The following is a 202777-nucleotide window of genomic DNA, read 5'->3' on the forward strand; positions in this document are numbered from 1 at the left end:
GCAGGCGCAAAGGGGAGAGCCCGACCTCGGGACGGGCCGGGAGGTCACTGCGCAGGCGTAGGACACGGGAGCCCGGCCGGGGAGGCGAGGAAGTGCGCAGGCGCAGGGCCTGGGCGCTCTCCTCACCCGGCGCGGAGGCCAGTGCGCAGGCGCAAAGGGGAGAGCCCGACCCCGGGACGGGCCGGGAGGTCACTGCGCAGGCGTAGGACACGGGAGCCCGGCCGGGGAGGCGAGGAAGTGCGCAGGCGCAGGGCCTGGGCGCTCTCCTCGCCCGGCGCGGAGGCCAGTGCGCAGGCGCAAAGGGGAGAGCCCTACCCCGGGACGGGACGGGAGGTCACTGCGCAGGCGCAGGACACGGGAGCCCGGCCGGGGAGGGGAGATCAGTGCGCAGGCGCAAGGCGTGGACGTTCCCCCTCCTGCCGGGGAAGCCAGTGCGCAGGCGCAAAGTAGGCGACCGACCCCCCCCCCCCTCCCGTGGCCGGGCAGGTCACTGCGCAGGCGCAGGATAAGGCAGCCCGCGGGGAGGGGAGGCCAGTGCGCAGGCGCAGGGCGTGGACGTACCCGCTCCTTCCGGGGTGGGCGGGCAGTGCGCAGGCGCAGGGCGGGAAGCTCAATCATTCCATTCATTCGTTTCATTCATTCAGTCGTGTTTATTGAGCGCTTACTGTGTGCACTGCCAGTGCCAGGTCTGTTGGTTTCCAGTTTTTTGTTATTAATAAAAATAAATGGTATTTGTTAGGTGATTACTATGTGCCAGGCACTGTAGTGAACACAACAGAAGCAGCACGAGAAACAGTGTGGCTCAGTGGCAAGAGCCCGGGCTTAGGAATCAGAGGTCGTGGGTTCCAATCCTGGCTCTGCCACTTTTCAGCTGTGTGACTGGGGGCAAGTCACTTCTCTGTGCCTCAGTTCCCTCATCTGTAAAATGGGGATGAAGACTGTGAGCCCCACATGGGACCACCTGATGACCCTGTATCTACCCCAGCGCTTAGAACAGTGCTCTGCACAGAGTAAGCGCTTAACAATTACCAACATTATTATATATACTATATATTATACCTTTTTTCCACGAGGCCACGCTCCTTTCCAGCTGCTGCCATTTGCAGAAGTCCAAGAATTTCACTGCATCTCCCAGGTTCCCTGCAGCTTCTCCAGTGCAACCAGCGAGGCCTCTGTGGCATTCCACCTTTCCAATTTCTAGAACTTTAATTCGACCGTATTTACCGATCGCTTACTGTGTGCCGAGCACTGTACTTGGCGCTTGGAAAAGTACACTACAGAAATGGACACATTCCCTGCCCACAACGAGCTTCGTCTAGAGGCCAGCTTACAGTCTAGAGAGGGAAACTTCCATCTCTCATCAGTGGTATCCGTTGAGTGCTTAAGCCTTGGGAGAGTCCAAGAGTTGGCAGATCCGTTCCCTGTCCACAACGCCTCTCGGAAAGCTCACCTCCTCCGGGAGGCCCTCCCAGACTAAGCCCCCCTTCTCCGCTCCCCCTCCCCATCGCCCCGACTCGCTCCCTTTGCTCTACTCCCCTGCCCCACAGCGCTTGTGTGTATATGTACGTATTTATAATTATAATTCTATTTATATTAACGGATATATATAATTCTTTGTATTTACGATGCCTGTTTGTTTGGCGGTCTTCCCCCTTCTAGACTGTGAGCCCATTGCCGGCAGGGATCCTCTCTCTCTGTTGCCCAACTGTACTTCCCAAGCGCTTACTACAGTGCTCGGCCCACGGTAAGCGCTCAGTAAATACAACTGAATCATTTCAGCAGGGTATTGAAGGTGGGAAAAGCGGTGGGCTCCCGCATGGGAAGGGGGAGGGAGGTCCCAAGCCGGAGGGAGAACGCGGACAGGGGGTGAGATGGAGGTAGAGGAGTAAGTTGGTGTTAAGAGTGAAGTGTGCGGGCTGGGATGTAGTAATAATAATGTTGGTATTTGTTAAGCGCTTACTATGTGCAGAGCACTGTTCTGAGCGCTGGGGGAGATACCGGGTAATCAGGCCATCCCACGTGAGGCTCACAGTCTTCATCCCCATTTTCCAGATGAGGTAACTGAGGCCCAGAGAAGTGAAGTGACTTGCCCACAGTCACACAGCTGACTCCTGGCGGAGCCGGGATTCGAACCCACGACCTCTGACTCCCAAGCCCGGGCTCTTTCCACTGAGCCACGCTGCTACTCTAAGTAGATCAGTGAGGTCATGCAGGAAGGGAAGGACTTAAAGGGAAGCTCTAAAGTCGACGGTGAGGAGTTCCTAGGCTTGGCAGAGAACGATTCGGGGCCAAAAATTTAAAACTGGACCAATAAAAAAGCATCCACTACGGTAGCCAGTGTACTATATGGCTGAAGACTGCACAAACAGCCACCCTAACAGTAAGCACTCGGGAAGTAGTCACGATTGATGACGGCACACCACTATTTTATTACGTCCCCTCGACTCATTCGTTCATTCAGTCGTATTTACTGAGCACTTACTGTGTGCCGAGCACTGAACGCTTAGGAAAGTACAATACGGTAATAGAGAAGGAAAATCCCTGCCCTCCATGAGCTCACGGTCCGAGGGGTGGGGGGGAGACAGACATCAGTACAAGTAAAGAGACAACAATATGAATAAAACGACAGATATGTAGCTAAGTGCTGGGGGGTGGCGAGACGGGCGAGAGCAAAGGGAGCAAGCCAGGGTGACGCGGAAGGGAGTGGGAGATGAGGAAAAGGGAGGCTTGGTCCGGGAAGGCCTCTCGGAGGAGGTGTGGCCTTCGATAAGGCTTCGAAGAGGGGGAGGGTCACGGTCTGGCAGATCTGAGGAGGGAGGGCGAGGGTCAGGGGTCGGCGGCGAGGCGGAGGCACGGCGAGAAGGTCAGCGGCACCAGAGGAGCAAAGTGTGAGGGTTGGGTTGTAGAAGGAGAGAAGGGAGGCGAGGTAGGAGGGGGCGAGGGGGTGGAGGGCCCTGAGGCCGAGAGCGAGGAGTTTTTGTTTGACAGGGAGGTGGATAGGCAGCCAGGGGCTTAGGGCTGAATGCCGCTGGCCTTGGAAGGCCCAACGGACGGTCCTTACTCTCTAGAAGTTAAAAAACGTAACGTCCTCCAGCCAGGCAGCAGTTGGAGACAGCCAGCCTACCACAAGCTCCATTCAATAACGGGAGGAAGCATGAGGAAGCGAGGCCCGGATAACAACCTCCAAAAGAGTTTAATTCCGTGAGATTTCTCATATTAAAAGGTCTTTACAAAAAGGCAGGGTAACAGTAGTTCAGCCTACTGGAATTCACAATTGGCACTTATCTACGTCTGTCTCTTGTGAGGGACTCTTGGCACGTATTTCATTTTTAGGAGATGGGTCTTCTGGAATTGTACACTTTAACGCCGTTCTGCATTGAAGAACGGGAATACTTAGTGAGCAGGGCACCTATAGATTGTTTCTCTGCACAGAGATCACTGCGGAGAGGAAGGGAAAAAAAACATACGTTAGAATATTCTTAGGGGACGGATATGGAATTTTCCCCCCCCGGCAACCGGCCCTCTCCTTCCTCCCACAGCTTCTCCTATTTAATAATGTTGGTATTTGTTAAGCGCTTACTACGTGCAGAGCGCCGTTCTAAGCGCTGGGGTAGACACAGGGGAATCGGGTTGTCCCACGTGGGGCTCACAGTCTTAATCCCCATTTTTACAGATGAGGTAACTGAGGCCCAGAGAAGTGAAGTGACTTGTCCACAGTTAGACAGCTTGACGAGTGGCGGAGCGGGAATTCGAACCCATGACCTCTGACTCCAAAGCCCGGGCTCTTGCCACAGAGCCATGCTGTATTTCTCATCCTAAAACATCTAATTAGAAGTGCACTGTCTCATTGCATTTAATAAGAACTAGTAGAAAAGGAATCCAGAATTCACCAGCAGACCGGCCGATCGGTCAGCCGATGGCATTTATTGAGCACCTACTCTGTGCGGAGCACTGGATCGAGCACCTGGGAGAATAATAATAACCATGGAATTTGTTCAGAGCTCACTATGTGCCAGGCGCTGCGGTGCAAATCGGCCGGACGCCGTCCCAGTCCCACATGGAGCTCCGAGTCTCAATCCCCATTTTACAGAGGAAGTAACTGAGGCCCAGAGAAGCGAAGTGACTTGCCCCAAGTGACTTAGCAGACAAGCGGCAGAAGCGCTCAATAAATACTATTAGCGAATGAATGAGTGAGCGTGGCTCAGTGGAAAGAGCCCGGGCTTGGGAGTCGGGAGTAATGGGTCCGAATTCCGGCTCTGCCACTTGTCAGCTGTGTGACCGTGGGCAAGTCACTTCACTTCTCTGGGCCTCAGTGACCTCATCTGTAAAATGGGGATTCATTCATTCAATAGTATTTATTGAGCGCTTACTATGTGCAGAGCACTGTACTAAGCGCTTGGAATGAACAAGTCGGCCACAGATAGAGACGGTCCCTGCCGTCTGACGGGCTCACGGTCTGATCGGGGGAGACGGACGGACGAGAACGATGGCGATAAATAGAGTCGAGGGGAAGAACGTCTCGTAAAAACCGATGGCGACTAAATAGAATCGAGGCGACGTACAATTCATTAACAAAATAAATAGGGTAATGGAAATAGAGACAGTCGAGCGGACGAGTACAGTGCCGAGGGGAGGGGAAGGGAGAGGGGGAGGAGCAGAGGGAAAGGGGGAAAAGAGGGTTTAGCTGCGGAGAGGTGAAGGGGGGTGGTAGAGGGAGTAGAGGGAGAAGGGGAGCTCAGTCTGGGAAGGCCTCTTGGAGGAGGTGAGTTTTAAGTAGGGTTTCGAAGTGGGGAAGAGAATCGGTTTGGCGGAGGTGAGGAGGGAGGGCGTTCCGGGACCGCGGGAGGACGTGGCCCGGGGGTCGACGGCGGGATGGGCGAGACCGAGGGAGACTGTGGGCCCGAAGTGGGACAACCTGATGACCCTGTATCTCCCCCGGCGCTTAGAACAGTGCTCTGCACATAGTAAGCGCTTAACAAATACCAACATTATTATTATTATTACTTCTGACTCCCAGGCCTGTGCTCTATCCACCACTCCATGCCGCTCAGACCACAACTTGCCAACGTGAGAATCTCTTTCTCTGCAGTCTCGTCTTTCCTCTTACCTTCGGGACATCTCTACTTGGCAACGTCTCGAACTCGGCACGTCCAAAACAGAACTCCTCACCTTCCCACTCAGACCCCGTCCCTCCCCCAGACTTTCCCATCGCTGTAGCCACCACCGCCCGGTGAGCTCTCCAATACGACCGGTCCAATCTCCCCTTCGGACGCCGGACCGAACAGACGTCGCTCGAGTCCTATCGGTCGCGTTACTCTTTAAGAACCATCGGCCAGACATTCGATAGTATATACTGAGCGCTCACTATGTGCAGAGCACTGTACTAAGCGCTTGGAATGGACCAGTCGGCAACAGGTAGAGACAGTCCCCGCCCGTTGACGGGCTTACGACAAAATGCAGCGATGACTCTATTTATCGCCATCGTTCTCGTCTGTCCGTCTCCCCCGATTAGACCGTAAGCCCGTCGAACGGCAGGGACCGTCTCTATCTGTTGCCGACTTGTTCATCCCAAGCGCTTAGTACAGTGCTCTGCACAGAGTAAGCGCTCAATAAATAGTATTGAATGAATGAATGAATGAAAATACTCACAGGATATAGGGAGCGATGTCTTCTTCCGTCCACTTCTCCCGCAGCGTGAAGAGGCTGTTGAATCTTTCCTGATTTCCCTCAGGCAAGTCATCCACCTTTAGTAAAAAGACGGTTTCTGGTCTGGAGTTTCTATCCGTCAGGGCCAAACCCTACAAGGGAGAGCGAACGGAAAAGCGGCTTGCGGTCGAAGCTCCGCTGAGGGCCCACGTAGCCGTGGGACGCTCAGGCCGTCGGCCCAACAACGGAGAGGAAACCGAGAGTCCGGCGGCCGTTCGGTCCAGGGGCGATTGCGTTCTCCTGCCCCTCACGTCCCCCCACGCCCCACCAAGTTGTTTCCGGCCACGAAGAGATGCCCTGGGGCGCGGGCCGGAGGCCAACGAGATGGACCGTCTTGACCACACGCTTCCATCCCCGGAAATCCGGATGTTGCCGTAGGGACGCGTCTACTGACCCCCTTACGTTGTACTCTCCCGAGAGCTTAGTACGGCGCTCCGCACGCGGTAAGGCGCTCCATAATTAGCACCGGTTGACTGAGTTTATCAGGGAGGCGCTTTAGACGAGCGACCTCTCGCCCACCGCTGCTCTCCCCCACTTGGAAGCTTTATTGAAGGCCCGTCTTCTCCAAGATTAATAATAATGTTGGTATTTGTTAAGCGCTTCCTATGTGCGGAGCACTGTGCTAAGCGCTGGGGGAGATACAGGGTCATCGGGCCGTCCCACGTGAGGCTCACAGTTAATCCCCATTTTACAGATGAGGTAACTGAGGCACAGTGAAGTGACTTGCCCACAGTCACACAGCTGACAAGGGGCAGAGCTGGGATTCGAACCCATGACCTCTGACCCCCAAGCCCGGGCTCTTTCCACTGAGCCACGCTGCTTCATGAAGCTGCCAAGAAGCCTTCCCTGACTAAGCCCTCCTCTCCTCCCGCTCCTTTCTGCGCCACTCTTACTCGCTCCTTCATTCATTCACCCTCCCATTCTCACAGCCCATATATCTAAACAAATATAAAAATAATAGATTTTTTAAAATTACATAGATAGATAGACAGATATTTTTTCCCCTCGGCCATACTGCCTCAAGAAATTCCAGGTAGGAAGAGGCACAGAGTTTATTAAAGATGCACACGTATGCGCCACAGAGAACCAGTGCCCAGGGGTATGCAAGTAAAAATGGTGGTATTTGCTAAGCGCTCACTATGTGCAAAGCACTAAGCGCTGGGGGAGATACAGGGTCATCAGGTTGTCCCACGTGAGGCTCACAGTCTTCATCCCCATTTTACAGATGAGGTCACCGAGGCACCGAGAAGTGAACTGACTTGCCCACAGTCACCCAGCGGACAAGTGGCAGAGCCGGGATTCGAACCCATGACCTCTGACTCCCAAGCCCGCGCTCTTTCCACTGAGCCACTTAATGCTACTAAGAGCTTCTCAAGGGGCCCGATTTCTCCCCGAGGCAAATCCGGCTCAAGGCAAGCCGCATTACAGTTATAAAGAAAAAATGAGTACGGCGGGCGTGAGAGAGACCAACTGGAAGAGGCAGGCAGCTCTAGAGGCCCGGGTTCCGGAGTCAAGATTCACTGTCTATAGAAATATATAGATTGCTATATATATATATAAATAATATATAATATATGCTATAGATAATATTTATTTATATTTGCTATTTATTATAATTTTATAATTAGTTATATCTATCTATATTCGTATTTGTAATTATTTATACTTATGCAACATACGATCATTTATGATTTACATAATAATTTATACAATATAAATACTATGTTTATATGATGATTATATAATAATTTATAATGACTTATATAATAATATAAATATATAGATCGATTGCTATACCGGGTCCCCAAGGAACGGCTTTGGAATCTCCCCAGTCACCTTGAGCTGATCCAGGTGAGTTGTCATTCCTTCGGGAACACTCTGCTGCCAAACTTCCTGAAATTCAGCGAGATTGAATTTCACTGCATTCCGTAGCAGCATTTGCGCTGTCGCTCTGCATATCTTGTCCACGTTCAATTCAAAGTAAACTTCACCTACGCAGGGGGGCAAAAAAGGATCCCTGTGGGGTTTTTCCCTCGTTTTCACTGTGCGCACAGTAAGCGCTCCAGAAGCACGACTGAACGAATGGATCTTTGGTTTTTTCTTTTCTCAGTGCTGTTCTCTCGGGCAGCGTGGCTCAGTGGAAAGAGCCCGGGCTTGGGAGTCAGAGTTCATGGGTTCGAATCCCGGCTCTGCCGCTCGCCAGCTGTGTGACTTTGGGCAAGTCACTTCGCTTCTCTGGGCCTCGGCTCCCTCATCTGTAAAATGGGGACGAAGACCGTGAGCCCCACGTGGGACGACCTGATCTCCTTGTATCCCCCCATCGCTTAGAACAGTGCTCTGAACATAGTAGGCACTTAACAAATACCACCATTATTGTTAACTTTGTACAAAGCACTGTGCTAACGCTTGGGAAAGTACAGTAGAATTTGAAGACGCATCCCTGTCCTTGTGGTTTTTAGTGGGGGAGGCAGATATTATCACGACTATCAACAATAATAATAATAATGACGGCATGTGTTAAGCCCTTACTATGTGCCAAGCGCTGTACTAAGCGCTGGCACAGGTACAGGATCAGGTCCCACATGGGGCTCGCAACCTAAGTAGGAGGGAGAACAGGATTGAATCCCCATTTTGCAGAGGAGGGAACCGAGGCACAGAGAATAGACTTGACCAAGGTCACACACCAGGTAAGTGGTGGAGCCGGGGTCAGAACCCAGGTCCCCTAACTCCCAGTCCCGTGCTTTTCTTCCCCCCATGGGGCTCACGGTTTTCATCCCCATTTTCCAGATGAGGGAACTGAGGCCCAGTGAAGTGACTTGCCCAAAGACACACAGTTGGCAAGCGGCGGAGCCGGGTTTCAAACCCGTGACCTCTGACTCCCAAGCCCGGGCTCTTTCCCCTGAGCCGCGCTGCTTCTGGCACTTAAATACTATTTACTGTTCTTCCTCTAGCTTTTTTCTATCTATAGACCTGTTTTGCCTGTCTTCTCCATTAAATAGTATGATTTTTGAAGGCAGAGAATATGTCTTGTTTCTTTGCCCTCTCCCAGGAGTTCAGAAAAGTGCCTAGCTGTCAAATGGCACTCCCCAAAATATCATATATACATTTATATATGTTGTATATTGTGTGTGTGTATATATATATATATACATACGACCAGTTTAGCCTTGTTACATATCTAGAAATTCTATAAATATAAATGAATTATTCATATTCTGTCACCCTCTCTAGACTGCAAGCTCGTCGTGTGCAGGGAATGCGTCTCCCAGCTCTGTTGTATTGTGTTCTCCCAAGCCCAGAGTACAGAGCGTTGCAAACAGCAAAACCTTCAATAGCCCCGACTGACTGATTGAGGGACAGGTGAAATTTCAAGTTGGCTTTCTTACCGACACTCACCTTCCGCAGTATATTTCTTTCCGTAACATTCAAGGCAGTGTTGTATCATTTCTCTGAAAAATTCAAAATTAGCCTTAAGGAGTCATATCAGCCGAGATACAGTGATAGCTTCAGGTAATGTAAATAATAATGCTGGTATTTGTTAAGCGCTTACTATGTGCCGAGCACTGTTCTAAGCGCTGTGGGAGATAAGGGGTCATTAAGTTGTCCCACGTGAGGCTCACAGTTAATCCCCATTTTACAGATGAGGGAACTGAGGCCCAGAGAAGTGAAGTGACTCGCCCACAGTCACACAGCTGACAAGGGGCAGAGCAGGGATTCGAACCCATGACCTCTGACTCCCAAGCTCGGGCTCTTTCCCCTGAGCCACGCTGCTTCCCAATGCTGGGTCTCCATAACAAACCCACTTGTGATCTGAAAGTTTCACTGCAATGATTTTTGCTCGACATCTCTGCGTTCCCAGGTGACAAATGAGAGCCTAACAAATCAGAGAAGCAAAGCGTGGCTCAGTGGAAAGAGCCCGGGCTTGGCAGTCAGAGGTCATGGGTTCAAATCCCGGCTCCGCCGCTTGCCAGCTGTGTGACTTTGGGCGAGTCGCTTCACTTCTCGGTGCCTCAGTGACCTCATCTGGCAAATGGGGATGACGGCTGGGAGCCCCACGTGGGACAACCTGATCGCCCTGTATCTCCCCCCGGCCCAGCTCTTAGAACGGCGCTTTGCACATAGTAAGCGCTTAACGAATACCATCGTTACCATTATCACGTAGCCCACCCTCAGCCCCACAGACCTTATGAACCTATCGGTAATTTATTTATTGCTATTAACGTCTGTCTCCCCCGCTAGACTGCAGCTCCTCGTGGGCAGTGAATGTATCTACCGACCCAGTCACGCTGTACTCTCCCAAGCATTCGGGACAGTGTTCTGCACACGTTAAGCGCTCAATTAATAGACTGATTAATTGACACACATTCCCTCCGTAGCGGTACACACTGCGTGCGGAGCAGGGTACGGGGTGGCATAGTGGCTACGGCCCGGGAGTCAGAATGTCATGGGTTCTAATCCCCGGCTCCCCGACTTGTCTGCTGTGTGACCTTGGGCAAGTTACTTCACTTCTCTGGGCCTCAGGGACCTCATCTGGAAAATGGGGATTGAGACTTTGAGCCCCACGTGGGACAGGGCCTGGGTCCAACCCCCCCAGGTGCTTAGAACAGTGCCTGGCCCAAAGTAAGTGCTTAACAAATACCATCATTATTATTATTATTAATAATATTGAAAGAGACTCAGTCCCAGCCCTCTAGGAATCTCCGATCCAATGGGGGACTAATTTTCTCTACTAGACAGTCCAGAGGACAAAATTTCCCAAGTCACAAAAGACATAGCGCTTAGGTTTAGACTCAGCCGCTTCTCCTCTCTGCAGTTTATTTCAGTGACTGCCTCCCCTGCAAAACTTGAAGGCTGGAGTCCTGCCTCCTCTTCTCCCAAATTATATTTTCACCCATCGCACTCTTAATTACTTGATCAATTATAGAATTTTCCATCTGATATATAAGCTCAGGCCCCCAAATCAATCAATTTATAAAGTATCTTTTCATTTTTCTAATTGCAATATTAACTTTAATCTCCGCTGATAATTTATTTCAACTACTTATTGGCTGAGAAGAGGTGCTACGGTCATTACTAATTTATCATCAGCGATCCCTCATATCGGAACCACCTTAGTAGAACCTTAGTAGTAGTAATAGTAGCGCGGCTCAGTGGAAAGAGCCTGGGCTTCGGAGTCAGAGGTCACGGGTTCGACTCCCGGCTCTGCCACTTGTCGGCTGTGTGACTGTGGGCGAGTCACTTCACTTCTCTGGGCCTCAGTGACCTCATCTGTAAAATGGGAGCCTCACGAGGGACAACCTGATTACCCTGTATCTCCCCCAGCGCTTAGAACAGTGCTCCGCACCCAGTAAGCGCTTAACAAATACCAACATTATTATTATTACTATTAGAAGGAATCCGAGGGGAGTGCTCGGTAGATAAAGCAACCTTAACCCCCGCTGAGCGCAGTGTTCCGCCCAGAGTTAAGCCCTCGATAAATGCTGCCGATTGAGTGACGCCAACGTTCGACCTACACCTCAACGCCTCCAAGAACAAAAGAGAACTACAACTCCGCGATAGTCGGGCCGGGCCCCGACAAAGGTTAGCTTGGAAAAGGGAAGCTTCGGGTTTGAATTGCCCAAAGGCAACTTGAGAAGCGGCGCTTCATCTACTTACTCAGGTTCCAGGGGCCCAAGTTCCGCCAGACAGGTACGTAACGGGACTTTGTTGAATGGCCAAGATTCCGAGTCCACAAGTTGAGTTACGTGATTCAGGAGTTTCATTTCATAATCAAATTCAAGAATCCGCCAGTATCCTGCCGACACCCCAAAATATTCCAAGGAAAGAGGCTTTAGAAATAAGCGCTCGTATTACTCACCTCAATCGATCATCTAATCCAAAGCTCCTGGGGGACGGGGACCGGGTTTACCGACTCTGCTGACCTGTACTCTCCCAGGGGCTCCGTAATAATAACAATAATATTCATTCATTCACTCAATAGTATTTATTGAGCGCTTACTATGTGCAGAGCACTGTACTAAACGCTTGGAATGTACAAGTCGGCAACAGATAGAGACGGTCCCTGCCCTTTGACGGGCTCACGGTCTAATCGGGGGAGACGGGCAGACGAGAACGATGGCGACAAATAGAGTCGAGGGGAAGAACGTCTCATAAAAACAATGGCAAATAAATACAATCAGGGTGATGTACATCTCATTAAACAAAATAATGTTGGTATTTGTTAAGCACTTACTCTGTGCCAAGCACGGTTCTAAGCGCTGGGGGGGATACAAGGTGATCAGGTGGTCCCACGTGGGGCTCACGGTCTTAATCCCCATTTTACAAGTGAGGTAACTGGGGCACCGAGAAGTGAAGTGACTTGCCCAAAGTCAAACAGCTGACAAGTGGAGGAGCCGGGATTAGAACCCATGACCTCCGACTCCCAGGCCCGGGCTCTCTCCACTGAGCCACGTTGCTTCTCTGCTTCAGTGCAGTGCTCTGTGCACACACTAAATGTTCAATAAATACTAGTGACCGATCGATTATTGAGCACTGACCATATGCGGAGCACTGTATTTGGGAGAGCAAAATAGACTATTCGGACCTGATCCTTACCCTCAAGAAGCTTACCGTCCAGTCTGGGGGGAGAAACGCTAAAACAATTTACCAATGGGGGAAAAGAAAAAGGAGATTTGTGAGGTATATTCACCAGCGGTTGGCAGGGATAGAAAACGGAGAGATGAGAGACTGATCTGGGAGGTCTTCTTGGAGGAAATGGAATTTCATTAGGAGATTCTTCGATTAGAAATCAATCAGGGTACACGCCGGTGTTCAAAGAAGCAATTTCCAGAAAATTCCAAAGAGGAACTGTTGCCAATCTCCAACCCCACAGGGTGGAAAATGAGGCCGGACCCAATGTTCAGACACCTGTGGATTTGGGTTTTTTTTTTTTTTTCCTTAGCAGCCTGAACCCCTATTTCCCATCTGAAACTCCGGAGCAGGGCTACACTGCTGACTCTGATTTCTTGCGCAGGCTTGAAATGTCGATCTGGTGCATCCTGCGGCTTTCCTGGAGGTTTTGAGGAGGGGGTTTGTTGTTGATTTTTAACGGTATTTGTTAAGGGCGTTGTACCGTACTAAGCGCTTGGGAGAATACATCCTAACGGAGTTGGTCAACAGGTTTCCTGCCCACAAGGAGCTGACAGTCCACGGGATGAGACGGATATTAAAATAAATTGCAGATATGTACATAATCACTCTAGGGGGAGAGTGCGGTGACTATCAAGTGTTTAAAGGATGCAAGATGCGAGGGCACAGGCAACACAGAAGGGAGAGGGAGAAGGGGAAACAAGGAGGAGGCGATGGGACCTTGGGCAAGTCACTTCACTTCTCCGTGCCTCAGTTCCCTCATCTGTAAAATGGGGATGAAGTCTGCGAGCCCTATGTGGGACAACCCGATTGCCTTGTATCTACCCCGGCGCTTAGAACAGCGCTCGGCACAGAGTAAGCGCTTAACGAATACCAACATTATTATTATATTGATAAAGCAGCATGGCGTAGTGACTAGATCACGGGCCTGGGAGTCAGAAGGTCCTGAGTTCTAATCCCGGCTCTGCCACCTGTCTGCTGTGTGACAGCGTTGCCGCTTCACTTCTCTGTACCTCCGTTAACTCATCTGTCAAATGGGGATTGGACTGTGAGCCCCTGTGGGACAGGGACTGTGTCCAACCTGATTTGCTTGGATCCCCCCAGTGCTCAGTACAGCGCCTGCCACATAGTAAGCGCTTAACAAATACAACAGTTATTAAAAATCAGGTTTCGAAGTTGGGGAGGGTGGCGGTTTGCCGTGGCACTGATGACTGTGGTGGGTTCCGCCCTCCGTTCACTTCACTGACATTTATTCGTTCTGTCCTGATTCTTGCAGTTATCAGTTCTACTTAGGCTCTTCCTCCTGCTCCCGCTTTAAGCATACGATATACGATGATGAGGTTGGTATTTGTTAAGCGCTTACTATGTGCAGAGCGCTGTTCTAAGAGCTGGGGGAGATACAGGGTCATCAGGTCCCACGGGGCGCTCACAGTCTTCATCCCCATTTGCCAGATGAGGTAACTGAGGCACAGAGAAGCGAAGTGACTCGCCCAAAGTCACACAGCTGACAAGCGGCGGAGCCCGGATTGGAACCCACGACCTCCGACTCCTAAGCCCGGGCTCTTTCCACCGAGCCACGCTGCTTCTCTAAATATACCTAACATGTCTCTGCGTCTCTTCTCCGTTAGATCGCACACTCCTTGAAGGCAGGAATCTCATGCTATTCTAGCTCTATGTTCCCACAGCCATCAGGCGCTCAATAAATCCGAATGAATGAATGAATGAGTGAATGAATGCAGAGAAGGACCGGCATCGAAAGAGGAAGCAGCGTGGCCCAGTGGACAGAGCGCGGGCCTGGGAGTCGGAAGGACCTAAATTCGAATCCCGGCTCCGCCGCCTGTCTGCCGTGTGACCTCGGGCAAGTCATTTCCCTTCTCTGGGCCTCAATTACGTCATCTGTAAAATGGGGATTGAGGGTGTGAGTCCCACGTGGGACAGGGACCGTGTCCAACCTCATTAGTCTCCAACTACCCCGGCGCTACTGAAGGCACCTCTCCTCCAAGAGGCCTTCCCTGACTACGCCCCTCCTCTCCTCTTCTCACTCCCTTCTGCGTCGCCCCGATTTGCTCCCTTCATTTAACCCCTCTCCCGGCCCCAAAATACTCGTGAACAGATCCGTCGTTTATTTATTTACATTGACGTCCGTCTCCCCCTCGAGACCGTACGCTCACCGTGGGCCCGGAACCTGCTTGTTGTTATATTGTCCTCCCCCCAGCGCTTAGTAACGTGCTCTGCACACAGAAAGCGCTCAATAAATAGGATCGAATAGAGCACCTGGCACGTAGTCAGCACTGAAATGCCATTTTAAAAAAAGGTGCTTCAGGTTGACGTTTAGAAATTATTTCCGATGGTCTGAGTCAGTCCTCAGGTTCCCAGCAGTTTTCCGCCCAACCCCCTTTTTGCCTCCCTATTTCCCACCACTACAGACAAGAGAAATCTCAAATCATCCTACCTTCAATTTTACAGGCATTTAGGACTTGTAACTGAGCCAGGATTTCTTCCTCGCTTGCTTGGACCTGATCAAAGAAATCTTCAGTGGTATACTGCGGGAGATAAAGGAATAAACATGAGGTTAAAATAATGTTGGTATCTGTTAAGCGCTTACTACGTGCAGAGCACTGTTCTAAGCGCTGGGGTAGACAAAGGGTCATCAGATTGTCCCACGTGAGGCTCAGTCTTAATCCCCGTTTTACAAATGAGGTAACCGAGGCCCAGAGAAGTGAAGTGACTCGCCCGCAGTCACACAGCTGACAAGCGGCGGAGCCGGGATTAGAACCCATGACCTCTGGAGTCCCAAGCCGGGGCTCTTTCCACTGAGCCACGCTGCTTCCCCTAAAGCAATCAAGAGAGATGTGTGGTCACTAAAAAAATTTTTCTCAAGATAAATAACTTCAGAGGTAATTAGGATCTTCAAAGAGCTGGAATAGGTCACTCAGTTCACCAGGAGATAATAATAATAATACTACTAATGGCATTTGTTAAGCACTTACTACGAGCCAGGCACTGTACTAAGCGCTGGGGTGGAGACAAGCAAATCTGGGGGGAAACAGTCCCTGTCCCACGTGGGGCTCCCAGTCTCAATCCCCATTTTTCAGATGAGGGAACTGAGGCCCAGAGAAGCGAAGCGACTTGCCCGAGGTCACACGGCAGACAAGTGGCAGAGGCGGGATTAGAAGCCAGGCCCTTCTGACTCCCGGGCCCGGGCTCTAGGATGCACTAGGCCACGCCGCTTCTTGGGAGAGTACAGTGCAAATAGAGTTGGTAGACACGATCCCTGGCCCACAGTGCTCTGCACATAGTAAGCGCTCAATACATGGGACGGAATGAAAGGAGCCTACGATCCAGAGGAAGCGATTACAGCATGAGCGCCTCTCACGCTCTCCTCGGCGGGCGATCACCGAGTAGGCAGGCGTGGGCAGAGCACAGCTCCTCGGGGGCAGGAAACACGGAGGCCGATTCTGTTCTATGGCACTTGCCCGAGGTCGTGGGTTCGAATCCCGGCTCCGCCACTTGTCAGCTGGGTGACTGTGGGCAAGTCACTTCACTTCTCTGGGCCTCAGTGACCTCCTCTGTAAAATGGGGATGAAGACTGTGGGCCCCACAAGGGACAACCTGATGACCCTGTCTCTCCCCCAGCACTTAGAACGGTGCTCTGCACATAGTAAGCACCTAACAAATACCAACATTATTATTATTATGGTGCTCTGCACATAGTAAGGGCTCAATAAATACCACTGATTGATCGACTGATTGATTGAGCGCCGGGATTGGGTAGCAAACAGCTACACCCCCTCTCTATGTTCCTTTTCTTTAAACGGCTCCATCCCTCCATCGGCTATTCCAGGGGGCTTCTGGGACCAAAAAAACCATGGAAAACAGGTGGTCTTGCCTAACACCAAGCAGATGACCAAGCTGCCCGTGTTCACTCCATTCCTCATATCCGAAATTCACTTCTTGCTTTCCCTTTCTTTCCCCACAATCCACGACGGGCACCCCCTTTACCGAAACCTTTTGCTCCCAGGCACTATTCTCCAAACTTTTCTCTTTTTTATCATTTTTCTCTCTCTTCACCAGATCTTCTCTGGTTTCTCCCCATTCCTCTTAGACTGTAACACCCAGAGGCGGGTCCCAGCCCCTAAAGAGGGTAGACCAGAGTCGAGTCCAGACACTGGCTTCTCGTCATCTTTTCCACTCGCTACAACCCCCGTACCACGTTGGATTTTTCTAATCACGGCGTTTCCTTGCTGGCTCGTATTCGGCTTCTGGTCGACTAAGACCCCTTGATCGTTTTCTGCAGCTGCCGGGTTTTCCCTCTGTATCTCCCCTAGTGTTTAGGACGGTGCCTGGCACGTAAGCAAGCACTTAACAGATATGATTATTATGATTATTATTATTTTAGCCAATCATTCCCAGACTAAATTTGGGTTACTTAAGGCTATAAGCTCCATGAAGGCAGTGGTCATGTCTCCCGACTGTATTGACCTCTAGACTGTAAGCTCACTGTGGGCAGGGAATGTGTCTATTTACTGTTATAATTGCGCGCTCCAAAGCGCTTATTATAGTGCTTTGGCATTTAGTGTTTTGCACACAGTAAGTGCCCAATATATACGATTGTGTACATCCCCTCGATTCTATTTATCGTGATCAAGTTGTCTTATTTTTGTCCATCCGTCTCCCCCGATTAGACTGAGAGCCCGTCACTGGGCAGGGATGGTCTCTATCTGTTGCCGAATTGTATATTCCAAGCGCTTAGTACGGTGCTCTGCACATAGTAAGCGCTCGATAAATACTAATGAATGAATGCATACGATTGCGTGAATTCCCCCCAGCGTATTATCCAGAGCTCTGCACAAAGCGAGAGTTCAAAAAATGGTAACGACCGATTGATCGCCACACGCCCTGCTTGGCAAATCCTCACGAATCTCACCTATTAGAGGATTAGCTAGCCAACCGGACGCTTTTAATTTGTTTCAGAACTTCTAATAATAATAATAATAATAATGTTGGTATTTGTTAAGCGCTTACTATGTGCCGAGCACTGTTCTAAGCGCTGGGGTACACACAAGGGAATCAGGTCGTCCCACGTGGGGCTCACAGTCTTCATCCCCATTTTGCAGATGAGGTAACTGAGGCACCGAGAAGTTAAGTGACTTGCCCAAAGCCACACAGCTGACAAACGGCCGAGCCAGGATTTGAACCCATGACCTCTGACTCCAGAGCCCGTGCTCTTTCCACTGAGCCACGTTGCTTCTCAAAAGACTTGTGCCCAACGTGGAGGGTGGCCTAGTGCGATTTAGTATCGTCTGTCATCCTGCCCAGCAGGTGTGAAAAATGAATGTTTTTGCCCCTTCCCCTCCCCTCAGCTGAGCCCCCTTTCCCTCTGCTCCCCCTTCCCCTCCCTCCCACCTTCTGCTCCTCCCCCTTCCCCTCCCCTCAGCACTGTCCTCATTTGTATATATTATTCGGGTAATATATATATTATTGCCTCCGTATATATAATATATAATATATATAATGCATACCTTTGCATTATATTAGAGAAGCAGCGTGGCTCAGTGGAAAGAGTACGGGTTTGGGAGTCAGAGGTCATGAGTTAGAATCCCGGCTCTGCCACTCGTCAGCTGGGTGACTGTGGGCAAGTCACTTAACTTCTCTGGGCCTCAATTCCCTCATCTGTAAAATGGGGATTAAGACTGTGAGCCTCATGTGGGGCAACCTGATGACCCTGTATCTCCCCCAGCGCTCAGAGAACAGTGCTCGGCACATACTAAGCGCTTAACAAATACCAACATTATTATACTATATAGCATAGTATAATAATATATTGTTATGTGATAATATATTGTATTATAAATAAAAATATTTATTTTGTCAATGAGGTATACATCCCCTTGATTCAGTTTATCTTGATAATGCGGCCTTTTTGTTTTGTTCTGTTTTGCTCTGCCATCTGTCTCCCCCGTTTAGACCGTGAGCCCGTCACGGGGCAGGGATGGTCTCTCTGTTGCCGAACTGTCCATTCCAAGCGCTCAGTCCAGTGCTCCGCACATAGTCAGCGCTCAATAAATACGACTGAAGGAATGAATGGATTCGCCCTGTGCAATCTGTCGCCCAGTCACCGACGACCGCGCCGAGGGTGCGCCTCCGAGGCGGCTGGACGCTCGCTCTCTCTGTCACCCCCATCAAGACTCTGTTCCCTGCCTCGCCAACCGCTAAAAGGGGACAGTGGGCTTGGAATGACCCTGCTCCTCCCGAAATCTCTAACTTTCCGAGGGGTTAAACTGGACTCATTTCTCTACGGTATTCTCTCAACAGGAGAGCCTACTTTTGGCAGAGGAGTCGGATTGTGGATTTAGAAAACCGCCTTCCCTAAGGAAAAAAGACCAAAACGCCGAACCTTTGCTGAAGTGACGACTCTCTTCAGTTCGATAACGTAATCCCGACATCCCCTGATAGCCCCACGGGTGTACAAGAATAGCTCAGGTGAACACGGTGAATCAAGCTGTCTTACTTTTGGAAGATTCGACTCCTTTTCCTTTTGACTGACAGGTCCTTCATAAGGGTTTTCCATCAAGAGTTTCTTCAGTTTCTTCAGTTTGGGTCGACAGTGTCTTAATTCCCAATAATTGTTGGAGAAACCAAAGATCTGTAATGAATACAAGCACATCAGTTTGACGTCTCGGGGGAAAACACACACACAGAGTCAGGTGACCAGCGCTGGAGCCAGGACCTCTACTAAACAGCAGCGTAGCCTGGTGGCTAGAGCCCGGGCCTGGAGTCAGAAGGACCTGGGTTCTAATCCGGGCTCTGCCACTCGTCTGCTGTGTGACCCCGGGCAAGCCGCTTCACTTTTCTGGGCCTCAGTTCCCTCAGAATTGAGACCGAGAGCCCCACGTGGGACAGGGACTGTGTCCAACCTATCTAGCTAATATTGACTCCAGAGCTTAGCACAGTGCCCAGCTCAGAGTAAGCGCTTAACAAATACCAAAAAAAACCAAACAGCTGCCTGGACTAATAATAATGATGTTGGTATTTGTTAAGCACTTACTATGTGCCGAGCACTGTTCTAAGCGCTGGGGTAGACACAAGGGAATCAGGTCGTCCCACGTGGGGCTCACAGTCTTCATCCCCATTTTCCAGATGAGGTAACTGAGGCACAGAGAAGTGAAGTGACTTGCCCACAGTCACACAGCTGACAAGTGGCAGAGCCGGGAGTCGAACCCATGACCTCTGACTCCACAGCCCGGGCTCTTTCCACTGCCAAAGATGATCCCCCCCCCCCCCAGCATGATCCTCCTCAGGGGCAGGGTGGGCACAAACCCCTGCTACAACTCTGTACCTTGGCAAAGTCGGGGCAATGTGTGCCACTTGTCAGCTGTGTGACTGTGGGCAAGTCACTTCACTTCTCTGTGCCTCAGTGACCTCGTCTGTAAAATGGGGAGGAAGACTGTGAGCCTCACGTGGGACAACCTGATGACCCTGCATCTCCCCCAGCGCTTAGAACAGTGCTCTGCACATAGTAAGCGCTTAACACATACAACATTATTATTATCACTCCAGAGCCAGGAGGTCCCCCCGGATGGTTCCTTCTGAGGGACTGATGTTTTCAATTACAACCTGCCAGAGTGTAAGATTCGGGAGAGCCGGGATCGTGTATACGGATTCTCTGGTTTCCCCCTCCAAGCGCTCAGCACAGCCCTCTAATAATAATAATGTTGGTATGTGTTAAGTGCTTACTATGTGCAGAGCACCGTTCTAAGCGCTGGGGGAGATACAGGGTCATCAGGTGGTCCCACGTGAGGCTCCCAGTCTTCATCCCCATTTTTCAGATGAGGGAACTGAGAGAAGTGAAGCGACTCGCCCACAGTCACCCAGCTGACAAGTGGCAGAGCCGGGAATTCGAACCCATGACCTCTGACTCCCAAGCCACACCGAGCCACACCGCTTCTCTAAACGTAGCAGGCGCGCCAAAGTCGCTCTCGCTTCGGTCGACGCCGTCGTCATTCCGTTCTAACTTCTTTCCAGTGGGTCTGGAGAATACCTGCGTGTGAATCACGTCTCCCGGTGCCTCCGTGGCAGACAACTGTTCCGGAGTTTTGCAACCGGGAATGATGAGCAACGTATTTGACGTATCGGCTATTTTCAGGTCGTAGGTTCTCTCCTTACTGCAGATCACGGCCTGTTCGTCTTTGTCCCCGCGAATGACGAGGCTGGAGGAAAGGAGAGAAGAAAAATGCTGAAGGCGATCTTGTATCGTTTTGCCTTTTAAAGGACCGAAAGTGGAAGGGGAAAGGAAACGATCAGTAACGTATTTGACGTATCCCCTATTTTCGGGTCACAGGTTCTCTCCTTACTGCAGATCACGGCCTGTTCGTCTTTGTCCCGGCGAATGACGAGACTGGAGAAAAGAAAACTACAGAAGGTGATCTTGTATTTTTTTGCTTTCTAAAGGACCAAGAGTGGAAGGGGAAAGGAAATCATCAGTAACGTATTTGACGTATCGGCTATTTTCAGGTCGTAGGTTCTCTCCTTACTGCAGATCACGGCCCGTTCGTCTTTGTCCCCGCGAATGACGAGGCTGGAGGAAAGGAGAGAAGAAAAATACGGAAGGCGATCTTGTATCGTTTTGCCTTTTAAAGGACCGAAAGTGGAAGGGGAAAGGAAACGATCAGTAACGTATTTGACGTATCGGCTATTTTCAGGTCGTAGGTTCTCTCCTTACTGCAGATCACGGCCCGTTCGTCTTTGTCCCCGCGAATGACGAGGCTGGAGGAAAGGAGAAAAGAAAAATGCGGAAGGCGATCTTGTATTTTTCTGCCTTTTAAAGGACCCAAAGCGGAAGCGGAAAGGAAACGGCAGGGGCCGGTTCAAAAGGTGCTCGCTAGGGCCAGGAGGCAGGGGCTGTGACTGAACCGATGGTCTTGCGTAGGGTCTTTGTTCAGCGCTCACTCTGTGCCCGGCACTGTACTAAGTGCCGGGGCAGAGACAAGCTAATCGGTTTGGGCCCGGTCCCCGTCCCGCGTGGGGCTAATAGTAATGTGGGTATCTGTTAAGCGCTTACTATGTGCCGGGCGCCGCTCTAAGCGCTGGGGGAGACACAGGGGAATCAGGTGGTGCCCCGTGGGGCTCCCGGTCTTCATCCCCATTTTCCAGATGAGGTCCCCGAGGCCCAGAGAAAGGGAAGTGACTCGCCCACAGTCACCCAGCTGACAAGTGGCCGAGCCGGGGTTCGAACTCATGACCTCTGACTCCAAAGTATGGGTTAAGCGCTCGCTATGTGCCGAGCACTGTTCTGAGCGCTGGGAGGGATCCAAGGTGAGCAGGTGGTCCCAGGTGGGGCTCCCGGTCTTCATCCCCATTTTCCAGATGAGGTCAGTGAGGCCCAGAGAAGTGAAGTTGGTATTTGTTCGGCGCTGACTGTGTGCGGAGCGCTGGGGGAGATGCAGGGGCGGCAGGGGGTCCCCCGTGGGGCTCCCAGGCTTCATCCCCATTTTGCAGAGGAGGTCACTGAGGCCCCGAGGGGCGAAGCGACCGGCTGACCGGGGGCGGAGCGGGATTCGAACCCACGCCCCGGGGGGGGGGGGGAGGGGGAAGGGCGGGGGGCGCTGACCTGTGTCCGGCCTCGAGCAGCGGGCAGAGGTCCGGGGGGAGCTGCAGGAGGCAGAGCTCCCGCGGGCCGGGCCGGGGGGCCCCGAAGGCGAGGCAGTGGGCGGCGGGCAGCAGCGCGGCGGGATCCACCTTGGCCACCTGCAGCGTCGCCTCCACCTCCGCGCGGCTCCTCATCGCCGCTCGCGCCCTCGGCCCCGCCCGCCCGCGCGCCCGCCCGTCCGCGCGCCCCTGCTCTCCCCGCTCGCGCCCTTTCCCCCCCCCCCCCCCGAGTGGCACGCCCTTGCCCGCCCGCCCGCGCGCCCCTGCTCTCCCCGCTCGCGCCCTCGGCCCCGCCTGCCCGCGCGCCCTTCCCCCCGCGCCCCGCCCGCCCGCGCGCCCCTGCTCTCCCCGCTCGCGCCCTTTTCCCCCCACCGAGTCGCGCGCCCCTTCTCTCCCCGCTCGCGCCCTTTTCCCCCCACCGAGTCGCGCGCCCTTGCCCGCGCGCCCCTGCTCTCCCCGCTCGCGCCCTTTCCCCCCTCCCCCCCCGAGTCGCGCGCCCTTGCCCGCCCGCGCGCCCCTTCTCTCCCCGCTCGCGCCCTTTCCCGCCCGCCCGCGCGCCCTTCCCCCCGCGCCCCGCCCGCCCGCGCGCCCTCCCCCGCTTCCTCCGCTCCCCCCCCCCCTTCGCGCACGCGCCCTGTCCCGCCTGGTGGCGCGCCCTCACCCCCCCCCGCCCCACCCCTTCGCGGGCCCCTTCCCTGCCCGCGCCCTTCCCCCACCCGGCGCGCCCGTTCCCCCCAAGCCGCGCGCCCCTGGCCGCTCGCGCACGCGCCCCTTCCCCGCCTTTTCACGCGCGCCTTCCCGCCCGCCCAATCAGCTGCGACCGCGCCCTCGGCCCCGCCCCCTCCGTCGGCCCCGCCCCTTCAGCCGGCCCCACCCAATGGGAGCCGCCCGGTCACTCGGCCCCGCCCCCTCGGTCCACCCCGCCCAATAATAATAACAATGTTGAAGTCAGAGGCCATGGGTTCGAATCCCGCCTCGGCCACCTGTCAGCTGGGTGACCGTGGGCGAGTCACTTCACTTCTCTGGGCCTCCGTTCCCTCATCTGTAAAATGGGGATTAACTGCAAGCCTCAGGTGGGACGACCTGATTCCCCTGTATCTACCCCAGTGCTTAGTCAACAGCGCTCTGCACATAGTAAGCGCTCAACAAATACCAACATTATTATTGTTATCATTATTATTATCTGTTGAGCGCTTACTATGTGCAGAGCACTATTCTAAGCGCTGAGGGAGCTACAGGGTCATCAGGTTGTCCCACGTGAGGCTCACCGTCTTCATCCCCATTTTGCAGCTGAGGCCACTGAGGCCCAGAGAAGTGAAGTGACTCGCCCACAGTCACACAGCTCACAAGTGGCAGAGGAGGGATTCGAACCCGTGACCTCTGACTCCCCAGCCCGGGCTCTTTCCACTGAGCCACGCTGCTTCTCAGTGGGGCCCTGCCGCCCCCCCCCCCCCGGGCCTTGCCCTCTCATTAGTGTCCGCCCACTAAACCCACCCCCTCTCTCAACCCCGTCCCCGCCCATCATTCTTTCATTTATCCAATCGTATCTACTGAGCGCTTACTATGTGCAGAGCACTGTACTAAGCGCTTGGAAAGCACAATTCGGCAGCAGATAGAGACCGTTCCTGCCCAACAACGGGCACCGTGGTTTAGTGGAAAGAGCCCGGGCTTGGGAGTCAGAGGTCGTGGGTTCTAATCGATTAGACCGTAAGCCCGTCAAAGGGCAGGGCCGGTCTCTATCTGTTGCCGATTTGTCCATTCCAAGCGCCTAGTCCAGTGCTCTGCACCTAGTAAGCGCTCAATAAATACTACTGAATGAATAATCCCGCCTCCGCCACTCGACTGCCGGGTGACTGTGGGCGAGTCACTTGGCTCCTCTGGGCCTCGGTGAGCTCATCTGGAAAATGGGGATGAAGACTGGGAGCCCCCAGGGGGACAACTCGATGACCTTGTGTCTACCCCAGCGCTTAGAACAGCGCTCGACACATACTAAGCGCTTAAGCGAATACCATCATCATTATAGGCACCCTTGGGCTGTCCAGCTTACATGTGCAGCTGTGTCTCATCGCCCCGTTACCTCCCTGTGCCTCATCAATTTTCTGCAGGGCCGCTTAGTGCTCTTCTGTGAGGCCACAGATCAAAGTGCTCTGTGAACTGTGTGTGGGACCCCCAGGATGGGTGGGACACGACATCCCCCGTTCCTCTGAGGAACCCTCGATTTTCCTCGGGTCCAATGTCCATGCCCGAAGCCCACCCCTAATAATAATAATAATGTTGGTATTTGTTAAGCGCTTACTATGTGCCGAGCACTGTTCTAAGCGCTGGGGTAGATAGAGGGTCATCAGGTCGTCCCACGTGAGGCTCACAGTCTTCATCCCCATTTTCCAGATGAGGTAACTGAAGCACAGAGAAGTTAAATGACTCGCCCAGAGTCACACAGCTGGCATGTGGCCGAGCCGGGATTCGAACCCATGACCTCTGACTCCAAAGCCCGGGCTCTTTCCACTGACCCCCCTACATTATTGCCATTGTTCTTGTCTGCCTGTCTCCCCCGATTAACAGTAATAATAATAATAATAATAATGTTGGTATTTGTTAAGCGCTTCCTATGTGCAGAGCACTGTTCTAAGCACTGGGGGAGACACAGGGGAATCAGGTTGTCCCACTTGGGGCTCACAGTCTTCATCCCCATTTTACAAATGAGGTAACTGAGGCACAGAGAAGTTAATAATAATGGTGGTATTTGTTAAGTGCTTAGTATGTGCAAAGCACTGTTCTAAGCGCTGGGAGGATAAAAGGTGATCAGGTTGTCCCACGTGAGGCTCCCAGTTAATCCCCATTTTACAGATGAGAATAACTGAGGCCCAGAGAAGTGAAGTGACTCGCCCACAGTCACCCAGCTGACAAGTGGCAGCGAGCTCAGTGGAAAGAGCCCGGGCTTGGGAGGCAGAGGTCATGGGTTCGAATCCCAGCTCTGCCACTTGTCAGCTGGGTGACTGTGGGCGAGTCACTTCACTTCTCTGGGCCTCAGTGACCTCATCTGGAAAATGGGGATTGACTGTGAGCCTCACGTGGGACAACCTGATTCCCCTGTATCTCCCCCAGCGCTTAGAACAGCGCTCTGCACATAGTAAGCGCTTAACGAATACCAACATTATTATCTCCTCCGAGAGGCCTTCCCTAAGTCCTCATCTCCTCTTTTTTCCACTCCCTCGGCTTCATCCTGACTTCCTCCCGACTTCCTCCCGACTTCCTCCCTCTATTCGCCAACCCCACCCCACTCCTAGCCCCACTGCACTCATGTACACATCCATGATATATTCGTTTAATTTATTATTTATCTATATTAATGTCTGCCTCCTCCTCTAGACTGTAAACTCTCTGTGGGCAGTGAATGTGTCAATCGTAATAATTATATCGTAATTAACACTAATACAATATAATTAATTGTATCGTCGTGTCGTGTGCCATGTGCTCAGTACAGTCCCCGGCACGTGGTAAGTGCTCAATAAATAGCATCTGATGGAGTGATTGATTGATGTTTGTTGTTGCAGAATATTTCGTGGGGAGGAATTTCAGGCTCTTCTAAAGGTCCGGCAAGGGTTCCGATCTATAGCGTGTAAGTCTGCGGGAAAAACATACCCCATGATACAGTCATCTGTGTCTCGGAGGATCAAATTATTAGGGCCGTACTGGGGGAATGTGTCTGTATTCTTGGCACCGTGATGACTTCTTATTGCGGCGGTAATAAAAGGAAATTACAGAAACAGCTGGGGCTCATTTAGCCAGTAATAGCTGCTCCGTTGAGAACAGTACGCATTCTCAAGGCACAGAAATGACTAGAAAAAATATCAACGTACTATGCTGCAGTTATAAAAATCAAAATGATCAAGCAGCCAGGTATTCATTCGTTCGACCGTATTTACTGAGCGCTTGCTGTGTGCAGAACACGCTTGGAAAGTACACTTCGGCAATAAAGAGAGACATTCCCGGGTTTACATTCTAGAAGAGGGGAGTCAGATATCAAAACAAGTAAACAGGGATCGATACAAATAAACCGAAATATAGATTTATACCTATAAACATGGGTGCCGTGGGGCAGGGGGAGGGCAAAGGGAGTGAGTCGAGGTATGAGGAAGGGAGGGGGTGGTGAGGAAACCAGGGGCGTAGTCTGGGAAGGCTTCTTAGAGGAGGTGGGCCTTCAGTAGGGCTTTGAAGGAGGGGAAGCGTGCTTGGCGGATTTGAGGAGGGAGGGCGTTCCAGGCCGGAGGTAGGACGTGGGCCGGGGGTCGACGGCGGGACGGGAGAGAACGAGGCACGGTGAGAAGGTGAGCGGCACAGGAGCGGAGCGTGCGGGCTGGGCTGGAGAAGGAGAGAAGGGAGGTGAGGTGGGAGGAAGAGCTTCGAAGCCAAGAGTGAGGAGTTTTTGTTTCGTGCGGAGGTTGATAGGCAACCACTGGTTTTGAGGACGGGAGTGACACGCCCAGAGCATTTCTGTAGAAAGAGAATCCGGGCAGCGGAGTGAAGGATAGACTGAAGCGGGGAGAGACTGGAGGTTGGGAGGTCAGAGAGGAGGCTGATGCAGTAATCCGGCCGGGAGAGGATGAGTGACCGTACTTACGAGGTAGCGGTTTGGGCGGAGAGGAAAGGGCAGATCGTGGCGATGTCGTGAAGGTGAGACCGGCAGGCGTCGGTGACGGATCGGATGCGTGGGGTGAAGGAGAGAGCCGAGTCAAGGATGACACCGAGGTCGCGGGCCTGTGAGACGGGAAGGATGGTGGTGCCGTCCACGGTGACGGGGAAGTCGGGGAGAGGACGGGGTTGGGGAGGGAAGATGAGGAGCTCAGTTTGGACATGTTGAGTTTTAGGTGGCGGGCCGACATCCAGGTGGAGACGTCCCGGAGGCGGGAGGAGATGCGAGCCCGAAGGGAGGGGGAGAGGTCAGGGGCGGAGATGCAGATCTGCGTGTCATCTGCGTAGAGATGGTAGTCGAAGCCGTGAGAGCGGATGAGTTCACCGAGGGAGTGAGTGTAAATGGAGAACGGAAGAGGGCCGAGAACTGACCCTTGAGGGACTCCAACAGTTAAAGGATGGGAGGGGGAGGAGGAGCCCGCGAAGGGGACCGAGGATGAAGGGCCGGAGAGATGAGAAGTGAACCGGGAGAGGACGGAGTCGGTGAAGCCGAGGTTGGATAACCTAGCCAGGAGAAGGGGATGGGCCACAGTGTCAAAGGCAGCTGGAAGGTCGAGAAGGATGGAGTGTGTAATGTCAGGCATTCATTCAATAGTATTTATTGAGCGCTTACTATGTGCAGAGCACTGGACTAAGCGCTTGGGATGAACAAGTCGGCAACAGATAGAGACGGTCCCTGCCGTTTGACAGGTTTACAGGCAGGGCTTGTGGCTCCTGGGCCATGTCGGCAGTCGGTGCAATTAATCGATCGATCAATCAATCACGTTTACTGAGCACTTACCGTGTGCAGAGCACTGTACCGGAGAGCACAATAGAACTGAGTCGGTAGACACATTCCCCGCCCAAGGCGAGATTACAGTTCAGTGGGTGGCTTTTCTTCAGATTTTAGGGATTGTGTTCATTCAGAACCAGCTGTCTCCACCCTGGGCTTCCCTTACCACGGTCGTCATATCGCCTTTCTAGAGTAATCACAACAGGGGATAAATAATTTGGATTTTTGACGTCTAGGAGCCGGTAAATTTTTTAAAAAATAAAGACTCTTCCACCGGGTGGAGCTATTGCCTCATAATATTTCCAAATAAATATGGACCTTCCCCCTGGGATAGTCATTCATTCAATAGTATTTATTGAGCGCTTACTAGGTGCAGAACACTGTACTAAGCGCTCGGAATGGACAGATCGGTAACAGATAGAGACGGTCCCTGCCCTTTGACGGGCTTACGGTCTAATCGGGGGAGACGGACGGACGAGAACGATGGCGATAAATAGAATCGAGGGGAAGAACGTCTCATTAAAACAATAGCAAATAAATAGAATCAGGGTGATGTACAGCTCATTAACAAAATAAATAGGGTGATGAAGATATATACGGTTGAGCGGACGAGTACAGTGCCGAGGGGGTGGGATGGGAGAGGGGGAGGAGCAGAGGGAAAGGGGGGAGAAGAGGGTTTAGCTGGGGAGAGGTGAAGGGGGTGCGGGGTAGAGGGAGCAGAGGGAAAACGGGAGCTCAGTCTGGGAAGACCTCTTGGAGGAGGTGAGCTTTAAGTAGGGTATTCATTCATTCAAGAGTATTTATTGAGCGCTTAATAATAATAATAATGTTGGTATTTGTTAAGCGCTTACTATGTGCAGAGCACTGTTCTAAGGGCTGGGGGAGATACAGGGTCATCAGGTCGTCCCACGTGAGGCTCACAGTTAATCCCCATTTTCCAGATGAGGTCACTGAGGCACAGAGAAGTGAAATGACTTGCCCCTTAGGTGCGGAGCACTGTAGTAAGCGCTTGGACTGTACAATTCGGATAGCATGCAACAGGCAAGATTCCGGTGTTGTTTTTCTCCCATGCACAAACTTTAAAAGGTTCGAATTCTATCCATGTTCTCACTAGCCAGCAAAGATTTCAATCCACCTATTTTTCCTCCTTTGGTTTCTAGTATTAACGAAGATGTCTTTCCTCTATATTTTGGTTTTGCTTTCCGCTGATTTCCACAGCCACCAGGTCCCCCCCGCCTTGGCTGGACAGTCTCGTCAGCCAAACCACAATCTTCCCCACCTTTAAAGCCTTCCTGAAAAGACACTTTCCCTCCCCTCCGCTCACGTCAGCCCAGTAGACACCCTTGTCTGGTCTTCCGCTGCCGAGTCGTCTCCGACCCAGAGCGACTCCACGGACGCGTCTCTCCCGGAACGCCCCACCTCCATCTGCAATCGTTCTGGTCGTGGATCCTCAGAGTTTTCTTAGTAAAAAATACGGAAGCGGTTTACCACTGCCTTCTTCCACACGGTCAACTTGAGTCTCCACCCTCCACTCTCTCCCGTGCCGCCGCTGCCCAGCGTTGGGGGGTTTCGACGCGTAGCCGATGGCCTTCCACTCGCTAGCCACTGCCCAGGCCAGGAATGGAATGGACAGGCCTCTGCTGGACGCTCCCTCCCGTAGTCGAGACTGGTAGAGGACTGGAAGCTCTCCAGGTGCGACCCTGCGAGGGAGGACACCCTCAGAAAGTATCCATCAATAAATCACTCAATCGATGGCATTTATTGAGCGCTTGCTGCGTGCAGAGCTCTGCACCGAGTATTTAGGGGGAGTGTAATTCAACAGAGTTGGTAGAAACTTTCCACAGTGAGCTGATTAGTCAGTTTATAAGTGGAGAAGCAGCGTGGCTTAGTGGAAAGAGCCCGGGCCTGGGAGTCAGAGGTCATGGGATCTAATCCCGGCTCCGCCACTTGTCAGCTGTGTGACTTTGGACAAGTCACTTCACTCCTCTGGGCTTCAGTTACCTCATCTGGAAAGTGGGGATGAAGACTGTGAGCCCCATGAGGGACAACCTGATCACCTTGTATCCCCCCCAGTGCTTAGAACGGTGCTTTGCACATAGTAAGCGCTTAACAAATACCAAGATTATTATTAACATTATTATTATATTTTTTAAGAGCCCTGGAGTCGGATCCTTGTGATCAATCAATGCATCAGTGGTATTTCATTCATTCAATAGTATTTATTGAGCGCTTACTATGTGCAGAGCGCCGTACTAAGCGCTTGGGACGAACAAGTCGGCAACAGATCGAGACGGTCCCTGCCGTTTGACGGGCTTACGGTCTACTCAATTTATTGAGAACTTACTCTGTACAGAGCACCGTTCTAGGCACTTAGGAGAGTACAACAGAACAGAGCTGGTAGAGACGTTCCCTGCCCATAAAAAACTCACAGTCTAGCGGGGGAAATGGCTATTATTATAAATAATTCATACTACGTAATTTAGAGGTTATGTACAGAAGTGCTTCAGGTTGAAGGTGGGCAAATATTAAATGCCTAAAGGTCACAGAGTGGAAAGAGCCCGGGCCGATGAGTCAGAAGGTCATGCATTCCGATCCCGGCTCAGCCACTTGTCTGCCGTGTGACCTTGGGCAAGTCACTTCATTTCTGTGTCCCCGAATTACCTCAGTTGGAAAATGGGGATAGCGACTGTGAGTCTCGTGTGGGACAGGGATTGTGTCCACCTCATTTTGCTTGTATCCACCCCAGCGCTTAGCACAGTGCCTGACACATAGTAAACACTTAACAAGTCCCATAATTTTATATGCCATAATTAATAATAATGTACCATAATACCATAATTATTATTATAGAAGCAGCGTGGCTCAGTGGAAAGAGCCCGGGCGTGGGAGTCAGAGGTCATGGGTTCGAATCCCGGCTCTGCCACTTGTCAGCTGTGTCACTGAGGGCGAGTCACTCACCTCTCTGGGCCTCACTGACCTCATCTGTAAAATGAGGATTAACTGTGAGCCTCACGTGGGACAACCTGATGACCCTGTATCTCCCCCGGCGCTTAGAACAGAGCTCTGCACATAGTAAGCGCTTAACAAATACCGACATTATTATTATTATAAGCTAATCGGGTTGGACACAGTCCCTGTCCCAGGTGGGGCTCACAGTCTCCGCCCCCATTTTCCAGATGAGGTAACTGAGGCCCAGAGAAGTGACTCGCCCACAGTCACACAGCTGACAAGTGGCGGATCTGGGATTCGAACCCACGACCTCTGTCTCCCAAGCCCGGGCTCTTTCCACTGAGCCACGCTGCTTCTCTTTTAATGCCGACGGTGAGGAGTTTCCGTTGGATGCCAGACCCGATCCTAAGCGCTGAGGGAGACACAAGCTAGCCGGGTCAGAAACAGTCTCCGTCCCACGTGAGGCTCGTGGTCTAAACCGGAGGAAGAACGGACATCATCTATTCCCCCTTTTACAGTTGAAAACGACTGAAGCACTGATTAAGGGAAGTGATGAAAGGAAGTCCCCCTCTAGACTGTAAACCCGTCGTGGGCAGGGATTGTCTCTCTTCATTGCTATATGGTACTTTCCGAGCGCTTAGTACAGTGCTCTGCACACAGTAAACGCTCAATAAGTACGATCGAATGAAGGAATGGATGAGCCAAGTGACTTGCCGAAGGTGACGGCAGCAGGCAAGTGGCAGAGCCAGGAATATGAAAATCAAATCATTCATTCAGAGCGCTCGCTGTGTGCAGAGCAATGTACTAAGCGCTTGGAAAGTACGATTCAGCGACGAATCATTTGGTAATCAAATATAAGACTGCTATATGAACTGGGGCGAGTCACAACTTCTTCGGGCCTCAATCACCTCATCTATAAAATGGAGCTTAAAGCTGCGAGCCCTTGTGGGACAGGGACTGACCAACCTGATCATCTCATATCTACCCCAACTCTCAGTGATGCCGCTGATGAAGATGGTATCTCTTAAGCGCTTACGATATGTCAAGCTCCGTTCTAAGCGCTGGGTGGATAGAAGCAAATCAGGTCCCTGTCACGTATGGGGCTCACACTCTTAGTCCCCATTTTACAGAGGAGATAACTGAGGCTCAGAGAAGTCACTTGACACAGTGGAAGTGACAGAGCCAGGATTAGAACCCAGGTTCTTCCGACTCCCAGCCCTGGGCTCTCTCCACTAAGCCATGCGTGCTTAGTACAGCGCCCGACGCATAGCGAGCGCTTAACCAGTGCCATTTAATAAAAAGGTCACCTTAGGACACGCTAGCTTAAAGATACTGAAAATGAGTAAATAAAAGGACGGGAAGGAAATGACGCTGAGGGTTGGGGATCGAACTCACTACCCACAGCCGCAGAGAGGAGCCCACCGAGGTGGCTGACGATATCTTCTCCAACAACTTCTCTTTCCCACCAAAGACACACACACCCCCACACACCCGGAGACGCGGGCGGCGCGTACTTACCGACTAGGAGGAAGGAGGTATTTTCAGCCGTGCCAAACACCGTTTGGGAAGAAGTAGCTCAGGGGCATTTTACAGGGAAATGATTTGAACGGGGAGCTTTAAAAGAGTTACGGTCGACTGTTAAATTCTCCGTACGTCCCGGATGGACAACTGCTCCAGGAAGCCACCACACACCCTGAATCCTGAGAACAGAGACACCTTCCAGCAGCAATCGCCGTTAACGTTAGCCAGCGCCAGGTAGCTGCCCCCCAGAATCGGGCCCGGTCTCCACCCCCACCCCCGGCCCTCCTGTCTCTGAGCACTGGCCACCTCCCCACCCAGAGGAGCAAGGAGAACCATCTTTCCCTCTTAATAGGACCAGAGATTTTTTTTTAATGGTATCCGTTAAGCACTTAACATTCATTCATTCAATAGTATTTATTGAGCGCTTACTAGGTGCAGAGCACTGTCCGAAGCGCTTGGGATGGACAATTCGGCAACAGATAGAGACCGTCCCTGCCCAACGACGGGCTCACAGTCTAAAAGGGGGAGACAGACAACAAAACGAAACAAGTAGAAGATAAATGGAATCATAGATTCCCAGTCTAAAACGCAGGCGCCGTACGAAGCTCTGAGATAAATATAAACTAATCGGGTCGGACACCTGTCATTCATTCATTCGGATGTATTTATTGAGCACTTACTGTGTGCAGAGCTCTGTAATAATAATAATAATGTTGGTATTTGTTAAGCGCTAACTATGTGCCGAGCACTGTTCTAAGAGCTGGGGTAGACACGGGGGAATCAGGTTGTCCCACGTGGGGCTCACAGGCTTAATCCCCATTTTACAGATGAGGTAACTGAGGCACCGAGCGCTTGAGAGAGTACGACAGAACGACAAACGGACACAGCCCCTGACCACGATGACCTTACAGTCTAGAGGGGGAGACACAAGCGAATAAGATTGGACACAATCCCTATCCCACGTGAGGCTCCCAGTCTTAATCCCCCCTTGACAGAGGAGGGAACTGAGGCACAGAGACATTAAGAGACTTGCCCAAGGTCACAGCAGACAAGCGACGGAGCTGGGATTAGAACCCAGGTCCTTTCGACGCCGAGGTCTGTGCTCTATCCACTAGGCCAGGCTGCTTCTCGGAGATGGGGAGACCCTTGTAAGGCCCTCTCCAAGCCCCCCGACACCGGTTTTCGCCCCGCCGTTGGGGCTGGAAAGTTCAAGGAGTGGAAACGGACAGTAGCTCCGGTGGGGATGTGGAGGAAAACTGGGGGTGGAGGAGATGAAGAGATGGGGGAGAGGCCGATTTTCCTGCTCTCAACATTCAAGGCTCCGATGGGGACGAGAGAGGGAGTCAGGACTGGTTGAGCTTTCCTTAACTTCTCCTGTTTTCCTCCCACCCCCCCACCCCCCCGGTTATGCCCCCACCTGGAAATAAAAAATGACTACGCAAACAGAAAAAAAATTCTATTCTTCATCAATCGCACGAAACAACACGGAATACACCCCAACAGACTAGAGAGAAAATACATGGAGAGATACAAAAACTGTTATTAAAGGAATTCAGCAAGTCAGACAGAAGCAGACACATAAAACTCAATAAGAATAAACAGAACTCCTCTCTCCATGCTATTGGAATTAACTTTTTTTCCACTCTTTTTTTTCCTCACGATTTGTGCCCCAGAAACTTGCTAATCTACCACTCCTTAGGCAAATGATAGACTTTTGGGAAAACTTTGTTGTTTGGAAGCCTCAATCAAACAATAGCATTATTTAGAGCTTATTGAGTGCAGAGCACTGTACTAAGCGCCTGGGAGAATACAGTATTACAGAGTTCATTCATTCATCCATTCAATCATATTTATTGAGCACTTACTGTGTGCAGAGCACTGTACTAAGTGTTTGGAATGGACAATTCGGCAACAGATAGAGACAATCCCTGCCCAACGAGGGGCTCACGGTCTAAAAGGGGGAGACAGACAACAAAACCAAACAAGTAGAAGATAAATAGAATCATAGATATGGATACATCATTAATAAAATTAATAGAGTAATAAATAATATATCCAAATATACACAAGTGCTGTGGGGAGGGGAAGGGGAAAGAGCAGAGGGAGGGAGAAGGGGGAATGGGGAGGAGGCGCGGAGGGAAAGGGAGGGCTCAGTCTGGGAAGGCCTCCTGGAGGAGGTGAGCTCTCAGGAGGGCTTTGAAGAGGGGAAGAGAGTTAGTTTGGCGGAGGTGAGGAGGGAGGGCGTTCCGGGACAGCGGGAGGACGTGGGCCAGGGGTCGACGGCGAGACAGGCGAGAACGGGGGACGGTGAGGAGGTGAGCGGCAGAGGAGCGGAGCGTGCGGGCTGGGCAGGAGAAGGAGAGAAGGGAGGTGAGATAGGAGGGGGCAAGGGGATGGACAGCTTTGAAGTCAAAGGTGAGGAGTTTTTGCTTCGTGCCAAGGTTGATAGGCAACCACTGGCGTTTTTTGAGGAGGGGAGTGACAGGCCCAGAGCGTTTCTGTAGAAAGAGAATCCAGGCAGCGGAATGAAGTGCAGACCGGAGTGGGGAGAAACTGGAGGATGGGAGATCAGAGAGGAGACTGATGCAATAATCCAGTCAGGATATTATGAGAGGTTGTACCAGCAAGGTAGCCATTTGGATGGAGAGGGAAGGGCGGATCTTGGAGATGTCGTGAAGGTGAGACCGGCAGGTTTTGGTGACGGATCGGATGCGTGGGGTGAAGGAGAGAGCCGAGTCAAGGATGACACCGAGGTCGCGGGCCTGTGAGACGGGAAGGATGGTGGTGCCGTCCACGGTGACGGCGAAGTCGGGGAGAGGACGGGGTTGGGGAGGGAAGATGAGGAGCTCAGTCTTGGAAATGTTCTCTTCTCTCTTCACTTCTCTTCTCCGGGCCTCAACGATCTCATCTGTAAAATGGGGATGAAGACTCTGAGCCCCATATATATATTTGTATATATAATTTATTACTCTATTTTATTGACGATATGTATATATCCAGGATTCCATTTATCTTAATGGTATTGATGCCTGACTACTTGTTTTGTTTTGTTGTCTGTCTCCCCCTTTTAGACCGTGAGCCCATCGTTGGACAGGGATTGTCTCTGTCTGTTGCCGAATTGTACATTCCAAGCGCTCAGCACAGTGCTCTGCACACAGTAAGGGCTCAATAAATACGATTGAATGAATGAATATGGGATTTGGACCGTGTCCACCTGACTGGCTTGCATCTAGCCATTCATTCATTCATTCAATCGTATTTCCTGAGGGCTCACTCGTGTGCTGAGCACGGTACTAAGTGCTTGGGAGAGTACATATAACAATAAACAGATATATTCCCTGCCCACAGTGAGCTTACAGTCTAGAGGGGAAGACAGATGTTAACATAAACGAATAAATGACAGATATGTACATAAGTGCTGCGGGGCTGCGATGGAGGATGAATAAAGGGAGCAAGTCAGGGTGATGCAGAAGGGAGTGGGAGAAGAGGAAAGGAGGGCTTCGTCAGGGAAGGGAGATGTGCCTTCAGAATGACTTTGAAGTTGGGGAGAGTCACTGTAAGTCAGATATGAGGAGGGAGGACGTTCCAGGCCAGAGGCAGGATGTGGGCGAGAGGTCGGCGCAGACGAGATCAAGGTAAAGTCAGAAGGTTAGCAGTAGAGGTGTGAAGTGTGAGGGCTGGGTTGTATCTTGCCATAAAATACAGGGGACAGAGAGGAGGCGGAGGCTGTGATAATAATAATAACAATAATAGTATCTGTTAAGCGCTTACTATGTGCCAAACACTGTTCTAAGCTCTAGGGGGGATACGAGGTGATCGGAGTGTCCCACGTGGGGCTGACGGTCTTAATCCCCATTTTCCAGATGAGGGAACTGAGGCCCAGAGAAGTGAAGTGACTTGCCCAAAGTCACACAGCTGACAAGTGGCGGAGCTGGGATACGAAACCAAGACCTCCGACTCCCAAGCCCGGGCTCTTTCCACTGAGCCGAGGGACTTCTCTAAGGGAGAAGGGGATCAATAGTCAATCCGTCAATCTTACTGTGTGCAGAGCTCGGGAGGGTACAATACAACAGAATTAGCAGAAATGCTCCACGCCCATAATAAGCTTACGGTTTAGAGGGGGAGACAGACATGATAGGAATAAATAATTTATAATACACAATTTAAAGATAAGACATAAGTTCTGTGGGGTCGAGGGTGAATATCAAATGTCCAAAGGTCACAACCCAGATGCAAAGATGGAGAGGGAACCGGGGAAGAGCGGTTGAATGAGCGAAAAGAGGGCTTAATCTGGGAAGGCCTCTTGGAGGAGATGTGATCTTGAAGGTGAGAGTGGAGGTCTGGTGTACATTAGTGTTGTTATTATTATTATGGTATTTGTTAAACGCTTACTATGTGCCAAGCACTGTTCTAAGCGCTGGGGTAGATACAAGGTAATCAGGTTGTCCCACGTGGGGCCTCTCAGTCTTAATCCCCCTTTTCCAGATGAGGTAACTGAGGCACAGAGAAGCGAACTGGCTTGCCCAGGGTTACATAGGTGACAGGTGGCAGTCAGGATTAGAACCCACAACTTCTGACCCTTACACCCCTGCTCCTTCCACTGAGCCGCGCTCCTTCTGGGGGAGGGAATTCCATGCTAGCGAAAGGGGTAGCCGGCGACAGACGAGAGCGGGACACAGTGAGTAAGCTGGAGTGGAGCAGTGAAGTGTGCGGGCTGGGTTGGAGTAGGAGATGGGTGAGGTGAGGTAGGAGGGCGAGGGGAGCTGATTAAGCACGTGGAGGTGTTCAGTGCCGGACCGGGAGACGGAGAGGCGACCGAGGCCGTGCGAGCAAAGGGGATGCGCACAAGGGCCTTGTCCACCCGTGGACGCGGGACAGAGCGGAGGCGGAGGCTGTGGGGTGAAGGGGACGTGAGAATGGGGTGAAGGGGACGTGAGAACGGGCCGGGTCCGACGCTGGACGGCAGACAGAGAGGAAGCAGAGGCCGCGTGACTGCGTGCGCCGTGTTTTCCTCTACAGCGGCGGCCGGAGCGGAAAAAACAGAAAAGCACCAGACCCTGGACCCTCAGGGTTCGGGCCACCCGAGGTCCGTCTTCCCACTCCCTGGGCCGGTCTCGGGAGCGCTGGGGAAAACTGGGAAGCCTGGCTCTCCCGCCCCCTAGTAATTGTTTTCTTTTGATTAACAAAAAATGACCCCAAATAAATCTGGGTTTGACTTTTCTTTCCCTATCCCCAGTGGGCCCGCAATTCACCACCCAACCCGATGTCCACACCAGGCCGGCATGGGGAGGACACCAGGCCGATGTCAGATTGCCGAGAAGCGGCGTGTTTCGGTGGAAAAAGCCCGGGCTTGGGAGTCAGAGGTCATGGGTTCTAATCCTGACTCCGCCACTTGTCAGCTGTGGGACTTTGGGCGAGTCGCTTAACTTCTCTGTGACTCAGTTCCCTCATCTGTAAAATGGGGATGAAGGCTGTGAGCCCCACGTGGGACAACCTGATCACCTTGTATCCACCCCAGTGCTTAGAACAGATGATGGGCTAAACAGCCTAAACGACTGTGATGTGCTGTGATGTGACTGTGATCTTGATGATATTGTTTGTTTTGTTTTGTTCTGTTTTGCTTTGCCCTCTGTCTCCCCCGGTTAGACTGTGAGCCCGTCATTGGGCAGGGATGGTCTCTATCTGTTGCCGAATTGTACATTCCAAGCGCTCACTACAGTGCTCTGCACATAATAAGCGCTCAATAAATACTATTGAATGAATGAATGAACAGCGAGTTTGTGGTCTAGCGGGGATAAAGACATTAATATAAACAAATTAATTATGGATATGGACATAAGCGCTGTGGGACTGGATGGGCGAGGGGGGAGGTGAATAAAGGGAGCAAATCAGGGAGATGCAGAAGGGAGCGAGAACCCGCTGTGAAACCACCACGTTTCTCTTTTCGGTTGTTGGTCCCAAGTATCTCGTTCAAGGGCTCTGCACACAGTGGGGGCTCTATGAATATTGATGCTTTGCACAGAGTAAGTGCTCAATAAATACAATTTAATGGATGGCTGAACGAATGATGATGACCACCTGTCATGGTCCAATGGCAGGATCACGGGCTTGTGAGTCGGAGGCCGTGGGTTCGAATCCCGGCTCCGTCACTTCTCTGCTATGTGACCTCGGACAAGTCATTTCACTTTCCTGGGCCTCAGTTACCTCATCTGGAAATGAGGACTGAGACTGTGAGCCCCACGTGGGACGGGGGCTATGTCCAACCTGATTGACTTGTATCTACCCCAGCGCTTAGAGCAGTGTTTGGCACACAGTAAGTGCTTAAGAAATATCATAATTATTATTATTAAGACATATTCCCGAGAGTTAAAAACTGTGGTATTTAATGAGTGATTGTTATGCGCCAAGCACCGATACAAGATAATCAGGTCCCTTACTGGGCTAACAGCCCGAGTAGAAGGGAGAACAGATATTGAATCTCCATTTTGAAGATGAAGGAACTGAGGCCCAGAGAAGTTAAGTGACTTACCCAGGGTCACCCAGCAAGCGAGATTAGAACCCAGGTCCTCTGACTCCCAGGCCGGGCTCTTTCCACTAGATTCCACATGGAGGCAGCGGGGCTGTCAGTCAAAAGGCAGGCACCCAAAGGGGGAAGCAAAAACACTTCGAATATTGAAGAATAGAGGAATTACCCCTTATCTCAGACCAGCTATATGGGAGCCTAATGGCCTGGGTACCGATCGCCAGGTAATTCCCCGATTAAACCCTCTTCTCCCCGGCTCATTCTCCCCTCTGCGTCGTCCGTGCACTTGGATCAGTGACCTTTGGGCATTTGATATTCACCCCACCCCCAACTCCAAGGCACTTAGGTACCCATCTTTAAATTATATATTATAAATCACTTGTTTCTCAGTGGAAAGAACCTGGGCTTTGGAGTCAGAGGTCATGGGTTCGATTCCCGGCTCGGTCATTGTCAGCTGTGTGACCGTGGGCAAGTCACTTCACTTCTCTGGGCCTCAGTCACCTCATCTGTAAAATGGGGATTAACTGTGAGCCTCACGTGGGACGACCTGATTACCCTGTATCTCCCCCAGCGCTTAGAACAGTGCTCGGCACATAGTAAACGCTTAACAAATACCAACATTATTATTAAAGTCTGACTCCCCCTCTAGTAGGCTCGTTTTGAACAGGGAATGCGTCTGCTAATTCTGTCGTACTCACCCAAGTGCTTCGTCCGGGGCTCCGCGTCGAGTAAGCGCTCGATAAATACCATCGATCCATTGAATTTTTTTTCCCCTTTGCTTCCCCACCATTTTCTGTCCAAGGATCATGGTGGTAACGGCTCTCCTGCTTCGAGTTGCTTATTCTAGTGAGTCGATATCGCTTTCGAGGAAGCAGAAGGGAGGGGCCGTTTCAGGAATTCCTGGAGAACAGCCTAAATATCTATCAGCATTTTGGGAAACTAAAGTACTAGCGTCAACAGAGGGATAATAACTCCGTTGCCGTGGAAATCTTTAATTAGCACTTAATGCTTCGAAAGTATTGTTTGGGGATGACGCAGCCCTGCCTCTTCGTATCTTACAGGTGATCACTCTCCCCCTCTTTTAAACCTCATTCAAATCGCATCCCCTCCAAGAGGCCTTCCCCAACTAAACCCTCATTTCCTCTTCCCTCCTGTGTCACCCTCGAACCTGGAACTGTGCCGTTAATTCAGCCCTCCCTCAGCCCCAGAGCACTCACCTAACTCTCCGCGATTTATTTATTTAGCTTAACATCTGTCTCTTCCTCTAGACCTTAAGTTTGACGTAGGCAGGGAATGTGTCTATCAACTCTGCGGTATTGTGGTCTCCCAGGTGCTCAGTATGGTGCTCTGCACGCAGTAAGTGCTCAATAAAGACGATCGATCGATTGATAGTCAAGACTCCACATGCCGAAGGCTCGGACAGGCACGGTAGCCGGTTGGGTGGAGCGGAAGGGCCGGATTCTAGCGTCGTCTCAACTCGGGCAGAGCGGTAACTCTCGGCATTTTTGAAAATGGCTTTCTCAAATCACCTCTCCCCCAGGAGGCCTTCCCTGACTGATCTCTCATCTCCCCACCGTATTTCCCCCCTGCCCCCGACGGTCACCTCAGCATTTCCGGGTAACTAACGCCCGTGAGTCCTCACTGCCCAGACATTTGGGTCCTCCCCGTCTCCCCTCCCCACCACAGCGCCCGAATTTATATCTTTAAATACGAGATATGAGAAGGGCGTGGCTCAGTGGAAAGAGCCCCGGCTTGGGAGTCAGAGGTCATGGGTTCGAATCCCGGCTCCGCCACTCGTGAGCTGTGTGACTTTGGGCACATCACTTCACTTCTCTGTGCCTGGGTTCCCTCATCTGGAAAATGGGGATTAAGACTATGAGCCCCATGACGGACAACCTGATTACCTTGTATCTACCCAGCGCTTAGAATAGTGCTTGGCACACAGTAAGTGCTTAAATACCAAAATTATTATTATTTCATCTCCGACGCATCCCCCTACCTGTAAGTATTTTGCTGACCGTCCCCCTACCTAGAATGTAAGCTCCTTGAGAGGAGGGGTTGTGACTACCAACTCTACTGTGCTTTCCCAATCACTCTACATTCATTCATTCACTCAGTCATTCAATCGCATTTACTGAGCGCTTACCCTGTGCAGAGCACTGTATTGAGCGCTCGGAAAGTCCAATTCGGCAACAGATAGAGGCGATCCCTACCCCACAGCGGGCTCACGGTCTTGAAGGGGCTCACAGTCTAGAAGGGAGTAAGCGCTCTATAATTACTATCGGTTTTATTTTTGATATAATGGTATCTGTTAAGTGCTTACTGTGCGCCAAGCACTGTTGATGTCATAGTTTAGCCCCGATTGAAGAGACCTGAAATCAGGGTGGCCTCTTGGAGAGGGAGGAAGGACTAAAATTAAACTTCTCACCTTCCCATCACTGTTCCCGGCACCGTCGTCCTTCCTGTCTCACAAGCCCAAAATCTTGGAGTTATCCTTCATTCAATCCTATTTACTGAGCGCTTACTGTGTGCAGAGCACTGTACTAAGCGCTTGGAATGGACAAGTCGGCAACAGATAGAGACAATCTCTGCCCAGCAATGGGCTCACAATCTAAACGGAGGAGACAGGCAGCCAAACGAAACAAGTAGTCAGGCATCAATACCATCAAAATAGATAAATAGAATCAGAGATATAGACACATCATTAATAAAATAGAGTGATAGATAATATATCCAAATATACACAAGCGCTCTGGGGAGGGGAAGGGGGTAGAGCAGAGGGAGGGAGTGGGGGCGATGGGAAGGGGAGGAGGAGCAGAGGGAAAGGGGGGCTCAGGCTGGGAAGGCCTCCTGGAGGAGGGGAGCTCTCAGTAGGGTTTTGAAGAGGGAAAGAGAGTTAGTTTGGCGGCGGTGAGGAGGGAGGGCGTTCCGGGACCGCGGGAGGACGTGGCCCGGGGGTCGACGGCGGGACGGGCGCGAACGAGGCAAAGTGAGGAGGTGGGCGGCAGAGGAGCGGAGCGTGCGGGGTGGGCTGGAGAAAGAAAGAAGGGAGGTGAGGTAGGAGGGGGCGAGGGGATGGAGAGCCTTGAAGCCAAGGGTGAGGAGTTTTTGCTTCATGCGAAGGTTGACCCCTTTCTCTCATTTAACCCACGTATTCAATCCATCACTAAATCCCGTCGGTTCTACCTTCAGAGCATCACCCGACTCTTCCCCTCCTCTCTGCCCAAACAGCTACCATATTAATGCAAGCACTCATCCTATCCCACCTTGATTATTTTAACAGGCTCCTTGCTGACCACCCCCCGCCTCCTGTCTCTCCCCACTCCAGTCCATAACTCCATTCTTCTGCCCGGGTCATTTCCCTTCAGAAACCTTCGGACCGTGTCTCCCCGCTCCCCAAGAAGCTCCAGCGGTCGCCCATCCACCTCCGCATCGTACAAAAACTCCTCACCGTTGGCTATGAAGCGCTTCATCGCCTCCCCCCTTCCTACCTCACCTCGCTCCTCTCCTACTACAACCCGGCCCGCACACTTCCCTCTTCTAATGCTAACCTTCTCACCGTACCTCCATCTCCTCTATCTCGCCGCAGACCTCTCGCCCACATCCTACCTCTGGCCTGGAACGCCCTCCCTCCTCCTATCAGACAGATAATTGCTCTCCCTCCTCCACTTCAAAGTCTTATCGAAGCCACATCTCCTCCAAGAAGCCTCCTCTGACTGAACCCTCCTCTCCTCTTCTCCTACTCCCTTCTGTGTCATCCTGACTGGCTCCCTTCATTCATCCTCCCTCCCATCCACACGTATAAATAAATCACAGATTATACAGATTTATCCCTGTGTGCAGTATAAATCGTATAATCTGCAATTTATTTATTGATATTAATGCCTCTCTCCCCCTCTGAGCTCGTTGGGAGCAGGGAATGTGTCTGTTTGTTGTTGTATTGTACTCTCCCAAGCGCTTAGTACAGTCCTGTGCCCACAGTAAGCGCTCAATACATAGGATTGAACGTGGGAAATGTCGGGGAGGAAAATCTGACGGGATTTACAGACTGAATTTCAGAGACGAAAGACAGCGTGCGACCGAGGATCCCACCAAGATCACGGTCTCTCCGGGGAAGACACTGGCAGCCTAGAAGTCACGAAAAATCCGGATAAAGTCCACTGGCTTTGGCAAGGAGGTCCCGAGTTTGATCTCGACGAGAACCTCTCCATTTTCCACATTTCGGCTCAGGGCGAATGGGAAGCTTCATGCAGACATAAAAGGGCCCTGTAACCATCAGAAGGGCAAGCGCAGGTCCCGCTTCTGACCTCAACTCAGGAGCTTTGGTGGGTCAACGTGATTTGCGTGCTGCATTTCAGGTTTTCCACTTCCATTCTTGTGTCCTTCCCCCATCCCATCCCTGACTTGGATGAGGTGTGAGTTAAGAGAAGCAGCGTGGCTCAGTGGAAAGAGCCTGGGCTTCGGAGTCAGAGGTCACGGGTTCTAATTCCGGCTCTGCCACTTGTCAGCTGTGACTGTGGGCAAGTCACTTGACTTCTCTGTGCCTCAGTTACCTCATCTGTAAAATGGGGATTAATTGTGAGCCTCACGTGGGACAATCTGATGACCCTGTATCTCCCCCAGCGCTTAGAACAGTGCGCTGCACATAGGAAGCGCTTAACAAATACCATCATTATTAAGGAGGGGACTACCGCTCTCCTGGAACGCCCTCCCTCCTCACATCCGCCAAACTAACTCGCTTCCCCTCTTCCAAGCCCTACTGAGAGCTCACCTCCTCCAGGAGGCCTTCCCAGACTGAGTTCCCTTTCCCTCTGCTCCTCCTCCCCTCTCCTCCACCCTCTGCTCTTCCCCCTTGCCCTCCCCTCAGCACTGTGCTCATTCGCGTATATATATTATTTACTACCCCATTTCTTTTCTTAATGAGGTACATATCTCCCTGATTCTATTTATCTCGACGATGTTGTCTTCTTTTTGTTTCCTTCTGCCGTCTGTCTCCCCCGTTTAGACCGTGAGCCCACCACGGGGCAGGGCTGGGCTCTCTCTGGTGTCGAATTGTCCATTCCAAGCACTTACTACAGTGCTCTGCACTCACTCGATAGTATTTATTGAGCGCTTACTATGTGCAGAGTATTAAGAGTATTAAGCGCTTGGAATGGACAATTCGGCAACAGATAGAGATTATATCCCGGCTAGACTACTGTGTCAGCCTTCTCTCTGACCTCCCTTCCTCCTCTCTCGCCCCGCTCCGGTCTATTCTTCAGTCCGCTGCCCGGCTCATCTTCCTGCAGACACGATCTGGGCCTGTCACTCCCCTTCTTAACCACCTCCAGTGGTTGCCTATCGACCTCCGCTCCAAACAAAAACTCCTCACTCTAGGCTTCGAGGCCGTCCATCACTTTGCCCCCTCCTCCCTCTCCTCCCTTGTCTCTTTCCACCGCCCACCCCGCACGCTCCGCTCCTCTGCCGCCCACCTCCTCGCCGTCCCTCGGTCTCACCCATCCCGCCGTCGACCCCCGGGCCACGTCCTCCCGCGGTCCCGGAACGCCCTCCCTCCTCACCTCCGCAAACTAATTCTCTTCCCCTCTTCAAATCCCTACTTAAAGCTCACCTCTTCCAAGAGGCCTTCCCAGACTGAGCTCCCCTTTCCCCTCTGCTCCCTCTACCCCGCACGCCCTTCACCTCTCCGCAGCTAAACCCTCTTCTCCCCCCTTTCCCTCTGCTCCTCCCCCTCTCCCGTCCCCTCCCCTCAGCACTGTCCTCGTCCGCTCATCTGTCTATATCTTCATCACCCTATTTATTTTGTTTAATGAGATGTACATCGCCCTGATTCTATTTATCTGCCATTGTTTTATGGAGATGTTCTTCCCCTCGACTCTATTTATTGCCATTGTTCTCATCTGTCCGTCTCCCCCGATTAGACTGTAAGCCCGTCGAAGGGCAGGGACCGTCTCTATCTGTTGCCGACTTCCAAGCGCTTAGTCCAGTGCTCTGCACATAGTAAGCGCTCAATAAATACTATTGAATGAATGAATGAGAGGAGGGCTGGGCGAGCTGCTCCCAGACCCTTTTCGAGTGTCCACGGTATTTCCCTGCTTTGCCGGGACTGCAGCAGACCGGAGCGGAGAAGCAGGATGGCCTAGTGGGAAAAGCCCGGGTCTGGGGGGCAGAGGACCTGAGTTCTAATCCTCCCTCTGCCACTTGCCTGCTGGGTAACCTTGGGCGGGTGACTTCGCTCCTCTTGCCTCAGTCACCTCATCTGGAAAACGAGAGAAGCAGCGTGGCTAGAGAAGCAGCGTGGCTCAGTGGAAAGAGCCCGGGCTTGGGAGTCAGAGGTCGTGGGTTCGAATCCCGACTCTGCCACTTGTCAGCTGTGTGACCGTGGGCAAGTCACTTCACTTCTCTGGGCCTCAGTTCCCTCATCCGTAAAATGGGGATTAACTGGGAGCCTCACGTGGGACAACCTGATCACCCTGTATCTCCCCCAGCACTTAGAACAGTGCTCTGCACATAGTAAACGCTTAACAAATACCAACATTATTATCATTAAAATGGGGATGAAGACCGGGCGCCCCACGTGAGACATTCAATAGTATTTATTGAGCGCTTACTATGTGCAGAGCACTGTACTGAGCGCTTGGGATGAACAAATCGGCAACAGATAGAGACAGTCCCTGCCGTTTGAAGGGCTTACAGTCTAATCGGGGGAGACGGACAGACGAGAACAGTGGCACTAAACAGCGTCAAGGGGAAGAACATCTCGTAAAAACCGATGGCAACTAAATAGAATCGAGGCGATGTACAATTCATTAACAAAATAAATAGGGTAACGAAAATATATACAGTTGAGCGGACGAGTACGGTGCCGTGGGGATGGGAAGGGAGAGGGGGAGGAGCAGAGGGAAAAGGGGAAAAAGAGGGTTTAGCTGCGGAGAGGTAAAGGGGGGATGGCAGAGGGAGTAGAGGGGGAAGAGGAGCTCAGTCTGGGAAGGCCTCTTGGAGGAGGTGATTTTTACCTCCATGGACGTAGAGGATGTCCAACTTGACATGGACGATGTCCAACTTGATGATCTCGTACCGGCACTTAGTATGGTCCCTGGTACATGATAAGCACTTAAACAGATACCATGCGATTGACTCATTCATTTCGGCATATTTATTGAGCCCTTACTGTGTGCGGAGCACCGCACTAAGCATTTGGGAGAGTACGGTGCAACAATAAGCGGACACATTCCCTGCCCACCAGGAGCTTACGGTCTAGAGGGGGAGGTGAGAAGCAGCGTGACTCAGTGCAAAGAGTCCGGGCTTGGGAGTCAGAGGTCGTGGGTTCGAATCCCGGCTCCGCCACTTGTCAGCTGTGTGACCGTGGCCAAGTCACTTCACTTCTCTGGGCCTCAGTTCCCTCCTCTGTAAAATGGGGATGAAGACTGTGGAGTCAGAGGTCATGAGTTCGAATCCCAGCTCCGCCACTTGTCTGCTGTGTGACCTTGGGCAAGTCACTTCACTTCTCTGGGCCTCAGTGACCTCCTCTGTAAAATGGGGATGAAGACCGTGAGCCCCACGTGGGACAACCTGATTCCCCTGTGTCTACCCCAGCGCTTAGAACGGTGCTCGGCACATAGTAAGCGCTTAACAAATACCAACATTATTATTATTACTGTGAGCCTCACGAGGGACGACCCGATGACCCTGTATCTCCCCCAGCGCTTAGAACAGTGCTCTGCACGTAGTAAGCGCTTAACAAATACCAACATTATTATTATTATTAGAAGCCAGGACCCCGTGAGTCCCAGACTGGGGCTCTACCGTGCACCCCTTCACACCTCCGAGGCTCCGCCCCCTGCGAGCGGGAGCGCCCAATCACCGCCCAGCTGAGCGCGGGCTCGTCCAATCCGCGCCGCCCCGCGCGCGGGATCGCCCAATCACCGTCCCCGGAGCGCGCCCAATCCCCGCCCCCCCCCGCGCCCGGGAACGCCCAATCCCCGCCCCCCGCGGCGCGTCCAATCCCCGCCGCCCTCCGCGCGGGCGCGTCCAATCACCGCCTCCGAGGCCGGGGGAGGCGCCGGCCCTTCCGCCAATCGCGGGCGAGGGGGCGGGCCGGCCGGGCGGCCCGCCAGGAAGAAAGATGGCGGGCGTGGAGGCACGTGGGCGGGGACGGCTCCGCCCTCGGCCCCGGCCGCTCCTCCCCAGCCCGCCCGGCGGCCGGCAGGGTGGCGGCGGCGGCGGCGGCGGCCAGAGGCGAGCATGGAGCGGGAGGAGGAGGAGGAGGAGCAGGAGGGCGGCGGCGTGCGGCCCCGGGAGCTGGAGCACATGGCCGAGATCCTCGTCACCGGGGAGCAGCTACGGTAGGGCCGGGCCGGGCCGGGCCGGGCCGGGCCGTCCCCTCCCCTCCCCTGCCCTCCCCTGCCCTCCCCTGCGCGCGTCCGGGCGTCCTGCCCGCTCCTGCCCCAGCCCTAAGCCCCCTGCCAATGTGCCCCCGGCTCCCCGCCCGCTCCTGCCGATCTGCCCCCCGCCAATGTGCCCCCCGCCCTCTTCTGCCCCAGTCCTGCGCCCCCTGCCAATGTGCCCCCTGCCCGCTCCGGCCCCCGCTCGGCTGCCCGTGACGGCTCCCTGACTCCCGCCGGCCGGTCCTCTGCCCGCTTCGGCCCCCCAGTCCTAGGGTTCCTGACAACCTGCCCCCTTCTGCCCCAGCCCCGCGGCTCCTGTCGGCCGGTCCTTTGCCCCTTTCTGCCCCAGCCCTATTGCTCTTCACAACCTGCCCCCTTCTGCCTCCTTCTGCCCCCTTCTGCCCCAGCCCCGCGGCTCCTGACAGCCGGTCCTTTGCCCCCTTCTGCCCCAGCCCCGCGGCTCCTGTCGGCCGGTCCTTTGCCCCCTTCTGCCCCAGCCCTATTGCTCTTCACAACCTGCCCCCTTCTGCCCCAGCCCTATGGCTCCTGACAACCTGCCCCCTTCTGCCCCTTTCTGCCCCAGCCCTATGGTTCCTGACAACCTGCCCCCTTCTGCCCCCTTCTGCCCCGGCCCTATTGCTCTTCACAACCTGCCCCCTTCTGCCTCCTTCTGCCCCAGCCCTTATGGCTCTTCACAACCTGCCTCCTTCTGCCCCCTTCTGCCCCAGCCCTATGGTTCCTGACAACCTGCCTCCTTCTGCCCCAGCCCTATTGCTCTTCACAACCTGCCCCCTTCTGCCCCCTTCTGCCCCAGCCCTTATGGCTCTTCACAACCTGCCCCCTTCTGCCTCCTTCTGCCCCAGCCCTATTGCTCTTCACAACCTGCCCCCTTCTGCCTCCTTCTGCCCCCTTCTGCCCCAGCCCCGCGGCTCCTGACAGCCGGTCCTTTGCCCCCTTCTGCCCCAGCCCTATTGCTCTTCACAACCTGCCCCCTTCTGCCCCAGCCCTATGGCTCCTGACAACCTGCCCCCTGCCCTCTTCTGCTCCAGCTCCACGGCCCCTGCCAATGTGCCCCCTGCCCCGCTCCTGCCCCGCTCCTGCCCCGCTCCTGCCCCGCTCCTGCCCCGCTCCTGCCCCGCTCCTGCGGCCCCCGCCAGTGTGCCCCCCTGCTGCCTTCTGCCCCGGCCCCGTCCGTCCTGACGGCCTGTCCTTTGCCTCCTTCCCCCCCAACCCTAGGGTTCCTGACAACCTGCCCCCTGCCCGCTTCTGCTCCAGCTCCACGGCTCTTGCCAATGTGCCCCCTGCCCGCTTCTGCTCCAGCTCCACGGCTCTTGCCCAATGTGCCCCCCGCCCGCTCCGGCCCCAGCTCGGCTGCCCGTGACAGCTCCCTCAGTCCTGCCGGCCGGTCCTCTGCCCCCTTCGGCCCCGGCCCTGGGGCTCCTGACAACCCGCCCCCTGCCCGCTTGTGCCCCGGCCCTAGGGCTCCTGCCCCCACCCCCGGCCCGACCCCCACCCCGCCGTGCGGGCAGGGCCAACCCCCGGGAGGCCTAAGGGCGGCCTAAGGGCGGCCCCAGGGGATGAAGGAGGGAGGGAGGGAGGGAGGGACGGACGGGGGCCACCGGGCGCTGAGGGGAAATGTCCCGGGCGCCGAGGGGAAATGTCCCGGGCGCCGGCCGGGAAAGGGCAAGGGCAAGGGCAAGGGAAGGGAAGAAGGGAAGGGAAGGGAAGGGGGGAGGCTGACGGCCAAAGGCGCGCCGACGGGGGCCGAGGGGAATGAGTCCGGGCTGTTGACGGCTGAGGGGAAAGCGGGGGTCGAAGGGAAGTGGGGGCTGACGAGGGCTGAGGGGGGATGGGGGGCTGAGAGGGGTTGGGGGGCTGAGGGGAATGGAGGGCTGAGGGGAATGGAGGGCTGAGGGGGATGGGGGGGCTGAGAGGAATAGGGGGCTGAGGGAAAATGGGACCCTGAGAAGGGATGGGGGCTGAGGGGAATGGGAGGCTGAGGGGGAATGGGGGGCCGAGGGGGATGGAGGGCTGAGAGGAATGGCAGACTGAGGGGGAATGGAGGGCTGAGGGGAAGGGGGCTCGAAGGGAAGTGGGGGTTGGCGAGGGCTGAGGGGGCTTGGGGGGCTGAGGGGGGCTGAGAGGAATAGAGGCTTGAGGGGGAATCGGAGGGCTGAGGGGAATAGGGGGTTGAGAGGGAATGGAGAGCTGACGGGGACTGGGGGGCTGAGAGGAATAGGGGGCTGAGGGAAAATGGGAAGCTGAGGGGAATGGGGGGCTGAGGCAGGACAGAGGGGGAATGGGGGGGGCTGAGGGGGGCTGAGGGGGGATTGGGGGGCTGAGAGGAATGGGGGGCTGAGGGGGGATTGGGGGGCTGAAGGGGATTGGGGGGCTGAGGGGGGATGGGGGGGCTGAGGGGGGATTGGGGGCTGAGGGGGAAAGGGGGGCTGAAGGGAGAAATGGGGAGCTATGGGGGAATGGGGGGCTGAAGGGAAATGGAGGGCTATGGGGGGGCTGAGGGGGGCCGACGGATCCCGCTCATTGCCGCCTAGGGAGGCCCTCCCAGCGGCCCCTGACGCCAAGGGCTTCCACCCCAAAGGACGGAGCCTTTTTGCGGGGCTCTCGGCGGGCGGAGGTTGGTCCGAAGCGCTTAGTCCAGTGCTCTGCACATAGCGAGCGCTCAGTAAATACGATGGAATGAAATCCAAGGCGAAGCAAGGAAAACCCCCACTGGAAGACCCACTTCCCCAGCGGCTCCCGGCTCCCGGGCGGGAAGGGCCGTTTTGACCGCGAGCCCGTCTCACTGGGCGGGGGTGGTCTCCATCTGTTGCCCAACTGTCCCTTCCGAGCGCTTAGGACAGCGCTCTGCACCTAGTAAGCGCTCAATAAATACTATCGAAAGAGCTCGGGGCTTAGGAGTCGGAGGTCGTGGCTTCTAATCCCGCCTCCGCCACCCGTCAGCTCTGTGACTTTGGGCCAGTCACTTCCCTTCTCGGTGCCTCAGTTGCCTCATCTGTAAAATGGGGGTGAAGACTGTGAGCCCCACGTGGGACAATCAGATTATTCCTGTATCCGCCCCCCGCCAGCGCTTAGAACGGTGCTCGGCACATAGCGCTCGACCGATACCAACATTGCGATTATTGGTATGGTGGCATATTTTTGACACTTCAAAGCCGATGCCTTTTTTTTGTTGTTCCAGAATTTTAAACCTCCCGCCTGTGTCTTGTTACAATAAAAAGCTGCCCCACTCAATCTCGGTAGTGCTAGTGTCTAATTTTCCCCATCTGCCTCTCCCTCTCAACTGCCCTTCCTCCAATTTTACGCTGGAATATTTAGTAATTCCCCTCAGGGTGGGAACTCTCTGAATCGCTGTAACATCCCATCTCAGAAAATATTTTCCTAATCAGTAGATAAGATGAGAAGAATAAACGTTGTGCTAGTTAAGCGCTTACTGTGTGCCAGGCACTGTACTAAGCGCTGGGGTGGACACAGGTAAATCGGGTCGGACACAGTCCCTGTCCCATGTGGGGTGCGCAGTCTCAATCCCCATTTTATAGATGAGGGAACTGAGGCTCAGAGAAGTGAAGTGACTTGCCCAAGGTCACAGCAGACAAGTGGCAGAGCCAGAATTAGAACCCAGGACCTACTGACTCCCAGGCCCGTGCTCTAAGATGTTAGGTGGCAGTGGATTCATTTCTCAGCTCTCCTGGGATTGTTTTTTTTTCTCCCCTATATTCTAAGGAATTGTAGCTTTGTCGACTTTTAGATCGATTCTCGTTGCAGCCTAAGGGGGTAGAGGTTTGGTTGCAAGGCATTTTTTTTTCAAGAGGGAAGGAAACGTGCGGTTTGTTTTTTTTTCCCTGAGTCGAGCAGTTACTGTGCTTACACGGTTAGCCTTAAAAAGAAAAAAATCCCCCGGTTTTCCCATACGTGTAGTCGAGGTTTGAGTAACGAGGTGTCAGGGAGCATGGAAGTGTAGTGCAATGCGACGCGGTATTTCCCCGGGTGTGTTTCGGCTATGTAGGAGCCTGCTTGGGATAAACATTACGCTTTCAGAGCAGTCCTACTGACTCACTTTTAGTGACTCGTGGGTTAACGGCAATAATAATAATATTGGTGGTATTTGTTAAGCGCTTACTATGTGCCAAGCACTGTCCTAAGCGCTGGGGTAGATACCAGGTGATCAGGTTGCCCCACGTGGGGCTCACAGTCTTCGAGAAGCAGCGTGACTCGGTGGAAAGAGCCCGGGCTTGGAAGTCAGAGATCATGGGTTTGAATCCCGGCTCTGCCACTTGTCAGCTGTGTGACTCTGGGCGAGTCACTTCACTCCTCTGGGCCTCAGTTCCCTCATCTGTCAAATGGGGACGAAGACTGTGAGCCTCACGTGGGACAACCTGATGACCCTGTATCTACCCTAGCGCTTAGAACGGTGCTCTGCACATAGTAAGCGCTTAACAAATACCAACATTATCATTATTATTATTATTATTAATCCCCCTTTTACAGATGAGGGAACTGAGGCCCAGAGAAGAGAAGTGACTTGCCCAAGGTCACACTGCCAAGTGACGGAGCACTTGTCTCCGGAACGACAATCACTAACTGCCTCTCTCACTGTGAATGATTGCCGCCAAAATACCAATCAGCTCTTTCTCTTAAAAGTACGATTTGTGCTCTGACTTCAGGATTTAGAGAAGCAGCGTGGCTCAGTGGAAAGAGACGGGCTTGGGAGTCAGAGGTCATGGGTTCGAATCCCGGCTCCGCCACTTGTCAGCTGGGTGACTGTGGGCAAGTCACTTCTCTGGACCTCACTTACCTTATCTGGAAAATGGGGATTAACCGTGAGCCTCACGAGGGACAACCTGATTACCCTGAATCTACCCCAGCGCTTAGAACAGTGCTCTGCACATAATAAGCGCTTAACAAATACCAACATTATTATTATTGTAAAAGGGGTTTTCTTTGGGTATTTTTTGATTAATTAATTAATAATGGCGTTTGTTAAGCACTTACTATGTTCTAATCTAAAGCCCTGAGTTTTCTGCAACATCTTGAACGTTCTCACCGGTCATTAGGATGAGAAACAAGGAGACGGCTTTGTGTTTCCTCCCTGGGCCTTGCCCTGCACCCTTTTCCACTGACTCATTCTCCTTCCTCTGCCTTCGCACTTACCCCTGCCAGGGCTGCAGAATGCCTGTCGTTTTTGAGAACAACTGGTCGTCCACTTGACAGGCAGCAGACATACTAGAGGTCCCCTCCTCCCCTCCCTCACCCCCTGAGAAGGTTACGAAAGTTCACAGAAAACTCAATTCATTCAATTCACTCATTCAATCGTGTCTACCGAGCGCTTACTCTGTGCAGAGCACTGTCCTAAGCGCTTGGAGAGTACAGTTCGGCAACAGATAGAGACAATCCCTGCCCAACGACGGGCTCACAGTCTAGAAGGAGGGAATAATCGTAATAATGATGGCATTTGTTAAGATGCAGATGAGGGAACCGAGGCACAGAGAAGTGAAGTGATGATGATGATGATGATGATGTTGGTATTTGTTAAGCGCTTACTATGTGCCAAGCACTGTTCTAAGCGCTGGGGTAGACATAGGGGAATCAGGTTGTCCCACGTGGGGCTCACAGTCTTAATCCCCATTTTACAGATGAGGGAACTGAGGCACAGAGAAGTTAAGTGACTCGCCCCAAGTCACCCAGCCGACAAGTGGCAGAGCTGGGATTTGAACTCATGAGCCCTGACTCCAAAGCCCATGCTCTTTCCACTGAGCCACGCTGCTTCTCCCTTGCATCAGACCAATCTGATTCTTTCCCTTCCTATGGTAATAATAATAATAATTGTGGTATTTGTTAAGCGCTTACTGTGTGCCAGGCACTGTATTAAATGCCAGACCGGAGGCTGCCCGGAGGAGCAGTGTAATGATCCCTGTCTTTGGTATCCAACTGCGTGCCATCTTCAATCCCTGGTTCTTCTTGTGTATTGCTAGGTTTCCCTCTAACGATGTTCGTTCAGGAAGTGATCCGTGGCATTTATGGAATGCTCCCTGTGTGCAGAACCTCGGTGTCATCTTTGACTCGTCTCTCTCGTTCACCCCACGCATCCGATCCGTCACCGAGACCTGCCGGTCTCACCTTTACGATATCGCCGAGATCCGCCCTTTCCGCTCCACCCAAACGGCTACCTTATTGCTACGGGCTCTCGTTATATCCCGGCTAGACTACCGTGTCGGCCTTCTCTCTCATCTCCCTTCCTCCTCTCTCGCCCCGCTCCGGTCTATTCTTCAGTCCGCTGCCCGGCTCATCTTCCTGCAGACACGATCCGGGCCTGTCACTCCCCTTCTTAAACACCTCCAGTGGTTGCCTATCGACCTCTGCTCAAAACAAAAACTCCTCACTCTAGGCTTCGAGGCTGTCCATCACTTTGCCCCCTCCTCCCTCTCCTCCCTTCTCTCTTTCCACCGCCCACCCCGCACGCTCCGCGCCTCCGCCGCCCACCTCCTCACCGTCCCCCGGTCTCGTCTATCCCGCCGTCGACCCCCGGGCCACGTCCTCCCGCGGTCCCGGAACGCCCTCCCTCCTCACCTCCGTCAATCTAATTCTCTTCCCCTCTTCAAATCCCTACTTAAAGCTCACCTCTTCCAAGAGGCCTTCCCACATTGAGCTTCCCCCCTTTGTCCCTCTGCTCCCTCTACCCCCCCTTCACCTCTCCACAGCTAAACCCTCTTCTCCCCCCTTTCCCTCTGCTCCTCCCCCTCTCCCGTCCCCTCCCCTCAGCACTGTCCTCGTCCGCTCAACCGTATATATCTTCATCACCCTATTTATTTTGTTTAATGAGATGTACATCATCCTGATTGTATTTATTTGCCGTTGTTTTTATGAGATGTTCTCCCCTCGACTCTATCGCCATCGTTCTCGTCTGCCCGTCTCCCGCCGATTAGACCGTAAGCCCGTCAAAGGGCAAGGACTGTCTCTATCTGTTGCCTAATTGTCCATTCCAAGCGCTTAGTCCAGTGCTCTGCACATAGTAAGCGCTCAATAAATACTATCGAATGAATGAATGAATGCAGAACGTTTGGGAGAGTAGCACGAGAGAGTTGGAAGACACGTTCCCTGCCCGCAATGAGCTTAGAGTCTCGAGGGAGTATATAGACCCTTCTTGAATATTTTGCAATTCTTCTGCCACCCCGGCTTTCCCGGGGTAACAAATTCCACGTGCTCACCACTCGAGGTGTGTTTCCTTTCGTTGATCTTTAAATCAGTCCATCGGGGCAATTACCGAGTGCGTACCATGTGCAGAGCACTGGGCCAAGTCTCTGGGAGAATGCAGGTTAAGTTGGTAGACACGATTCCCACCCTCGAGGAGCCTCCGGTCCAGTGGGTGAGACGAGAGGGAAAATAAATTTTGGGTAGCTTTAATGGGTGTCCTCTGGTGATGGTGTTTTAGGACTGATGAGCGATGCTATCCTTCTCCTGCTCGTACCCTAACCTTACTCCCTCTTGTCCTTAGAGGGAAGCTACCCCACCACCTCATCATTTTGGTTGCCCTTTGAATCTTTCCACTTCCTCTACGTCTTATTTAAGATGTAGGGACTGTAAACCTCCTCCTGTAAACCCACCTCCTCCAAGAGGCCTTCCCAGATTGAGCTTCCCCTTTTCCCTCGGTTCCCTCTGCTCTCCCTCTACCCCCGCCTTCACCTCCCCTCAGCTAAGCCCCCTTTCCCCCCTTTCCCTCTGCTCCTCCCCCTCTCCCTTCCCCTCCCCTCAACACTCTGCTCATTTGGATATATTTTTATTACCCTATTTATTTGTTAATGAGGTGTCCATCCCCTTGATTCTATTTATTGCGACTAAGTTGTCTTGTTTTTGTCCATCTGTCTCCCCCGGTTAGACTGTAAGCCCGTCAGTGGGCAGGAATCGTCTCTGTTGCCGAATTGTCCATTCCAAGCGCTTAGTACAGTGCTCTGCACATAGTAAGCGCTCAATAAATACCATTGAATGAAAGTCACTTCGTTTCTCTGTGCCTCAGTTATCTCATCAGCAAAATGGGGATTAAGACTGTGAGCTCCAGGTGGGACAGGGAAAGTGTCCAACCTGATTACCTTGTACTTAGTGCTTGGCGCATAATAAGCGCTTAAAGAATATCATTTTTATTCTTCTTCTTATTATTACGATCAGGTAATTGCTCGGGGGCAAGGGAAGACGCGGGCACCCCGAGTACATCGATGATGTGGAAATGCTGCGATGGAGGGGCAACCGGTGGGGAGGAGAGAGATTAGTCGGGCGGGCCTCCTGGAGGAGGCGGGATTTTGGGAAGGGCTTTGAGGATGGGGAGAGCAGTGGTCCGCTCCTACCTACGACACTGTAATGGTACCAGATAGTACCTATAATTTGTTTCCTCTTAAACTCTTTTCTCCCGTCGCAGATTCTCTGAACTTAAATATTTTCCTCTTCGCAAGGAGCCGGTCACTCAAGAGAAGCAGTGTGGCCTAATGGAAAGAGCACGAGCCTGGGAATCAGTAGGACCTCGGTTCTAATTTGATTTATTCAATAGTATTTATTGAGCGCTTACTATGTGCAGAGCACTGTACTAAGCGCTTGGAATGTGCAATTTGGCAACAGATAGAGACAATCCCTGCCCATTGACGGGCTTACGGTCTAATCGGGGGTGACAGACCAAAACAATAGCAATAAATAGAATCGGGGGATGTACATCTCATTAACAAAATAAATAGGGTAATAAAGATATATACAAATGAGCAGACGAGCACAGTGCTGAGGGGAGGGGAAGGGAGAGGGGGAAGAGCAGAGGGAAATGGGGGGAGAAGGGGGCTTAGCTGAGGGGAGGTGAAGGGGGGACAGAGAGGGAGCGGAGGGAAAAGGGGAAGCTCAGTGTGGGAAGTCCTCCTGGAGGAGGTGAGCTTTCAGTAGGGCTTGAAGAGGGGAAGAGAGTTAGTTTGGCGGAGGTGAGGAGGGAGGGCGTTCCGGGACAGAGGGAGGACGTGGGCCAGGGGTCGACGGTGGGATAGGCGAGAACGGGGGACGGTGAGGAGGTGGGCGGCAGATTCTAATCCCAGCTCTGCCACTCGTCTGCTGTGTGACTTTCCGCAAGTCACTTAGCTTCTCGGTGAGCCCCTTGTGGGACATGGACTCTGTCCACCCTGATTAGCTTCCATCTACCCCCGCACTTAGTAGAATGCCTGGCACGTACTAAGTACTTAAATCCGTGCCAAAAAAATGTAAAAAGTCAGTCGTTCACCTATGTGTTTTGTACATTTATGGGCCTGTACATTTCTAAGCCTGAGAGTCTACACGTTTCATCCCACGTTCCCGTCCAAGATTACCATATGGAAAATAACTTGGAGACATGTTTATGGTTTTTTTCATTTTAAATTTGGGCTGCAGGAAAGTTGTGGTTTATGAAGTCTATGCCAAACTAATGGCTGAGGAACGTGTGTCTATCTCTTGATTCCATTCAAACAGACATTAAGATAACAGAGGCATCAATTCTAAATCTTCTGGGAGGGAAAGTTACGCAAAAGGAACATAAATGATGGAGTTTAACCAGCCGTTTGTCACCCTAGCACATCATCGGTACTCCAATAGACTTAAGTGGTTTTCAAAGTTTATCAATCAGTCAATCAATCAGTTGTATTTATTGAGCGCTTAACTGTGTGCAGAGAACTGTACTCAAAAGAGTACGATAAAGCAGAGTTGATAGACACAGTTCCCTGCCCCCATAGAGCTTAGAGTCTAGAAGGGGAGACAGACTTTGAAGAAGCGGCGCGGCTTAGTGGAAATAATAATGTTGGTATTTGTTAAGCGCTTACTATGTGCCGAGCACTGTTCTAAGCGCTGGGGTAGACCCAGGGGAATCAGGTTGTCCCACGTGGGGCTCACAGTCTTCAACCCCATTTTACAGATGAGGTCAATGAGGCACAGAGAAGTTAAGTGACTTGCTCACAGTCACACAACTCCAAAGCCTGTGCTCTTTCCACTGAGCCACGCTGCTTCTCTAAGAGAAGAACACGGGCTAGGGAGGCAGAGGTTGTGGGTTCTAATCCCACCTCCGCCACTAGTCAGCTGTATGACTTTGGGCAAGTCACTTAACTTCTCTGTGCCTCAGTTCCTTCACCTGGAAAATGGGGATGAAGACGGTGAGCCCGTCCTGGGGCCACCTGATCACCTTGGGTCTCCCCCAGCGGTTAGAACAGTCCTTGGCGCATAGTAAGCGCTTAACAAATACCATCATTATTATTATCAAATGAATAAACTACAGATACGTACATAAATTCTGTGGGGCTGAGGGAGAAGTGAATAAAGGGAGCAAATCCACAGAAGGCAGTGGGAGAAGTCGAAATGAGGGCTTAGTCAGGGAAGGCCTCTTGGAGGAGATGGGCCTTCAGTAAGGCTTTGAGGACGGAGAGAGGGATCACCGGGCTTTCCGGGCAAGAGGCAGGACGTGGGCAAGAGGTCGGTGGCGGGATAAACGGGATCGAGGTACGGGGAGGTGGTCGGCATTAGAGGAGCGAAGTGTGCGGGCTGGGTTGTAGTAGGAGATCAGTGAGGTGAGGTGGGAGGCGGACCGAGTGCTTTGAAGCCAAAGGCGAGGAGTTTCTGTTTGATGCGGAGGTGGATGGGCAACCACTAGCCCACTGGGGAAACCTGGACTACATTCGTGCATTTGTACATGGGTAGAATGAACGCGTGATCTGTACGTTTTCGACACCTGTAGAGAAACGATCCGGGCAGCAGAGCGAAGTGTGAACTGGAGTGGCGAGAGCCGGGAGGCAGGGAGGTATATCTGAGTTGCTTCCGCAACATCACTGGGGAAAAAAAATTATCCCCTGGGGCCTTGCTTGAAACGTGCGTATTCTTAAATATTTCATAAAGAAGTCATCCAACACGAACTTACCGACATCCCTCCACTGCCTTCTCACCCATTCTACACTCCAGCTCCTCTCCCCTCCCTTTCACGCTTCCTTCCCCTTCAGAGCCGTCTCTCAAGAGGAGGCCCCTCCACCTGCTCTCAAAATCGACCCCTTCCTGTTTCTCGAAAAACATTTGCTCTCATTCTCCTTCCTTGCCTTCCCCTAAGGGTTCCTTCCTTTCTATCTTCAGGCTCGCCTATGCTTTGGAAAAAAAAAAGGCCTTCTCTGGCTCTCCCAACTCTCTCCTGCTCCCAACATCTCCCTGCTCCCATTCCTATCCAGACTCCTCAAATGAGTGCACCAGCAGGGTCGCCTACCAGTCAGAGGTCGTGGGTTCTAATCCCGGCTCTGCCACTCGTCAGCTGTGTGACTTGGGGCAAATCACTTCACTTCTCTGTGCCTCAGTTACCTCATCGGTAAAATGGGGATTAAAACTGTGAGCTCCACATGGGATAACCTGATTACCTTATGTCTCCCCCCGGGCTGAGAACAGTGCTTGGCACATAGTAAGCGCTTAATAAATACCATCATTATTTTACCAACTCTCTTCAGAGTCACTTGAGTGACCCTTTCCCTTTCGACCTGAAAGTGACCTCACGGCTGAGTCCAGTGATCTGAATTCTCCCCTGATAATAACGTTGGTATTTGTTAAGCGCTTACTATGTGCCGAGCACTGTTCTAAGCGCTGGGGTAGACACAGGGGAATCAGGTTGTCCCACGTGGGGCTCACAGTCTTCATCCCCATTTGACAGATGAGGTCAGTGAGGCACAGAGAAGTGAAGTGACTCGCTCACAGTCACATAGCTGACAAGTGGCCGAGCGGGGATCCGAACCCGTGACCTCTGACTCCAAAGCCCGTGCTCTTTCCACCGAGCCACGCTGCTTCTCTGATCCTCCTTAACCTCTTGGCCTTTGACCTTGTTGATCGCTCCCTCCTCTTCGATCGGCCGTCAGAGTACCCTCGCTTCTGCCCTATCGGGTGGTTGTCGCTAGCACGCTCTTAGGAAACTAGGGAAGGGTTTTCCAGGGATTCGGGCCGGCGTGGCCTCGGCGTGCCAGGTTTTCGGAAGGTAATCGTGCATGGTATTAGAACAGGTGAGAACTACAGTGTGAAATTTCCTTAACGTGAGACTCTGCAAGAACGGGACCTTCCTGGCGCTATGAAAAGTCTGGGTGTATTCCCTGTTTTGCTTCCTATCTGCCTGAGGCCTTCTGTGACTTGGCCCTCCTCTCCTCTTCTCCCACTCCCGTCTGCGTCGCCCTGACTTGTCCCTTTATTCATCACCCCCCGCCCAGCCCCACAGCAATTTTGCACGTATCTGTACTATATTCATATCTGTCTCCCTCTCTAGACTGTAAGCTCGTTGTGGGCAGGGGAATGCGTCTCAGCGCAGCGCCGTGCACGCAGTAAGCGTTCAATAAAGACGATGGACTGACTGACCTCTTTAATCTCATTCTGCTGGCTCCTTTTCCTCCTCTCGTTGCCTAACTGAGGTTACCCCTCTACCTGAGGTTAGAGAAGCAGCGTGACTTAGTGGAAATAATAATAATAATAATGTTGTTATTTGGTAAGCGCTTACTGTGTGCCGAGCACTGTTCTAAGCGCTGGGGCAGATACAGGGGAATCAGGTCGTCCCACGTGAGGCTCACAGTTAATCCCCACTTTACAGATGAGGTAACTGAGGCCCAGAGAAGTGAACTGACTTGCCCACAGTCACACAGCTGACAAGTGGCAGAGCCAGGAAAGAGCCCGGGCTTGCGAGTCAGAGGTCATGGGTTCTAATCCCGGCTCCGCCACTTGTCTGCTGTGTGACCTTGGGCAAGTCACTTCACTTCTCTGTGCCTCAGTTACCTCATCTGGAAAATGGGGATTAACTGTGAGTCTCATGTGGGACAACCTGATTACCCTGTATCTATCCCAGCGCTTAGAACAGTGCTCTGCACATAGTAAGCGCTTAACAAATACCAACATTATTATCAATCCCGGCTCCGCCACTTGTCTGCTGTGTGACCTTGGGCAAGTCTGGAAAAATGGGGATTAAAAAATGTGAGCCCCATGTGGGACAATCTGATTCCCCTGTAATAATGTTGGTATTTGTTAAGCGCTTACTATGTGCAGAGCACTGTTCTAAGCGCTGGGGTAGACACAAGGGAATTGTCCCACAGGGGGCTCATACTCTTAATCCCCATTTTACAGATGAGGTAACTGAGGCACAGAGAAGTTAAGTGACTTGCCCACAGTCACACAGCTGACCAGCGGCGGAGCTGGGATTCGAACCCATGACCTCTGACTCCAAAGCCCGTGCTCTTTCCACTGAGCCACGCGCTTCCCTGTGTCTACCCCAGCGCTTAGAACAGTGCTCTGCACATAGTAAGCGCTTTACAAATACCATAATAATGATAATACCCCACAAGATTGTCTTCTCACTCTCCACTCATTCTCTTGAGAGCTCATCCTTTTTTTTATTAATGGTGTTTGTTAAGCGATTACTATGTGCTGTACTGTACTGAGCGCTGGAGTAGATACAAGCTGTTCAGTTCGGACACAGTCCACGTCCTCATGGGGCCCACTGTCTTAATGCCCGTTTTATTCATTCATTCGATCGTATTTATCGAGCACTTACTGTGTGCAGAACGCTTGGGAGAGTACAATATTGTAGGGAAAGTACACTATAACAATAAGCAGACTCATTCCCTGCCCACAATGAGCTTACAGTCTAGAGAGGGAGACAGACATGAATATATTACAGATATGGGGCTGTGGGGCTGGAAAGGAGGGGATGAATAAAGGGAGCAAGTCAGGGCGACGCAGAAGGGAGTGGGAGAAGAAGAAAGAAAGGTGATGAGGAGGATTTTGCTCCTCTATCATTATTATTTTTTAATTTGTTAAGCGCTTACTCTATGGCAGACATTGTACTAAGGGTTGGAGTAGATAGAAACTAATCAGGTTGGACGTAGTTCATGTCCCACCTGGGCTCACGGTTTCAATCCCCATTTTACAGATGTAGGAGCTGAGGCCCAGGGAAGTGAAGTGACTTGCCCAAAGCCACACAGCAGACAAGTGGCGGAGCCGGGATTAGAACCCAGGTCCTTGGGACTCCTAGGTCCACGCTGCATCCACTTAGGCTACGCTGCTGCTGCTTTATTTAATAGTGCGAGAGATACACACACACACACAACTAATCACAAACACCAACCAGTCTTTCCATAAAATTCCCTCCGAGTTAGGGAACTTAACCAACGCCAATTTGCCGGCTGGCCTCTGTGAGCCTTGACTTTTTTCTTCGTGCTTGTAATCGTTACATATTTAAAGCTGTCGCGAGATTAGCGTTAGATAAGCCAGTACGGGTCCTGAAATAACGAGGACTGTACCACGTTGATGGAACAAGTTATCCATAGAGCTCTTTCTGAAATAATTGCAACTACTAATGTACAAATTCAGGTCCTCAAGGCTAAAAGCCCTATATTACCGTTCTGGAAACCATCAGGCTCGAAGCCTGGAAACACTGATGAAGGTTAGTGGCCTCTGTATAAAGGTCAACCCTATAATCAGTAAGATGCAGAACTCTTACCCATTAATTTAGTTCTGAACCAGCATTTTCCAGGGCCGGTTTGTTTTTTTTTAATAAAAAAGTGAAGTTCCCTTCCCTCGCTTGACTATAAAATGCATCTTCCCTCAACCCTTTTCTTACATCTAGGAATCTTTGAAATTTTCCTCGTCATCCCTTTGATTAATTTCTGCAAACCACTATCCCCAGGTTTTTTTTTTTGGTTTATTTGTTTTCATTATGTGTTTGTTAATAATAATAATGTTGGTGTTTCTTAAGCGCTTACTATGTGCCGAGCACTGTTCTAAGCGCTGGGGTAGACACAGGGGAATCAGGTGGTCCCATGTGGGGCTCACAGTCTTAATCCCCATTTTACAGACGAGGTAACTGAGGCACTGAGAAGTTAAGTGACTTGCCCAAAGTCACCCAGCTGACAAGTGGCCGAGCCGGGATTCGAACCCATGACCTCTGACTCCAAAGCCCGTGCTCTTTCCACTGAGCCACGCTGTCAAGCACTGATCTAAGCTTTGGGTTAGATACAGGCTAATCAAGTCAGGCACAGTCGCTGTCCCGGTGGGTCTCACTAAGTAGAGGGAGGACAGGCATTGAATCCCCATTTTCAAATGAGGAAACTGAGGCCCAGAGAAATGAAGCGACTTACCCGAGGTCACACAGCAGGCTAGTGGCAGAGCCGGGATTAGAACCCAGCTCCTCTGGCTCCCAGGCCCATGTTCACTCCTCGCTGCTCCTCAGGTTATCAACAGTGGGGAAGCAGCATGGTGTAGTGGATAGAGCACAGGCGTAGGAGTCAGAAGGTCATGGCTCTGCCACTTGTCCGCTGCGTGACCTTGGGCAAGTCACTTAACTTCTCTGGGCCTCAGTTACCTCATCTCTAAAATGGGGATTGAGACTGTGAGCCCCAAGTGGGGCAGGGACTGTGTCCAACCCGACTTGCTTGTATCCACCCCATGCTTAGGAGAGTGCCTAGCCTATAGTAAGTGCTTAAATACCACCATTATTAGTAGTAGTATCTTCTGATATCAAACGTCGAGAAGGCAGAAGATAAGCATTCCTTTGAAAATGGACTGTTGCATGGATTTTGTGATACTACTAGTCCATCAAAAGAATTCTGCTCTGCTTTAAGGTGTAAATCAAGATTACAAAGGAGATTCAGAGGCCTGGAAAGAGATCCCAGTTCATTCAGTCGTATTTATGGAGTGCCTACTGTGTGTAGAGCACTGTACTAAGCGCTTATCACTTAACACTTAGCAGTTTCCATCCATGACACTATCGAGAAAGCCCGGGACGGGCCCCGGGAGCCGGGGAAGTCGGAGAAACTAGCCACCTTGATGTTTTCAAGATTGACCCGCATTGTTTTATCACCATTATTACTATTATTATTATTAACAGGAATAATAAAAGCATTTATTAAGTACTTAGAGTGGTCTCCTTGCACCTCTAGGCTGTAACTCCTTGTGGACAGGGAACATGTCTACCAATTCTGTTATAAAATACCGGGTTTAGTACAGTGCTCTGCACAGCGTGGCCCAGTGGAAACAGCCCGGGCTTGGGAGTCAGAGGTCGTGGGTTCTAATCCCGCCTCCGCCGCTTGTCGGCTGTGTGACTTCGGGCAAGTCACTCCACTTCTCTGTGCCTCAGTTGCCTCACCTGTCAAATGGGGATTAAGACTGTGAGCCCCATGTGGGACAACCTAATTACCTTGTATCTACCTCAGCGCTCAGAACAGTGCTTGGCACAAAGTAAGCGCTTAAATGCCAGCGTTATACAACAAACCCTCAATAAATGTGCCATTGATTTATTGATTGATTGCTTAAAGTAGCTGGGACGTGACAGCCAAAAGCTAGTTGTGTGGCTGAGCTCAGCTTGCATTAAGGCCGGATTTAACCGTCTCGTCCCACTCATAAATAGTTTAATCCGGCTGGATCTGCCTTGACCATCACGTGGAAGGAATTGCTGCTTTCTAACAAGTTTACAAAGACTATATTGGAAGTGGAATCCGTTCTTGTTAAATAAAGCAAAATGGGGAAAAAATGGGGGGAATGTCAGCCGATTATTTTCTCGCAAGTACAGTGTTAGTGGGGTGGTGAGAGGGGAGTAGGCGAACGTGAGAAGACAGGAGAGGGAGAAGGGGGAGAGGTCAGTAGCATTTTATAGTCTGTTGCCACAATGCGCCTACACAAAGGTAAATGAAAAACCCAGGTTAATGGATAATTGGGCATTCCTTTCATCTTATAGAAAAATGACTTACCCGGAATAGACCGTTTTCAGATTTAGGGGGGATCTAACGAAGGGAGTCAGAAGATTCTGTCATTTCTGTGCCACCAAGTCAGGATAATGGATGGATTTTAATAATAACGTTGGTATTTGTTAAGCGCTTACTATGTGCAGAGCACCGTTCTAAGCGCTGGGGGAGATACAGGGTAATCAGGTTGTCCCACGTGAGGCTCACAGGCAATCCCCATTTTAATAATAATAATAATAATAATGTTGGTATTTGTTAAGCGCTTACTATGTGCAGAGCACTGTTCTAAGCGCTGAGGTAGACACAGGGGAGTGAGGTTGCCCCATGTGGGGCTCACAGTCTTCATCCCCGTTTTCCAGATGAGGTAACCGAGGCCCAGAGAAGTGAAGTGACTCGCCCACAGTCACACAGCTGACAAGTGGCAGAGCTGGGATTCGAACTCATGACCTCTGACTCCAAAGCCCATGCTCTTTCCACTGAACCACGCTGCATTTTCCAGATGGGCGCTCACTGTGTGCGGAGCAGCGTACAGAGCCCGCGCTTAACCCTATAGTTTAGGAGCAGGAGTTAATCGGTCCCAGTAGTTGAACTCTGTTGGAACTGGGTTGGAGTGGAGCCACCCAGAAATTAGAGAGGAGGGCTAAAGGGGGGAGGCAAGAGGGAAGAAATTGGAGAGTTTACCTCGTTGTGGGTTAATTGAGTACTGACCCCATTCAAAGCTCTTTCCAAATAATATATGACAATTGTGGCATCTGGTACGCGCTTGCTATGGGCCAGGCACTGTACTAAGCACTGGGGTGGATATGAGCAAATAGGGTTGGACACAGTCCCCGTATCGTGTGGGGTCACGGTCTCAACCCCCGTTTTACGGATAAGGGAACTGAGGCCCAGAGAAGTGAAGCGACTTGCCCAAGGGCACACAGCGGACAAGTGGCGGAGGAGCCGGGATGAGAACCCAGGTCCTTCCGATTCCCAGGCCGGTGCTCTATCCACTGCACCATGCTTCCTCAAATAATCGTAATCATCATCATCATAATAATGTTGGTATTTAAGTGCTTACTATGTGCAGAGCACTGTTCTAAGCGCCGGGGTAGATGCAGGGGAGTCAGGTTGTCCCTCTTGAGGCTCACGGTGAATCCCCATTTTCCAGATGAGGTAACTGAGGCCCAGAGAAGTGAAGTGACTTGCCCACAGTCGCACAGCTGACAAGCGGCGGAGCCGGGATTCGAACCCATGATCTCGGACTCCCCAGCCCGGGCTCTTCCCACTGAGCCACGCTGCTTCTAATTATGGTGTTTTTTAAGTGGTTACTACGTGCCAGGCATTGTACTAAGCGCTGGGGTAGCTGGAGGCCACGTCAGGGAACCTGCGAGATGATTAGGTTAAGAAAGAGAGGAAACTTAAGCGAGAGGAACAGCGGCGCTGATCTCAGCAGAGCTCCTCACCTAGACAAATACAATGGAACTCTTAGTCACCAAAACCAGCGTCGCAAGAGATCGAGGCCCAGATTGCAGACGAAACATTTTCTCTATCGCCCGGTTTTGATCTTCTTCCACGAAATACTGCTGCCCACAGATTCCTGAGCCAGATGATTGTTTCTCAGCTTTGAATAAAGCTTCTTTTAGGAACCCCAAGTGTCAAACGCTGGGTTCCGATCCCGGCTCCTCCGCCCGTCTGCCGTGTGACCCTTGGCGAGTCCCTTCGCTTCTCCGAACCTCGGGTACCTCATCGGTAAAATGAGGATTAAGGCTCTGAGCCCCAGGTGGGACAAGGACTGCGTCCGATCCGATTAGCTCGCTTAGTACACTGCCTGGCACGTAGTAAGCACTTAATACCAGTAAAAATAAACCAAACACTTCCAAGGAAGCTGCAGGATGCGCCTTGATACGAGAAGCAGCGTGGCTCAGTGGAAAGAGGGCGGGCTTTGGAGTCAGAAGTCATGGGTTCGAATCCGGGCTTTGCCACTTTTCGGCTGTGTGACCGTGGGCGAGTCACTTCTCTGGGCCTCAGTTACCTCATCTGCAAAATGGGGATTAAGACTGTGAGCCTCACGTGGGACAACCTGATTCCCCTGTGTCTACCCCAGCGCTTAGAACAGCGCTCTGCACATAGCAAGCGCTTAACAAATACCAACATTATTATTATTATTATTTGTCCTGCAGAATAGTCTCTTAGATTGTATTTGGAAGCCGAAGCCTCGTTCTTGTCTCTGAACTGTGCCATTTCGATCCGAGGCTCTGGCGGTTGTCTCTGGCTTCCTGGGCTCAGCGTTTTGCCAGTTTGTTCAATTTTGCCGACTTGTACATTCCAAGCGCTTAGTACAGTGCTCTGCACCTAGTAAGCGCTCAATAAATACTATTGAATGAATGAATTAAATCGAAAAATCCACAGTGGTAGGGAACGGTTCGTTTTCTCAGCAGCCGTCTGATCATACCTGGCCTCTCACACTTTCAAATGTCACAGTTTGCGGCGGTGGGACAGTAGCAGTGACTTTTATCCAGGGTCCGGCAAAAGGTTAATAGGATCCGTAGGATTTTAGGCGGGTTACGGGATCTTGGGTTTGGGATCAGTCAGGCAATTAATAACATCTATTGATAGACACTATCGAAGCAGCGTGGCTTAGTGGAAAGAGCCCGGGCTTGGGAGTCGGAGGTCGTGGGTTCTAATCCCGAGTCCGCCACACGTCAGCTGGGTGACTTGCCCAAAGCTGGGCGACTTCACTTCCCTGTGCCTCGGTTACCTCATCGGGAGACTTGAGCCCCACGCGGGATAGGGACTGTGTCCAGCACGACTTGCTCGCATCCACTCCAGCGTTTAGTTCGCTGCCCGGCACGTAGAGAAGCAGCATGGTTTAGTGGATAGAGCACGGGCCTGGGAGTCAAAAGGACCTGGGTTCTAATCCCTTGATTCTATTTAGTTGCCATTGTTTTTACGAGATGTTCTTCCCCTCGACTCTATTTATCGCCATCGTTCTCGTCTGTCCGTCTCCCCCGATTAGACCGTAAGCCCGTCAAACGGCAGGGACCGTCTCTATCTGTTGCCGACTTGTTCATTCCAAGCGCTTAGTACAGTGCTCTACACATAGTAAGCGCTCAATAAATACTATTGAATGAATGAATGAATAATCCCGACTCTGCCTCGTGTTTGCTGTATGTCAGCAAGTCACTTAACCCCTCTGTGCCTCAGTTACCTCATCTGTAAAATGGGGATTAAGAGTGTGAGCCCTATGTGGGACAGGGACTGTGTCCAACCTGACTCGTGTCTACCCCAGCGCTTAAAACAGTGCTTAGCACATAACAAGTACCATTATTATTATTACTATTATTAATTAAGGATTTTATTAAGCACTTACTTTATATCAAGCGCTGTTCTAAGAGCTGGGATAGACCCAAATAAATCAGATTGGCTACAGACCTTGTGCCGCAGGAGCTTCACGGTTTAAATAGGAGGGAGAACGGGTACTGAATCCCCATTTTACAGACGAGGAAACTGAAGCACGGAGAGGTCGTGACTTGCCCAACCAAGGTCACGCAGCAGGCAATCGGCGGAGCGGGGATTGGAACCCAGATCCTCCGACTCCCAGACCTGTACTCTTTCAGCTAGGCCAGGCTGCTCCTCAGGTACTCAATTAAACGCCATCGACGGATTAGGATCGTGCATTTTGTGTAGATGCAGTAAGGCGCTAGATGGTTCCGGTAGCCTGCAAGACTTTACGGCTCCTTTTTAAGTTCTTGCTATACTAACAGGGAAGCATTTAAGGTATTGGGATCATTTGCCCGATAAACCTTTCAATATGTATAAAGAATCATCAGATCAGTAGAACACTGGGTAAACATAATGGTGTAAAAATTCGCAGATTATGTCAAGTTTTATATAATCAGAACTAGTACATGCACTTCTAAATACAGTAAGGGAGGGGTAGATTTAATAATTTTAAAATTTTGCCCACTTAATGGAAACCCCTTGAGTCAAGGACTGTGTCTTTTGGTTCCGTCGCGTGTTCCCAAACGGTCCGCACAGAATTATACACACAGTGGGTACACAGTAAACACTGTAAATGATGATTACGTTAATAAGTCGCTTCAAGGAATGTAGGAGTTACGCATGTTTTTAGTAATGAGCGTATCGCTAGAAGAAAACGGCTTTAGTGGCCTTATAAACGGCGTGAGAGTGTGGTTCTTGTATCTAAGCCAGATCTTCTAGCCAAAGAGAATCAATAGCTGTGCTCAATTTTCTTCACATGAGGGATACATTCTTTACAAAGCTCTCATTAAGGGAAACTCACAATGTAGTATGTGTGTACTGACCACCGTGCCCACGCGAACGATGATTTCTTCTGACACGGCATTCTCTCGGGGTAGACGCGAGTTATCGAAAAGAAGTCCCCTAATTGTCCGACGGCATTTTATCCAAAACAAATGTCGTGGACGGACTGAGAGCGCTAAGCCAGAGAAGGACGTAGCACTCCTCGTTTGTCATTACGCTGCCTGAGAACGTAAACTTTCATGGAACATTCTCCTGCAGTGGAATGCTTAGTGATCCAGTAAACATTTAAACAGGCATGAAACGGGAGTGGGTACAAACCATCTCTTCTCCATGTTCAGTGGAATCGTTAGTGCTGTAGTTCATTCATTCATTCGATCGTATTTATTGAGCGCTTAATGTATACAGAACACTGAACTAAGCACTTGGGAAAGTTCTGCTATTTTGGTCTTCCTTGGAACTCAACCCAAAACTCACCACTCCCTTTATGACCATAAAATCTGCACTCTTGACTTCAAAACCTATTCTTCCAAGGATCCTCTGTTGCCAGTATTGGAGACAGTACTTCGATGGATTACTGGTCTAGCATTTTATCTGGCATTTGTTAAGCACTTTACTATATGCCTGAGGTAGATGTGGACACAGGTTGGACACAGTCCATGTCCCACACAGGGCTCACGGTCTTAATCCTCATTTCACAAATGAGGTAACTGAGGCACAGAGAAGTCAAGCTACATGGCCTAGGTCACCCAGCGGACCAGTGACGGAGAACCCAGGTCTTCCGACTCCCAGGTCCGCGCTCTATCCGCTAAGCCACGCTGTTTTTGGTGGTACAAGAATCAATCAGTCAGGGATAAGTGAGTGCTTACCTGTACAGAGCATTGTGATAAGTGCTTGGGAGAGTACAAGTGCTTGGGAGCGTAGAAGAAGCAGCGTGGCTCAGTGGCAAGAGCACGGGCTTGGGAATCAGAGGTCATGGGTTCTAATCCCAGCTCCGCCACTTGTCAGCTTTGTGACTTTGGGCAAGTCACTCAACTTCTCTGGGCCTCAGTTACCTCATCTGTAAAATGAGGATGAAGTCTGTGAGCCCCATGAGGGACAACCTGATCACCTTGTATCTCCCCAGCGCTTAGAACAGTGCTTTGCACATAGTAAGCGCTTAACAAATACCAACATTATTGTTAACATTATTAAGATAACAGAATTGGCGGACATATTCCCTGCCCACAGTGATCTGACAGTCTAGAGCAATTGGTAAGGCGCGCTTTTGACAAAGCACAGTTGATCCTTACCCACTTATCAATCAATGGTATTTACTGAGCGCTTAATATGGGCGGAGCACTGTACTACGCTCCTGGGAGAGCACAGTACAACAGAATTAGCAGGCATGTTCTCTGCCCACAACGAGCTTACAGTCCAGAAGGGGAGGCAGATATTCGTATGTCTTCGGCCTACTCGGTAACATCGGGACTTCTCTGTTTTAAACTGTAAGCTCCATGTGGGCAGGGACTGTGTCTGTCACCTTGTTCCGTTGTACCCTCCAAGCGCTTAGTACAGTGCTCTGAACACAGTAAGTGCTCAATAAATGCAATTGACTGCGTAACCAGTCAAATGCAATTGACTGGTAACCAGTCAATTCCGTTACCGATTTGTCCATTCCGAGCGCTTAGTACAGTGCTCTGCACATAGTAAGCGCTCAATAAATACTATTGAATGAATGAGTAACGGGGTCTCTGGGGTTTAAAAATGGCATCAGAAAGTGGGAGATGGAGAGAGGGCTTTTCAGAAGGGTAGTTTTCTTCCCTTTGTATCGATCTGGGCTGATCACTCTGCCCATTTTAATGCCAGCTGGACCCCTATGGCCAGGAGCACTCTTTTGCCAGGAGAAAATTGGGAAAATCATTTCATTCCTCTGGGCCTCAGTTACCTCATCTGTAAAATGGGGATTAAGACTGTGCGTCCTATGTGGGGCGGGTCCAACCCGATGACCTTGTATCCACCTCGGCGCTTAGAACAGTGGCTGTCACATGGTAAGTTGCTTAACAAATACCACGATTACTAGCACTACTAAGTTCTGGGGTAGATCCAAGCTAGTCAGGGCGCACTCGGGGCTCACAGTCGAAGTAGGAAGGAATACGGGTATTGACTCCCCATTTTACAGAGGATGAAACTGAGGCCCAGAGAAGTGACGTAACTTACCCAAGGGCAAACAGCAGGTATGTGGCAGAATGAGGAACGGTGTAGAGGATACAGCATGGGCCTGGGAGTCAGAAGGTCATGAGTTCTAATCCCAGCTTCACCACTTCTCTGCTGCGGCCTTGGGCAGCTCACTTCACTTCTCTGGGCCTCAGTTACCTCATCTGTAAAGCGGGGATTGAGACTGTAAGCTCCACGTGGGTCAGGGACTGGGTTCTACCCGATTTGCTTGTATCCACCCCAGTGATTACTACAGTGCTTGGCCCATAGTAAGTGCTTAACAAATAGCACAATTATTATTATTATTATGAACCCAGGACCTCGGACTCCCAAGCCTAGGCTTTTTGCGTTAGGCCACACTGCGTCTCATGAATGAGTTTACTGATGAATGAATTTTTGTTCCGACCCACCCCTGGGCCGCTCCCAGGAGGGTTCCACAATCCGGCCCCCTCAGGAGGTTTTTAAAGAAGCTGGGAACTACCACAAATTAAAAGGTTAAAAGTCCTGTTTTTGTTTGCCTTTTCAGAACCGAGAAATATGTTGGAAAGCGTGTAGTAGAATTTGGCCCAGCCTGGATGCAGCTGGGGGCTCTCGGGGATATTGCTCCATCCCCATTCCGAGCGGGAATCACTTTCCGATTAGGGATCTGGTTTTGGTGGCCGCCCGGAGGGACCTCGGCTGCTCTTTCCTTGACAAGAAAGAGCTTGCAAGATTCCAGCGATAAATTAGGAATTGGCTGACTTTTCTCTTAATGATCATTCAGAGGCCCATAGCTTCCTTAGAGGCCCGTAGCTTCCTTAGAGGGATTTGGAGATGTCAGGAAGTGACTGGTTTTTTTTTGTTTGGTTTTGGGTTTTTTTTTTTTGCTTTGAATAATAATGTTGGTATTTGTTAAGTGCTTACTATATGCAGAGCACTGTCCTAAGCGCCGGGGTAGGTACAGGGTAATCAAGTTGTCCCACGTGAGGCTCACAGTCATAATCCCCATTTACGGATGAGGTAACCGAGGCACAGAGAAGTTAAGTGACTTGCCCACGGTCACACAGCTAGACTGCGAGCTCATTGTGGGCAGGGAACGTGTCTATTTTTCTATTGTAATAATAATGTTGGTATTTGTTAAGCGCTTACTATGTGCAGAGCACTGTTCTAAGCGCTGGGGGAGATACCGGGTCATCAGGTCATCCCACGTGAGGCTCACAGTTAATCCCCATTTTACAGATGAGGTAACTGAGGCAAAGAGAAGTGAAGTGACTCGCCCACAGTCACACAGCTGACAAGTGGCACAGCCGGGAGTCGAACCCATGACCGCTGACTCCGAAACCCGGGCTCTTTCCACTGAGCTAAGCTGCTTCCCTATGGTGCTACCTCGATCGCTTAGTACAGTGCTCCGCGCGCAGTAAACACTCAAATATGATTGAATGAATGACTTTCTCCACCTGGAGTCTCATGAGCATCTGGCTGGTGATATGGGAAGACTGTGCTCAAGAGATGGTGCTTGACTTGAAGGGTGGAATAAGGGATGGGGAGAGGGAGAGAGAAAGAGAGCGGAGAAAGAATGGAAGGGAGTTGAGGTCAGTGGGGAGCAAAATGAAAGGCAAGGCACGGGTAGGCATTTTAGAGAAGCAGCGAGGCTTAGTGTAAAGAGTCAGAGGACGTGGGTTCTAATCCAGGCTCTGCCGCTTGTCACTTGCGTGACCTTAGACAAGCCTCTTAACTTCTCTTTGCCTCGGTTAACTCATCTGTTAAATGGGATTAAAACTGTGAGCCCCACGTGGGACAACCTGATTACCCTGTATCTACCCCAGTGCTTGGAAAGTGCTTGGCACATAGTAAGCGCTTAACAAGTACCGTAATAATAATAATTATAAAATTATATTATATGTAACATATAATTATAACATTATATAATGTTTTATATATATTATATATTATTTATTATTATTAAGGGGAAACAGTTGGTATTAAGCAAAGAAGCAGTGTGGTCTAGTGGATAGAGCACAGGCCTGGAAGTCAGAAGGATGTGGGTTCTAATCCCAACTCCGCCCCTAGTCTGCTGCGAGACCTTGGACAAGTCACTTCACTTCTCCAGGCCTCAGTTACCTCATCTCTAAAATGAGGGATAAAGACTGGGAGTCCTATGTGGGACATGGACTGTGTCTAATCTGATTAATTTGTATCTACCTCAGTGCTTATTACAGTGCAAAGTAAGCCCTTAGCAAATACCATTAAACATATAGCTCTATAGATATCTATATACAGATATACGTAGATATCGACTATGCATATATATGTATATATATATATAAATATACAGGCTGGTGATGGCACAAATAGCAGTAAATATATAGATATATGGATATCTATGTAGATATAAATTATATATATATATATATATATATATATATATATTCCTCTCAGGGCCACACCTGGAGAGTTTCCAGTCTCTACCAGTCTCGACTACAGGACAGAGAGTCAGGCAGAGGCCTAACCATTCCATTCCTAGCTTGACCAGTGGCTAGCGAGTGCAAGGCAATCCGCTACAGGTCAAAACTCATCCGTGCTGGGCAGCAGCGGCGTGGGAGACAGTCGAGGGCGGAGAAACTTGAGCGTTGCTTGGAAGAAGGCAGTGGTAAACCACTGCCATATTTTTACCAAGAGAAGTCTCTGGATCCACTACCAGAATGATTGCAGATGGAAGTGTATATACACATGTATATATACACATATATACACACACACACATACATACATATATGTATACACGTGTATATATACACGCATATACACACATATACACACACATACATATATACACACACATTATACACACATATATGCACACACATACACATATATACACACACACATCTACACACACACACGTACATACACACACATATATGTACGCATACACACACACACACACATATACAGTGTGTATATACATATAGATGTGTGTATATACATACACACATACATGCATACATATACACACACATACACACATATATGTACATACATATACACACACATATATACACGTGTGTATATACATATACATATACTCATAGAGGAGGAAAAGACAGATTTTTATAGGTTTTGAAAGGGCAGGATTCAAGTCTCTAGATGTTTCTGTTGAGCCAACAATCCGCCTCTAGTCTAGCTCTACTGAATCACCGAAAGTAATGTAACCGCCGGCCTTTGTTTTCTCAACCATAAAATAGGGAGGGTGATAGCGATCCACCCTTCAAGGGTATTTCGAATGCTATTTAGTTAACCTTTGGGAAGCATTTTGAACTTCAGATATGAAAATCTGTTTCTCTGCCCATGTCTGAGTGTACACAGACACACACACACAGACACTTTGTATCCAAAGATCGACCCCCCCCCCCGCCTGCCTGTGCATCAGAGATAATCTAGCGAGAAGACTGTAGGAGATGCAGCGGTTCCCCTCCAAATTAGCTGCTCCCGCGAGTAGAGATTGTATAGAATTTGCAACCGCACCCATGGAAGCTCTTGTTGCCTCGGCATGATTTTGCTCTCCAGCCCCACCGTCCTGGTTATTTACGCCACCCACCCCGTCTGTCATTTCCTCGGGTCCCTGAAACTCCTCTCCTGACCAGCTTGTGGCATCCGGCGATATTATTCCTTAATTTATCGTCCCCATCTCAGTCCTTTGGGCAATCAAATGAATCTGTGTTCCCAACGGTACTGTGAATTTTGTGCAGTGCTTTTGATGTCCCAAAGTGCTTCGATACCAGTGTTGTCATTTTGTTCTCACCTCATAGGTGTAAAATCGAGAGAGGCAGGCATTATTCTTTGATCGAGATTCCCGTTTTACTGATAAAGAGACAGAAGTTCAGCAAGGTTAGGAAGTGAGAGTAAAGAGAGGATTAGGGAGAAGCAATGTGGTCTAGTGGGTAGAGCAAAGGCCTATGAGTCAGAAGGATCTGGGTTCTAATCCCAGCTCCGCCACTTGTCTGCTGTTTTGGGCGTCACTTCACTTCTCTGTGCCTCCGTTTCCTCATCTGTAAAATGGGGATTAAGACTGTGAGCCCCACATGCGTCGGGGACTGTATCCAACCTGATTTGCTCATATCTACCCTGGCGCTTAGTACAGTGCCTGGCACAGAGTAAGTGCTTAACAAATACGATGAAAAAAACAGTGGAAAGAGCCCGGGCTTGGGAGTCAGAGGTCATGGGTTCTAATCTCCGCTTTGCCACTTGTCAGCTGTGTGACTTGGGGCGAGTCACTTAACTTCTCTGTGCCAGAGTTACCTATTCTGTACAATGGGGATTAAGAATGTGAGTCCCACGTGGGAAGACCTGATTACCTTGTATTCCCCACCCTCCCCTCCAGAGCTTATAACAGTGCTTGGCACATAGTAAGCGCTTAACAAATACCATTATTATTTATTATTATTATTACAGAGAGGTTCCCACATAGATGAGTGGCAGAGCTGGGAAGAATACCCGGCACCCTTGACTCCTGGATCCAAGCTCTTCCCACCAATAATAATAGTAATAGAGGTGTTTAAGAATTTAGTATGGAACAATAATAATAATAATAATTATGGTGTTAAACACTTACTATGTGCCAGGCACTGTTCTGTGTGCTGGGGTATGTACAAGATAATCGGGTTGGACACAGTCCCGGTCCCATATAGGGCTCACAGTGGGAGTCAGAGGTCATGGGTTCTAATCCCGGCTCCGCCACTTGTCAGCTGTGTGACTTTGGGCAAGTCACTTCACTTCTCTGGGCCTCAGTTACCTCATCTGTAAAATGGGTTTGAAGACTTTGAGCCCCATGAGGGACAACCTGATCCCCTTGTATCCCCCCAGTGCTTAGAACAGTGCTTTGCACATAGTGAGCACTTAACAAATACCGACATTATTATTATTATTATTATTATTATTATTAATCCCCATTTTACACACGAGGGAACCGAGGCACAGAGAAATGAAGTGACTCGCCCAAGGTCGCTCTGCAGGTAAGTGGCGGGGTCGGGATTAGAACCCAAGACCTTCTGACTCCCAGGCCCATGGACTATCCACTAGGTCACGTACCGAGCACTGGGATGGTTACACTATAAACACATCAGTCACGGTCTCTGTCCCACCTGATGATGAGCATGGCATTTGTTAAGCACCTCCTGTGTGTCAAGAGCTCTTCAAAGTGCTGAGGTAGAAACAGTTTAATCAGGTCAGAAACAGTCCCCGTCGTACATGAGGCTCGCGGTCTAATGAGAAGGGAGAACGGGTAATTGCATCTCCAATAAACAGTTGAGGAAACTGAGGCCCTGAGAAGATAAGCGACTTGCCTGAGGTCACACAGCTGGAAAGCCGCAGAGTCAAGGTTAGAACCCAAGTCTCCTGTCTCCCAGACCTGTGCTCTTTCCATTACGACACGCTACTTCTCATAGTCCACGTAGCCTCCACGTTAGGGGCAAAATATCATTACACAGCCAATCCTCCCGTAACTCTTGTTTTATAGCACATATGTACATATCTGTAATTAATTTGCTTATATTAATGTCTGTCTCCCCATCCAGACTGTAAGCTAGCTGTGGGAAGAGAATGTGTCTATTTTTTATTGGATTGTACTCTCCCAAGTGCTTAGTAATAATAATAATAAAAATTGTGGTTTTTGTTAAGCACTTACTAAATGCCAAGCACTGTACTGAGCGCTGGGGTAGAAACGAGGTGATCATTTTTACAGATGAGGTAACTGAGGCACAGAGAAGTTAAGTGGATCGCCCAGGTTGCCAGCAGACAAGCAGCGGAGCTGGAATTAGAACCCACGACCTCTGACTCCCAAGCCCGGGCTCTTGCCACCAGGCCACGCTGCTTCTCTCAGGGCTCTGCACATAGTAAGCGCTCAATAAATACGATCGGCTGCCTGAGCAGGCTTTTCGAAGACACGGCTGGCAGGAGACCGGAGACCATTCTTCCAACAACGCGCATCCGTCCGGATAGAATATGGCAGACTGAAAAGAAAAAAAGGCTGTGGGTGTAATGGAGATATCAGTTAAGGAATGCGTACTCCAACCTCGACACGGGGCTCCCCGACGATGGAATCGTGCGTTTTAGGGGGACTGATTGTACCTTTCAGACCGTCACCTGCCAGGGCAGGCGGAGCGGAGCGAGAGCAGAAGGCAGAGGTCGGGTTGGGGCCTCTCTGGCTGATGGTTAAAGGGATCGGGTCACAACCCAGCAAGCTTTTATTCCTATCTTATCTAACTCTCTGGTTACAGTTGAAGTTCATTTCCTCTAGCTGGGCCTTATCCTCCCTCTAATGATAACCTCTTCCTTGAGGGGTGCAGACATGCCATCCTCCGAGAAAGTGTTTGGAATCCTAACTCTCTGACTCCTTCCTGGTGTCAGAAACAGCAGAGCACGGGCTTGGGAGTCAGAGATGATGGGTTCGAATCCCGGCTCTGCCATATGCCGGCTGTGTGACTGTGGGCAAGTCCCTTAGCTTCTCGGTGCCTCAGTTACCTCATCTGTAAAATGGGGATTAAGACCGTGAGCCTCACGTGGGGCAACCTGATGACCCTGTGTCTACCCCAGCGCTTAGAACAGTGCTCGGCACATAGTAAGCGCTTAACAAATACCAACATTATCATTCCTCCAGTCCTCTCGTCCTGCCTCAGTCCGTGGATCGTATTTAGTGAGCGCTTATTCTGTGTGGAGCCCTGTACTAAGCATTTGGGGGAGGACAAACAATCGATTGTTAATATGTACAGAGCACCGTACTAAGTGCTTGGGAGAGGGCAACCAACCAATGGTATTTATTGAGCGCTTATTATGTGCAGGGCACTTAGCTTGGGAGAGTCCACTACAACAGAGTTGGTAGACACGTTCCCTGCCCACAACGAGTATACATTCTAGAGGGGCAGCGGGTACAGTCTTATAGCTTACGAGCTTCCAGTCTCCCACCCTCTGAAAAGTAAGATTATCATTTATTCCAAAGTGGGATCAAAAAACATCATTTTTTTGAAGTTCCTGCCCATATTCAATCTCTTTAAGGGATTACAATTTAAAGTTCTAATGAAAGCTTACCTTTCCCCGGGGCTGGTCTTCTCCAACACCATTTATTGAACTCTCCCAAGCCCTTACTACATTGCGTTGCACACAGTAAGTGCTCAATAAATACCAGTGATTGATCATTCCCACTGAAATATGAGTCAAGTGCAGAGGGCTTGTTTCTACTGCTGTTTTAATTAGCTACTCTAAGTATTTTCATCCAGCTGGTTCGGTTTGAAATCCGGGACCTTCTCAAAACCCCAAGCCCAACTTCTGCTTCAAGTGTCTGCTGGATTCAAAGTTGTCCCTTCGCTGCAGTATCAATATTGCCATCGCCCAAGAAAAGGGAAATGGCTTCTTTGGGGTCAACTGGATCTGAAAATTGCAGATAAATGAAGTCGCACATACACATGGTGCCCCTTTCTCACGTCAGAATGCCTTAGATGATGGTTGATAACAATATAACAATAATTGTGGTGTTTGTTCAGCACTTTCTCTGTGGCGGCCATTGTACTAGGCGCTGGGGTGGATACAAACAAATTGGATTGGACACAGTCCCTGTCCCACATGGGGCTCACAGTCTTAACCCCCTTTTACGGATGAGTTGACTGAGGCTTAGGAAAATGAAGTGACTTAGGAAAATGAAGTGAAGTACGCAGCAGAAAAGTGGTGGAGCCGGGATTAGAACCCAGTTCCTTCTGACTCCCAGGCCCGGGCTCTATCGGCTAGGACGATGCCATCGGGCTGATGTGCTGTGTCCTCTGCGCCCCCCCAGACAGCAACCAGGAGGCCCCCCCAAGTCATGAAATCCATGGTCGGGAGCCGCTCGGTGAAGATGAATGAGTCAATCAATCCATGGTATTTATTGAGCGCTTACTGGATGTAGAGACAGTGCTAAGACCCTGGGAGAGTACAATCCTAAAGAGTTGGTAAAACCGTTCCCTGCCCACAATGAGCTGCCAGTCCACAGAAGAAATCTGTTTTTTAATTCCATAGAAATAGACATCCACAGAAATCCTGTCCAGTAGGAAAAATTAGGGTCAGAGAAGTAAGGTCCCCTAACAGTAATAATAATAATATTGGTATTTGTTAAGCGCTTACTATGTGCAGAGCACTGTTCTAAGCGCCGGGGTAGATACAGGGTCATCAGGTTGTCCCTGATGAGGCTCACGTGAGGCTCACAGTCTTAATCCCCATTTTACAGATGAGGTAACTGAGGCACAGAGAAGTGAAGTGACTTGCCCACAGTCACACAGCTGCCGAGTGGCACCGAAGTTGCCTGTGGAGCTCCTTTCCTAATAATAGTAATGATGGTATTTGTTAAGCGCTTACGTTGTGCCAAGCACTATTCTAAGCGCTGGGGTAGATACAAGGTAACTATGGTGGGGAGTGGATAGGGTCCCGGAGAATGAATTATTTCATTCGATCATATTTATTGAGTGCTTACTGTGTGCTGAGTCAGATTGGAGAGAGTCAAGGAAAGAATTGGAGGAGAGGAATTTGTGACAGCAGGGAGTTGGGAGAGGAATGGTAGGAGGGAGATGGGGCGATAAATGGAGGGAGGCGGGGGGGTCAAGGGAGGGGTTTTTTTAGGATGGGGAGACATGGGCATGTTTGAAAGCAACGGGGAAGAAGTCATTGGAAAGCCAATAGTTGAAGATGGCTCTTAGGGAGGGGAGAAGGGAAGGGGGCGAGGGTTTTGATAAGGTGTGAAGGAATGGGATCAGATGCACAGGTGGAGAGGGTGGATTTTGAGAAGAGATGGGAGATCTCTAAAGATACTGCTGGGAAAGATGAGAGAGTTGAAGAAGGGGCAGGATGGAGGAAGGGATTGGGGAGGGGCAGGGGAGATTTTAGAGAGTTCACGCCGGATGGTGTCAATTTTCTTAATAAAGTAGGTGGCCAGGGCTTTGGGGGTAAGAAATTGGGGAGGCAGGAGGACAGGGGGTTTGAATCCCGGGTTCTGACTGTGGACTGCTTCGTTATCCCAAAGCTCCCCTGCTGCCCCTGTGCCTGCCCTGACCCTTTCGGCAGCTGAGAGCCACCTGGTGAGGAGATGGAGGTCATTCACCAAACAGTCAGTGCTGTTTATTGAGTGCATTCTGAGCACAGAGCACTGTGCTAAGTGCTAAGCTCTTGGGAGAGTACGTTTCACCCAGTAGACCTGCCTCCTGCCCTCGAGGAGCTGTAGTCTATGATGATGATGATGATCCCCCCCTTCAAGGAACTTACAATCTAGTGGGGGATAAGGACACTAAGATAAATTAGGAGTCGGGGACAAGAAGAGAGTATGAAGATATATGCCGAAGGGCAGTGTGTGAGGAAGCGGGATTTGTGAGTCCCCAAGTTCTTAGAAGACATGGAAGTCCTGGAGTGGAATTAGGGTGAAGCAGTGTGGTCTAATGGAGAGAGCACAGGATGGAGAGTCAAGAGGCCCTGGGTTCTAATTCTGGCTCCGCCTCTTGCCGGCTTTGTAACCCCGGTCACTTCTCTGTACCTCAGTGACCTCCCCCGTAAAATAGAGAATAAGACTGTGAGCTCCATGTGGAACAGTGACTGAGTCCAACCCGATTTGCTTGTATCCACCCCAGCGCTTAGTAGAGTGCCTGGTACATAGTGGGCGCTTAACAAATTCCACAATCATTATTGTTGTCTAATTCTCACCTGTATATTTTCTCCCAGCACTTAGTACAGTGTTCTGCACATAGTAAGCCTTCAAGCAATAATATTATAACTACTACTTCGGGTGAGGTTTGGCGACCGCTTTCCTCTAAAGATTTCCCGTATATTCCAGGAGGTCACCTAGTTTTGCCAGCATCCTCAGAGGCAGGGGTCTGATCAGTTAATCTCCTGAAGATTGGACCAGCCTGTATTTCCAAGATTCTGCAGTTAGAAGAGAAAAGACTAAGAGCAGTTTCTTGCCTCTAGCTCAGGATAAAAGGAGAAAGTATTCCTCATTGTTTCTGGCCTCCTGGGAGGTTGGGTTAACTGAGGCTTGGGGACTTGCTTTCTCAACCCGGTTTGGAAATGAAATTAAAAAGCAACTCCCGTCAGCTCTGCAAGTAAGGCAGTGACAGAAAACTTGCCTTGTAGACAGGTGAATGACCGTGTGGGGAAAGCACGGGTCTGGGAGTCAGAGGACCTGGGTTCTAATCCTGTCCGTGCCACCTGCAGTGTGATCTTGGGCAAGTCACTTGACCCTCTGTTTCTCAGTTTCCTCATCTTTAAAATGAGGGTTCAATACCTGTTCCCCCTCCTACTCAGACTGAGAGACTGTGTCCATTATGACGGATCTTATACCTTTCCCAGTGTTTAGTACAGTGCTTGGCACCTAGCGAGCCCTTAACGGATACCACAGTCAAGATTATTACTGTTAACAATCCCAGTTTCCGCAGCCTTCCCTCTAAGAGGCACAGTAAAATCACCAAGTTTAGCAAAACTTCATTCTTCTCAATTTGCCGGACTGTATGCGTGTTGCCCTAGTCAACTCGCAGCCCCTCGGGAAGCGTTGGCCCACAGAGGGAATTTGAAGGACTCCCATTAAACATTTGATCCTTGGTCTAAAGATGCATGTGGAATTAGAGGATCTTCTAGCCGAAAGCTAATTTGCAACTCTCCTGCAGCCCAGCCGCTGGCAAAGCTATTCCAGTGTTAATAAATTACAGACGTGCGAGAGCAATAAAAATTATTCTTGACGGGATAGAGGTAAAGTGTGCCAGGTGAACTGCTAAGATGAGGATCTCGTAATGAGAGAAGAGAAAGGAATTTTTTTAATTGCCATTGTAAAGCTCAATTCTGAAATTCCTATTTAAGCCGTGCTCATCTTCCCCCTCCTCATCATCGGTGTTTATTGAGTACCTACTGGGGTCAGAGTACTGAATGGTCACTGGGGAACAATCATTAAAAGTGGAAGTCGGGGGCTGGAAATCTACTGGGAGAGATGCAGATTAGGCACGGACGATGGAGAGAAAGAGAAAATATCGATCCATCCATTGTATTTATTGAGTGCTTACTCTGCAGAGCTCTGAATTTAGCACTCGGGAGCATGCAGTAGAATCCGGCGATGCGATCCTTGGCCCTCCAGGAGCTTGCAATGTTAGCGGGAAAGACATCTAAGTAAATGACATTATTATCGATGATAATAATAATACTAACATTGGTACTTGTTAGGCACTTATGTGCCCCATGCTGAACTGAGAACTTGAGTAGAAACAGGTCAGAAACAGTCCCTGTGCCACAGGGGGCTCACAGTCTAAGGGAGCGTGGGCAGGTATTGAATCCCCATTTTCCAGATGAGGAAACTGAGGCACAAAGATGTTAAGTGACTTGCTCAAGGTCACACCACAGGGAAGTGGCAGAGCCGGACGTCTGGAGGAAAGGGGTTGTGTATATGAGTAGTGCTTCAAGACCAAGGTATGTAAAATGCGTATAGAAATGCTGCAGGAGATTGGAAGTACTTAATAATAGTGGTCTTTGTAAAGTGCTTACTATATATCAAGCGCTGTACTAAGTGCCGGGGTAATGTTGGTATTTGTTAAGCGCTTACTATGTGCAGAGCACTGTTCTAAGCGCTGGGGTAAACACAGGGGAATCAGGTTGTCCCACGTGGGGTTCCCAGTCTTAATCCCCATTTTACAGATGAGGGAACTGAGGCACAGAGAAGTTAAGTGACTTGCCCAGAGTCACACAGCTGACAAGTGGCAGAGCTGGGATTTGAACTCATGAGCCCTGACTCCAAAGCCCGTGCTCTTTCCACTGCGCCACGCTGCTCCTCTAGAGACAAGATAATCAGGTCCCTCGTGGGGCTCCCGGTCTAAGTAGGAGGAAGCACAGGTATTGAATCCCCATTTTGCATATGGGGGAACTGAGGCACAGAGAAGTTAGGTGACTTTCCCAAAGCCACACAGGAAGCATGTGATAGAGCTGGGATTAGAGCCCAGGCCTGGGCTCTTTCCACTAGGCCATGCTGCTTAAATGCTAAAGTGGCGTTGAGGGGACAGTTGCGGGTGGATAGAAAATGTGGAGTTATGAAATCAGAAGGCCTCCTGGAGAAATTCAGCTGATAGAAGAAAGCTAAGGAATATCTGGCAAGGTCTAATGCCTGCTATGTGATCTTGGACAATTTAAGCACTTAAGAGTGCTCAGGTGCATCCCCCGTGCCCCTCCCTGCACCTCACCCCGCCCCACCCCCTTATGTCCATGTCCTTTTACTCAGTTCCTTCCCCAACTCGTGATGAATTTTCATGTCTGTCTCCCCTGCTGGATTTTATTGTTTTATGGCACTCATTAAGTGCTTGCTATGAGCCAGGCACTGTACTATGCACTGGGGTAGATCGAAGATAAGCAGGTTGGACACAGTCCCTGTCCCACAGTGGGGCTCACAGTCTAAATGGGAAGGAGGAAGATTTAATCCCCATTTTACAGATGAAGTAAGTGAGGCGCAGAGATAAAAAGTAACTTTCCAAAGTTACTTGGCCGATTAAAGTGCTATATATAACTATATATTATAAAGTTATATTATAAAGTTATAAAGTATACTTATATATATATAAGTATAAATTTAATTATAAAGTCACTTTCCAAAGTAACTTTCCAAAGTTACCGTCCGATTAGACTGTAAGCCGGTCGATTAGACTGTAAGTCCGTCACTGGGCAGGGATTGTCTCCATCTGTTGCCGAATTGGCCATTCCAAGCGCTTAGTACAGTGCTCTGCACATAGTAAGCGCTCAATAAATACTAATGAATGAAGTCACACAGCATGCAAGTCTTAGTGGAAGGAGCCCGGGCTTGGGAGACAGAGGTTGTGGGTTCTAATCTCGACTCTGCCACTTGTCTGCTCTGTGACCTTGGGCAAGTCACTTCACTTCTCTGTGCCTCAGTGACCTCATCTGTAAAATGGGGATTAAAAGTGTGAGCCCCACATGGGACAACCTGATTACCGTCTATCTACCCCGGTGCTTAGAACCGTGCTTAAAACAGTGTAAGTGCTTAACAAATGCCATGATCATTAGGCAAATAGCAGGGCTGGGATTAGGACCCAGGCCTTCTGACTCCCAGACCTGGGCTCTTTCCACTAGGCCACACTCCTCCTTGTGGGCTAGTATCGGTGTGCCTACTCTTGGGTACTCTGCCAAGTGCTTAGTACAGTGCTCAGCACACAGTAAGTGTTAAGCAGATACCAATGATTAATTGATTCAGTCCCTTAACCTCTCTGTGCCTTAGTTACCTCATCTGTAAATTGGGAAAAAGATACCTGCTCTCCTTCTCTTCTAGATTGGGCTCCTCAGTGCTTCTTAGATCAGTGCCCGGCACATGTTGAGCACTAAAATACCATTTTTAAATAAAAGCGGAACACAGATCGTGTCTCATCCGATTATCTTGTACTCATTCATTCATTCAGTCGTATTTATTGAGCGCTTACTGTGTGCAAAGCACTGTATCCAGACACATTCCCTGCCCGCACCGAGTTTACAGTCTAGAGGGGAGAACAGTCTCGGCGACTCCTCCAACTTGAGAGGAGCGGGCGGAAGCGTCCAGACCATCGTTCACCTCGGGCCGTCCGCTCCTTCTGTGGACTGCTCTCGAGCGACCAGTACAGAGTTCTGCCCGCAGGAGGTGTCCAGTAAATACTACGGAATGAATGACAAGATCTTAAGGAGTGCTTGGCCCCCTCGGATAAAACCCAAACTAGTGTGTACTCGTAATAAGCCGGACTTTTGCGGTGGTTTGCCTGGCCTCTCCATAGGGCTGGCTCCCTAGCTCCCGTTGGTGCAGCGACGTTCATTTCCGCGGGTGTTTACAATAAAAACCCATTCTGTTTGTGTAATGGGTATTTTTTTTAACCACCTCCCCCTTCCCCCGAGCACTCCTGGTCCGATGAGAGAGGCCCTCGTGGAACCTCACAACATTCCTGTGAGCTAGGTCGGTGGAAAATTTCTTCATCTTCATTCCAGACGAGTCTGCCTAAATCAGAGACTCCGAACGAGTCGGGGCAGGAGATGTTCGAACCGCTAGAACGAGCGTCTGGTTCAGGATTTGCCCGGAGCCCAATTCCTATATGGTTAAAGGTTGCGGTCGTAAGGAAAGGCACGCTGCACTGTGGCCCGGTGAGCGTACGGGAAGAAGCCGTCGGACTCTCCGAGCTTCTTTATCTATTTGTAGGGAAACAGAGGATTCCAAATGTAGAAAAGTCCACAGACAGAATGAGTAAAGTGGATAAGCAGGATCATATGCACATGAATATTGTACTCCCCCAAGCTCTTAGTTCGAGTGGTCTGCACGCAGTAATATCTCTCCCCCTCTTCGAAGCCTTACTGAAAGCACGTCTCCTCCAAGAGGTCTTCCCAGACTAAGTCCCACTTTTCCTCATCTCCCTCTCCCTTCTGCGTCGGCCTCGCTTGCTCCCTTTAGCCTTCTCCCCTGCCCTTCCCACAGCACTGATGTATAGATCTGTCATTTTATTTAATTTATGTTGATGTCTGTTTATCTGTACTGATGTCCGTCTCCCTTCCTCTAGACCGTGAACTCGCTGTGGGCAGGGATTGCCTCTTTATCGCTGTGTCGTACTTTCCCTAGCGCTTAGTACAGCGCTCTGCACACAACAAGCACTTAATAAATACGATTGAATAAATGAAAGCAAGAGCTCAATAAATACCATTGACTTACTAACTGACTAACTAACTGACTACTGACTAACCCTCTGAATAGCCCAACTGGACAATCTGGGGCACAGGGAGAGGTGCTTGAGGTACAGTTGAGAAGCAGTGTAGACTAGTGGAAATTTCTATCTACCCCATCACTTATGGAACAGTGCTTGACACAAAGTAAGTGCCTAACAAATGCCATTTAAAAAACAGAAAGTGACAGGATAAGAACCCAGGACAGGATTCCCAGGCTTGTGCTCTTCAGTTTCATTCAATTCGATCATATTTATTGAGCACTTATTGTGTGCAGAGCTCTTTCTACTGGGCCACGCTGCTTCTCTATGGATTGTATTCTCATGCAGGTATTTTAGGCAAATGGAATTTCTTTTCTATCCTTAAGAAGCTTGATAAATGCCATTGATTGATTTAAAAAAAAATTTGTTAAAGCGCTTACTACATGCCAGGCACTGTACTAGTTGTCGGGGTAGATCCAAGCTAATCAGGTTGTTCACAGTCTTAAGCCCCATTTAACAGATGAGGGAACCGAGGCCCAGAGAAGTTAAGTGGCTTGCCCGAGGTCACACAGCAGACAAGTAGCAGAGCAGGGATTAGAACACAGGTCCTTCGGACTCCCAGCCCCATGCTCTTTCCACTAGGCCACACTGCTTCTGTTGGAAGCGGGTCTCCCGTTCCAACCACGAATTGATTTCCTGAGCCCTCCACTTCTCTAAAATCAGCTCTGTGGGTGGTGAGTTCAGGTCTCCTGCCTTTTGATAACTTCAGGCTTTTATGCTGAACATCTGCAGTGAGTCTTCTCCCTAAGTAGGCAGTAGTATTTCCTTATTTGCTTGGCAAACACCTCCATGAAGATACGTAATCTACATATCAGGCGTTCCTTCTTCCTCCTCTCCGTAAATTATTTTGATATCTTCATTCAGTCGGATTCATCGAGCGTTTACATTGTGCAGAACACCGTACTGAGCGCTTGGGAGAGTAAAATATGGCAATAAATAGATGCGTTCCCTGCCCACAGTGAGCTTAATCTGTCTTCCCCACTAGATTGTAAGCTTGGGATCATGTGTACTAACTCTGTTATATACTCCCAAGAGATTAATCTAGTGCTCTTTTGCAGCAGGGTGGTTGAATAAATACTATCGATTGTTCCTACCGTTTGACTGTCTGTGTACCCCATTCAATTGAGGACAAACATCGGGTATATTGATTCAGTTATTACTCAGATGCTCAGTAAGTTCTCCTGATGATGATGATGAAAGGAAGAAAATACCAATAAGAAGAAAAGCATGAGAAGCAGCGTGGCATAATAGAGTATGGACCTGGGATTTAGAAGGTCATGGGTTCTAATCCCAACTCCACCACTTGTCTGCTCTGGGACTGTGGGTAAATCACTTCACTTCTCTGGGCCTCAGTTACTCATCTGTAAAATGGGGATTGAGACTGTGAACCCAATGCGGTACAAGGATTGTTCCAACCCAATTTGCCTGTATTCTCCCCCCTCCCCGCCCCCTCCAGCGCTTAGTACAGTGTTTGGCTCGTAGTAAACGCTTAGCAACATACCACCGATATTATATCGTACGGTAAGCCCTCGAAAAAACACCACTGATTGATTGATATTTCATGTGTGGATAGGGTCTCATGGTCATTATCGAGGTCAGCTAAATGTATATGGCCACTTCACCATACCCCGGGGGGGGGGGGGGGCGTGTCCTTAAAAAAAATAATTGCCTTCTAGTATGCACCCCCTGATCGACCACCGTGTCTACCAGTGGTGACTCATGAATCATATTTTAGCTGCACAGATGCGTGCAGTCTTCAATTCTTCAATAGCATTCTGTCCCAAGTTGTGTAATGGAAAGAATGCTGTGTGAGCTTGGGTGTGGATTTATATATATATATGTATATATATACACACACATATATATATATACACATATATATATATATAAACCTGGGTTGCTATGCACATAGGTGCCAACTCTTCCTGTTAAGTGCTAGTGGGGGTGGGACTTTAGGGTGGAATGGGGCTCAGAAGAGGCAGGCAGCCAGATTTTGAAGAGCTGACGGGTGGTCCTACAGAACTGATCTGGCAGAGGGGGGTCTTTTCACCCCACCTTGGAAGCTCTCGTTAGGGGGCTTAATGAGCGAGTGAGGGAGTCTGACCCAAACAGCTGGGGGTTGGGTGGGGGCAGAAACAAGGCTTCCCACAGCTGGAAATCCATAAGGCCAATCAATCCCTCCCATGGAGTCGGCTTGAGTCTGAGGCACAGCAGGCTGGAGCCTTTATTTCAGGCTCCGGAGGCTACGGTCAGTCAGTAAGTCATATCTGTTGAGGAGCTACTGTGTGCTGAGCGCTGTACTAAGCGCTTTATAACACTATGACGGTGAACAGACACATTCCCTGCCCACAACAAAATCACAGTCTAGAGGGAGAGAGTCTTCAGCGTCGATTAATCAATCTATTTTTATCGAGTGTTTACTGTGTGTACTGTGCTACCTACATGGGGATGATGATGCATCGGGGAAGCAGTCTGGCCTAGTGGAGAGAGCACGGGTCCTAATCCCGGCTCTGCCACCTGTCTGCTGTGTGACCTGGGGCAAGTCACTTCCCTTCCCTGTGCCTCAGTTACCTCGTCTGCAAAATGGAGATTAAGACTGTGAGCCCTGTGTGGGAGAGGGACTGTGTCCACCCCGATTATCTTGTATCCACACCAGTGATTAGGACAGTGCCTGGCACATAGTAAGCACTTAACAGATGCCACGATTATCAACTATTATTCTCATTATCATTCTGTACTCTTTGGGCATTTGGTATTCACCCCATTCTCATCCCTGCGGCACTTATGTACATATTTATAAATGATTTCTTTATATTAATGTCCACTTCCCCTCTAGACTCTAAGCTCACTGTGGGCAGGGAACGTGTCTACCAGCAGTTATCTTGTACTCTCCCAAGCGCTTAGTGTGGTGCTCTGCGCACAGCAAGTGCTCACTGAATTCCACTGATTGATTGGATTGGATTGATCCCCCCCCCCCCAAACTGTAAGCACGTTATGGGCAGGGATTTTCTCTCTTTATTGCTGCATTGTACTTTCCAAGCGCTCAGTACAGTGCTCTTCACACAGTAAGCGTTCAGTAAACGCGATTGAATAAATGAATCAGTGACTGATCCAGCTTGCAGAACCTCTCTGCAGCCCATCCACTTTCCATCGGTCCCTCCCGCACTTCCCCATGCTCTCCCTCCCACAGCTGCATTACTCTGGGCTCCTTCCCACTTCCCGGGCTGAATTACCGATGGCATTTGTTAAGCGCTTACTAGGTGTCCGACACTGTTCTAAGCGCCGGGGTAGATACAAGCTAATCAGGTTAGACACAACCCTGTCCCACATGGGGCTCACAGTCTTAGCCCCCATTTTACAGATGAGGGAACTGAGGCCCAGAGAGGCGCGATAACTAGCCCAAGGTCACCCAGCAGACAAGTAGCGGAGCGGGGATTAGAACCCAGGTCCTGCTAACACAGATAGGCGACAAGCACACCCGGGCCTTCCCGACAGCCGAGGAGGGAAGAGGAAGGGGAGGCAAAGCACGATCGGCTTCTCCTCATCAGGCTCTTCCGGAGTTCCCTTCCAATTCCGGGCACGTGGGGCCAGCGCTCATCTCATGGCTGGGTTACGGCCGCCGCCACCCTCGATGACTTTAACAAACAGACATTTCTGGACGCCGTAATTAAAAAGATGTGAAAATGAAAAAGCGGCAGATGTTCGGCTCTCAAGCTGCCTGTGGAAAACACCCCAGTTCCAAGTTAAAACCCATTTATCGCCACAGCCTCTCTCAGCTCATTCCACCGGCACTTGAAATGCTTCATTTGGCCCGTAGTGGCTTTTAATTAAAGTATTTACTTTGGCCGAGATCCGCGAAGCCGCTTCCGTGACGAGGAGGCCTTCTTGGGTTCCCCTTTTGTTCCCTTTGCTTCCCCCAGAGGCCACACGTTTTCTCCTAAATGTTTTTGGAAAGCGATTTCTGCATTTCTTTATCAGATGGAAGATTCTTTTGTGGACCTCATTAACACCATGGAATAAAGTGGCGTTTGTTCCCCAAAGATTGAAAGAGGAAATAGGGCCTGATGCGATTTCGGCTGCCGGTTAGCCGGACCGGAATAGCCCATTACGGAATAATCCTTGATTTAGAGCCTGCGGACCAGCTGCTGGAAGAGAATAATGGGAAGACATTTTCGGGATGAATTTCCCAGCCGCCACGGTGGGAGATGCGGATAATTCGGAAGGCTTTCCCCCCTCCACGGTTGACTCGTGAACTGATTTGGCCGTGGCGATGAAGTCCGGGAAAGGGTTACAGGAACGGGAAGGGGGAAGGTCGAGTGTTGGCTCTCGGAGGAGTTTCCCAGATGATTTCTGGAGGACCGCTTCGTCGTCTTTCAGATTTCTGTGGAGATTTCGGAACGGGGAGAAGATACTGGAGATTTTTACGTGTGCTCTTCCCCCTCTAAAAAAACGTTTCCACGTGCTTCAAGTATTCTCCCGCAAAGAGTAGTAGTTACTGTGTGCAGAGCACTATACTGAGCACTTGAGATAGTACAATATAACACAGCGTGGCTCAGTGGAAAGAGCACGGACTTTGGAGGCAGAGGTCATGGGTTCGAATCCCAGCTCGGCCACTTGTCAGCTGTGTGACTCTGGGCAAGTCACTTAACTTCTCGGTGCCTCAGTCACCTCATCTGTAAAAGGGGGATTGAGACCGTGAGCCCCACGTGGGACAACCTGATTCCCCTGTGTCTACTCCAGCGCTTAGAACAGTGCTCGGCACATAGTAAGCGCTTAACAAATAGCATTATTATTATTAAGCGGTCATATTCCCCGCCCACCATGAGCTTACAGTCTAGATGGGGAGACAGACATTAATCGAAATCAATAAATTACAGACGTAAGCACCCTTTAGACTGTAAGCTCATAATGGGCAGGGAAGGTGACTGCTGATTCTGTTATATTTTACTCTCCTAAGTGCTTATTACAGTGCTCCACCCATGGTAAGCGCTCAATAGGTACCACTGATTGGTTCATAAGCCCTCATTTCCCCTACCTCCCCTCCGCTCCACGTTGCCTGTCCACTCGGATCCGTACCCCATAAACATTTGCTCTTCACCTCTCCTTCAGCACCCAGCACTTACACCCTGCCATGTCTCCTTTCGGTAACAGCGGTCAATCACACTACTGAGCGCTTATAATGTTGGTATTTGTTAAGCGCTTACTATGTGCAGAGCACTGTTCTAAGCGCTGGGGCAGATACAGCATAATCAGGAGATCTACATCTCCGCCCCTGTCCTCTCCCCCTCCCTTCAGGCTTGCATCTCCTCCCGCCTCCGGGACGTCTCCACCTGGATGTCGGCCCGCCACCTAAAACTCAACATGAGCGAGACTGAGCTCCTCATCTTCCCTCCCGAGCCCGGTCCTCTCCCAGACTTCTCCGTCACCGTGGATGGCACGACCATCCTTCCCGTCCCGCAGGCCCGCAATCTCGGTGTCATCCTTGACTCGTCCCTCTCGTTCACCCCACACATCCTATCCGTTACCGAGACCTGCCGGTTTCACCTCTACGATATCGCCAAGATCCGCCCTTTCCTCTCCACCCAAACGGCTACTTTACTATTACGGGCTCTCGTCATATCCCGGCTAGACTACCGTGTCAGCCTTCTCTCTGACCTCCCTTCCTCCTCTCTCGCCCCGCTCCGGTCTATTCTTCACTCCGCTGCCCGGCTCATCTTCCCGCAGAAACGATCTGGGCATGTCACTCCCCTTCTTAAACAACTCCAGTGGTTGCCTATCGACCTCCGCTCCGAACAAAAACTCCTCACTCTAGGCTTCGAGGCTCTCCATCACCTTGCCCCTTCCTACCTCTCCTCCCTTCTCTCTTTCTACCGCCCACCCCGCACGCTCCGCTCCTCCGCCGCCCACCTCCTCGCCGTCCCTCGGTCTCGCCCATCCCGCCGTCGACCCCCGGGTCGCGTCCTCCCGCGGTCCCGGAACGCCCTCCCTCCTCACCTCCGCCAAACTGATTCTCTTTCCCTCTTCAAAACCTTACTTAAAAATCACCTCCTCCAAGAGGCGTTCCCAGACTGAGCTCCTCTTCCCCCTCTACTCCCTCTGCCATCCCCCCTTTACCTCTCCGCAGCTAAAGCCTCATTTTCCCCTTTTCCCTCTGCTCCTCCACCTCTCCCTTCCCATCCCCACGGCACTGTACTCGTCCGCTCAACTGTATATATTTTCGTTACCCTATTTATTTTGTTAATGAATTGTACATCGCCTCGATTCTATTTAGTTGCCATCGGTTTTTACGAGATGTTCTTCCCCTTGACGCTGTTTAGTGCCATCGTTCTCGTCCGTCCGTCTCCCCCGATTAGACCGTAAGCCCGTCAAATGGCAGGGACCGTCTCTATCTGTTGCCGACTTGTTCATCCCAAGCGCTTAGTACAGTGCTCTGCACATAGTAAGCGCTCAATAAATACTATTGAATGAAAATACTATTGAATGAGGTTGTCCCATGTGAGGCTCACAGATAATCCCCATTTTACAGATGAGGTAATTGAGGCAGAGAGAGGTTAAGTGGCTTGCCCACAGTCACACAAGCTGACGGGAGTCGAACCCATGACCTCTGATTCCGAAGCCCACGCTCTTTTCACTGAGCCACGCCGCTTCTCCAAACTGCTTATAGTGTGCAGAGTACTGTACTGAGCGCTCAGGAGAGTTCAGTGTGGAGTAGAGTTCGTAGATGCATTCCCTGCTCACAAAGAAGTCTAGAGGGGGAGCCAGACATTAATGTAAATAAATAAAGAACAGCTATGCGCATAATAATAATAGTAATAATAATGGTACCGTTAAGCACTTACTATGTGCCAAGCACTGTTCTAAGCACTGGGGTAGATACAAGGTTATCAGGTTGTCCCATGTGGGGCTCACGGTCTTCATCCCCATTTTCCAGATGAGGGAACTGAGGCCCAGAGAAGTTAAGTGACTTGCCCAAGGTCACAAAGCTGACAAGCGGCGGCGCCGGGATTAGAACCCATGACCTCTGACTCCCAAGCCCGGCCTCTTTCCGCTGAGCCACGTGTTCATTGTTGTACTCTATTCTCCCAAGCGCTTAGTACAGTGTTCTGCACACAGTAAGCGCTCAATGAATGCGATCGAATAAATACGATTGAATGAATCCTTTTTAGGACTGAAGGAAGACACGCCACGCTCTGCTCCCACTGTCCCTCAGCTTGCCCTCTCTGTTCCTTTCAAGCTAACCTGCTCACTTTGCCTTGTTCTCATCTCCCCCGCTTCTGGGTCCTTAACCCTAGCTTGGCACTTTCCATCCCTTCAAATCCACTAGACCGCATCACTCTTCATCCTCAAAGCCCTTCAGAAAGCACGCCACCTCCAGAAAGCCTTCCCTGATTCATTTCTAAACTGTAAGCTCGTTGCGGATAGGGATTCGGCCTTCTCTCTGATCTCCCTTCCTCCCGTCTCTCCCGGTTCCAGTCTATTCTTCACTCCGCTGCCCGGCTCTGGGCCTGTCACTCCCCTTCTTAAACGCCTCCTGTGGTTGCCTATCGACCTCCGCTCCAAACAAAAGCTCCTCACTCTAGGCTTCGAGGCTCTCCGTCACCTTGCCCCTTCCTCCCTCTCCTCCCTTCTCTCTTTCTACCGCCCACCCCGCACGCTCCGCTCCTCCGCCGCCCACCTCCTCGCCGTCCCCCGTTCTCGCCCATCCCGCCGTCGACCCCCGGGCCGCGTCCTCCCGCGGTCCCGGAACGCCCTCCCTCCTCACCTCCGCCAAACTGACTCTCTTCCCCTCTTCAAAGCCCTACTGAGAGCTCACCTCCTCCGAGAGGCCTTCCCACACTGAGCTTCCCCCTTTCCCTCTGCTCCCTCTGCTGCCTCTCTGCCCCCCTCTTCACCTCCCCTCAGCTAAACCCTCTTCCCCCCCTTTTCCCACTGCTCCTCCCCCTCTCCCTTCCCCTCCCCTCAGCACTATGCTCATTTGTATATTTATTACAAATATTATTATATTAGACTGTAAGCCCGTCAAACGGCAGGGACCGTCTCTATCTGTTGCCGACTTGTTCATTCCAAGCGCTTAGTACAGTGCTCTGCACATAGTAAGTGCTCAATAAATACTATTGAATGAATGAATATTACCCTATTGATTTTGTTAATGAGGTGTACATCCCCTTCATTCCATTTATCGCTATTAAGTTGTCTTGTTTTTGTCAATCTGTCTCCCCCGATTAGACATGTATGCCCGTCAGTGGGCAGGGATCGTCTCTATCTGTTGCCGAATTGTCCATTCCAAGCGCTCAGTACAGTGCTCTGCACATAGTAAGCGCTCAGTAAATACTATTGAATGAATATGTCTGTTATATTGTTAGCCTGTACTCTCCCAAGCGTTTAGGACGGTGCTCTGCACACAGTAAGCGCTCGATAAATACGGCTGACTGACTGATTGGCGGATTTCTCATCCCCCCCTGCCATTTGGCCGTTTCTGTGTCGATTAGGCACTTAAATACCCACAGCCCCTCACGCCCCCCGCGCCAAACCGCGCTTCTGTGAACATCCCCTATTATTTGAACCCTAACTTGTGTTTGACATCTGTCTCTCCTATGAGGTGGTAAAGCTCCCTGAGGACAGGAATTGAATCTACGAATTCCCTGCTATTCTCTTCTAAGTCCAGTTCAGTGTTCTGAACTTGATTCTATTTATCGCCACTGTTCTCGTCCGTCCGTCTCCCCCGATTAGACCGTCAGCCCGTCCAAGGGCAGGGACCGTCTCTATCTGTTACCGATTTGTACGTTCCAAGCGCTTAGTACGGTGCTCTGCACATAGTAAGCGCTCAGTAAATACTATCGAATGAATGTTCTGCACATTTAGGTGCTCAATTAATGGTATTGATTGACTAATTGATGGATTATCCCGGTAGAGGTGTCTGATGATGGTGGGTGGTGTGAAGCCCACGGCAGGTCCCCGGTCGATAACGATGAGGGGACCAGCCGTGTTTGTATCGTTTCTTCTGTAGCAAGATGGGGGGAAACCAGGTCATGCCTTGTCGTAACCCTTTCCCCTACGCAAATGATTTCAAACTTTTCTTCGAGAGCCCCTTCCTCCATTGCTATCTGGGACAACCGGATTGGAATAGAGAAGCAGCGTGGCTCAGTGGAAAGAGCCCGGGCTTGGGAGTCAGAGGTCATGAGTTCGAATGCGGGCTCTGCCACTCGTCAGCTGTGTGACTGTGGGCAAGTCACTTCACTTCTCTGGGCCTCAGTTACATCATCTGTAAAAGGGGGATTAACTGTGAGCCTCACGTGGGACAACCTGATGACCCTGTGTCTACCCCAGCGCTTAGAACAGTGTTCTGCACATAGTAAGCGCTTAACAAATACCCCCCCCCAAAAAAATTCCTTGTGCTAGCTCCTCTTCCCTGGTGAGTGAGAAGCAATATTGGCCCAGTAGATGGGAATCAGAAGGACCTGGGTTCTAATTTCGGCTCCACCCCTTGTCTGTTGGGTGATCTTGGTCAAGTCGCTTCACTTCCCTGTGCCCCAGTTACCTCATCTGTAAAATGGGGATTGAACCCCGTTTGAGACCTGGACCGCGTCCCACCCGATTATCTTGTACCCACCCCACCGCTTAGAACGGTGCTTGGCACGTAGCGAGCGCTCAACCAATACCATTAAAAAAATACCTGACAAATTCATTTTACCCCGATTCATGTTTGCTTCCAGGCTCAGGCTGCACGAGGAAAAGGTGATTAAAGATCGAAGACATCACCTCAAAACCTACCCGAACTGTTTTGTGGCCAAGGAGCTGATCGACTGGCTGATTGACCATAAGGAAGCTTCAGATCGAGAGACCGCCATTAAACTGATGCAGAAATTAGCGGATCGGAGCATCATTCATCATGGTCAGTGGACGTTTCGGGTCCCAGGGCGAATTCAACCCCTTTTTATTTCCCAAACGGTTGAACGGAAGGAAAAAGAACCCGACGGGGTTTCTCTCTTTCTCATTTAAAAAAAGGTTGGAGATGGTGAAGGCTTTTTAAAAAACGTTTATCCCATCGTCACTCACCTTGACCGGCTTTTTCAGTTTCCCTCTCTATCCGATGAAGCTTTACATGTGGGCAGGGATTGTCTCTCTTTATTGCTGAATTGTACTTTAATAATGTTAGTACTCGTTAAGCGCTTACTATGGGCAGAGCACTGTTCTAAGCTCTGGGGGAGATACAGGGGAATCGGGTTGTCCCTCGTGAGGCTCACAGTCTTAATCCCCATTTTCCAGATGAGGTAACTGAGGCCCAGAGAAGTGAAGTGACTTGCCCACAGTCACACAGCTGACAAGTGGTGGAGCTGGGATTTGAACTCATGACTTGTACTTGAACTCATGAATTGTACTTTCTAAGCGCGTAGTACAGTAGTCTGCACACAGTAACCGCTCATTAAGCACGATTGAAAGAATGAATCCCGACACCCTCCTGTGTTAATCTTTCTATCGAGGGGAGGAGACCGACATCAGTAGGGAAGCAGCGTGGCTCAGTGGATAGAACACGGACCTGGGAGTCAAAAGGTCACGGGTTCTAATCCCAGCAGCTCCACTTATCTGCTGCGAGACCCTAGGCAAGTCACTTCACTTCTCTGTGCTTCGATTCCCTCATCTGGAAAATGGGGATTGAGACTGTAAGCCCCACGTGGGACAGGGACTGTGTCCAACCCCATTTGCTGGAATCCACCCCAGCGTTTAATACAATCCCTGGCACGTAGTAAGCGCTTAACAAATGCCATAACAAATACCTTAATAATAATGAAGGAGATTTGGGGTTGGTGTGACTGATTTTTGTGCATTCCCACACTACCTGGTTCTAGTGCTATTAACTGAACACTGGCATGGTTGCATTAATTGAGAAGCAGCGTGGCTCAGTGGAAAGAGCCCGGGCTTGGGAGTCCGAGGTCATGGGTTCGAATCCCGGCCCTGCCACTTGTCAGCTGTGTGACTGTGGGCAAGTCACTTCACTTCTCTGGGCCTCAGTTCCCTCATCTGGAAAATGGGGATTAAGACTGTGAGCCTCATGTGGGACAACCTGATGACCCTGTATCTCCTCCAGCGCTTAGAACAGTGCTCTGCACATAGTAAGCGCTTAACGAATACCGACATTATTATTATTATTAATTGCAGCGAATACAGGCGCACATTTTAAAGACAGCTTTCTGATAAACATCGAAACAAGCCAGGGCTTGCAGGCTTTGCATTCTTCTCTCTGATTTCACAGCCTGTGAGCTAGAAATAGCGAAATCAATAAAATCTGTCTCCTTTGCTACTCCAACCTCCCACCAAACCAGAAAATTACGTAAAATGATGTCTCACGGCCATACGACTTGAAATCCCAGGAGCAGCCCAGAACTGTAAATTGTAAACTGTGGGCAGGAGAAGGAACTCTACAAAACCCGCCCAACTCCGTGTCAGTGAGAAATTCCTGAAAGGACTCGGAGGGCTGAAATAACCTTCCCGTTGTCCCTCGGTGGCCCCTGGATGATTTCTCTGACGTGAAGCGGGCCGTCAATAATAATAATGTTGGTATTTGTTAAGCGCTTACTATGTGCCGAGCACTGTTCTAAGCGCTGGGGTCGATACAGGGTCATCAGGTCATCCACGTGAGGCTCCCAGTTAATCCCCATTTTATAGATGAGGTCACTGAGGCACAGAGAAGTGAAGTGACTCGCCCACAGTCACACAGCTGACAAGGGGCAGAGCAGGGATTCGAACTCATGACCTCTGACTCCGAAGCCCGGGCTCTTTTCACTGAGCCACGCTGCTTCTCTATTGATTGGTTATTGATACGAAGGTGGACGCTGGTGTAACAATTCCCTTGTGGATCCAGTGGGACGTCTCCCACTGTTTCCCACCGGTGCTGGGTTCTAATCCAGACCCCACCACTTGAGAGCTGTGTCACCTTGGGCAAATCACTTCACTTCTCTGGGCTTCAGTTCCCTCATCTGTAAAATGGGGATTAACACTGTGAGCCCCATGTGGGACAGGGACCGTGTCCGACCTGATTCGACTGTATCTACCCCAGCGCTTAGAACAGTGCTTGACACATAGTAAGCGCTTAACAAATGCCATCGTTATTATTATTATTGTTATTATCATGTTGAAGGATGCCATTTATCCTGAAAAACTGAATTACCCCCCTTTGGCACATAAGAGAATCATCCAGTGAAGCCACGGATCAGCTGACAGTAGAGATGTTTTCAGAAGCGGCGTGGCCTACTGGAAAGACACGGGCCTGGGAGTCCGCGGGATCTGGGTTCTAATCTCCGCTCCTCCGCTTGTCTTCTGTGTGACCTCGGGCAAGTCACTTCACTTCTCTGTGCCTCAGTTCCCTCATCTATTAAATGTGGATTAAGGCTGCGAGCCCCGTGTGGGACAGGGACTGTGCCCTACCGATGATTTTGTTCCTACCCCAACGCTTAGAACAGTGCCTGGCACATAGTATGCACTTAACAAATACCAGCGTGGCTCAGTGGAAAGAGCCCGGGCTTGGGAGTCAGAGGTCGTGGGTTCGAATCCCCGCTCTGCCACTCGGCGGCTGTGTGACCGTGGGCGAGTCACTTCACTTCTCTGTGCCGCAGTTCCCTCATCTGTAAAATGGGGATTAAGTCTCTGAGCCCCACGTGGGACAACCTGATGACCCTGTATCCACCCCAGCGCTTAGGACAGTGCTCTGCACATAGTAAGCGCTTAACAAATACCAATATTATTCTTAGATTTTGGTTTGGCGAATGGGAGTCCATCCGTTCACGTTGGGGAAAATGGTCAAAGTCAAAGAGCGGAGTCACGTAAAGCCCTTTTTTCACCGGGGACCCACTCGGGTAATGGGATATTGACTGACCGTGGGGCTGACACCGAGGGGGCCTTAAATCAGGATCACGCCAGGCCCCTTCTATTAAAGCGTCCCGCCGGCCTTATATCTCGGACTGTTCTGCTCCCGCGTAATCCGGTGGACGCCCAGCGCTGCGGGGAGGGAGGCTTCTCTCCCTTTCTAGCCTGAGAAACCCAAGCCCTCCAAAAGCTTCCCCCAGCTGTCCGCCCTTCAGTGTCCAGTTCAGCAAAGAGACAATAATGTTGGTATTTGTTAAGCGCTTACTACGTGCAGAGCACTGTTCTAAGCGCTGGGGTAAACACAGGGGAATCAGGTTGTCCCACGTGGGGCTCACGGTCTTAATCCCCATTTTACAGATGAGGGAACTGAGGCACAGAGAAGTGAAGTGACTCGCCCACAGTCACACAGCTGACAAGTGGTAGAGCTGGGATTCGAACTCATGAGCCCTGACTCCAAAGCCCGTGCTCTTTCCACTGCGTAAAGAGACCCGCCTGCTGAGTGAGTTCCTCCTTTCTTTCCATGGAGAACGCCTTTTTTTTTCCAGTGGAAATTCCTCTTTTGATGCTGTAAACGGTTCTGGTTTCTCCTCCTTTTGGTGCTGGTATGTTTGAAATCCCGAGGGGAAATCTCTTTTTATGTGGGGAATGCAAAGAGAGAGTTCCTGGAGGCTCAGCTTCCAGGATTGAACAGTTGATAATAGTGATGATGTATAATAGCGTCGGTATTTGTAAAGCGCTTACTATGTGCAGGGCGCTGCGCTAAGCGCTGGGGGAGATACAGGGTCATCAGGTTGTCCCACGTGGGACTCACAGTCGTAATCCCCATTTTACAGAGGAGGGAGCTGAGGCCCAGAGAAGTGAAGTGACTCGCCCGCAGTCACACAGCTGACAAGGGGCAGAGCGGGGATTCGAACCCATGACCTCGGACTCCCAAGCCCGGGCTCTTTCCCCTGAGCCACGCTGCTTCTCGCTACAACAATAGCTTTGGTACTTGTTTAGCGCTTACTATGTGCCAAGCACCGTTCTAGGGATGGGGGAAATACAAGTCAGTCAGGTTGGACACCGTCCCTGACCCACATGGGGTTCCCACTCTGAATTGCCATTTTACGGACGAGGTGACTGAGGCCCAGAGAAGTGAAGTGAATTACTGTGAGCCCCAAGTGGGACAACCTGATTCCCCTGTGTCTACCCCAGCGCTTAGAACAGTGCTCTGCACATAGTTAGTGCTTAACAAATACCAACATTATTATTATTAGTATTAGTATTTGCCCAGGGTCACACAGCAGCCATGTGGTGGAGCCGGAATTAGAACCCAGGTCCCTCTGATTCCCAGGCCCGTGCTCTATCCACTAAGCCATGCTGCTTCTCTGTGGCCAGGCGCTGTACTAAGCGCTGGGGCGATACAAGCATTTGAGCAATTCTAAAGATGGATAGAGCACGGGCCTGGGATTCAGAAGGCCTGGGTTGTAATCCCGTCTCTGCCACTTGTCTGCTGTGTGACCTTCGGAAAAATCGCATCGTTTCTCTGTGCCTCGGTTTCCTCATCTGCAAAATGGGGATTCAATACCCGTTCTCCCTCCTACTTAGACTCTGACCCGCGTGTGGGTTATCTGGTATCTACGCCAGCGCTTAGTACAGGCTTAGCACGTAGACTGTGCTCGACAAATACCACAATTATTATTATTATCGGTACTGCTACTGCTATCAAACTGTCTATTCTGACCGGTTCAGGCTCGTAACGCTCCCCTAAGACTAGTAGAGAAGCAGCGTGGCTCAGTGGCAAGAGCCCGGGCTTGGGAGTCAGAGGTCATGGGTTCGAATCCCGGCTCCGCCACTTATCAGCTCTGTGACTTTGGGCAAGTCACTTAAGCAGCGGGGCTCCGTGGAAAGAGCCCGGGCTTTGGAGTCAGAGGTCATGGGTTTGAATCCCGGCTCCGCCACTTGTCAGCTGTGTGACTGTGGGCGAGTCGCTTCACTTCTCTGTGCCTCAGTTACCTCATCTGCAAAATGGGGATTAAAACCGTGAGCCCCACGTGGGACAACCTGATTCCCTTGTGTCTACCCCAGCGCTTAGAACAGTGCTCTGCACATAGTAAGTGCTTAACAAATACCAACATTATTATTATTATTATTCTCTGAGCCTCAGTTACCTCATCTGTAAAATGGGGATGAAGACTGTGAGCCCCACGTGGGACAACCTGATCACCTTGTATCCCCCCAGCGCTTAGAACAGTACTTTGCACATAGTAAGCGCTTAACAAATGCCATCGTTATTATTATTTATTTGACAGCTAATAATAATGGCAATAATAATTGTGGCCTCTAAGCGCTTACTGTGTGCCAAACACTGAACCAAGCGCTGGGGTCAATACAGCGTGTGCAGATTGGAAACTGTCCGTGTCCCACCTGGGCTCACAGTTTAAGGAGGAAGGAGAACAGGTTTTTAATCCTCATTTTACAGATGAGGAAACTGAGGCCCAGAGAAGTTACGTTTCCTGCCCGAGGTTGCACAGCAGACAAGAGGCAGAGCCGGGATTAGAACCCAGGTCCTCTGACTCCCAGGGCCGGACATTGGCCTCTCCGGTGTGGGAAGGAGACGGGGAGGGTCTCCCGTTTCCCAGGGAAGAGAAGGGCCGGAGAAAACCTGCTCTCTTCTAGACTGGAAGCCCGTTGTGGACGGGGAATGTGTCCGTTTATTGTTCTCTTATACTCTCCCAAGCACTTACCAGAGCGTTCTGCACACAGTAAGCGCTCAATCAATCCGACTGACCGACTGAGAACGTCTCGGCCCGGTCGTTCCTTCGACGGCTCCTTCGGGGGTCTCGTGTGGGATCAGTTGGTGTTGGAGGGAACGGGGTAGTTTTGCCACCGAACTCGGGAATTTCTGAAAAGCGTTTGGGTAGTTTTCGAGTTTTAATCGGTGACTGACCTGATTCTGTGTTTTGTCTTTCAGTGTGTGATGAGCATAAGGAATTCAAGGATGTCAAACTTTTCTACCGCTTCAGGAAGGATGATGGCACGTTCCCTCTGGATAATGAAGTGAAGGTGTTTATGAGAGGACAGAGGCTGTACGAGAAGTACGTTGCGTTCAAAATCCACGTTGTGATGTTGAGTTAAGATCGCTCTATTATTGCCTTTTTGTGGACTCAGCGGAATGTAACTCTTTTTCTTTTTAACAGGAAAAGCACATTTCTTTACCCACTAGTCTCTTTGTGTAGTGCTATTTATCTAGTCTCTTTCTTTAATGCTATTTATTAAACGCTTACCCGGGGCCGGGCGCTGGATAATAAGAATAATAAGAATACTTGTGGTACTTGTTAAGTGCTTAGTGTGTGCCGAGCACCGCTCTAAGCGGTGGGGTAGCTACAGATCATTCGGTTTGGACACAGTCCCTCTCTCACGTGGCTTCACGCTCTTAATCCCCATTTTACGGATGAGGGAACTGAGGCTCAGAGAAGGGAAGTGACTTGTCCGAGGTCACACAGCAGACAAGTGGCAGAGCCAGGATTAGAACCCAGGTCCTTCTGACTCCCAGACCCCTGCTCTAGCCCCTTAAGGCTGGGGTAGATACAAGGTGATCCGGTTGGACACAGTCCATGTCCCAGTCTTAATCCCTTTTTTACAGGTCAGGTAACAGGCACAGAAGAGTGAAGTGACTTACCCAAGGTCACACGCCAGACAACTGGCAGAGCCGGGACTCGAATCCACATCCTCCGCCTCCTATCCCCGGACTCTTTTCTCCAGCCCATTCTCTTTTCTAGACTGTAAACCTGTGGTCAGAAACGTGTCCACCAACTCTGTTATAGTATACTCTCCCAAGCGCTTAGTACAGTGCTCTGCACACAGTAAGCGCTCCATAAGTACAATCGATCAACTGATCGACGGATTTATTCTCACAGACGGAGTTTTGGAAAAAGAGTACAGGGCCCGGGGATCAGAAGTTCTAGTCCCAAATCCGTCTCCGGACTGCAGTGTGACCTCAAGCAAATCTCTTAATCTCTCCTCCTCTGTTAATAATATTAATAATAACGATGATGGTATTTGCTAAGCGCTTACCGTGCGCCAAGCACTGTTCTAAGCACTGGGTTAACTGCGGATGATACCTGTTTCCCCTTACTGCATAAGGGAGAGAGAGGCTAAAATTGAAGTCACTTCACTTCTCTGTGCCTCAGTGACCTCATCTGTAAAATGGGGATTGAGACCGTGAGCCTCCCGTGGGACAACCTGATGACCCTGTATCTACCCCGGCGCTTAGAACAGTGCTCTGCACGTAGTAAGCGCTTAACGAATAGCAATATTATTATTATTATTGTGTGACAGTACTCTGTGACAAACAGTCCGGGACAAATGCCAAATATCAATCCCACTAAGTTTTCGAACCCTAAGTGTCGATCCCGTTCGCGGCGATTATTCAGTGCATCGAATACCGTTACCAAGTCAAAAGCCACAGGGTTAGATGTTCTGGTATTTGTAAGATTTGACCCCGATGGTGATAGGGAAACTCAAAGTTTGTGTATTATGGTGTCTAGAAAGATATTTTCCCGTATCTGCAGCTAAAGAATCCATATGAATTTCATTTGGTGCAGAAGATGTTGTGTCATGTCAGTGTAACTACAGCAATATTTAGATTCCTTTTGCCTGAAACATTGAACAGATGCTCTTGGAGAGCGGAATGTTACAGAGGGTGACTTCTCCCCTAGTGATCAGTCAGTCGACGGTATTTATTGAGCATTTAATGGGTGCAGAGCACTGGGCTAAGCACTCGGGACAGTCCGGTAGAGTCGGTAGACCGGATGCTTGCCCACGAGGAGCTGGTAGACCGAGGCAGGGATGAAAATAAATGACAGATGGAAATGTACATCAGTGATGTAGGACTAGGGGTGGGGTGAAAATCAAAGTACAGATCTAAGAGCGTAGGTTACCCAGCAGAGGGGATGAATCGAATAATAATGTTGGTGTTTGTTAAGCGCTTACTATGTGCCAAGCACTGTTCTAAGCGCTGGGGTAGATACAGGGTAATCGGGTCGTCCCACGGGAGGCTCACAGTTAATCCCCATTTTACAGATGAGGTAACTGAGGCCCAGAGAAGTGAAGCGACTCGCCCACAGTCACACAGCTGACGAGTGGCAGAGCCGGGAGTCGAACCCATGACCTCTGACTCCGAAGCCCGGGTTCTTTCCACTGAGCCACGCTGCTTCCCCAATAAGGGCTTAGTCAGGAAGGCCTCTTGGAGGAGGTGTGATTTTGCTAGTGCTTTGAAGATGGGGAGAGTGGTGGTCAATCAATCAATCAGTGGTATTTATTGAACACTTACTATATGCAGAGTACTGTAGTAAGCACTTGAGAGAGTAATAATAACAATAATAATGTTGGTATTTGTTAAGCGCTTACTACGTGCAGAGCACTGTTCTAAGCGCTGGGGGAGATACAGGGGAATGAGGTTGTCCCATGTGGGGTTCCCAGTCTTCATCCCCATTTTACAGATGAGGGAACTGAGGCACCGAGAAGTGAAGTGACTCGCCCACAGTCACACAGCCGACGAGTGGCAGAGCCGGGATTAGAACCCACAACCTCTGACTCCCAAGCCCGGGCTCTTTCCACTGAGCCACGCTGCTTCTCTAACAACAGAATTAGCAGGCATGTTCTTTAGTATTTGGTATTTGTATTTGTTAAGCGCTTACTATGTGCAGAGCACTGTTCTAAGCGCTGGGGTAGACACAGGGGAATCAGGTCGTCCCACGAGGGGCTCACAGTCTTAGTCCCCATTTTACAGATGAGGTCACTGAGGCCCAGAGAAGTGAAGTGACTTGCCCACAGTCTACAGTCTAGAGCTGGAGGCAGACATTAATGTACTTCATAATATATAATTTAAAGATATGTGCACAGGTGCTGTGGAGTTGGGGGCGGGGTAAATATCCGAGCGCTTGGGAGCGTACCGTGCAGCAGAATTAGCAGAGATGTTCCCTGCCCTTATGAGCCCTCCTACTCTGATCATTCATTCAGTCGTATTTATTGAGCGCTTACTATGTGCAGAGCACTGTACTAAGCGGGACAGGGACTGCGTCCAGCGTGGCTCAGTGGAAAGAGCACGGGCTTTGGAGTCAGAGGTCATGGGTTCGAATCCCGGCTCGGCCAGTTGTCAGCTGTGTGACTTTGGGCAAGTCACTTAACGTCTCGGTGCCTCAGTTACCTCATCTGTAAAATGGGGGTCAAGACCGTGAGCCCCACGTGGGACGACCTGATTCCCCTGTGTCTACCCCAGCGCTTAGAACAGTGCTGGGCGCAAAGTAAGCGCTTAACAAATACCAACATTATTATGATTCTACCCTATCTACCCTAGCACTTAGTATTCATTCCTGTAATCGTATTTTTTGAGCACTTACTGTGTGCGGAGCGCTGTACTGAGCGCTTGGGAAAGTACAGTACAACAATAAGCGGTGACGTTCCCAGACCACAACGAGCTTAGAGTCTTGGTACGTGGTAAGCACTTAACAAGTACCATTAAAAAAAATAAAATGAAGGTGGGGGAAGAAGAGGTCTTCTCCCGAGGGCGACGTCCTTGGTTCCGATGGGGGCGGAGGGTTTTGTTTGTGTGGCTCTTTCATTCATTCATTCGATAGTGTTTATTGAGCGCTTACTATGTGCAGAGCACTGTACTAAGCGCTTGGAATGAACAAGTCGGCAACAGATCTACCTTTGGCCCCGTTATTAATAGAGCTTTGTGAAACTCAGTGGTTTCTGCTGGGGTTTCACAGGTGGGCGGTGTTTGGTTCAGGTGGTTTCATGGCTTTAGTGGTGTTTCTCCAGCTTCTAATTCATTTCAGCCCGGTAGGAAGGCTCCGTCTCTTTCGGGAAAAGCGAGGTCTCCGATTCAGTTGCGTTGATTTCTGCACCCCCTCCCCTTGACGCTCGAATAACATTGTTTCCGGCTCTTTGCGTGTATGTTTTGCGGGGACACCGGGCCAGCTGGAGGAGAGCCAGAGCACAGATAGCGACCTGGGCTCGATTCCCAGTGGGAACCGTGGAGCATCTATCTGGCCACCGACCCCTGGCCCACGTCCCGCCCCTGGCCTGGAACACCCTCCCTCTTCCAATCCGCCAGGCAGTGACTCTCGCCGCCTTCAGAGCAGCGTGGCTCAGTGGAAAAGAGCCTGGGCTCTGGAGTCAGGGGTCATGGGTTCGACTCCCGGCTCTACCACTTGTCACCTGTGTGACTGTGGGCGAGTCACTTGGCTTCGCTGTGCCTCAGATACCTCATCTGGAAAATGGGGATTAACCCTGAGCCCTACGTGGGACAACCCGATGACCCTGTATCTCCCCCAGCGCTTAGAACAGTGCTCTGCACCTCGTAAGCGCTTAACAACTACCAACATTATTATTCAAGGCCTTATCGAAGACGCATCTCCTCCGAGAGGCCTTCCCCGACTAAACCCTCATTTCCTCTTCTCCCACCCCCCGCCGCGTCACCCCGACTTCCTCCCTTCGTTCATCCCCGCTCTCAGCCGCGCATCACTTACGTACATATCTGTCATTTATTTATTTGCATCAGTGTCTGTCTCCCCCTCGAGACGGTAAGCTCTTTGTGGGCGCCGAACGTGCCTGCTCATTGTTATATTGTACTCTCCCAAGCGCCTAGTACGACTATCTGCCCACGGTAAGCGCTCAATGAATACGATGGAATGATTGAATGCGAAAGCTTTTCTCTCACGGTTCCGGGTGCTGCCGGCCCCGGTCCCCGAGGGGTGAGGGTTGTGGGGGGGGGGTCCGTCCGGTCTGGTCCCGGACGGTGAGCGGGAGGGACTGTGGGAAATACGCCGACAGCGGCACGGGGCCCGAAAGTAGTGGTCAAGCCTCAGTGGCAGCAGTGACCAAGCAAACCGTTACCTCAAAGAGGGTGTCCTGCTCTAGAGAAGAGACTTGCCTTGCTTGGGACACAGCGGCACAATGGGGAATGACCCTTATTAATGTCTAATAAGAAGAAGAAGAACTGTGGTATTTGGTCAGGGCTTACTATATTCCAGCCCCTGTACCAAGCACTGGGGTCGATACAAGCAAATCGGGTTGGACGCATTCCCTGTCCCTCGTGGAGCTCACGGTCTTAATCCCCATTTTACAGATGAGGTAACTGAGGCTCCGAGAAGAGAAGTGACTTGGCTCGGGTCACGCAGCAGACAAGCGGCAGAGCTGGGATTAGAACCCGTGACCCTCCGACTCCCAGGCCTGTGCTCTATCCATTGCGCCATGCTTTTTTTCTCCCCCTTTAGCCTGTAAGCTCGCTGTGGGCAGGGAACGTGCCTGTCATGCTGTCGTATTGTACTCTCCCAAGCGCCTAGTGTGGTGCTCTGCACCTAGTAAACGCTCAATAAATACAATTGACCGACTGAGCTGTTTAGGCTCCGTCTTCTGGCCCTACGCTGCGGTCGGTGACTGTCTGGGAGCTTCACTGAGGGCTGTCTGCTCTTTCAATACCAAAGAGGGTGTCGGGGTCCTGCCGTTATCAAGGAGAAGTTAGGGAAGAGCGGAATAAGGAGGGCTGTCAAAATGTTATAGCGTGGCTCAGTGGAGAGAGCCCGGGCTTTGGAGTCAGAGATCATGGGTTCGAATCCCGGCTCCGCCACTTGTCAGCTGTGTGACTGGGGGCAAGTCACTTCACTTCGCTGTGCCTCAGTCACCTCATCTGTAAAATGGGGATTAAGACTGTGAGCCCCACATGGGACAACCTGATCCCCTTGTGTCTACCCCAGCGCTTAGAACAGTGCCCTGCACCTAGTAAGCGCTTAACAAATACCAACATTATTATTATATCGCTTCCGGGGAGTTGGGTCTACAGGAGAATTCACTTCCACCAGAAACGGGTTTACTATTTAAGCCTCCATCAGCGTGATTTATTCATTCAATTCATTACTTTTCATTTATTCATTCATTCATTTATTCATTCAATTTATTCATTCATTCAATCGTATTCATCGAGCGCTTACCGTGTGCAGAGCTCAATACTAAGCACTTGGGAAGCAGCAGTCGATCAGTGGTATTTATCAAGAGTTTACTGGATGCAGAGCACTGTACTATGCAGATTATGAAAAAGGGTGTGGGGTTTGGTAGGAAAGACCCTCCGATCCTGATCTGGAAGGAGCCTCCTCTTTCGCTGCCGAATACCGCTTCGCACCGTAAACTCATCCTCTAGACTGTAAACTCGTTGTGGGCCGGGACTATGTCGTTATATTGTTATATTGGACTCTCCCAAAATACAATCGATCGACTAATCATACCTCACCTTTCTGACTTGCTGGTTTGGCATAATAATAATGATGGTATTTGTTAAGCACTTCCTCTGTGTCAAGCACGGTTTCAAACACTGGGCTACATATAAGCGCTTAACAAATACCAACATTATTATTATTATATAAGATAATCAGGTCGGACACAGTCCCTGTCCCGCGGGGGGCTCACAGTCTTAATCCCCATTTTACAGATGAAATAGCCGAGGCCCAGAGAAGCGAAGCGACTCGGCCAAGGTCACCCGGCAGCCACGCGGATGAGCCGGGATTAGAACCCGAGTCCTTCTCACTCCCGGATCTGGGCTCTCTCCACCAGGCCTCACCGTCTCCTCCAACAGCCAACCGTTCCATTCATCCGCCCAAGCGCCTCAGTTTGAGGCGGTTTACGGAGGGCGAAACATCGAGCAAAGAAACCCAATCTGTTCCCTGTGGTTCTAACGCAGACAGAGTCCAAGAGAAAAAAAAAAAGCACAGACCGGCTGGTCGGTTCCCGGCAACTCGAGATGTGCGTTTTTGTAATAATACCTGCTAATGCAATTCCCTGATCAGCACCAAGCTCCGTTAACATTCGGGACAGACGCAGCCGAGCAGCTGTGCAGATCTGCAGATCTTGCGGGTTATTTATGAGCAGTACAGATTAGGAAGAGTAAGCAGTCTCCCTTTCGTGCAGCCGAAAGAGATCCGTTCAAGGTTTCGAGGTGCCGGTGCGCTCATTCGTGACCTGTTCGCCATCCCTAAAATGCAATCTGTGGTTCTAAGAGATCTCTGGATACCGGACCCAGATTTTGGCATATCAGGCACTCCGTCTCCGATTGTACCCCAACCTGTCAAAGAGATTTATCCTTTTGTCAGACAAGTAATCACCAGATGCTTATTCAAGAGGCACATTTGGGTCTCTCCGTCAGTCAGTCGGTGCCCAACTTTCTGGTCAGGGACATTCCGAGAAGTGAGCCATCTGTAAAATGGGGATTAAGAATACGAACCCCGGGACAGGGTCTGGGTCCAACCGGATTGGCTTGCATCCAGCCCGGTGCTTAGTACAGCGCCTGGCACATATAGAAAGCGCTTTAAAAACACCATAATTACTTGACTCTATTTATTGCCATTGTTCTCGTCTGCCCGTCTCCCCCGATTAGACGGTAAACACGTCAAAGGGCTGGGGCCGTCTCTAACCGTTGCCGACTTGTACATTCCAAGCGCTTAGTACAGTGCTCTGCACATAGTAAGCGCTCAGTAAATACTATTGAATGAATTAATATTATTATCAATCTGAACGGTGTGCAGAGCGCTGTACTAAGTGCTTGGGAGAGTACAGTGAAACAGAAAATAGACACATTCCCTGCCTGCAGTGAACTTACAGTCTAGAAGAGGGAGAGACAGACAATATAAATAAATAAATTACAGATACGTACATAAACGCTGTGTTAGAAGAGGGGGGAGGAACAAAGGGAGCAAGTCAGGGCGACACAGAAAGGATGGGAAAAGAGGGAAGGGGGAACTTAGTCTGGGAAGGCCTCTTGGAGGAGATGTGCCTTCAATAAGACTTTGTATCGGGGGAGAGTAACTATCTGTTGGATTTGAGAAGGTCAGCTGTGTGACTGTGGGCAAGTCACTTAACTTCTCTGTGCCTCAGTTACCTCATCTGTAAAATGGGGATTAAGACTGTGAGCCCCTCGTGGGACAACCTGATTCCCCTGTGTCTACCCCGGCGCTTAGAACAGTGCTCTGCACATAGTAAGCGCTTAACAAATACCAACATCATTATTATTATTAAGGCGTCGGCAGCGAGACAGGCGAGATTGAGGCACAGTGAGAAGATTAGCATTAGAGAAATGAAGTGTGTGGGCTGGTTGTAGGACAGTGGTGGAGGAGGGGGGAAGGTGATGGACTGCTTTAAAACCAATGGTGGGGAATTTTTTGTCTGATGCGGAGGTGGATGGGCAATCACCGGAGTTTTTTGAGGAGCGGGGAAACGTGGCCTGAACGTGTTTGTAGAAAAAGGATCCGGGCAGCAGAGTGAAGGATGGACTGGAGTGGGGAGAGACAGGAGGCTGGGAGGTCAGCAAGGAGGCTGATGCAGTAATCCAGGCGGGATAGGATAAGGGATTGGATTAACTGGGAGCAGTTCGGATGGAGAGGAGATGGTTTTTAGCAGTGTTGTGAAGGTGGGACCGACAGGATTTAGTGATGAATTGAATATGGGGGTTGAATGAGAGAGAGAATTCAAGGATAACACCGAGGTTACAGGCTTGAGAGACAGAAAGGAGGGTGGTGGCATCTACTGCGATGGGAAAATCAGGGGCGAGGACGGGGTTTGGGTGGGAAGATAAGGATGACCTAGCTTTATTGGGTTGGACCCCCGGCTGAGTTTTCATGGCGACCCCAGATCTCTCGATATAGTTCAAGGTGATCCCTCCTTGGGCTTTCTCGGAGGAGTTGTTGGCACAGAGTAGCCTAGGTAACATTTCTCAGGTTGCAGTTTCTGAAGCTCAACCCGGTGCAGAGAGTTGAGCGATCTTTAGCTTGTCCTCCTTCCCCCAGTTGGCATGTGGAGCTGTTAGATTCCATTCCAGGAAATCTGCTGAAACCGGATCTTATTTCAAGCATGCTTTGTAGCTGATCCCCGGAGCCCATTCCTATGGGACCCTAGTCCATCCCATCTAGAAAAAGCGGGGGGTCCTCCACACTTCCTTTTCTTCGGAGTAGCTCTTGCCTCCAGCGCTTATTACGGTACAGCACATAGTAAGCGCTTAACAAATACCGGAATTATTATGCAGCTCATCTGGGGGAGGGAGCGTATCTACCCACTCTGTTCTATTGTACTCTCCCTAGCGCTTAGTATGGTGTTCTGTACACAGTAATCGCTCAATCGATACCACTGATGGATTACCTGATGGGAGAAGGGGCTTGTCCCATTTTAATTACACATGAGGAGGCCTAGAAAGGTGGTACAGTCTGTGTGATATGAGGGAGCAGAAGAAAACAGGGGCCTGCTGAGAAATGGGGTCTTGAACCGGAGCCAAGAAGGAGGGTATGGAGAGAGAGGGAGAAGGATGTGGAATGGGGGGAGCTTAAAATATTCAAAAATTCTGAAGAAGATTAGGATTTGGGGGTTTGTTTTCGTCTTTCCGGGGACTTCTTGGGCTTAAATGGGTGGAAAGAGCCTGGGCTTGGGAGTCAGAGGTCATGGGTTCTAATCCCAGCTCTGCCACTTCTCAGCCGTGTGACTTTGGGCAAGTCACTTCACTTCTCTGTGCCTCAGTTACCTCTTCTATAAAATGGGGAGGAAGACTGTGAGCCCCACGTGGGACGACCTGATTACCCTGTATCTCCCCCAGAGCTTGGAACAGTGCTCTGCACATAGTAAGCATTTAACAAATACCAACATTATTAATGGTTGGGAGAGTACAATACAAGAGAATTAGCAGATACGTTCCCTGCCTATAATGAACTTAAACTCCAGAGACCAAGAGCACGGTGCAGTGGATAGAGCATGGGCCTGGGAGTCCGAAGGTCATGGGTTCTAATCCCGGTTCTGCCACTTATATGCTGGGTGACCTTGGGCAAGTCACTTCACTTCTCTGGGCCTCAGTTACCTCATCTGTAAAGTGGGGATTGAGACTGTGAGCCCCACGTGAGGCAGGGACTGTAACCAACCCGATTTGCTTGTATCTACCCCAGTGCTTAGTACAGTACAAATGTTTATTCATTTATTCAGTCACTCAATCGTAATTACTGAGCACTTACTGTAATAATAATAACGTTGGTATTTGTTAAGCGCTTACTAGGTGCAGAGCACTGTTCTAAGCGCTGGGGTCGACACAAGGGAATCAGGTCGTCCCACGTGGGGCTCACAGTCTTAATCCCCATTTTACAGATGAGGTAACTGAGGCACCGAGAAGTTAAGTGACTTGCCCAAAGTCACACAGCTGACAGGTGGCGGAGCCGGGATTCGAACCCATGACCTCTGACTCCAAAGCCCGTGCTCTTTCCACCGAGCCACGACAGAGCACTTGGGAAGTACGATTCAGCCACAAATAGAGACAATCCCTGCCCCTTGGGCTCACAGTCTAGAAGGGGGAGACAGACATCAAAACAAGTAAACAGGCATCAGTAGCATCATTATAAATAAGAAGAATTATGGATATATACACATCATTAATAGAAATAAATAGAATTATAGTTATAAATGTGTACATGTACACACAAGTGCCGTTGGGAGGGGAGAGGGGTAGCGCAAAGGGAGCGAGTCGGGGAGATGGGGCGGGAGGCGGGGAGCAGAGGAAAAGGGAGGCTAAATCTGGGAAGACCACTTGAGGTGGTGAGCTTTCAATAGGGCTTCGAAGGAGGGAAGTGAGCTAGTTTGGCAGATTTGAGGAGGGAGGGCATTCCAGGCCAGAGGCGGGACGTGGGCCAACGCTCGGCACTGAGACAGGCGAGAACGAGGCCCAGTGAGAAGGTTAGCGCCAGAGGAGCGGAGGGCTGGGCTGTAGAAGGAGAGAAGGGAGGTGAGGTAGGAGGGGGCAAGGTGATGCAGAGCTTTAAAGCCAACAGTGAGGAGTTTTTGCTTGACATAGAGATTGCTAGGCAACCGCTGGAGATTTTGGAGGAGGGGCGTGATATGCCAGGACGTAATGCCCAGAATTTGCTTAACAGATACCACGGTTATTATCATAAAGTATTTACTGATGCACGGCTGTAGGGTTTTCAGGACAAGGGAGACTGTGATGGTGTTAGCCCTGAGAGATGTTCTCCCCGGAAGGCCGATGCTGCAAAGCCCTACTGAGGAGGTGCTCGGAAGTGGCAAGAAGCTGCCTTATTCTCGGGGAGGGGCGGAGGAGGGCGTTGTAAGCCACCCTTTTTGCTCCAAGTAACAGATTCTTGGCCCTTCCATCCCTCTCTCCCTTTTCTTCCTCCCTCTTTCCCTTCCCTCCCTCCCCCCGATGAGGAGAGGAGCCTGAAGAATGGTTGTTGGGGCAAGACTGGAACCGTATACTAACCCATTCTGTTGCCCTGGTTTGGTCCCTCCACCTTGAGTCAGTGAGAGGGGAAGCGGCATGGCCTAATGGAAGGAACTCAAGCCCGGGAATCAGTGGACTTTGGGTTCTAATCCTGACTCCGCTGCTTACCCGCTGGGTGACGTCGGGCAGTTCACTTAACTTCTCAGAGCTTCATTCCCTCATCTGCAAAACGGGGATACCTGTTCTCCCTCCTACTTTCCTCTCCATCCAAATTGCTACCACGTTAATCCAAGCCCTTATCCTGTCCCACCTTGATTACTGTATCAACCTCCTTGCTGATCTCCCGGCACCCTGCCTCACCCCACTCCAATCCATACTTGACTCTGCTGCCTGGATCATTTTTCTACAGAAATGCTCATTCCATGTTTCCCCACTCCTCAAGAACCCCCATCAAACACTCTAAGCCCGTCAATGGGCAGGGACTGTCTCTATCTGTTGCCTATTTGGCCATTCCAAGCGCTTAGTACAGTGCTCTGCACATAGTAAGCGCTCAATAAATATTATTGAATGAATGAAAGAATCAGCTTTAAAGCACTCAATCACCTTGCTCCCTCCTACCTCACCTCGCTGTTCTAATAAAACCCAGCCCGCACACTTTGCTACTATAATGCCAAACGTCTCACTGTACCTCCATCTCACCTACCTCGCTTCTGACCTCTCTCCCACGTCCTACTTCTGGCCTGGAATACCCTCCCTCTTTATATCAGACAGACAATTATTCTTCCCCGCTTCAAAGGCTTACTGAAGGCCTTCCCCAGCTAAGCCCTCTTTTCATTTTATTCCACTCCCTTCTGCATTGCCCTGATTTGCTCCCGTTATTCATCTCCCTTCTCGGCCCCACAGCACTTTTGTCCGTATCTGTAATGGATTTATTTATTTCTTTTAATGTCTGGCTCCCCCTCTAGACGGTAAGCTTCTTGGGGGCAGGGAGTATGTCTGTTATAATGTACTCTCTCAAGTGCTTTACACAGTGCCCTGCACACAGTAAGCACTCATGAGATAAATATGATTAACTGATCGATACTTAGACTGTGAGCCGCATGTGGGACCTGTTTGTCTTGCATCTGCCCCATCACTTAGTACAGTGCTTGACACATAGTAAGGCTTAACAAATACTATTATAGTTGTTATTGTTATTATTATTATCTGGTGCCCAGATCATTTTTTGTTAGGCTGTGAGCTCGTTGTGGGCAGGAATCTGTCATTTGTTGTTATATTGTACCCTATATATAGTACAGTGCTTGACACATAGTAAGGCTTAACAAATACTGTTATAATTGTTATTGTTATTATTTTTATCTGGTGCTCATATCATTTTTCGTTAGCCTGTGAGCTCGTTGTGGGCAGGAATCTGTCACCTGTTGTTATATTGTACCCTATATGTAGTACAGTGCTTTGCACACAGTAAGCGCTCAAAGATTGAATGAATGAATGAATGAATGAATGAATGGTTCAGAAAACAGTTAAATCTATGTTTCCCTGCTCCTCAAAAGCCTCCAGTGGTTGCCAATCTACTTCCGTATCACACAGAAACTCCTTATCATTGGCTTTAAGGCATTCAGTCAGCTCGTCCCGTTCTACCATTCCTCGCTGAACTCCTACAGCCCAGCCCCCACGCTTCCCTTTTCTAATACCAACCTGTTCGCCGTGCTCAATCTTGTCTGTCTCGTCTCTGATTCCTTGCCCTCATCCTCCTTCTGGCCTGGAACTCCCTCCCCTTTCATAGCCGCCAGTCCACCTTCTCACCATCTTCAAAGCCTATTAAAGCCACATCTCCAAGAAGCCTTCCCCAATTTTATCCCTCATTTTATCCCATTCGCCCTTCCCTCTGTATCACCTTTGCACGCGGATCGGAACTCCTTAAGTGTTTGATCTTCACCCCGACCTCATCCTCACAACACTTACGTACATTTATATCATCACTAGCACAGTGCTCTGCACACTGTAAGCATTCAAAGATACCTCTGATTAAGAATGAAACTTCCTCACCAGAAACTATTGTTCATCCCTCTGCAGTGCTTCGGTGTGTGAACTCAATTTACTCAACTCTCAGCAGGATGCGAGGCCATTCTTGGTGACTGCGAAGCAAACCAGTTAGTAGCTATATTAATGGAATTCGAACTGGCATATTCACTTTTGAAATTGAACTGTTTACAAATGAATCTGGTTGATGCTCTGTTCTTCTGCACTTAGTGCCCTTCTGCTAGGCTTCTGCATCCCTCTAAAAGATTCCCTTAAAGACATGCTACCTCAATAATTCTGGCCACTTATTAATCCAACTTCAGTTTGGGGATTTTTTTTTTAATTGGAGTCTTTGTTCCTTACTTCCCTTCTTCCCCTGGGGAACAATACAATCTTTCTCATTGATATGAGCAATTATGTGTACATAGTAATCAATCAGTCCTCGGGACGGGGCTCGGCGGAGAGGAGGCGTCCAACGGATAGGCCACGCTCATCCGTCTTCTCGGCTCTGGAGAGCCGACCTTCTTCTTCTCAACGGCTCCCCGAGGAACCATTCTATTATCGTTATTATTATTCATTCATTCAATAGTATTTATTGAGCGCTTACTATGTGCAGAGCACTGTACTAAGCGCTTGGGATGAACAAGTCGGCAACAGATAGAGACGGTCCCTGCCGTCTGACGGGCTTACGGTCTAATGGGGGAGACGGACGGACGAGAACGATGGCGATAAATAGAGTCGAGGGGAAGAACGTCTCCTAAAAACCGATGGCGACTAAATAGAATCGAGGCGATGTACAATTCATTAACAAAATAAATAGGGTGACGAAAATATATACAGTTGAGCGGACGAGTACAGTGCTGAGGGGATGGGAAGGGAGAGGGGGAGGAGCAGAGGGAGATGGGGGGAAAAGAGGGTTAAGCTGCGGAGAGGTGAAGGGGGGGTGGTAGAGGGAGTAGAGGGAGAAGGGGAGCTCAGTCTGGGAAGGCCTCTTGGAGGAGGTGAGTTTTAAGTAGGGTTTTGAAGAGGGGAAGAGAATCAGTTTGGTGGAGATGAGGATGGAAGGCGTTCCGGGACCGCGGGAGGACGCGGCCCGGGGGTCGACGGCGGGACGGGCGAGACCGAGGGGCGGTGAGGAGGCGGGCGGCGGAGGAGCGGAGCGTGCGGGGTGGGCGGCGGAAAGAGAGAAGGGAGGAGAGGTAGGAGGGGGCAAGGGGATGGAGAGCCTCGAAGCCTAGAGTGAGGAGTTTTTGTTTAGAGTGGAGGTCGATAGGCAACCCCTGGAGGTGTTTAAGAAGGGGAGTGACGGGCCCAGATCGTTTCTGCAGGAAGATGAGCCGGGCAGCGGAGTGAAGAATAGACCGGAGCGGGGCGAGAGAAGAGGAAGGGAGATGAGAGAGAAGGCTGACACAGTAATCTAGCCGGGATATTACGTGAGCCTGTAGCAGTAAGGTAGCCGTTTGGGTGGAGAGGAAAGGGCCGATCTTGGCGATATCGTAAAGGTGAAACCGACAGGTCTCGGTGACGGATAGGATGTGTGGGGTGAACGAGAGAGACGAGTCAAGGATCATTATCATTATCATCATTAGCTACTAACACTCATCATTATCATTAGCTCCACACGTGTTAATACTATTAGTATTGTTTTTGTCTGTCTGTCTCCCCCGATTAGACTGTAAGCCGGTCAGTGGGCAGGGACTGTATCTGTTGCCCATTTGTCCATTCCAAGCGCTTAGTGCGGTGCTCTGCACATAGTAAGCGCTCAATAAATACTATTGAATGAATGAATGAATAGTATTTATTGAGCACTTAATCACTTAGTACAGTACCGTGCACACGGTAAGCGCTTCATATATACGACTGAATGAATACCGTAAACTCTCTCTCTCTCCATCCCTCACCCTTTCCCCCGCATCACTTCCCCTCCTCACCCTGACTTTATAGTTGGCCCACATTTACTAAAGGAAGTCGCTGGCCAGTCCAGATGATTCCCCTCTGGATTAGAAGCTTCTGTTCTGTTTTTGGAGTTGCATAGCCTTCCCCATTCTCCCAAACACTCATTAGACGCCCCAGCCAGAAAGATCAGCTAATATTATTTTAGGGCTTCCCAAAGATTCTCCCCCTCCAAACTGAAAATTCACTGTGAGCAGGGAACCTGCCTACCAACTCCGTCGTATGGTTCTCTCCCAAGTGCTCAGTACAGTGCTCCGCACACTTTACATGCTCAATAACTACCACTGGTGATGATGACGGAGGAGGTGTTCCAGTTTTCTCTTATTTTTCTGACTGAGGAAGACTGGCAAAGTGAAATCCCTCTGGCAGGTTCTTTCAGAACCTGGGCTTGGGAGTCGGAGGTCATGGGTTCGACTCCCGGCTCTGCCACTTGTCAGCTGTGTGACTGTGGGCAAGTCACTTCACTTCTCTGTGCCTCAGTTACCTCATCTGGAAAATGGGGATTAACTGTGAGCCTCACTTGGGACGACCTGATTACCCTGTATCTGCCCCAGCGCTTAGAACAGTGCTCTGCACATAGTAAGCGCTTAACAAATACCAACATTATTTATTAAGCACTTACAGTGTGCAGAACACTGTACTAAGCAGTGGGGAAATACACTACAACAATAAGCACTGACAATCTCTGCCCACAACAAGCTCAGAGTCAGGCTGGAGTCCCTCTGGGATTGTGGATTTTCAGCTAAATCCTAAAGTAATAATCCATGTCACAGGAGGAGTTATGCTGTCCCATCTTCCTGCTTGCAGTCGGAAAGGCCTTATCGATCAAGCGGTGATATTTATTGAGCGCTTTCTCTGTGCAGAGCACTGAACTAAATGATTGTGAGTACACAGTGCAAAAATAATAATAAGTGTGGGATTTATAAAGTGTTTAGTATGTGCTAGGCACTCCAGGGCAAGCGCTGGGGTGGAAGTAAGCATATTGGGTTGGACACAGTTCCTATCCCACGTGGGGCTCGGCGTCTTAATCCCCATTTTACAGATGAGATAACTGAGGCCCAAAGAAGTGAAGCGAAGAGTTGTAGACCCCTTCCTTTGCCCACAAGGAACTTAAAGCCTAGAGGAGGCCTTTCCTGCAGAAAGCTGTATTAAACTCACCCCACGGTGTTTTCCCCTCCTTGCTATCATTTTGGCTCTCCCCCTTTACCTCCCCTTTCCCTACTCTAACCGGGTCAACCGGTAGTATTTCCTTTAGTAGCAGCCCCTTCTGTCTCTTCCAATCTCCGTGTCATCATATGAAAATAGCCGAAACAAGAGCAGTTCCCGTTAAAAGAACGCCGAGGTTATCTTTTTACATTTGCAACTTGGACGAGCGTTGATTTGCAGAGGCTTAGCTAGTGGGGGTGGTGGGAATGACAGGCTTTTTTTGGAAGTGAAATTAAGAAAACATTTATATTTGTTTCCCGGGTTCATGGTTGTGAAAGCAGAACCCTTCATGACTTCCACAGACTTAGCTGGTTCTCGTGGCCAACAGTGAGACTATTTATAACTCTGGAAACAACTGCAAACAACAGCGCTAAACATCATGGTGAAGAATGTGGAAGTTGCTTTCTGTCTTAACTTCCTCAGAACCTACCCAGAAAAAAGAAATCAGAAGTCAGTCTACTTTTTAAAAATCATTAATTCAGCTCAGACTGGGCTCTGCCACTTGTCAGCTGTGTGACCGTGGGCAAGTCACTTAACGTCTCTGTGCCTCGGTTACCTCATCTGTCAAATGGGCATTTAGATGGTGAGCCTCACGTGGGACAACCTGATGACCCTGTATCTACCCCGGCGCTTAGAACAGTGCTCTGCACATAGTAAGCGCTTAACAGATACCGACACTGTTTTGACAATCCAGATCTCTCCTATCCAAAAAAAAACCCCCTCGCTCGACCCCACGTTTCCCTCCAGTTATCGCCCCGTCGCTCTCCTGCCATTCCTCTCCAGACTCCTTGAGCGAGTTGTCTCCAAAAGCTGTCTCAAGTTCCTCTCCTCCAATTCTCTCCTTGACCCCCTCCGATCTGGCTTCAGCCCCCTCCACTCCGCCAAAACTGCCCTCACAGAGGTCACCCATGATCTCCTTCTTGCCAGATCCAAGGACTTCTACTCCATCCTAATCCTCCTCGACCTCTCAGCTGCCTTTGACACCGTGGATCCCCTGGAAGCATTATCCAACCTTGGCTTCACTGACATTGTCCTCTCCTGGTTCTCCTCTTATCTCTCTCATTCTCAATCTCTTTCGTGGATTCCTAATCTGTCCCCGCCTCCCTCCCCCCGAACTGAAGCAGCGTGGCTGAGTGGAAAGAGCACGGGCTTTGGAGTCAGAGGTCATGAGTTCGAATCCCAGCTCTGCCACTTTGCATCTGTGTGACTGTGGGCAAGTCACTTAACTTCTCTGTGCCTCAGTTACCTCATCTGTAAAATGGGGATTAAGACTGTGAGCCCCATGTGGGACAACCTGATTCCCCTGTGTCTACCCCAGCGCTTAGAACAGTGCTCTGCACCTAGTAAGCGCTTAACAAATACTAAAACAACTGTGGAGGCCCCTCAAGGCTAAGCTCTGGGTCCCCTTCTTTTCTCCATCTACACCCACTCCCTTGGAAAACTCATTCACTCCCATGGCTTCAGCTACCATCTCTACGGGGATGTTTCCCAAATCTCTCATCTGTCTCCTTCTCCGGAGACTCACAGGCTCGGTGGAAAGGGCCCGGGCCACGGAGTCGGAGGTCATGAGTTCGACTCCCGGCTCCGCCGCTTGTCGGCTGTGTGACTGTGGGCGAGTCACTTCACTTCTCTGTGCCTCAGTGACCTCATCTGTAAAATGGGGATTAACTGTGAGCCACACGTGGGACGACCTGATGACCCTGTATCTCCCCCAGCGCTTAGAACAGTGCTCTGCACATAGTAAGCGCTTGACAGATACCACCATTATTTCCTTCTGCTTTCAGAACGACTCTATTTGTCGCTTCAAACTTAACGTGTCCAAAATAGATCTCATCTTCCCACCCAAACCCTGTCCTCCCCGTGACTCTCCCATCACTCTAGACAGGACCACCATCCTTCCTGTCTCACAGACCCGTAACCTTGGCTCGTCTCATCTGTCATTCAACCCACGTATTCAATCTGTCAACTAATCCTGTCCGTTCAACCGTCACGACATCACTAAAATCAGCCCTTTCCTTTCCGTCTAAACTGCTAACACGTTGATCCGAGCACTTATGCTGTCCCAACTTTATGAGAAGCGGCGCGGCTCAGTGGAAAGAGCCCGGGCTTGGGAGTCAGAGGTCACGGGTTCGAACCCCGGCTCTGCCACTTGGCAGCTGTGTGACTGTGGGCGAGTCACTGCACTTCTCTGTGCCTCAGTTGCCTCATCTGTAAAATGGGAATTAAGATTGTGAGCCTCAAGTGGGACAACCTGATGACCCTGTATCTCCCCCAGCGCTTAGAACAGTGCTCTGCACATAGTAAGCGCTTCACAAATACCAACATTATTACTGATTATTGCATCAGTCTCCTCGCTGACCTCCCTGTCTCCTGTCTCTTCCCACTTCAAGCCACACTTCACTCTGCTGTCTGCATCGTTTTTCTACGGAAACGTCCAATTCAGGTTTCCCCACTCCTCAGGAACCACCGGGGGTTGCCCGTCCACCTTCACACCAAATAAAAACCCTTTACCAGAAGGTTTAAAGCACTCAATCACCTCAATCACTCAATCAGCTTTAAAGCACTCAATCACCTTTCCCCCTTCTCTCCTCTCTCCCTGATTTCCTACTTCAGCGTGGCTCAGTGGAAAGAGCATGGGCTTGGGAGCCAGAGGCCATGGGTGCGAATCCCGGCTCTGCCACTTGTCAGCTGTGTGGCTGTGGGCAAGTCACTTCACTTCTCTGTGCCTCAGTTACCTCATCTGTAAAATGGGGATGAAGATTGTGAGCCTCATGTGGGACAACCTGATTCCCCTGTGTCTACCCCAGCGCTTAGAACAGTGCTCTGCACGTAGTAAGCGCTTAACAAATACCAACATTATTATCATTACTTCAACGCGGACCACACAGTTTGCTCTGCTAATTCCAGCCGACTCCCTCTACCTCTTACCCACGTCCCGCCTCTGGCCTGGAGTTCCCTTCCCCTTCCTATTCGACAGACAGTCATTCTCCCCACCTTCAAAGCCACCTTCAAAGAGAACATCTCCTTCAAGAGGCCTTCCCCTATTAATCCTATTAATCCTATTTGCTATTGTTTTAATGAAATGTTCATCCCCTCGATTCTATTTATTGCCACTGTTCTCATCTGTCCGTCTCCCCCGATTAGACCGTAAGCCCGTCATCGGGCAGGGGTTGTCTCTGTTACCGATTTGTACATTCCAAGCGCTTAGTACAGTGCTCTGCACATAGTAAGCGCTCAATAAATACTATTGAATGCATGAATGAGTGAATCCCTCATTTCCTCTTCGTCCACTCCCTTTTTCATCACCCTTGCACTTGGATTTCCTCCCTTTATTCATCCTCCTTTCAGTTCACAGCACCTATTTTCAGCGAGGGAAGCAGCGTGGTCTAGCGGAAAGAGCATGGGCCTGGGAGTCAGAGGACATGGGTTCTAATCCTGTCTCGGCCACCTGCCCGCTGTGTTACCTTGGGCAAGTCACTTAACTTCTTTGTACCTCATTTTCCTCAACTGGAAAATGGGGATTAAATATCTGTTCTCCTTCCTATATAGACCGAGTCCCAGACTATAGACTGTGTCCGATCCAAGTAATTTGTACCTACCCCAGTGCTTAGAACAAAGTTGGGCCCTTAGCAAGCACTTAACAAATACCATAAAAGGTCTATTATATCTTTATTCATAGTAATATCTGTCTCCCCTTCTAGACTACAAGCTCATTGTGGCCTAGGAACGTTTCTACCAACTGTTATGTTGTTGTCTCCCAAGCACTTATTATGGTAGAGAAGCAGCGTGGCTCAGTGGAAAGAGCCCGGGCTTGGGAGTCAGAGGTTATGGGTTCTAATTCTGGCTCCGCTGCTTGTCAGCTGGGTGACTTGGGGCAAGTCACTTCATTTCTCTATGCCTCAGTTGTCTCATCTGTAAAATGGGGATTAGGACTGTGAGCCTCACAAGGGACAACCTGATTCCCCGCCCCCAGGGCTTAGAACAGTGCTTGGCACATAGTAAGTGCTTAACAAATACCATCGTCATTATTATTATTATGGTGCTCTGCATGAAGTAAGCGTGCAATAAATGTGATTGATTGATTGATGGCAGGGGTCAGCCTATTAGTCAGGAAAAAGGACAACTTTATGCCATGGATAGGAGCTGACTATCTTTAATTAGAAGCCTGAACTGCATTTTCACACCTGTACCGGACTGACTCTGCAATCAATCGGCGGTCTTGATTGAGCAGTTACTCTGGGATGAGCACTGTAGCAGCGTGGCTCAGTGGAAAGAGCCTGGGCTTCGGAGTCAGAGGTCATGGGTTCGACTCCCGGCTCTGCCACTTGTCAGCTGTGGGACTGTGGGCAAGTCACTTCACTTCTCTGGGCCTCAGTTCCCTCATCTGTAAAATGGGGATTAACTGTGAGCCTCACGTGGGACAACCTGATTACCCTGTATCTCCCCCAGCGCTTAGAACAGTGCCCTGCACATAGTAAGCGCTTAACAAATACCAACATTATTATCACTTGGGAGAGTCCAACAGAGTAACTAGATTCGACCCCTCCTCTCAAGAAGTTTACAATCTAGCGGGGGAGCTCACAATGCAGCAGGGGTTTTACTTAACGAATCTGCATTTGGGAATCAGCCACCCTCACTCAAGAAGCAAGAAATCACGATCTGAGACCATTAACTATTTATGGAAAGCAGTTACTTATTTTGTCTAAAATTCAAATTCATCACGACGGGTACTTTTAAGGGAGACCGGATCCGATTTTTATAACTGTTCCGTACCGGCAACCTCACATGTTTTAATCCACATCCAGCTTGGATCCTGTGAGAAGCAGTGTGGCCTAGTGTAAAGGACACACCCGTGGGAATCAGAGGACCTGGTACTAATCTGGCACTGGTCCTTGTATGCTGTGTGACTTGCTCTCTCTGTGCCTCAGTTACTTCATCCTTAAAATGAGGATTAAGAAGCCGCATGGCTTCGTGGGTAGAACCGCGGCTTGGGAAGACATGGGTTCTAATCCTGGCTCCGCCGCTTGTCTGCTGTGTGACCTTGGGCAAGCCGCGTAACTTCTCGGTGTCTCAGTTACCTCATCTGTAAAATGGAGATTAGGACTCTGAGCCCCACGTGGGACAACCTGATTACCTTGTATCAACCCCAGTGGGCGCTTAACAAAATCCATCACTATTATGTGGGACATGGACTGTGACTGACCTCATTACCTCAAATCTATCCCAGCATTTAGTACAGTGTCTGGCACATAGTAAGAGCTTGACAAGTAATAATAATAATGTTGGTATTTATTAAGCGCGTACTATGTGCAGAGCACTGTTCTAAGCGCTGGGTAGATACAGAGGAATCAGGCTGTCCCACGTGGGGCTTACAGTCTTCATCCCCATTTTACAGATGAGGGAACTGAGGCCCAGAGAAGTTAAGTGACTTGCCCACAGTCACACAGCTGACAAGTGGCAGAGGTGAGATTCGAACTTGTAACCTCCGACTCCCAAGCCCGGGCTCTTTCCACTGAGCCACGCTGCTTCCCAAAGTACCATTAAAAAACCACCATCACCACAAAAAGCCATTTAATTGCCCCATTATGGGTCCCTCGGGGGTGGTTTAATTGTATATATGCCTGTCTCTGCTTGAAACAACCCAGCAGCCCCACGACTGCTTTGGAAAAAATGGGTGTCTGTGAAGAGAAAAACATCCATCGCCCACTGGTTTGAAGACCAACCATTACAGCATCAGGAAAGTTGAATTACCAGAGAAGCAGCATGGGCTAGTGGAAAGGGCACAGGCCTGGGAGTCAGAGGACCTGGGTTCTAATCCCAGCTTGGCCACTTCCCTGCTGTGTGTCCTTGAGCAGATCACTGAACGCCCCAGTTTCCTCATCTATGAAATCTGGATTCAATTCTCGCCCTCCCTCCAGCTTAGACTGTGGGCCCGCTGTGGGAAAGGGACTGTAACTTACCGGAGTATTTTGCTTCTACCCCAGCACTTAGTAGAGTGTTTGGCACATAGTAAGCATTTAACAAGCACCACAGTCATCAGTCGTGCGTACAGGAAGTTCTATATGGAACCACAGGAGTTTTCATAATCTAATAATGTTGGTATTTGTTAAGCGCTTACTATGTGCAGAGCACTGTTCTAAGCGCTGGGGTAGACACAGGGGAATGAGGTTGTCCCACGTGGGGCTCACCGTCTTAATCCTCATTTTACAGATGAGGGAACTGAGGCACCGAGAAGTGAAGTGACCTGCCCAAAGTCACCCAGCTGACAAGTGGCCGATCCGGGATTCGAACCCATGACCTCTGACTCCAAAGCCCGGGCTCCTTCCACTGAGCCGCGCCGCTTCTCTAATCTAGGGTGACAGAAGGAGGGAGCAGCAGAATTCAGTACCTCAAGCTTCACAAAGGGACTTAAGAATCCTCACATCTCAGGTCCTCGCGCGGATTAGTTTAAATTGAATGTTAAAGTGTTTGTTGTTTCTAGCCAGGAAGGCGGAACTCTAGCTCAGTGATGGTACAGCCACCAATCGATCTATCAGCGTATTTATTGAGCCTTTATTATGTGCAGAGCTCTGGACTAAGCCCTTGGGAGTGTGCTGTAGAACAGAATTGGTAGACACATTCCCTGCCCACAGAGCACTTAGAGTCTAGAGGAAGAGACAGACATTAATATAAATACATAAATTACGGATATGTACATAAATGCTGAGGGAGGGGTGAATAAAGGGAGCGAATTAGGGCGACGCAGAAGGGAGTGGGAGAAGAGGCAATGAGGGTTTAGTCAGAGAAGGCCTCTTGGAGAAGATGGGCTTTCGATAAGGCTTTGAAGGTGGGGAGAGTAATTGTTGGAGATGAAGCGGGAGGGCGTTCCAGGCCAGAGGCAGGATGCGGGGAGAGGTCGGCGGCGAGATAGATGAGATGGACGTACAGGGAGAAGGTTGGCATTAGGGGGTCGAAGTGTGTGGGCTGGGTTGTACATGTCAGCTGTGTGACTGTGGGCAAGTCACTTCACTTCTCTGGGCCCCAGTGACCTCATCTGTAAAATGGGGATGAAGACGGTGAGCCCCACGTGGGACAACCTGATTCCCCTGTGTCTCCCCCAGCGCTTAGAACAGTGCTCGGCACGTAGTAAGCGCTTAACAAGTCCCCACATTATTATTATTATTGTAGAAGGAGAGGAGCGAGGTGAGGTAGGAGGGGGGCAAGGTGATGGAGAGCTTTAAAGCCAATGCCGAGGAGCTTCTGTTAGATGCGGAGGTGGTCTATACAATCCGTCATCAAAGATCCTGACACCATGACCCCGGGCTGGCTGGGGAGAAGCAGTGTGGTCTAGTGGCTAGAACTCAGGCCCGGGAGTCAGAAGGACCTGGGTTCTAGTCCCGGCTCTTCCTCTTGTCTGCTGTGTGACCTTGGGTCAGTCACTTCACTTCTGTGTGCCTCAGTTACCTCATTTGTAAAATGAGGATTGAGACCGCGAGCCCCACGTGGCACATGGACTGTGTCCAACCTGATTACTTTATATCTAAAGTATCTTTATATCTTTATATCTAAAGAGAAACAGCGTGGCTCAGTGGAAAGAGCCCGGGCTTGGGAGTCAGAAGTCATGGGTTCGAATCCCGGCTCTGCCATTTGTCAGCTGTGTGACTGTGGGCAAGTCACTTCACTTCTCTGTACCTCAGTTACCTCATCTGTAAAATGGGGATTGACTGTGAGCCTCATGTGGGACCCTGGATCTCCCCCAGCGTTTAGAACAGTGCTCTGCACAGAGTAAGCACTTAACAAATACTAACGTTATTATTATTATTATCTACCCCGGCGCTTAGAACAGTGCCTGTACCTAGTGCTTGACAAATACCATAAAAAAAAAAAAGCGGATGAGGCAAACCAAGGACAGGGGAAAGAGAAAAGCCACAGGAATTGTTCACCGGTTTTGGTTGTTTTAAAAGAATACGTACCGTGCCGGCTCTATCGAGTCTCCGGTCAGTTAGAGGAAGAGAGACAAAATAAGCGTGGAATCAAATACGTATTTATGTTTAATTGCTAAGGGGAATTGAGGGGTGGAGTGAGACACATATTGTGCTGACTTGTAGAAGAGAGTGGCACTTAAAACCTGTTGCAGTTCTGTGCCTTCAGACTCCACCCAAATATTCAGTGTGTTCAATTCAGCATTTGAGATTTGCCTCAGGTCATGGCTGTGAGTGCTGACTGACTTCGGCAGCCTGTTGCGGGAGCTGGCAGTAATGATGCGTTAGAACAATTATGTGTTTCGGTGTCCCCACCTCTCTGAGGGAATCTTGTTGAGTGACATACACCCTTATTGGCATTAAAGCACTCATTTATGTGAAGTGAAGAGTAATTGTGTTATAATCCTGAGAAGAAAAGACCAGATGGGTCATTTCTAGGGAAATGGGTATTCCTAGACACCCAGCGTTTAGTATAATAATAATAATGTTGGTATTTGTTAAGCGCTTACTCTGTGCAGAGCATTGTTCTAAGCGCTGGGGTAGACACAGGGTCATCAGGTTGTCCCACGTGGGGCTCACAGTCTTCATCCCCATTTTACAGATGAGGTAACTGGGGCACAGAGAAGTGAAGCGACTTGCCCATAGTCACACAGCTGACAGGCGGCAGAGCTGGGATTTGAACTCATGACCTCTGACTCCAAAGCCCGTGGTGGTAGATTCAAGAAGTCTGGGCAGAAAAAGAATACACTATATTAACAGAAAATTGATCGTGGCTGTTTTTCAGAACCTGAGTTAATGGAACGAGCAATAGCCGGAGCCAGGAAAAGAAGCAGCGTGGCCTGATGGAAAGAGCTCAGGCTTGGGAGTCAGAGGACGTGGGTTAGGGAAGCAGCGTGGCTCAGTGGAAAGAGCACGGGCTGGGGAGTCGGAGGTCATGGGTTCGAATTCCGGCTCTGCCACTTGTCAGCTGTGTGACTGTGGGCAAGTTGCTTAACTTCTCTGTGCCTCAGTGACCTCATCTGGAAAATGGAGATGAAGACTGTGAGCCTCACGTGGGGCAACCTGATGAACCTGTATCTCCCCCAGCGCTTGGAACAGTGCTCTGCACATAGTAAGCGCTTAACAAATACCAACATTATTATTATTATTAGTCCCGGCTGTGCTATGTGACCTTGGGCAAGTCACTTCTCTTCTCTGGACCTCAGTTACCTCAACTGTAAAATGGCGATTAAGACTGCGAGCCCCAGGTGGCCAACCTGATCACCTTGTAACTACCCAGCACCTACAGCAGTGCTCGCCGCGGAATAAGCAGTTAAGAGATACCAAAATTGTTATTATTATTATTAATATTATTATTATTGTTATTACATGAATGCCAGGGAACTTCTGGGAGGAGATGGAGTAAGATAGTGTTCTCCATGTTCCCCTGCCATGAGAACCTCTAATCCCCCTGTGATGGGCTTCTCCCCGCTAGACTGAAAAGCTCTTTGTGGGCAGGGATTGTGTCTACCTACTCTATTGTATTATACTCTTCCAAACGCTTAATACCGTGCTTGCACACAGTAGGAACACCATAATGATAACTATAATAATTAATAATAATTATGCTATTTGTTAAGTGCTCACTACTAATAATTATGGTATTTGTTAAGCGCTTACTATGTGCCAAGTACTGTTCTAAGTGCTGGGGGAGATACAAGGTAAGCAGGTTGTCCCAAGTGGGGCTCAGAGTCTTAATCCCCATTTTACAGATGAGGTAACTGAGGCACAGAGAAGCTAAGTGACTCATCCAAAGTCACACAGCTGACAAGTGGCAGAGCCGGGATTAGAACCCACAACCTCTGACTCCCAAGCCTGTGCTCTTTCCACTATTCCATGCTGCCTCTCATCCGTAAGTGATGTGACCTAAGTGCTATATATTGATCGATTCTAAATCCCACCCCAAAACATCCCCGTTCCTAGAGGAGGGAGGGGAAGCCAAACACGTTATAATAATTGTGGTGTTTGTTAAGCACTTATCATGTGCCAGGCACTGTTCTAAGCGCTGGGGTGGATACGGGCAAATCGGGTTGGACAAGTCCCTGTCCCGTGTGGGGCTCACAGTCTCAATCTCCATTCTACAGATGAGGTGACTGAGAAAGTGCTCGGTGCAGTGCTTTGCACACAGTAAGCGCTCAATAATTGTGATTATGAGGCCCAGAGAAGGGAAGTGATTTGTCCAGGGTTACACAGCGGACTAGTGGTGGAGCCCGGATTAGAACTCATGACCTTCTGATTCCCAGGCCTGTGCTCTGTCCACTATTCCATGCTATTATCCCCTTTCCCCTGCCATGAGGCAAGTTCTATAAATATAAGTATATCCATATATTTATAGAACATAATAATATGCTAACCGAGACACTTATCGGTGTTCACTTTCAGCTGAGCAGCGCACGCCTCAACTGTTTTCCGAATCCCCGGGCCCCGAGGGTTCAAGAAACTATTTTCTGTCATGAGAGGAACTTGGGAAGGCATGTGTCTGATGAAGAGGGAGATGAGGAAGCCCAGATGATGACTTGTCAGCACAAGGCAGCTGAGGAGCTGAACCCCTAATAGGTCCTGGGAACAGTGCCTGAAATATCCCAACCCAGCTAGTTAGAAATGCCAACAGGTCACTCGTCTCTCCTGACGAGTCAGGGCTTTTCATAATAATAATAATAATTATAATAAAGGTATTTGTTAAGCACTTAGTATGTGCAGAGCGCTCTTCTAAGTGCTGGGGTAGATACAGGGTAATCAGGTTGTCCCACGTGGGGCTCACAGTCTTCATCCCCATTTTCCAGATGAGGTAACTGAGGCACAGAGAAGTGAAGCGACTTGCCCACAGTCACACAACTGACAAGTGGCAGAGCCGGGATTCGAACCCGTGACTTCTGACTCCCAAGCCCAGGCTCTTTCCACTGAGCCTCGCTGCTTCTCTAGTCACATCTCTTAACAAAGGAGTGGGAACTGAGAGGTCTGGGAGAGTAGATAATAACAATAATAATAATAATAATGTACTTGGGGTATTTGTCAAGCTCTTGCTATGTGCCAGGCACCGTTCTAAGTGCCGGGGTAGATACAAGAGAATCAGGTCGGACCCGTTCCCTGGCCCACATGGGGCTCACAGTCTTCATCCCCATTTTATAGATGAGGGAACTGAGGGCCAGAGAAGTTAAGCGACTTGTCACACAGCCGACATATATCTGTTATTTATTTGTTTATTAAATAATAAATAAATAATTTTATTTATTTATACACTTAACAATACACTACACTTAGCCACTGTAGTAGCTGTTGTAGTAATAATATTTATTAATAATAATTGTGGTATTTGCAGCATGGTTTAGTGGAAAAAGCCCAGGCCTGGGAGTCAGAAATCGTGGGTTCTAATCCCGGCTCCGCCACTTGTCTGCTGTGTGACTTTGGGCGAGTCACTTCACTTCTCTGGTCCTCAGTTACCTCATCTGCAAAATGGCGATTAAAAATGTGAGCCCCACGTGGGACAAGCTGATGACCTTGTCTACCCCGGTGCTTAGAACAGTGCTTGGCACATAGTAAGCGCTTAACAAATACCATCGTTATTAATTAGGCGTGATCCCTGACCCTCAAAGGGCTCATGATCTAAAAATAAAAAAGGAGAGAAGAGACTGGAAAGGGATACATAAGGAGAGGATAAAAGAAAATCACCAAGCCAGCATAAACACAACGGTAAAAATCAGTAGGGAACTGAGGCAAGAGGAGCAGAATTTCAGGCTCCTCACGGTTCAGAGTCCACAGTCACAACCGCGGCCACGGCGAGCGCCACAGCAGCAGCCGCCACGGTCTTCCCGAGGTCCTGCGGAGGCGGAGCCGGGTCGTGGCTCAGTGGAAAGAGCCCGGGTTTGGGAGTCAGAGATCATGGCTTCTAATCCCAGCTCTGCCACTTATCTGCTGTGCGACCTTGGGCGAGTCACTTAACCTCTCTGTGCCTCAGTTACCTCATCTGGAAAATGGGGATTAGAACTGTGAGCCCCAGGTGGGGCAACCTGATTACCTTGTATCTACCCAGCGCTTACAACAGTGCTCGCCACATAGTAAGCGCTTAACAAATACCAAATTATTATTTCCTCGGTCCGCCCCGGTCGGTGACGCGAGGGGAGAGCCGGGCAGGGAACCTGTCTCCCCACTCTGCTGTAGTATTCACTTCAAATCAATTCACTTCAATCGTATTTATTGAGCGTTTACTGTGTGCAGAGCACTGTACTAAGTGCTTGGGAAAGTACAATAAAGAGTGACAATCCCTGCCCACAGGAGCTCACAGACTAGAGGGACGGAGACAGACATCAATTCAAGTAAACAGACATCAATAGAAATAAATGAAACGACAGATATATACATAAGTGCTATGGGGCGGGGAGGGGGGGAACAGCAAAGGGAGCAGGTCAGGGCGACTCAGAAGGGAGTGGGAGATGAGGAAAAGTGAGGCTTAGTCAGGGAGGAGATGTGTCTTCAGTTCTCTCCCAAGAGCTTGGCACCCAGTGAACCCTCAATAAATATCACCGATGGATGGATCGACTCTCCATCCCTTCTTTCTTCCCCGCTCGGGGCTTCCAAACGTAGTTTCGTCGGGTCCCTCAGAAAGTCGGTGGGCCGGGCCTGGCCCAAACCCTTCACGCCTCTCTAGACACGGTGACCGGTTCCTCCCCGTCTTCCACTCGCCAGTTTGGGTTGTCCCTTTCGGAACTCTCTCCATTATTCCAAGCCAGCTGGGCAGCCTTGGCCTGGTCTGGCCCTAAAGCCGCTCTGGATTTGTGAACAGTTGGTGAGATTGGAGAGCGGGAGAGATATGCCTCGGTCCGGCTCCCCGGGATACCACCTGCTGCGTGGTTTTAGCTTATGAAGGGCTGCTAGATGCTGAAGGAATTTAAAGATTTTCCCAGGCTTTTTAATTAGGGCATCACTAAAGGAAAATGGGCAGCACCCCCTGAAGGGAAGAGAAGCTTACCCTGAGTCCATCTCAAACAATGCCCTGCATGGTTTTGGTTTCCGTTTTTTAAGGAAGCTTGGGGAGATTGACCAGAATTTTATTTTATTTTTTAATGGTATTTGTTAAGCTCTTACTATGCAATAATAATAATAATTATGGTATTTGTTAAGCGCTTACTATGTGCCAGGCACTGTACTAAGCACTGGGGGTGGATACAAGGAAATCAGGTTGGACACAGTCTCTATCCCATGTGGGGCTCACGATCTCAATCCCCATTTGACAGATGAGGTAACTGAGGCCAGAGAATTCATTCATTCAATAGTATTTATTGAGCGCTTACCATGTGCAGAGCACTGTACTAAGCGCTTGGAATGAACAAGTCGGCAACAGATAGAGACGGTCCCTGCCGTTTGACGGGCTTACGGTCTAATCGGGGGAGACGGGCAGACGAGAACAATGGCAGTAAATAGAGTCGAGGGGAAGAACATCTCGTAAAAACAATGGCAGCTAAATAGAATCGAGGCGATGTACATTTCATTAACAAAATAAATAGGGTACAATGGAGAAGTGAAGGGACTTGCCCAAGGTCACGCAGCAGACAAGTGGCAGCGTCGGGATTAGAGCCTGTGACCTCCTGACTCCCGGGCCCTTTCTCTATCCATTACACCAGACACTGTACTAAACTCTGGAGTGGATGCAAGATAATCAGTCTCCATTTTACAGATGAGGGAACTGAGGAGCAGGAGAGTTAAGTAATAATAATAATAATAATAATATTGGTATTTGTTAAGCGCTTACTATGTGCCGAGCACCGTTCTAAGCGCTGGGGTAGATACAGGTAATCAGGTCGTCCCACGTGAGGCTCCCAGTTAATCCCCATTTTACAGATGAGGTCACTGAGGCACAGAGAAGTGAAGCGACTCGCCCACAGTCACACAGCTGACAAGTGGCAGAGCCGGGAGTCGAACCCATCACCTCTGACTCCGAAGCCCGGGCTCGTTCCTCTGAGCCACGCTGGTTACCCAAGGTTGCACAGCAGGCAGATGGTGGACCTGGGATTAGAACCCGGGTCCTTCTGGCTCCCCGGCCCGTGCCGAAGATGTAGCAGATTAGCACGTCTGCTGCCGACCCGTGGTTTTACGCCATTACCACGAGAGACTGCGCCTTCATTTCTGTCTCTAGAAATGTCGCCTAGTAATAATGGTGGATTTGCGAAGCGCTTACTATGTACCAAGAGCTATACTAAGCGCTGGGGGTGTGACCGTGTAACTGAACCATACACAGTCCCGCTCTCCCAGCTGGGAAACATCGGTCTGCTAGATGTCCCGGCAAATGTCAGGAGCAAACAGGAGGCTTTTTAGGGCCATAAAGACCAGCTTCCACACCTTCTCTCAGAGCGTCTGCTCATTCTGTTGTACTGTACATGGCTCAGTGGCAAGAGCCCGGGCTTGGGAGTCAGAGGTCATGGGTTCTAATCCCGGCTCCGCCGCTTGTCAGCTGTGTGGCTTTGGGCAAGTCATTTAACTTCTCTGGGCCTCAGTGACCTCATCTGGAAAATGGGGATTGAGACTGTGAGCCCCACGTGGGATAACCTGATCACCTTGTATCCCCCCCCAGCGCTTAGAACAGTGCTCTGCACATAGTAAGCGCTTAACAAATACCACCATTATTATTATTATTCCAAGAGGGAAGCAGCATGGCCTAGTGGATAGAGCCCGGGCCTGGGAGTCAGAAGGACCTGGGTTCTAATCCGGCTCTGCCACTTGTCTGTTGCGTGACCTTGGGCAAGTCACTTCACTTCTCTGGGCCTCAGTTACCTCATCGGAAAAATGGGGATTGAGACTGTGAGCCCCACATGGGACAGGGAGTGTGGCCAACTCGATTTACTTGTATCCACCCCAGCATTTAGTACAGTGCGTGGCACATAGTGAGCGCTTAACAAATACCATCATTATTAGTAGTAGTAGTAATAGTAGTGCAGTGCTCGGTACCTAGTATGTGCTCGATAAATACCACGGATTGGTTGAATGATTGATAAATTAGAAAATACACTGACTCAAAGCGAGTAGTGAGATCCTCGTAACCTTGGGACAAATTGAAAGCTAGAATAATAATAATAATGTTGGTATTTGTTAAGCACTTACTATGTGCGGAGCACCGTTCTAAGCACTGGGGTAGATACAGGTAATCAGGTTGTCCCACGTGAGGCTCACAGTCTTCATCCCCATTTGACAGGTGAGGAAACTGAGGCACCGAGAAGTGAAGTGACTCACCCACCGTCACACAGCTGACGAGCGGCGGAGCCGGGATTCAAACCCATGACCTCTGACTCCCAAGCCCGGGCTCTTTCCACTGAGCCTCGCTGCTTCTCTAGAACTGTGTCCTTGTGGCGTTTGATCCTAAGCGAGAGGGCGAGCAGCTGGGGATTTTTGGAGACCCGAGGGGTGGTGCGTGTTTAAGGTCCGTAGGGTTTTATCAAATCTAAAATTGATAAAATTATTATTTTTTTTTAACCCCCAACAGGCTGATGAGTTCTGAAAACACCCTCTTGCAGCCCAGGGAAGAAGAAGGCATCAAGTACGAGCGAACCTTCATGGCGTCAGAGTTTCTCGAGTGGTTGGTTCAGGAGGGCGAGGCCACGACGAGGAGCGAAGCGGAGCAGCTCGGCCACAGGCTCTTGGAACACGGCATCATTCAGCACGGTGAGGGCGTCCCCCGCCCCGCGGCAGCCGGGACGCTCCGGGCTCCTCTAGGACGGATCCATCGCGGCCTTTACAGGCATCCGGAAGGTCCAGCGGATCCAGGCTTATTCATTCATCATTCCGTTGTACTTGTTGAGCTCCTACCGGGTGCAGAGCACCGTACTAAGCGCTTGGGAAGGACAGTAGAACAGTAAACAGACACATCCCCTGCTCACAAAGAGCTCACAGGTGTGACTGTGGGCAAGTCACTTCGCTTCTCTGGGCCTCAGTGACCTCATCTGTAAAATGGGGATTAACTGTGAGCCTCACGTGGGACAACCTGATGACCCTGTTTCTCCCCCAGCGCTTAGAACAGTGCTCTGCACATAGTAAGCGCTTAACAAATACCGACATTATTATCAGCTGGACAGCCCACCTCACTCAGCCAATCACTGGCTCGCGGTGGGCAGGGAACGTGACTCCCAACTCCGTTATATTCTCCTCTCCCAAGCGCTCAGTACGGTGCTCTGAACGCAGGTGCCGCTCAATAAGTACCACTGATTGATTGCTGCCGATGAGAGGGGAAGAGCAGGCCACAGGATTCGCTCCTTGCGGCGGGTGATCCGGAAGCTGTAGCGGGAGGAGTCGAGCAGCCTGAGAAGCAGCGTAGCGGAGTGGTTAGCGTCTGGGCCTGGGAGTCAGAAGGTCACGGGTTCTAATCCCAGCTCCGCCACCTGTCTGCTGTGCGGCCTTGGGCAAGTCGCTTCACTTCTCTGGGCCTCAGTTGCATTATCTGTAAAAGGGCGATTGAAATCGCGAGCCCCAAATGGGACAGGGACTGTGTCCAACCCGATTTGCTTGTATCCACCCCAGCGTTTAGTTCAGTGCCTGGCACACAGTAGGCACCTCTCTGTCTGTTGCCGACTTGTTCATTCCAAGCGCTTAGTACAGTGCTCTGCACATAGTAAGCGCTCAATAAATACTATTGAATGAATGAATGGATGAATATTATGATTACTATGACGATGATAATGACTATCAAGCGCTTAGTACAGTGCTCTGCACAGAGGCACTCAATGAGTACCATCGATTGACTGAGTACAGCTGCCACCTGTCGGAATTTGGCTGGCAAATCGGAAACAGAGCAGGCTGACAGGTTTCAGCGATCAAATCTTCAGATTTCGGTGCTCGTCCCGCCGGCACCTGCAACAGATTCCTGGGCAGCGGACCACAGTCCGTCCGAAGGGTGGTCTAGAACGCTCACCCTCCTTCCCCACCCACCGTTTCACCTCCAGTTTCCCGGGGGTTAAAACCAGTTCACTCACCCGTCCCCTTCCCGGCAGCCGAAGCCGCTCCCCGGATTTGCTCCATTCGATCTCCGGATTGAGAGAGGCAAGAAAGGGAAAAGTCCCAAGCGGCGTTGTTTTCTTCGTTTATTTGGGAGGATTTATTGAGCACTTACAGATGCGGGGTACTGGGCTGGATAATAGAAATAATAATAATTATGGTATTTTGTGAAGTGCTGACTATGTACCAGGCACTGGGGTGGACACAAGCAAATCAGGTTGGACCCAGTCCCTGTCCCACGTGGGTCACACAGCCTCGATCCCCATCTTACAGATGAGGGAACTGAGGCCCAGAGCAGTGAAGTGACTTGCCTGAGGTAACACGGCAGACAAGTGGCAGAGCCGGAATTAGAACCCACGCTCTTCTGACCCGCAGGGCCCTGCTCTACCCGCTTCGGCCTTGCCGCTGGTTGTGTGAGAAACTCTAGGAGAAGATAAAGACACGGTCCCGTCCCTTGAATAATCTGATAATCTCACAATGGCCTGTCGGCAATATATTGAGGGGAGGGTCAACCAGAAAAGATGGATGGGGCTAAATGCGTCTCTGTCCTAGTGGAGGATCCAACCTCCCTACCTCCTTTCATTCATTCATTCAATTTAATCATATCTATTGAGCGCTTACCGGGTGTAAAACACCGAACTGAGCATTTGGGAGAGGACAATAGAACAATAAATGGACTCATCCCCTGCCCGTAGTGAGTTTACAGTCTAGAGGCGGAGACAGACATTAATATGAATGAATAAATAAATACGTAAAGTACAGGTACGTGTGTAAATTCTGTAATAACTTAATTATATACGTAAATTATGTATGTAAGTGGGGCTGGGAGCTGGGGGTGAATAAAGGCAGCAAGTCGGGGCACCGCAGAAGGGAGTGGGAGAAGAGGAAAGGAGGGCTTAGTCAGGGAAGGCCTCTTGGAGGAGATGGGCCTTCGGTACGGCTTTGAAGAGGGAGAGAGTCACTGTCTGTCGGGGTCGAGGAAGTCACCACCCGCCTTTCTCCACTCACAGTCCCCGGCCTGGGCTGAATTCTCTTCATACGATGGCACCAACTCCAGGATTACAAGATGGGCCATGGTCACTCAGGGTTTTTGCCAGCTAGCCCGCCCCAGGCCCCAGATTTTGCCAGCCCTAAGGAGCGAATTTGGGCTTCTCCTTCAAGCAATCAATCAGTGGCTTTTATTGAGCGCTTACCCTGTGCAGAGCACTGTACTAAGCACTTTAAATCAGAAGGCTATGGGTTCTAATCTCAACCCCGCCACTTGTCTTCTGTGTGACCTTGGGCAAGGCACTTTACTTCTCTATGCCTCAGTTATCTCATCTGTAAAATGGGGATTGAGACCGTGAGTCCCACATGGGACAGGGACTGTGTTGGACTCGATTTGCTTGTACCCACCCCTCCACTTAGTACAGTGCCTAGCTCATAGTAAGCGCTTAACAAATACTAATAATATAATAATGTTGGTATTTGTTAAGCGCTTACTATGTACAGAGCACTGTTCTAAGTGCTGGGGTAGATACAGGGTAATCAGGTTGTCCCACGTGAGGCTCACGGTCTTCGTCCCCATTTTACAGATGAGGGAACTGAGGCCCAGAGAAGTGAAGTGACTCGCCCACAATTACACAGCTGACAAGTGGCAGAGAAGGGATTCGAACCCATGACCTCTGACTCCCAAGCCCGGGCTCTTTCCACTGAGCCACGCTGCTTCTCTATTATTATTATCATTATTACTATTACTATTAGAGTACAAAATGAACAGAGCTGGTAGACCCGTCCCTGGCCCACAGTGAGTTTACAGTCTAGAAGGGGAGACGGACAGTAATATAGATAAAAAAAATTGTGGCTACGCAGAGAAACACTGTAGGGCTGAGGGTGAATAAAGAGAGCAAATCCAAGTGCAAGGACGACGCAGAAGGGAGTGGGAGAAGAGGAAAGGAGCGCTTGGTCAGTTGAGAAGCAGCGTGGCTCAGTGGAAAGAGCACGGGCTTGGGAGCCAGAGGTCATGGGTTCGAATGCCGGCCCTGCCACTCGTCAGCTGTGTGACGGTGGGCGAGTCACTTCACTTCTCTGTGCCTCGGTTACCTCATCTGGGAAATGGGGATGAAGACCCTGAGCCTCACGTGGGACAACCTGATGACCCTGTCTCTACCCCAGCGCTCAGAACAGCGCTCGGCACATAGTAGGCGCTTAACAAATACCAACATTATTATTATTATTATTCTACCAGGCAGCTGGCTCCCGTCACACTGGCTAGGGCTTGGTAGGGGCTTCTCTGCCAGACTGGCTTCTGCCATTAGCCGCTCCTCTCTTTGGGGCTACCACCAGGCTCCTGGTCCAGCCAAGAGCCTATTTACTGCTACGATTCTATGTATCGCCATCGTTCTCGTCTGTCCGTCTCCCCCGATTAGACCGTAAGCCCGTCAAAGGGCAGGGACTGTCTCGATCTGTTGCCGATTTGTACGTTCCAAGCGCTTAGTACAGTGCTCTGCCCATAGTAAGCGCTCAATAAATACTGTCGAATGAATGAATGAATGAATGAATGAAAGAGCTGCGGGACAGAGATCTTCCCTCTGAGGGCTGGTGGTGGCTTCCATCCTCTAAACCCCACACCCCTTCAAAGCCCTACCCCACCTCAACCCCCTCACACCCTTTTTGACCTCGATCTTGAATGAAAAGTCAGCACCTAATACAGTGCACAATAACAGTGCATAGTAAATAATAAATATTATTACTTCTACTATCCTTCCAGACTATAAGCTCGGGATGGGCTGGGAACGTGTCTACCAACTCACTGAAAAGAGCCCGGGCTTGGGAGCCAGAGGTCATGGGTTCGAATCCCGGCTCTGCCACTCGTCGGCTGTGTGACCGTGGGCAAGTCGCTTCTCTGTGCCTCAGTTACCTCATCTGTAAAATGGGGATTAACTGGGAGCCTCAAGTGGGACAACCTGATCACCCTGTATCTCCCCCAGCGCTTAGAGCAGTGCTCTGCACATAGTTAGCGCTTAACAAATACCAACGTTATTATTATTACTCTCCAAAGCACTGAGTACAGTGCTCTGCACCCAGTAAGCACTCAATAAATACCACCGATTGATCGATTTACACTATGATCTCGAGGAGAAGTTATCTCAAGGACAATTCGTTGGATAAAAGGTCCAAGTAAAACATAACTGCATGTTCTCCCAGTATAAATTCATAAAGCCAAATAGACTGTAGAGATAAAATTTTATTGGATAAGGGAAGAGGATAACGTTTTCAGCACTGAATGTTTTCGAAGGCATTCAACTCAGGACTTCTAGAGATTCGGGAGCACGCCCGACCGAGTAAAGTGATTGAGGGAGAGGAAGATTGGGCACTTACAGCTAAAAGCTCTTGAGCCATATCTAGATTTTTTTAAAAAAGAGAGAGAGAGAGAAACAGGAAACGGGCCCTTTGGTTTTAGGGTTTTAACTCTTGGTTTAGCACATAAACATTTGCCGGGTCATACGAAGTTGTTTTCTTCCAGGAAGCGCCCAGTTAACGAAAACAGCGTTCTTTACTGCTTTTGTTATTTAATCTGAGCGAGTGGGCAAGACATTATTTTTAAGGCTGGATGCTTGCCACCTAGTCTAGGAAAGAATTGTCACATCTTTGGAGATGGATTATCGTCTCTGAAGAAAAATGTAGACAGCTGTCAGGCAGGGGTGCTGGAGCAGACCGGAAAGCTGGTGAGAAAGCGATTTTTCCGTCCTCCACGGCACAGCCCAGAGTAAAACTGGCATCGTTCTGTTCTCCTTACTCCATTTCCCGATAGCCTCTCCCGCTGCCCTTTTCCGCAGCAGTTACAAGAAGGGGCTTTAGCATCTAAAAAGAGTGCCAGTTTGGGATGTGTTAAAGAAGGCGGGTGCCAGACATGTAAACCGAAGGTCTGCTGTAAATAATCCTTTTTGTCGCCCATAGCAACAGCGATTTTATATCGACTCTTTTCTCGAATGTTGGCGAGTCGCAAACTGACTGATACTCTTCTGTTATATTGTACTCTCCCAAGTAGAGTGCTCTGCACATAATAAGCGTTCAACAATTAACATTAATTGATTTTCTTTTCCCATCACTCTTCTTCATGAAGTCGTTTTGAGTTTTGATATTCTATATGAAAGAGAAAATATACGTATATATGTGTGTGTATATCTGAGAAGCTGCAGGGTGTAGTGAATAGAGCATGGGCCTGGGAGTCAGAAGGTTGGGGGTTCTAATCCCGCCTCTGCCCCTCGTCTGCTGTGTGACCTTGGGCAAATCACTTCACTTCTCTGGGCCTCAGTTACCTCATCTGTAAAATGGGGATTGAGATTATTAGCCCCACACGGGACAGGGACTGTGTCCAACCTGACTTTCTTGTATTCCCCACCACCCCCCAACGCTCAGTACAGTGCCTGGCACAGTGTAAGCGCTTAACAAATACCACAGTTACAATTATTCTTATATGTGAATATGTATATATGTGTGTATAATATATAGGGTAATATCTAAATTAGATATGATCTCACCAATGTCTTAAAATATGGAACACTAAGTAGTCTACAAATTAATTTCTTCATAGAAAGTAAGCAGAAAACACCCTTTTCCCAATAGGTTCTAACTAATTTCTGACACCTCATTTTTTAAGGTATTTGTTAAGCACTTACTATGTGCCAAACACTGTTCTAAGTGCTTAACCAATGTTTGGCATACAGAACAGTGTTTAGCACATAGTAAGCGCTGGGGTACGCTCAAGTTAATTAGGTAGGACACAGTCCCTGTCGTGCTTGGGACTCAAAATCTCAGTAGGAATGAGAACAGGTATTGAATCCCCATTTTGCTGTTGAGGAAACTGAGAAGTAAAGTGACTTGCCCAAGGTCACACCGCAGACAAGTGGCAGAGTAGGAATTAGAACTCACATCCTTCTGACTCCCAGGCCTGTGCTCTTTCCACTAGGCCATGCGGCTTCTTTGCTCAGTTACATCGAGGTGGTTAGGAGCAAGAATCATAATCCCTTGGACGGTAGCACCATCGTCCTTCTGAGCTCAGAGTGCTTTCCCCGGTCCTTCTATCCTCCCACAGCAGCATCCCTATTCGGGAAGTTGCATGATTTCTTTAAAAGTTGCATAATTTCTCCGACTCGGTGCTCAACGTTCAGCACCTTGTTCAAGACCACCCCAAGTCTGAGCCCTTTGTAGAACTAAACCTCCCACTGCCTAGTTCTCTGCTTCATTCAGTCGGTCAGTCATACTTACTGAGCGCTTACTATGGGCAAAACACCATACTGAATGCTTGGAAGAGCACGATTTGACAATAAACAGACTAAACGAGCTTACGGTCTAGAGGGGGAGACAGATATTAATATAAATATATAATAATAATAATGTTGGTATTTGTTAAGCGCTTGCTTCGTGCAGAGCACTGTTCTAAGCGCTGGGGTAGATAAGTACATTTTAACCAGGGGCACTGTCTCCACCTCTACGTCCACCTCCTTTTTCTTCTTCGTCCTCATCGGTGATACTTACTGAGCAAATACAGGATGCAGAGCAATGTGCAGCGTGCTTGGGATATTTTCAAAGAGTAAGACACTAGTGAAGACGCGAGTGCTGCTCTCTAGAGTTTTATAGTCTAGTGCATGAAACAGATGCTTAAATAGATTCAAGTGTTTACTACAGTGGCCTGCACACAGTAAGTGCTCAATACATGCCACTGATTGGTACATTTTAGCTCGGGAGAGTAAAATAATAATGTTGGTATTTGTTAAGCCCTTGCTATGAGCAGAGCACTGTTCTAAGCGCTGGGGTAGATTCAGGGTAGTCAGGTTGTCCCAGATGAGGCTCACAGTTAATCCCCATTTTACAGATGAGGTCACTGAGGCACAGAGAAGTGAAGTGACTTGCCTACAGTCACACAGCTGACAAGTGGCAGAGCTGGGACTCGAACCCATGACCTCGGATTCCCAAGTCTGGGCTCTTTCCACAGAGCCACGCTGCTTCTAGTATTTAAGATGCCGTCCATTCTCTCATCTGCTCAGTGGAAAGAGCCCGGGCTTGGGAGTCAGAGGTCATGGGTTCTAATCCCGGCTCTGCCACTCGTCAGCTGTGTGACTGTGGGCAGGTCACTTCACTTCTCGGTGCCTCAGTTCCCTCATCTGTAAAATGGGGATTAAGACTGGGAGCCCCACGTGGGACAACCTGATGACCCTGTATCTACCCCAGCGCTTAGAACAGTGCTCTGCACATAGTAAGCGCTTAACAAATACCAACATTATTATTATTATCTGCAAAATTTTAAATTTGCAAGACCCAGCTGGACCTATTGAAGTGTCAGAGCTATAGATGTGCTTGTCCTTGAATTTTCTTGTTTGGTTTTGTTTAGGCAAATGCATATCTAGATAGGCTGAGGGGTTGGGAGATAGAATTTGAATTCAGTCAGTCAGTCAATTGTATTTACTGAGCGCTTACTGCGTGTAGGACAATGTACTGAGCGCTGAGAGGAGTACGATTTAACAACTCACTCACAGACAAAATCATTTCTGGCTCCCAGAGCTGAATTTGAGGTGCACGAAGGATTTGGGCGTGCAATCCCCAAAGGATCCCGATTGTGATTATGATTGAAGAGAATTTAAATTCGATACATAGATTTTTTTTCCCCTCAATTTAATGACAAACTAAACATATGGCATTTACCAGTCAAAACAGGATATTTTTTGTTATTGTGGCAGCCTTTGGCTCCACAGACTGTGTCTGAAAGCCAAATCCTGATCTTTCTCTTTGCGGAATATAGCTTAAGTCAAGATTCTGCCCTTTGAACTTAGCCAGCCAAGTTCATACGGAAGAGTAAAATCCAGTTTGACCTTCCGCCTACTTATTAGCTTTAGTGCCGGCAGTAAAACTCTTGGCCGCTAAAGTACGCAGCAAAAATAGTCAAACACAGTGCGGTTTTTTAAAATCATATTTTTAAAGCTATCATCTCTACAGAGTCTTACAGCGTACACTCTTATAGTTTGCCCTCTTCCTTCCTTCCATCCTCCCAAATAGAGAATAATAATGTCGGTTTTCGTTAAGCGCTTACTATGTGCCGAGCACCGTTCTAAGCGCTGGGTTAGATACAGGGTCATCGGGTTGTCCCACGTGAGGCTCACAGTTAATCCCCATTTTACAGATGAGGTCACTGAGGCCCAGAGAAGTGAAGCGACTCGCCCACAGTCACACAGCTGACAAGTGGCAGAGCCGGGAGTCGAACTCATGACCTCTGACTCCCGAGCCCGTGCTCTTTCCACTGAGCCACGCTGCCTAGCAGCATGGCCTCGTGGGTTGAGCATGGTCCTGGGAGTCAGAAGAAACTGGGTTCTAATCCTCGCTCCACCACTTTGCCGTATGACCTGGGGCAAGTCACTTTTCTACTCTGTGCCTCAGTTTCCTCATCTGCAAAATGCAGTTTGAGACTGGGAACCCTCTGTGGGACAGGGACCGTGTCCAACCCGATTATCTTCTATCTACCCCAGTGCTTAGGGCCTGGCACATAGTAAGCACCTAACAAATACCCCTAGTATTATTATTTTTATTATATCTAAAATAGTTTCAGAAGGAGTATAACTGGGGTGTTTTACAACTAAGCGCCCGCATTTTCTAATCTCAGCTGGGGCCACCCTGCGTCTCAAAATGATCTCCTCCTTTTCCGATATTTGGCTCCTGTTTTGTTGTTCAGTCCCAGAGCAAATTCCTTCAACTTCTGATTCTCCACAACTGGGGCTTTGTATAGGACAAAGCATCCTTCTGCCCCAGGAAACCGCACAACGGAACGTTTTAATTGGCGGAATCCTGCAAGGTCCGTTTTTTGTCCACCGTCAGGTGAGCTGTCGTTTCAGACGCTCTAGAAAGCGAATTTCGGCTTTTGATAATAATAATAATGTTGGTATTTGTTAAGCGCTTACTATGTGCTGAGCACTGTTCTAAGCGCTGGGGTAGACACAGGGGAATCAGGTCATCCCACGTGGGGCTCACAGTCTTCATCACCATTATACAGATGACGGAACTGAGGCACCGAGAAGTGAAGTGACTCGCCCAAAGTCACACAGCTGACAAGTGGCCGAGCTGGGATTCGAACCCATAACCTCTGACTCCAAAGCCCGGGCTCTTTCCACTGAGCCACGCTGCTTCTCAGTACGCTTTTTAGTATAACCCAGTCGTCAGATCTCTGCGGCTCTCCTCGGCATCCAGTGTGTGACTCTCCTGCACGGATGTCCACCATCAGCTTCTCTCCACAACCCATATCTAATCAGCGTGGCTCAGTGGAAAGAGCCCGGGCTTGGGAGTCAGAGGTCATGGGTTCGAATTCCGGCTCTGCCACTTGTCAGCTGACAGTGGGCGAGTGACTTCACTTCTCTGGGCCTCAGTGACCTCATCTGTAAAATGGGAATTAACTGTGAGCCTCACGTGGGACAACCTGATTACTCTGTATCTCCCCCAGCGCTTAGAACAGTGCTCTGCACATAGTAAGCGCTCAATAAATACTTTTGAATGAATGAATGTTCTGTGTACAAGAGGTGCCCCAAAAATGCCACTGGGTATTTGATTGATCTCTCTGAGTTTCCTGGAAAGCTGCCGGTGACTTGAAAGACACAGCCCAGTTAAATAAATCGATATTTTTATGTCCGCTTTCACTTTCCCTTAGTGTAGCTTTACTTTGACTGTAATTGCACTGTGCCAGTTTGTTAACCTAAAGATGTAACCAAGCTAACCATCTTAACTTCTGGTGTAAACCGACGTTTCAAGGCTGAACTGGATGAAAACATGTCCGCCCTTTCTATCCACTCCAATATTCAACTGTTAGTAAAGATCTTGAATTAAGAATTATGTACAACTCAGCTGAAATTTCACAATTGGAGATCCTGGAGATATTCAGAAGGAAATACTGCTATATCCAGATCACTGTATAGACTGACATTAGTTTATCTTCCCCCTTTGAAGTTAATTAGGGGTTTTTTTCCTCAATGAAACTGGTATGAATCACATTAATGGGTTACAGGAAAAATGATTTTTCATGGTCCTGAGAGGTTAAGAGAAGATCACCGTAACCAAAGGTAATTGAACAGTTCTTCCCTCTGTGTTTCTGTAAAGTTGGAGTTCCAGGGATTACAGGTATTTTGCACCTGCAGTGATGCCAAGCTTTCATCTTCTCCAAGAACCTGCTAGAGAATAACGTGGCCTAGCGTATAGAGCGCGGGCCTGAGAGTCAGATGGATCTGTGTTCTAATCCTGGCTTTGCTGAGTGTTTACTGTGGGACTTTGTGCAAGTCATTAATTTCCCTGTCTCATTTACCTCATCGATAAAAGAGGGATTCAGATTCTCCTCTCTCCAATTTAGAGTGTGAGCCCGTCGTGGGGCAGGGACCGTGTCCAACCTGAAAAACCTGTATCTACCCCAGCGCTTAGAACGGTACTTGACACATAGTAAGGGCTTAGCGAATCCATAAAATAAAGAATGAATAAGGCTGTTTCCAAGGAGGGTGGAGGCTCTTTTCCAAAACCTTATAAGAATAATAATCGTGGTATTTGTTAAGCACTTAAACTGTGGCAAGCACTGTACTTCGTGCTGGGATAGGTAGAGCGGCGTGGCTCAGTGGAAGGAGCCCGGGCTTGGGAGTCAGAGGTCATGGGTTCGAATGCCGGCTCTGCCACTTGTCAGCTGTGTGACTGTGGGCGAGTCACTTCACTTCTCTGTGCCTCGGTGACCTCATCTGTCAAATGGGGATTAACTGTGAGCCTCACGTGGGACAACCTCTCTTTATTGCCATCGTTCTCGTCTGTCCGTCTCCCCCGATTAGACCGTAAGCCCGTCAAACGGCAGGGACCGTCTCTATCTGTTGCCGACTTGTTCATTCCAAGCGCTTAGTACAGTGCTCTGCACATAGTAAGCGCTCAATAAATACTATTGAATGAATGAATGAATGACAACCTGATTACCCTGTATCTACCCCAGCGCTTAGAACAGTGCTCTGCACATAGTAAGCACTTAACAAATACCAACATTACTATTATGATTATTAGGAACAATCAGGTTGGAAGCAGTCCCCGTCCCACACGGGGCTCCTGATCAGTAGATGGGGGAAATCAGTAAACGTGGCTTACGTAGCTCTGAAAAAGTAGTTAGATTTTAGGCTTGCCTGTGGGCATTTTTCATTTTTCCTGATGATGGTTCCTTGGTGAAGGGAAAGGTAAAAGGAAATTGAATCAGATCTGGTCTCTGGGCCTGTTAAGGGTCTCACAGTCTAGAAGGGAGGGATAGCAACAAGATAGATGCCCAGGGAAAGAAAGAGAGGAAGGAGTAAACTCAACGAAATCTATCATTCGCAGCCTAGTGGAACAAGCACGGGCCCGGGAGTCTGAGGACTTGGGTTCTAATCCCAGCTCTGCCACTTGTCTACTCTGAGACCTGGAGCAGCAGCGCGGTGTAGTGGATAGAGCACGGGCTTGGGAGTCAGAAGGTCATGGGTTCTAATCCTGTCTCTTCCACGTGTCTGCTATGTGATCTTGGGCAACTCAGTTCACCGTGATTCGGTTCCCTCGTCTGTATAAAAGGGGGATTAATAATAAAAATGTTGGTATTTGTTAAGCGCTTACTATGTGCAGAGCACTGTTCTAAGCGCTGGGGGAGATACAGGGTCATCAGGTCATCCCACGTGAGGCTCACAGTGAATCCCCATTTTACAGATGAGGTAACGGAGGCACAGAGAAGCGAAGTGACTCGCCCACAGTCACACAGCTGACAAGTGGCAGAGCTAGGATTCGAACCCATGACCTCTGACTCCCAAGCCCGGGCTCTTTCCACTGAGCTACGCTGCTCTACCTATGAGCCCCATGTGGGACAGGGACTGGGTTCAACCTGATTACCTTGTATCTACTCCAGTGCTTAGAACAGTGCTTGGCACATAGTAAGTGCTTAACGCGTACCAAAATTATTATTTAACCTCTCTGAGCCTCAGTTTTCTTATCTGTAAAATTTGTACTGTCCATAAACCTTGCATTGCCCCAGTGCTTAGCACAGAGTAAGTGCTTAATAAATGTATTGCCTCCTTAGAGGTGAGCTCCTGGGACTGCGTGTGACTTGATAGACTGTGAGCCCGTCGCTGGGCAGGGATTGTCTCTATCTGTTGCCGAATTGTACTTTCCAAGTGCTTAGTACAGTGCTCCTCACACGGTAAGCGCTCAATAAGTTCGATTGAATGAATGAATTATATCGATATAATATAATGATGACGATGATGGTAATAAGCACTTACTATGTGCCAACCACTGTTCTAAGCACTGGGGTAGATACAGGGTAATCAGGTTGTCCCACGTGGGGCTCACAGTCTTAATCCCCATATTTCAGATGAGGTAACTGAGGCACAGAGAAGTGAAGCGACTTGCCCAAGGCCCCACTACGGGCAAGTGGCGGAGCCGGGATTAGAACCCCCGTTCTCTGACTCCCAAGCCCGGGCTCTTTCAACTAAGCCACACTGCTTCTCTTATACTGATATAATGATATTCAATAGTATTTATTGAGCGCTTACTATGTGCAGAGCACTGTACTAAGCGCTTGGAATGGACAATTCGGCAACAGATGGAGACAATCCCTACCCAATGACGGGCTCACAAATAAACATGGTGCCAAGCACTGTACTAACCACTGGGGTAAATACAAGTTCATGAGATCAGGCACAGTCTGTGCCCGTACTGGGGCTCGCAATCTAAAGGGGAGGGAGAAGGGTTATTGAATCTCCATTTTGCAGATGAAGAAACTGAGGCACAGAAAAGCAAAGTGACTTGCCCAGTGCCACACAGCAGGCAAATGGTGGATCTAGGAGCCCGTTGTTGGGTAGGGATTGTCTCTATCTGTTGCCGAATTATACTTTCCAAGTGCTTAGTACAGTGCTCTGCACACGGTAAGCGCTCAGTAAATACAATTGAATGAACGAATGAATGATTAGTAGAATCCAGGTCCTCTGACTCCCAGGCCCATGCTATTTCCACTAGGCCACACTGCTCTTTAGCAGCTGCTTCTTGTAATTATCCCAGCATTTTTTTAAAATGGTATTTGTTAAGTGCTTACAATGTGCCAAGCACTGTATTAAGCTCTGGGGTGGATGCAAGATAAACAGGTTGGGCATGATCCCTGTCCCACCTGGGGTTCACAGTCTCAATCCCCATTTTACAAATGAGGTAACTGAGGCACAGAGAAATGAAGTGATTCCCCTAAGGTCACACAGCAGACAAGTGGCAGACGAGTGGCGGAGCTGGGATTAGAACCCAGTTCCTTCTGATTCCCAGGCCCCGTCTCTATCGACTAGGCTCTGCTGCTTCCCCGAGCCGTTTGTGCAATGCTTGGCATTAAGTAAGTGCTTACTGTGTGCCAAGCACTGTTCTAAGCGCTGGGGTAGATACAAGGTTATTACGTTGTCCCACGTGGGGCTCACTGTCTTCGTCCCCATTTTACAGATGAGGGAACGGAGGCACCGAGAAGTGAAGTGACTCACCCACAGTCGCACAGCTGACAAGTGGCGGAGTCTGAATTCGAACCCAAGACCTCTGACTCCCAAGCCCGGGCTCTTTCCACTGAGCCATGCTGCTTCTCACCTGCCGTTTCCCTTCCGCCGCCCCCCCACCCCCCGCCAACCTTTGTTTCTTTTAATAAAACTTTGAGAGTTTGGCAGCTGGAAGCTTTTTCAACCTGTTTGTACTTAGGGAATTAGTCGATTGTACTTGTCGATAGGTCGATAAGTGTTTGTACTTAGTCGATTAGGCCGTAAGCCCGTCAAACGGCAGGGACCGTCTCTATCTGTTGCCGACTTGTTCATTCCAAGCGCTTAGTACAGTGCTCTGCACATAGTAAGCGCTCAATAAATACTATTGAATGAAATAAATACTATTGAATGAAAGGGAAGCAGCGTGGCTCACTGGAAAGAGCCCGGGCTTTGGAGTCAGAGTTTATGGGTTCGAACCCCGGCTCTGCCACTTGTCAGCTGTGTGACTTTGGGCGAGTCACTTGACTTTTCGGTGCCTCAGTTACCTCATCTGTAAAATGGGGATTAAGCCTGTGAGCCCTACGTGGGACAAACTGATTCCCCTGTGTCTACCCCAGCGCTTAGAACAGTGCTCGGCACATAGTAAGCGCTTAACAAATACCAACATTAGTATTATTATTATTACTTGGGCTGTATCCCGCGAAGAAAACCGTTTCATAAACTGCAGAAAGCCTGCTGTCGCTCATCATTCATTCATTCAGTAGTATTTATTGAGCACTTACTATGTGCCGAGCACTGTACTAAGCGCTTGGAATGGACAAGTCGGCAAAAGATAGAGACAATCCCTGCCCAATGACAGGTTTACAGTCTAAGCGGGGGAGACGGACAGACAAGAACAGTAGCAATAAATAGAATCAGGAGGATGTACATCTCATTAACAAAATAAATAGGGTAATAAAAATATGTACAAATGAGCAGACGAGCACAGTGCTGAGGGGAGGGGAAGGGGGAGGAGCAGAGGGAAAGGGGGGAAAAGGGAGTATTTGTTAAGCACTTACTCTGTGCAGAGCACTGTTCTAAGCGCTGGGGTAGATACAGAGTAATCAGCTTGTTCCATGTGAGGCTCACCGTCTTAATCCCCATTTTACAGATGAGGGAACTGAGGCCTAGAGAAGTGAAGTGACTTGCCCACAGTCACTCAGCTGCCAAGGGGCAGAGCCGGGATTCGAACCCGTGATCTCTGACTGCCAAGCCCGGGCTCTTGCCACTGAGCCATCAGGGAGAGTGACCCGTGCCACAGGAAAGAATTTCGCCGTGGGAGCATGCGAATGAACTTTTATTATTGGCAAGCAGCGGCTACGGTGGTCTTTGCGTTCAAAATGATCCCTCAGGCTGGGCGTGGTAAAACAAATTCTCTCGGTAGAAAATCCCGAGACAGAGTCAGGGGTCATGGGTTCGAATCCCGCCTCTGCCACTTGTCCGCTGTGTGACTGTGGGCAAGTCACTTCACTGCTCTGGGGCTCAGTTACCTCATCTGGAAAATGGGGATTAAAAATGTGAGCCCCACGGGGGACAGCCTGATTTCCTGTATCTCCCCCAGCGCTTAGAACAGTGCTCGGCACATAGTAAGCGTTTAACGGCTACCGACATTATTATTATTATTACTCGCGGTTGGCCGTGGCTAAATGTAAGGAGCCCAGACAGCTGTGGTAAATTCATTTTCAGACATGTGAGAGAGAGCGAGAAAGAGAGGGAGAAAGAGAGAGATCTCCCCTCCCCTTTCAGCAGCCATTGCTAAAGCTCACAACTTTTTCCACCACCAGCACTTTACTTTCATAAGTGTGGTATTTTGGGCTTTTGGTGTGCAAACCTCTAGACGAAGTGAAGTGCTGGGGTGTATGTGGTGGAAGCGGATTGTTCAGGGTCCCTGTCTCACGTGGGGGCACCCACTCTACGAGGGAGAACTGGTAGAAGCAGCGTGGCTCAGTGGAAAGAGCCCGGGCTTTGGAGTCAGAGGTCATGGGTTCGAATCCCGGCTCTGCTCCTTGTCAGCTGTGTGACTGTGGGCAAGTCACTTCGTTCCCTCATCTGTCAAATGGGGATTAACTGTGAGCCTCACGTGGGACAACCTGATGACCCTGTATCTCCCCCAGCGCTTAGAACAGTGCTCTGCACGTAATAAGCGCTTAACAAATACCAAGATTATTATTATTATTATTATTTTCTCCCTCATTCTTCTCTGGGCCTCAGTTCCCTCATCTGTCAAATGGGAATTAACTGTGAGCCTCACGTGGGACCGCCTGATAACCCTGTATCTACCTCAGTGCTTAGAACAGTGCCCTGCACATAGTGAGCGCTTAACAAATACCAGCATTACTATTTTGCCCTCATTTTACAGATGAGGGAACTGAGGCCCAGAGAAGTGACTTGCCCAAGACCGCACAGCAGGCAAGTGGCAGAGGGAGGATTAGAACCCAGGTCCTCTGACTCACAGAGCTGTGCTCTATCCACTAGGACACATTGTCTGCTTCTCATGCATTTCGTGATGGGAGAGGAAGTAGAGCAAGTCCTGGAGAAAGAAGTAATAATAGAGAAGCAGCGTGGCTCCGTGGAAAGAGCCCGGGCTTGGAAATCAGGGGTCATGGGTTCGAATCCCGGCTCTGCCACTTGTCAGCTGGGTGACTGTGGGCAAGTCACTTGACTTCTCTGGGCCTCAGTTACCTCATCTGGAAAATGGAGATTGATTGTGAGCCTCACGAGGGACAACCTGATGACCCTGTATCTCCCCCAGCGCTTAGAACAGTGCTCTGCACATAGTAAGTGCTTAACAGATAACAATATTATTGTTATTATTATTAATGATAATGATGGTACCTGTTAAGTGTTTACTATGTGCCAAGCACTGTTCTAAGCACTGGGGTAGAAACAAGTTAATCAAGATGGACACAATCCCTGTCCCACATGGGGTTCACACTTGGAAGCCTCATTTTATAGCTGAGGTAACTGAGGCCCAGAGAAGTGAAGTGACTTGCCCAAGGTCACACAGCAGACGTGGCGGAGCCGACATTAGAATCCAGGTCCTTCTGACTCCCAGGCCCGGGCTCTATCCCCAAAGCCATGCTATTTCTCGCTAGACTGTGAGCCCGTTTGGGGGCAGGGATTATCTCTATCTGTTGCCGAATTGTACATTCGAAACGCTTAGTACAGTGCTCTGCACATTGTAAGCGCTCAATAAATACGATTGAATGAATGAATTAATTAATTAATTAATTGATGGACAGAGAAGCAGCGTGGCTTAGTGGAAAGAGCCCGAGCTTGGGAGTCAGAGGTCATGAGTTCGAATCCCAGCTCTGCCACTTGCCAGCTCTGTGACTGTGGGCAAGTCGCTGGGCCTCAGTTACCTCATCTGTAAAATGGGGATGAAGACTGTGAGCCTCACGTGGGACAATCCGATGACCCTGTATCTACCCCAGCGCTTAGAACAGTGCTGCCCTGCACATAGTAAGCACTTAACAAATACCAACATTATTAATTGGTGGCTGGGTGTGAAATCGTGCTCCAGCCCACACACCCCTCTCCTTTAACACCTTTTACACTTACTTTACACTTTAACTCCTTTTACACTTACTCTGCCTCCATTTCTTCTTTCTCACCTCTGACCGCTTCCTCATTCCCTCATTCCCGCCTGGAATTCTTTCCACGGAAGTGAAAGAATTAGAAGAATCTGAGAGGTGGAAGCCTGCTTTCTCATCTTTTCAGTCAGTCAGTCAACCACTGATCTCTACTGAGCATTTATTATGTGTAGAGCACTGTACTAAGCGCTTGGGAGCATCCAATACAGTAGAGCTGAAAGACGACGCTGAACTTTGTACAGATCCGTGCAGGGATAGGTGGCCTGACCCTCCGGAGGGAGATCCGGGGCCTCCTCTGCACAGCTTTTACCTGCGGGTCTTGTCTCCGCAGTGTCCAACAAGCACCACTTTGTGGACAGTAATCTCCTGTACCAATTCCGAATGAACTTCCGGCGGAGAAGGAGGCTGATGGAGCTGCTCAGTGAAAGATCCCCCTCATCCCAGGAAACCCACGACAGCCCCTTTTGCCTGCGGAAACAGAACCAGGACAACAGGAAGCTCACCAGCTTCGTCTCAGGTAACCGACTGTGTCCACCGTCCCGTCACACTGAGTGCTTGGGAGAGTATGCTACGCCCTGCTTTCTAATAATGGTAATAATAATGTTGGTAATAATTTGTTAAGCACTTACTGTGAGTCTGACATGGGGCAATCCAATTACCCTGTATCTCCCCCAGCGCTTAGAACAGTGCTCTGCACATAGTAAGCGCTTAACAAATACCAACATTATTATTATGTGCCAAACACTACTAAGCACTGGGGTGGATGCAAAATCATCCGCTTGGGAGTCAGAGGTCGTGGGTTCTAATCACGGCTCTGCCACTTGTCAGCTGTGTGACTCTGGGCGAGTCACTTATAATAATGATAATAATAATGATGATGGCATTTGTTGAGCGCTTACTAGGTGCCAAACACTGTTCTAAGCGCTGGGAGCGGTACAAGGTTATCAGGTTGTCCCACGGGGGGCTCACAGTCTTAATTCCCATTTTATTCATTCATTCATTCAATAGTATTTATTGAGCGCTTACTATGTGCAGAGCACTGTACTAAGCGCTTGGAATGTACAAATCGGCAACAGATAGACAGTTCCTGCCCTTTGATGGGCTTACGGTCTAATCGGGGGAGACGGGCAGACGAGAACAATGGCGATAAATAGAGTCGAGGGGAAGAACATCTCATAAAAACAATGGCAAATAAATAGAATCAGGGTGATGTACATCTCATTAAACAAAATGAATAGGGTGATGAAGATCTATACGGTTGAGCGGACGAGTACAGTGCTGAGAGGAGGGGACGGGAGAGGGGAGGAGAGGGAAAGGGGGGAGAAGAGGGTTTAGCTGGGGAGAGGTGAAGGGGGGGGTAGAGGGAGCAGAGGGACAAAGGGGGGAGCTCAGTCTGGGAAGGCCTCTTGGAGGAGGTGAGTTTTAAGTAGGGATTCGAAGAGGGGAAGAGAATGAGTTTGGCGGAGGTGAGGAGGGAGGGCGTTCCGGGACCGCGGGAGGACGTGGCCCGGGGGTCGACGGCGGGACGGGCGAAACTGGGGGACGGTGAGGAGGTGGGCGGTGGAGGACCGGAGCGTGCGGGGTGGGCGGTGGAAAGAGAGAAGGGAGGAGAGGGAGGAAGGGGCAAGGGGAGGGAGAGCCTCGAAGCCTAGAGTGAGGAGTTTTTGTTTGGAGCGGAGGTCGTTAGGCAACCCTTGGAGGTGTTTAAGAAGGGGAGTGACAGGCCCAGAGCGTTTCTTCAGGAAGAGGAGCCGGGCAGCAGAGTGAAGAATAGACCGGAGCGGGGCGAGAGAGGAGGAAGGGAGGTCAGAGAGAAGGCTGACACAGTAGCCTAGCTGGGATGATAAGGTAACTGAGGCACAGAGAAGTGAAGTGACTCGCCCAAAGTCACACAGCCGACAAGGGACGGAGCCGGGATTAGAACCCACGACCTCCGACTCCCAAGCCCGGGCTCTTTCCACTGAGGCCCACTGCTTCTCTGGCCCTCAGTTGTCTCATCTGTAAAATGCTCGGCACATAGTAAGCGTGGTCCCACATGGGACTCACAATCTAAGTAGGAGGGAGAACAGGTCTTAATCCCCATTTTATAGATGGGGATACTGAGGCACAGAGCGGTTAACTGATTTCCCCAAGGTTACCCAGCAAGCAGTCGGCAGAGCTGGGTTTAGAGGTCAGGTCCTCTGACTCCCGGGCCCATGCTCTTTCCACTAGATCATGCGATTTCTGATCTGGGTGCAGAACATTGTGCTGAGCACTCGGGAAAAATGCAGTACAGTAGAGTTGGTAGATGCTATCCCTACAGTCTTCAGGTCGGGAGGTTTAATTTTTCCATGCAGCTCATACTATTAATTCATTCGATCATATTTATTGAGTGCTTCCTTTGTGCAGAGCACTGTACTAAGCGCTTGGAAAGTACAATTCGGCAAGATAGAGACACCCCTTCCCAACAACGGGCTTACAGTCTAGAAGGGGGAGACAGACTACCAAAAAACCCCCAAGTAGATAGACATCAAAAGCATCAAAATAGATAAATCCGTCCGTCTCCCCCCGATTAGACCGTAAGCCTGTCAAAGGGCAGGGACTGTCTCTATCTAATAATAATAATGTTGGTATTTGTTAAGCGCTTACTATGTGCCGAGCACTGTTCTAAGCGCTGGGGTAGACATAGGGGAATCAGGTTGTCCCACGTGGGGCTCACAGTCTTAATCCCCATTTTACAGATGAGGGAACTGAGGCACAGAGAAGTTAAGTGACTTGCCCACAGTCACACAGCCGACAAGTGGCAGAGCTGGGATTCGAACTCATGAGCCCTGACTCCAAAGCCCGTGCTCTTTCCACTGAGCTATCTGTAACTATCTGTTACTGATTTGTCCATTCCAAGCGCTTAGTACAGTGCTCTGTACTAAATACTATTGAATGAATGAATAAATAGAATTATAGATATATATGCATTAAAAAAGAACGTTTACAAAAGAAAGGCCAATGGATGCAGTTTAATCCGTCATTATCGGTAAATTGTGTGTTCAGAACCCTAAACTAGATTTAAGGCTCTCCTAACAATAATAATAATAATAATAATGATAATAATGGTGGTGTTTGTTAAGTGCTTACGATGTGCCAAGCACTGTTCTAAGCGCTGGGGTAGATACAAGGTAATCAGGTTGTCCCACGTGGTCCTCACAGGTTTCATCCCCCTTTTACAGATGAGCGAATTGAGGCCCAGAGAAGTGAAGTGATTTGTCCAAGGTCACACAGCGGACGCGTGGTGGAGTCGGAATTCGAACCCATGTCCTCTGAATCCCAAGCCCGTGCTCTTTCCACTGAGCCACGCTGCTTCTCTAGATTTTAGATTTCTAGATTTCTCCTAGATTTTAGAAAGGCTCTCCAATCCAATCCAATTAGAGAAGCAGCGTGGCTCAGTGGAAAGAGCATGAGCTTTGGAGTCAGAGGTCATGGGTTCGAATCCCAGCTCTGCCACTTGTCAGCTGTGTAATTGTGGGCAAGTCACTTCACTTCTCAGTGCCTCAGTGACCTCATCTGTAAAATGGGGATTAAGACTGTGAGCCCACGTGGGACAACCTGATTCCCCTGTGTCTACCCCAGCGCTTAGAACAGTGCTCTGCCCATAGTAAGTGCTTAACAAATACCAACATTATTATTAATCCGCTGCCTCCTTTCTTTGCCATGCCTTTCTTCCCCGTGAGCACGTGTGTGTTCGTGGGTGTGTTTGGAGAAGAAAGACGGCGTGCTCTTTGCCTGCGAGGAGAGGAGCGGAGGATACAGGGTGTGAAAGACGACCTGATTCCCCTGTGTCTACCCCAGCGCTTAGAACAGTGCTCTGCCCATAGTAAGTGCTTAACAAATACCAACATTATTATTAATCCGCTGCCTCCTTTCTTTGCCATGCCTTTCTTCCCCGTGAGCACGTGTGTGTTCGTGGGTGTGTTTGGAGAAGAAAGACGGCGTGCTCTTTGCCTGCGAGGAGAGGAGCGGAGGATACAGGGTGTGAAAGACAGGCTTTATGCTCTTCCACATGAAGCGACGAAGTGCAAACATCCAGGTTTCAGGTCCCAGTCTGCAGGAGATAGGGCCTGAATGGGTAGAGGTACAAGGTGCTAATGGCCTAAAGTTATGTGGACAGAGGGCAGACTCGATAAATGGAGGAGATTCCGTGGCCAGAAGCTTTTCTGTCTCGGAGCTGCCAGAGCGGAGGACTGCTGAGCTGATTTACCTCTCTGAGAGGAAAAGTGCCCCACTAGAATCCTCGTCTTCCTCTTTCTCTGCCCTCCGGCCTCCTGTTCCGGGGGATAACTCTTTCGGTAAGTGCATTCATTCATTCAATCGCGCTTACTGTGTGCAGAGCACTGTACTGAGCGCTTGGGAGAGTCTAACACAAAACAGACACATCCTTTACTGCTACTATGTCACCAATCGATCTATTTTATTAATGAGATGTACATCACCTTGATTCTATTTATCTGCTATTGTTTTAATGAGATGTTCTTTCCCTTGACTCTAATAATGTTGGTATTTGTTAAGCGCTTACTATGTGCAGAGCACTGTTCTAAACGCTGGGGTAGATACAGAGTAATCAGGTTGTCCCACGTGAGTCTCACAGTTAATCCCCATTTTACAGATGAGGGAACGGAGGCACAGAGAAGTGAAGTGACTCGCCCACAGTCACACAGCTGACAAGTGGCGGAGCTGGGATTCGAACTCATGACCTCTGACTCCCAAGCCCGGGGTCTTTCCATTCATTCATTCATTCATTCAATAGTATTTATTGAGCGTTTACTATGTGCAGAGCACTGGACTAAGCGCTTGGAATGAACAAGTCGGCAACAGATAGAGACGGTCCCTGCCCTTTGACGGGCTCACGGTCTAATCGGGGGAGACGGACAGACGAGAACGAGGGCGATAAATAGAGTCGAGGGGAAGAACATCTCGTAAAAACCGATGGCGACTAAATAGAATCGAGGCGATGTACAATTCATTAACAAAATAAATAGGGTAACGAAAATATAGACAGTTGAGCGGACGAGTACAGTGCTGAGGGGATGGGAAGGGAGAGGGGGAGGAGCAGAGGTTCTCAATGGCTATTTATTGCCATTGTTTTTGTCTGTCTCTCCCGATTAGACTGTGAGCCCGTCAAAGGGCAGGGACTGTCTCTATCTTGCTGATTTGTACATTCCAAGCGCTTAGTACAGTGCTCTGCACATAGTAAGCACTCAGTAAATACTATTGAATGAATGAATGAATGAATGATCTTACCGAACCCCACCTTTAACAACTCTGAAGCAGCGTTTCCAAGTTTGAAGGTCCTGGGAGTCGGAGGACCTGAGTTCTAATGCCAGTTTCACTGCTGACCTGCTTTGTGACCTTAGGCAAGTCCCTGAACTTCTCTGTGCCTCAGTTACCTCATCTGGAAAATGGGGATTAAGACTGTGAGCCTCATGTGGGACAGAGGCTGTGTCCAATCTGATTAGCTTGTTAGGGGCAGGAAATGTGTCTGTTATATTGTATTCTCCCAAACACTTAGTACACACAGTAAGCGCTCAATAAATACTATTGACTAACTCTACTATATCCCAGTGCAGAGTGTTTTTGATAAACTCCTTCGGGACTTAAGGTTTGTGTCTGCCAATTCTTGTCATGTGTACGTGCTCGATAAATAGCATAAATTGATTTGTTTACTGATTATAAAGGGTACTTTTGTCACTTGTCTAGAGAAGCAGCATGGCTCAGTGGAAAGAGCCCGGGCTTGGGAGTCAGAGGTCATGGGTTAGAATCCCGGCTCCACCGCTTGTCAGCTGTGTGACTGTGGGCAAGTCACTTCACTTCTCTGTGCCTCAGTGACCTCATCTGGAAAATGGAGATTAAGACTGTGAGCCTCATGTGGGACAACCTGATTCCCCTGTGTCTATCCCAGCGCTTAGAACAGTGCTTGGCACATAGTAAGCGCTTAACAAAAACCAACATTATTATTACTCTTATTCCTATTGGTCTCCCCTATTTGTTGAATATTCCTCTAGGGCGGGGACTGTCTACTGTTTTTATTGTACTATCTCAACCACTCAGTAGAGTTCTCCACAAAAAGCTGGGAAAAAATACAATCAGACCTCTGGTAGTAAAGGGCGTACTTTTCTGAAGCTTATTTTGTCTCATTCCTCATGTGCTCGTACAGTAGCTTCTTTTGGAAACATATCCACCAACTCTGTTACATTGAACTCTTCCAAGTGCTTAGGACAGTGCTCTGCACACAGTATAATAATAATAATGGCATTTGTTAAGCACTTACTATGTGCAAAGCACTGTTCTAAGCGCTGGAGAGGATACAAGGTGATCAGGTTGTCCCACGTGGGGCTCACAGTCGTAATCCCCATTTTACAGTTGAGGGAACTGAGGCCCAGACCTGCCCAAAGTCACACAGCTGACAGGCGGCGGAGTTGGGATTTGAACCCATGACCTCTGACTTCCCAGCCCGTGCTCTTTCCAGTGAGCTACGCTGCACTGTGGGCCACTGACTGATTTATTGATTCTGGCATAGCATCATTGGGTATCCAAACAGATAAGCCTTTGTCAAAAGAAATTCACCAGTTTCCCCTCACACCTTTTTCTCATTCATTCAATCGTATTTATTGAGAGCTTACTGTGTGCAGAACACTGTATTAAGCGCTTGGGAGAGTACAATAGGAGAATAAACCGACCACATTCCCGGCCCACAACCAGCTCACAGTCTGTAGTGAAAACATGGGTTGTGGGAGAGCTGAGTGCTGCTGCAGTCGAAATGATTAAGCGCTTATTGTGTGCAGAGTGCTGTACTAAGCGCTTATAATCCTTGGGTTCCCGGCAGAGTTGCTAATGAAGGAGGAGACACACTTCCTCCCCACAAGGACAGGGAAGCAGCATGGGCTAGCGGATAGACTGTGAACCCGTCACTGGGCAGGGATGGTCTCTATCTGTTGAAGAATTGTACATTCCAAGCGCTCAGTACAGTGCTCTGCACATAGTAAGTGCCCAAGAAATACTATTGAATGAATGAATGAATAGAGCTCGGCCTTGGGAGTCAGAAGGTGGTTGACCAGGACACTGAGTGTTATGAGGAGAGTGGGGTCTTAGTCAAACAATCAGTGGTGTTTACTGAGTGCTAACTGTTTATTGCTCTACTGTACAAAACAGTAGGTAGTAGACAAGATACCCATCCCACAAGGAGCTTAAAGTTTAGAGGAGAAGCTTCTGGAGAATTCTTACTGTCCTCAGAAGCAGCACGGCCTACCAGGAAGAGCATGAGCCTGGGCATCAGAGAACCCGCGTTCTCATTGCAACACCGCTGCAGTGTGACCTTGGGCAAGTCACTTAACTTCTCTGTTCTCAGTTCTCTCATCAACAAATGGATTCATTCGTTCCTTCAGGATTCGATATCTGTTCTCCCTCCTACTTAGGCAGCGAGCTCCATGTGGGGCCTGATTATCTACCCCAGGACTCAACAGATAGCAAGTGCTTAACAAATACCACCATTCTCAGTACTTCATTCATTCAATAGTATTTATTGAGCGCTTACTATGTGCAGAGCACTGTACTAAGCGCTTGGAATGGACAAGTCGGCAACAGATAGAGACGGTTCCTGCCCTTTGATGGGCTTACGGTCTAATCGGGGGAGACAGGCAGACGAGAGCAATGGCGATAAATAGAATCGAGGGGAAGAACATCTCATTAAAGCAATAGCAAATAAATAGAATCAGGGTGATGTACATCTCATTAACAAAATAAATAGGGTGATGAAAATATATACAGTTGAGTGGACGAGTACAGTGCTGAGGGGGTGGGACGGGAGAGGGGGAGGAGCAGAGGGAAAGAGGGGAGAAGAGGGTTTAGCTGCGGAGAGGTGAAGGGGGGGTAGAGGGAGCAGAGGAGAAAAAGGGGAGAGCTCAGTGTGGGAAGGCCTCTTGGAGGAGGTGAGCTCTCAGTAAGGCCGTGAAGAGGGGAAGAGAGTCAGTTTGGCGGAGGTGAGGAGGGAGGGCGTTGCGGGACAGCGGGAGGACGTGGCCCGGGGGTCGACGGCGGGATAGGCTAGACCGGGGGACGGTGAGGAGGTCGGCGGCGGAGGAGCAGAGCGTGCAGGGTGGGCGGTGGAAAGAGAGAAGGGAGGAGAGGTAGGAAGGGGCAAGGGGGTGGACAGCCTTGAAGCCGAGAGTGAGAAGTTTTTGTTAAATAATATATAGAAATGTGCCCAGTGCTGAGGGAGGGGAAAGGGGAAGAGCAGAAGGTGGAGGGTTGGGGGGGAACTCCCAGGCCCGGGCTTTGGCCCCTAGGCCACGATGCTTCCCTGCTTCGCTCCCCAATCCGCTCCCCGATTTGTTCCGTGGTCTGTCCAGTGAGCCCCAGCAAGGAGATCAAGATCGTGTCGGCCGTGAGGAGGAGCAGTATGAGCAGCTGTGGGAGCAGCGGTTATTTCAGCAGTAGCCCCACCCTCAGCAGCAGCCCGCCGGTCCTCTGTAACCCCAAGTCGGGTAAGTCTGCTTCTCCCTTCTGGGGCCTGGAGCACTTGGATGGAGCCAGCCGGGCTCTGGAAGAGCACCGGGAGGGTGTGGCTGTGGCACATTCTATCCATCAGTGGCATTGAGCGCTTTCTGGGTACGGACTACTTACTGAGCGCTTGGGAGAGTACAGTACGACAGAGTTGATAGGACACATTCCCTGCCCGTGACAAACAGCGAGCGCCCGTCGTTTATTCATTCATTCACTAGTATTTATTGAGCGCTTACTATGTGCAGAGCACTGTACTAAGCGCTTGGAATGTACAAGTCGGCAACAGATAGAGACAGTCCCTGCCCTTTGACGGGTCTAATCGGGGGAGCCGGGCAGACGAGAACAGTGGCGATAAATAGAGTCGAGGGGAAGAACATCTCATAAAAACAATGGCAACTAAATAGAATCAGGATGATGTACATCTCATTAAACAAAATAAATAGGGTGATAAAGATATATACAGTTGAGTGGATGAGTACAGTGCTGAGGGGGTGGGACAGGAGAGGGAAAGGGGGGAGAAGAGGGTTTAGCCGCAGAGAGGTGAGCCCGTCATCGGGCAGGGGTGGTCTGTCTCTCTCTGTTGCCCAACTGTACATTCCAAGCGCTTAGTACGATGCTCTGCACATAGCGCTCAATAAATACTATTGAAGGAATACAGTACCCTGCACACAGTAAGCGCTCAATAAATCCGATTGAATGAAAGAACGAGAGAGGCGTCGTGGCCTAGTGGGTAGAGCACAGGCCTGGGAGTCAGGCCTGGGTTCTCATCCCGGCTCGGCTGCTTGTCCGATGTGTGACCTTGGGCAGGTCACTTGGCTTCTCTGTGCCTTTCTTACCTCATCTGTAAAATGGGGATTAAGACCGTGAGCCCCTTGTGGGACAGGGACCGTGCTCAACCTGATTGTCTCTTACAGCAGTGCTTCTACTGGAGCTTGGGACTGGCTGCTAGAGGGGGCTTCGGCCTCCTGGACCTGGCAGCCTGACAGCACTTTCAGGACTCGGGATTGCGTCCGTTTATTGTTATATTGGGCTCTCCCGAGCTCTTAGAACAGTGCTCTGAGCACAGTAAGTGCTCGATAGATACGACTGACTGATTGACTCTAGGGGCCTGAAAAGGAGGAAGTTGAAGAGGGACCCACTCGATCGATCGATCGGTGGTATTTGTTGAGTGCTAACTCCGGTGGGGCGGAGGCGGGTGCGGGGAGGAATGAGGTTGGGATCGTGGGGACTGGGGTGGCGGCAAGGTCCAGAGTGGCCCGAAGCTGGGTGCTTGGCAGAAGCGGGCCCTGGGCGCTCCGCTCAAGTGACGTTATCCTTGACTCCTCTCTCTCATTCAACCCACAGTCAATCCGTCACCAAATCCTGTCGGTCCCACCTTGACGACATCGCTAAAATCCTCCCTTTCCTCTCCATCCAAACTGCTATCCCGTTAATACGATCACTCAACGTATCCCCCCTTGATTACCGCATCAGCCCCTTGCTGACCTCCCAGCCTCCTGTCTCTCCCCACTCCAGTCCACACTTCACTCCGCTGCCCGGATCATCTTTCTATAGAAACGTTCGGGACATGTCACCCCCCTCCTCAAAAATCTCCACTGGTTGCCCATCCACCTCTGTATCCAACAAAAACCCCTCACCACTGGCTTTAAAGCTCTCCATTCCCTCACCCCGTCCTACCTCACCTCGCTTCTCTCCTTCTACAACCCAGCCTACACAATTTGCTCCTCTAATGCTAACGTTTTTGCTGTTCCCTGATCTCGCCTGTCTCACCGCTGAACCCGGCCACATCCTGCCTCTGGCCCGGAACGCCCTCCCTCCTCAAATCCGACAGACAAATACTCTTGCCCCCTTCAAAACCTTATTGAAGGACATAATAAATGTGTGACGAAGCCCCACTTTTCCTCATCCCTCACTCCCTTCTGCGTCACCTTTGCTCTTCCCCCTCCTCCCCACCCTCAAACGGCCTCACGGCACTTATGTATAAATTAGTAAATTAATTTTATTTATTTTTATGGGTGTTTGTCTCCCTGCCCCCTTAATAATAATAATGTTGGTATTTGTTAAGCGCTTACTATGTGCCGAGCACTGTTCTAAGCGCTGGGGGGGATACAGGGTAATCAGGTTGTCCCACGTGAGGCTCACAGTCTTACAGATGAGGTCACTGAGGCCCAGAGAAGTGAAGTGACTTGCCCATAGTCACACACCTGACGAGTGGCAGAGCCAGAATTCAAACCCATGACCTCTGGTCCCAAGCCCGGGCTCTTTCCACTGAGCCACGCTGCTTCTCTGTGACAAATGCCTTTAGCTGTGAGCTCGTTGTGGGCTTGCAACTACCTCTGCTCTTAGTACAGTGCCCGGCACATAGTAAGCGCTTAGTAAACACCACTTAAAAAAACCCCCTGCAGAATCCCTGAAGCATAGAAAAGGTTAATATTTTTAGAATATTTCCACTTTGGAAAATATCTCCTTTACATAGTTGGCCTTGGATGAGGAAGAGGTCATATTTTCCCCTATGCAGTGTCTCAGATTTGCTATGCATAAGTAAATCAGTCAGATTTGAAAAGTAGTTACCATCTCCCACCCAAAGAAATCAATGCCAAAAACCGTTCCCTAGCTGATCATCCTTAACTTGCCTTTTCCATATACGGCATATAAAACGCATGACTGTTACCTCAGCCGAATTCATGCCTGCAGAAGGAAACCAGGTGCCTCTTGAAATATTTTCTTTGCTAACTTGAGAACGATTGGCTGGGACAATAAAATTTTGTGTGCTTCACTTCAGAAATATTAAAATAAATCTAGATTTAAATCAACGAGGCACCGAAACAATCTCTTGCTGTTCTGGCTATCTGTAGGGGAACGACTGGCCGGAGGAGAAATTTATGGCTGCTGTTCTTGGAAAGGATTTCTCAGAAGAATAGGAAGCTGTAGCAGGACCTCAGACAAGAATGTAGCGTAAACTAAGCTCATCACATGTAGAACTGGGACTTTTCTCTTGTACAGAGCGGCAACGTGGCATAGTGGAAAGAACACAGACCTGGGAGTCAGGATCTGGGTTCTAGTCCCGACTCCATCACTTAGTAAAGTAATTGCGCTTATTTGTTAAGCGCTTATTATGTGCGTGGCACTGTACGAGGCGCTGGGATAGGTATGAGGTAACTGGGTTGGATACAGTCCCCGTCATACATAGGGTGCACAGTTTTAGTCCCCATTTTCCAGAAGATGTAACCGAGGCTCAGAGAAGCAAAGTGACTTGACCAAGGTCCCACAACAGACTTGTGGCGGAGCTGGGATTAGAACTCAGTCCTTCTGGCTCCAAGGACCGTGCTCTACCCTATGAGAAGCAGTGTGGCTCAGTGGAAAGAGCACGGGCTTTGGAGTCAGAGGTCATGGGTTCGAATCCCAGCAGGCCACTTGTCAGCTGTGTGACTTTGGGCAAGTCACTTAACTTCTCGGTGCCTCAGTTACCTGTGAAATAGGGATTAAGACTGTGAGGCCCACGTGGGACAACCTGATTCCCCTGTGTCTACCCCAGCGCTTAGAACAGTGCTCGGCACATAGTAAGCGCTTAACAAATACCAACATTATTATTACCCACTAAGCCACCTATCACTTTAATGCCGTGTGACTTTGGGCAAGACATTTGGCTTCTCTGTGCCTCAGTTTCCTCATCTGAAAAGTGGAGATCCAATAACTGTTCTCTCTCCCCTTTAGAAAGCGAGTCCCATGTGGAACAGGGTTTATGTCTAACCCGATTGATTTTTATCCACCCCAACGCTTAGAAGCGTTCTGGACGCGTAGCGTTCAACAAATACAATAATACCGATCATAATTTTAAAAAAGATGATGAACTGGTTGTAAGAAGCCTTTACCTTAAAAGACAATTATTCCCAAGGCACAGATTTTCCTTCGGTGTTTCCCTTCTGTTAGAGAAACTGTCAATGGCCGGCACTGTCACTGACCCTCAGGCTCTTGGGTCATTCATTAGTATTTATGGAGCGCTTACTATGTGCAGAGCACTGTACTAAGCGCTTGGAATGTACAAATTGGTAACAGATACAGTCCCTGCCCTTTGACGGGCTTACGGTCGAATCGGTCTGATATCCAAGAGGCCCGTTCTTTTTCTGCTGGGCCTTCTCCCTCATCAGCCCCAGCAAAACCTGGGAGAGTTTGACCAGCTCCGGTTTCCGTCGGGTTAATGGTGAGATACTAAACAGCCAAGAAATGACAGTTTTCCTTCAAGAACAGGCCAAGGTGAATAAAAACAAGCAAACTACAGTCTCCATTTTCCGAGTTTCCTATTGGTTTACAGCAAATTATTGGTTTACAGCAAATGACCCAAACAGTACTAAATCGGTCGCCTTCCCTCAGCCTGTGAGCCTAATGTGAGATAGAGACTGTCCTACCTGATTACCTGATTAACTGGTATTTACCACAGCCCTTAATTCATTCAATAGTATTTCTTGAGCGCTTACTATGTGCAGAGCACTGTTCTAAGCGCTGGGGTAGATACAGGGTATTCAGGTTGTCCCCCGTGGGGGTCACAGTTAATCTCCATTTTACAGATGAGGGAACTGAGGCACAGAGAAGTTAAGTGACTTGCCCACAGCCGCCAGCTGATAAGTGGCAGAGCGGGGATTTGAACACATGACCTCTGACTCCCAAGCCCGGGCTCTTTCCACTGCGCCACGCTGATGTGCAGAGCACTGTACTAAGCGCTTGGAACATAGAGTTCAGCAACAGATAGAGACGATCTCTGCCCAATGACGGGCTTACAGCATTATCGGCTTAATGCTTGCCTCATAGTAAGTGCTTAAAAAATACCTTAAAGGAATCATTTATTGAGTGCTTACTGTCAGTAGAACACTGTACTAAGCGCTTGGGAGAATATAATAGATCTATAAACCAATCTATAAATCGTCTATTATAGATTACTTATTTGTAGTAATGTTTGTTTCCCCATTTAGACTGTAAGCTTGCTGTGGGCCGATAATGTGTCTATTATATTGTACTCTCTCAAATGCTTAGTATAGCGCTCTGCACACAGTAAGCAGCGCCGCTCAGCAGAAAGAGCATGGGCTTGGGAGTCATAGGTCATGGATTCGAATCCCTGCTCTGCCACTTGTCAGCTGTGTGACTGTGGGCAAGTCACTTCACTTCTCTGTGCCTCAGTTACCTCATCTGTAAAATGGGGATTAAGACTGTGACCCTCATGTGGGACAACCTGATTACCCTGTATCTACCCCAGGGCTTAGAACAGTGCTCGGCACATAATAAGCGCTTAAATGCCAACATTATTAGTAAGCACTCGATAAGTACTGTTATCCCCCCCCCCCCCCCCCCCCGCCGGCCACAGGGGATTACGGTCTAGTGGGGGGAGTTCTAGCTAACTTCAGATTGTCTTTGTATGAAAGAGAGTGATGGTGGTGGATTTTTTTTTTATTTGTTATTTTGAATGCAATGCTGAGCTCTTTAGAAAATATAGACTGTCAAGTCCCTTTGGCTCCCTGTGCTAGGAGGTGAAAGTGAAAGTCAAGATGGGAGGTTGTGTTGTTTGTAGAAAAGTCACTGGAGATAAGAGGGATCGGGACTGTAATGGGGAATCTAGACTTCTGCCAGCTGCCCATCAATAAATATTGGGTGCTTACTCTATACACAAGAACGGAGGGACGAACTAGGCACTTGGGAAAATTTAGTTAGAAATAAAAGGTATAGTGGCTAGAGCACGGGCCTGGAAGTCAGAAGGTCATGGTTTCTAATCCCGGCTCTGCCATTTGTCTGTTGTGTGACCTTGGGCAAGTTACTTTACTTCTCTGGGCCTCAGTTACTTCATCTGTAGAGAAGCAGCATGGCTCAGTGGAAAGAACCCGGGCTTGGGAGTCAGAGGTCATGGGTTCAAATCCCAGCTCTGTCACTTGTCAGCCCTGTGACTGTGGGCAAGTCGCTTAACTTCTCTGTGCTTCAGTTACCTCATCTGTAAAATGGGGATTAACTGTGAGCCTCACGTGGGACAACCTGATTCCCCTGTATCTCCCCCAGCGCTTAGAACAGTGCTCTGCACATAGTAAGCGCTTAACAAATACCAGCATTACTATCCGTAAAATGAGGATTGAGACTGCGAGCGCTGTGTGGGACTGGGACTGTGTCTGACCCGATTTGCTTATCCACCCGAGCGCTTATTAGAGTGCCTGGCACATAGTAAGTGCTTAACAAATACCACAATTATTATTATAAAAGATATGGTCCCTGCCTTCAGGAGTTTTGCATTCTAGTTTGAGAGACAGGCAAACCCAAATTGCAAACATACAGTAGGTACAAGCATTCTGATGATTGTATTTTATGTTTGTTGCCTTTGCTAGAGAGTAAACTCCTTGTAGTTAGGGAACATTTCTTTCAGTTGTATTTTCCCCACTGCCTAGTATAGTGCAGTACCATTAATAATAATAATAATAATAATAATAATAATAATAATAAATCCTCAAGGTATGACCCAAGGAGATTAGGATTAATAATAATGAATAATTAGGGTATTTGTTAAACACTTACTATGTGCCAGGCACTGTTCTAAACACAGAAGGATTGAATCCCCATTTTGCATATGATGGAACTGAGGCACAGAGAAGTGGAGTGTCTTGCCTAAAGTCACACAACAGACATATGGCAGAGTCAGGATTAGCACCCAGGTCCTCTGACTCTAGGGACCATACTCTTTCCAGCAGGCCACACTGCATCCCTGGGATTAGTTGGGGACAAATGCCCCTGATCTGGGATCGTTTCTCTCTCTTAAGTGCCAAGATCATCAGGTTGGACACAGTCCATGTCCCAAGTGGGGCTCGTAGTTTTAATCCCCATTTGGCAGATGAGGAAACTGAGGCACAGAGAAGTGGCAGTGACTTGCCCAAGGTCACCTAAGACAAGTGGCAGAGTCGGAATTAGGACAGGGCTCTATCCACTGGGCCACACAGCTTTCTTGGGATTAGTTGGGGAAGGATGCCCCTGTGCCGGGGTCTGTTTTTCTCTCCTCTAGAGCAAACGTGGGTGGTCGCTTCAGGTCAGGAGGCAGTTTAGATAGGGGCAAACCCTGGCTAGACTCAGAAAGGAGCATAAACTCTCAATAAATGCTATTGATTGGACAGATTTGAAGTAACAAATTCTCCAGTACATTCCTTGCCTTTTTTTTTTCTCCCAGTGTTGAAGAGACCCGTCACTTCTGATGAACTGCTGGCCCCTGGGGCCCCCTATGCAAGGAAGACTTTCACCGTAGGTTCTTCTTTGGAAACTACTAGTCCCTGACTGTATTGCCCTCATCTTCTCCCCTGTTCTCTCTCCTTCCCTCCAGGCTCGCATCTCCTCCTGCCTTTAGGACATCTCTACAGGGATGTCCTCCCACCACCTCAAACTTGTCCAAAACAGAGCTCCTTATCTTCCCACCCAACCCCTGTCCTCTCCAAAACTTTCCCTTCACAACCATCCTTCCCATCTTACTAGCCCGTAACTTTGGTGTCATTCTTGACACCATTCAACCCCCATGTCCAATCCATCACCAAATCCTGCTGGTCTCACCTTCACAACATCGCCAAGATCCCCTCTTTCCTCTCCATCCAGTTTGCTTCCACGTTAGTGTATTCACTCATCCTATCCCACCTAGATTACTGCATCAGCCTTCTTTCTGACCCCCCAACCTCCTACTTCTCCCCACTCCAGTCCATACTTCACCGTGCTGCCCAGATTGTCTTTCTACAGAAATGGTCGTGGCATGTCGCCCGCCCCCCTCAAAAATCGCCAGTGGTTGCTTATCCACCTCTGTATCAAACAAAAACTCCTCACTATTGGCTTTAAAGCTCTCCATCACCTTGCCCCCTCCTACCTTACCTCCCTTCTCTCCTTCTACAACCCAGCTCGCACACTTCACTGCTCTGGTGCTAACCTTCTCACTGTTCTTCGATCTCCCCTGTCTCACCGCCGACCCCTCGCCCACGTTTTGCCTCTGAAACGCCCTCCCTCCTCAAAACCTCCAGACAGTCACTCTCCCCCCCACCCTTCAAAACGCATCTCCTCCAAGAAGCCTTCCCAGACTAAACTCCGCTTCCCTTCCACATCACCCTGGCTCGTTCCCTTTGCTCTTCCCCCCACTCTGACCCACAGCACTTACGTATATATCTGTAATTTCATTTAAATTGATGCCTGTTGAATTGATGTCTTGATGCCTGTTTACTTGTATCGACGTCTGTCTCCACCCCCTAGACCGTGAAGTCTTGTGGGCAGGGATTGTCTCTCTTTATTGCTGTACTGTAACTGTAATACAGTGTTCTGCACACAGTTACCGCACAGTAAATATGATCGAATGAATAAATTGAATGGGTTTCTGGTGGATGCTGCTGGGAAAATGACAAGCTGATTGTGCTTGTGTTGGGTCTTAGTATGGCCCAGGGAATAGAGCATGGGCCTGGGAGTCAGAAAGACCAGGGTTGTAATCCTAGCTCTGCCACTTGGCTGTTTACACTTGAGGAAACTGAAGCACAGAGAAGTAAAGTAACTTGCCCAGGGTCACCAAGCAAAAGCAATTGGGAAGAGCTGGAATTAGAACCCAGGTCCTCTGACTCCCAGAGGACCAAACATGCAGAGCACTTTACAAAGCACAGTCTAGAGGGGGAGACAGGCATTGATATAAATATTGACATATAATTATGGATATGTACATGAGTGTTGGCGGGGGGTGAATGAAGGGAGTAAGTCAGGGCAATGCAGAATGGAGTGGAAGAAAAAGAAAAGGGTTTAATTAGGGAAGGCCTCATGGGGAAAATGTGCTCTGAAAGTGGGTAGAGTAATTGTCAGATATGACGAGATGCCTGTCAGAGATCGGTGGCGAGATAGATTGTGGTACCGTGAGTAGGTTGGCATTAAAAGAGCGAAGGAGAAGGGATGGTCGACAGGGTTGAAGGCAGCTGAAAGGTTGAGGAGGATTAGGATGGAGTAGAGGCCGTCGGATCTGGCAAAGAGGAAATCATCTGTGACCTTTGAGAGGGCGGTTTCTGTGGAGTGAAGGGGACAGAAGCCAGATTGGAGGGAATTAAGGAGAGAATTTGAGGAGAGGAATATAGAGAAGCAGCATGGCCCGGTGGATAGATCACAGGCCTGGGAGTCAGAACGACCTGGGTTTTAATCCTGGCTCTGTCACTTTTCTTGTGTGTGTACCTGGGCAAGCCATTTACCTTCACTGTGCCTCAGTTACCTCGTCTGTAAAATGGGGATTAAGTCCGTGAGCCGGGACAAGGACCGTATCCAACCCAGTTTCTTTGTATCTTCCCCAGGGCTTAGGACAGTGCCTGGCACATAGGAAGTGCTTAACAAATGCTACAGTTATTACTGAGACAGAGGGTGTAGACAACTCGCTCATGGAGTTTGGAGAGGAATGGTAGGCGGGGGATGGGGCGGTAACTGGAGGGAACCGTGGGGTCAAAGAAGGGTTTTTTTTTAAGAGAGGGGAGACATGAGAGCTGTGGATAAGAAGCCATTGGAGAGTGAACAGTTGAGGATGACAGGGAGGGAGGGAAGGAGGGAGCGGCCAGTGTGTTTTGATCAGGTGCGGAGGGCAGGGCCCGATGCACAGGTGGAGGGGGTGGATTTGAGAGGAGGTGGAAGATCTTCTCTTGAGATACTGCTAGGAAAGATGGGAGAATAGAAGGAGGGGCAGGAGGAGGGAGGGACTAGAGAGGGGCAGGGGAGATTTTAGGGAGCTCTGTGGGACATGTGGGGCACTACCTGGCACATAGATAGCACTTAGCAAATGCCATAAAAAATGAAATCCTCAGGCAGTCTTTGTAAAAGAGCAATAATTGTGATTATTCATTTATTCGATTCATTCAATCATATTTATTGAGCGCTTGGAAAGTACAGTTTGGCAACAGTTAGAGACAATCCCTACCCAACAGCGGGTTCAGAGTCTAGAAATCAGCATGCTGACATTTTAACTCTGCTTTTTCCACAGTGTTCAATCAATCATATTTATTGAGTGCATACTATGTGCAGAGCACTGTACTAAACGCTTGGGATAGTACAACAGAATTAGCAGACTTTTATTAACTCAAATGTGCGAATCGCCCTTCCCTCTTGACTGACAACTAGATACTAAGAAATGTTCAGGCCATTTGCGAGAGTGGCAAACTTGGGAAAAAGGAGGAAATAAGGAAAGCAAAACAAAGCCTTGCTAAAACTATGGATCCACTCCCGCGATGGCCGATGGAGGTGGGGCGTTCTGGGAGAGATGTGTCCATGGAGTCGCTCTGAGTCGGAAACGACTCGACAGCGTAAGACAAAGACAGCAAAGGGAAACTGCTTTGGAGGGCTCTTATTCTTGATTCTATCTATTGCTATTGTTCTTGTCTGTCCGTCTCCCCCGATTAGACTGTAAGCCCGTCAAAGGGCAGGGACTGTCTTCCAAGCGCTTAGTACAGTGCTCTGCACGTAGTAAGCGCTCAATAAATACTATTGAATGAATGAATTGAATGAACTAGCAAAAATGCTCCTATCCTCTAGACTGTAAGCTTGTTATGGGCGGGGAACGTGTCCACTGATTCTGTTGCTCTATGCATAGTAAGCGCTCAAGAAGGAAGGAAGGAAGTGCCCGGAGGTTCCTGACTCTCATATCCCATTTGGCGTGTTCTAGATTGTTGGTGACGCAGTAGGGTGGGGCTTTGTCGTAAGAGGAAGCAAGCCATGTCACATTCAGGCCGTGGATCCCAGCGGCCCTGCAGCAGCGGCTGGAATGAAGGTACCCTTTTTTTTATATATATATAAAACTGACTTCCTGCTTCTCTTCCTTGTCTCAATCCCCATCTCTAGTACCTCAGTCTCTATCAAGAGTCGGGATATCTCCTTCCCTGCCCCTCCTTCCCACTTTCCAATGCCCACACTCACACACACGCACACACAGACTTTCTCTCACACTCTCTCACATTCATTCAGTGAATGTGAATTCATTCAATTCATTCAACTCCCATTCGTTTCAATATGCTTTGAAAGTTGTCTCAACTCCCATTCACTTCAATATGCTTTGAAAGTTGTGTTTTCAAACGCCTGTAGCCTTCATTTGGGTTGAGTTCTCTCACCGCCACCCGGTTCTTAAGTCGCGGGGCCAAGGATCAAGTCTGCCCACCCCTACGGCATGGATATGCTCCCCGCGTCCTCACAACTGTATATGGATCTGCCATAGTATTGTCAGATGTGTGGAGGGTCTTCCCTTCTGTCCCAAGACAATTACCGTCTCTGGTATTTTATCTAGCCAATACCGCTTGTAGGAAGGGGTACAAATGGTCCGTCCAAGGCATAAAGACGTTGCCCTTCCTTTAAGAGGAACTGAGGCACAGAGAGGTGAAGTGACCTTAGGGCGGATCACTACTTCTCTGGGCCTCAGATACCTCATCTGTCAAATGGGGATCAAGAGTGTTAGCCCCCATGGGGGACAGGGATTGTGTCCAACCTGATTACTTTGTATCTATTCCAGCGTTCAGAACAGTTCTTGGCACTGGTTGAGTCCTTACTATTATTATTATTATCGTTTTTTATAAATTAATAATGTTGGTATTTAATAATGTTGGTATTTGTTAAGCGCTTACTATGTGCAGAGCACCGTTCTAAGCGCTGGGGTAGACATAGGGGAATCAGGTTGTCCCACGTGGGGCTCACTCACAGTCTTAATCCCCATTTTGCAGATGAGGTAACTGAGGCACAGAGAAGTTAAGTGACTTGCCCACAGTCACACAGCTGACAAGTGGCAGAGCTGGGATTCGAACTCATGACCTCTGACTCCAAAGCCCGTACTCTTTCCACTGAGCCACGCTGCTTCTCTAATTACTCCTAGAAATGTTGTGAATGCAGGACTGGCTTACCTTGGGCTCTGTCATTAATTCCAAAAGCTTTTCCTTTAGTCACTTGAGAATAAAAGGTCATTGCTTGTGAGTTGCTCCTAGAAATGTTGTGAATGGAGGACTAACTTACCTTTGGCTCTGTCATTAATTCCAAGGGCTTTTCCTTTAGTCACTTGAGAGAAAATGGTCAAAGAGACATTTGAGCAGGATGACATTTTTAGGTCCAGTTTCTTCTTTTCTGGATGCAGCGCTAGAAAGAAGGAAGAAAGAAGGCTGTGACTACTTAGAATGGCTGCCTGCCTGGAGGCAGCAGGTTTGGTAACCTCTCAGAAGGCCAGGACCCTGAGGAGAGCAGCATGATAGGGATTTCTGAGAGAAAATTGAACACGAGCTGTGACTTGACACGTATGGTACAGCAGGGATTTTAATCAGTTACAGCTTTTGGAATTGGTTTAGACTCCTATTCGGCTTTATCTTCACTTCAGTCGGTGGAACGACGGCACTTCCAGAGGCTAAACTCTTCCCGCCTCCCCTTTACTCTCCTTCTCTACGGGGAGCGCCGGGACACTTTGAATCGGAGTGCTGGATCGGTTTGGTTGTCAACTCTGGACTGATACTTGAACATATCCCCGCCCACACCGGGCTCACCCTATTCACTCACTCGTATTTATTGAGTGCTTACTGTGTGCAGAACGCTGTACTGAGCGCTTGGAAGAGTTCAATATAACAGTAAACAGACACATTCCCTGCCCGCGAAGGGCTTAGAGTCTAGAGGTGGGTTTACAGTCTAGAAAGGCTGTTACAGTCTGTTGATCCATGGCATTTACCTCTACCATCTTGGATTATGCTATCGAATAGTAGGGAAGGATTTCTACTGATAGGGTGCCCGAGAATGTGTCATTACTGGATTCTGTTGTATTGTACTCTCCCAAGCGCTCAGAACGGTGCTCAGCACATAATAAGCGCTCAATCAATGCCATTGATTGATTGATATGCCACTCCTCACAGTCTGTCTTCACTTAACCTGAGCAAGTCACTTAATTCTCTGTTCCTCAGTTTCCTCCTTTAAAATGGGGTTTCGATACCTGTTCTCCCTCCTACGTAGACTGCGAGACCAATGAGGGACGGTGTCTGACCTGATTATCTTGGATCCAGAGTGTTTCCAGGGCTCTACCAGTCTCAACTACGGGAAGGAGGGTCAAATAGGGCCCGTTCCTAGCTTGGCCAGGGGCTAGCGAGTAGAAAGCAATCTGTTACAAACTTACCTGTGCTGGGCAGCAGCTGCACGGGAAAGAGTTGAGGGAGGAGACTCACATTTCCCGCACAGAAGGAGGCAGTGGTAAAGCACTTCCGTATTTTGACCAAGAGAAATCTACGGATCCACTACCAGAACGATTGCAGATGGAGGTGGGGTGTTCTGGAAGAGATGTGTCCACGGCATCACTATGGGTCAGAGACGACTCGACGGCATAAGACAAGACTCCAGTACTTGCCACGTAGTAAACGCTTAACAAATACCACTATTATCGTCATTATTATTCACTTGATAAGGCCTATGAAGACAATGGACAAGACGGGGCAGGATAAAATGTGACTTAAAAATTCAGAGATGCACAACTTCAAAGGACACCATGTAGGTCCAGGAAGGCAGTTGTGGGAACAGCCCATCCTAGTGTCTGGCAAACAGGAAAGAGGGTGACTCTCTTTGAGCACATTGTGAGTGCAAGCAGCAATAATAAGGGAAATGACGTGGCCTGGTGAATACAGTGCGGGACTGGGAGTCAGAAGGACCTGGGTTCTAATCTCAGCTCCACCACTTGTGGGCTGTGTGACCGTGGGCAAGTCATTTCAGTTCTGTGCCGTATTCCTTATCTGCAAAATGGAATTAATAATAATAGTTGTGGTATTTGTTGAGCACTTACTATGTGCCAGGCACTAGACTAAACTCTGGGGCGGATACAAGCAAATCGGGTTGAACGCGGTCGCTGTCCCATGTGGAGCTCACGATCTCATCCCCATTTTACAGATGAGGTAAGTGAGGCACAGAGAAGTGAAGTGACTTGCCCAGCAGATAAGTGATGGAATTGGGATTCAAACCCCTCATCTTCTGACTCCCAGGCCTGTGCTTTATCCACTATGCTGGTGAACCCCATGTGGGACATGGACTGGTTCCCACCTGCTTCACTTGTATCTTCCCCAGTGCTTACTTAGTACAGTGCCATGGAACATCATAAGCACTTAACAAATGCAGCAATAATAGTAATAGTAATAATAATAATAAGGCTATTAAGAACTTGCAATGTGCCCAGTGCTTTATTAAGCACTGGATTAGATACAAGATATGGACACAGTCCCCACCCTTAAAGTCCCCACAGTCCCTTAAAGTCTAAGGGAGACGGAGAACAGGTGTTTAATCCTCCTTTTACAAATCAGGAAACTGAGGGGCCGAGAAATTAACTGATTTTTCCAAGGCCACACACAGACTGCAAGTGGCAGAAGGAGGGTAGGGCCCAGGTCTCTTAGCTCCCCGGTACATGGAACAGGGGAACCGCTGAAGCTATAAAGAGTAACTTTTACAAATAGTGATTGCTCTCGATAATGTGTATGTTTGTGTGTGTGTGTGTTTTGCATCATCTCTGGCAAGCGATCTCAGAAATTAAATAGGTGGATGGCAGAAAAGATGAGGAGGAAAATCAGAATGGGAGGGGGGGAGTAATGCTCACAAACTGGACAAGTGGACCACCATTCATTCATTCTATCCAGAGCACTGTACTAAACACTTGGGAAAGTACAATACAACAATGAACGGTGACAGTCGAGACTCTAAATGGATTTACTGTCGCATCTGGGTCCGGGTTGCATGAATGCCGAGACACCTCAGCCTTGAGTCAAAGACCCAGAATACGCCCCTGGAGAAGGCAAAGGGAGTCTGCCAGGGCAAGGAGACTTGCAGGATGGGGGTGGGCAGGGCAGAGGAAGGGGCCTTTTCGTGGTGGGACACAGGAGGGACGCCTAGAGGGAATTGGCCGGGACCAAAAAGGGCAAAAATCTGACCGGTAGCCAAGGTGGAGGATTTCATTTTGTAACGGAGCTCTTGGCTGCAGGAAGCACGTTGAGTTTGATTCCACAGAGAGAGATCCCATATAACTCGCTTTTGGATATGAACCCCATGCTGTCTCTTTTGTTTATGAGACCTGAGGCGGCTCATTTCAGGACTTGAGCATCTTTAATTTCCTCTCCCTGCCATGGTGCTGGAAAAGGTGTTTGTACTCCAGCTAATTGTGTCATTGGGTTTAGGAAAGAAGGCGGTGAACCCAATTCGGTTTAAGACCTTAAAGGCCCCCAACCAGCCCTCTTCCTTCTACTCCTCATTTCTTTCCCACTGGGACCAGCTTCTCTCCTAATACTAACCTACCTACTGCCTTATTCTTGTCTCCGTCACCATCGATCCCGTGATGGCGACCTCCCTCCTCCCCCTTCACATCCGACAAACTATTCTCTCCATCTTCAAAGCCTTACTAAAATTAAATTTCCTCCAGGAAGCCTTTCCTGACTAATCTGACTCATCTCCTCACCCGATTTCTTCCCACTGTGTCACCTATGTACTTGAGGATTCCCGCAATTCTCAGATACTCAGATCCCCACCCTACCACTTATATACATATTGTTAAATTTGGTTGTCTTCCTCCCCCTCAAGATTGTAAGTTGTTCAAGGGCAGGGATCGTGTCTGCTAACAGAGAAGCAGCATGATCCTTTAGAGGATAGAGCCCGCGAGTCAGAAGGACCCAGGTTTGAATTCTGACTCCTCTGCTTGTCTGCTGTGTGATCGTGGGCAAGACACTTCACTCCTCTGAGCCTCAGTTACCTCATCTGTAAAATGGGGATTAAAATTGTGAGCCCCATATGGGATTGGGGCTGTGTCCAACCTGATTAGCTTGTTTCTTAGAACAGTGCTTGACTCATAGTAAGCGCTTAAAAAGAAAGGTATTTGTTGAGCGCTTAACTATGTGCCAGGCATTGTACTAAGTGCTGGGGTGGATACAAGCAGGTGGTGTTGGACATAGTAAATGCCATCATTATTATTATTGTAGTCTCCCATTGTTTTGCACAGAGTAAGTGCTCAATAAATGCTATTAGTTGATTGATTGACAGGAGTAGGAGTACCATCCCATAACGAAGTCAGTGCCTTCTCTAGCAAATGATGGTTTATTAAACCTGTATTATGCCAGAGCTCAGACACAAGAAGTTCACTGTTCTGTCTGAGACAGGGACTGGTTTTGATCTGTGAGCCCACTGTGGGCAGGGAATGTGTCAGTTTACTGTTGTATTGTACTCTCTCTTAGTCCAGTGTCCCAGTAAGCACTCAATAAATACGACTGAATGAATGACTGGATCTACCACAGCGCTTCACACAGTTCCTGACCCTTAGTAGGAGTTTAATAAATCCCATCCTTACTACTCAGGGTTCTAGACTGTAAACTAGAAACTGGGCCCGTTGTTGTTTAGGGATTTTTTCTATCTGTTGCCAAATTGTACTTTCCAAATGCTTAGTATGGTGCTCTGCACATAGTAAGAGCTCAATAAATACAATTGAATGAATCAGTGTAAACTGTAAGCTCCAGTCATTCATTCATTCATTCATTCATTCATTCATATTTATTGAGCATTTACTGTGTGCAGAGCACCGTACTAAATGCTTGGAAAGTACAATTCGGCAACAGATAGAGACAATCTCTACCCAACAATGGGCTCACAGTCTAGAAGGAGGGAAACATACAACAAAACAACTAGTAGACAGGCATCAGTAGCATCACAGTAAGTAAATAGAATTATAGATGGATGCACATCATTCATAAAATAAATAAAATAATAAATAGGTACATATATATGCAAGTGCTTTGGGACGGGGAGGCCGGATAGAGTAGTGGGAGAGAGTCAGGGCGATAGGGAGGGGAGGAGGAGCAGAGGAAAAGGGGGGTTCAGTCTGGGAAAGCCTCCTGGAGGAGGTGAGCTTTCAGTAAGGCTTTGAAAGGGAGGGGGAAGTGTGCTAGTTCCCCCTTTTGATCGGGGAACATGTTTCCCAACCCTGTTGTATTGTACTCTCCCAAGCTCTTAATACGTTGTTCTGTACCCAGTGAACACTCCAAAGATTTGATTGATTGAAGGGTTGAAGGATTACACTAGGTCGCTGGCTGCTCCCCCATTATCTCTTTAGAGATACCCTTTGGGCCTTTTATTCATTTCCTTCAAACCTGTCACTCTTGCATCTTTACAATCTTTCCTCATTCCTGCTCCACCCATATGCGTATACATTATCGCTCTATACGTATCCCCTCAAATCTCAACTCCTTGGCATTCCCAGAACATCTTCCATTCTGCTCACACACAAACATGAGCGGGGGGGGGGGGGGGGGGGGGGGGGGGGGAACACCTTAATCCCAACATATTCACACAATCTTTTCAGCTCATGAAGAAGAACACTCTACATATTCACACTCTTGATATTTGCTGATATTCACACGAGGGCACACCCCATCCAGCACATTCACACAGTCTTTCTGGTACTTTAGAACAGAATGGGTCATGTAGACTTTTACTGAACACTAGGTGTGGTCCTACAACAGTCAATCTTTCCCTTATCTGGAGAAGCAGTGTGGCTCAGTGAAAAGAGCGTGGGCTTCGGAATCAGAGGCTCTGCCACTCGTCAGCTGTGTGACTGTGGGCAAGTCACTTCACTTCTCTGTGCCTCAGTTACCTCATCTGTAAAATGGGGATTATCTGTGAGCCTCATGTGGGACGAACTGGTTACCCTGTATCTCCCCCAATGCTGCCACTTGTCAGCTGTGTGACTGTGGGCAAGTCACTTCACTTCTCTGTGCCTCAGTTACCTCATCTGGAAAATGGGGATTAACTGTGAGCCTCACTTGGGACAAACTGATTGCCCTGTATCTGCCCCAGCGCTTAGAACAGTGCTCTGCACATAGTAAGCGCTAAACAAATACCAATGTTATTATTATTATTATCTTTTCCCCTTCCCATAGTACTCCTTTGTTGCTCTGAACAGAGGCCTTCATTTAAAACTTTAAAACAATTTAAAATATTTATGAGACATCGTTTCCTCCAATCGATCAGTCAGTCTTTGATATTTATTGAGCACTTACTCAGTGCAGAGCACTGTACTAACGACTTGGGAGTGTGCAGTTCAGCAGAGTTGGTAGATACATTTCCTGCCCACAACAAGCTTACAGTCTGGTAGGAGAAATACATTAATACAAATGAATGTTACAGACGTGTCCGTAAATGCTCACGCCTTCTTCCTATATGTCCCATTTTCCTGCTTTTCATTCGCTTAATCGAAGAGCACATTTCCCCCCTCCTAATAAAAACCTTGATTGGTCCAACCCCTGGACTAGATTCCTGAAAAAGTAATTAATTCCGAAGGAAGACATCCTGACAGTGAAAATAAGCCCTTTGAGGTCTTTCTTGCAATGAAAAAATCCTTAGATTTAAACAAATTATTTTATTCCTGGTTTCCTGTTGAGTCTAGAAATTTAAGTGGGGAACAATTGCTCTCACGCATTCAGACAAGATCTTCGCATGCCAAGCACATAGCCTAACCAATGCTGTATTTCTGTGAGTGGAATGTAAAGTGTCTGCTTTTTGAACTAGCCATTAAATCACGACACATGATCAATTCCGAAATTCCACTGCAGTTCTATTTTTCCTACACCACGCTGGCTTCACTGCATCCGAACCTGCGGCTTGAGTCTCCCCACCTCGGTGTTGATTTCCATCGCAGCCAATTCACAAACCCGCCCCAGCCCTCAGAGTGGGTTGGGCGGGAGGGGAAGGAGGAAATGGTTAGTTGGTGGTAGTTTGACGTTTAGCAACACTTTTCCACGTGTTTGGTTTTAGGTTGTAAAGACGACAGTTTCCGATTGTCTAGGCCGGTTTGGGGGGGGTGTTAGTATGGCTGGGTATCTGGCTCAACATCCTGCTTTTAGCTGGCAGATCTCTAGATTGTAAACTCCTTGTGGGCAGGGAATGTGATTTCCAACTCTTGTTGCACTCTACGCTCTCGAGCACTGTTTTGCATACAGGATACGCTCAATAAATACGGTTGTTTGATTGTTGATGGATCTCACAAGCAGGCAGAGCCACTGACTCTGGGTTGTGGAGGAAGGATGAATGAATCAGTTTCCCAACTGGCACGTTAATAAAGGGACAGTGTCTTACAGGACACTCTCCACCTCTCCCACCCCTAACAACCAAAGAACACAATCAAATCTCAATCCTTCAGCAAGTTCATTCGTTTGTTCAATCGTATTTATTGAGCGCTGACTGTGTGCAAAGTCACATACACAGGAATGAGGCCAATCAGGTATCTGGATGTTCTACACGAGTCTCTGCTTTTCATCAGTGTTTCGCAAAAGGCGAGCCCATTAAGCTTAATGTGCTGCTGCTCCGCTAAGGGGGCTACAGAGACCCTGATCTTGGCCACTTGAATCTGGCGTCTCTAAATCAATCAATCAATCAACCGTATCTATTGAGCGCTTACTGTGTGCCGAGAACTGTACTAAGCATTTGGGAGACTAATAATATTTATAGTACTTGGTAAGCACTAACTATGTGCTAAGCACTATTCTAAGCTCCGGGGTAGAGAGAAGTTAGTTAGGATGGACACGGTCCCTGCTCCAGGGGGGCTCACAATCTCAATCCCCATTTTACAGAAGAGGGAACCGAGGCCCAGAGAAATGAAGCGACTTCCCCAAGGTCACACAGCCGACAAGTGGCGGAACGGGGATTAGAACCCAAGTCCTTCTGATTCCCAGACCTGTGCTTTGGCCACAAGCTCCTGAGTTCCAGGATTTCCAGATCCCAAGATCCTTGTGGTGACTGTAGAAGATAGGCTTCCACTGCATTTAGCCCAAACTTTGCTCTAATAATGAAATTGATCAATTTTGTTCATTGACAGTGGACATTAAGTCTTCTATGTCTCCCAAACTCAATTCAGTGCTCTGTACGAAATAGGTGCGTTCTCTCTGCGCTTCATCACTTCATCAGAGGTGCAGCTGACAGGGCATTTCTGGGGTCTTGAGAAACTGGATAATTTGCCCCGTGAGAAGAGTGGTCCTTTCAACAAAAAAGAGGCCTCCAACGCAGAAATATGGCAAAGCTGATAAAGACCTCTCTGGGGATTTCGCCCTATCTTTATTTATAATTTCTATTAATGTCTGTCTTCCCCTCTAGACTGTAAACTCACTGTGGGCGGGGAATATATCTGTTATATTGCTATATTGTACTCTCCCAAGCACTTAACATGGTGTTCTGCACACAGTAAGCTCGCAATACATTTGATTAACTGACTGCTTTCCCTCTCCATGTAAGACAGAGAGGGTTGAAGGTTAATAACAAATAATAACAATATTGCCATTTATTTTTGTTTTAACAGTATGTGTCAAACATTGTTCTAAGCGCTGGGGTAGATACTAGAGAATTAGGTTGGACACAGTCTGTCCCACCTGGGGCTCACAGTCTAATTAAGAGGGAGAACGGGAGAGCTGAGCTTCGAGAAGTGAAGTGATTTGCCCAAGGTCACGCCGTAAACATTTGAAAGAGTCCAGGCTCATGCTTTTTCAACTAGGCCGTGTGAAGCACTGTTCTAGGCGGTGGAGCAGATACAAGTTAATCAGATCAGCACAGCCCCATCCCACGGCATAAGAACCTCCTATTTTGCTAACGTGGATTAGATGAACGTCCCTCCTTACGGGATTTTTGTAGAGCTCCATGTGGGTTTTAAGAAGTCTAAGGGAGCAAACTGATTGTTAGGTCTTGCAACATTATTCAGGCATTGACAAGTCCCAGACTTCCTCCTGGTCCACTGGGATGGAGTGTGAATATTGTGCTCAGGAAACATTGCTCTTTACTTCTTGGCCCAGCGGATAGAGCACGGGCCCGGGTGACAGGTGGTCATGGGTTCTAATCCCAGCTCCTCCACTTAATAATAATAATAATGATGATATTTGTTCAGCGCTTACTATGTGCCAAGCACTGTTCTAAGCACTAGGGTAGACCCAAGGTTGCCAGGTGGTCCCACGTGGGGCTCACAGTCTTAATCCCCATTTTACAATTGAGGTAACTGAGGCACAGAGAAATCAAGTGACTTGCCCTGAGTCACACAGATGATAAGTGGTGGAGCCGGGATTAGAACCCATGACCTCTGACTCCTAAACCCGGGCTCTTCCCACTGAGCCTGGCTGCTTCTCTGTTTTCTGTGTGGCCTCGGGCAAGTCACTTCACTTCTCTGGACTTCGGTTCCCTCATCTGTAAAACGGGGATTAAGACTGTGAGCCTCATGCAGAACAGGGACTAATCCAATTTGCTTGTATCCACTCCAACGCTTAGTAACAAATTCCACAATGATGATGATGATTATATTATTATTTTATTATTATTATTCCCTCATGTCATCCCCGGAGCAGCTCTGGCAGAACGGACAGCCTCCCCAGGCCCCTGCACGTCCTGTTTTTATTCATTGTTCTGAGTCGCACCAGCTGGGCCACTTGGAGGGCAAGAAACCAGTCCCCGGGGACAGCTGGGGCCCGGGGAAACATTGCTGTCCTTGTGAGATTCCAGAGTCGGGTCGGGGGTCACCCTGGCGCAGGCCAGCACAGCGCCCAAGCAAGGGTTTCTGGGCGCCGAGGCTGCCGCTCACAGGAATCGCCGCAACAGAGGTCTCTATTCAGCACAAACGATCGGAAGAGGAGAAAAGTTAACGTCAGCAAGATTACATTCTGGGAGCCGTCTTCTTCTCGGGGCACGGCTCGCCCCTGTGGGCCCTGATTTGTGAAAGATAAAAAGCTCAGGATTCCCTTTTCTCTTTTCTCTCATGCTCCCCTCATCTCTTCCCCCCCACCCCCTGCCCAGGCCAACTTCTCCTTCAAAGAAAATTCAGGTACTGCGCGCTTACTATGTGCCAGGCACTGTGCTAAGTGCTGTGGTGGATACAAGCAAAGGGCATTGAACCCCGTCCCACCACATTCTCTCCCCAAGCCAACTTCTCCTTCAAGGAAAATTCAGGTACTGAGATTTGGCTGAAGTCTCTACTGAATAAGGTTCACAGAACTGGGAGTTGGAACAAAGCTTCCCATGCTGGGGCAAGAAAGCCCGTCTCCTGCCAGGTTTTAATGAGCTTAAAGAATAACAAGCCCCTTGGTGCAAGAAGAAGGCTCACTTCATCTTTCCCTCGTATGTAAAAAGGAGGAATGGGTAGAAACCCCGATTGCCAAGTATCGATTTAGGGGCCGGGCTGCCCTCCAGAAGAGCAGGAGTAGGGTTGGATTTCTGAGCGGTGTCCCGACGGAGAGCTTCCTTGGGATGGATTGCCTCTGTGCTCTGGATAGATGTCAGGAGAAGGTGAGTGGCCTAGTGGAAAGAGCCCGGGCCCGGGAGTGAGAAGGATGTGGGTTCGAATCCCGGCTCCGTCACTTGTCCGCCGCGAGAGCTTCGGCAAGTCATTTCGCTTCTCGGGGCCTCAGTTACCTCATCTGTAAAATGAGGATTAGGACTCTGAGCCCCCTGTGGGACTGATTTGCTTATATCTACCCCAGTGTTTAGTACAGTGCCTGGCAGGTAGTAGATGCTTAACCAATAGCCATAAATGCCATAAATACAGGCCAATACTACTTCTCCGGTATCCTACCAGCCTACTGTGTGCTAGGCATAGTCGTGGGTGCTTGGGAGGCTATAGTAGATCCCTACCCTCCAGATTTTTTTCAGTGGCATTTGTTAAGCACTGACTTCGCTCCAGGCACTGTGCTATGCTCTGGGATGGATACTGACTAATCAGGTTTGAACACAGTCCACGTCCCACGTGGGGTTTACAGTGGAGTTAATCATCACAGAGAAGAGAAGTTTAGCGGTGCCTATGAGCCACGACGTCTGGATTGAAAACCCCCCATCCAGCCAGACTTGAGGTTTGTCCGTTGGTCCGACAGAGTCGTGGTTGACAGTGCGGTTTGAAGTAATGATAATAATGATGGTATTTGTTAAGCGCTTACTATGTGCAAAGCACTGTTCTAAGCGCTGGGGGATACAAGGTGATCAGATTGTCCCACGTGGGGCTCACAGTTTTCATCCCCCTTTTACAGATGAGGGAACTGAGGCACAGGGAAATGAAGCGACTTGCCCAAAGTCACACAGCTGACAAGAGGCAGAGCCGGGATTCGAACCCATGACTTCTGACTCCCAAGCCCGGGCTCTTTCCACTGAGCCACACTGAAGTAGGCCTCAGTAGGAGATGGCTTGATACTGCGGCGCTGCTAACCATTAATTTAATTACAACTGGCAAGCAGTCAGGAGCAAGTGATTTCCTATAGACGGGAACGTGGCTCCTTTAATGCTGACCGTCTCACTGTTCCTCGATCTCGTCAATCTCACCGATGAACCCTCGCCCGCGTCCTGCCTCTGGCCTGGAACACCCTCCCTCCTCCAATCTAACAGACAATGACTCTCCCCGGCTTCGAAGCCTTATTGAAGGCACATCTCCAAAAGGCCTTCCCTGACGAAGCCCTCCTTTCCTGTTCTTCCACTCCCTTTTATGTCACCCTGACTTGCTCCCTTTATTCATCCCGTCTCCCCGCCCCACAGCACTTATGTACGTACCGTAATTTATTTCTTTACATTGATGTTTCTCTCTCCCTCTAGACTTTAAGCTTGTTGCGGGCAGGAAATGTGTCCGCTTATTGTTATATTGTATGTTCCCAAACGCTTAGTACAGCGCTCAAAAAATACGATTGAATGAATGAATGAACTTTAGCCATACTAGAGAACAGTTTAGGATCTTCTGGGAGTTAAGCTTGAGATCAGTAATGTTACTGTGTGGCCCTTTTATGCTTATTCAGCTGCAACATGTCGTTGCAAATTTGAAACTTCCAGTCTGGTAAATTGTGATTGGTCTTTTTTTTGGCTGGATGCTCCTTTAGTAATTCCTGAATACTCTGTCTTGATGTTTAGGGCATCACCTCCAGGCAAACAGTGACAGATGCTCCATAAAATGTTGAGTTGGCTATCACTGCCGGCTTTTTACAGCGTACCTAGAAACCAGTCAACAGTCACAGCATTCCTTGAACTATATTCATCTTCCAGCCTGCACTCATCCTCTCTCCAGTTGCCACCACTAGATGCACCACACGAAGTACATAGCAGAATGCATTTAGAATAGATTCTGATGATCTTTTATTTTTCTCTGCCTAAAATAAAGCATGGTTCATTGAGTAAATATAAGCCTTCTTTTTATGGTATTTGGTAAGCGCTTACTATGTGCCAAGCACTGTACTAAGTGCTGGGGTATATATAATAAAAATAATAATGTTAGTATTTGTTAAGCGCTTACTATGTGCCAAGCACTGTACTAAGTGCTGGGGTATATATAATAATAATGTTGGTATTTGTTAAGTGCTTCCTATGTGCAGAGCACTGTACTAAGCGTTGGGGGAGATACAGGGTAATCAGGTTGTCCCACGTGAGGCTCACAGTCTTAATTCCCATTTTACAGATGAGGTAACTGAGGCCCAGAGAAGTGAAGTGACTTGCCCTCAGTCACACAGCTGACAAGCGGCAGAGCCGGGATTCAAACCCATGACCTCTGACTCCCAAGCCCATGCTCTTTCCACAGAGCCACGCTGCTTCCCGTATATAAGATAATCAGGTTGGACACAGTCCATATCCCACACTGGGCTTGCATTCTTAATTCCAGTTTTACAGACTGAGGCACAGAGAAGTGAAGTGACTTGCCCCAGGTCACACAGTGGTCCGGTGGTAGAGCTGGGATTAGAACTCAGCTCCTTCTGACTCCCAGGACCGTGCTCTTTCCACTAGGCCACGCTGCTTCTCCTTGTTAAAGAGAAATATCAATGCTCAGACTTCAATTAAAAGACCACAGTTTTGGGATTTTACCTCTTTGTTGTTTACAGCGGGATTGGAAAGATATTTGGATTAATGCTACCGTTCATAATAATGTTGGTACTTGTTAAGTGCTTACTATGTGCCGAGCACTGTTCTAAGTGCTGGGGTAGACACAGAGGAATCTGGTTGTCCCACGTGGGGCTCACAGGCTTAATCCCCATTTTACAGATGAGGTAACTGAGGCACAGAGAAGTGAAGTGACTTGCCCAAAGTCACCCAGCTGACAAGTGGCCGAGCCGGGATTCGAACCCATGAACTCTGACTCCAGAGCCCGTGCTCTTTCCACTGAGCCACGCTGCTTCTGCTTCATAATGCTGAAAGTTGGATTTACTCTCTATAAACTCGCTAATGATACTTCGCATTTCTAACATTGGCAGTGTCCATGGGTTCTCCTTTGATGTTAAATTCAAACAGGTTTTTTTTGTGTGTTTTTATTTTGTTATTGTTGTAGTTGACACCAACGAAACAGCCCAGTAGGAAGCTCTTCAAAACTGTGCATCTGGATTTCAGCCTGTATTTGTTTTATAACGTAAACTACACCGAGACAGCTGGATTGGCTGTTTCTCCAATTTCCCATCGAGATACGTCATATATTCACTTTATTCTGTGCGTCCTGAAGGTTTTTTAGCCTTTCTTCTCTTGCTGCACTCAGCTCAGAATAAGCAGTTCACTGCTTAGGCGAATTGATGACAACCGGTCTCCAAACTTGTCCAATTCAGCCAATTCATTCCTAAAAAAATGGTGATGCTGCTGAGCCTGTAATCCGAATGTCTGCAGACTGGGGCCCATCCCTCCAAAATCCAGTAACCAGTAGGAGCCCCATGACTTTGTCGAAAGAGCACAGGCCTGGAGTTCAGAGGACCTGGGTTCTAAGCCCATCTGTGTGACTTTTGGCAAGTTACTTTTTTGTGCCTCAGTTTCTCGAATGTAAAAAGGGAAATACTTGTTCTCCCTCCGATTTAAAGTGTGAACCTTTTGTGGGGCAGGGATTATGCCCAACCAGCGTGGCCTAAGGGAAGCAGCATGGCCTAGAGGATAGAGCGCAGACCTGGGAGTCAGAAGGGCGCAATTCCAGCTCCACCACTTTTCTGCTGTGTGACCCTGAGCAAGTCACTTCGCTTCTCTGTGCCTCAATTACGTATCTGTGAAATGGGGATTGAGACTCCGAGCCCCATGTGGGACAGGGACCGTGTCCAACCCAATTAACTTGTATAATAATAATAATTATGGTATTTTTTAAGTGCTTACTATGTGCCAGGCACTATACTAAGCGCTGGGGGAGTTACAAGCAAATCGGGCTGGTTTTGTATTAACTACAGTGCTTGACACCTAGAAATTACCTAAATACCACCATTATTATTTAAATTATCATTCAGTGATATTAGCGGTAATGACCAGAGCATGGAAAGATAACTGAATAGCGAATCGTGCACCGTACCAGGTGCTACCTTGGGCAGCACGTGGTACTTACTAGGTGCCCTCAGTTTAGAGTACTGTACTAGGTGCCAGACGAACCATAAGGAGTACTGCAGGAGGGGCTCACAAGAATATAGAGCAGTAGATGGAATGGGTTGGACTTTTTTGGGTTTTTTTTTTTAACTTTGGGTGACACAAGGGAACAGTTTTGTTTCCGTTCCAGTCATCTAAGAAGAAATGTGTGATTGCCCAATTCGTGCTAGGTTTCAAGTCCCCGGGAGGGTGATACCACAGCTTCCACTGAGGGGAAGAGCTGGAGGAGGGAGAGGAAAAGGAGAAGGAGGAAAAAGAAGACTGGCCCAGTGGCTAGAGCACAGTCCTGGGTATCGGAAGGACCTGGATTCTAATCCTGGCTCTGCCACTTGTCTGCTGTGTGGCCTCGAACAAGTCACGTAACCTCTCTGTGCTCCAGTTCCCTCATCTGTAAAATGGGGATTAAGAGTGTGAGCCCCATGTGAGACAGGGAGTGCCTGGCACCTAGTAAGTGCTTAATAATAAATACCTTTTTTTAAAAAAAGGAACAGGAGGAGGAGGGAGGAGAGGGGAAAGAGGAAGGAGAGGAGAGGAGCTTCTCTCCCCTCAGGAGAGAGGCTGTGGAGGCTCAGCCCTGGCAGCGGTCCAGTTTGGTCACACACTGGGACTGGCAGCATTCGGTGGCCCCCACCCTGTTTGACCCATAGTCTGCTGTGACAGACAACGCTGGCCATGGGTCCTAGGTGGTTCCTCCCCAGTCTGCTCCCGCCTCGAGCTTGGGCTCAGCTGCTCCAGATGGGGGAGGACCCGTCTGAATCGGAGACTCAGTCTCCCCTGGTTTTCCACAATGGGGCTTCCAGTATTAGGAAGGTGAGAGAGGGTGGTCAAGAGGAAGAGGAGTGTGTGGACTCGGGGAAGGAGCCCGGGGCTGGGAGTCAGAGCACCCGGGTTATGATCTTAAATTCTGCCCCTGGGCCACCTTGGAAACATTATTTAACATCTGCGGGCTGCGGTTTCCTCATCAGCAAAATGAGGATAATAACATTCTCGTGGCCCGGGCCTGGGCGTCGGAGGACTTGGTGTTCTAATTCCAGCTCCTCCACCTCTCTGTGTGACCTCGAGCAAGCCGCTTCTCTGTGCCTCAATTATCTCATCTGCAAAATGGGGATTAAAACTGTGAGACAGGGACTGTGTGCCCAACCTGATTATCTTGATTCTACCCCAGAGGTTAGTACACTGCATGGCACATGGTAAAAGTGCTTAATCAATACCATTAAAAAATTCTGCTTCTCTAAACATCACCGGGATGTTGCGAAGACAAAAATGAGATAATTGATGATGGCAGTCCATTTTATTTATTGAGCGCTTACTGTATTCAGAACACTGTACTAAGTGCTTGGGAAATAAATACGACAAGAAGCAGACACATTCCCTGCCCACAGTGAGCTTACGGTCTAGAGAGAGAGAGACAGACATTAATATAGATAAATGAATAACAAGATATGTACATAAGTGCTGTGGGGCTGGGAGGGGGGATAAAGGGAGCAAGTCAGGGCGACGTGCAAGGGAATGGGAGAAGAGGAAAGGAGGGCTTAGTCGGGAAGGCTTCTTGGAGGAGATGGGCCTTCAATAAGGCTTTGAAGGAGGGGAAAGTAATTGTCTTTTGGATATGAAGAGGGAAGGCAGGGCGTCGGGGAGAGGTCAGCAGCAAGATAGACGAGATCAAGGTACAGTGAGAAGGTTTGCATTAGAGGAGCAAAGTGTGTGGGCCGGGCTGTAGTAGGAGAGGAGCGAGGTGAGGTAGGAGGGGGCAAGGTGATTGCTTTAAACCTGATGAAAAGGAGTTTCTGTTCAATGTGGAGGTAGATGGGCAACCACTGGAGGCTCTTGAGGAAATGTGCCCGGAACGTTTTGTAGGAAAACCATCTGGGCAGCAGAGTGAAGTATGGGTTGGAGTGGCGAGAGACAGGAGGCTGGGATAAATAAATCAGCCTCTTTGCTCCTAATTAAGGCAGGATAGGGTAAATTCATTCATTCCATCGTATTTATTGAGCACTCACTGTGTATAAATCACTGTATTAAGAGCTTGGGAGAGTACAGCGTAACAGTAATAGCAAAACTGCTTTGAAAAATCCAAACTAAGCACCCCAGCAGTGGGTGGGATTGAGTCCAGACCAGCTGCAGAAGGCAACAGGGAAACCAATTCTCAGACCTGCTTCTAAAGACTGAGTAGTAGCAGGAATAATCAACCAATGGTTGATCAACCAATAATCAACCAATCCAGGAATAATCAACCAATCCATCAATGGTATTTATTGAGCACTTAATGTGTACAGAGTACTGTATTAGCAGGAATAATCAACCAATGGTTGATCAACCAATAATCAACCAATCCAGGAATAATCAACCAATCCATCAATGGTATTTATGGAGCACTTAATGTGTACAGAGTACTGTATTAAGCGCTTGGGAGACATTTTCCCTGTCCCAGAGTTGTTGGGAAGAGTAGTGAGTAGCAAGAAGCAGTATGGCTTAGTGGAAAGAGCACAGCTCTTGGGTGTCAGAGGACTTAGGTTCTAATTAGCATTCCGTCACTCGTCTGCTGTGTGACATTGGGCAAGCCACTTCTCTGTGCCTGAGTTACCTCATCTGTAAAATGGGGATTGGGATTGGGAGCCCCACATGGGACAAAGACTGCATCCAATCCGATTTGCTTGTATCCACCCCAGTGCTTAAGATAGTGCCTGGCATATAGTAAGCGCTTAACAATTACCACAGTTATTATTATGACTTACCAGTGCATCAGTTACCTCATCTGTAAAAATGGGGATTAAGATTGTGAGCCCCAAGTGGGACAACCTGATTACCTTGTATCTACCCCAGTGCTTAGAAGAGTGCGTGCACATAGTAAGCGCTTAACAAATACCATCATTATTATTATTATCAAGCGCAGCACCTACCTGGTGCAGAGCACTATACTAGGTGCTTGGGAAATACAGAACAATCATGGAGCATATCCCCTGCCCAAAAGGAATGGTTCCTTCCTCCTGTGGAAGGGACAAACATGAGGACAATGAAGGAGGAGTGTGGGAGTGCGACAGTAACTGACTGTAGGCACAGGATTGGATGAAATGATTTTTGAGGTATGGCATCAGCCTCTTTGCTGACCTCCCTGCCTCCTGTCCGTCCCCATTCCAGTTCTTACTTCACTCTGTTGCCCGGATCATTTTTCTGCAAAAAATTCAATCTGTGTCTCCCCACTCCTCAAGAACCTCCAGTGGTTGCCCATCCACCTCCACATCAAACAGAAACTCTCTATCTTCCTCTTGAAAGCACTTCATCAGTTCACCTGTTCCCATGTTACCTCACTCGTTTCCTACGCTTCGCTGCTCTACTGCCAATCTATTTCCGTTACATCAATCTTATCTAATTACCACCGACGCTTCGTTCGCATCCTTCCTCTGGCCTGGAACTCCTTCCCCCATCATATACTAGAGAACACCACTCTCCCTGTCTTCAAAGCCTTATTAAAATCACTCTTCAAGAGGCCTTTCCTAACTAAGCCCTCATTTCCCCTCTTCCCTCTCCCTTCTACGTCCGCTCTGTCTGCACTCGGATAATAATAAGTAGAATAATGATAGTATTTGTTAAGCGCGCATTATGTGCCAAGCACTATTCTAAGCACTGGGGTAGATACAAGGTAATCAGGCTGTCCCGCCTGGGGCTCACAGTCTTAATCCCCATTTTACAGATGAGGTATCTGAGGCACAGAGAAGTTACGCGATTGGCCCACGGTCTCACACCAGACGAGTGGCGGAGCCGGGATTAGAACCCACATCCTCTGACTCCAAAATCTGTGCTCTTGCCACTAGACCACACTGATCTGTACTCCTTAAGCTCTTGATTTTTCACCTCTTTCAGACTCACAGCACTTACGTACACATCCGTAATGTATGTATTTATATTGATGTCTATCTCCTTCTCTAGCTCCTTGTGGGCCAGGAGCATATCGCTGCATTATCCTCTCTCAAGATATTATTAGTACAGTGCTCGGCACCCAGTAAGCACTCAATAAATGACATCATTTGGAGTATTTACTAGGGAACCATGTGCATTCGTTCGTTCGATCGTATGTATTGAGCGGTTACTGTGTGCAGAGCACTGTACTAAGCGCTTGGAAAGTACAATTCAGCAACAGATAGAGACAATCTCTGCCCTCAACGGGCTCACAGTCCAGAAAGGGGGAGACAGGGATCAAAACAAGTGAACAGGCATCAGTAGCTCAATATAAATAAATAGAATTATAGATATATGCAGATCATTAATATAAATATAATTATAAATATGCACATATATACACAAGTGCTGTGTGGCGGGGGTAGAGCAAAGGGAGCCAGTCAGGGCGATGGGGAGGTGAGGGGGAGCAGAGGAAAAGGGGGGCTCAGTCTGGGAAGGCCTCCCTGAACTATCTTTGATAGGGAAACATTTACCAGCATAATTCGTCACGAGAACACAAAAATGAGTTCTCCAAAAGACCGAAAATTTCTTTCTTGTTTTTTTGTTATTTGTTGCATTTTGTTGAACAGTGACCAAGAACCGTACTAATCACAGGGGAAAGGGTCCAGGATAATAATTCAGACATGATCCCTGGTATCCAGAGGCTGCTAAAGGGCCTGGGAAACTTTCCAGACAAAACATTCGAAAAACCACTTCCAGATCTGTGGAGTCCGACTGAGGCAGACCAGTCATAAGATTGGTTTTATTAATTACTTATTGGATTTGTTTAGCCCTGTCCTGGGTGCTGGGATCAGGTTCAAGGCCGTTGTTCCAGATAAACGTGTTTGATCCACGAGGGGCTCTTAGAGGGTAGCAGTGGGTAGAGACATACTGGGAGATGCGGATTGGAATAAGAGAAACAGAGGCAGCGATGTAATCGTGACGATATCAAGAGCGGTCATTATTCGGCCCAGTCAATGGAACTGGGAGGAGGGTTCCTGAAACGATAAATAGGTGGAGGGGTCTCATCGGAAAAGGAAGGTGTCTAAGAAGCGAAGAGGCAAGGTAGATAAAGAGGGCCCAAAGAGTTATTAAATTAAATAGAAAGCTTGTTGGAAAACACTCTTCGGGTGGTTTCTAGAATCCACCACTCCCTCCCCCACCTCCCCAGTTTGTGAGAGAAGACACATTCCGGGTGGAGTTACTCATCCGGAGGCAGAGTCACGTGTCCTTATGCAAGAGAGGAAGTATTTTCTCCAAAGAGGGTTCTGTGCTGTGAGGATACGTGACCGGGACGCGATGTATGGCACAGGGTGTGCTGCGGTGTATGCTGACAGGGCTCCCCCGCCAAGTCACTTGTAATTTCAGCCGTGGTCCTGTGGGGACTTGGAGTGGCTCAGTCACTCGCAGGATGCTCTTGTTTTTGAGTCCAGAGAAGGCATGGGTTTGGGGGTGGGGAGGGCTGGGAGGAGGGGGTTTCCCCTAGCAAGAAATTGTGACAGATTTCCCCCTGGGCCGGCATTCGGATTGTGTCTGTAGAAATGCAACGAACGTGTGGTTTACCTCGAAATGAAATAGGACTGCTGCGGGTCCAAGGAGACCACATGTTTTTCTGGGGCTCACAGTGGGAGGGAAGCCAGAGAAGGGCAGAGAAGAAAGGAGGGGGTTAGTGGTGAAGAAAATCGATCACACACACATACATACACAACACACTCACCCCTCCCGTCCCCCCCTCCAGGCAAAGTTTTCCTCTTAGGACAGTAACCTCTGCTCCAAACCACATCCTTCCCTTCCTTCGAGAACCTCCTAAAGAGCCACTTCCTCCAGAAGGCCTTCACTGACTAATCCCCTGGCCAGGCCTTGAGGTACTCTAGTGAGTGCCTGTTCCCACCCCACTCCCTCAGCCCACCCAAACCTGCATGCCCTCTACCCCCAAAGCAATCTCCTTCTCCAGCCCGACTGGTATTTTGTTATGGGTGCCCATGGGGTCGGCCAGGTGGCTGGGTGTTGCTAATATGTAAAGGGGGCTGGCGCCTCAGTGTCCCCAACCCGTTTCTTTCCCCCATAAATAGATGTTGCCCTGGTGCCCTCGCCTTAGGTCGGAGGGGTTGTGGCGGGGGACAAGAGTAGTGGGGTCGAGGTGGAGAGGAAAGGGGAAAAGTATTGGGGGGCGGGGGGCACAGTGGAACAGCTTCAGGACGGGTCTGAACTCAGTCCCGGCCATGACGTCCCTCAGGCGACACGGTGGTGACGACACCTACTCATTCATCCATTCAGTGCGGTGGTCCGTACCCACCCCTGACCCACGCCCGCATCCCAGCTAACCCCCCGGCTCTGTTTTAGTAATTATAATAATAATGTTGGTATATGTTAAGCGCTTACTATGTGCAGAGAGCTGTTGACTAAGCGCTGGGGGAATACAAGGTGATCAGGTTGTCCCACGTGGGCTGCCAGTTTTAATCCTCATTTTACAGATGAGGTAACTGAGGCCCAGAGAAGTGAGGTGACTTGCCCACAATCACACAGCTGACAAGTGGCAGAGCCGGGATTTGAACCCAAGACCTCTGACTCCCAAGCCTGGGCTCTTTCCACTGAGCCACGCTGCTTTGAGGTCACTGCCATTCACCAGCGGATAAGGCTCGGGCCTGGGAGTCAGAAGGACCTGGACCCTAATCCCGGCTCCCGCCATGTGTGTGCTGGGTGACCTTGGGCAAGTCACCTCATCTGTAAAATGGAGATTAGGACTGAGCCCCACGTGGGACATGGATTATGTCCAACCTGATTGTCTTGTATCTACCCCAGTGCTTAGTATAGTGCCTGGCATGTAGTAAGCGCTAAATAAATGCCATTGTTATGTTACCATTTTACTTAAAGCCACAGGGAACCCCCAAACTCTTATGATTGGTTCTCCATTTAATCAATCGGTGCTATTTATTGAGCACTTACTGTGTGCAGATCACTGTATTAAGCATTCGAGAGGGCAGTGCAACAGAGTTGGTAGACACATTCCCTGCCCACAAGGAGTTTACAATCTAGTTGACAACCTTAATGTGGAAGCACAATCCCATCCAGATGAAACTGGTTTGAAACTAAACAAATCAATATTCAGGGTGAAGGGAAGTCACGGTTATTGAGGACTGTCCTCGGGGTAGTCAAACTGGTGTACATGAAATTTGAGCGTATAATAATAATGGTATTTGTTAAGCACTTACTACGTGCCAAGCCCTCTTCTAAGCATTGGGGTAGATGCAAGCTAACCACGTTGTCCCACGTGGGGCTCACAGTCTTAATCCCCATTTTACAGATGAGGGAACTGAGGCACAGAGAAGTTAAGCGACTTGCCCCAAGTCACACAGCTGACAAGGGGCGGAGCTGAGATAATGATAATAATAATGTTGGTATTTGTTAAGCACTCACTATGTGCCGAGCACTGTTCTAAGCGCTGGGGTTGATACAGGGTCATCAGGTTGTCCCACGTGAGGCTCACAGTTAATCCCCATTTTACAGATGAGGTCACTGAGGCCCAGAGAAGTGAAGTGACTTGCCCACAGTCACACAGCTGACAAGTGGCAGAGCCGGGATTCGAACTCATGACTTCTGACTCCCAAGCCCGTGCTCTTTCCACTGAGCCACGCTGCTTCTCACCCTTAATATATCCCCTCAGTCGTGGTTGGCAAGGGAAACTGGAGTTTATGCGTGTGTGTCTGTGGGTGTGAAAATCCAATAAAATCCCAGAACACTTGTCACTGCTTCGTCCAGTTTGAGAGCTAGAAACAAATATTGTCTAGCCTCCCTGTTTACATCCCTGATGAGAGCAGTCCTCACCCGGAGTCATCAAGGCGTAATCCCATCCTTTTCCCATCCTGTAGGTCTGTCAGTTTGTGGTTTCTGTCAACGGACTCAACGTCCTCCACGTCGACTACCGGACGGTGAGCAACCTGATCCTGACCGGCCCTCGAACCATTGTCATGGAAGTGATGGAGGAGTTGGACTACTAAGGAAGGAAGCTTTCCCGTCCTTCCCTCCCTCCCTGCCCCCCCGCCTTCACCGGACAGTTTGTGAACAGAACGTGAGCAGCCTCGGAGCAACCCAGATCAGCGCCCGGACGACGTTCCTCAGCTCCATCGAATGGATGACTTTGATTTTCGTAGCCTCCCCCCTCTGACTGGTATTTTTGCATGGACCGATGTCTTCTAATAGGAAAAATGCCCTCCAGAATGCTCCCCCGTCCTTCTGGCAGAAAACCCGTTTGGATGCCGAGTTTACCCATCGACAGTGCCGTTTTGAGGATTTCTTTGCACATACGATGTCCGTGTTTTTTCACTGTGAGATTTTTTTTTTTGACATAAAGCCTTTGACAACCTCCTAGGAGGCATCAAACTGTTAGCATTTTTCCCTTCGTGAATGGGATGCTGACATACTAGTTGCCAAGCCACCTCGACACTGAACGGGACTGCAACTTACCTCCAATTGAACCCATGCAGGAAGGGCCTGGGGCGGTCGAATCTGCCCCATCGGCATTTTAAAAACATTTAAGCGTCTGAAAACCGCAAGCGTCCTTGATAACATTTTGTGTCTCCCACCGGGAGTACATTTCACGTTCACCTTCTCATTCTAGGAGGATTGGGGGGAACGCTTTATATGATGTACAGAGGAACGATGACCCCTTCATGAATCCGAATCATCTGGGGCTCTAAATGAACCAGCGTGGTTTTCTGAAGTTGCTTCTGAATACGATGAATGTGTAGAGTAGCTTGCAAAAATATACGTTTATGTATATAAATCCAGATAGACATAAAGCATATGTTGTGACGGGAATATGCCGAGACGATTTCCTTTTGTCAGTGAAAAATACAGTTCCTGGCCGTTTTTCTCTTCCCTCGAGTACTAGCTGTCTAATGAAGGACGAATGGGTGACCTCTCTCTCGCTCTTGGCATCTGGGTCTTCACTCTCTGACGTCGGACGGAGTCCCCCGTGATTGTTAGAGCCCATTGGCCGGGGCTGAAATCGCATGTTTTCTTCTGGGCTCGCCTGATAGACGGTGTCCGATTCCCGGATGAGAGTCCTCCGAATGGTCGCCGGGCGTCCTCGTTCCCCAGAGCCCAAGCACTGGCCAGCCCTCATCTGATCACATGTAATCGGCGATTTATGCACGGACACGATCGAAGAAGTTGTTGGTGGCCGCTGAACCAAGATGCCTCGCGTGTGAGTCTTAGCATTCTAGGGGCCTATGCCACCCAACTAGCGTTATCGTGCGGCCGAGGCATTCGGCATTTCTATTCCAACCCGTTTCAGCTGTGAAGCTCTCTTCCCCCTTGCTGGGATGCTCAACTCATTTGAGGTTAACATGGAATTAGGATAGATCATCCGGAAGCTGACGCTTTTTAAAAATGGTATTTGTTAGGCATTTATTCTGTGCCAGGCAGTGTTCTAAGCAAGCTAATGAGGTTGGCTGAAGTCCCTGTCCCACACGGGACTCAGTCTCGATCCCTATTTTACAGAAGAGGTGACTGAGGCACAGACAAGTGAAGTGACTTGCCCAAGGTCAGGCGGCTGGCAAGTGACAAAACTGGCATGAGAACCTGAACTTTAGCTCTTACTGCCTTTTCGTTTCATGGCTGTTGCTAGCATAGCATGTTTGAAGTCTTCCGGGAAGTTCAAACTCAAAGGAGAATGGCAAAAAAAAAATCTAACTCTTCCATCTTCTTGCCAGTGAGTTCCGGTTTCGATGCCTGTTAATTGGCCGGCATCATGAATGGGGCGTAGCTATTATTTTGTGATAGCTGAGGGCAGGGAAGAAGAAAACTACGAGCCACATCCTTATTCGTTTAATTGCTTAGTGCAGTGTTAAACAGACAGTATGCGCTTAATAAATACCGTCGATGGATTCCACATCCCCCATGGAGCTGCTGCCCACCTGTCTCCTGGATCAACTCCAGCGATACTTTCTCGGGCTCCAACGAACATTAGCTCCTCCCACGTGCAGATTGAGCCTTTAATTAAGAAGATGGCCCGGATATTGCACTGTGTGGGTATTCTGGAATCGAATATCAAAAACCCTCCTTAATTACGAATCCTTAATTACAAAACCACGATCACGCCCCGCACTGTGTTCTAATTTTAATTGTAACTTCATTTCAAATGGTTTCCCTAACTCGGGGCTTCCTGACTCTTTCCCCTAAGTCGATGGGCTTCCCTGTTCTGTTATCGTGACTCTTTGAGGGCAGTCTCAGTGAGCACAGGTTCGAGAGCCTCACGTAATAGGATTTCTATGATGCTCAGGACCGAGGATGATTTCCTCGGTTCGAATCCCGGCTCCGCCGCTTGCCAGCTGTGTGACTTTGGGCAAGTCACTTAACTTCTCTGTGCCTCAGTTACCTCATCTGTAAAATGGGGATTAAAACCGTGAGCCCCACGTGGGACAACCTGATCACCTTGTATCCCCCCAGCGCTTAGAACAGTGCTTTGTACATACTAAGCGCTTAAGAAATACCACCATTATTATTTCCTGACTGCGCTGTTCTCCCAGACCGTCTGATAGAGAGGCACACTGCATTATCTGGTTGCCTTTTTTGAGCCTTACCTCCCTCCCTCACGGGGGAGAACTGTGGTTACTGAACTCTCTTCTTTTTCTCTCTTGGAAAAAGCCCAGAGAGAAGAATCTTCCTTTTCTGATTTAGGGGTTCCCTGCCAGGTTGGCTCCTCAAAAAGGGTGGATTCTTGATTTTCATCTCATTGGGTGTCATCAGTTGTGGGCAAGAGGACAGTCCTGGATGGAGACTGGGAGGGGATAAATGCCTCTAGAAATGAGGAGCTAATGATAGCTGGGCTAGTTTTTAGGGGCATACATGCTCAGTGTTTGACATGGGTGTTGTATTACGCCCATTTCAGGTAGCCTGTCAGAGGATCTTTCTTGGATGGACACATTTATGACTACCTGTACTTAACAAGGGCTGAAAAACCAGGTCTTCCAGCCCCTGACACAATCCCACGTCAAGAGCGGTTTCTCATTTCTATCAGGTTTTCCAGGGAATGCAGCGTTCAGCACCATTTTGCTCACCAGACATCCAAGTGAATTCGAGTAAGAACTAACAGCAAGTCTCACCGATTTACTTTCACCCACGGTCTTACGTGGTGCTACCTCTTTATGTGACATCTACCATCTTTTTCAAAAGCGACGGTTCATTCTTTTAGGACGAGAGAAAGAGATCAGTACAAATTCCATTTTAAAGAAAATACTCTGTCGCTGAGCTCCTAAGGCAGATCATTGGCTGTACTGGCTGCCCACTCCAGGACTATTTTATGGATATACCCTGCTCTACCCTGTTAGCTGGTGATGAGAAGAATCAGATGGTGGTTGAAGACTAGTTAGGCCTTGGAGAGATGCCCCTCACTCCAATTCACGATTGAACAATGGCTTACTTGCAAACAACTCCGTCCCAGTTTCCGATTCTTGCTCGGTGCCTCATCCTAAACAATGATATTTTCACAAGGCCGTTGTGGGGACTACCAAGAGGGGTGAATGTGGGTTTTTTTTATGTGCCGGGGCTTAGTGGAGACTCGGGAAAAGCAAACTCAATCCCTGTTGTAGCCCTACACACGGGCAGTGGGAAGCCGATCTTTGCCGCCTTTGCCAAATGAGGTCAGAGTGTTTGGCGGTTACATTTTCACTATCTTAATTTCCTCTCCATTTGCACATTTAGGAAGGCCCTTTTCTTGAGAAGGACCAGTCACAAAGACTTTCCTAAATATCGATTGCTTTTCAGGCTTCAAATTTGATCGTACTCCTTTTTATACCACGGGGCTGCTGAGTTCACCTCTGTGTTCTTAATCCCAGTTGGCCTCGTGGTCTAGCAGCATGGCCTAAGGAAAAGAACATAGGCCTGGGAATCAGCGTACCTGGGTTCTCCACACATTTCCTGTGTGTCCTTGGGCAAATCACTTAATTTCTCTGTGCCTCAGTTCCCTCATCCGCAAAATGGGGATTCGATACCTGTTTCTCCCTCCTACATAGACTGAATCCCAAGTGAGATCTGATTATCTCGTATCTACCCCGGCGGTTAGTATAATGCCAGAATTATTATTATTATCACCACGTTGAGCATGTAGTCAGCGACTTTGTAACGGAGATCACAAGTGATACAATATCTGACCCTGACTTAACCAAATAATGTGATTAAAACTGCGAGCCCCACATGGGACAAACCTGATTACCCTTTACCTACCCCAGTGCTTAGAACAGTGCTGGGCATATAGCCAGCGCTTAACAAATACCTTAATAATAAATACCCGCTGCCGATGCAGAAGTCTTGGGTACTGGGTTCTAATGCCAGCTTGGCCACTTGTCTTCTCGGTGACCTTGGGCAAGTCACTTCACTTCTTTGGGCCTCAGTTACCTCATCTGTAAAATGGGGATTGAGACAAGAGCCCCACATTGGACGGGGACCGTGTCCAACCCGGTTTGCTTGTATCGACCCCAGCGCTTAATACAGTGCCTGGCATATAAACGCTTAACAAATACCATCATCATCATCATCATTATTATCGGGTTATTTGACTCAGTTCTGGTCGGCAGAAGAAAAGAAGCAAATATGAGTAATCTTTTTGTGGGCCCTACGCTATGACATTGGCCGGGACTGCACTCTATGGCGTGAATTTAGTCATTGCGAAACAGTGCTGTGTGTCTGTGAGAAACTGGGCCTGTTTTCAAAGTTGGTCATACTGTGATATCTTCCCGAAAGACCGCGGACAGAGCAGCCCTTATCGTGGAGGTTGGAGCAGCTCACTCCTCTGGCCAAGTGGACGAGGAGGGGAAAGAAAGGGAGGAGAGTTAATCCCTCGTGGCACGGAACAGCGCCGACTTTGGGGCCACCGCAAGGCGTGACCGTCCTTGGGTGCTGCTGGGACTGCCGATCCCAGTTGTCCCATTTGTGCACGGCCCTGCTTTCATCCAGCGGGAAGGCCGGAGCCGCAGGCTGATTCCAGACTCCAGACCGGGTGCGGGTGTGCCCGCCGAGGGTTCAGCTCAAGCCTGGCCTAGTGGCAGGGTTTCAACCCCTGCAGAGAACTACCTCTTCTGGGGCAGTGGAGCTCGTGATGCTTGGCTTTAAGTGAGGTTTCAGTGACTGGCTGCCTGGGTTACCGACTAGCTGATTGACTGACTGACTGATTGACTGGCCAATTGATTGTCTGCCTGACTGATGGGCTGACTGGCTGTCTGACAGGTTGGCTGGCTGGTTGGTTGACTGACTGATTGACTGGCCAATTGATTGTCTGCCTGACTGTTGGGCTGACTGGCTGACAGGCTGACTGACAGGTTGGCTGGCTGGCTGGTTGACTGACTGATTGACTGGCCAATTGATTATCTGCCTGACTGATGGGCTGACTGGCTGACTGACAGGCTGACAGGTTGGCTGGCTGGTTGGTTGACTGACTGATTGGCCAATCGGCTGACTGACTGGCTGATTGATTGGCAAACTGTCCGACATGGGCTCTGAAACCCTTCTACGGCAGCCAGACCTATTGCACACCAGAATATACCCTTTCATTCACAGTCTTGTACAGCACTCCGAGTTGCAAATGATCGCTTGCATCGCAAAACCATATGTTTTAGCTGAATCGGTTAGATTGCACATGGATCTGGTGCTATCGAGTTAGGGTCCACCTGGAAAATCAGGTTTTTCTTTAATTAGATTTGAAAGTACAGTTGCCCGGACAACTCATCGTATTCACTGTCGAATCATCAATTATATTAATGTGCTTAATGGACACCTAACGTGCTCATAACCACTGGGATTCGAATCCAGTTGCGTTATCGCCACCCTGAACTCGAAAACTATGTTATGAAAAATAAAAATGTGTAGAATGACATGCCAAAATAAATGATTCTTAAATACAGATTTTTGGCTTTCCTCCTGTTCTGTTCTAAAACAAAGAGTAGAGTAAATTTGACTCGGCAGATAACCCGTCAGGCTCTCTAACGCTGGCGAATCCATTCGTGCCCTCAGACCAGAGTCGAAAGTATCATTTAGAAAAGTGCTTATCGGAGGGGCGTGGTTGGGGAGTGCAAGGCTGTGACCTGTCCTTGACCACCGCAGATCTGATATGCGGCACTAACACCGTGTAATAAATTGTTAATGGACTTGATTATAAGGTGAGTTCATTACAAGGACTTTCTTGGGGCTGGGATGGTGCTGCTGTGCTGGCTAATTACAGATCAAACCATGCCAACTCAGCAGGCTTTCCTGGAGATTCCCATGTTGCAGGGAATATGTTTTATTGTTATATCGTACTCTCCCAAGCCCTTAGTACAGTGCTCTGCTCGCAGTGGGTGCTCAACTAATACCCCTGATCGATTAGTTGGTATTTTATGTTTTTGCTTACCTAGAAATAGAGTTCATCTTTCGGGGTTTAAATACTTCAGAGCACCTAGGATAATTGACGTGTCCAACTTCCTTTTTGGCCTGGGCTTATCACAGATGCCAGATGCCATTTATAGAGTAGCCTCACCAATGCCACTTACATCTCACAGATATGGAGTCCACCAATCTACCAGTGGTATTAACTGAGTGCTCACCGTGTGCAGAACACTGGGATAATATGATGGCATTTGTTAAGCGCTTACAATGTGCCGGGCACTGTACTAAGCGCTGGGGTGCATACAAGCAAATTGGGTTGGACACAGTCTCTGTCCCATGTGGAGCTCACAGTTTCAATCCCCATTTTCCAGATGAGGGAACTGAGGAACTGAGAAGTGAAGTGACTTGCCCGTGGTCACAGAGCAGACAAGTGGCAGAGCGGGATTAGAACCCTTGACCTTCTGACTCTCAGGCCCATGCTCTATCCGCTGCGCTTTGCTGCTTCTCAAAGCGCTGTACTAAGCCCCTGGGAGAGTACGACACAACTGAGTTGGTAGACACGTTCCCTGCCCAGAGTGAGCTGGCAGTCCAGAGGGCTGGAACATCTGGATCTCCCGAGGTTCAGATTCCTTAACGGCGAAGCCTGGTTTTCCTTTTCAACGAGGAGCAGCATGGCCTAGTGCAAAATGCCCAGAACTGTGAGTCAGGAGACCTGGGTTCTAATCTCAGTCTCATGCTCCCCTCCAGTGTGACCTGGTTAAGTCACTTAAGTTCTCTGGGCCTCAGTTTCCTCATTTGTAAAATGGGGATTAATTAGAAGCAGCGTGGCTCAGTGGAAAGAGCACGGGCTTTGGAGTCAGAGGTCATGGGTTCGAATCCCAGCTCTGCCACTTGTCAGCTGTTTGACTGTGGGCAAGTCACTTCACGTCTCTGTGCCTCAGTTCCCTCATCTGTAAAATGGGGATTAAGACTGTGAGCCCCACGTGGGACAACCTGATTCCCTTGTGTCTACCCCAGCGCTTAGAACAGTGGTCTGCACATAGTAAGCGCTTAACAAATACCAACATTATTATTATTATTATTATTACCTGTAGTCTCTCTCTCTCTTAGACTGTGAGCCCCGTGTGGGACAGGGACTGCATCTGAGCTGATCGGATTGTATCTACCCCAGTGTTCAGTACATCGATGGGTCCGTAGTAAACCCTTCACAAATATCACAAGTATAATTATTTGATGCATTTCTTTTGATGATCCCAAATCCACTCCACATGGCCAATGTACTCCTCTGTTTTGGGCGTTAATCCAGGGTGGTTATAGACACGTCTGGAATCTCACTGGGTTTACCGAGTTTTCCAAGTATCGGCACGGGGCAGATCACAGCGCTTGACGCGGTGGGACTCCATCCTGTTCAGCCCTGGAAGTGAGCAGAAGTGAATTCATCAGGATCGAGCAGGCGGATTCTTGCGTGAGTTCCCAGTGTGGGGCGATTCGGCTGGGACAGGGCCAGGGGGATGAGGGAGCAGAACCCATTTCCCTTAGGTGAATTGGGTTCTAAAAGTCAGCTGGATGGGTGAGGGGACCAAAGTCTGCTCCTGATCCCCAGTGGGGCTAATCCTCGCTGCTCTCCTACTATGACCCAGCCCACACACTTTTCCCCTCTAATTCCAACCTCCTCACTGGCCCTCGCTCTCACTTCAGCTACCATCGACCCCTTGCTCATGCCCACACACCCTGCCCGGAACTCCTCCTTTAAATAACTTCTCTGTGCCTCAGTTACCTCATCTGTAAAATGGGGATTAACCGTGAGCCTCACATGGGACAACCTCATTACCCTGTATCTACCCCAGCGCTTAGAACAGTGCTCGGCACAAAGTAAGTGCTTCACGAATACCAACATTATTATTATTATTATTGTCAGGCAGATTGGCACTCTCCCCTCTATCTTTAAATAATAAGAATAATAATTATGGTATTTGTTCATTCATTCATTAATTCAATCATATTTATTGAGCGCTTACTCTGTGCAGAGCATTGTACTAGGCACTTGGAATTTACAATTCGGCAACAGAGAGAGACAATCCCTGCCCAACAACGGGCTCACAATCTAAATGGGGGAGACAGACAACAAAACGAAACAGAACAAAACAAAACAAGTGATCTGGCATCGATGTCATCAAGTTAAATAGAGGCATCATTAACAAAATAGCGAAATAATATATACAAATATGCACAAGTGCTGTGGGGAGAGGAAGGGGGAAGAATAGAGGGAGGGTGTAGAGGGAATGGGGAGGGGAGGAGAAGCAGAGGGAAAGGGAGGGCTCAATCTAGGAAGGCCTCCTGGAGGAGGTGAGCTCTCAGTAGGGCTTTGAAGAGGGAAAGAGAGTTAGTTTGGCGGAGGTGATGAGGGAGGGCTTTCCAGGACAGCGGGAGGACGTGGGCCAGGGGTCGACGGCGGGATAGGCGTGAACGGGGCACCGTGAGGAGGTGAGCGGCAGAGGAGCAGAGTGTGGGGGCTGAGCCGTAGAAGGAGAGAAGGGAGGTGAGGTAGGAGGGGGCAAGGGGATGGACGGCTTTGAAGCCAAGAGTGAGGAGTTTTTGTTTTGTGCAAAAGTTGATAAGCAACCACTGGAGATTTTTGAGGAGGGGAGTGACAGGCCCAGAACGATACTGTAGAAAGAGAATCCGGGCAGCGGAGTGAAGGATAGACTGGAGCGGGGAGAGACAGGAAGATGGGAGATCAGAGAGGAGCCTGATGCAATAATCCAGTTGGAATATTATGAAAGATTGTACCAGTGAGGTAGCAGGTTGGATGGAATTTGGTTAAGAGCTGAGCCCCGTGCGAGCCATTCTAGACTTAGCTCTTCCCCTCTATTCTATTCTCCTCCTTTAGACTGTAAGCTTGTTGTAGACAGGGAACGTGTCTGTTATATTGTTGTATCTTACTCTCCCAAGCGCTTAGGACAGTGCTCCGTCCACAGTAGGTGTTTAATAAATTCATTCATTCGATCGTGTTTATTGAGTGCTTACTGTGTGCAGAGCATGATTGAGCCACTTGTCAGCTGTGTGACTGTGGGCAAGTCACTTCACTTCTCTGTGCCTCAGTGACCTCATCTGGAAAATGGGGATTAAGACTGTGAGCCCCACGTGGGACAACCCGATTCCCCTGTGTCAACCCCAGCGCTTAGAACAGTGGTCTGCACATAGTAAGCGCTTAACAAATACCAACATTATTATTATTATTATTATTGACTGATTGATTAGCTCAGGCTACGGGCCAGGATGGCGCTCTGCTGGGCAGCTCAGATCCAAGCCCAGCCTGCAATTGGCAGCAAACTGTAATCTGAACCCCGAGAACGAGCCGACCTCGCTCAGCCTCGTCCCAGCCCTCCCCATCCCCTTGCCGCCACGCAGAACACCGGGGATGTCCCCATAAACGGTGCCGCCGCTCCCC

The 202777-nt window shown here is 49.5% G+C and overlaps 2 protein-coding genes across 4 annotated transcripts; one reads left to right on the plus strand and one right to left on the minus strand.

The window, feature by feature from the left end:
* Positions 1-3168: 3168 nt before the first annotated feature.
* DSCC1 (DNA replication and sister chromatid cohesion 1) lies at positions 3169-22148 on the minus strand. Of its 2 annotated transcripts, none has more exons than XM_029064046.2 (9): positions 21944-22148; positions 20375-20543; positions 18845-18979; positions 14786-14876; positions 11362-11500; positions 9103-9155; positions 7543-7697; positions 5650-5798; positions 3169-3438 (listed from the first exon to the last, which is right to left on the minus strand). In XM_029064046.2, exons 1-9 carry the CDS (start codon positions 22114-22116, stop codon positions 3330-3332), a joined length of 1173 nt encoding a protein of 390 aa, XP_028919879.1. In that variant the 5' UTR covers positions 22117-22148; the 3' UTR covers positions 3169-3329. The 2 variants fall into 2 exon arrangements, with proteins under 2 accessions (XP_028919879.1, XP_028919878.1); XM_029064045.2 differs by having other exon boundaries at positions 7504-7697.
* A 24511-nt stretch (positions 22149-46659) lies between these two features.
* On the plus strand, positions 46660-196481 carry DEPTOR (DEP domain containing MTOR interacting protein). 2 transcript variants are annotated; one of them, XM_029063527.2, is made up of 10 exons: positions 46660-46780; positions 94481-94659; positions 100582-100705; positions 132520-132698; positions 150491-150676; positions 158535-158669; positions 165878-165948; positions 169355-169459; positions 192837-194173; positions 195989-196481. In XM_029063527.2, the coding sequence occupies exons 1-9, from the start codon at positions 46680-46682 to the stop codon at positions 192963-192965; spliced, it is 1209 nt and encodes a 402-aa protein (XP_028919360.1). In that variant the 5' UTR covers positions 46660-46679; the 3' UTR covers positions 192966-194173; positions 195989-196481. The 2 variants fall into 2 exon arrangements, with proteins under 2 accessions (XP_028919360.1, XP_039767776.1); XM_039911842.1 differs by lacking the exons at positions 158535-158669; positions 195989-196481 and having other exon boundaries at positions 192837-193845.
* The last annotated feature ends 6296 nt before the right edge of the window (positions 196482-202777 follow it).

This window comes from Ornithorhynchus anatinus, chromosome 4 (assembly GCF_004115215.2).
Source record: "Ornithorhynchus anatinus isolate Pmale09 chromosome 4, mOrnAna1.pri.v4, whole genome shotgun sequence".
NCBI classification, from domain to species: domain Eukaryota; kingdom Metazoa; phylum Chordata; class Mammalia; order Monotremata; family Ornithorhynchidae; genus Ornithorhynchus; species Ornithorhynchus anatinus.

What these genes read in the sequence shown, in the direction of transcription:
- DEPTOR (XM_029063527.2), top strand. Translation starts at nt 46,680, where the DNA reads ATGGAGCGGGAGGAGGAGGAGGAGGAGCAGGAGGGCGGCGGCGTGCGG. An exon ending in GCTCACCAGCTTCGTCTCAG is followed by an intron (nt 150,677 to 158,534) that starts GTAACCGACTGT and finishes TGGTCTGTCCAG; the next exon opens with TGAGCCCCAGCAAGGAGATC. An exon ending in ATGCAAGGAAGACTTTCACC is followed by an intron (nt 165,949 to 169,354) that starts GTAGGTTCTTCT and finishes GGCGTGTTCTAG; the next exon opens with ATTGTTGGTGACGCAGTAGG.
- DSCC1 (XM_029064045.2), bottom strand. Translation starts at nt 22,116, where the DNA reads ATGAGGAGCCGCGCGGAGGTGGAGGCGACGCTGCAGGTGGCCAAGGTG. An exon ending in CTGCTCGAGGCCGGACACAG is followed by an intron (nt 20,544 to 21,943) that starts GTCAGCGCCCCC and finishes CCTTTCCTCCAG; the next exon opens with CCTCGTCATTCGCGGGGACA. An exon ending in GACATCGCTCCCTATATCCT is followed by an intron (nt 3,439 to 5,649) that starts GTGAGTATTTTC and finishes TCCTCTCCGCAG; the next exon opens with TGATCTCTGTGCAGAGAAAC.